The sequence below is a fragment of the Nycticebus coucang genome, chromosome 10 (genome assembly GCF_027406575.1).
Source record: "Nycticebus coucang isolate mNycCou1 chromosome 10, mNycCou1.pri, whole genome shotgun sequence".
Lineage (NCBI taxonomy): Eukaryota > Metazoa > Chordata > Mammalia > Primates > Lorisidae > Nycticebus > Nycticebus coucang.
Window position 1 is genome coordinate 10,297,344 of NC_069789.1, and position 228,934 is coordinate 10,526,277.

A 228,934-nucleotide genomic window follows, 5' to 3' on the forward strand; every position below is an offset into this window, starting at 1 on the left:
ATAAGATGTGAAACGGGGGGAGGGGCAGGTTGGAAGGAGGAGAATCTAGAGTTATGGTGGTCATGCTAAGATGGAGAAACCTTTTAGACATCCATGAAATGTCAAGTAGGAATTGGATAAACAAACTGGAATCATAGCATTATACATAGACTTTAAAGTCTTGAGACTGCTTAGATTACCTAGAAATGTGTAGCTAAAAAGAAATAAGGGGCCTTGGGAGAAGGTATTTGCAGGTTATGTCTCCAACAAAGGTTTAATAACCAGAATTCACAGAGAACTCAAACATATAAGCAAGAAAAAAACAAGTGATCCCATCTCAGGCTGGGCAAGGGACTTGAAGAGAAACTTCTCTGAAGAAGACAGGTGCATGGCCTACAGACATATGAAAAAATGTTCATCATCCTTAATCATCACAGAAATGCAAATAAAAACTACTTTGAGATATCATCTAACTCCAGTAAGATTAGCCTATATCACAAAATCCCAAGACCAGAGATCTTGGTGTGGACGTGGAGAAAAGGGAACACTTCTACACTGCTGGTGGGAATGCAAATTAATACATTCCTTTTGGAAAGAAGTTTGGAGAACACTTAGAGATCTAAAAATAGATCTGCCATTCAATCCTATAATTCCTCTACTAGGTACATATCCAGAAGACCAAAAATCACATTATAACAAAGATATTTGTACCAGAATGTTTATTGCAGCCCAGTTCATAATTGCTAAGTCATGGAAGAAGCCCAAGTGCCCACTGATCCACGAATGGATTAATGATCGCATTAATGTACACAGCTATGATTTAATAATAATAAAAAAAAACACCTGTGGTGGGCACCTATAGTCCCAGCTACTTGGGAGGTTGAGGCAGGAGGAAAAAAAAGAAAGAAAGAAAGGGGCCTACAACAATCTAGGACCCTTCACCATTTAGAGCTCAAGTAAGGGAGAAAGAGGAAGCACAGAGGGAGAAAGAAAATCAGAACATAGTAACACAGAAGTCACAAGACTATTGGTTTCTGCAATATAGAGATAACCTTGACTTGAGCAGGCTTAGGAATGTGTGGGATTAAGAACTGCTAGAAGACTGAGAAGTGGGCAGTGCCTGTGGCTCAACGGCATAGGGCGCTGGCCACATATGCCAGAGGTGGTGGGTTCAAACCCAGCCCAGGCCAAAAACTGCAAAAAAAAAAAAAAAAAGAAGAAAGAAAGAAATGACTGAGAAGCAAACATAAGGTGAGGAAATGGAAACAACCCTAAACTTGGGGCAACAGCTAGATAAGGCTGTGTCAAAGGCATTTTGAAAATGAGAGATGGGCGGCACCTGTGGCTCAAAGGCGCAGGGCGCCGGCCCCATATACCAGAGGTGGTGGGTTCAAACCCAGCCCCAGCCAAAAACTGCAAAAAAAAAAGAAAAAGAAAATGAGAGATATTGGGGCATACTTGGACATGAAGAGAAATTGTTATGATAGAGGAGAGATTTTCAAGGTCAAAGAAGGGAGAGGGATCTGGGGCTCTACGGAGGGTTATATCTTTTGTAAGAGGAATGCTTCATCCATAGTGATGGCTTAGAAGGCAGACGCAGGTGCATAGTGACAGCATTGAAGGCAAGGAAGACAGGGGTAGGTAAGTAAGTTAGAAATAGTAAAATGTGGGAAATGAAGGCGTTCTTTTCTGATTTATTTTGATTTTCTCAATGAACTATGAGGCAAGATTACATCAGAGAGTGAGAGGAGAGAAGGGTATAGGGAATTTGAAGAGATGTAAAATAATGAACATAAATATACTAGGGAAATATGGTTTGATTGCCAGGTGGTGCTGAGGGGTAGTGAATGCTGTGTTGATTGTCCTTGAGAAGGCTGTGAACAAATCTCAAAATTAATTTTGGCGTGTCAGCGGCTTTGCTGCCCCTTCCTTCTGTGGGATTCCTCCCCACCTGAACAACTACATAGCTTACTAACATCTGCTAAGTGCTTTTCCTTATGAAAGGTGGGGGAAAGGCACTATTCATTTACACATCACTTAGACCTGGCTGCAATAATTTCAGGACTCAAACTTCTGGTTCACGTCACCTCTTACTCTACTCTCTCTTTGCTCTTTGTGATCTCAACCACTCTCACAACTCTGTCACATACATGCTGAAAAGTTCCATGGCTTCATATTCCACCCTTCTCTCTCTCCTGAGTGCTGGCCATTGTAACCTGTGGCCTATTGGGATTCTCTACCAGGACTAGTTTCCTATGCCTGCTGTAACAAATTACTGCAAACTCAGTGGTTTAATATAACACAAATTTGTTATGTTATAGTTCTGGAGATCAGAAGTCCAAAATGTCCTAAGGCTAAAATCAAGACCGTGTTCCCTCCTTAGGCTCTTGGGAGGGTCTACCGCCTTGCTTTTCTTCCTGGAGGCTGCCCTCATTTTGACTCATAGCCACATTACTCTACTCCAATGTCTGTTTCTATCACATCTTTTCTCCCTCTCTTCTTTCCTTCATTTTGTTTCTTCTTCTTTTTAATATAGTTTACTTGAGCAAAGGTTGAGGATTACAGCCTGGGACATGCTTCCAAGTTGCCTTGAGGAGTGTTCCCATCGTGTCTTTTCTGACCTTTCTGCTTCTCCCTCTCACTTGTAGTGTGTCTTGTGATCAGATTGGGTCCATCTGGACAATCTGGGATCTCTCCCCATCTAAAGATCTTTTTTTTTTGAGACAGAGCCTCAAGCTGTCACCCTGGGTAGAGTGCCATGGCATCACAGCTCACGGGAGCCTCCAGTGAAAGACTTGGGACAGGACCCCCCACTCTGTCCTGAACTACGATGACCCCAATCAACCGCAAGAGACAGCACTTGATGCAATCAGCACTTGATGCAAGCCCCAGCATGCTGGAATAAAATCCAGCATGCTGGGGCTTAACTCGTAACTCTCTCAGGAGCAGAGGAGTCAAGCCCCGAACAGCAGGTTTTACAAGCTTATAAAGGCAAAAACCACAAGGTAGGGAGGGGTAGCAGACATAGCAGGGGCTTTCCAGATAAGAACAACTCTGGTTCATTACTCATCTGTCTTAAGACAAGATCAGCAGTTAAACATTTGCTTAGCTAATTTCTCAGAACCAGTTACTGGTTATCTGCTTCAGCTCGGGGCTATTTCCTGGAACAGTTATAAAGGTCACATTCTTATGGTAGGGGGCGAGAGGTGCTGCTACATGGCTGGTCCCCCCCCCTTCCTTTTTGGATTTGGTAGTACTTTCCTTCATTCCCCCATTTGTTTTTTTGGGAAGTTCTAATTATGGAACTTCTGGTTCTATGTATTCATTTTCATGGCTATCGTTCCGGCGGAGAGACTGGTAATGCTGCCTGAGCATTAATACTTGTACAGCACTCACTCTCTCCTGGACGAAGGTGACTATACGGTTGAAAATGCAGGGCCCAAGGGATGCAAGGCTGGTTTAATATACGCAAGTCCATAAATGTTATCCACCATATTAACAGAGGCAAAAATAAAGATCACATGATCCTCTCAATAGATGCAGAAAAAGCATTTGATAAAATCCAGCATCCTTTTCTTTTTTTTTTCTTTTTTTGGCCGGGGCTGGGCTTGAACCTGCCACCTCCGGCATATGGGACCGGCGCCCTACCCGTTGGGCCACAGGCGCCGCCCCCAGCATCCTTTTCTAATTAGAACACTGAAGAGTATAGGCATAGGTGGCACATTTCTTAAACTGATTGAAGCTATCTATGACAAACCCACAGCCAATTTTTTACTGAATGGAGTAAAACTGAAAGCTTTTCCCCTTAGAACTGGAACCAGACAAGGTTGTCCTCTGTCACCTTTACTATTCAACGTAGCGCTGGAAGTTCTAGCCAATACAATTAGGCAAGACAAGGAAATAAAGGGAATCCAAATGGGAGCAGAGGAGGTCAAACTCTCCCTCTTTGCTGACGACATGATCTTATACTTAGAGAACCCCAAAGACTCAACCACAAGACTCCTAGAAGTCATCAAAAAATACAGTAATGTCTCAGGATATAAAATCAATGTCCACATGTCAGTAGCCTTTGTGTACACCAATAACAGTCAAGATGAGAAGCTAATTAAGGACACAACTCCCTTCACCATAGTCTCAAAGAAAATGAAATACCTAGGAATATACCTAACGGAAGAGGTGAAGGACCTTTATAAAGAAAACTATGAAATCCTCAGAAAGGAAATAGCAGAGGATATTAACAAATGGAAGAACATACCATGCTCATGGATGGGAAGAATCAACATTGTTAAAATGTCTATACTTCCCAAAGCAATCTACCTATTCAATGCCATTCCTATCAAAATACCAACATCGTACTTTCAAGATTTGGAAAAAATGATTCTGCATTTTGTATGGAACCAGAAAAAACCCCGTATAGCTAAGGCAGTTCTCTGTAACAAAAATAAAGCTGGGGGCATCAGCATACCAGATTTTAGTCTGTACTACAAAGCCATAGTGGTCAAGACAGCATGGTACTGGCACAAAAACAGAGACATAGACACTTGGAATTGAATTGAAAACCAAGAAATGAAACTAACATTTTACAACCACCTAATCTTTGATAAACCAAACAAGAACATACCTTGGGGGAAAGACTCCCTATCCAATAAATGGTGTTGGGAGAACTGGATGTCTACATGTAAAAGACTGAAACTGGACCCACACCTTTCCCCACTCACAAAAATTGATTCAAATGGATAAAGGACTTAAATTTAATGCATGAAACAATAAAAATCCTCCAATAAAGCATAGGAAAAACACTGGAAGATATTGGCCTGGGGAAAGACTTCATGAAGAAGACTGCCATGGCAATTGCAACAACAACAAAAATAAACAAATGGGACTTCATTAAACTGAAAAGCTTCTGTACAGCTAAGGAGACAATAACCAAAGCAAAGAGACAACCTACACAATGGGAAAGGATATTTGCATATTTTCAATCAGACAAAAGCTTGATAACCAGGATCTATAGAGAACTCAAATTAATCCACTTGAAAAAAGCCAACAATCCCATATATCAATGGGCAAGAGACATGAATAGAACTTTCTCTAAAGACGACAGACAAATGGCTAAAAAACACATGAAAAAATGTTCATCATCTCTATATATTAGAGAAATGCAAATCAAAACAACCCTGAGGTATCATCTAACCCCAGTGAGAATGGCCCACATCACAAAATCTCAAAACTGCAGATGCTGGCATGGATGTGGAGAGAAGGGAACACTTTTACACTGCTGGTGGGACTGCAAACTAGTACAACCTTTCTGGAAGGAAGTATGGAGAAACCTCAACGCACTCAAGCTAGACCTCCCATTTGATCCTGCAATCCCATTACTAGGCATCTACCCAGAAGGAAAAAAATCCTTTTACCATAAGGACACTTGTACTAGACTGTTTATTGCAGCTCAATTTACAATCGCCAAAATGTGGAAACAGCCTAAATGCCCACCAACCCAGGAATGGATTAACAAGCTGTGGTATATGTATACCATGGAATACTATTCAGCCATTAAAAAAAATGGAGACTTTACATCCTTCGTATTAACCTGGATGGACGTGGAAGACATTATTCTTAGTAAAGCATCACAAGAATGGAGAAGCATGAATCCTATGTACTCAATTTTGATATGAGGACAATTAATGACAATTATGGTTATGGGGGGGAAACAGAAAGAGGGAAGGAGGGAGGGGGGTGGGGCCTTGGTGTGTGTCACACTTTATGGGGGCAAGACATGATTGCAAGAGGGACTTTACCTAACAAATGCAATCAGTGTAACCTGGCTTATTGTACCCTCCATGAATCACCAACAATAAAAAATAAAAAAAAATAAAATAAAAATAAATAAATAAAAACTCTATTTATAGGATTTCCCGTCTTTTGACCGAGAACTTTGATAGTGGGTCTTTGGCTCTCACCATAAAAAAAAAAAAAAAAAAGAAAATGCAGGGCCCAAAGGTAAGAACTAGAAGCAGTATGATAAGGGGACCTATTAAACTGGAAACGAGAGTGGTGAACCAAGGGACTGGTTGTACCAACTTTCAAACCACCCTTGATGGGCCTCCCGGTCTCATTGCCTTTTTTCCAGTTTCTCCCTGAGTTTAGACATGGAGTCTTTTACCATGCCAGAGTGATCTATATAGAAACAGCATTCTTCTCTCAGTGCAGTGCATAACCCTCCATCTTTTAGGAACAGGAGATCGAGTCCCCGTCTATTCTGCAATACTACTTCAGATAAGGAGGACAGTGACTCTTCTAGTTTTGTGATTGATTGTTCTATGGCTTTTAGGTCCTCATCTACGGCTGCTCGCAGTTCTTCAAGATACTGTGGGGTCTGGACAAGCACAGCCGTTCCTGTTCTTACTCCGGCTGCCACCCCTATACCCATCAGGACAGCTAGGGTAATAGAGACTGGTTCCCTCTTCTGTCTACGGGGTCTGAAATCAAATTCTGCCTCGAAGGAACTCGCCTCGTGATAGATAACTCTAGGTATTAACTGTACGAGGATACAGTAGTCTGCAGTGGAGTTAAACACTGATGAGGAAATGCACGGGGTTAGCCCAGTGCTGCAAGCCCACCATCCTTCTTTAGGGGGCACTAGATAATAATTGGTAATGGTTGACGGGCTTTTTATGGTCTGATTACACAGATGCTGGTTATTTTCGGGGATCGTGCCTAGGCAAGTGCCTCGTCCAGAGACTGCTGTAAGGGTAATCTTGGACCCCCAGTCACAGGAATTATGGGAGGTGGTATTTTGGAAGATACCTGAGAAGGCGATTCCTTCATAATAGGGCGGGCCTGAGGCTAGGCACAACCAGCAAGATTCAGTAAGATTAGGGTTGGAAGTATTGAGGACATTGAAAGCCCCCTGTATTAAGTTAAGGAGTCTCTGCCCGGTGCTTGGAGTCTCCGGGGATGTTACCTGGGGAGACAGTTCCGCAGGCGATGGGGCTGTGCTGGCCCCAGTTAATTGGGTGCTCTTTGGGGTCTGGGACATACGGGGGGAGATAGGTGGCCTGGCTGGCGGCTGCTGTCCTGAGAGTACAATATTGGGTCCTATCTGGACAGTGACGGGGGTCTCTATTTTTAATTTGATAAAGAAGGTAAATTCTTTATCCTACCCTGACATATAGAAACGAAATCCCCATGTTCTTCCTTTTATTCAATTTTGGGCTTGTTTCCCTCTCTCTGTGAAGGAAATATTTAGGGGTTTGACCCTGCCCCGGTACTGCTTCTCTTTACGGTTATTAAGTCCCAAGAGGAGATGGGGTGCCAGGAGGCCTGCCCAGTCATTTTACATCCCCATTGCTTACAATAGAAATTTTCTATCCCCCGACATCTGTTGGCTTGGCTTCTCGTTCTCCTGTCCCGGGGACAGATATAGAACTCCGTTTGTCGCATCCGGCGCTGGGCGGGCAAGTTGCCACAGCCAGGGGCGTCTGCAATGTACTGGCCTTGGGATGTGGAGCCTTGGGTAAGCGGGCGCTTTGCCAAATGATGATCAAGGCTCGATGGAACCTCCTCAAAGGTCTTATCGGGGATATCCCAATTATCTAGCCCTGCTATTAAGGCGCAAATATCTGGGGTGAGGGACGGCCACCAGGTCCAAGGAGGGTCCTCTTTTGTAGTACTCTATACTACATCACCAGTCTGAGAGAGAACCTGCCAGGCTAACCTCTGGGGGGCATGGGGATTGGGACCGGAGCTACTTATCACCGGGAGTTGTATCAGCAGGAGCAGGGCTACTACAGTGGATGCGGAGCTTGAGGGGGTTGTTCGTTTTTTCCACTTTCCACCCGGAGTCTGGCGGCGGTGCTGGTTTGACATGAGACGCATGGATCCAGGCTGCGATGCCATCAACTTTTACTGCGGTTGGGGTTGTGAGCAGTACTAGGTATGGTCCTTTCCACCGTGGTTCAAGGTTGGCTGTCCGGTGGCGCCGGATGTACACCAAATCTCCAACCTGGAACTGGTGAGGTATTTGCAGATCTCCGGGCTTGTAGGCTTCGATCAGCCGGCTCCACACTTCCTTTTGCACAGTTTCAAGGGCTTTTAATCTGGTGTAGAGATTGAGAGGAGTAAGATTCTGGGGAAGGGAGGTGCTGCATGGCAACAAGCGGGGGGTGAGCTCCATATAGGATTTCAAAGGGGGTCAGCTTGAGAGTACTAGGGGTGTTGCGCACACGGAACAGGGCAAAGGGAAGGAGGACTGTCCAGTCAGTAATGCCAGTCTCTAAGGATAATTTAGTCATGGCCTCTTTTAGGGTTCTATTCATCCTCTCTACCTTCCCTGAGCTCTGGGGCCGATAAGCACAATGTAATTTCCATTCAAGCCCCAGGATTTTGGCCAAACCCTGACTAACCTGGGCAACGAAAGTGGGACCGTTGTCGGATCCGATTACTTTGGGTAGCCCAAATCTTGGAAAAATCTCTTCTAATATTATTTTGGCCACAACTTGAGCAGTCTCCCTCTTTGTAGGAAAAGCTTCGACTCATCCTGAGAAAGTGTCTATGAATACTAGCAAGTACTTGTATCCGTACTTAGCCGGCTTAATCTCAGTAAAATCTGTTTCCCAGTAGCTTCCAGGGCGATCCCCTCGGAGTCATTTTCCCTGAGGTAGTGTGCTAGGCTGGGTGTTTACTAATTGGCAAGGTCTGCACTCTTTTACAGCTGCATCAACAAGCTTACTTAATTCTATAATATAGTATGGAGAGGACTGAACAATGGTTTTCAGATGCTTGGGGCCCAGATGGGTTAATTTATGAAGTTGTCTGAGAAAGGTGATTGCCTGCTCCTCAGGGAGGATGTTTTTCCCTTCCAGGGTTTCTCGGATCCCCTCTGGGGATTCTAGGTGGAGGCCTAATCTGTCCATCCTCTCGAGATCCCGTTCCGAATATTTAAAGTTTTTGATAAGGGGGGGTGCTATTTCTTTAAGGCTAGGCCTTAAAGTGTTTTCATATAGTGGTAGGATGTTGAGCCCTTGAGCCGCTCGCTTAGCTTCTCGGTCGGCTCTTTGGTTTTCCTCGGCAACTCTGGACCCCCCTTTCTGATGTCCAGGGCAGTGGATTATGGCCACTCTCTTAGGGAGGTGAATAGCCTCCAGTAGACTTAGGATTTCTTCCTTGTGTTTAATTTCTTTTCCTGCTGAAGTTAATAGTCCTCGCTGCCTGTAAATGGCCCCATGGACATGGGCTGTAGCAAAAGCATACCTGCTATCGGTGTATATGTTAACCTTTTTCCCTTCTGCCAAACGTAAGGCCTGGGTCAAGGCGACCAGCTCGGCCTTCTGGGCTGACGTCCCTTCAGGCAGACTACTTGTCCAGATGGTCTGCTTATCATCCACTACCGCCGCCCCAGCCACCCTTTTACCTTCTATTATGAAGCTGCTCCCATCAGTGAACCAGGTCAGTTGGGCATCCGGCAGGGGCTGATCACAGAGGTCCCTCCGAGTTCCAGTCTCCTCAGTCAGTATTTCTTGGCATGTGTGTAATACATCCTCCCGAACAGAGGTATCAGGTAGTAGGGTAGCTGGGTTGAGGATGACAGGTGGGCCAAACTGGACTGTGTCTCCATTTAATAGGAGACTCTGGTAATGTGTCATGCGGGCATTGGACAGCCCCTGGTCAGGGGGCTGTCTGATGATGCTTTCTAAGGCATGGGGGGCAATGACTGTCAACTTCTGCCCCATAGTTAATTTGTCTGCATCTTTTACCAGTACCGCCACTGCCATCACAGACCTCAGACAGGCTGGCCAACCACCAGCAACGGGGTCCAATTTTTTGGAGAGGTATGCTACCGGTCTTTTCCATGGCCCTAAAGGCTGCGTCAGCACCCCTCGGGCCACTCCTCTCTTCTCATCTACGTATAGGACAAAGGGCTTTGTTACATCTGGTAGAGCCAGGGCCGGGGCTGATAATAATGCCTTTTTAATGTTGTCAAAGGCTCGCTGTTGGCTGGCACCCCACTCGAAGGGAGTGCTTTCCTTGGTCAAAGGGTAGAGAGGGGCTGCCAGAGTAGCAAACCCCGGTATCCATAAGCGACAGAACCCGGCAGTCCCTAAGAATTCTCGCACCTGGCGGGGCGAGCGGGGAACTGGAATCTGAGTCACAGTATGCTTCCTGGCTTCTGTTAACCATCTCTGCCCTCCTTTTAGGGTGTAACCCAGGTACGTTACCTCTTTCTGGCAGATCTGGGCCTTCTTGGCGGAGGCTTGATATCCTAAGCAGGCTAGTTCTTCCAGCAACAGTTCTGTGCCCCCATGGCACTCTTCCTTTGTCGTTCCAGCTAGTAGTAAGTCATCTACATATTGTAGGAGCGTTACCTGAGGGTGGCTGGCGTGAAAGTGAGCTAGGTCTTGGTGGAGGGCTTCATCAAAGATGGTTGGGGAGTTCTTGAACCCCTGTGGAAGTCGGGTCCATGTCAATTGCTCTGTCGTTCCAGAGTCCGGGTCTCTCCATTCAAATGAGATGTTCTGGCTAGAGGAGTGCAGTCGGAGGCAGAAGAAGGCATCCTTCAAATTCAGGACTGTGTACCAGATATGGTCCGGAGGGAAGAGAGCTTAACAGATTATAAGGGTTAGGCACGGTGGGGTGGATGTCTTGCGCCTGCTTGTTTACTTCTCTCAAGTCCTGCACAGGGCGATAATCCCCTGTGCCGGGTTTCTTGACGGGTAATAAGGGGGTGTTCCATGGTGACTGGCACTTTACTAGTATGCCCAGCTGTAGGAGACGCTGAATGTGAGGCCTAATCCCTTCCTGAGCTTCCCTAGTCATAGGATACTGGCGCACTGCCACAGGAGTGGAAGTAGCTTTGAGTTCTATGACTATAGGCGGCCTTTCTGCGGCCAGTCCCATTCCGGCAGTTTCGGCCCAAGCCGCGGGATATTTTTCTAGCCAGTCATGTACGAGACTAGTCCCTTTCTCCCGCTGCTTTTCAAAGAGTCTATGTTCATCCTCCAAATGCATGGTCAGGGCTGTTACTCTCTTATTCTGGGTTACCTCTGGGCCATCAGGAGTGAAAGTGATTTGGGCTTCCATTTTGGTGAGTAAATCTCTCCCGAGGAGGGGCGCAGGGCACTCAGGGATAATTAAGAATGAGTGGGTTACCCGTCCCACTCCCAGATCTACTGATCTTCGGGTAGTACATGAGTACTGCTGATGCCCTGTGGCCCCTACAACCCAAGATTTTTTCTTGGAGACGGGTCCTGATGGTTCGAGTAGGACTGAGTGTTGAGCTCTGGTGTCTACTAGGAACTTAACTGGCTTCCCCTTCACCTTAAGTATTACCCTAGGCTCGGGGAGGGGTTCCGAGCCCCGTCCCCGCTAATCTTCTTCTTCTAAGGCCAGTACTTTCTTGGAGAGTTCTTTCTTCTTTTTTTTAGGACATTCCCTGGCCCAGTGCCCCTTCTCCTTACAGTAGGCACATTGATCCTTATCTAATGGGATGCGGTTGCCCAGGCTACCTGACTTCTTAGTTCTACCTTGGGTCTGTTCCTGGCTTTTCTCCCCTACTACTGCAGCCAAAATCCGTGTTAAGTTTTTCTCCTGTCTTTGGTCTCTCTTATTTTCCCTTTCCTCTCTTTCTCCTTTCTCTGCTCTTTTTCATCCTCAGTTTCTCTTTTATGGTATACTTTCTCAGCTTCCTTAACTAAATCCTGCAAGGTATAGTCCTGCAATCCTTCAATCCTCTGCAGCTTTCTTTTAATGTCTACAGCTGACTGCCCTATGAAAGTCATAGCCACGGAAGCCCTCTGTCTTTCAGAGGCAGGGTCAAATGGGGTGTAGCGCCTAAAAGCTTCCATTAGACACTCAAGAAACACTGAGGGGGGTTCTGTGGCCCCCTGTATTACTTCTCTTACCTTAGCCAAATTAGTGGGGCGTCTTGCCGCCCCACGGAGGCCAGCCACTAGAGCCTGGCGATAGACTGTCAGTCGCTTCCTACCTTCTGCCGTGTTGAAGTCCCAGTCAGGTCTGGAGAGGGGAAAGGCAGCCTCGATGATGTTGGGGAGTTGGGTAGGACGCCCGTCCGCCCCGAGCACATTCTTTCTAGCTTCTAGTAAAATCCTCTCCCTCTCTTCATAGTGAAGAGAGTTTGTATGAGCTGCTGGCAGTCATCCCATGTGGGCCGATGAGAGAACATCAGGGACTCTACCAGCCCAGTCAGGCATTGGGGGTCTTCTGAAAAAGGGGGGTGATTAGTTTTCCAGTTATACAGGTCTGCGGAAGAAAATGGCCTGTACTGGAGGGGCTGGAGAGGAGGTGGTCCCTCATCTGTTGCCACTGGTGGGGGGCCGTATGCCCTCAGGGGCAGGGCAACAGTAGTGTCGGGAGACATTCCTCCCCGGCGGTGACTCCTGGTACCTTGTGCGGGCTCCAGTGAAGGTTCCCCCGGGGGTGCAGAGGGGGCAATCGCTGGATCCGGCGATGCTGGTCCTCCCTGCCCCCCGACAGGAGCCAAGGCGGGAGGGTATGGGGGAGGACGGGGTGGAGGGTCGTGAAGAAGATGATCAGCCTGAATTTCTGGGTAGATCTTCTTAGGGGGGTCCGAGCTGTTGCCCCCTTTTCTGGAACCAGAAGATTGGACAGCAAGCACCCGAGGATTAGACGGGGGCCTGGATGTGGCAGTCCACGGCCGAACCCAGGAGGGCGGATTCTGCACCAGGTCCTGCCAGACTATGATGTAAGGTTGTTGATCCGGATGGGCTCCCGGTCCTCTCTGAAAAACAATCTCTTTGATAGCAAAAATAAGAGATAAGTCAAAGGTTCCTCCTGAGGGCCAGGCAACGTTAAAAGTGGGCCACTCTGAGGAGCAGAAAGTCTGCCATAGGCCTTTTTTAACTTCTACTGACAGGTCACGACCTCTTCTCTTCACTTCAGTCCAATGATCTAGAGTCAAACTCAGAGGGGTTGTCACAGTCTGTCCCATCGTCAGTAGATATGTCAGAAACACAAATAACAGGAATAACAGAAATATTACAAATACAAGGACCTACCTACCACACTTGGTCCCTCACAAGCCTACAACAGAATCAGACGGGCGTGTTTCCTGTAATTTTTGATCGAACAACCGGACTTGATCAGCGCCCTTACAGCAGGAGACAACCAGGCGTCCCTGGTTCTCCTCAATTCCTGGGGCATCCCCCAGGATTTCAGCCTGTGGTCCTCCGGGCACGTCTACCGACCACTGTCCGGCCACTCTCACGAGGTGCCGAATGGCTGTGAAATCGAAAGCGCGCACACAGAGTCAAACAAAGGACTGAAAACACAGACCAGAACAAAGGACTGAAAACACAGACCAGACAGTTTTCGGGGTACCCCTTTCTTACCTCCAAGGTCGACTCTGCAGGTGAGGGGTGGTCGTCAAATCCTGGATGAGCCCCCAAATGGAAGACTTGGGACAGGACCCCCAACTCTGTCCTGAACGACGACGACCCCAATCAACTGCAAGAGACGGCACTTGATGCAATCAGCAAGAGGATTTTATTCCAGCATGCTGGGGCTTAACTCGTAACTCTCTCAGGAGCAGAGGAGTCAAGCCCCGAACAGCAGGTTTTACAAGCTTATAAAGGCAAAAACCACAAGGTAGGGAGGGGTAGCAGACATAGCAGGGGCTTTCCAGATAAGAACAACTCTGGTTCATTACTCATCTGTCTTAAGACAAGATCAGCAGTTAAACATTTGCTTAGCTCTTTTCTCAGAACCGGTTACCGGTTATCTGCTTCAGCTCGGGGCTATTTCCTGGAACAGTTACAAAGGTCACATTCTTATGGTAGGGGGCGAGAGGTGCTGCTACATGGCTGGTTCCCCCCCCCCCTTCTTTTTGGATTTGGTAGTACTTTCCTTCACCAGCTCCTGGGCTCAAGCCATTCTCCTGCCTCTGCCTCCCAAGCAGCTGACTACAGGCCCAGCTATTTTTTGGTTGCAACCGTCACTGTTGTTTGGCGGCCTGGGTTGGATTTGAACGCGCCAGTTCAGGTGTATGTGGCTGGTGCCTTAGCTGCTTGAGCCACAGGCGCTGAGCCATCATCTAAAGATCTTTAACTTAATCACATCTGCTAAGTCACTTTTCCACGTGAATGATAACACTCACAGGTGTGAATATCTTTGGTGGGGCTGGTAGTCTGCCTATCACATGGGATGTCCCATTATTACTCTGAATTTAGCAGGTACAAAATGGAATTCATCATCTGATGATGAAATGAGGTAAATTCAATTCAGGTATGGATCTATCAGCAATGAACCATCCATCATTCACTCAGTGAACAAGTATTAAGTGAGTACCTTTTATGTGTCAGCCCCTGTGTATCACTAGTTCATCGTGATAGAACAGACATGATTCCAACCCTCACAAAAATCCAGTGAAAGACAAAGTATAAATGTATATTCACTCATAATTTTACACCTGAGGGAGACAAGTGGTATTAGAACATAACAGGAGGGCGGCGCCTATGGCTCAGTGAGTAGGGCGCCGGCCCCATATACCGAGGGTGACGGGTTCAAACCCGGCCCCGGCCAAACTGCAACCAAAAAATAGCAGGGCGTTGTGGCGGGTGCCTGTAGTCCCAGCTACTTGGGAGGCTGAGGCAAGAGAATCGCTTAAGCCCAGGAGTTGGAGGTTGCTGTGAGCTGTGTGAGGCCACGGCACTCTACCGAGGGCCATAAAGTGAGACTCTGTCTCTACAAAAAAAAAAAAAAAGAACATAACAGGAAGAATTATTTGAAGTGGTTGTCAGGAGACAGATTAGCAAAGAATTTAAGATAAAGAATTGCAAATTGGAGGGAGGAGGGTCCCGTGGAGCTGGAATTCAAAACTCCTAAGGGGGAACTGCTGGTGTTTCTGAAGGGCCACAGTGACAATGATGCTGGTCCTGAGAAGTTTTAAAAACTTCAAGCTAGAAACCAACCCCTGGTGCTGAGGTCAAGTGCTGCTTCTGGGGTGCAGAAACCTGGCTACATTCATGCTGATACAAGGGCAGGAACCCCAAAGTCCCCGCTCTGCCTCCTGCCTCCAGTTGCCTACCAGTACCCCTTACTATGTTTCAGAACATGGAAAGGTGGTTTGAAACTAAGAGACAGTAGCTTTGACTAAAACTCCCACAGTCACAAATTATTTCTTAGGTAACCTGGAGGGAGATGTAAGCTGCCCAAACCTATACAAAGGAAAATTAATTTTACAGCTCATGGCTACCTGTGTTATAGAGACGAACCATGACTTATTTACTGCTGTGACCAAACTACCACAAAATGTAGCAGCTTAAAACATTTCATAGCTCCTGAGGGTTGGGAACCCCAGAGCAGATCAGGTGAGTGTTTCTGCCTCAGTGTCTCCTGGTGCCCCAGTCATCTGATGGCTCCACTGGGGCTGTGGATCCGTTTCCAGGTGCACTGCTCAGGTGACTGGGGGCAGCAGGCTTTGGTTGATCAGCACCTGAAGCCTCTCTGTAGAGCTGCTCATGACATGGCAGATACTTCTCCTAAGAAAATAATCCAAAACAGGGTGGGAGAGTGACCAAGAAGAAAGCCACAGTGTCTTAGGACCTGATCTCAGAAGTGACTTTTCATCACTTCTGCTGTATTCTATTCTATGCCACTGGTGACTGTCCCAGGTTGCTCAGATGAGAGTGAAATTCAGTGGGCTAGGTCTCTGGTAACAGCAGCTGGGACAGTTGCTCAGGAGGCCGGGGCACGACCTCTGCGTGTGGAGTAGGTGGTTGCTTCAGATAAGGCAGGTAACTTTCCCAGGCTAGGAGGTAAAGGCTCAACATAATTCACTTGTCAATTCTTTTTTCCCTTGGCTTCGGGAAGATTACTCCATATTAGTGACAAGATGGAGATTATTCTTGTTGAAATTTGGGCAATTGGCTGCCCTGGTAGCTTTTTAATACTTGGTACAGCATGACCTGGGGCCCACAACAACATGGTATCCTAGATAGCTTGATCAAACCAGACATGAACTTGGTTTGCTGTTTTGGTTACCTAAATGAAGAGGTCTACTTGGAAATGACATAGGATAGGCAGATGATTAAATATTGTTATCAATGTGAATGTGAACTGTGTGTTTAATTTTACCCATTGATGACAATCACATAATACCGCAGGATAACATAGATATGAGAAATCTATTTAATGAGAACTCTATTATATGAGAAATCAGGCATTTCCATTTGCAAGTTGATTTACAGTTTGAGTCTTCTCAAACCCTTCCTACATAGCAAAGGAAAACAGTAAACCAGCCAAGAGGCAACTGAGTACCTCTCACAAGAGTACCTCTCAAAGGGCAAAACAGTAGAAGAGTTGCCACGACATCCTATGTCAAGCAACAATCTAAACCATTTGTACTGAGGATGTCATTTGGTTAGTTCAATCTAAGGATCTTGGCTGGGCATAGTGGCTCATGCTTGTAGTCCTAGCACTTTGGGAGGATGAGGCGGGAGGAGTGCTTGAGCTCAAGAGTTTGAGACCAGCCTGACCAAGAACTAAACCCTATCTCGGAAAAAAAGAAGAAGAAGGAAAAGAAGAATTATCTGGGAGTGGTGGCAAATATCTATAAGTCCCAATGACTGAGGAGGCTGAAGCAGGAGCTTGGACACAGGAGTTTGAGGGTGCAGTGGGCGATGATGCGTCACTGCGCTCTGAGGCTACTAAGACCCTGTATCAAAAACAAAAACACAAACAAAACTCTAAAGACCTCTCTCAGGGGGCGGCGCCTGTGGCTCAGTGAGTAGGGCGCCAGCCCCATATGCCGAGGGTGGCGGGTTCAAACCCAGCCCCGGCCAAACTGCAACAACAAAAAAATAGCCGGGCGTTGTGGCGCGCGCCTGTAGTCCCAGCTGCTCGGGAGGCTGAGGCAGGAGAATCACATAAGCCCAGGAGGTTGCTGTGAGCCGTGTGATGCCACGGCACTCTACCCGAGGGCGGTACAGTGAGACTCTGTCTCTACAAAAAAAAAAAGACCTCTCTCTCAGGGTAAAATTGGAAAGCCCAAGTGCTCCAGTGGCACAATTGGTTAGCGCACGTGGTACTGACAAAGGAAAGCCCACAGTGTTCCTCTAGTTCCAGTTTAGATCACAAGTGCATTTCTTCCTTTATATTGGAATTAATCACGGAGATTACTGTTTGAATGCAAAAAGACTATCCAAGTTTTACAGTTAACAAATTGAAAGATTTGAGCTATGTGAAACAGAGACTGGATTGAGAGTTGGGAGACTTGGGCACTTTACTTTGCTTGTTCATATATTTTGAGATTTGATAATATTTTTAAGGTATTCAATGTGTTTCAAGAAGTGTTTGAGGTGGTGCCTGTGGTCAAAGAAGTAGGGCGCCGGCCCCATATATCAGAGGTGGTGGGTTCAAACCCACCCTGGCCAAAAACTGCAAAAAAAAAAAAAAAAAGTGATCCTAATTTGGAATCCTGGAGCCAGAATATCTTGATTCAAATTCACTATCTACTAATTGTGTGACCTTGGGAAAGATACTTAACCTTTGTCTTTTCATGTCCTTACTTACAAAATAAGGATAATAAATAGAATCTAGCTCAGAAGAGTGCTGTGAAGATTAAATGAATTTGTCTAAAGTAATTAAGAGAGTGCTTGACCGTAGTAAACATTAAGTTATGGTTACAGCAAATACATATATTTATAAACAATATGATCCTTCCCTAATATATTTGTTCCACATATTGGTTAATGTTGTATGCATGTGCAAATAAGTAGATCAGCTCTGGTTATCTGTGAATTCTTATAATTTTCAAGAATCTTTAGGAGTTGATGTCAAATTACCAAGAGTGGTGACTCATCAAACAGGGTAGCTAACAATGGCAGACTTAGTAGACTCCACTGTAAAACTCCTAGAAGAATTATTTATATTCTTGACAAGTACAGATTGGAATAAAAGACCTCTTTAAGACAGTGGTTTTATAGGATGCCTACATATTCATGAGGGACATGAGCAGAGCTCTGAAGAACCACATTTCACTTTGGTGCTAGGATTTTATAGCTCTGCACGTCCTTAAGTCCATGGAGAAGGTAAGTATACAGAAGTGGGCCCAGGAAAACCATTAATATACACTTTACCTCTTTAGATACCAACCAGTGTCACTGATGTCTAGAAGGCTTTTAAAAAGCATTCTTGAAAAACTCATTTCAATTCAAGATGGAAGGAGGAGGAATGAGGGGGGTGGGGAAATGAGGGAAGGGGAGGGGAGAAGGGATTTGGGGTGCTCCCACTTAGTGGACACAATGTAGGGGTGTATGACACACCTTTTTTTTGTTTGAGATAGATCTCACTTTGTCCCCCTCAGTAGAGTTCCATGGCGCATAGCTCACAGCAACCTCAAACTCTCGGACTCAAGTGATCCTCTGGCCTCAGCCTCCAGAGTAGCTGGGATTACAGGCATCTGCCACAATGCCTGGCTATTTTTAGTGACAGGGTCTCATTCTAGCTCAGGCTGGTCTTTAACTCTTGAGCTAAGGCAGTCCTCCCACCTTGGTCTCCCGAAGTGCTAGGATTACAGGCGTGAGCCACTGTGCCTGGCTGGTACACCTTTTGGGTGCAAGATACAACTGTAAGAGGGACTCTACCTAAAAAATTCAAATATTGTGACCTGGTTGTTTGTACCCTCATATTAACCTGAAATTTAAAAAAAAAAAAAAAAAAAAGGTACTCTAAAGTATTAGTAAAACAAAAGAAGAGAAAAAAATTGTGGGGAAAAAAAAAATTTTTTTTGAGACACAGTCTCACTTTGTCGCCCTTGGAGGAGTGCTGTGGTGTCATAGCTCACAAAAATCTCAAACTTTTGGTCTCAAGAGATCCTCTTGCCTCAGCCTCCCAAACAGCTGGGACTATAGGTACCCTCTACAATGCCAGGCTGTTTTTTAGAGACCTGGGTCTTGCTTTTGCTCAGGCTGGTCTGGAACTCATGATACACCCACCTCGGCCTCCCAGAGTGCTAAGATTACAGGTGTGAGCCACTGCGCCTGGACATATAAAACTTTCATTAATGTTCACACTATTTAACTTCAGAGGTCTTCTTGGTAACAATGAATTGAGCCCAAGATAATCTTATGGCAAAAGATATTTATAGTAAGTCATGTTAAAGTGCCCTCTATAGGACCTTAGCAGTAGGCTAGTCATAAAGCAGAATCATTAGAAACTCACTAAATGAAAAAAAAAAACAAAAAAAACTCACTAAATGAACTGATAGACATATTCTAGTATCTTTTTTAGATGAAGTCATAAACATCCAAAAATAAAAACAACAAAAAAAAATAATATACATCTTGGGGTATATCTATTAACTTGCTTCCAGGGGTGTCCAACCTCTTTTCTTTTATGCCAAACATTGGAAGAGTAAGAGTTGTCTTGACTACACAAACGCTAATGAAAGCTGATGAGCAAAAGAAAAGGTCCACATGTACTTTTTGCCATATCTGACAACACAGATAAGCAAAACAGTCCTCATGTAATCTGCATGCGGCCCTAAGGCCACAGGTTGGACACCCCTCCAAGAAGACATCACATATAGATCTTATTTCACTGTTGTTATTTCTAAGGAAATGTCCTATCTTTTCATTACTATCGATGATTTTTTTTTTTTTTGTAGAGACAGAGTCTCACTTTATGGCCCTCAGTAGAGTGCCGTGGCCTCACACAGCTCACAGCAACCTCCAACTCCTGGGCTTAAGCGATTCTCTTGCCTCAGCCTCCCAAGTAGCTGGGACTACAGGCACCCGCCACAACGCCCGGCTATTTTTTGGTTGCAGTTTGGCCGGGGCCGAGTTTGAACCCACCACCCTCGGTATATGGGGCCGGTGCCTTACGCACTGAGCCACAGGCGCCGCCCACTATAGATGATTTAAAATAAGTGTATCACTCACTGGGTCTTAGCAAAAAAAACTATGTAACAAAAACATTTTCATTACAATGTTACTTATACATTACTGATAACTTTTGGTATTAAAAGGCCTCACTCTCTAAAAGTAATTATTCTTTATTACAAAGACATGGTAGTAGCTTTTAGTTAATAGTGTTTTTTTTTTTTTTTAATTTGGCTGGGGCTGGGTTTGAACCCGCCACCTCCGGCATATGGGACCGGCGCCCTACCCGCTGAGCCACAGGCGCCGCCTAGTTAATAGTGTTTTAAGTTTTGCAAATGTTCTGTAGTTTTGTTTTTTTTTCTCCTTTTGAGAATGTAGCTAAACAAACATATGTATCAAAGCTAGGGTTCCTAATTTGCTGTCATAGTCTTTATTTACAACTGTTATGTCATAATTATAAAGCCTTTACCCTCTTTTACTCTCAAGTCCAGTTCTGCTGACATTTGAAGGTTAGCTTAGGGCTGGACTTCTTAAGGACTGTCCTTTGAGTCTTAAAAGGACATGAATGGGAGTGCACAGGATGACATACTTACATGCCAGCTTAAAACCAAGGAAGATGTGGTGCTATGTATTATGCATAGAGCTAAAGCTTCCTCTTCTTTATCCACGAGGCAAACTAATTTTTAAAACAAATTATCATGATTGCCAAAGGGCCCGATTTTTAGGACCCACAATAAGCTAGACACAGGATCATTATGAACTGTAAAATTCTTTAAAAGTGAGTAGATTTTAAAAAGTCTAAACAGAGAAACCAAATGCTCCTTGAATGTTTTTTTTTTTGGGGGGGGGGATTTTTTTTTTTTTTTTTTATTGTTGGGGATTCATTGAGGGTACAATAAGCCAGGTTCCTTGAATGTTTTGTTTGTTTGTTTTTGGCCAGGGCTGGGTTTGAACCCACCACCTCTGGCATATGGGACCGGCGCCCTACTCCTTGAGCCACAGGCGCCGCCCCTTGAATGTTTTTAAGATTAAATCTATTACATATAACCCACAGTTTAATTGTTCAGTGATGAGAAACAAATGGGGCTGTACTGTCTTGGTCTGACCACATTTATACCAGAAATCAAAGTTCTTGGCAAATTTTCTCCTATCAGGTGTTTAGTTTTGTCTATGGCTGGTGTCAAATATTTTGTTAAAATCTTGAAACTTTCTTAAAGGCTTTTTTAGCACCCTTAGGCGTGCTAAATTTCATGAGGTCAGAGATAGCCTTATGTAATTCTGCCTCTCCCGTGTCGTTTAGTGCATTATATGACACCTAGTAGACCACTCAAATACTCACTAAGCGGAAAAGTAGCAGGGAGGACATGTTTTCTCCTTGTCTTGTTCTTAAATGTGACCCATGGGAAAAAGCATCTCCATTCCTTCACTCACTCAACAAAAATATTTATTGAACACTTACTATATGCCAAGCACTGGCAACACAGAAATGAGTATGAACTTGCATTGAGAATGTCTTTTAAACTGCAGATTGCAACCCATTAGAGAATTCTTAAGTTATTTCAGTGGGCTGCACCAGTATTATTTTAAATGAATGAAACACGATGGAATAGAACTTACCAGAAGACACACGGTATTTCCTGAACATTGGTTTTATGAAGTGTGCTTGTGGGAATACTTAAAGGGAAGAGTCATATCTTGATGTGCTTGCATTACTAGTAATAATGAGTTTATAAACTTGAAACCAATATTCAATTACTAGTGGTGTAAGTAGATTAGAAGTTATTAGGAGTAGGATTGCAGAGATTGGACAAAAGGGAAGACAGTTAATAGGGGATTGATTTGGAAGAGATTTCCAGGCTTTGAGAGCAAAGTGCGAGACTTTGTCACTTTAATATTCTGGAAGCCTGGTGTGTTGAATATCCCCCCTCGCCTCATAGCTGCCTCCCTGCCGCAGGCTGCAGGCTTTGAGGCCGTTCTTTGCCAGGATGGGGCTGTGTGCTACAGGAGAGTGCTTTTGGGGAGTTAAAAATGTGGAATCTTTAAACCTTGTTCAACACAGGAAGATTTGCTCCAGACCAGATAAGGAGATGAAATATCTCTTTTCTTCTGTCACCATGGTTTGGCCAGAGGAATCTATCTGTCTGGACACAAGGCTGTCAGAGCATAAAAACATCACATCTTTGATGTGTAACTGTGGGTCAGCTAGGATTTTTCCCTTGAGTCAGGCTCGTAAGAGTTTACCTTGTCAGACTCCGTGTTAAGATCATAAATACCTTAAGACAATAAAAAGTAGCAAGTAAATCCATACAATTAACATTGTTAGTTGAAGAATTAGTCTAGTTCATAGAAATGCAAGCGCAGCAAGAATCATGACAGGATTGTTTGCCTTGCCTTCATGAGATTTATGATTATAACACGGATGTATGAAATAAATACAGAGCTAGCCTGATACTTGAGGCAGCATGCTGGGAGCCTCACAAGGGTATGCCCCCTTGAATCCCTACTGCTCTTAAAACTATCTCTTTGTCAAGCCAGGCGTTGTGGCGGGCGCCTGTAGTCCCAGCTACTCGGGAGGCTGAGGCAAGAGAATCGCTTAAGCCCAGGCGTTGGGGGTTGGTGTGAGCTGTGTGAGGCCACGGCACTCTACCGAGGGCCATAAAGTGAGACTCTGTCTCTACAAAAAAAAAAAAAAAAAAAACTATCTCTTTGTCTATTATTTCTCTATTATTTTCATAATAATTTTCCTAATAATCTTTAATCGGTCTCGTTCACATCACCAGGCCACAAGGAAGGAGACCCATAGAATGCTGGGGCTGGTTACCCAGCAGTTTTAGTTATGTGTGTGAGTGTGACATAAAATCTATTTCTTAGGTGGTTCAAGATAAAATTGAGAAACACTTTTCTAGAAGGATCCCCCCTAAATTGCATCTCAGTTTAAAACTCTTTTTAAATGTCTACTTACCAGCAAACTATTTTTTTTTTTTTTTTTGTAGAGACAGAGTCTCACTTTTTGGCCCTCGGTAGAGTGCCGTGGCCTCACACAGCTCACAGCAACCTCCAACTCCAGGGCTTAAGCGATTCTCTTGCCTCAGCCTCCCGAGTAGCTGGGACTACAGGCGCCCGCCACAACGCCCAGCTATTTTTTGGTTGCAGTTCAGCCGGGGCCGGGTTTGAACTCGTCACCCTCGGTATATGGGGCAGATGCCTTACCGACTGAGCCACAGGCGCCGCCCAAACTATAAACAAAGCAACTTTATTCAACAAAATATATGCACACCTCCTATGTTGTGATGGGAACTCTGCTAGACAGTAGGGATACAGGATGATTAATTCAGTCCTTGTCCATAAGGAACTCATTAAGAATGTAAACAATCAGTCATGTCTAAACACAATTTGATAAGTGTTAAAACAGAAACATGTATAATACAGTAAATTAATAACTCATTGTATAAACATCACTCTAACATGTACTTTCAACTTATTCTGTCTTTCACAATAACAGTCGATGCAAAATCTGTGTATTAGGCATGTTTAAGTGATTTATCCGAGGTCACATAATGAGTGGCTGAACTGTACATAAGCCCAAGGTTCTCAGCTGTTACCTACTGCTTTTTCTATCACACACCTCTGCTTACTAAAGAGATCCTCAGTGGCCTTGATTTTCTTTACATGACCTTGAAATATCCTGAACAACTTCAGGATAAGATGGAGGTTATTACTGTAAATTGACCATTTTCCCTAAAACATATAATTATGGTGGCCCCCTCATGTATCATCACAAAAGAAATCACCATTGCTTACTATTTGCTTAAATGTCATACTAAGTGCCCACCTCATAGCTAGTTTAATAGCGTCCCCCCCTCCTATTCTGGGGACAACTTAACTCCAAAAACCCCAGAGGATATATTCCTTTTGGAAACTAGAATTTCAGCTGTCTTTCAATCAGACAACTCTCTTTACACTGTTCAGAAAGCTAATACAAACAAAAGATTATAAATATCTACTTACCAGCAAACTATAAACAAAGCAACTAAAAACTACTCAAGCCTGAAAGCCTCTTGAAACCAGTTGCAATGAAGAACCCAGTCTCTACCATAGTGGTGTCCCAGTAATAGCCTGTGGGGATGTGGGAGCCCCCAGGCTGTGCCCAACTGCAGTGGATGGGGCTTATGGGGCAGCAGGAGTGGGTTGGGGGAAGGGAAAAGAAAAACCAGAGATATGCAAGTGGCTCCCTAGCCAGCAGTTCCAGCAGCTGCTTCCTCAGGGGCAGGCCAGGTGATGCAATATTCATCCTCCCATCTTTGACACTGCTACCTGTCCCTCCAACCAATCCCAACACACACATTCCTTCCACACCTCACAAGAAGTGAATCTCCAGCTTGTATAGGGGCAGTGGGAAGGAGCTGGGGGAAGGGAAAAGCAAACAACAATAATAACAAAACTGCTGGAGACAGTAAACATGTTAAATTCTTTATCTGATGGTTCTTTTAATTTATTGTTGAACAAGGAGCTAAAATTATAATTACTTATGGTATATATAAACCAATCTCAGCCTAAGATGTTTACTATTATTTAATTGTCACAAACATTTTCGACTTATAGATTAATTTCATTAAGTTCATTTGACCCAAAGACTAAAGACCAGATACAGTTCTTAACACACTGGGGGGAAAAGGGCTATAAAACTAACCTCAATTATATATATTTGGAGCTAGTGTCAAACGCAAAATCCTGCTTAAAAATTTATTTTAAAGAAGCAGGGGTTTCACTTTGTTGTCCAGGCTGGAGTGCAGTGACCGCCTAGTCACAGGCATGAGGAACCCCTAGCCTCAAGCAATCCTCCCACCGTAGACTACAGACTCAAGCCTGCCCAACCAGTCCTGCTTTTAATGCTTCAATTTGGGAAGAACTTTGTTCTCTGTAGTGTTAACACTCCTTCAGGCAATTGAGGAAATTCCAAAGATCTGAGTTACTAAGTGTTGCAACTGCTGAAAGCACACAACTGGCAGCTCACTTTCCAGAAGCTTATATAACCCTGCCAATAACAATGGCAATCACAACACTTAAAATCTTCTAGCGCTGCATTTTACTTAACATGACTCATATGATCCTTGTAATAATCCTATTGATGCAGGGGAGAAAAGCAGAAGTGGACTTTGCCCCATTAACTCTGCACAGGCATTGTCCAGGCAGTCCATGGTAACATAAAGACAAACACAAAAGTTACTCATTACCACCCCCACTGCAGCACTGTCCCTGTTGTTTGTATACCCTTCGGGAAGATGCATGTATGTTGTAACCTATTAACTTCTTAGACCCCCTATTGTCCTGGAGGGTGGGCAGCCATGCTGTAATGACAGGTGCCAGCCTAGTCTTCCCTGATTTATGAGACTTTCATGCGCACACAAGCCCAAACCTGTATAAAAGGGGAGGCCAGAAATTGCAGAGGGGGCTTGGTTTGGGGGAAGCTAGTCTGCCAAGTCTTCCCAGCTGGAGAATAAAACTGCTTCCTCTTCCAACTGGTGCCTGAGAATCTCTGTCTGAGTGGGTTCCTGCAATACTATGAACCCCAACCCTAGGGACCATTATTGCTATTTCGATATTAGAGAGGATATTAGAGAGGATCAGGGGCAAAGAAGCTAAGCAAGTTCTCTGCCAAGGTCACACAGCTAAAAAGCAGAAGACAGGATATAAATCCATGCATCCTGACTCCAGGCTATACCCCATAGACAAAGAACTGCATTATGCGGTCTCTTATCATAACAGATTCCAGGCAGCAGGCTTGCTCCCTCCTCAGTCCTAACTCTTCGTCAGTACTCTTACTCTGTACCAGTACAGATAGCTTAGGGGCTCTCACCTGCCACTCAACAGGCTGAGGAGATCCATTAGACTAGCAGAGAGAAGTGGGCCTTTAGAGCTGAGTAGCCAGCCAGAGGGCTGAAAAACATAAGCCACTGTAGTGCCCAGCAGCATCCTTCTGTTTTATCTTTGCCCCAGCAGCAGCAATGAGAAAGAGTACACATGGGGAAAGGAATTGTTCCAGGCTGACAAGCCCAAGGGAACTTCAGGCAAGCCCAACAAACCTTTTTAAAGCAATTATTGTGTACCAGGCTCAAGAGATAAAAAGATGGGTAGATGCCACCTCTGTCTTTAAGGTCACTGCACAGTCAGAATTTTAAAAACCTATACCGCTGCATTATTGTTTGATAGCCACTGATAAAACAGCAACAGGTCAGAATGAATGGGATTGAAGTCCTTTCTTGGACTTGCTTCCTTTGTTGGACTCTTAATGTATTTCTGAAGAAGTTGATTTAAACTTGAGAGCATGATACAATCAAGTTGATGATAAAGACAGATAATATTAAATTATATCACTAATTCTCAGTTTAAATGGATGAGGACTGGAAGATATAGCATTTTCATTTACTGATTGGAATGATATAGTAGAGAAGAAAAAAGTAGGAGCAGAAGAGCGTGGTAATAATTCAGAGAGAAGTCCCTGCACAGACAGGAGTGAGGACGGGATCTAGCACACAGTGGAAGGTTTCATCTCAGACAGGAACATGGACAATCCATTCCATATACTCGGGGGGAGGCAAACTCAGGAGAGCAGTGGTGGAGGAAGGATGAGAACATTCTCTTCAATTGCCTTTCTTCTCTTTTCAGGACTTCCTTTGAGATGCTGTTTTAGTCCACTGCCTTTCTTCCCTTCAGTGAAGTAAGCTGTGTGGTCATCTCTGAGAATAAGCTGAGAGACAGGAATGGGAAGTGAGTATGACATATTGTAGTTGTTTGGCAAGTGGGAAAGTCAACTGACCAGAGAAATAAGGAAAAATTGCCAGAGAATGTTTAGGGCCTTCCTGGGGTTGTGGTCACAAATTTTAAGTAAGATCATTTGGTACGGTTGTTGTCTTTTTCTTTAGTTCTATTCAGCTGCTGGGGCAGATGGAGCGCTGATTTTAACTATGCTTGCCAAACAAGTACGACAGAGGGAGTGATTATAATGGTAGACTCTAGAACCTAACCTAGCTGAAGAGGGCAGTAAGGGTTTGAATATTTTAAAGAATTGACACAAGATGGTGGGAGCTGGTAAGTCTAAAGTCTGCAGGGCAAGCTGCAGATCCCGGGAAGAGTTGATATTGCAGCTCATCTGCAGCCCAAATTCCTTTTTCCTTTGAGACCTCCATCTTTTCTCTTAAGGTCTTCAACTGACTGAACGAAACCCATCTATATTATGGAGGGTGATTTGCTTTACTCGACATCTACATATGTAATTTTAATAACATCTTAAAAATACCTTCAAAGCAACATCTAGACTGGTGTTTGACTTAAACTGGGTATGATGGCTGAGGTAAGTTGACACACGAAACCAACCATCACAGAGATAGTCACAGAAACGGTTTAGGATGTAGGGCATTTCCTTGGTCACTGTCTCAGCATGAGTTCCAGAGAGCACAAAAGTTAGTTCAGGGAGGTGTGTGAGATTAGGACAAATACAAAGAGAATCAGTACTTTCCTTAGATGGAGCAGATGAGATGAGGACTGGTTAAGAGCACAGATTTTAGTGTCAAGAGCTCTTGGTTCAAGATTGTGCTCTACCACTTATGGCATGATTCTCAACAGATTTTTCAACTAAGCCTCAGTTTCATCATCTTAAAGAGGAACAACAGGACGGCACCTGTGGGTCAGTGGGAAGGGTGCTGGACCCATATACTGGGGGTGGTGGGTTCGAACCCAGCCCTGGTCAAACTGCAGCACAAAAATAGCTGGATATTGTGGCGGGCACCTGTAGTCCCGGCTACTCAGGAAGCTGAGGCAAGAGAATCACATAAGCCCAGGAGTTGGAGGTTGTTGTGAGCTATGACGCCACAGGACTCTACCAAGGGTGATAAAGTGAGACTCTTGTCTCTACAAAAAAAAACCACAAAAAAACGAGGAATAATAATATGAGGAAATGGCTTAGTAAAGTGGCTGGAATGCAGAAGCACTAAAAAAACATTAATCTTTATAATTATGGGGAGACTCAATATTCAAATCTATCAGTTCTCTCAAGTTGTTCATAAATGTAATGTTACACTTAAGTCTGAGAAGATGAGGTAGAAAAAAAAATTGGGGAACTTTTTGTAATAAACTGCTTGTAGGCGGTGCTGTGGCTCAAAGGAGTAGGGCACTGGCCCCATATATCGGAGGTGGAGGGTTCAAACCCGGTCCCGGCCAAAAAACCCCCCAAAAACCTAAAACACAACTTTATGGCTCGGCACTCGTGGCTCAAGTGGCTAAGGCGCCAGCCATATACACCTGAGCTGGCAAGTTTGAATCTAGCCTGCCTGCCAAGCAACAATGATGGCTGCAACCAAAAAATAGCAAGGCATTATGGCGGGCGCCTGTAGTCCCAGCTACTTGGGAGGCGGAGGCATGAGAATCGCTTGAGCCCAGGAGTTGGAAGTTGCTGTGAGCTGTGATGTCACAGCACTCTACCCAGAGTGACAGCTTGAGACTCTGTCTCAAAAAAAAAAAAAAAAAAAAAGTGCTTGTAAGTTGTTTTTTTTTTTTTTAAAGAATGTGTATGGTGCAGTGAGTGTGGCTCAAAGAAGTAGGCCCCATATGCTGGAGGTGGCGGGTTCAAACCCAGCCCTGGCCAAAAACTGCAAAAGAAAAAAAAAAAAAACCCAGACCAGAACACCGGTCTCTACTAAACAGAAAAACTTAGCCTGCCATGCTGGTGAGCACCTTTAGTCCCAGATACTTGGAAGGTTGAGGCAGGAGGGTTGCTTGAGCCCAGAAGCTTGAAGTTGCTGTTAGACATGATACCAAAGCACTCTAGACTAGGTAACAGAGTAAGACTGTCTCAAAAAAGAAAAAACAAACTAAAAACAAAATCCAACCCCGATTTCATTATGCTAAATGAAATAAGCCAACTGAAATTTCTCACAAGAAGAAAAATACTTACATAGACTTCTGGTAAAAGATGGAGGATTGGGCGGCGCCTGTGGCTCAGTCGGTAAGGCGCCGGCCCCATATGCCAAGGGTGACGGGTTCAAGCCCGGCCCCGGCCAAACTGAAACCAAAAAATAGCCGGGTGTTGTGGCGGGCACCTGTAGTCCCAGCTACTTGGGAGGCTGAGGCAAGAGAATCGCTTAAGCCCAGGAGTTGGAGGTTGCTGTGAGCTGTGTGAGGCCACGGCACTCTACCGAGGGCCATAAAGTGAGACCCTGTCTCTACAAAAAAAAAAAAAAAAAAAAAAAAGATGGAGGATTAGAGGCAGCCTCTCAGCAGCCTCTTCTAGGAAAGGAGGAGAAAAGTGGGAACAGTCACTTCCATGTGGATCACTGTCTTTGGAAACAGCTCTGTGAAGGCACTGAGGGGCAGCCAGCGCAAGTCACCAGGAGCAGGAAAGAAAGGAAGGAAGCTAATGGAGAGTATAGGCGAAGGGGAAACCAGTGGCTCAGAGACAGAGGCTGCGAGTGGGGATGGCTGTGCGACCTGGGCTGCCACGTGGCGGTGCCATTCCCCACTGCTCCCCCTGATGGGTTGACTTAGGGACTGCTCCACAGACACAGGGTGTGGGGGTGGATGGATGACAGCTGGTGCCCTCCTGAGCAGCTAGGTGCTCCACGCCCAGCCTGTTGGGGCAGTTGAGGAGGGAGCAGACTAACTGGTGGCTTCTCTGGGCCAGGGTTGGTGATTTGGAGCCAAGTGCATCCCACACTGAATGAAGGCAGATCTAGGCACAGGGGATGGGGGTGGGGCTGCATTCCACAGGAAAGCTACTACTGACTGCCCCACCTCAGCGGGGCATAGCAGAGGCCACGGGATCAATCATTGTAACCCTAGGCCCTTGGGTAGCCATATTGGCCCGATTTGGTGCAGCTTCCCATAGTCCCCAGGACCCATGATTTGGCATGCTGCAGGGCTGGCTCAGGTTCCACCCTCCCAGCTTGGGTGTCCATAAGCGAGTTGCCCGGCTAGACAGATTGGAATTCCCCCAACCACCACGTACTTCCAGGTTCTGGGTCCTATTTGGATCTTTGGATCTCAGTCCTCGCCCCAGCCCAAGTCCCGGGCCATCCTCCAGAGCTCAGTTCGCCTCCCTTGAGCATCCAGTGTTCTCCTAAGGTCTGTGGCACTGGTGCTATGCCTGGCCCATGGGCTACCCCAGGGCTTCTGCTTCCAAAAGAGAGCCGGAAGCCCCATTCAAAACCTCCAGCTGACAAGTTTGCTGAACACTGGTCAGAGCCAGCTCATGGAAGGGAATGGACCTCCACATTCAGCAGCTGCTGTTACCACTGATACTAGTGCACCACCTAAGTGACCACTCCCTGTTTTGAACCTAATGATAACTTCACCTATGGGTTTTTTGTCATCTTTTCCCCCCTTTTACTTCCTTTTCTTTCTTTTTTTCTCCTCCAACATATCAAAGAGGATTTTATTAAGTACAATTACAATTTTTGTTCTTTTTTCTTTTCCTTACAGTACCTTAGGGTCATCTTAAACCTGTAGCCTAGAGTTAAAAAAAAAAACACACATGAAGAGACTAGCCAAAGAACCGTGGCAACATGAAAAACCAGAACAGATCAACTCCCCGAAGGTATCACAATGGATCCCCAACCATAAAGAAAATCCCAACCATAAAGAAATTATTGAAATGGAATTCAGAATATGGATAGCAAGTAAGATGAACAGAATTGAAAGCGCCGAATCCTAGCCACTAGACCACCAGGGAATTAGATGAACAGAATTGAAAGGAAAGTGGAAAACCAACAAAAAGAAGCCCAAGAAATGTCTCAAGAAATAAATGAAATTAAAGGCAAAGTCACCAAGATCTGGATGAACTTAGGGAACATATAATGGAGCTTAAAGAATTGAAAGTTGCATTCAAGGAGTTCAAAACAGCAGAGTTTCAGCAGTAGATTAAACCATGGAAAAGAATCTCAAAGCTTGAGGACAAGACTCTACAGCTAACCTCATTATTTAAAGAGGCAGAAAAGAGAGCAATGTCTTACGGAGATTTGAGACTATGCAAAGCATATAAACATATGAATTATAGGTATCCATGAAGGAGAAGAGAGCCCCCAAAACATGGAAGCACTAGTTGAAGATATTACAGGTGAAAATTTCCCAAACATCATCAGAGACTCAGACATGATTACTAGACAAATATCAAATTCCAGGAAGATTCAATTCAAATAGAGTATCTCCTAGACATATTGTAATTAACCTGTCCCAAATTAAAATGAGAGAAAATTCTACAAGCAGCTAGGTGTAAGCAGCATCTGACCTACAAGGGTAAACCCATCAGGTTAACAGCTGATTTCTCAGTGGAAACCCTACAGCCAGAAGAGAGTGGGTTATTATCTTCAATCTTCTTAAACAGAACAATTGCCAGCCTCAGATTCTGTATCCAGCAAAGCTAAATTTCATAATTGATGGAGAAATCAAATCTTTTCCTGACAAGCAAGCTTTGAGGAAATTTGTTTACTATTAGACCTGCCCTACAGGAAGTAGTCAGATGTGAACTATACACGGAACTAGCATAATAGACTCCAACCAATGTAAAACTACCTAGAAACTAAAAGTCAAAGCCTAGCTAATAGAGTGGTCCAAGTGATAAAATAGAGCTATAGTGTCTCACACAACAGGACAAACAGAAATCCACCCTACTTATTAATTCTCTCAGTAAACGTCTACCCACTGAAGAGACATAGGCTGGTTCATTCAATGAAAAAGTATAGGCCAAGTATCTGCTGTCCTCAGAAAATGCATCTAACCCCTAAGGACACATCCAGACTTAGGGTGAAGGGATGGAGAACAAAATTCCACGCAAATGGAAATCAAAAGAAAGAGGAATTGCAGTTCTCATTGCCCTTACCATTGACTTCAAAGGAACAAAACTAAAGAAAAAGATGGACATTATATACTAGTCAAGGGAACAACTCAGCAAGAAGACATATGAATCCTAAATATTTCTGCATGTAACTTAGGTGCTTCCAGATTTATAAAGCAAATTCTACTTGATTAAACGAATGATAAATGACACTACTGTAATAACTAGGGACTTCAACACACCATTGACATAACTGAACAGATCCTTCAAGCAGAAATTAAAAAAACCATAGACTTACTTGTGACTCTAGAACAAATGAGCTTAACAGACATCTATAGAACATCCACCTTAATACTACCGAATATACGTTCTTCTCATCAGCTCATGGATCTTTCTTTAAGACTGATCATTTCCTAGGGCGCAAAACAAGCCTCAGCAAACTTAAAAATAGAAATTATACCACGCATCTTTATAGACCACAATGGAATAAAATTAGAAATTAATTCTAATAGAAATGCTCATCCTGGCTCAGTGCCCATAGAACAGTGGCTACTGGGCAGCCCATACACTGAGGCTGGTGGGTTTGAACCCAGCCCAGGACAGCTAAGTAACAATGACAACTGCAACAGAAAAATAGCTGGGCATTATGGTGGGTGCCGGTAGTTTTAGCTACTTGGGCAGCTGAGGCAAGAGAATTGCTTAAGCCCAAGAGTTTGAGGTTTCTGTGAGCTGTGACACCACAGCACTCTACTGAGGGCGACGTAGACTAAAAAAAACAAAAACAAAAACAAAAAGTTCATCCCCACACAAAGTTGTGGAAACTAAACTTACTGCTGATAGCTGGGTCAAGGAGGAGATAGAGAGAGCAGAATGGTTGTCACCATGGGCTGAAGGGAGAAGAGCATGCATGGGGTATTATCATTTAATGGGCAGAATCTCAGTTTTGCAAGATGAAAAAGCTCTGGAGATTGGTTGCAAATGATGTGAATACACCTAACATTATTAAACTACATAGTTAAAAATGGTTAAAATGTGCATTGTGACACATCTAAACCAAAATAAAAACTTAATAACTTTTTTCAGAGAGCTTTACAAAATACTCCTAGAAAAAGAAATGAAGGCCAAGAAAACTTTGGAATAATGAAGAAAAGCTGGCATAGCCAGATTTCTAAATATGATATGAAATTATAATTAAAATAGTGAGGTAATAAGGCTAGAATGAACAATTGTGTATAGGCAAGAGCTTAGTATTATAAGGATGACATCACAATTTAGTGAGGAAAGGCTTACTTCAAATAATGTGCAGCCAATTATTCAACTTTAAAGTTACTGTTCTGAGGATAGAGTGCACACACCATAATACAATACAGTCCAGACAAAATGAAACAGAATTATTTTTATGTACCCCATTTCCCCTTTATAATTTCTTTGCCTTTTTTTATAGTTTAAGATTTTGGCAGTCTTCCCTTTGTATTCTTTGAGCCAACTGGTTAACATTTAAACAATAAATGCTGCTATGGAATTCAAATAATCTTACAGAGAATATGACAGTCAACAAATGGAAAGTATAAATACATCCCACCTTAAGAAAAATCCATTAAACAATTCAGCTAAAAATAGTAGGCTTTCCTCAGTATTTTAAAAGTAATTTACTCATGTCAAAAGTTCTATTTTGTTAACTTTATTCTAATCAGAAACATGGCCATGGAACTGATACCCACTACAGTATACCATTGCAGTCTGAAAAGGCTTTAGTGATCAATTGCTTGGACCCTATTAACAGCTAAGTATTTGCCAATCGTAAGTTTCCATGCTTTTTTTTTTTTTAATACTTCTAATTTTCCATTTTAAGTTGCCAGGTTAATATTTAATCCATGCCAAATCAAAGGACTGCTGAAGGGGCACAGTCTCCTGCACCCTTGTAAGGTGAATCAGTCTCATTTGTGTTCCTTGGTTACGAGGCCCCGAGAAGGAACATTTCCAGTACTTGGGCTAGATGTGAGTTTTGGGGGATATTCTCCCTCAGCTCACAGAAGCGGCCCTGCCGAAAAATGCAGGCAGTTACACCTTATGAATGCACCGGAGGGCGCAGCTGGGGACAGATCATCTGCCTGGGGCAATGGGCCATTGCACTTAATTCCTACCTCTATTTACACAATAACTTTCAGTTAGTCCTATAGGGAAGTGGGCAAACCGAACAGACAACCCAGCGCCTTTGTGGTTTATCCATTGTTGTTTATCTCCAAACAGGACATTCTTAGTTTGGAAAGGTATGTATGTACTTTGCTGCATTAATGCTGATAAGGAATCTTTACCTTTGTCTTCTTTATTCTTGGATTATTTTTATCTGATGAGTTTGGATATATAAGAAAGTGAATAAAGACAAGTGATTGCTGTTATGCCTGAGCGAGCACCAGCCATCCCTTTTAAAATCATTTCGCCTGCGGTGCTGCCTCTGTGTCATCAACTAGAAGCCCTGTGGACAGCAACAACTGCTAAGAAGGAAAACACTGAACATTTCTGGGTTTATAAAATACCTTTCATAGATATTACAGACAGAATGACTCCCCGAAACATCCATACCCTAGTTCCCAGAGGTTGTGCATATATTATGTAGCCAAGAGCCTTTGCAGATACAATTAAAATTATGGACCTTAAAATGGGGAAATTATCCTGTAATATATTGGTGGGTCCTCTTTAATTATGGGAGCCCTTAAAAGATGAGAACTTTCTCTGGCTGGAGGTAGAATAGATATGGCAGAGGGCAAGTCAGAGATTTTTTTTTTTTTGGTAGAGACAGAGTCTCACTTTACCACCTTCGGTAGAGTGCCATGATGTCACAGGACTCACAGCAACTCTAGTTCTTGGGCTTTTGCGATTCTCCTGCTTCAGCCTCCCGAGCAGCTGGGACTACAGGCGCCCGCCACAATGCCCGGCTATTTTTTGGTTGCAGTTCAGCAGGGGCTGGGTTTGAACCTGCCACCCTCGGCATATGGGGCCGGTGCCCTACTCATTGAGCCACAGGCGCTACTCAAGTCAGAGATTCTTGAAGCAAGAAATGGATTCAACTCACCATTGCTGGCTTGAAGATGAAGGACTACAAGACACGTTAAGCAGCTGTGAGAGGGTCCCAGCTGGAAGCCAACAAAGAATGGGACCTCAGACCCACAACCATAAGCAACTGAAATTATGTTAACAATTTGGATGACCTTGGAAGTAGATTTTCCCCCCACGGCCCAGCTTTTTGATTTGGGTTTGTGAGAATTGGAGCAGCCCAGCTACCTGGACGTCTGACTTACTGAAGTGTGAGATAACAAATTTAAGAGGTTTTAAACCACTAAGTTGTCCCACTCCGCAGCCCCGCGGGGAGACGCATGTGCCGCCAGCTCCATGCAGGATGGAGCAGACCGAGGTGCTGAAGCCACAGACCCTGGCTGATCTGATCTGCATCCTGCACCAGCTCTTTGCAGGAGATAAAATCAATGTAGAGGAGGTGCAAGCCGTCATGGAAGCCCACAAGAGCGACCCAGCCAAGTGGGCAGTGTACGCCAAGTCTGATCAGTACAGGTATACCAGAAATCTTGTGGACCAAAGAAATGGAAAATTTAATCTGATGATTTTATGTTGGGGTGAAGAACATGCCAGCAGTATTCACGACCACACCGACTCCCACTGCTTTCTGAAGATGCTACAGGGAAATCTAAAGGAGACGCTATTTGCCTGGCCTGACAAAAAGTCCAATGAGATGATCAAGAAGTCTGAAAGAGTATTGAGGGACAACCAGTGTACCTACATCAATGATTCCACTGGCTTACATCGAGTGGAGAACATCAGCCACACAGAACCTGCTGTGAGCCTTCACCTGTACAGTCCACCTTTTGATACGTGCCATACCTTTGATCAAAGAACAGGGCACAAAAATAAAGTTCCCATGACATTCCATAGCAAATTTGGAGTCAGAACTCCATTTACCACTTCAGGTTCACTGGAGAACAACTAAGGAACACCACATCCTGAGATTCTACTTTAAGTTCCTCTGTACATTTGCCCAGGACAGAAATACATTTGCTGTGCAGTAAAACACTTAAGTAAGCCAATACTTAGATGTACTGTCAGGCAGAAGCTAATTATAAGGCATTAAGCAAGCAGATAGTGCCCCGAGCTATTGCAGAAGAAAAATCCCATTAAAGGAAAAGGTACTGTGATTTTTTTAAGGCCAAATTAAGTTCTGTCATCAAGTAGGGTTTTTATAGCTTTTGGAAACACTTTGGTCTCTAAACTGTAATTAGCAATAAGTGAAAATAAGAAACCACAAAGATCAAATGTCTGCTTTGTTACCTGAAATATTAAATGTAGTTGTCTTTAATATCCTTTGAATGTTCTTAATATATGAAGAGATTTTTTTCAAATCCTTGGATTTTATTTTTTCAATCTTATTTCACAGATTCCTTTTCTAGAATAATAGATAGAGGAACTTTAAGGCATTTTGCCATTTGGTAATGACATGAAGAGCAGAAGATCTAGAATAGTACAGTACCCAGACCTACAGCAAACCAAATTCATGTCTGTGTCCCTTAGTCATAGTCACTGATTTTGTACTGCTATCCAAACGGCCGGATTTAATAAAACTGGATTTGAACACACACACACAAACAAAATTAAAAAAAAGAAAAAAAAACCCCACTAAAGTTTTTGGCAATTTTTAATAATAACAATAGAAAACAAACATATGGAGATGAAATTCATTCATATATGCTATCCTCCCCCCCCAAAAAAGATAATGCCATGGATAATGTAGGAGGGCGGATTTATGATTGTCCTTTTTGCTTTGCTAGACGCATGGGTCACTGTCAGGTAGTGGAAGTGGTATTGGTCCAGGAAATATACGGGTACAAGAAAATGAAGATTAGTTACTATCAACTATGCCAAAATTCAAGAACTGACCAACATTTGGGTAAGATTATCTTCCGAAGAATGACTAAGAGCCAACATCAAAAAGTAAACATATTAAAAACATTTCCTATGGGGTGGTTCATCACTATAATCCCAGCTTCCAAGGCTTTGGGAGGATCCCCTGAGGACAGGAGTTCAAGACCAGCCTGGGTACCATAACATAGCAAGACCCCCATCTCTACAAAAAAGTTAAAAATTAGCCAGGCATAGTAGTGGGAGGCTGAGGCAAGGAACCACTTGCACCCAGGAGTTCAAGGCTGTAGGAAGCTATAAGAATGTCACTCTGGCATGGGTGATAAAGCGAGACCCTGTCTCTATTTAAAAAGAAAAAAAAAAAATCTCTAGAAAGAAGTATGGAAAGTCCTCAAAGAACTAAAAGTAGACTTTCCATTTGATCCTGCAATCCCATTACTAGGTATCTACCCAAAAGAAGAAAAAGTCATTTTACCTGCTTGTATGTTTATAGCAGCCCAATTTACAATTGGAAAGATTTGGAAACAACTGAAGTACCCTTTATTTTTTATTAATTTTTTTGAGACAGAGACTCACTCTGTCACCCTTGGTAGAGGGCCATGGCATCGCAGCTCACAGAAACCTCAAACTCTTGGGCTTAAGTGATTCTCTTACCTCAGCCTCCCAAGTAGCTAGGACTACAGGTGCTCGCCACAATGCCTGGCTATTTTTTTGTTGTAGTTCTCATTGTTGTTTAGCAGGCCCAGGCTGGGTTTGAACCTGCCTGCCTTGGCATATGTGGCTGGCACCCTAACTGCTGAGCTACAGGCGCTGAGCCCCAAGTACCCTTTAATACATGAATGGTTTAATAAACTGTGGTATATGTACTGTGGAAAACTATTCAGCCATAAAAAGATGGAGGTTTTGTATCCTTTGTTACAAGCTGAATGTATTTGGAAAACATTCTCCTAAGTGAAGTATCACAAGAACGGAAAAACAAGCATTGCACGTACTCAATACTAATTTGAAATGTGTAGGTTAACAACTATGTGCTCACATAAGAGGAAAAACTCAATTAAATCCAAGAAGGGGAGAGGGATTAATCAGCACATTCCTTCCCAGCAGGAACAATGTGTGGGTGTATAGCACGCATCCTGGTAGAAGGACACAACTAAATTTAGACTTTACCTTACAAATGCAAGCAGTGTAATGTAATTGTATGCACTGTTATATTAATCAGGAAAAAAAAAATTCTCAGTCTAGACCCACAGTAATAAAAAACACATCAAAAAGTTTTGCCAAAAAAAATTTGCCTTTTCCTGTACCATTCCTATGATCTTCCCCCCTATTTGGTCACCCCATTTGAAAAATCAAACTAAAACCTAGAGACATACTAGGGGAAAAAAACAAACAGGTATTTGGTACAAAGAAGAGGATCACACAATCTTTTCATGCCATTTACATACTGGCACCTGATAAAAACTGACTGACTGAAATCCCACCCAATTTAGCAACTATTTATAGAATACTTTCTAGTGACAAGACCCATTCTAGACACTGGTGACAATATGATGAATATCGTGAACTTACAGTTTAGTGGGATGTACAGGATCATAATACATGCAGCAAATGAGACATGTAGAAAGTGAACCCAGGGCACGGAAGTTCATCCAAGCCTGATGACTAAATGCTAAGCTACAGCCAGAAGCAGCAGGAGGCTGCAGCTGATTACTGTTGGACTAGAACATTCCAGGCAGAAAACCCAGCATGTATAAAGATACCAACTAGGATATGTACTAGTATAGCCTATTTGGATAACTAAAAAATTTCATAGGGAAAACTGACTGTGTGTATTCAAGAGTGGGGAATGGACCTTGAATGGTCAAGCAGGGGTCATATCATAAAGGGATTGTACCTTATCCTGAAAGTGACTCTTAAGCAGGAAAATGACATAATCATTTAGGTTTCAGAAAGGTTACTTTGGTAACAGAATGGAAGGTGGATTAAAACAAATACCAGACATTGAAACTAGTAAAGCCGGGCGGTGCCTGTGGCTCAGTCGGTAAGGCGCCGGCACCATATACTGAGGGTGGCGGGTTCAAACCCGGCCCTCGCCAAACTGCAACCAAAAAATAGCCGGGCGTTGTTGCAGGCGCCTGTAGTCGAGGCTGAGGCAAGAGAATCGCTTAAGCCCGTGAGTTGGAGGTTGCTGTGAGCTGTGTGACGCCACGGCACTCTACCGAGGGCCATAAAGTAAGACTCTGTCCCTACAAAAGAAAAAAAAAAAAGAAACTAGTAAAGCCAATAATACATTTTTAAACAGAGACGATGAAGGCTTGAACTTGAGAAGCATCAGTTAAAATGGAGATAAAGTGACCTATTTAAAGAATATTCATAAAGTACTCTCTGCATTCCTTACCTACGATTCATCATCAGGGCTAGAAACACCAGATACCCATTTACTCAGCTTTATCACAGTTATAGGAGTCAATTCTGGATAATCTTTTGGGGAAGGGGCATGGCTTTGACAAGCTCTTCTTTTCTGTTAAAAGGAGAGAGGTACATGTAGAGAAAGCCCCCATTCTCTTCTTTGTTCACATTCTGCTGTTTGGTAACAGGGCAGTCACTTTATAGCTGAGGGGACAAACCAAGGGCAAAAGCCAACATGCTGAGGATGGCAGAGTAGAAGGATGGAAAATCTTCATTCTTGATGTGACTGAACTGCTGAATTAATCCAGGACCTATTTATCCCGTAAGATGAGTATCCTTCCAGGTTAAGCTGCTGATTGTCGAGCTGTCACTTTCAGACAGAATCAACCAATCTAAAGCAAAGAGATAGGGCCTGGTGACTGTATGAAAGGCTTGGAAAAAAGAGGAATTTAAGTTTACTCCTAGGTTTCTTATGGGGAAACTAAGTAGAAAAAAGTGCTAGTAAATCAAGAAAATTACAATAAAGGTGGCAGTTTTTTAGGGGTGGCATGGGATGAGAGAGAAGAATGTGAAATGTAGAAAGAAAAGGAGGAAAAGAAGTTTGTTCCTGGACGTGTTGATTTAAAGATACTATGGAATCACTTAGGTCAGTGGTTCTCAAGCTTCCTAACGCTGCGACCCTTTAATACAGGGTCACCACAACATGGGGAACTGTACTAAAGGGTCATGGCAGTAGGAAGGTTGAGAATCACTGATTTAGGTGAAGCAACATGCGAGCCTGAACCTTGTTTAAAACATCTGAATTAGATTTACTGATGAATGAGAAACCAGCTTTATCACACGCCATAACATTTGTGGAGATAGGTGGTTCAAAAGAATGAAGTCCAGATGAAAGAGTCCTTATTTGAAGGACTAGAAGTATTTCTTTTCTAGTCTTAAACTCTGAAGATGGGCTAGGTACCATGGCTCAGGCCAGTAATCCCAGCACTTTGGGAGGCCAAGGTGGGAGGACTGCTTGAAATCAAGAGTTCAAGACCAGCCTCGGCAATACAGCGGGTCTTTCTCTCTCTACAAAAATCAAACAAAAGAAAACAAAAAGCCAAACCTCTGACAATGTATAGATAACTAAAAATAGGAAGAAATGGGTGGTGCCTGTGGCTCAGGGAGTAGGGCACTGGCCCCATGTACTGGAGGTGGTGGGTTCAAACCCGGCCCCAGCCAAAAACTGCAAAAAAAAAAAAAAAAGGAAGAAATTTGTTTATGGAATGAATTTACAAACATTAATACTTACATATTTTTATTTTATAAAAATTTATTAGTAGCCAAGATAATGAAAAGCACAAAATCTGAAATCTATGAAACATGAAGATTGCTACAGCTACTACACCAGAGATTTGTCTCACCATTAGAAACTAATCTGTTTCCTGCTTTGCTATGGGTATGCCAGTAAATTAGGAATACATGAACAGCTTCTTTTTTAAGACTCAGAAAGTAACTCTTAACATATGTTTTATTGGTGAAAGAGTACCCCAACATACAAAGAGAAACATAATCACTGAGAAGACAGCAAGCAGTAATTCAGAAGCACCATGCACAATTAAATAATCTTTTGAGGATTATACTATTCCTCCATAAGAAAGAAGTTAATATAGGTGACCCCCATACAATTACAGTAAAACCTCTATAAGTTGACCACCCAAGGGACTGTAACAAACCGGTCAACATATAGAGGTGGTCAACACAAGGAACTAGGCCTGTTATACTGATACATACAAGTACTTCACTTTCTTATACAACATTTATTAGAGAATATCATATGAAATCATATATAATCAAAACAGTAAAATCATAGACAGTATCATATAAAATCAATACAATTACTGTTTTCTCATGGTTTAATTATTCTTTCTGAAGAAAGAGTCGATCTTGACCTGTCTCTTATTACAAATGTAAGTGCAGAAAGCATTCTCAACACTGGCCACACCACTCAGCATACCTGGGCATTTTTCTGCAGCAAATGACTTCAACTGCATTATCAGATGCCTGACATCCTCTTCCTTCGGAGTCTCTTCCACAACTTCTGCTGAAACGTCATTGGATTCACCACACAAGACTTTCTGGGAGATCTTGTTTCGTAGTTTAAATTTTTCAAGCCAACCACTTGATGCTTGGAAATCTGCCACCCCGAATTCCTGTGCGAATTTCTTTGCCACTTCTCGAATCATCGGTCCAGAGATCCGGGCATTAACTGCCCTCATTTGTTTGAACCAGCTTAATGTGGCTTGATTGACTTCATCCAGGGAAGTTTTCCTCTTTTTCCGCTGTGGGTCTCCACTGTCTTTACTGTATTTCTCTAAGTACTCATGTTTACGTTTTTGGATGTTGCTAACTGTGGTCTTGCTAACACCAAAATGTTCTGCTGTCTTTCTCTGGCTGCTGCTTTCTAGAAAATGTAAAAGATCGACCTTTTCCTTTAATGTCAGCTCTTTGAGTTCTTTCCTTTGCGCCATTATGTCTCAATTAAATATAAAATTTTTCAGTCATTGCAGGATGTACCAGGCCTTCACATAGAAAAATCTTTCCCAACACATGATAAACAATAGGACATTAGGTCTGATTTAACATACAGTAATAATATGACGTGAAAAAAGAACTTATACTAAAGAAAAAATAATACAACTAATGAGCAAAGTTCACAGTTTCTACCTCTTGGTGTAGAGTGAACCGAACTGGTCAAGTTATAGAGGGTAAATTAATATTGTATGTTACATCGTCCAAGTAGTCAAGATACGACTTACAGAGGTGGTCTTCCATTGAGTTCATGTGGTACATGTCCAGTCTACGAACATTACATCAACTGAAGGAGATGGTCAATGTAGGGAGGTGGTCAACTATACTGTATTTTCATATATGCAGCAGATTTATGGAAGAAAAGGAATGAACCACAGCAGCCCAACCTAGTGAATAGGAAAAATACAGTCAGAAGTGACAATCTGACAAAGAGGCACAAGGATGCACAGCAAGAGGTCCCTATTAACAGTGATTATTACAGCAAACTGAAGGTTGACTCTCCTGTTTACAAAGTTTGAACCAGCCAGCTGATACTAAACCTGTATAGATGACAGCAATTCTCATCAAAGGCATCTAAGATGAAAAAAAAGTATTACCAAAGAAAAAAGGAATTCATTCTTGGCATCAAGCAAAAATGTTTTAGGAACCAAAACTGACTTGAGAAAAATGAGTATAACAGACAAAAAATTGTATCGCAACCCACTGGTCTTCAGTCTAAAACGTAACTCTCTGTTCCCCTCCATGAAAATGTTTCCCAAGTTCACAGTCTCCTAGGCCCTTCACTCAAGTCCATGACTAACCTGACAAAGTTCTGATCAAACTTTCCGTTTTGCCTCCTTCATGCATCTTACACTCTAGTTATACCAGGACACAACCTGTGCTTTCCTACTCTTGCCGTTTTGTTCCCTGCCCTTGTAGATACTACCAATCCTTCAAGTTTTCCACCTTTTATTTTTCAGTGTTCCCTGACCCTAGTTAACCACATATTCTTTTACATCCTTTTCTGCTCTTATCAAAACTACACTATTCTGTCTTATAAACGGAATTATACTGTTATTACATACACTCTTATACTATTATTACTGTTATTACTCTCCTAAAAAATTTTTAAATTCCTTAAAGAAGAAAGGACAGCCAACTCATTCTTAAGGCTTCTACAGGGTCAAAGTTAAATAAGTAATGGTAGATTGCTGAATTTGTGACATAATGATAGACCAAAAGCTTTCAAAAGAACACACAATCCTTAATCGAAGACCGGAAAGGGAAAAAAAAAACAATGCCACATACAAAACAAAGTTTATTGGAAGTCTAATAATTCAACTATTTACCATTCTGATAACCACTCTTATGTTTCATCGCCTGTTGACAAAAAAAAAAAAAAAAAGCAATACATAAAAACAAATGCAGCTATTATTCAGTAGAGAAGATAGCAAATCAGATTGTGGTCTAGAAATTCTAGATCCTACTTTTAGTTGTGTGGGCAAGTCACTTACCCTTTTCTCTGCTTGCTTCCTCTGTAACTTCCTACTTTACACCAGTGATATGAAGAATACGATCTTTGTTAATTTCTTAATATTTTAATAAAATGTTCAGAACATTCCTCCTTTAAAAAATACTGGTTTGAATATTATCTCTAGCCTGTACCAGTTTACCACAATTAGCGATGTATTTTCTGATTTATAAATAACAAAGAATGCATTTCCTTATATAAAACAAACTTCTCTTCCTCTAACCTCATGTATTTCTTTTAGGCTCTGACCCCGCGGCCTCCGACACTGCATACTCCTAATTTCTAAACGGAGGTTTCTAAAGGGGTTTAATAATCTGCTGCTGGAAGAAAAGGCACACTTCACAAGAGCAGTACATATCCCATGATGGCTTGTAATTGTCCATATAAATAAAAAAAAAAAAAGCAAATTCAGATGGTGGGGGCACAGACAAAGGAAAAAGGCAATAAAAAGCCTTGAAAAATAAAGGGGTCCAGTTGAACACACAAATTAAATCTGGAGAATTTTTTCTTGACATAGGACAAAGACCTTCAAAAGTTCTGTGCATTTCCAGGATTATTCTTAAGATTATTCTAACTTTTTCTATCATGCTTCGCTTTTCTCAGGATGTTAAACCATCTCCTTTTAACTCCGAGCTCACATTAAAACTCAAAGAATGAGTCACTTCAAATCTCAGGTGGACCCAATACCTTCCCGTATAGAGAAGACTCCGGCAGGAAGCGAGCTGTACGTCCGGCAGCAGAGGAGCTGGGAGCCAGGACCGTCGGGACCGGGGCGGTGGGGCAGCCCGGGTGGGAGCTGGGGCGTCGGAAACGCCACTGAAGCTTTGCGGAAAGGACACTGCCAGCCGCCGCGGGGTCGGGCCCAGAGCCGGGGTGCGGGCCCAGCCGACGGCGCGGGAGAGGAACCCCGACCAAAGCCCTGGGGCCGAGCAGGCAGCCAGAGCGAGAGAGAGCATCGACGGAGGAGAGGATTAAGGAAGAACAGTCCTCCCTCCTCCCGCCTCCCCCAAGAGAACTAAGCTGCGGGCGGAGACGCCAGGCAGGAAGCGCCGGGCCGGGGTCCGACCTCGGGCGCGAGAGGAAGCGGCCGGAGCCGCACTCACCATGTCGTACACGTTGAGCACCACTAACTGGTTAGCCCCCATCCTCCTCCCCGCGGCCGCCGCCTCGTCCTCCAGCCGCTCCGTCTCCGCGGGGCCCGAGGCCGCTGTCGCCCCCGCCGGCGCTTCGGGGGCCTGAGCCGGGCACTACGCGCACAGCCCGGCCCGCGGCGGCCGGGGCGGAAGCATCGGGCAGCCGGGCAGCTCCGAGGCGCCGCCGACCGGGGACTCTGCGCGGACGGGGCCGGACCCGCGGAGGCCCGCTCCGGCTCAGGCGCCTCCTCTCGGCGGCAGACACGTGGGGAAAGGCGGGGCCTGAGCCGGGGGCGGGCGCCGGGCGCCCCGGGGGCGGGGCCGGCCCAGCTCCGGGGCTGAGCCCGCCTGCGCGCCGCGTCTCGGCCGCCTCACCTCGGGACCTAAAATGGCGGCAGTCTCGGCGCCTCTACACCTGGAAGAGCGGGTTCCTCTTAAGACTACAATTCCCAGCATGCAGTGAGGCCAACTAGACGTGCAGAGGTGGAGTCCCCACGACGCAACCCTCCACTACAGCTCCCAGCATGCTGCGGGGGTCCGGCCCTATCGGACTAGGTCTCTCCGGGGAACTCCAGTTCCCAGCATGCACTTCTTCGCACCTGCCGGCTGACCCCGGGTTGTTCGCCTGGGCGGGTGGCCAAGTTTACCCTGAACCCCTTTCATTGCTGGTGCTGCTGCTGTTACTTTATGTCGCGTTGAGCCGACGAAGCCAACGAAATGTGACAAGAGACCAAAGTGATGATCCTAAGTCTTCCCAACTCCTTGGGTTTTTTCCTCCTCCCCAAAGGGAAAGGTGGGGAAATAGAGGAAGGCGAGTTATTGGCGTGGGATGCGTTGTAACAGGCATTGTATCATAGATCAGCACAACCCGAGGACCTAGTATGTGCTTTTTGCATTAATTCAACGCATATTTATGTTGTGCCTGTTATATGTCAGGAAATGATGTATATAGACCCTGGGCTGTTGCAACTACCACAAGCTTAATGGCTTAAAATAACACAAATTTATTATCTTGTGGTTCTGGGTATCAGAAGTCCAAAAATGTCCTGCAGCTAAAAATCAAAACGACACTGTTTCCTCTGTAGGCTCTCGGAGAGGATCTGCTTCCTTGCTTTTTCTGGCTTGGAAGCTGCCTTCATTTCTTGACTTATGGCCATATCACTGCAACCTCTGTTTCCATCACACCTGTACTTTTCTTTTCCTCATTTCCTTCCTTTTCTCCTACTTTCCTTCTCTCTTTCTCTCTCCCTTCTTTCTCAGTTCCTTCCTCTCTTTCTTTCCCTCTCTCTCTTTCTTGTTCTCTCTTCTGTTTCTTTTTTCCTGTCTTCTATTCTTTTATTTCTTTCTATATGGAGAGTTTATTTGGGCCAAGATTGAGGTTTGCAGCCTGGAACACACTTCCAAGTTGCCTTAAGGAGTGTTCCCATCATATCTTTTCTGACTCTCTGCTTTTCCTTCTCTCTTATAGAGAGCCCTGTGATTAGATTGGACCCACGTGGACAATCTAGGATACTCTCCCCACCTAAAGATCTTTAATTTAATCACATCTGCTAAGTCATTTCTTCCTGTGAAAGGCAACACTCACAGGTTCTGGGGATCATGCTGTGAACATTTATGGAAGGGCTGCTGGTATTCTGCCTATCACACAGGCTGTCCCACAGTCACTTTGAATTTAGCAGGTATAAAATGGAATTCATCATCTGATGATGAAATGAGGCAAATTTAATTCAGGCATGGATCCATCAATAATGAACCATCCATCATTCATTCACTGAAGAAGTATGAAGTATCTTTTGTCAGCCTCTGTGTATCATTAGTTTGACTGTGATAGAACAGACATGATTCCAACCCTCACAAAAAATCCAGTGAAATACAGAAAAAGTATAAATATATATTCACTCATAATTTTACAACTTGAGGGAGACAAGTGGTGGTAGAACATAACAGGAAGACTTCTTTGAAGTGGTTCTCAGGAGACAGATTAGCAAAGAATTTAAGATCAAGAATTGCAAACTGGGTTTTGGAAGCCTATAAAAAGACAAAGAGCACACGGAAGCATCAGAGACCCAGAAGTGGGGAACAAAGGAAAGAGGTTGGAACTTCAACATTTCTGAAGGTTGGAGGAGGACCCTGTTGAGCTGGAATTCAAAACTCTGAAGGGGGAACTACTGATGTTTTGAAGCGCCACGATGACAATGATGCTGGTCCTGAGAAGTTTTAAAAACTTCAAGCTAGAGGCTGCACCCATAGCTCAGTGGATAGGGTGCCAGCCACATATCCCCAGGCTGGCGTGTTACCTCAATGTAACTTCAAGCGCCATTGATTTATGCTTGAAGAAACTTTCTCAGAGTCCATATAAAGGGATGTTTCTTTGAAGACCCTCCAAAGTGATTAGAAAGCTAGGCCCTGAAAGCAGAGTCTGGCTGTCTCTGGAATTTTCTGGAAGGGACCTGGGGAGCAGAAAATCAAGATAAGTTAGTGTGCAGCTCTGTAAAAGGTCACACCTGCTCCCGGCAGCTGAATAGTTCAATAAATGTTATGGTTTCTTTGTACTTTTATCATAAAGACCCTTTATAACCAGCTGGTTTTATTATTAGAATGTGTACATGTGTGTAAGTGCAAAACTTTGCATTGTTAAAGTACATAAGCTTATAAGAAATGAACTGAGGTTGCTACATGCCTGAGCGAGCTGTAGTCCTCTGCTTCTCTGCACATTCTGACTGCTGGTTTTATCTCCACAACTCCTGCCCGAGCACTTCTAGCAACACTGGCGGGTTCGAACACGACTCAGGCCAGCTAAACAACAAAGACAACTGCAACAACAACAACAACAAAAACAATAGCCAGTGTTGTGGCAGGCACCTGTAGCCCTAGCTACTTGGGAGGCTGAGGCAAGAGAATCACTTAAGCCCAAGAGTTTGAGGTTGCTGTGAGCTATGATGCCACAGCACTATACTGAGGGTGACATAGTGAGACTCTGTCTCAAAACAAAACAAAAACAAAAACTTCAAGCTAGAAATAAACTCCTGCTGCTGAGGTCAAGTGCTGCTGCTGGGGTGCAGAAACCTGGCCACATTCATGCTGACAGAAGGGCAGGAACCCCGAAGTCCCCACTCTGCCTCCTGCCTCCAGTTGCCTACCAGTACTCCTTACTATGTTTCAGAACATGGAAAGGTGGTTTGAAACTGAGAGACAGTAGCTTTGACTAAAACTCCCACGGTCACAAATTACTTCTTAGGTAACCTGGAGGGAGATGTAAGCTGCCCAAACCAATACAAAGGAAAATTAATTTTACAGCTTATGGCTACCTGTGTTATAGAGATGAACTGTGACTTATTTATTGCTGTGACCAAACTACCACAAAATGTAGCAGCTTAAAACATTTCATAGCTCCTGAGGGTTGGGAACCCCAGAGCAGATCAAGTGAGCGTTTCTGGCTCCGTCTCTCCTGGCACCCCAGTCATCTGATGGCTCCACTGGGGCTGTGGATCCGTCCGTTTCCAGGTGCACTGCTCACATGACCGGTGGCAGCAGGCTTTGGTTGATCAGCACCTGAGGCCTCTCTGTAGAGCTGCTCATGACATGGCAGGTGCTTCTCCCAGAGAAAATGACCCCAAACAGGGTGGGAGAGTGAGCAAGAAGAAAGGCACAGTGTCTTAGGACCTGATCTCAGATGTGACCTTCCATCACTTCTGCCACATTCTGTTGGTCACACTGACAAACTCTGGTATGGTATCAGGGGACACTATGTAAGGGTGTGGATATCAGGAGTCAGGGGGCATTGGAACCCATTCTGAAAGCTGGCGAGCACAGATGGCTATGTGAAACTCTGTCACTTCCAACTGTGATGGCAGCCAGAGCAAAGAATGGTTCATGGATTCCAGAATACTGCTGGTCTCCTCTATGCCGTTATTAGAAATGTTTGGGGGTCATCCTCAGTTCCCCTCCCGCTGCCCCTGTCCTACCCTCTGTGAGATCATTGTTACTGGTTGACTACACTGACTCCTTCAGTCTGATATGTAATCCAATCCAGTGTTGGAAGGTGAGCATGCAGATGATTCAATGGATGCTGAAATGGCCCATTTTCCATTTCAAGATTGCCAGCTCCCTGAGAAGATAGCATAGTTGCATAATTCAGGGTATGATGGTGCTCTTTGTCTTAGATGTCTTTAGTTACAAAGTGACTTTTTAGGCCATTGGTGATTGTTCCAGTTTGCTCAGATGGGAGTGAAGTTTGATGGGCTAGATCTCTGGCAACAGTTGCTCAGGGAGGCGGGGCACTATTCCTGTGTGTGGAGCAGGTGACTGCTTCAGGCAAGGCATGTAACTTTCCCTTGCTAGGAGGTAAAGGCTCAACAGAGTTCACTTGTCAGTTCTGTGCTCTCTTGACTTCAGGAAGATTACTCCACATTCGTGACAAGATGGAGATCATCCTTGTTGAAATTTGGGCAATCGGCTGCCCTGGTAGCTTTTTTTTTTTTTTTTTGTAGAAACAGAGTCTCACTTTACTGCCCTTGGTAGAGTGCCGTGGCGTCACACAGCTCACAGCAACCTCTAGCTCTTGGGCTTAGGCAATTCTCTTGCCTCAGCGTCCCTAGCAGCTGGGACTACAGGCACCCGCCACAACGCCCGGCTATTTTTTTGTTGCAGTTTGGCCAGGGCTGGGTTTGAACCTGCTACCCTCGGTATATGGGGCTGGCGCCCTGCTCACTGAGCCACAGGCGCCGCCCTGCCCTGTAGCTTTTAAATTTGTACAGCATGACCTGTGGGTACAGTATGACCTGGGGCCCACAACAGCACTATATCCTAGATAGCTTGATCAGACCAGACATGAACTTAGTTTGCTGTTTTGGTTATGTAAATGAAGAGTTCTATTTGGAAATTACATAGGATAGGCAGGTGACTAAACATTGTTGTCCATTTGAATGTGAATGATTTCTGATTCTCTTTTCTCACTGGGTTGGAAAAGAATACATTTGCCAAGTCTACAGCTGTGGGCCATATACCCAAGGTCTGATTAATCTGCTCTATCAGTGATGCCACATCTGGTATCTCAGCTGCAATGGGTGCTACTACATGGTTAAATCTACGGGAGTTGGCAGTCATTCTCTGGGATCTGTTTATTTTCTGTAGGAGATTAAACAAAGATAAAGCAATGACCACCAACCTCACATCTTTCAGTCTTTAAAAGTGGCACTAACCTCTCCTACCCTCTCACCCCTTGGAATATACCAATTTTTTCACCTAGGTGGGGTTCGTGTAGGGGGTAGTTTCAGAGATTTCCATTTGGCCTTCCCTATTATGACTCTTTGACTTCGCAGACTGAGGACCCAGTGTGGGCTTTATTTCCACTGCCAAATATACCAGTCCCAATTATGTACTTGGGGACCGGGGAAAGGACGCCTAGTGGGTGGAGTCTCTGTGGCTCACTCTAAAGGGAGAGCTCAATGACACTTTGGGTCTCTGGGTATCAATGTCAACTCAGACCTGTTTGTAATGGTTTCCAAAATGTCTTTTTATTTCTTTTCTCCCAGTACTATCATCTAAGTAAATGGCCATAGATCCCTGGCTGAATTACCACAGTATATACTTGCCGCAGTATCCTTGCAGGAGCCTTCTTCCTAGAGACCTGGCCATCTTGTCAGCCAGTGGGGTCTGGATCTGAAAATTTACTTAGGTCTGTGGACTGGGAAAGGGGCTATGATCTTTATTGAAAGGATTGCCCTCAGCCTCCTCTTCCATTCTTGTTCATCACTGTTATTATTATAGATGTTAATCAACAGCTTTGTTGGCTGGCTAACAGTTTTGCTGCTATCACCATGTTCTATTAACTTTCTCCATAACTCCCAGCAGGTCAAGCCCTCTTGGCTGCTCCTTGGTAATGTGGGCTTCTGGCTTCTGGAAGCGAAGTGTCTCTTATATACAGGCCTCTCTTACTTGAGGTCTCATCCTTCCCATGGATGTTAAGGAGCCAGCTCTGTGACTGTCGTCCCTAACCTGCAGAGGAGAGTCACCACTGAATGTTTTAGTGATGTTGGGATCGCTCTCATTAGGGTTCTTGGAGAATGATGTGGCATCTTGACCTTTTCATGGGACATAATAATCCTCCAGTAGGTCTTCTGGTCTCATATAATGTGTCCTTTCCAGTCCACCCTCCTCAATGAGCTGTTACAACCTTCCCCTACCCACTTCTGGGACACTCAGGCTTTTTCTACTTGACTGAGAGTTGGTTGCTTTGTGCCGTCTTCTGAGAGCCCCTCCAGCTGTGAGTTTGCCCCATTCCCTGGGGTCTTTGCTAGGGTGTTTGTTAAATCCCAGGTCCTGAGAAATGCCCCCAAGTCAGTGAATTCTTGCTTATCCAGTTTTAAAGAACCCACAGATTTCCTACGTATTTCCCTGGCTCCTACCCTCATGTACAGACTAGTGTATGTAAATTCTTCCATCCCTTATTGGGCACCGCTGTCTTCAGCTGGTTTTTGCTGGGATTTAACCCTAGTTTTCAGCCTAGCACACCACAAGAAGTAGGAGTGGGGTGCCTGCTACCCTGTGAGGGAGAGGCTCCTGCAGCATCTTGAAGCACAGAAGAAGGGCTAAGCCTTAGTGGGGAGCAGGGGTCAATTCTGCATGCCCAGAGGGTGGGTGTGGCAGGGGTGTGGGTTGTAGAGACATCTTCATAGGCATCCATCTAGATGTTCCTGTCAGTCACAGTCTTTAGGGGAGAAGGTTTTCCCCACCAGGTCCTCCACCTTCTGACTTGCAGTGGCTGTGTTCCTGCACTTCTGGAGCCCTGTGACTCCCAGCTCTCCAGTCTACTGGTCATTTGTGCCTGCCCTTCCCTGACTGGTGATGATGATCTCTTTGTAAGCTCCCATTGAGATACTCTGCTTCTTATACTCAACGATTAGCTGCAATGACTCTCTGTCTCTCACTAACCTTCTGCAGGTCTTCTACATAACAGTGACCAGCCAACTTCACAGCGTTATCCCTATGTTTTTCAAAAGGCTGCACCCATAAATTCCCCTCCACCAGAACATTTTCCCAGGTCACTACCAACAGAAACGTTAGCAAGTGCAGTACTACCTAGAGCCAGGGACTATGGGTGCCCCACATAGCCTTCAGGTGGCTTCCTCTCTGCCTCCTGGGTTCTGGGTGAGTCAGTTCTGATTTTTCAGACCACGCACATTACCATTTGTGTTAATCCAGGTCCTCTGATAAATAGTCACTAACATGCGGTTAAATGTGCAAAGATTATATTAGGGGAAATGCTTGCGTGAAAAGAAATGGAAACTGCGGAAAATTAGGAGTCATCAGATGGAGCAGTTGGATTGAGATTGGGTAGAGGAGTCCTAAACTACTATGCAATCTACAGAAGGTTTAGTAAAGCCTTCGAGATTCCTTGAGCCAGGCTTTTAGGAGTCCTAAAAGTCCTGTCTATCAGCACGAGGTCTGCCTGAGTGTTCCCACTGCCCTGGGTCACAGGTAGGGAGCAGCCCGAGGTGGCATGGGCTTGGTGCAAATGTGGTAATGAATTTCAGAGGGCAGCTGCTGATGTCCGAAGTGCTTCCACAAACCACTGATCTTCCTACACCTGCCTATGAACTCTGACTTCCTTCCTGTAACAATGGTTGAAATGTTCAACTCTTAGTTTTAGCATGGGATCTCAGCCTCTCTTGCCTGCTCAAGGATTTTCATCCAGCACTAACACCTTTGCTGTGTCATTAATTCCTCCTAGTTACTGAATTATTTCCACTTGCACCCACTAGCATCTTCCTGACCTCACCTGTGCCTCCTTACCATGGAAAAGAGAGGGAGTGTCTTGAAACAGTTTTCTGTACTTGTTTTCACCTCTTCATTTCCCATTCTTTAGTTCACCGTGAAAAGAGTTTTTAATGAGTTATTAAACCATGTAAGCTCAATGTGATAGGAAACAATAGCAAGAAAACAGATATCATCTGGAATCATCTGGTGACTATCATCCTTTCAGTCTTCTTCATGTGCAGACACATGGTTTACATAACGAGAAAACTTTACCCGCTGCTCTTCCATGCTCTTTGTCTACATCCTCCTCTCTCTGTATCTCCTGAGACGGCCCCACTCCGCCTTCTGCTCTGTGCACACACATGCTTGCACACCTGTTGTCATGCAGAGAACATTTGTTTATATAAAAACAGGATCACACCATAGATACTTCTCTGCAGCCTGCTGTTCTCATCTAACAAAACCCTGTGGAAAATCTTCTAAATCAACTAGTACAGATTATGTGATCAATGTACAAATTTTTATTCATTTTTTATACACTGTTAATAGGCATTAACTCTATTTCTAGAGTTTCCCCACTGCAACTAACGATGACATCCTATACCTATCCATAGGCACGCACAAACACAAATATCCTGACATATTGGTCCTCCCCTTCCCACCCTATGAATAGATTCCTAACTTGGGTTTTGGGGTCCAAGAGAATGTGTATTTTATTGATTGATTGATTGTAGAGACAAGGCCTCACTATGTTGCCTGGGGTGATCTCAAATTCCTAGCTTCAGGTCAACCTCCTACCTCAACCTCCGAAAGTGCTAAAATTAGGCGTGTGAGCCGCTGCACCTGGCCAATAATATGTATTTCTAATTTTAATAGCTTTTGCCAGATTGTTTTCCAAAAATGCTGTAACATTTCACATTTCTTTCAGAAATACAAGAGAATTTCCTTCCCATCCTGACCCCCATTCTTTCTGGAGAGTATTATCCTGATAAATTTTTACCATCAGGTGAACCGTGCAAGCTGATTGTAACATTGTAACCTTGCTTTGTATCTTTCCCATTGTCCTTGAGGTTGGTATCCTTAGTAGAAAATCACCTGATTCTAAAGCCAGTCTACCTGAGTTTGAATTCCAACCTCATCACCAACTAGTTATGTGCCCTTAGAAAAATTATTTACCCTTATGTGCCAGTTTCCTCATCTCTATAATGGGATAATAATAGTTCCCATCTCAAAGGGTTGTTGAGGAGGATTAGTTATGAGAATAGTTTCTAGCATGTAGTAAACACTAAAAAACCACTCGTTTTAAATACGTTTATTGGCTGTTTGGACATGCTCTTCTGTGTAACGACTATATTCTTTGCTCATTTTCTGTTGGATGGTTTGTCTTTCTTCCCTCCACCAAGCTTCAGATCTTATTTCACCTCTTTCATTAAATATTTTAAAGTTTTATTTATGTAGGTCATGTACTTTTCATATTGAATTTATATAATGTCACTGCAATGAGTAAATTTTCATTATTTCTATTACTAATTGATCATAACTATTATAAAGATATTTTTAAATATCTGTTTGATAGTGAGCCAAACAATTTTTTTACTTGTATAATATTATTTAAAGAGAGGATCTTATTTATTTTTACCCAATGTTTATGATGGTTATTTTATTTTTCTCTTTTGAATGCTAGAACTTTCAGAATAATGGTGAACTGCAGATCCACCTGTCTTGCTCTTGATTTTAGTAAGATAAGAAATGATTTGTGGGGTGGCACCTATGGCTCAAGGAGTAGGGTGCCGGCCGCATATAGTGGGGGGTGGTGGGTTCAAGCCCGGCCCTGGCCAAAACTGCAAATAAATAAATAAATAAAATACATGCATTAAAAAAAAGAAGAAATGATTTGTGGACAATAACTTTAGTCTGTGCCCATGGGATTCCATCTTGCCTGTAATCTTCCATTTTTGATTGCCTGTGCGTGGATTTTCAGACTTATTTAGCCTGTTATATGATCACATAAGCCAATTCTTTTAAAATAGATCACTTTAGAGGTGATGGTTATGTTAACCAGTTTAATGAAAGCTTTCCATATCAAACCAGCATGTTGTACCCCATAAATGCATTAATGTACAAAGTTATGATTTAATAATAAAAAAAACTATTTGGGTGATGGTCACACTTATAACCCTGAATAAAGCATTATAAAAGTTAAAAAAAAATAAGTCACTTCAGGTGTACACATGCATGCGCGCGTGCACACACACACCTCTTCCTGTGGTTCTGCTTTTCTGGTTGAATTCTGATGCAAATACTAATTGTTTAGAAAGCTGTAATATTATTTGGACCAATTAAAGATAGTATTTTGAACATCAAAATCAAATTTTAAAACTTCAAAAATTAAAATTTGGAATATCAGCTACTCATTTTCAACGTAAGTCTTATATTTTATACATGAATCTACTACTAGAAAATCTTATGAAATCTGTTTAAAACAAATTATTTAAATCCATACTTTTATTAAGTCCTTTCTACATAAATTAACTATATCCATATAAAGTTTCATATGAAGAGTTTTGTGTAAAATAATAATATTTGACACATTTATACATTTTCAAAAATTTATTTTCATTCTTAGGAGAGATTGTAATAGCCAGATTTAGTTTTTTTTTTTTTTTAATGTTATATAAGAATATATAGTGTCTTTAAAATGAATGCAAATATATTAAGAATTAATTTACTAACACAATATATGTGAAAACATTTCTATTTTGGGATAATTTAAAAACATTTTTCAGACCTTGACTTATATTTAGTATTTCTTGGTCAAACACATGCCCTCACTGTAAGTATACATACACACTCCTTCTACATGCATGTATCCATAAAAAAAAAACAAAACAAAAAGAAAAACACTTCGGTATTCCTATTTTGTCTTTAATTTTCCTAAAGGTTTGTGAAGTGGTTCAAAAATATATCGTCTATAAATAGTCATATACCGGAAATAGCTCAAAACAAGAACAGTGAAGAACATTAGCAACAGGATAAAGAGGAAAGCAGCTACCAGGTAGGCACTGGGACTGAAATGAGATAAAAAATTAAGAAGTCATTAGACATTGTTCACACTTTGGTTGTTAATTTATTTAGTCAAATTTTAGAATAGAATATTATACCATCAATGGACATGATGATTCACAAGACGTGACATGTACTAAGTGTTTACCTTTTAGTGTTTGAGGTGTGTATCTGTGTGGGTGTGTGTGGACACCACTTAGTAGATGATACTCTCAGGTGGGTGCCAAACATCTGACTTTTCACCTGGGACCCTGCATGGGTTCCTCCCATCAGGGTGGATTGGTTTCTTAAAATGAGCTTGCCAGAATGAAAAGCTCAGAAGATGACACTGAGCCTGGAGGGAGGTCAACCTTTAATGGCTGATAAAGCAGGGTGAGGCCCTCTTTACTAGACAGAGAGAGGGAGTGGCCAGAGTTTAGGATGACCAGTAGAAGTGTACAACAGCCAAATGAAGAGTCAGTGCTATGAAAGATCCAATAAGACTGAAAAAGGTCTTGTTGGTTTAATATAGGCCAAAGCTATTCTGATGAGAAGTAATTGGTGGAGTGATAAGATAGAAACCAGACTGGGTGGGTTGTAGAACAGGGAAATGGAGAATGTGAATATAGACAAGATTTTTGGGAAGTTTTGTCTTACAGAGGAGAAATCTGAGGGTTATTAAATACCCATTGGAGGGATCTAGTTGAGAAAGATAAACATACAGAAGAAAGAAGGAATAATTGGGGAAAAAAAGGAATAATTGATTTAAAAGCTCCCTTAGAAAGTGGGAAGGAATAAGGTACAGTAGGTGGAAGAATTCTATTTAAAGAGGAGGAATAACATCTCTTTTTTTGTAACGGCGTGGAAAGAGGAAAGGATGGGTAAATTTTTGCGTTTGGAATGAGAAGTAGAGAAAGTTTCTAATTTCTCTGTAAAGGGGACAAGACACTCAGAGCAGAAAGCTAATTTGATAAAGTCTGAAATAGTTGTAAAAGTGTAAGCACTGGTTGACCAGAGTAAGATTCCCAGGCAATTTGGCGATCTACTTAAAAGTTGGTGACAAATCTTTCCTGCTGGATGACTTTCTGTACCAGCACTGGGCTGCTTGGGGATTTGCCATATGGGGGACCAGTCCCAGACTACTGGTGTTAATGTAATAATGGATTTTAAAATGCAAGGAAATGGAAAATAAAGAGAGAGATTGAAGTAGAGGTGGAGATCCCAGTGAGGATGAAGAAAGGTTGATCAGTGGAATCAACAAGCTGGAAGGACAGGAGCTCATGCTCAGAGAATGAGATGCCTGAGCTGATGCTTCTGGAAGGGGAGAAGTATTAAGTGTTAAGACCTGTTACTCTGTTCACTAATGACCAAGGTATGACTATGGGGGCGGATGGCTGAAGTGCAGTAGAGGATGAAATCTGATGTTAGATGTTGGATGAGGACCCTAATGGTAGGGCTTGTTTTGCAGAGGAAAATGGTGTAGCCAGGCCAAAGTCATTGATGAACAAAGGGGAGTTGGAGAAGACATAGCAATGACAGAACTGGGTGGGGCTGCAGCAGATGCCATGAACGTCAAAGGATCAGGATAGATTTTGGTTTTATTTATTTTTGTTTTGTTTTATAAGAATGAGAGTAAAAAATGATCTGGAAGTGGTCATGAAGCCCTGAAGTTCATGGGGAGTGTGTGTGAGGAAATAGCATTAATTGAAAGGGCTGAAGGGGAAGCAGTGTCTGAGGGGAGATCCTGGTTTTCCCTGCGGAGATGGAGGGAGGCCTGAGAGGACAGCTGAGGATTTAGGTGAGTTTGCTGGGTAAGTGGTAGCAATCCCAGTGATCAGAAAGGAAGAATTTAGAAAGTGGTAGGGGAGTTGGGCACAGGGCTAGAAGCGAAGGGAGGACCAAGCTCTCTGTCTCCTACAAGCTGAACTCTAGTCATTCATTGTTCATGAAAAGGGCCTTCTTACTAGGAAGGGTTCACCACCAGCTAGCCCCTGTCTGTCTGCCTCAGGTACCCTGCATGGGTATGAGGTGCTAAAAGAGGCTAAACTATACTCACTAACCTAATGGACCATCCTTGTGCTGTGCCCATATTCCCTGGCTGCTGGAACCCAGGTGCTGGCCGGTGAGAGGAGGTTAGGAGAGATCCTCCTTTCACTCTAACTCAACTTGACTCCCTCTTCCATTGCTGGGTACTTGGGTGGACATACCTTAATATTCACCTAAATCAAATATACCAACCTAATGAGGAAGGGAAAAGGGCTAAGAATATGTTTCCCAAAGTTACTCAGAAACAGCTAGTGGTTTATCTCACTTGCAGATTATTCACACCATTAACCTTTCATTAGCACAAAAATATCAGGAGTCAATAATATTTATAGCAGGGTCATGAGTAACCTAATTGTTTTCTCCACTTTTGTTTAGCATTTTACAAAAGGACCCACCAAAACCCAAATCCCAAACATCAGGTCCAAGACAGAGATGTAAAGTCATTTAAGGTCCTAACTTTAGTATTAAGACTTTTTTACTCTGTTCACCAAGGGAACTGGAGCTGAGTCCAGGGAAATGCCTTCACAAGCTATGTCCTGGATGCATCACACTAATAGTTGAGTACTGACTCTGGCTTAGAGCACAGGACACAGCCACTGTGGCCTCCCAATCCCTGATGGTGGACTTGAGAGACATGTTTGATAAGAAGACAGCGGCTATTGAATTGGATGGAACAAAAGGGGACTCTTGCTGCTATAACAATTCTCAGGAGTTCCTGCTGTATCTTTGTTATAATACACACATTGAATTTTTAGAATGGCTATATAGAGCAGAAGTAAAATAGCAAGTTTCTATCATTCGGGAAACAGATTCATAAATAGTGAAAAAAATCTAAACATAAATATATATAAGCTATTGACCTTGCAATAAACGGTTTGTACAAATCTTTTTTTTTGAGGATTCATTTCCATTGTATACTGTATAATAATATGTTTTTGTAATAGGATTTAGGCTGTGGACCCTGAAGAGCAATTGCATAGACTCTGTTTTTAGGAGGCATTGGGGACTGGTGCTTTGTTTTTAGCCGCCACTTGTATCTTTTAGAAATGTTCTTATTAAACCCTGGTAGGCCTTGCTCATACCTGGGAATTGTTCCAAAGGTCTCTATTGCAAATATAGCTGTTAGGTTACAGAAACTGCAAATTAGAAAAATAAATTAAATATTAAATATTAATTTAAGTTAATTAAAGTAAATATTAAATACAATTAGATTTTAAATTAAGTACAATATATTTAAACACTCCACATCTCTATGGTAATAATCAAATCATATATATATATATATATAATCTTAGTTAAGGTGTAATTTTCTTGACAGGGGACAGAAGAGATACATTTATATAGTAGCTGTGATGATTTTGCCATATGTACATTGTAGGCTTCTTCAAGGTTCCTCAGAGCTCACTGTCCTAGCAGCCTTACATTATTTTGATAGTGATTCCCAAGGAAACGGTGACAATGATATTGATAATAATTAACAATAAGGATTGACAGAAATAATAAACAGCTAACATTTACTGAGCATTAACAGTTACTGAAAGTGAATACTAAAGAGCCTTTTTATATACCAGGCAGTGTTTCTAATGCTTAGATGTATTATCTTAGTTAACCTTCATAGCAACCCTTCCTTTTAGAAGAGGAAACTGAAGCTCAGATATGTTAATCAATGTGCAAAAGTTGACACAGTCGTATACAATCAGCAGAGCTAGGATTGGAATTCAGGTTTTTATCATCTTAGAGTCCATGTTGTTCATCTAATGTCAGCTGACTCCTTCAAGAGGCTCCTAATGTTTAGGAACTTGGTATATGGAACTGTATTATCCTTTCTAAAGTTATTGAGTATCTCTCGTAATTTAGCATATTGCTTGGAATAAGGCAAGATACAGCTAAATAAACATTAATGATATGATTTACTCCATCTTTATGTGAGAGAAGGCAGAAAAAAGGAACTTCTGTGAAGTATTTGATGTATGCTCAGCAAAGTAAGAGATTTTTACTCAGGTGCTTCATTTATGCCCCAGAAGGCTATACGATACATATTTTTGACCCACTTTACTGATAGAAAAATACACTCAAAGGGATTAAGCAATTTGCATAGTAGTGGCAAAATTAGGATTCAAACCAAAATAGTCTACCATTATACCTACTTGTGGAATTGACACATAAATATGAAACAAACAAACAATACAAGATCCTGTATTGTAAACACTGATGAGCGATGTAGACACTTACCACAGAAATTTTCACAGCAAGGTAATTATTAAGGCCTGAGGCCAATCAAAAAGCCTTATGTAGTGTCTTCAAGGACGGTTGGAGGTTTAAATAAGCAGAGATAAAGGGCCAGGGCATCCCAGGTGTAAATAAAGATGAGCAAAGACTGGGAACAGGAATGAGTTTGTCAGGTCTAAGAGATAATGAGGAAGTGTGTTGGTGTAGGTAGAGGAAAGCAGTGGGAGTGCGTGTGTGTGTGTGCGTGTGCGTGTGCGTGTGTGTGTTTATGTGTATGCTCGCTCATAGGTACTTTGATGAGGGTCTTGACGAAAGGCTTAGGAACTTGGGCTTTACCCTTTTTGTATGAAGGAATCATGACTTTTGAACTTGATTGAAGAGTAAAATGAGTTAGAATATAGAGATTGAATACAAGTGGGCCGTATAGAAAAAATTATAAATAGTAGTGAACAACCCAGCTCTGCGGTAATGGGGTCTAGGCTTGAGTGGAGACAGTTGTGACTAAAAAGTGGGCAAGGTTGACTTTTGATAGCATGACATTGTGATGGACTTAGCACAGAATAAGCAATTTTAGATTTTTGTAGTTTTAAAGTTCTGAGGCCTTTTCTTTTCTTTTTTTTTTTTTTTGGTTTTTTGGCCGGGGCTGGGTTTGAACCCACCACCTCCGGCATATGGGACCAGCGCCCTACTCCTTGAGCCACAGGCGCCGCCCTCTGAGGCCTTTTCTAAGTACCTCATTCAAGAATAAAATAGAGATCGGTATTAGGGAGCACTCATTTCCATCTATGTTTAAATGAGAGACAGTCAGGAAGCAGTATTGTAAACTAATGTTAGGAAGAAAGAGAAATAGAATTTATAGGTTGTATCAGCAGGATTGTGTGAGGTTTAAAATTTAGTTTTATAAAATTAATGTTTTTAGAAAAAATATATTTTCAGAATTCCCTATGAAGTCATCTAGGCCTTGGATTTTCTTCGTTGGAATGTTTTAAACTATGAATTCAATTTATTTTTTTCTCACTCATTTAAATTTTTTTTTGAATATTCACAGGGCTATATAACCATCTTCACAAAAATCAATTTAGAACAGTTCTATCACCTTCAAAAGAAACCCTGTACCCACTAGAAGTCTTGTTCTCCCCAACTCCCCTCTAAGGCTATTTCCTATCTCTATACTTTTGCCTGATCTAAACATTTCACATAAATGGAATCATATGGCATGTGATACTTTGTGCCTGGCTTCATTCACTTAGGGTGATATTCTCAATGTTCATGCACATTGTAACATGCATCAGTGTTGCGTTCCTTTTTATGAAATCCCAAATAATATTGTATATATGGGTATAGCACATTTTATTTGTCCATTCATCCCTTGATGGATACTTGCTTGCCCTCCCCCGCAAAAATAGAGACCTTGTCTCTATTTTTTGAGACAGGGTCTCACTTTGTCACTTGGGCTAGCGTCCAGTGGTGCCATCACAGCTCATTGCAGTCCCTAACTCCTGGGCTCAAGCAACCCTCCTGCCCCAGCCTCCCAAGAAGCTGGGACTATAGGTGCCCTTGAACGAAACCCATGATGTACCTAGAGACCTATGTATGTAATTTAAAAAACTTCCTTCTAGTTTTTCCTAAGGTGAATGTGCACTGGAAAGGGGAAATGTCTGGCTTTTACAGTTTTATCTGGACATTGGCTCTGAGCTAAGACTAATCCCTGAAGATTCCAAAAGCCTCTGTGTTCCATTGGTCAGAAAGTGGGCTTAAGGAAAACAGGTGACAGATGTAGTTTAGACTAAATTCACCTAATGGTAGGGAGCAGTGGTTCTCATAATTATTTCTTTATTCCTGAATGTAGAATTCCCCACACTGAATTCCAAACTACAGAAAAGAGCTATTTTTTGACAGGAAGGGACAGATGGATGCCATTCAAGCTCTTCTTGATTGTGAGAAAAGAACATTAAATCAATACCACATTCCCGAGAGCAGTGATTTTTGAAAGATGTACTAATGCCAATTCCTAGAATTGTGGTTGCTATGAGAGTGTCACTATAATCCTTCTCTTTCAAAACCAAAGCAGTTAAGTCTAGACCAAAATCTAGCAGTTGAGTTCTTTAATCAACTTAAGGAGGACTTGGCCTCAGTCAAGGTTACATCCTCCTTGACTGGTTGTTGATTAAGAGGTGTAAAGGCCTTTCCCTTATGGCCCCCAATTCAGAAGAACTCTGTAGGGCCATTTTAGTTCCCTAAGAAATAAGCCTTATTGGGATTTTACTGGAGTTTTATTGATGTTGAAGTTCTACTACCTTTTTTTTCTCCCCAGTTCTATTTACTTCACTTTTCCCAAAGGTGTTGATCCCATAACACTTTTCTTCTTTTTTCTTTTCTTTCTTTCTTTTTTTGTTGTTGTCTTTTTCTTTCCTTGCTTTTTCTTCTTTCTTTCTTCTCCTCTTCTTTCTCCCTGCTCACTCTTTACTCTTCTCTTCCTTTTGGCCTTATCCCAAGTGGTCACTTCAATGCCTAAGCTCTTAGGTGTTACTTTTGATATACCATGATATGTTTACTTTAAGGATAAACTTTTGATAATACCATCATATGTTTCTTTAACTTATGATATATTATTGGGGTCCATTTTTCTGATGTCTCAATCTGGTACCCCTTTTTTGAGTTACTGATCCATTTAGTCAAGTAAGTACTTTTTTTCATTGTTGCCTGTTTTGAGTGATGGCCTAGACTCATTTTTAGCTAATGAGGTTTTCTCACAACATGGGCAGGCATGATTTAGAATATTTACCTCTGGACTCCAACTTTGAAGAAAAGTAGGATGGCCTGTTTCATGAAAGTACCATTTGGAATAATAAAAGAATAGCAAAGATAAGTGGCATAGTAGGCTACACAAGTTGAGGCAGGTGGCTATTTTATAGTGGAAAATAACTGGTGGAAATGATTGCTGTTATCCTTCTATGAGGATCATTTGTTGGAGGTTTGTTCTTTTGCTTTCATGACCTCAGCCTAGCTCACAGCAACCTTAAACTCCTGGGCTCATGCAATTCTCCTGCATCAGCCTCTCAAGTAGCTGGGGACCAACGGGCCTGCCATGATGCCTGGTTAATTTTTTTGTTTTTAGTAGAGAAAGGGTCTTGCTCTTGTTCAGGCTGGTCTTAAACTCCTGAGCTGAAGAGATCCTCCAGCCACATCTTCCCAGAGAGCTAGGACAGGGATGAGCCACCATATCCAGGCTGTTGGAAGTATTTTCATACTCCAGCAACCTGGTTTTGCCAGGCAAAATTAATTGGCAATACACATTTTTCTGAAGCGTTTTTCAAGATAACTCATGTAGGCAGAGGTTAAGCTTGGTCCAGGCAAGTTGAAAGAATTAGCTCAGACAATCTATTTCCTGAAGAGTGCGTGTGATGTAACCTCCCATTGTGGTCACCTTCAGACAATGTCATAGTTGCTGGTAGAAGTGGGTTTGGTGGTTAGGCTGACTGTGGCAGTAGCCTCCAGGTAAGCCAGTAGTTTTCCTACCACCACATTATTCTGGAGGATCCTTTCCCAGTGGGTGGTCCAGCAAGCTTTAATGTAGGTTTATTCAATCCCAATAGTCTTCTTGAAAGTGACAATTATGTAAATCATCTCTACGCACTTGGCAGTTTCTTTCAGATAAGATAGTGGCTGTGATGGAGATGTGAATGAATAGGTCCTGTGAGTCTCACTGGCTTAGATGAGTTCCCTTTAGCTAGGAACTTCTAAGGCTTTTCCTGGAGTAAGTGAATAGTTGAGGATCTAGAAACTGGATAAGCTAGAAAAGGAGGATTTCTTTCTTTCTAGGTGAGAGAGTAGCTTCCTGAGTAACAGCTTCTCATTGTGAATAAAGGCTATAGTGCATGGGTCAGCAAGTCTTCTGTTCACATCTGTAAAGATTTTCCAAAACAAAGCTTCAAGTCTGCATTTAGGAGCTTTGTATATTTCTCAGCTGTTCTACTATGACAAAGGTTTTTTTTTTTTCTTTTACTTTAAGTGTCTTCAGTTAGGACATTAAGAAGGGAAGGGAATAAAAAACATGAGATTATTTCACTGTCTTCCCAAAGCCCCTCTGGCTAACCACTTCTTAACTTCCTACAAACTCGCTCCTACGCCTAACATTTAACCAAAACTCTTTTCTCAGTGGTGAACCTAGATGCTATGACATTGTTGATTCTTTCTACTAGGAATTTTCTTCCCTCTTGACTTCTGGATGTTGCGTGTCTTAGTGTAACTCATTTTTGTGTTTTGTAGATTAAAAACTTCATTCTATTTCATCAGTATCATGTTGAACAAGTTGTCTGCAGATGAGTAAGTTGTCCATATAAATGACTGTTTTAAATTTTCAAGTATATAAAAAGCTTAGTCTGGTCTATTTACAAAGTGTTAGTCTCTAACCATTAAAAAACTTCTTCTTTCCCCAACCTTAGGCCTGAATCATGCTCAAGAGATTGCACTGAAAAGAGAGGCGTGATCATTCATTTTCTTTTATCACTAAATTTCCTTTCCCACTTGCTATTTGTAAACCTTCCAGAGTTGGTCACGTGTAGGAGCCACAGCATGTGGTTATATTCTTGGCTGATGGCCTTTGTGTAGAAGAGCTTCAGTAGAGACCCTAAACTCCAGGCCCAAAGTAGTATTAAGATATCTTCACTTGGAAATCTCATTGTCCCCTCAAATAAAAAGTCAGAACTCTCATCTTAATACCTTGTCTATGGTGGTCAAAGAAAATACCATTATTTTTATTATCTAGTCTAGAAAACTTGAGACCATAGCAATTACTTCTTTCCCTTTATTTGCTACATTAGCCCAATAAAATCTTTCATCTACTGACACATATGTGTTAGATTTTCTTCCTCCTGGGCGGCGCCTATGGCTCAGTTGGTAAGGCGCCGGCCCCATATGCCGAGGGTGGCGGGTTCAAACCCGGCCCCGGCCAAACTGCAACCAAAAAATAGCCAGGTGTTGTGGTGGGTGCCTGTAGTCCCAGCTACTCGGGAGGCTGAGGCAAGAGAATCGCGTAAGCCCAGGAGTTGGAGGTTGCTGTGAGCTGTGTGAGGCCACGGCACTCTACCCAGGGCCATAAAGTGAGACTCTGTCTCTACAAAAAAAAAAAAAAAAGATTTTTTTCCTCCTTTCTTTCTTACTGCCTCTAAGGCTGCCTTTGACCTTTTGTCCTGTTAACTTCACTCTTCTCATTTATCTGTGGAGTCAATTTTCCTTCTATAATCTATACCATTCTTTATGCTATGTTCTAACTGATTTTCTCAGAATTATGCTTTCATTACAAAGGGGCTCTCTGGGATGCGGTTGAACGTTATGAATTGCCCTAAAGCGTTTTCTACCTTCCTCACTCCCGGTACTTTCCATCTTCCTTCATGACGCCACACACTGCAGAGAATATGCTACCATTTCACTCCTTTCCATTATTATAGTGAGATTTCTTTCACTTGAAGTGTCTATTCTAGTCCTCTGGCAATGGAAATTCTGCTAATGCTTCATATTCCCCAGAAAGTTTCTCTCTACCTCTCAAAATAGCATTAATCTTTCCCATCTCTGAATTATTAATACTATTGTGCCTATCGGTAATACTAATGATCATTTGAAAACTATCTCATGTATTTGCTCTGATTTAACCTTTCTTGGTTTGTATGTGTACCCCTACCTTCTTCCTTTTCCAAGCAGCTTAATTCTAAGTACCCTGAAGGCTGAGATTGTGCTTATGTTATATTTGGATCTATCATGGCAATTGAATATAGAGAAGTATTCAGAAGGTAATTGCAAATTGATTAATTTAATTAACATTTAACATAAAATTTCCTGCCCTGTAAAACATTTTAATGTGATTGCTACAAAATAAAAAAGTTAATATGTAAATAACAAAAATAACAACAATTGGACATCAAGTTGGCATCAAATTGAATTAAAAAAAAACCAAAATTTGATTTCGAGGAACTAATGCTAAAATATTATAATGGAACATTTATACTCACCTATAGTTTGGATCCAGGATCTTCACACGAAACACATACATTCCGGATTGGCCCATGGGCCAAAGTATATGGTTATTATTAGAACTGTTGATAATCTCATATGGTTGTGTTAAGTCTCCTGGTTTTCCAATAGCATAAGAAAAACAATGTCTATAGTTCTGAACAAAGAATGAAGACAAAAACCTTAAGGTCGTTTTCTGACTTTAATAAACAAAATTAAATTCTCATATATTTGTCATGAAAAATTATTTAGAGGTAAGGGCTATTTCCTTCTATTCTATCATTTTAGTGCTCAATAGCATTTTGAGAGACTATTTTGGGTTAAAATTTGGTAAAAAGTGAAACTTAGTGAACACAAATGCTATATTGATAAACAAATCAGGATGTTGAGAGTATTAAGAGTATTATTTTCCTAAATTAACAAAGCGCAAAATCCTCCGAAGATGCTTAAGTGGGGAGAGAAATTATTTTGATCATAAGGTATGGATACAACAGTCAAGATGATGTATCCTTTGGTTTTTATCTTCCCCAGGACTTTTTTTTTTTTTTGTTGCCCTCAGTAGTGGTGTCATAACTCACAGCAACCTCCAGTTCTTGGACTTAGCCAATTCTCTTGCCTCCGCCTCCCGAGTACCTGGGACTACAAATACCCACCACAACGCCCAGCCATTTTTTTGTTGTTGTAGTTTGGCCAGGGCCGAGTTTGAACCCACCACCTTTGGTATATGGGGCTGGTGCCCTACTCACTGAGCCACAGGCGCCTCCTAGTCCCCTAGGACTTTTATTTACCCCCTTAACCACTACTGTGTCTCTCTGTGGATCTCAAGATACAAACCATCTCCTATTCCCCCTTTAAAATGCACAGATAAAACAAGTCTATATTCTTTTGAAGTCATTTTATCAATACTAAGAAAAAGAAATCAAAAGGTTGTTGGAACTTGCAGATATCTGATCCTACTATGACATAGCATCACTTTTGAGTTTTTTAGGCCCTGTATGCTTTCAAACCCTACTTAAAGGACTCCCACTCTACCATTCCTGCTTTCTGGAAGCTCCTTATTTGAAGGAAACAAGAAGCCTTGGGAAGCAATTACTTTGGATGTGTCTGAGCTTCCCTCTGTCAGTGTTCTTATGTTTGCTATGGTATGAATGTGTCCCCCAAAGTTCATGTGTTGGAAACTTGATCCCCAATGTGGAGGTGTTAGGAAGAGGGGCCAAATGGGTCCCATTAGCTATTTGGATCATAGGGGCATCCAAAGGGGCATAGGGGGAATGGAAATATCCATTTCCATGAAGGGATTAATGCTGTGGGTTCCTTATAAAAGGACAGGGTCGGTTTCTCTTGCTTTCCCTTGCCCTTGCCCACATCCTTTCTTGCCTTTGGCCTTCTGCCAAGAGATGATGCAGCAACAAGTCCCTCACCAGAAGCCAGCCCCTTGATCTTGGACTTCCCATCTCCAGCCCAGTCTCAAGTGTCCTATTATAGCAGCATAAAACAGACTAAGACAATGGTATTTTTCTTTTTTATAGTATTTGGTGATGATGTTTTGTATTTATGTGGTATCTGTTGTTTTAACCCATTCTTCATTTCTATTTGAGCTTATTAGCGATCTTACTTTTTTTTTCTAGTTAATATGGCCAAGGGTTTATCAATTTTATTTGTCTTTTTAAAGAACCAATTTTTGGTTTCATTAATCTTCTGAATAGTTCTTTTGTTCTTGATTTAATTTAGTTCTGATCTGATTTCAGTTATTTCTTTTCTTCTGCTGGGTTTGGAATTGGATTGCTCTTCCTTTTCCATCTAGTTCCTTGAGATGATTCATTAGATTGTTGATTTGTTGCTCTTTCAGACTTCTGGTTGTGAACATTTAATGCACTAAATTGCTCTCTATAGGACTGCTTTTGTAGTATGCCACAGGTTTTGATAGCTTGTGGGCTCACTGTCATTTTGTTCAAGGTATCTAATAATTTCCTTTTCTTTCTCCCTCATGACCAAGTTATAGTTCAGAAAAAGGTTGCTTACTTTCCATGACTTTGTGTGGGGATGAGTGTTTCTGTTGGAATTTAGTTCTACTTTTATTCCACTGTGGTCTGTAAAGATACAAAGGTATGATTTTTTGTTTTTAATTTGTTGAGGTTTGATTTGTGACCTAGGATATGTTCAGTCTTGGAGAATGATCCATGTGCTGATGAAAAGACTGTGTATTCAGTATTGTTGGGTGAAGTGCTCTGTGTATGTTTGTTCTAGAGTTATATTTAAGTCCATCAAGTCTCTGCCTACTTCCTTCCTAGAGGATCTGTCTAGATCTGTCTAGTGCTGTCAATGCAGTCCCCCACTGCTATGGTGTTGTTGTTTATCATATTGTTCAAACCAGCTTGGGTTTGATTTATAAATCTGGGAGCATTGAAGTTGGGTGCATAAATATTTAGGATTGAAATGTCTTCTTGTTGGAGTGTTCCTAGGCCAGTATATAGTGTCCACATTTGTCTTTCTTTACCTTTGTAGCTTTAAAGTCAATTGTGTCTCCAATAAAAATTGAAACTTCTGTTTTCTTTTGGTTTCCATTTGCATAAAACATTATTTTCCAACTCTTCACCTTGAGTCTTGATTTGTCCTTGGGGGTTAGATGTGTTTCCTGACAACATATACTTGGTTTGTACTTTTTCTTTATCTAGTCAACTAATTTGTGTCTTTTCAGGGGAGAATTCAATCTGTTCATGTTTATTTAGAGGATTGATAGGTAGAGTGGAGTTGTGTGGGGCTCTGTTATTTTGTTTTATCACATGGCTTATTGTGGTAGCTCGGCTTTGTCCTACAGCTTCCAGGTTTCTTTATTTTGCTGGGAGGTCCATTGTGCTGGTCTGTGAATAGGACAGGTCTGAGTACTTCTTCCAGAGCAAGTAGTGGCAAATTTCCTCAACCTTTGCTTGTCAGTAAATTTTTTCTCCATTGAATATGAAACTTAGTTTTGCAAGACACAGAATCCTAGGCTGGCAGTAGTTTTGTTTAGGAAGATTGAAGGTATATGCTCACTCTTTTCTAGTTTGTAAAGTTTTAGCTGAGAGGTCAGATGTCACCCTAATGGATTTTCCCTTGGAGGTAAGCTGCTATTCACACCTGTTTGCTTGCAGAATTTTCTCTTTTATTTTGACTTGGGCCAGGTTCAATAAAAAAAAAAAAAAAAGAAAAAAAAATTAGCAAGAACACCAGGGAGCTCTCCAGTATCAGCTATCTTGATAGCTGCTTGTGAACATGAAGATCAAAGTCTAGATTTTGGGTTGGCTGTTGTTTATCAACTGGCTGTCAAGGAGATTAGGGATGGGTTTCCTATTCATGCTCTGAAAGACCTGGTGGGTAGTGCCCCCGGTCTAGAGGGTATCCCAGACATTGAAGGATGGTGGGAGGTAGTTCTGGGACTGGCTGGGGGGTCTTTGCTTAAGTGGGGATCGTGCCTTCCCTTAAGCAGAGGACTGTGGGGGAGTCCTCTGCTTAGTGGAACCACAGGATCAGCCCAAATGTGGCTCCTGAGCTTGGAGGGTGGAGAAGAAGCTGGCAATGGCTGGACAGATTGTAAGGCCTCAGAGGTCCTGGGAAGCTGTGCAGAGCAGGGCCCATGTGGGTGTCAGCAGACTCAGTGCCTCTACCATCTCCAATCCCCATGACTCCCCTCTGTCTTCTGAATTGGGGTGGTGAGCTGTGTCTCTCCAATGCTTGTTAGGTCACTGGGTCCTTTGTTCACCAGACCCCACACCCAGAGCTGCCTATACTCTGTGAAGGAAGTGCCTAGCTAGAAGTTACTAGCTCTATTCAAAAGAAGCTGTGGGACAAACTGCTCTCTCTCCAACCCTCCCTGAAAGGGTCAGCTTTAGTCTATATGACAGCTCTGTTGGCCCACAGCGCCTGTTTGCCTCACCCTCACCCCTTCTCGGCCTGTTGGGACAAAACCCCACCAGGAATTGATTTTGTTTCTGATCCACCCCCACAGGAGATTATTGGGGGTAGCTGAGGTTGCCTGTGCTAATCACGCAATAAATCCACATGTATGCTCTGCCTGTGGGTTCCACATTCCCCTTCACCTGTTCCTTGTGTTGGCTTCCCTCCCTTCTTATCATTTCCATTCCTGGTGTCCCACACTGTCACTCTGTGCTTTACAATGCTGTTCCTGAGTGGGACTACCCAGATGTCAGCAGCTTCTCCCACATTTTCTAGGATTTCTCTGGATGTCAATCCAAGTCACTCAGTTTGAAGGGGTACACGGAGTCTTGGAGAGAAGGCAGCATTCCAAATGCTGGTGAGGTGATGCACACTGCCCAGGACTCTGGGTGCCTCTGGAACCATGTACCACATGCACAGGATGGCAAGATCTTCCCTGTGAGTCACGACCCCTGCTTGGCCACACCTGCCTTTGTGACTCCTGGGCCTCCCTCATGGGCCAGTCTGGAACTTCTACTTTCCTTCTTAGCAGGTAATTTTCTTTTATGTAGGTGAATAATTCTTTAATTATATTTTAATTGTAAGTACCATCTGCAAAACTCTTTTTTTAAATTTAATTTAATCAAGTATTACTGTATGTCTTGATAAACAGCCAAAAATAATTCTGGTTTTAAAAAAATTTTCATTTTATTTTTATTTTATTATTTTTCTCTTCACCCACCCATCATGATGATGATGGTCTTGCTGTTTTTTAAAAACCTATGTCTTCGGGTGGCGCCTGTGGCTCAAGGAGTAGGGCGCTGGTCCCATATGCCGGAGGTGGTGGGTTCAAACCCAGCCCCGGCCAAAAACCACAAAAAAAAAAAAAAGAAAAAAAAAAAGAAATAAACCTATGTCTTCAACCATTTCTTGTCTTTTTTTAAATTTTTGTCTCACTTTATTCTGTCCTATTTTGTCGCCCTCGGTAGAGTGCTGTGGTGTCACAGTTCACAGCAAACTCCAGCTCTTGGCCTTAAGCGATTCTCTTGCCTCAGCCTCCTGAGTAGCTGGGAGTACAGGCGCCCGTCATAATGCCTGGTTATATTTTGGTTGCAGTTTGGCCGAGGCGGGTTTGGCGGGTTTGAACCTGCCACCCTTGGTATATGGGGTAGGTGCCCTACTCACTGAGCTGCAGGTGCTGCCATTTCTTGCCTTTATCTACTTTTCTTTAGCACATTTTTAAAACAATATGTTAAGTATACATTAATGAATAACACATAAAAGGCTCATTATTTCTTGAAATATCCTAACTTGAAAACACAAAACATCTTATGCATCTTATTGGAGGGTTCTTATGGGTCAAGAATGACTATGAAACTTCTTGTCCTACGAAGTTAGTCCTTGGGGACCATGAACTTAGCTGAAAAAAATATGTGGCACATGCTAAGTCTGAGTAGAAACTATACATCTATCATCATAACAAAGCATTGCTACCAAAGACTTATTTGCCTTGCATCATTGTATGCTTTTTATATATAGTTATATGAAAATATTTGTATTGTTTCTAATTTCCTATTCAGTTGTTTCTTTCTCTTTTTTTGGTATATTACTCCTTTATTAGCAATTGTAAATGAGAAACTATTTCAACACCTGAGGACCACACTACAATAGAAGATTCCATAGGCTTAAGATTTTGAGACATTCTGGAAAGATTTTCTCTAAGATATATCCTTTCCATGGCATGGCAACATCATTCTTCTTTAAAAAGGTTACCAGATGGACATCATTTCCAACATCACTTGTATAACCAATTTGTGTATAATTCACTCCCTGTTGTAACTGTCTGTTTACAAATTCTACCAAAACGACATTTTCACAAAGATTCTTTGGGCACTGTTGCAAGAATGAGCATGATAATTTTCCACAGTGAGATGAACATTGCTGTCAAAAACTGCTGGGTTTGTAAACACTTTAACAAACAGATTGTGAAAATTGGAAGCTTCTAAAACCCAATCTATGAAGAATGAATTTGAATCTGAAATAATGATACAATCAAATTTGTCCTTATTCTTTATTCTAAAGTTGTAAAGTTCCACCAGGCTTGGGATGAAAGGCACGGATGTCACTGCTCCTTTCATTTCATCTTCTCTTAACACCTTTATCTCCCGAATATTAAAACTCTGCTCATAAATTCTGTCCAAAATTCTTTTGATAAGAATCTTGTAGTTCAATAGGAAGCTTTTCCTGGAGCACATTGTACAATCCAAGTGTCACTATTGTAATCTATGATTGTATTGTCAAAGTAAAAAACCAGCAAAATTTTCATGGTTCCAGAAATAGATTTGGATTATCCCACCTCAGTATTTCCAAGACAATTAATATTACTTCAGCAAAGGGCTTAGGTCATGATAATCTTCAGTTTTAAACACCAGCCAGTTGTTTTTAAGCATTATTCCCATTCTATACACAGGGAGCAAAGACTTTTGTTTGGAGCGAAAGTATGAAAACTTCTTAACTCCAGCATTAGTGGAACATCTGATAGTAAGATGAGTCCACACTGAAGGTAAGCATCTGGACCTAGCTGGGAGTTGTTCTCCATGAAGCACGCACCAGGTGGGCATGCGAGTGGCAGGCAAAGCTGCCCCTTGAGGGTTCCTCAATGACCCAGGATTGGCATTGGCAGCTGCCCTGGCATCTGTGCAGTCTCTGCCCCTTGGGCTCACATAGACGCCTGCTGGAGAGGGCCACCACACATGGCTTTCCGGTGCAGGTGCAGCCTCTGTTCTCTTGATCCCCCGCCAACTAGTATTCAGTTTTTCCTTTTTCTTTTCTTTCCTTATTGTTGGAGAATCATTGAGGGTGCAAAGAACCAGGTTACAGTGCTTGCATTTGTTATGTAAAGTCCCTCTTATAATTGTGTCCTGCCCTCAAGAGGTGTTTCTTTCTTTCTTTCTTTTTTTTTTGCAGTTTTTGGCTGGGGCTAGGTTTGAACCTGCCACCTCCAGCGTATGGGGCCAACGCCCTACTCCTTTGAGCCACAGGCGTCGCCCCAGAGGTGTTTCTAAATGTGAATGACGACACCTGCTGACTGCTGCTCTTATTTTCGTGTCATACCGATATTTCCTGTTATATTATTACAGTCCCCCAGCCAATTATTGTCTTTTCCACCTTCTTTATCATTTTTTTTTATTGTTGGGGATTCATTGAGGGTACAATAAGCCAGGTCCTTCTTTATCATTTGAAAGCCCACTTGATCAAGTCATCTAGTCTCAAACAAAACAAATCTCCTCTAGCCTCATGAATTATACTCAGTTTTTAAAAGGCAATAAGCAAAGTTTATTGAGGAAGAGAAAGATAGGTTAAAGCATAAGAAGGTTTGCAGAACAAGATACATTTGCCACCTCCATTGTCATGACAAGAAGAGGCCAAATTATACTCAATTTTTTAACCAAGAACTTTTCAGTCTCGTATTTTCAGTCATGTCCAGAAACTCAAATCCCATCCTGTCTTATATAATACAGTATATAGCTGGTCACATGGTACCCGTGTTCTCTCTTTCCTTCTTAATCTCCAACATCAACTTGGAAGTACCTGTGAAAATGCCACTTTTTCAACTTTTCACTTCAGTTTTTTCCCAGTCCCTAGAGGTACTTCCCAGATGTTTTATGCAAGTGTCATTCACCCTTGTGGGGTCAGAAGGACTGTGTAGCATTCAGTGTAGCTCCAAGAATTGGAAGGCTCTCTGTTTCATTTCAGGTGTATGTTTCAGGAAGAAAGCACCCCTCCCTGATGGCCATGTTTTATGACTATACAATGACACCTTTCAGTAAGAGTAGCCTTATTCACCAGGATATAGCTAGTCTTTGCAGGTTCCTGATTTCTACAATATTCAGACTCGAGACAAAATTTACCCTTTTGGTGGTAAGCTTTATGTTTCAAATGCAGTAGAATTGAATGTTTAGGCACTGGCATGGGCACTTGAGAATCTTTCTAGAATGTAAGCCATTATTTCAATGGTTCTTAAATATAGTTCCCAGATCAGCTGGAAATTTGATGGAAATGCAAACTCTGGGGCTCCACCCCAGTTGCTGAATCAGAAACTCTGGGAGTGAGATTTAGCAGTCTATTTTAACAAGCCCTCTTGGTGGGACTTTACCTAACAATTGCAATCAGTGTAACCTGGCTTATTGTACCCTCAATGAATCCCCAACAATAAAAAAAAAAAAAAAAAGAAAGAAAAAAAAACCCAAGCCCTCTTGGTGATGAATGTTGAAGTTTGAGAACCACTATACTCAATTGAAGCAAACTCCATGATTGCCTAGCTCATTGCTTTTTTGGAGTATGTTATTTTGGCAGACTCTTAGACATTTAGGTGACCCTTGTAAGATTTTGGGTTGTTGAACACCTTTACCCTATCCCCAACTCCAGACCCACGGATGCCTTTCCATAAAAAGTTGGGAGGGTATGGGTGGTGCCTGTGGCTCAGTGAGTAGGGTGCTGGCCCCATATACTGAGGGTGGTGAGTTCAAACCCAACCCCAGCCAAACTGCAACAATAAAAAAAAAGAAAAAACTTAATTAAAAGAAAAGTTGGGAGGGTAAGTTTTATTTTAACTGATTTCAGTAGTGATTTTTAAGTAGTGGAATGATATTGTTTATAATATGTTTATAACCCCAAATTAATTAATTAGTTCCACAAATATCAGTTGAGCATCTATAATGGATTAGATGCTGGTGATACAGCAGAAAACAAAACAAACAAAATTCCCATCCCTCATGGAGCTTACTTTCTAATTAAGGAGCCATATAATAAGATAAAAAATAGGATATATAATGTATCAGAGTTATGAATGCTAGTTATACTAAAGAAAATAGGGAAGGAAAATATGGGGTCTCATGGGAGTAATGGTTAAATTATTCAGTATGGTGGCTGGGAAGTCCTTGTTGGCACTTGATTTTTAAGTAAAGACCTAGAAAAGTGAGGGAGCTAGGTAGACTTTTTTTTTTTTTTTTTGTGGTTTTTGGCCGGGGCTGGGTTTGAACCCACCACCTCCGGCATATGGGACCGGTGCCCTACCCCTTGAGCCACAGGCGCCGCCCTAGGTAGACTTTTTTTTTTTTTTGTAGAGACAGAGTCTCACCTTATGGCCCTCGGTAGAGTGCTGTGGCCTCACACGGCTCACAGTAACCTCCAACTCCTGGGCTTAAGCGATTCTCTTGCCTCAGCCTCCCAAGTAGCTGGGACTACAGGCGCGCGCCACAACGCCCGGCTATTTTTTGGTTGCAGTTTGGCCGGGGCCGGGTTTGAACCTGCCACCCTCGGTATATGGGGCCGGCGCCTTACCGACTGAGCCACAGGCACCGCCCCTAGGTAGACTTTTAAGAGACTCATTTTCAGTGCTTTTACACGTTCCTCAGATATTTAATAATCTGCAAATACATATTTTCAGCAGTGAAAATTAAAATAGTAACACAGAATCAACAAAAGATGAAACAGAGATTAAGGCGAAGCATTTTCAAATACTGTAATATAATTCAATAGAAAAATAGGTTTTAATTTAAAAAACAAACCTAAATCTAAAGTGTTTCCATCAACTTTTTGTTCCTACCAAATGCCAAATTCATTATTAGAAATGAAAAATTTGCAAGGTAATGTTTTTCTTACCTCAGGTCCCCAGACTTCTTCTAATGGGAGGTGCTTGTTAAGATCAATCATTGACTTCCATGTCTGGGCTTCATTTAAGCAACCACTCTGTCAAAAGATTGCATAAATGTGGATATGTAGAAGTTTTCATATCAACTTATTCCTAAGTACTTAATATATTCTGATGCCTTTGAAAATTTTATATTTTTTAAAATTTTGTTATTTAAATGTTTGCTATTATACGGGGAAATAATTGACTTTTGTGTATTGACCTAGTATTGAGGAAATTTCTTAAACTCACTTATTAATTCTAATTGCTTCACATGAACAGTTGTGTCTTCTGTGGATATGAGTTTTATTTTTCTCATCTTTATACCTTTTGTTTATTTTTTGCCTTCATTACAAAGATCTTCAGAACAACATTGTATAGAAGTGGTAATAGTAGCCACCCTTGTCATGTTTCTGATTTCAGAGGCAAGGCTTTCAAATTTTCACCATTAACTATGTTTGCTATAATTCTTTTCTATATATATATTATTGGTCTAAAGAAGTTACTATTTATTTATAATTTTCTAAGATTTAATTTTTCAAACTAATATATAGGTGATAAATTTTTAGTCAAATGTGTGTAATTATGCATCAACTACTATAATAATTTTATGTTTTCTCTTTTTTATTCTGTTAACAGAGTGAATTATGTTGATTTTATTTTCTTTTTTTGTGTGTGACAGTCTCACTCTCTTGCCTCAGGCCAGAGTGCCATAATTTCAACTTAGCTCACAGCAGCCTCAAACTTCTGGGTTCAAGTGATCCTCCTGCCTCAACCTTCTGAGCAGCCACAGGCACAAGCCTCAACATCCAGCTAAGTTTTCTATTTTTAGGAGAGTTGGGATCTTGCTCTTGCTCAAGCTGGTCTTGAGCTCCTGAGCTCAAGGTCTCTTCCTGCCTTGGTCTCCCAGAGAGCTAGGATTACAGGAGTGAACCACCATATGGGCCTGGCCTTGATTTTCAAATAATATACTGACTCTACATTCATGATATAAAACTTGGTCTGCATGTATTCTTGAATATATTAGTGAGTTTGATTTGCTAATATTTTGTTTAGTATCTATGGTTATGAGTGAGATTGGCCCATAATTCTCTTCTCTTTTAAGGTCCTTATGATTCACAAAATGAGTTGCGAAGTCCTGCCTCCTGCCCACTGAATTCTTTGGAAGAATTTTTATAAAGCCAAAGGAAAGTTTTCTTTAAACATTTGGTAGACTTCAGGAAAATCACCTGGATTTTAGAGTTTTCTATTTTTCTTTTGTAATGCAAGAAGCTCTGGTAAGTTATATTAATGCTGCAGGGAGTGAGCCTGAGTCTGGTCATCCTCTGGATCCAGCTGCCCATTTGGCAGCAGGCTTCCCTTGGGCAAGGCTATTGTTGGGGGTGTGGTCTTTGATTGGGATTGGCTTTAAGGTCTGATATTTCTCTTAGTGATGTTACCAACTATTGATGCTCAATGTCTATAACCACATACTAATGTTCATTGGGGTTGTAAAATGGTGACACTCCAATTTTATCATTTCATTTTCATTTATCAACTGAAATAATTTTATAAAGAGATGTTCCCTCTCATCTATATTTGGTTACCCCATAATATAGTTCATATGGAAAAGGTAAGGTATATATTTGTTGTTTTCTCTTGATTTGCCAGTTTTCAAAATAAGACATTGCTTTCTTATCATATCCAAAGATGATCTTTTCTGAAAAATCTTCATGAGCTGATGAATTTAACATATATAATGGATTTCAGCCCACTGTAATAATTAGGTCAAATTGTCCCATCCTTGACTAGAAGGAACCTCAGATTCTCTTCTGATTCTTTTTAATACAAACAACCTTAGCATTTTTGATACCTCTTTGCTACTCCGTATGTCAAACTATTCCAGGCTCCTCTTGTATATTTCCTCCTCTAGTCTAGAATCAGTCATTTATCTAAGAATCCTTGGTTATTTTAGTGGAAATCATGTTTCAAGACAATAATCTGGATACTAAGGGTACAGATTGGTTATTGTTCCTAGGGATTTTAATGGTACTTACATACCTGTCCATATAAATAATATATCTACATCTATATGCAGACTAATATTCAATACCTCAAGTTTATATTGAGTCCAGTTCAAGTTCTAGATTTTTGTTTAACTTTTTCTATTTTACTTGTATATATCCTTGCTTTGACACCAAAATACTTGGTGAGGAACCAGAGTATTAGAATATTCCTTAACTGTACATTCACTTTACCTCATACCTCACATCTTCAGAATAATAACACAGATATTACCACTACCATCATAACTACTGAAACAGTTCATTTTTTTCCCTTGCACATACTCTTCATGTTCTCCTGCCATATTTTATAATTGTATCATGTCAACATTGTCAAAGAATACATCCATTACATAAACTCTTTCCCTTTATTTTTATTCTTTTTTCAAGTTTTCCTTTCCTCATTTTGTTTTAGTTTTATAAGTAACTCTATATTTAATGCTTCTCTTGAATTCTTATGTTGATATCATTTTAGTAATTTTTGTTGCCTAAAGATTTGTTATTTAGTAAATTCCTCAGGAAGTGCTCATAGGAATAATATTTTCTGTGTTTCTTACATCTTGGTTGCGTTTTATCTATGCCCTTTATAGTGTAAGTCAGTTTTTTTCTTTTTTTTGTAGAGACAGAGTCTCGCTGTATCGCTCTCGGGTAGAGTGCCATGGTGTCACATGGCTCACAGCAACCTCTAACTCTTGGGCTTACGCGATTCTCTTGCCTCAGCCTCCTGAGCAGCTGGGACTACAGGTGCCCACCACAACCCCCGGCTATTTTTTTGTTGCAGTTTGGCCGGGCTGGGTTTGAACCCGCCACCCTGGGCATATGGGGCCGGCGCCCTACTCACTGAGCCACAGGCGCCGCTGTATAAGTCAGTTTTGCTTGATACAAAATCCTTGGCTTTTGGCTTGGCAGCTGTAGCACTGTGGTTACGGTGTCAGCCACATACACTGGCTGGTGGGTTTGAACCCAGCCCAGGCCAGCTAAGCAACAATGACAAATGCAACAGAAAAATAGCCAGGCATTGTGGTGGGTGCCTATAGTCCCAGCTACTTGGGAGGCTAAGACAAGAGAATTGCTTAAGCCCCAGAGTTGAGGTTGCTGTGAGCTGTGACACCATGCCCTCTACCGAGGGCAACATAGTGAGACTCTGTCTCATAAAAATAAATAAATTAAATAAATAAAAATAAAAAAGCTTTTTTAAAAAAAAAGGCTTGGCTCCTGTAGTACAGTGGTTATGGCATCAGCCACATATACCCAGGCTGGTGGGTTCAAACCTGGCCTGGGCCAGCTAAAACAATAATGATAACTGCAAAAAGAAAATAGTCAGGCATTGTGGTGGTCTCCTGTAGTCCTGGCTACTTGGGAGGCTAAGGCAAGAGAATCGCTTAAGCCCAGGAGTTGGAGGTTGCTGTGAGCAGTGATGCCACAGCACTTACCCAGGGTGACAACTGAGTAAATATGTTAATTACTTTTCTCCTCACATACAGTATTTTAAAAACGTCTGATGATAACCTAATTTTTCCATTTTTTATTACAGTAAAATATGAGAACATAAAATTTACTATCTTAGCCATAAGTGTGCAGTTCAGTGTGCATTATGTGCATTGATATTTTTGTACATCTCCACCATCCATGTCTAGACTCTTTTCGTCTTTCTAGCCTGAAACTCTATATCCATTAAACATTAACTGCCCATTCCCCCTCTCCTATCCCCTGGCAACCACCATTCTACTTTCTGTCTCCATGATTTTGTCTACTATAGGTAGGTATCCAACCTATGGCCTGTGGGCCAAATGTTGGTTTTGTGAGGACTGTTCTGCTTAGCTGTTGTTGGATATTATGAAAAGTATGCATGGACCTTTTTTATTTTGCTCATCAGCTTTCATTAAGTGTTTGTATATTTAATGTATAGCTCAAGACAACTCTTCTTCCAATGTGTGGCAGAGAAAAAAAGGTTGGACACCCCTTACTAGATAGATTGGGCCACAATTTCTGGAACATGAAGGTTGGACACCTCTACTCTAGATACCTGATACAAGTGGAATCACAGAGTATTTGTCTTTCTGTGATTGGTCTGTTTCATTTACTATAATGTCTTTAAAGTTTATCTGTATTGCAGCATGTGTGGAAATTTCCTTCCTTTTTAAGTGTGAATAATATTCATTTTACGTATACACTCAATCTTGCTTATTCATTCATCTTTCATGAACATAGGTTGTTTCCACGTTTTGGCTATTGTGTATAGTGCTGCCATGAACATGGGTGTACAAATACCTCTTTGAGAACGTGCCTTCAATTTTTCTGAGTATAAATCCAGAAGTGGAATTGCTGGGTCACATGGAAATACTATTTTTAACATTTAGAGGACTGCCATACTGTTTTCCACAGCAGCTGACTATTTTACATGCCCACCAACAATGCACAAGGGTTCTAATTTCTCCACATCTTCGCTATCACTTGTTATTTTCTGTTTGTTTTTTTTTTAAATAATTGCCATACTAATGGGTATGATGTGGTATCTCATTGAGCTTTGGTTTGCACTTCAAATTCAAGACACTGATCATTTTTTTTCATGTGCTGACTGGTCATTTCTCTTTGAAGAAATATTTCTTTAAGCCCTTTGTCCATTTTTGAATTGTGTTGTTTTTGTTGTTGAGTGCTAGGAATTCTGTACACATTTTGGACATTAATCCCTTATCAAATACATAATTTCCATTTTTCCCCATTCTGTGGGTTGTCTTTTTATTTTGTTAATGGTGTTTTTAGCCTGTCTTTGGTGTCATGTCCAAGAAATTGTTGTCCAATCCAATGTTTTGCCCTGTGTTTTCTTCTAAGAGTTTTATAGTTTTAGGTCTCACATTTAGGTTATAGATCCATTTTGAGTTAATTTCTGTGGTGTTAGGTGAGAGTCCAACTTCATTCTTTTTCCCATGGACATCCAGTTTACCCAGCACTACTAGCTGAAAAGGCTAGTGAACTTGGTACCTTGTCAAAAATCTTTTGTCTCTATATGTGAGGGTTTATTTCTGGTTCTCTGTTCTATTACATTGATTTATATGTCTGTGTTTATGCTGGTATAATAACATTTTGATTACTGTATCTCTGTAGTAAGTTTAGAAATCAGGAAGTCTTTCATTTTGTTTCTTTTCAGATTGTTTTGACTATTTGGGGTCCCTTGAGATTCTGTATGAATATGGGGATGAGTTTATTTCTATTTTTGAAAAAAAAATCATTGGAATTTTTATAGGGATTGCATTAAATCTATAGATTGCTTTGGGTAGTGCTAGCATTTTAACAATTCTTCTAATCAATGAACATGGACTGACTTTCCATTTATTTAGGTCTTTAATTTCTTTTAGAAATGTTTTGTAGTTTTCATTGTATAAGCTTTCTTACCTCCTTGGTTTAGTTAATTCCCAAATATTTTATTCTTTTCACTGCTATTATAAATGGAATTGTTTTCTAAATTTCAATTTGGATTATTTATTGTTAATATATAGAAATGAAACTGATTTTTATGTTAACTTTGTACCTTGCCATTTTGCAGAATTCATTTTATTAATTCTAATTGTGGTGTGTGTGGGGGGGTGTATGTGTTATCTTATTTTTTTATTTTTATTTCTTTATTTTTTGAGACATAGTCTCAAGCTGCTGTCCTGCGTAGTGTGTCATGGCATCATAACTAATAGCAACCTCCAACTCTTAGGCTCAAACGATCTTCTTGCCTCAGTTTTTTTATTTTTAGTAGAGACAAGGTCTTGTTCTTACTCATGCTCATGAGCTCAAGAAATCCACCCACCTCGGCCTCCCAGAGTGCTAGGATTACAGGCATGAGCCACCTTGCCCAGCCTGTATGTGTCATCTTTAGGGGTTTCTACATATAAGATATTATTTGTGAACAGAGATAATTTTCCTCTTCCTTTCCAATTTGGCTGCTTTTTACTGATTTCTCTTGCCTAATAACTTTGACCAAGACTTCCAACACTATGTTGAATAGAAGTGACAAAAGTGGGCATCCTTGCCTTGCTTCTGATCTTAAATGAAAAGCTTTAAGGCTGGGTACATTTGGTTTATGCCTATAATCTAAGCACTTTGAAAGGCTGAAGTGAGAAGATTGCTTGAGGCCAGGAGTTTGAAACCAGCCTGGGCAATAGCCAAACTTTGTCTCTACCAAAAGAAAGAAAAGAAAAAAGAAAAACCTGGGTGTGGTGGCGTGTGCTTGTAGTCCTATAGTCCTAGCTACTAGGGAGGCTGAGGCAGGAGGATTGTTTTAACCTAAGAATTGGAGGTTACAGTGAGCTATGATGATCCCACTGCACTCCAGGCTGACAGAATGAACAAACTCTGTCTCAAAAAAAAAAAAAAAAAAAAGAAAGAAAGAAAACCTTTAAGACTTTCACCATTGAATATGATGTTCTCTGTGATAATGTAATTTTATTTTCCTTATACACTGCTTGCATCTTTGCCTAGATGCCCAATTAGGTTAGTTGTTCTGGTTTGCTATTCTCAAGTACTTAGTATGTGCTTTCAAAATCATAGGAGGGGTGTTTTTTCTTTTTCTTCTTCTTTTTTTGAGACAGAGTCTATGTTGCCCTTGGTAGAGTGCTATGGTGTTACAGCTCACAGCAGCCTCAAACTCTTGGGCTTAAGCAATTCTCTTGCCTCAGCCTCCCAAGTAGCTGGGACTATAGGTGCGCACCACAATGCCCAGCTATTTTTTTGTTGCAGTTGTCATTGTTGTTGAGCAGGCCTGGGCCGGGTTTGAACCCACCTGCCTCAGTGTATATGGCTGGTGCTGTAATCACTGTGCTAAGGGCGCCTAGCCAGGAGGAGTGTTTTGTTGAATTAAAGTTTTAGTATTGGTTTTATTTCTATGCACTGTTTTTCTTTATCAGGCATTCCACTCTTCTGTGAATTGGATTTTCTTTGCCTGTCTTTAATATTTGTCATTTTCTCTCAAATCCTTTTTATTCAATCAATCCTTCATTTCCTTTTACTTTATTTTATTTTTCTTCTTTTAATTTTATGTGTCTTTTAAGGTATTATCTGTTGTTTGCTTTCATTTTTTTTTTAAAGCCTCTCTTCTTCAGTAGAGAATTTGAGGTTGTAAATTATTTATTTCAAGAGTTTTAAACTGTTTAAAACTGGCTGTTTAAGATGTTTAAAGATATTTTTGCTTAGTGTTCTGGCTTTCATTATTTCTACTGGGAAATCAGCTTTAAATCTTATAGTTACTGTTTTGAAAGTAAGTTATTTTTTCTCTGGCTGCTTTTAAAAATATTTTCTTTGTCTTCTTTTTAGGTCAATAATGGATTTTTTATTAAAGATTAAAGTCTCTTGGCTGAGAGTCTATAAAAACAACAATAGAAAATAGAGATCAAAGTCATCAGTTTAGAGATTCCAGAAATCAGATAACTCACAAAGAATAAATTCCAAATATATGAACAAAGACATTTTTTCTTGACTCTGTTAGACTTGAATGTATTAGAAGCAAAAGGCTCCAAACTCCATTAGGACAAAGACCAGAAGAATGATGACATGATTTTAGAAATTTTATTATGGTGTTTGTAGAAGTAGATTACTTTTTTCTGTGGCTTGATGTTTCTCATTAGTTTTGAAAAATACTGCTTCTTCCTTCCAGTCCCTCTCCTTTCTTACTAGGGCTCCGATTCTTAGATCTTAGCACTGAACCTCATATGTCCCTTTTGCTTTTTTCTACATTTTATATCATTTTATCTCTTTATGTTAACTAATTATTAGTTAACATATTTAGTTATTTAGGATATTTTAGTGACATCTCTTTTAGTTGAAAAAGTATCTCGTTAGCCATCACACCTAATAATTGAGTTTCCAATTCCAGTGATTATAATTTTAATTCAGCAACTCATCTAGGCATGGAAAGAACTCAGATATAGGCATAGATTAGGTAGAAAGAGGAATGTTTTACGTTGCCGTAACAGTGAACAGAAACAATGATGGAGACACAGAGATAGAAACAGATAATGGCAAGAGAGCTGCAGAAGAATGGAACTCTGGACCTCCAGCTGGATAGGAAAGGAATGGGAGAAAAATGCAAGTGAGAGAGAGGGAGAGAACAGAGTGTTCAATATAGTAGATGTCTAGATTTCATGCGAAAAAGTGAAAGACTGAAGAGTAGGGGAAATAACTGAGCACTAAGGGATTGGGGTTGAGTCCAGAGGCTTACATGTTTGAATTTAAATGCAATTTTAATGGGGGAGCTACATTAGTTAAGCTACTCTCTGTGGTGCTATGTTAATAAAATAACCATAACTCTCAGGGATTTACACAATACAAATTTAATTCTTGATCCCACCCACATATTCCAATGCAGGTGTCCCTGGTGAGATGGCTCTTATGGGTGACTCTCATCAAAATAGAGAGTTAGGAACCCTCAAGTGGCTCCTTGAAGTCCTTCCACTATCGTTTCTATCCAGCTCTCATCTACTCCCTCCCTAACTGTTGCTATTATAAACTGACACGAGGAATGGGGGTTCGTGTGATTCCTCCTTCGGTACTTCACCTGGAAACGACACACTTAACTTCTGCTCATATTCTAGTCCTGAAAACCTGTCACATGGCCCCACCTAGATACAAATGGGTCTGGTAAATGTAATCCCTGTTTAGAAACCTTCCCACAAATATCCCTCCATGATGGATGGCAGAAATCAGGAGTCAACAGGAATAGTTTTCAAGGCATGAGGAAAAATGATCAATTTCTGAGTGTATGACATTAGCAAGTAGAGATGGGGTAGTTGCTGACTGAATGGCAGGTGCCTCAAATAAATGAAGTTTTACTTAGAGTGAAGAGATAATGACCTGAAAGTGATACCAGGATTAGGGAGAACATCAAACTGAAATCTCATCCTCAAGTCTATGAGATGGGAGAAAGAATACCCTTGGTTTGAGAGAACTGTATGGAAAAGGTTATCCTCTGCAGAACTTTTCTTGAAGAAACATCTAGGCGTATTTAACCTTAAGGCATAAAGGCAAAGTTTGAGAAGGAGGAGAGTAATGGGAGAAGAAAGATACAACAGTTTGGAGATGAGACTGTGGACTAGGAAGTAGACCACAAGAACTTACATATTGGATGTTGAACAAGTATAGGAGGAATATGTGGAAGGATGGATTTATTTGGTTACACAATTGAAAGACAATTCTTGCAGTACTCTGTGGGGTGGCAGGTGGAACTCATTTCTTTTGGCTGCCATCTAGGTAGATAATACTTGTCGAATAATTAAGATCTCTAGTAGAATAAGAACACTTTATTGAAAGGAAATGTGCCTGGTATTGAGAGTGAGATCACTGGCAATATTAGGAATCAAGGCTAGTAACTCTTAGAGGGCTCCATCACGATGGGAGGCCCTCGGAAAGGCTGACAAAGGCTGGTGAAGTGTGGTGACTGGGAATGGTAAGGACATTTGACTGGGTCCTATAATGTGAAAAGACAGAATAAGGGGGTTTCACTAAGGAGCTGAGAGCAGCCAGTCATGGAGGATGAAAGAAAACCAGAAGAGTGTAGGACACGGAAGCCAAAGTCAGCAGGGTTAAACAATGCCGAGAGGTCAAGTGCGATGAAGCCCAAAACATGTCCATCTGATTCAGCCCACAGGTAATGAATGTCCTAAAGCCAAAGGCAGACTCATAAATAATCAAATATTCAATATAGTTTGGAGAGAAAAGAAAATACTCGTATACAGGGTGTCTTATAAAGTTCATGTGCATTTTAAAATTGTATAACTTTATGGACACCCTGTATAATTGCATTATCCCACTATAAACATTATTTATTTTTTTCTGACTCCTTTATGTCTGTTTTATATGATAATGGCTTTTTTCATAAATGAATTTTAGTAGTCATATAATTTAATATAGAAGTAATACTTTTTTTCCTGCCCACTACTGCCTGCCTCTATTTTCTTTCTTTTTTTTTTAAATTTTATTTAATTTTTATTGTTTTTATTAAATCACAGCTGTGTACATTAATGCTATCATGGGGCACCATACACTGGTTTTATAGACCATTTGACATATTTTCCTTTTCTTTTTTTATTTTTAGATGGAAAAATAAATTTATTCATCTGACCAAGCAATATTCCAGGTATTAGAGATACAATTATAACAAACAAAAATCCTTGACTTCATAAAGCTTATGTTTTCATTTCCTTCCTCTTTTTCTTTCTCCCCTCCCTCCTTTCCTTCCTATTTTCTTTCCTATATTTCACCTTGTTTAGGTGAATATAGTCCATAGAATAAAAACTTTAAACTATAGTTAACAGTCCTCACCCCCCACCTTTTCGAGGTCATGGCTCACTGCAGAACACTAACTAGTTAATTAGGCTAAACTTTCTCATTGTCTTTACTTTATTTTTTATTTATTTATTTTTATTAAATCCTTCAGATTTTCATATTTCTGAGAATAAAGTTTCTTATAATATTCATTAAGGATGTTTTGGATTTCTGAGGAGTCTGTCTGCCTCTATTTTCTTTAGATCATTTGTATATAGTTTTAAATTTGAAAGACATGTCTAATTGTATGCTAAATTCTGTTAAATTCAAAGATGTCATACCTGCTTCATAGTATTATTAAAGCTATAGTCATCCCTGCCGTGTATTTCCCACACTATGAAATTTGCTTCAACTTCTTTTACATAGCCAGTGTCATCAAATCTGAAAGAAACAGCAAGTACAAAAATAATAGTTTAGTAGTGTAAAATAGAGGGGTTAAGAGTTCAGGTTTGGAGTTAAATGGGCTTAAATTTAATAGGATATTAAGTTATCCTGTCTATAACTCTATAGCTTTATGACCCTGGGGAAGTTATTTAAACTCTTGAAGGCTAATTTTGCTCATTTGTCAAATAATAATAAAAGTTACTACTCTATAGATTTATTTTGAAAGCTGAATGAAATAGCACTTATCCAAATAGGTGCCATAAATGCCTAATAATAACAAAGTAGAAAATTTTCAGTTTTCAAACAGTTGGAACCATATTGTTCTCTTTACTTTGATAGGAACCATATATTAATAAGGTGAGGGTAGCTTGGGTCCTGCTGTTCTGGGGGTTAGCAGGGAGAAAGATGGAAGGATGTGAGGAATGGACAAAGGTATCATTTTATCAACAAATGTTCACTGGCTGCTTATTATGTACTAGAGAATGAAACCCCAGAATCACAACAATGAGAACTGAGATGTTGCACATCCCCCAGGGGAACCAGAGGAAAGATGCAGCTGAGCCTCAAAGAATCAACAGTTTTGTAAACTGAGGTAGAGCTGAGAAGCAATAGTCTACAAGCTCACTAGAGTGACACTCATGCATAGCCCATGCTCACAGAATATATGATGACTTCTACCAATAGGAGAAAGGGTCCAGCACGGGCAGGATATGCCTCCCATGATGCTGGGTATGGACACACAAGCCCAGTTGAGCTTAGAGTGCTTACCTCAATCTCAGTGAGTTTAAAACAGATGTGATATTTTATACAAGACCTTTTCCTCCTGCTCCCACATGAAAATAGAAGCTTGCGACCAAAACTGAAGTCCAGTTATATTGTTAAAGTTACACCTTTGCATATCAGAACTTGTGACTGATAAGCAAAGAACCTTCTCCATCAGTTATTGCCTACATGTCTGAATGAAACTGTCCCTCACCCCTTGGATGGAAATTCTCAATTAGGACCTTGGTCTCAGGCACTTATTTCTAGGCTGCAGACTCTGGACTGTTATCCCACTTTCCAATATAATTTCCTATTTCACAGATCTATGTCTATTTGTGAAAAATAATAGTCCTTTACAGCGTTCCTTTATTCACCACTCAGTCTCTGCTTCCCCTTGTAGTAGTTACGTCTAGTTTTTTAAGTCTGTTACATATACAACTTGCTATCATCTATCCCTGGTTATAAAAAGCAGGTATTGTCCCAGTCTCACAAATTGGATGCAAGAATTTTAAGTGGCAATAATTGGTATCTGAGAAGTTATTTTATTTCCATTCTAATTAGTTTTGAGAAATCATGAAGAGATGAACGCAGAAGGTCGGTTCTCAGATAGGCATGACTAGGTAGGCGTTGGATCATTGGTGCCTGGCTTCTCTCTCGGTGGGGGAGGAGGGCCACAGAGAACTGTAAACCCTCAGAGAGAATTCTGCATCCTCTCTCCACTGAATAATGCACACGTATGTGGGTGGGTACACACTTTTTTTAATATATGTTTTTGGAGATTTGGGTCAAGCTTTAGCAAAGCTCTAATTCTTGCAGCTTTGGAAATAACAGTATGTCTTATTGCATCTTCCAAAAGTCATCAGATTCTTAAATTATTAAGCACTAGTTGTAAGCCATATGTTTTACGTAAATAAGAAAAAGACGCAAAACATCTTGATGGGACTGGCGTCTTCCTTGACTCTCACAAGAGCAATAAGCTACAGTGTCATCTAGTGGTAATAAGTATAAATTGCATGACTCACAATTTCTGGGTTTCTAATCATCTTTGATAAGGTTTTATTTCATTGAAAATATGTGATAAAAATACTACCTATGTAAACGTGGTTTACTTTCATTAATGTTCATTAGTGTATAATATAATACTAATTAAACCTGAGAAATTCAGAAATACCACTGGTTGGCAACTCTTCCATACAATTTTTAAGTTCTCCATTATGGCAGTTCCACTTTTGAAACTGGGAAGGAGAGAACTCTTCTGTTGATCTACAAATTCATTAGACACAATCCTTGTGGCTAGCCCATTGTATCGACCATGGCTTTTATTTTCTGCATTTTTTTTTTTTTTTTTTTTTTTGAGACAGAGTCTACTCTTGCATCAGCCTCCTAAGTAGCTGAGACTACAGCATGGTGTTAGGTTACAGGTGAAGAGATCTGGGTGGTAGTGATATACAACACATTTAATCCTGACCTTTTAAAAAATACCATGCAATCCTCCTGTTTTCTCCCAGACATGATGGTAAACTAGGAGAGGCCATGTCCAGATGATATAGCTAAGATATAAGAGTTAGACTATGATATGAAAAGAGTTAAGCATTGAGATTTTGTCGTTTGTTACTGCAGCACAGCCTAATCATACTTGACTAATACAAGTGGAGAATGTTCAGGCTGGAGATACAGTTTTGGAATTTATCAGTATATTGAGACATTCGGGTCCACAAGACTGGATGGCAACACTAAAAGAGAAAGTTGAGATGGGGAAAAGAAAAGATAGCCCCAGGCCTTGCTACATTCCAACATTAAGAGGTCAGGGAGAAAAGGAGGAACTAAGAAATTAAGGGGGAGCTACCAGTAAGGCAGCAGGAAAAGTGGGAGCTTTTGGTCCATGGGAACCAGATGAAGAATATATTTTAAGTAGAAGTGAGTGAGTAACTGTGTTAATACTTGTTAATGAGATCAAGGAAGGTGGGAGATGAGAATTTCCCATTGGTTTAGCAAAATAGACATCGTTGATCATATTGGTTAGCTAACCTGAGGGGAATTTGAAAGAGAATGGCAGAAGAGTTGTTGACAGTGAGTATAATAGCTGAGAGGACAGTGGGGTCAAAAGAAGGTTTTGTGTGTGTGTGTGTGTGTATGTGTGTGTGTGTGTGTGAGAGAGAGAGAGAGAGAGAGAAACAGAGAGACCTACATATTTGCATGACGATCCAGTAAAGAAGGAAATGATGCAAGAGAGAGGGGGAGACCTTCAGGAGCAATGTTCTTAGGAAAGGCAGTGGAAATCTGGTTCCCGAATGGAGCGATGGGCCTCAGACACACACACAGGTAATTCATCCATGGTAAGAGGAAGGCAGACAGAGCTGCTTGAAGATGGATGGATGTGGTGCTCAAAGGCTATAGAAGATCTCTTCTGATTGATGTCACTTTTGAGTCATTCATCCTCCTGATTCTCTGCCCTTACCACTCACATACGTCAGTTATCAAACCCTGCCTATTAAATGGCTAATTCTTTTCATAAATGATTCCCTTTTATGTCCTTGCCTTGTTGCTATTTTAGACATTTTTTTTTCTTCCCAGGACTACCAATACAGTTTACCGTCTGGTCTCCCTCCTTAGACTTTTTCCTGGAAATTCATCCTCCACACTTGTCCCAGAGAGAGCTAGCTAAAGCAAGTATTTGATCATGCGACATTATCATAGGAATGGATAGAAAGCCTTCCATAGTTTGCACACCTAGCTAGCTCCCCAGCCTTTCCCCCTAATACTTCATATATCATTTTATACCCTAGCAATATCATACCATTTGAAATATAAACTTCCTTCATCAGGTTGTTGCTTTGTCTTGAAAGGCTTACCCTGTTGAATTCACCATTATTTTCCCTACTTCTTCCTTTTCTGCTTCTAGCTATGAGGTAGGACAATTAAGTTCAGTAACTCATCCTAGAGAAAGTGCTACATACCTGATTGCTGAATATCACTAGGGTCAAATTTGAAGTACTCCCCTTCACCATGTGGTGACCATAGTGATATTCAACAATGAGGTATGCAATACTTTTTCTAGGATGAGTTTGTGAACTTAATTGTCTGTTCTCATATTCATCATCTTTTAAGATTCAATGATTCCACTGAGACCTAAGTTTTTGGAAACATTTTCCAGAGCTCCTCTTCCTTCATAGAGGAATTGGATTCTTTTCTTTTGAATTCCAACACCAAAACCCCACAGCATCCCCTTCTATCATTCCTTTTAGCCTATCAGCTCATATGTCTCTCTAATTCATCAAACTGTTCAACTTTTCAGGGTAGAAATATTATCATTTATTTTTTGAATCCCTAGTGCCTAGCACAGTCGTTGGTATAAAATAGATGTTTAGTAATGGTGAAGTGTACTGAAGAGAGAGGATTAAGGCTTTTTACCTTCGGGGATTAAGTATTATATAAACACACACACACACACACACACACACACACACACACACACAAAAAAAAAAAAACAAAACATGGCCTACTGGGGGAAACAGTACCTTGAGTACCCAGGAAAAGCAGTGGTATGATTAGATGGTCAGAAGATCAAAATTAAAGGCAACAGCAAATTAGACTGATAGCACAGAGAACTCTGACACAGGGATTTAATCTTTTACATGTGGTTATCTAATTCTCCCAGCACCATTTATTGAATGTGGTATATGTACACCATGGAATACTATTCAGCCATAAAAAGATGGAGACTTCACATCTTTTATATTAACCTGGATGGAGTTGAAACACATTCTTAGTAAAGTATCATAAGAATGGAAAGGCAAATATCCAATGTACTCAATACTAATATGAAGCCAGTAGATCTAATTCACGCCCACATAAGAGAAAAACTCACTTCAATTCAAGTTGTGGGGAAGGGAAATGAAGGAAGGGGGAGAGGGGAGTTTGGGGTACTCTCACTAATGGACACAGTGTAGGGGTGCATGGCACAAATTTTGGGTGCAGGACGTAACTACAAGAGGGACTGTACCTAACAAATTCAAATATTATGACTTGGTTGTTTGTATCCTCACATTAGCCTGAAAATGAAAAATAGAATGTGATTTAAGAGGGAAAGAGTACAGGGTAGAATCTGAGAAGGGCCATGGGTGAGGGGTAGGGATAGAACTGCTGGCAGAAGCCTACTGGATCTCAACACAGAAAGTTCTGATAGCACAGCTAAACCCTAACCACCTGATTCGTTACTTCTACACCTATCCACCCGGAGAGAGCTAAGAAGTTGTCTGCAGCTTAAGAAGTCCTCAGAAGCTGAAAACCTTGACTAAAATTTTGGTGCTTTAGACGTGGGAATTTTACTGATAGTAATTTATTGTAATGGCATAACCACACCAGTGTCTACATATGTACATAAACAGATATTTTATAATAGCAAAAAAATTAAGAAATATGGCTCATTTATCTCTTATGTTTTTCCATATTTACTTTTATAACCATAATCTAAAAAAATTAAGAAATATGGCTCATTTATCTCTTATGTTTTTTCCATATTTACTTTTATAACCATAATCTAAGAATTAAAAAGTCTTAGAGGAAAGCAAACGAATTACTTAGAAAAGCCTTCCTAATAGCATTTTATTCATATTATTAGGAAATATTATTTATAAGAATTAAGTCAGGGATGATATTTTTGGAATCTCCTTAATATACTTACTAGCAATCTAGGTTTTTGTTTTTCCTTACAAGTTTTCCCTTATTATTGGCACAGAGAAAGAAAAATCATGTCATTTGGGGAAGATAGCTCCTACCAAATAGGCAGGGTTCTTGGTAGGAGGTTGGGAGAGATTTAGAGAGGATGAAGGAAGGGCTCAGATGCTGCCAGTATCCCTAAGAAGGCTCTCAGCTCTCTTAGCCACTATCTCAGCAGCTAAATTGTACCCATGTGGGGACCATGGTTGTCCAACTTTGTATAACAGTACTGAAAAGCAACATATTAAGTCCTTCAAAATCTTTATTATCTTCAATAAATGAATGATTTAATACTTTTATTTTTAAACTTTTAAAATAGGTTGATTTTTTTGATGAGTATATACTTACAATTGGATCACAGGATGAAACTTTTCTGTGAAGTCAAGTCTTAATGGGCAGCCATATTCTTCCCAGTTATACTTTACTTTCTAGAAAAGGAAAAGTGTTTTTGTTATTTTATATATGTGGACCATTAAAAAGATTGTAATTTTCTTAAAATTTTTTTTTCTTTAGTGCCTAGGATCAAAAGATAAAAAATGTAACTTTCTTACCAAGTTATTAAGTGGTCGGTGCCTCAGAAATGACCTATAAAAAAGACACTCTTCATTATTTATTTATTTTTCCTCTTTTCAAACTTAAAAACTAGAACCATGACTTTGTTTAGGTAAAGAAGTATCACAAAAGTCAAATAGATAGACAGAATTATAAAATAGTAAGCACTCACTATGTTTCAGACCCTTTCTTTCTGCACATATTTCCTCACATTTTAATGCATTCTGACAACAGCCGACAGGATGTGAATTATTGTCTTCCCTTTGTAGATACAGCACCATTCTCAGAAATTGTTCAAGGCTACAAATCTTGCTTTAATATTAAGAAGGATGCGTGATTATAAAGCCCATGTTCATTGTACTATTTCAATGCCACTTTCCCCGGAATATTAATAGATAAAAAAACAAGATCCTTCAGAATCAGCAACAATAAATGTATAATTTAGATTTACATTTTTTAATTTAGATTTCTCACTACAATGGAATTATAATCTACATTAAAAATCTAATTTAATCTAATTTAAATTAAAAATTTAATTTTTAATTTCCATTTCTCACTTTGATGGAATCCTTTCTCTTCATGAACTCCAGGGTTTATTCCTGCATGTACTTCCTACATATTATTCCCTCACATATTTTCTATTTTTTATTTTTATTTATTTATTTATTTATTTATTTATTTATTTATTTATTTATTGAGACAGAGCCTCAAGCTGTCACCCTGGGTAGAGTGCTATGGCATAACAGCTCACAGCAACCTCCAACTCCTGGGCTTAAGTGATTCTCCTGCCTCTGCCTCCCAAGTAGCTGGGACTACAGGCGCCCGCCACGATGCCCAGCTATTTTTTGGTTGCAGCCATCATTGTTGCTTGGCGGGACCCGGCTGGATTCAAACCCACCAGCTCAGGTGTATGTGGCTGGTGCCTTAGCCGCTTGAGCCACAGGTACATCACATATTTTCTGTCTTGTCCATCCTCAGACTTGACTCACTGTTCCAAACCATATGTTCCATGCACAGACTCAAGAAATTCCTGCCATAGAGGATAGAGTCCATTTCATACTGAAAGGAAATACCCTCACCAACTATTAAACATTTTTTTCTCATACCTTTTATGTCGCCTACTGACTTCAGCAAGCATTGCAGTCTGCAGCACCTGGGTTCCTCTACCTCTCCACCCCGCCTTAAAGTTCAATAAAATCACTTAGGGGTTTGCCTAGTGGTTAAACATTCTTTCATTTGTTTTTTAATTAATCAGAATTCGACAATTTCACAGCGTTTCATAGGATCTTATAAGTATTTCAGAGGGTATGGACTTCTGTACTTTTGATGGCCTAATAAATATTTTTTAACTTTGTTAATAAAGTATTTTTTTTTTTTTGGACACAGAGTCTCACTCTGTCATTCTGTTGCCCTGGCTACAGTGCCATGGCATCGTAGCTCACAGCAACCACAAACTCTTGGGTAAAAGAGATTTTTTTTTTTTTTAGTGGAGACAGGTTCTCAGTCTGGCATAGGCTGGTCTTAAACTCCTGAGCTCAAGCAGTTCACCCAACTAGGCCTCCCAGAGTGCTACCATTATAGGTGCAAGCCACCACCCTTGGCCTTTAATAAAGGTTTTTATCTTACAAAAGTAAGTCACATTTTGTTTAGTTATATCTTTAATAAATCACATTATTAAAAATAAATATGCTTAAGATTAAATAAAAAACATAGAAAAAGATGACAGTAGAATATTTGATGTCAGGACTTTCCTGGCAAATTTATAACTTCTATTTAGCTTAACTATAATCATGTAGAATTCAAGAAGAATTACATAGGGAAAAAAACTTTCTTAAACTAGGGGGAATAATATAGAATTTGAAACTATACATGTATAAATGAGGCTTACTTGGTTTATCCAGTTGAACTGAACGAGAAGGCTGGAACTCTCTCTTGCATGTTTTGGAAAAGTTAATTATAGTGCCTTTATATTTTGCTTAATGCTAAAACTGACTGCACACTGTACAGCCAAACACATGGATGCTACCAGGAATTCAATGAATAAGTACTGGTTGTAAATAATTAGTACTACGTTAATAAAACACTTAGTCTTATGTTCAAAAAATTTCTTACTTTTCAATCACATAGGTAAAATCGTGGCGAAGACATTTTTCTTTGCTAAATCTACAAGAAAAATAATAAAGTTGTAATGTCATCAGTCCTTATATACTAGCGCAAACATTCAATTATTTAATGAAGTGACTCTCTACCTGGACAGCATCATGAAATCATCATTTACCGAACTAGAATCTTTAGGGTTAGCGTTTGGCCTTAGCATGTCTATTTTTAAGATAATCAGTTTCACCAATGTTTCAGAAGACACCAGAATTTGAAATCTGCTGGTCTACCTCTTATATTTGATACATGTTTATTAAAAATTCATAAGACAGTGGAGGGTGGGGGCTGGGGAGAGGCTGCTCAAAAGATACCAAATGTTAGGTGTCCTCAAACTGTGGCCCGCAGGCCACATGAGGTGGTATGATTGTTATTTGTTCCTGTTTTGTTTTTTTACTTCAAAATAAGATATGTGCAGTGTGCTTAGAAATTTGTTCATAGTTTTTTTCTTAAACTATAGTCTGGCCCTCCAACAGTCTGAGGGACAGTGAATTGGCCCCTTGTTTAAAAAGTTTGAGGACCCTTGCTTAGTTCAATAGGAGGAATAAGTTCAAGAGATCTGTGGTACAACATGATGACTATAGTTAATAATATGTTGCATTCTTGAAAAATGCTAAGAGAGGCCATAAAGTGTTCTCATCACAAAAAACAATAACTATGTGAGGTAATGTGTATGCTAATTAGCTCAAATTAGTCATTCCACAGCGTATTTTAAAGCATCATGTTGTATACTATAAATAAATACAATTTTATCTGTCACTTAAAAACAAAAACTCAAAATAGAAAGCAAAAAATGTTGACAAGGATGTGGAGAAACTGGAACCCACATACGTTACTGGTGGTAATGTAAAATGTTACAGCTACCGTGCAAAAGAGCTCCTCCACAAGTTAAACATAGGATTGCCAAACGATCCAGCAATTCCACTTCTAGACACATCCTCAAAATAATCGAAAACAGGTATTCAAACAAAAACTTGTACACAAATCTTCATTGCTGCACTAGTCAACAAAAGCCAAGAGGTAGAAATACTCAAAATATTCATGAAAGATAAATGGATAAACAAACTATGGTTTATCTGTACAAAGAAATCGTTCAGCCATGAAAGGGAATGAAATATTGATACATGGCACAAGTGAACCTCAAAATCATGCGAAGTGAAAGAGCTGGTCACAAAAGGTCATTCAGATATGGTATGGCTCCATTTCCATGAGATATGCAGGACAGGCAGATTCATAGAGACAGTACATTACTGGCACCAGGGGCCGGAGGCAAGTGAGTATGGGGAGTTACTGGTTACTGGGCAGAGTTTCCTTTTGTGGTGATGAAAATACTTTGGAACTGGATAGTGGTGTTAGATGCACAATATCATGAATGTCCTTCATGCCACTGCCTTGTATTTTTCTTTATTTTTTTTGAGACAGACATTCACTCTGTCACCCTGGTAGAGTGCTGTGGCATCATTAGAGCTCAACCTCAAATTCTTGGGCTTGAAGCAATCTTCTTGCCTCAGCCTCCCAAGTAGCTGAGACTACAGGCGTGTGCCACTATGCCTGGCTAGTTTTTCTATTTTTAGTAGAGATGAGGTCTTGCTCCTTGCTTAGGGTGATCTTAAACTCATGAGCTCAAGCAATCCAGCTGCCTCAGCCTCCCACAGTGCTGGGATTACAGGCATGAGCTTCCACAACCAACCTGCATTGTATATTTTAAAATGGTAAATTTATGTTGTATGAATTTCTTCACAATTTTAAAAACTTACCATGCCAAAACACACACACACACACAAATTCATAGGAAAACTATCAACATGGAAATAAAAAAAGGTAATATAACATAATCATGGGAGACATACACCAGGACTACAGGGACAATTCAATATTATAAAATCATTAATAAAGTTTACTATATTGATATTTAAGAAAATTCGGGAAAAAGTAAATCAATCAAAATAAAGATAAATTTCTTTCAACTGTTTTATTACACACAAATACTTTTCCCCCTCTAAACACACATTTCTAGTTGCTACTAGAAACTCAGCTGTGTAGGTAAAGAATTCATATAATTTCTAGTTAGAGTTTGTACAGACAGAGGACATAATGGTCTATGAAATCACACAGCTTTTAGATAAAATTATCCATTTTTCCACTTTATCTAGCAGCTTCCAGTGTTAATTAGGAGGAACCCTAGACATCATCATTTTTAGATCAATGTTGAAAGTCTAGACCATTCCCCCAACTCTGAACCCAAGTTGGATCCCAAGGGATGCCAACTCTCCTTCACTGACAACTCTACTAAAGTGTCTCGGACCACGTATAGGTCCAGTCTCCCTTGGTGACTATGAAAACCACAGGCCCACTGTAGCCAGAGTCCTAGGCATTAGAGCTATTTTTAGGGTCCCAGAGCAATGGGTTATTGACTAAGAAATCCAGAGTGAGGTCTTGAAATTTGTGTTTTTTTAAACATGCTTTCCAGATGGTTCTGATGAGCAATTGAACTTGACAATTACTATCTGGAGCCTCCCAGAAATAGGTTGGTTCAAGCTGCTTCTGTGTATCTGGTTTGGGAAGGAAATCAGGGGACTGAGAAAGAATTCTTTATGTGATTGTACTGGGAATTGATTCTGGTAACATGTTGCTTACAGCAGTTATCCTCAAACATCAATGTCTCTATGGATCTCCTGGAAATTCTTTTAAAATGCAGATTCTGATTCAGTGGGTGTGGGAAGAGGCCTGAGATTCTGCACTTTTTTTTTGGAGACAGAGTCTTACTCTGGTGGACTTTGTTAGAGTGCCGTGGTATCAGCCTAGCTCACAGCAACCTCAAGCTCTTGGGCTAAAGTGATCCTGTTGCCCCAGCCTCCAGAGTAGCTGGGACTACAGGAATCCACCACCATGCTGGCTAGTTTTCCGTTTTCTTTTCTTTTTCTTTCTTTCTTTTTTTTTTTTTTGAGAGAGAGTCTCACTCTGTTGCCCTGGGTAGAGCGGAATGGAATCATCATACCTCACAGCAACCTCAAACTCCTGGGCTCAAACAATCTTCTTGGCCTCAGCTTCCTGAGTAGCTGGCACTATAGGTGCCCACCATTATGCTTTGCTAATTTTTCTATTTCTAGTAGAGATGAGGATATTGCTTTTGCTTAGGCTGGTCTCAAACTCCTGAGATCAAGGGATCTGCCCACCTTAGCCTCTCAGAGTGCTAGGGTTGCAGGTATGAGCCACCACGCCCAGCTTAGTTTTCCTATTTTTGTTAGAGATGGGTCTCACTCTTGCTCAGCCTGGTCTTGAACTCCTAAGCTCAAGGGATCCTCCCACCTTGGCCTCCCAGAGTGCTAGGATTATGGGTGTGAGCCACCAAGCCTGGCCTGTGATTCTGCATTTATAACAAGTTTTCAGCTGATGCCAGTGCTCATTTATACATCAAACTCTGATGAACAAAGATGTAAATATTCCCAGAAATAGGATAATAGAATGTACAGGCTATATATGTTGTGTATCAATTAGCCTGGGTGGGAGGTATCCTCTTGCCTCAGCCTTCCTAGTAGCTGGAACCACAGGCATTCACTACCACCTCTGGCTAATATGAATATACATATTCATATTACATATAAATTCTTTTACATACACATATAAATATACAGTATACATATACATTCTTTTAGAGAGGGGGATGTCCCTTCCTAGGCTCAAACCATCCTTTCATCATGGTCTCCCAAAGTGCTGGAATTACAGTTGTGAGCCAGTGTGTCCAGCCCAGTTAGCCTTTTGGAGTTTCCTCGAAAAGGAATTATGAGTACAAAGGTGTTAGGAAATGGAAATTTAGCAAATGCTGAATGAGATGCAAATATTTATCAATCTAGCAAGTGATTATTACAATTCAGTAATAATCAAAGTATTACCAGACTGACAGAGGAATAGACCATTTGTCTTGTTTGAGAGCAAGCCATATCATAAAAACTCAGCTAAGAGTTAATGTTCTCCCACTCACACCCCCACTCCTAACCAAAGAAAAGGAATCACAACAAATTGCCATCTCCACTACACCTTTAACCGAAGCTAAACAGATTTATATGTACCGGGGGGGCCAAAAAATATTTACACATCTAAGAGATATTACCTGTGTATTATTTTTCAAAGTGGAATTGAATTACTGTAGCAATGTGTAGCAGGACATTCGCTCAAAAGGCAGTAGTCAAATGAACGCTACCGTCACCATGCAACAGACCGGACAGTCAAAGAAAGTGGCAGTGGCACGGTTGAGGGGTGCAAGGCCAATGTGAAGTGCTGTTTGGAATTTGGGAACACTGTGGAAGCATGATGACAATGGAGGCCACAGAACCCCTCACATACCTAACGGCATGATTCATGAGGAGTCTGAGATGCCTGATCCTCTGTGTGACGTGCACAGGGAGGATCCCAGGCACTTTGTTCCGTGATGCTCCAGCAGCAGTTCACCCACTATCAGAAGTGTTTGAATGCTGGGGCCTTGGTGTGTGTCACACTTTATGGGGGCAAGACATGATTGCAAGAGGGACTTTACCTAATAATTGCAATCAGTGTAACCTGGCTTATCGTACCCTCATTGAATCCCAACAATAAAAAATAAATAAAAAAACAAACAAACAACAAATAGAACATTAAAAAAAAAAAAAAGAAGTGTTTGAATGCTGATGGTAACCACTTTGAGCACTTCTTGTAATTGAAGCAATCAAATGTGACTTCTGTTCATCTTTTGGTGTCAGTATCTATGGATATCACAATTTCAGGGCAGTTTTTTCCTTTCTTAAAATGTGTATACCTTTTTTTGCCACTCTTGGTATATGTGGTCCTTGATTCTGTCCCATGTAGAGATATGGCAAATGGGAGACACAAATCTAAGTTGCTTCATTGTGAACCACGGTAGGATCAATGACATTCACACCTTGGGACACTCTGCAGGAACCACTGGTGGTTCTGTTAAAAATTTCCCATGGAAAATGGTGCAGAAAACTGAGGCTTCTCTAGTAGGAGGGTAAGCAAGTCGCTGATGGAAGTTGTGAGTAGTTTGAGTAGGATGGAAAACAGAGGTTAAGTGTTTCTCCCCTTCACTTCTCTAGGAATGATCTGTACACTGAAGAGCAGATGAAATGATGAAAAAGAGAAACTGGCTGATTAAAAGGAAATGTGGATGGGTCGGGTACGGTGGCTCACGTCTGTAATCCTAGCACTCTGGGAGACCGAGGCAGGTGGATTGTTGTAGCTCATGAGTTCCAAACCAAGCTACTTGGGAGGCTGAGGCAAGAGGATCGTTTGAACCCAAGAGTTTGAGGTTGCTGTGAGCTATGATTCCATAGCACTCTACCAAGGGCAACAAAGTGAAAAAAAAAGTGGAGAAAAATGCTGGTAATAAAGTGTTTAATTTTTTTTCTTTTAGGTCTGATTTGAATAATGTATATTTGACTTGGCAATAATTGACTGGGCATCCCATTAATTCAATTTTGGATTTCATTGTGAATGTGTCAGTCATTAGGCCAATATCATAACTAGTCATTATCATCTAGTTCATCATTTGTTTTAAAACTGAAAGAATATAAGACAGGTCAAATTGGAGTATACTTGCCCTTGAACTGCAATGTGTTTTTTAGCATCACATCCAACAGCTATTTGGAACATCTAAAATAAAGTAATTTAGGTAGTGAGTTCAGTGGTTTTGATTCACATGATCTAAAATGTTATGACGGCTAAAACTAGTTACATTTCAGATTTGAAATCACAACCTTTGAGATGCAGGGCTCTGTTATGCTATTGCTCTGTGCTGTTCTGCTCCTTTCTTGATCTTTTTTTATTTTTTTTTCTTTTTGCTTCCTTTTGTCTTTACTGCTCATGAGGCCCAAAGGTTGGCTCTCTGCTTTCTCAATGTTTCTTGGGGAATCGATCCAATCCCATCTTTTACTCACCTCTGCCACATGATTACCAACTTCACCCTTCCAGCTCACACCTCTGACTCTGCTACTAGTTTGACCCCCCCACACTTTAGTAGACCAATAATTTTTTATTGAGTCTTGAGTCTCATCTTATAAAATAGCATCTTAATCCTGGTATTCCTGCTTTAAGTAGCACTACCCGTTTTTGAAAGAGCCTGAGCATCCAGCCAGTTATTAAATCTTAACTCCCTGTCCTAGTTCTATGGATATTTTAAACATTACTCACCACTGCTTTTTTGAAGAGAAGCACATCTGTGCTTTGTTTGGAAACAAACTACCTGTGCATACTACAGCACAACATACAAGAAGTTAGAGATTAGCCTACATCTCTGCCATTGGTGAGATACCTTGTGAACACAAACAGAGCCTGTGCTTCTCTGTGAGCAGACTGGGATACAGTAGAAAAAGGCAACTGCAAAAACCCAACAATAGCATCACATAGACATGCTGTGCCATGATGCCTTGTTTCATGGGCTGAAAATTCCGAAGAAAGGCATTTGATAAGGGAAAGGTTGGCGTTAAAACCACCAAATAAAATCTGATGCAATAAGCATATTACTTTTACAGACAACTGTATCTCTACTGTTACTAGCAATATTTCCTTTCTCTTTCAACAGATTTGATAAATAGTATTGGCAGTAAGAACAGAGTAGAATTAATGTTACATATAAAAATTAAATTAAAATAGAGTTTCGTGTGGCTTTGTTAAGAAGACACGTTATATCTGGCAGTGGGAATATAGCAGGAATTTCAATCTAAAGTCAAAATACTATTAACTTCATTAAATCTCTGTGATAAAGAAAAAGAACTGTTGCAAAATGCCAAATGTCTTATCCTGCCTGCAAATGTTTAAGTATCTGTTACTTAAAATTAATATACTGGTTATATAGAACGAAAATATAACTAATTGCTACATAAACAAAAGGAAGGCTTACAAAGAAAGTTAAAAATAAAGCGGAATAATCCTTCAGATTTTTTTTTGAGAATTGCTAATATTTCAGGCAGGGGGTCATGACTTCTCTTTCACCAGTCCTGGTTCTTTCTTAAATGGATGCCTACTTCTATTTCTCCATGGCTCCAGGGCACCTATTCCTCCACCAGGCTAAGTGAGCTCTAGACACTTGCATTCTACCTTAAACATGTCCCTGTATGTTGGAGATTTCCACAAGGTGAATCTGGAAGAACCCTAATACTCCCTACCCTTTGAGAAGGACTAGGGACCTACGAACATGGGGATAGAGAAATGATGTCCAGACAAGTTTGGTGGATATAAAAGAGTTGTCCCCGCTAAACCAAGACCTCCCAGACTTCATTTCAAAGACAAATTGCACAGTGGGAGTCTATGGATTTTATTTCTGGAATCACCTGATTTTACCCACAGCATCTGATTTGTTCTTTTAACACCACCTATTATTATTAAATCTTTGCTTTCCCACCAAATATGTTCAGAAAGATGAGCCTGCCCTTATTAAGTTATCCATGTGACACACATGATTGGCTGAGGTCCTCAAATCTCTCACAGTCAGCACTCACCATCACTTAATGATCTCATTTTTAATATTTCTTCTCTTCCTAGTCTCAGCTGACAGAAATAACCCCAAACTTCAGAACCAATAACATGGCTAGGATTAAAAATGTGAGTTGACTTGCAGGTGGAAATTAAAAAGGAGTTGTAGGTACAGAGTGTAGGAAGCATGATTGATCCTGTTTTCCAGAGCACCCACTGCTGCAGGGCTAACACATGTTCCCCAGGCCTGGACACCTAATTAGAGAGATTCTGACATATAGGCTAAATGAAAATGTTTCCGCTCAGTGCAGAGACAGGGCAGGATATCTTCTGCCTTGGCTGAGAGTCAGACATAACAAATTCCCTCTAACTGGTCAGAACAACTGATCTGAGACAGGGATTCTCAAGGACCCTCAACACGAATGCTGGTAGATAATGTGTCAGACTAGAATTATAGTCCTCTCTTTCTGGGAAAATTCATCTTGGAAGGAATTAAGCCCTCTGGGGGCTGGCCTGCATTTCTGCAATTCCACTTCTTGGCACATGGTTAAAAAGTGAGATGCAGTTGTTGGAGCTGCCAGTTCTATTTGCTGCTCTGCCACAGGTTATGAAGACTAAATGACAAAGACAGCAGACTCCTGTTCAAATAGCGCAGTCTATTTCCAAATATCCAGCAGGTTAACAAGGATCTGACTTCCTCCAACTGGAGAAGTCTGTAGGCCATGGCTCTGTGTACCTACAGAGCTAGGCCTTATATCTCTATAGTGTTTATCTGGGAGGCTGATGACTACTCAGGAGTATGGGAGCACAAAGATGGGACCCTGTGGTTGAAAGCATACCTTGTGGTTATGTACACATTTTGATATCTTTGGCTATTTGGAGGACATGCCTCTACAAGGCCACAGTTTCCTATTGGCTACAAGGGCTGTGGCATATTTCTCCATTCTATTTCAGTTGGTGGGTCAATGTAAACTACCTGCAGAGAGTGGCTAGATTTGAACTGTCTTTGTCTAAAGAGCTAAAGAGGAAAAAAGAGGATGAAATCTGCGATGTTAGATAATTACTCTATGACAGGGACTTTGCATAAATAATCTCATTTAATACTCCCAACAACCCTTACTATAGGTGGTGTTACACTACACTTTTCACAAATGAGGCAACTGAGACTCAGAGTGTTTAAGTAGCTTGGATCTGAAGTCAGGTTAGATGAACGTGCCTTTATAACGCCTTGGCTGGGTAGGATACAGCAAACAGGGATCTCTAACAAATCTATAGATTAGAAAAGGATAACAAAAACCATAGTGCTTTAGGAAGTCATCCATGAAGGAATAGGATCACCAAGTTAAGGAAAGAGAACCTAGGCCTAGGTTAGGAAGGAACTCGTGAGGCTGCAGTTCCTTGCTTCCTGAGCAGTTACGGTATGTGGGTGATGTGGTAGCCAGAAGGGAGTTGTTAGGATACAACTGCAGGCAATTTCCTAGGGAAGCAGTGTTCGTCAGCAGTGCTAAAGGATGGATCACATCTACCGCGGTTCAAGGCTTCCTCTAAACTCATGGAACCTTACCCTGGAGGAACAGGTTCCTTGTGCTGGGTTCCCAGAGAAGAGGTGCCGAGTCCTATTTCACTATGTATTCCCTATGTATAACATGATGCCTGATATACAGTAGGTGCTCAGTATGTTTGCTGAAGAAATAAGAACAGGCATCCCCAGGTGTGTACCATGGGCTCAAAAGAGGGGCTTGTTAAGAATCTGGGTTTAATTTCATAATACCCACAGTTACCTGCACGTGCAGATGCTATTTCATACCTCCATGCTCTTGTCTATGCCTTTTCCTGGAATTCCCTTTGCATCTGCCCACTGAACTTCTACTTATTCTTCAATAGTCATTTCATGTATTCCTTTCTTTTCACCTTTCCTCTCCCAATCAAAATTGCTAACACTTTAGACCAGGTGCAGTGGCTCACACCTGTAATCCTCACACTCTGGGAGGCTGAGGCAGGTGAATTGCTTGAGCTCATGAGTTTGAGACCAGCCTGAGCAAGAATGAGACTAAGAATAGAAAATAGAAATTTCTCTACTAAAAATAGAAAAACTAGCTGGGCTCCTGTAATCCCAGCTACTTGGGAGGCTTAGGTAGGAGGATTGCTTGAGCCCACGAGTTTGAGGTTGCTATGAGCTATGATGCCACAGCACTCTACTGAGCATAACAAAGTCAGATGCTGTCTCAAAAAAAAAATTGTTCACACTTTTCGTGGGGCTTCTTGACAACTGTGTACAACATAGTATCTCTCTCTTTTTTTTGGAGACAGAGCCTCAAGCTGTCACCCTGGGTAGAGTGCTGTGGCATCACAGCTCACAGCAACCTCCAACTCCTGGACTCAAGCGATTCTCCTGCCTCTGCCTCCCAAGTCGCTGGGACTACAAGCACCTGTCACAGTGCCCAGCTATTTTTTGGTTGCAGCCATCATTGTTGTTTGGCGGGCCTGGCTGGACTCGAACCCACCAGCTCAGGTGCATGTGGCTGGTGCCTTAGCCACTTGAGCCACAGGTGCCAAGCCGAACAACATAGTCTCTTAAGCTAGCTTATGTTTAACTCTAGGGAAGGTAGACTCTCTTTTCATCTTTGTAACTCCCATTACCTAGTGCACAGACTGAAACACAGAAACACAGTAGGGATGAGATAAATTGTTTTTTTAATGGATGCTATTTTGATGCAGGATAAATATGGATATGACTTTCAATCTTCTTTGACAAACCACATCCGACTTAAATTTTTCCCATTAATTTCAGTTTTCCTTTAAACAGTTTCATTTATCTTCAAACACTAATAGTTTTACATTTTTGTATATGTTTATATATCCCACTTCATTTTATTTATTTATTTATTTATTTATTTATTTATTTATTTATTTAGACAGAGTCTCCCTCTTGCCCAGGGAGGGAGGACCTCCAACAACTGAGATTAGGAGATCCTCCTGTCTTGGCCTCCCAGAGTGCTAGGATTACAGGCATGAGACACCATGTCTGGCCTATATATCCCACTTTTAGATGATAAATTCTATCTTTTGTCTTCAGACTTGAGATAAAAAATCTTATCTTCTGTTTTCAAAATGAAATAATGTTCACTTCAAAGTGAAACATTACAGAATGCTGCTAAGTATTAGGGGAGTGGTATTCTATGGAGGAAATGTGAGTTATTTAGTTTACCACCTATGCATTCTTGAAGTAAATTTTTGATCTTCACCCCTGTCACTTACCTTGTGGGCTCTTGGACATGGGTATGAGTAGTTACTAGGTCGAAGCTGAATGAGCACAAGACCCATGTTCTGGTCTCTAGGAAATAAACAACCCACACAGGTTATTATGGAATCAGGGGAGAAGAAGACATGACCCTGCCTTTCTTAGAGAAAATGCAAAGTCCCAGGTACATGATGTGATTGAATTCCATGAGGAAGTCTAGAGGCCTGGTGCTGGTGGTAACTGCTCGCTGCTTCTGCTAGGGCAGCTCTGTATTGTGGTCATATGGTGAAGTGGCTCTGCCTCATGGCATCCCATATTTTGGCCACCACAGGGTTGGCACAATAAGAAAGAGAAATTAGCATCACGTCAACATTTCAACCACTGTATTTCATAAGCGCCCCCGGTCCCTGAACAATGGAGCTCTGCTGCTGACACTGTGGTTTGCTTGCTTCCTGATGGTATTTCAAAGTGGTACCCACACCACGGGTTCTTCCTCTCTCCCCAGTGTATATCCCCCTTCCACTGATAACACCTTTGCAATAGTAAAGAGTATGGTGCAAAATTAGTTTTCTGAACCATAATAAGTTGCGTAATATGACCTGACTGGAATTAAAAATTAGGTCAGATATAATGTCTTTTCTCAACTGTGAAGCATGCATGGATCATTCTGTGCTCGGGGGGGGAAGAATATGAGAGCTCAAAAAGAGCAGAAGAAGAAATTTTGAAAGCTTGCTTTATATCCCACCTCTGCTAAGGTTTTTACTTTCTGAAAAAACTGGGGAACAAACACACACACACAAAAATCCTGGGCCATTTTATGTGCATACTCTAGCAACATCCGTCTCAGTAAATATCCACAAAACCAAAACTACTCAAAGGAACCCACACCCAGTAAGAGGATAAAGCAAAAAGTCAATGGATGAAGGGGGAAGGAACAAATTGAGTCTACTCAGTTTAGATTGTGTTTAAAGCAGCATGTTCTCCCTACCCTTCCTTATCAGGCTCTATCACATCATTCTGTTTTCTTGATAGCATTTGTCAGTATTTGGAATTACCTTGTTGGTTGGATTGCTTGCTGTGTGTCTTTTCCCACTGGAGATGTGTTCTGCGACACCATTACTTTATCTTTCTTGTTCACCACGTAATTTTGAACACCGAGAAAACACTTGACATAGAGCAAGTACTCTAATTGCTTGGGGTAGCAGCAAACTAAAGAAAAGTGGACTTCTTCCTGGAGGGGAAATGCTATTTTCCTGGAAAACATTGCCAGGCTGTAATGATAGCTATCTAAATGCTTTAGCACCAAATTCCAAGTTCATCATCTTCCTTCAGAAATTAAATGCTTAAGTGCTACCTTATTCCAGGAGTCAAACATGGTGTTTTATATGACTTTCCTCACAGTTAAAGACTTTCTGTGATATTAGAGTCCTTGTTTTTGCTTAATGATAGTCTGTAGAAACTTTGAGATAAGAGTTTGTTATAGAACATGCTTGAAAATTACTGAATTAAGAAATAGCCCATTTTTCATATCTTCATTTGAATGAAAGAGATTCTTCAGAGAGGTCATGTTTCCATTAAACTACAAGGAGGACATTACATTTTAAACACTTGAATACTAATTTTACATCTATCCAGACATTTAAAGGAATTTCAAATTTGGATATTTAAACAGGCATGGGGCCATTTAAGTAAATAGCTACAAATCAACAACCCAAGTAGCATATTTAATACTGCATATGTACTATATAAGTCTTACTTACTGCAGCTTGAAGTAGTCATCTGCTCCCTCATAATTTATATTCTGAAAAAATTCTAGTGTCTGAGAGAGAAAATTAAAAAGTTTATGTAAAGAAGGAAAATTGGGGGTGAGGATCTCACTTTAATAGCATTTGGTTTTCTACATCCAGGCGCATAAAATGTCTTCATTAGGATATGAAATAATGTTCAACACTTGTAAAGCAACACTGATTGCTGGATGGAGGCTGCATAGATATGTAATAAAGCAAGTGAAGTAAAATGTTTATGTAGAATCCAGGCAGTGGGTTGAGAGGTGCTAAATGCAAAATTCTTTCAACTATCTGTATGCTTTAAGTTTTTCATAATAAAATTAAATTTATGGCCTCACCAAGAATCTCATATAAAAGTTAGTAACTCTAGCTGATAGAAAGGTTTATATGAGGCTCCATGCACTGGCTTATGCCTGCGATTCCAGCATTCTGGGAGGCCAAGGTGGGAGGATCATATGAGGCCAGGAGTTCGAGACCAGTCTGAGCAAGAGCGAGACCCTGTCTCTACTAAAAAATAGAAAAATTAGCCAGGCATGGTGGCAGATGCCCATATTCTTAGCTACTTGGGAGGCTAAGGCAGGAGGATCACTTGAGCCCAGCAGTTTGAAGCTGCAGTGAGCTGTGATGATGCCACTGTACTCCAGCCTGGTGACAAAGCAAGATTCTAAAAAAAAAAAAAGAAGAAGAAGAAGAAGAAAAGAAAGAAAACAAAGGAAATATTTATGTGTTTTTCAAGAGGTACATCCTAAAAAAATATTTATTGTAATATTGTAACATTTTTTCTTTCTTTCTTTTTTTTTTTCTTTTGGCTGGGGCTGGTTTTGAACCCGCCACCTCTGGTATATGGGGCCGGCGCCCTACTCCTTTGAGCCACAGGCGCTGCCAATATTGTAACATTTTTCAGAATAGCCCCCAAATAGAAATAATCTCCATCTAATAAGCAAGGTGCTATAAAAATAATACTATAATTCACTAAATCTAAAATGCCATAGATATAATACTCATCCTGATTTCAGAGATGTTAAATGTAAAAAAGAAAATGTGTCTTAGAATTAATGAAATATGGTGGTTGCAGTGATAGTAACAGTAATGGTAGTAGTGGTGGCAGTTGTAGTAATGCATACATGTAGTGCTGGCTGTGTGCCAGGTGTTTTCCTAAGTCCCTTATGTATATGAATTCACTTAATCCTCATAATAACCTTATGAGGTAGGTTCTGTCATTATCCCCAACTTATAGAAGAGAGAATTAAGGCACAGAGATTTAAAAATTTGCTCACTGTCATTAGGTAATAAATGATAGAGCCAGCATTTTATTAAAAACACACATTTTGATGTTTTACAGTCATTGGTCATTTATCTATTTTGATGGGTAATGAGTATTTTGAGGCGGGAAGTTGCAAATGGACAAATATACAGTTGACCCTTGAACAACCTGGGTTTGAAAGATGCAGGTTCACTGATACATGGATTTTTTTTTTCAATAAATATATTGGAAAGTTTTTGAGATTTGCAAACCACATAGACTAAAAATATGGAAAAAAATTAAGAAAAAGGTATGTCACAAATACATAAAGCGTGTGTAGATACTAGTCTATTTTACCATTTACTACCATAAAATATACACAAATCTATTATAAAAAGTTAAAATTTATCAAAACTTACACACGGAAACACAGACCATATATAGCACCATTTGCAGTTGAGAGAAATGTAAACAATAAAGATGCAGGTGTTAAATCATGACTACATAAAATTTACTAGTACAGACTGTGCTAGTGTAATAGCATTGGGAGTGCCCACTTCAAACTCCTGTGATGCTATCATGCAAGCAGTTTGCCTCACCAGCAAATGGCACATAGCAGGAAAAAGCGATCTTCTGAGCCTCTTGTGTATTTTTCATGTGATCTCTTGCACTTCTTGTGTATTTTTAATTGTGTGTAGTACAATACTGTAAATCTGGAATAACACCATGGGACCAATACAAAGTACCATTAGTGATGCTGGAAGTGTTCTCAAGAAGCAGAGAAAAGTCATGACACTATAAGAAAAAGTGAAATTGCCTGGTATGAACTATAGGTTGATGGAGGTGTGCAGCTGTGGCCGTGCACATTTCAGACAGGTGGTTCCTCTTGTAAATAGATAATGCGAACTTCTAGTATTGGTAAGTACAGTACAGCACTATAAATGTCTTTGCTCTGTTTTTATGATTTTCTTAATAACCCCCTCTTTTCTCTAGCTTACTTTATTGTGAGAATACAGTATACAAGTGTACAATACATATAACATACAAAATACACATTGACCATGGTTGACCACCTCCCTGCATTGACCACTCCTTAAGGTGACCTGATTTTCATAGACCAGATGTGTAGCACATGCATGTATCAGTGCAGTAGGCTTAGTTCCTTTTGCTGACCACTTCCATGCTGACCAGTTTGCTACAGTTCTTTGGGTGGTCAACTTACAAAGGTTGTGTGTTAATCAACTATTTTTGTTATTGGTAAGACTTCTGGTGAACAGTGGGCTATTAGTAGTTAGGTTTTTTGGGAGTCCAAAATTATATGCAAATCTTTGACTGTGTGGCATTGTGTTGTTCAAGAGTCAACTGTACATTACGCCTCCAGTCTTTGGAAAGAAAACCATGAGTTAAATACATCCCTTTTTTCTTGGCACACAATCAATCTAGTCTCATTTTATGCATCATATTTTACCTTTTCCTGGTATCTTCCCCCTCCTTTATCTCCCCATATTAGGCAGCCATATCATATATAAACATACTTGTTTACTTACACATAATTTTATGTTTGATATATGTCTTCGAATATCTTGTTATCAAAGATAAATTTATTTTCCTTTTTTTGCTTGTGGTGTGTGTCTATAATATTATTTAATATTATTATATGATAGTGCTAAGGTATGAATGTTTGTGTTCCCCCAAAATTTACATGTTGAAGTCACCAATATGATGACATTATGAGGTGGGAGGTCATGAGGGCAGAGCCTCATGAGAGGGATTGGTGCTCTTATAAAAAAGGCCTCAGAAAGTTGTCTTGCCACTTCTGCCACATGAGAACATTGTGAAAAGACATTATCTATGAGCATTTGGCCCTCCCAGACACCAAATCTCGTAGCACCCTGATCTTGGACCTCTTGGCCTCTAGATCTATGAGACATAAATTTCTATTGTTATGAGACACCGAATTTAAGCTATTTTTGCAATAGAAACCCCAAAAGACTAGGATAGATTTCAGAAAGTGTCTTATAATTTTCATTCAATGCTGTAGTTTAAGATCTATTAATGAGATCTTAATACAAACTGATAGATCTATATCAGTTTGTTTCCAAATCAGTTTCTGGAAGATTACATTATTATTATTGTAATTAAGTAATTATAATACTATATAATATTATGTACTGATGAGATGAGTGCAAAATGAAAGGAGAGTTATTGTTTTCCTGAGAAATAAGTTGATTTCTTTGGAAATTTTTGATAAAACAAGTCACTGTAGAAATTGCTGAATTAAGTATGAGCAAGATAATAGTAAAAGACAAAATAATTATAAAAATCTAGAACTTCATTTGCTTTGTCAATGTTGTTAAGTGTTTTTTTCTTTATTATAAAAAAACTGAAATAGGAACTCAGCAATGATGCCTTATAGGTAAGGTTATTCAAGAAAGGAGATGAGGAACATAATAAATGGATTTATTTTAAAGAAAAAGCTTTGGTCTTACGCTAGAAAATTGACTAATGAATGTGCATTCATTTATTTAAGCTAAAGTAAAATGTTTCACATATATCTGTTTTACTTTTTATGATTCTCTGCTTTAACTGAATTTGGAATTAACTGAAAACTTCTATTCTATTGTATCCGATAGGAGGCCCACTGTTGTATATGCTTAAGGAAGCTGAGCCTAGAAAGGGAAAATGAGGGAGAGAAACTGTCCCTTGAGTTATGCAGTGTTTGAGAAGAAATGGAAGTAACATGTAAAATGCTCATGTTATAATATTAGAAAAGTGTTCTACAAAATTATATATACACAGCATATATATACCTATTTTTATGATAGATTATTTGCAAAGATGGCTGCAATAATTTCTCCCAATTCCTTTATGCGTGTCCTGTTACAGTACTTAGGTCACAATGAAAGTTGTGAGATAGACTGTGTTATGGTCCATTATTTCACTTCCAAAAACCACAGTCAACAGCATTGAATAAACACAGTCCATAGCATCCTTTCTGATTCACTCATGCATATTTCAACCTGCTCGGCTTACTGGTGTTGCTGAGAGGGCTTCATTTATTTCCATCTGAACAGATTTTACATTTCTTGATTTTTGTGTATCTCAAAACTTTTGTAATAACCCACATATAACTTGGTTATTTCTCTGGAAGAGGTAGGGCTTATTTCCCCAACTTGTGAATTAGGACTGGCCTTACAACTTGCTTTGACCTATAGAATGTGGCCAAACCTAGGCCTCAAGAGGCTTTATCGCTTTTGCTCTTATCTTGGAACACTACCCTGAGACTGCCATGTGAAGAAGCCAGGTCCAGTCTGAAGGATAAGAGGCCAGGTGGAGCAGAGATAAGTGTTCTGGGGCCCTTCAGACTAATGAGGCTATCTTAGATCAGCCAGTTGCAGGTGAATTACCAGATCATCACAGCCACATCAATGAACCAAGATGAAACCAGCAGATCTGCCTACCTAGTCAGGGCCCAAACTGTGGACTCATAGAATTGGTTGTTGTATAAAGGAATTAGGTTTTGAAGTGGTTTATTATACTACAAGAGATAACAGAAGTCTACAGAAAAGCCATACATTAAAAAAAAGAGAAAGAAATGAATAGTGCAACTGACAATCAAGGAGTTTTGAAGGATTATGTTTTTTAGGTTGCAAAGAAGCCTTGGATATTGAGAGCAAAAATTGTGGCTTGGGAGTTAATGGCTTATTATATAATTAAACTTACATAGTCTTCAACATTTCCCCAGCTTAATCTAGAAGAGAAATTAAATCACTTTATAAAAAATGTTAATACTATGCTTTTATGTTTATTAAAATCAAATGCAGAAATTTAAAATATTAACCTACCAGAGTTTTAGTACATTGTCCAAAGGCAATTTCATAGGAAGACTGTTGCTTTGCTTTCAATATTTTTGGACCATAAGAATCCACAGCTGTAAACAGACCATAATTTTCTGGATAAACGAGTTGACTCCAAATGACTAGATTCTCTCCCTTGTCCAAAAAATAAAATATGCGATCAACATTATTTTGCCATGCAGTGTATGGGCATTTTTCTTTTGTCTTGTGGGATATACTTTTGACTTCCAGATTTAAAGGATATTCCTGTGCTTGTATTGTGCCATTGCTGAAAGCACTCAGGAGATAGGTCTCACCAGATGTATTTAAGAGAAAGACTGTTCTTACTGTACTGTTCACCCACTCATGCAGCTTCACTGACTCTCTAACATTAATCTTGGTATAAAATAGTATATTGTTTTCCATTTTCACCAAAATATTTCCATAATAATCTGGAAAAAAGAGAGAAAAGTTGTGTTATTATAACTATACATCATGCTGTTTTATTTAAGTGTACTTTGAATCAAAATAATTTATTTTATAATGAGTATTTATATAGTTTGAGAAAATTAGAGTGTGTAGGCACAAACCCGTCATTTCAGACTACACTGGAGAACTTCTCTCTCGATTCATTGTATTCAGTTTTCTTATTGTATGCATTTTATCCTTATATTTGCTGTATCACTTTTATATATTTGCATCATTTACATAGAGAAAAGAGTTAGAATAATGAGGAGAAGAAGGACAGCAATGGTATTATTAGAGAGTATGGATTGATTTGTGTCCTCTTCAAATTTTTATTTTGAAACCATAAATCCCCAATGTGACCATTTAGTGAGATAGGGCCTTTGAGGAGGCAATTAAGGTTAAGTTTAAGAAATTAAATTAAAAAGTAGATTTGAAAAATGAGATCATAAACAGAGGTGCTAATCCAGGAGCGGTGTCAGTTACAAGGAGAGGAAGAAACACCAGGAAACTCTCTGGGCACAGAGGATGCGATGAGAAGGCAGCCTTTTACAAGCCAGAATAGAGGCCTCCACAGAAATAAATCCTGACAGTACCTTTGTCCTGGACTACTAGCCCTCAGAAATGTGAGAAAGTGAATTTCTGTTGTTTTTAAGTCACCCAGTCTGGTATTTTGTTATGGGAGCTCTGGCAGACTAATACAACTGGGATGAAGAAATGGGGGATGGGGGCAGGAGTCATGTAAGGCATAGCCTACCTTACTGGGAGACTCATAGGAGATAATCCACTTTCTCCACTTAACTGAGAATTCTGCCTAAGTCACAGTGGCTCACAGAAGGCCCTCTCTTAACCTCTTTGGCTCTGTTGCCTTATCTATAAAACGAACATTTGGACTCCTAGCTGATTCCATAGCTTCCTTTCAAGATATGACATTCTCCTTGTATGGCCTAGGGGTATACCTTCTTTAATTTTCAAAAGACAACACTCAGAGGGGATTGGCTAAATGGAGGAAGGTACTGAATTCATAGACTCAAGGGAGGTTCGGTTTGTGTTGTGCTTATATCTTACATTTGGAATCTGAATAAATCAGTAACCTTTTTACAAATAACCTTAAATTTATAGTCTTCTCAAGTTTACCTAATCAGAAATGCATGCAAGTAGATGGCAAGGGGGAAGGAGAGAAACGTGGGTGGAGAATGTGATAAAATATATCTCTATATCAAAATAGAGAGTAATTGCAGGATACGTACAGTGAATGATATATAAAATGTAAAACCTCGTGAAACAAAACAATATATTACTTCTAGTTATATATAACATCCAAATTGCTTCACAGTATGAACTCTTTTTACCCAGGTTTATTTCTTACTTTTGGTCTTATTCTCTATTGTGTAGTCACACAGACGTAATTTCAGTTCCCTAAACTTTCCATGTTCTCTCCCATTTCCATATCTTTGCACACACTATATTCTCAACTTGGAATGCTACTTCAATCTCCTATCCTAACCAGTGAAATCATTTTTCCAATATGTATATACTCTACTCCTGTGTTTTCAGCTTAGGAGTCATTTCCCCCATATCTACTTTTCTGATCCCATAAATCCGGATTTGATGCTCCTTATATACACTTTTATAACATCTCCTTTTTTGCTGATCATATTGCTGGTTAAAACATTATTAAACGTTATCGAATGATCTGTGGATTAAATACAAGGCTGATGAAAATTAAGAACGATTTAGGGCTGAGTGCAGTGGCTCACTCCTGTAATACCAGCACTCTGGGAGGCCTAGATGGGCAGCTTGCTTGGGCTCAGGAGTTTGAGACCAGCCTGAGCAAGAGTGAGACCTTGTCTGTACTAAAAACAGAAAAACTAGCCTGGTGTAGTGGTGGGCGTCTGTAGTCCCAGCTTCTTGGGAGGCTAAGGCAAGAGGATTGCTTGAGCCTAAGAGTCTGAGGTTGCTATGAGCTGTGATGCCACAGAACTCTACCCAGGGTGACAGAGTGAGACTCTCTCTCAAAAAAAAAAAAAAAAAAAAATGATTTAAAACGTAACAACGATAATAACACTATATGTAAAAATCTCATGGGATGCAGCTAAAGGACATACAGAGAAAAATTCATAGCCTTACGCTTGTTTATAGTTTTAAATGCTTAGAAAACAAGAAAGACTAAAACTAAATGAAATAATCATTTAACTTAAGAAGCAGGCCATAGACCACTAAAGTTAGAAAAAGAAAGCAGAATTGAAGAATCAATAAGGACTAAAGCAGAAATTAAGAAATTAAATTGAAAAGTAGATTTGAAAAACAAAATATTTCCTTTCAAAAGGAAAAGAAAATAAAAACAAAACCTCCTAAAAATAATAAATAATTTCATGCAAGCCAAACTAACAATGGGTGGGCACAAACAATATTGTAAATGAGAAAGAGAATATAATTACAGGTACACAGGAAATCTATGAGTTAATAAGGGAAATTTTGGTCTATAAATTAGAAAACCTACATAAAATAAATGATTTCCTAGGCAAACACAAATTTCTAAAGTGGACTCAAGAGGGAATGAATCAAGAACTAGTAAATTCTGTCAATGATGACTCTCATTAAAAATTTTTTAAAAGGACTAACTACTATTAATTGAAAGTTTACATGTCAGGCATGTTTAAGCATCTTATATACAATCCTTTACCCTAATTAACATGCCAATCCCGTATTGTAGCTTAGAAAACTGAAAGCTTAAAGAAGTTAAGCAACTTGTTCATGGATTTGAGCACAAATCTATCTAAATCTATTTTACTCGTTATGGTTGAAATATGTCCCCTCCAAAAGATGTGCTGAAGTTCTGACCTCCACTACTACCTTAGAATGTGATCTTATTTAGAAATAGAATCATTACAGATGTAGTTAGGTAAGATGAAGTAATACTGGAGTAGGAAAGACCTCTATTCCGACATGGCCATTGCCCTTATACAAGATGGTTGTGTGACCACAGAAGCGCACAGGGAGAAAGCCACGTAGCGACAAGGCAGAGATTGCAATGATGCAGCAAGATACCAAAACTTGGATGAACAAAGGAAAGATTATGCTATAGGTGTCAGAGGAAATATGGCCCTATCAACATCTTGGTCTCTGTCTTTGAGCCTCTAGGACTGTGAAACAATACATTTCTGTTGTTTAAAACCACTTGGTTTGTGGTACTTTGCTTGGGGGCCCTAGGAAACCAATACAATAGCACAGCGGGTGATGCACAGATGCGTAAGAATGTAAGTTAGAATCTGCTGATTGGCCAAAATCGAACACTTCCCTCCTCCCCCAAGAAAAGAATTTTAATTTGCTCTTTTGCTACGTGAGATCATAGTTAACATTAATTGAATTAATATCTATTTATTTCTAAATGGTAAAAAGTGCACCTTCAAAAGTACCACATATTGGTGCATTAAAAGTTGTTACATCATTAAAAGGAAGATGTCTACAATAAAATCTAGAATAATTTTGGTAGAACAAGAATTATTATGAGAATGCCTTACCTATAAAAACATCATGAATAATACTGTCATTTGACAGTGCCGATAGATTTCCATTTCCTGTAGGTGTTTGTAAAACCCCAATAACACTGAAATTATGATAACAATAGTAGAGCCTATGTTTGTCCTTTAGTATCAATTCTGGTGCTGCAGAAAATAGAAAATATGGAACTAGAGAACTGTCAATGGGGACATCTAGTGTAAACTCTTGACACACCCACTGTTTTGAATCTTCATTATATATCATTATAAAAGTCTTTTTGGTGTCAGTACATGTAATGCAATAATTTAATACCACGCTAACTTCCAGAGGGTGTCCTGTATATACAACATTTTGTATAGTCAGAGTGGTAGCTGGTGATAGATTTAGAAGATTTTTCAGCTCTGCAGTAGTTACTATTCTGACAAATTTGAGATGACTATGTTGAAGATAAATTTCATTTTCTGTCCAGATTGCCATGCTGCTTCTTCTTTTTTCTGTCTGTGACAAAATTAAAAACGATTAGAAAAATCTTTGATTTTAGAGACAAGTCTAATAACTCCTGTCTTCTAGTTTGGTATATGTAAAAATAAGAGGTAGTAACCACTAAAGGTTAATTTGTTTTAGTATCTTTTTGAATGAATACTTTAGGGATAGATATACATTAATAGAAATAAATCATATGATTTATAAACATAGAAATAAATTATGCCAGAACCTTTATTTTATTGTTTGTTTCTTGAGACAGGTTCTTGCTCTGTTGCTTCACTAGAGTACAGTGGCGTCATCACAGCTCTCAGCAACCTCAAACTCCTGGACTCCAGTGATCTTCCTGCTCAGTCTCTCACGTAGCTGGGGATACAGATGCACACCAATGCGCCTGGCTAATTTTTTTATTTTTAATAAAGACAGGGTCTCTCTGTTGTTCAGGCTGGTATGAGCTGGCCTCTGGCTGGTCCTGACCTCAAGTGATCCTCCTACAGTGCTAGGACTAAAGGTGTCAGCCACGGTCATCCAGCCAGTAATTTTGGTTTTTCATATATTTTTTCTCTTAATAGGAATAACAACTTTTAATTTCCTTTTAAATCTTTAAAGCACATAATCCTTCTCTTTCCGTATGTATTTATCACTTTGGCCAGGAGTGCCCCTTTGACATTGATATTTACTAAGGTTGTGATATAAAGACACCTCAAACATTTACTTATGTTCGGAGCTCTAGATTCCCTGGATATCAAACAAAGAGAAGAGATAGTTTAAAAACTTAGACAAATCAACAACACCCATTTTATGGACAGGTTTTTAGAGGTGAAGGGCATTCAGAAACTCCTGTATCACCCTTTCTGCCCTCTCCCCACCTGTTTCTAAATCTTAGGGGATTTTTTTTTTTTAAACTTAAAATGTAACTTTATGTTCATCAATCAAAAGGAGTCTATTGAGCACAGGTTGTCTTCCTTATTTTACTTAATGTACTAATATCTAGTCTATACTCAAACAAGATGTAGGCAAATATCAAACTGGTAACTAAAGAAAAAGACAATTTGGGATAAAAAGTCATTTTACTAAACAAAGATTTCACTTTAAATTATAGAGCTCAAGGTGCTGGAAATGAACATGTGGAACAATCATTAAAGAGGAAATAGAAAAAAAAAAGATGAACCCTTTATAGAAGGAACCCATAGCCATTCTTATTCTTTTTTTGAGACAGAGTCTCACTATGTTGCCCTCAGTAGAGGGCTGTGACATCACAGCTCACAGCAACCTCAAACTCCTGGGCTTAAGCGATTTGCTTGCTTCAGCCTCCCAGGTAGCTGGGACTACAGGCGCCTGCCACAACACCTGGCTATTTTTTGTTGTAGTTGTCATTGTTGCTTGGTAGACCTGGGCTGGATTTGAACTGCCAGCTCCAGTACATGCGGCTGGTGCTCTAGCCACTGAACTACAGGTGCTGAGCCAACCATTCTCATTTTTGACAGGGACATGGAGGAGAAATATATCATAAACATGACAGATGAGAATTGAATTCCAAGGAGTCCCCACCATGGAGTGAATTTTATTTACCCACGAATGTTTCACTGTAGATCTTCACTTACTGCTGGAGCACAGTAAGCCAAAGGACTTCAGGCAAGATGGGACAGTTGAGAGGTCCTCCTGAAGATCAGGGTCTCTCTAAAGTATGAGGCAGTAACCCTCTGAAGACAGAAAGAGGGCAGGCACCAGGCAGGAAACTTGAGAGAAACCCATCTGTACTTTAGATTCTCAGCTCCATGACTGGGAATGGGATATGAGAGCTGAGAGTAACTCTCCCTCTGAGACATGAGATACGCTTGGGCTTTACTCTGGGTGTGACGCAGCCTCCCTACTAAGATCGGAGGCAGGGAAACAGGAGAGAGAGTGAGAAAGGAAGACAGAGAAAGAGAGAGAGAGATCCTTTAATGCACCCAAATCTGGAGGCAGATGAGAGAGGAAAGAGTATTACTCAGTGACCAAGAAGGTGGAAGGTTGGCTGTAAAATTCTTTCATGGTTCGAAAGTTAGTGGCTCAGCTGTAAAGTATGAAGAGGTCTCTGGAATCTTGTCAGTGCTAAGATACCTTGCATGACTAAAGAGAAAATAACTATGATAAAAATGTTGAAGGATCTACTGGACAATATGGGTAACATGTAAAGATATGGGCACTTTTAGGCATTATATGGAATGATTTTTCAAAAGAACAAAATGGACATTCCAGAAATAAAAAATATATCAGAAATAAAGAAATTATTAGACAGAAATAAGAGCAAACTTGAAACAGTGGAGGAAAAGAGAGTGAACTTGAAGACAGATTAATAACATGTACACAAACTGAAATGTAAAGGAAAAACACAGTGAAAAAATAATGAATAAGTCATCTGAGATCTATGGGACAATGTTTAAATGGTCTTATACATGTGATTTTGACATCCTAGAAGGAGAGGAAAAAGAGTGTGGAGTGGAAGACATTTTTGAAGAGATAATGGCCAAAGACATTCCAAAAGTAATGAAAAATATGAGCCTAGAAATCTGAGAACATGAAGTCAGATAAATTCAAAGGAAAACACATGTAGGTACACAATAAAACTTATGAAAACTAAAGATAAAAGCAAATCTTAAAAACACTGATAGGTAAAAAGACAAATTATATACATGAGAACAATGATACAAATAATGTCTGACTTCTTACCAATAATGATGGAATTCTTAAGATAATGAAATGAATATCATTTTTTTAAAAAACAAAAAAACAATAAAAGCCATCTATCATCCTAATTCTTTTTTTTTTTTGAGACAGAGTCTCAGTCTGGCTAGATTGCAGGGGCCTCATCATAGCTCACAACAACCTCAAACTCTTGGGTTCAAGCGATTCTCCTGCCTCAGCCTCTTGAGTGGCTGATACTACAGGAGTGAACCACATCTGGCTAATTTTTTTGATCCTATAGTTCTTTATTCAGTGAAAAATGTTCTTCAAAAATGAAGGTGAAAAACATTTTTTTCCTAGAGAAATGCTGAGAGAAATTGCAATACAAGAAATTTTAAAGATCTACAGGCTAAAAGGAAATGAAACTAAAAAGAACTTCAAATATGCACAAAGAAATAAAATATACCCAAGGGTATATATATTTTGCTATCAGTTTATATTTATATATCTTTAAGACAATTGACTGTTTAAAGCAAAATATTAACAATGTATTATGGGATAGCATATTTAGAAATAAAATATGAGACAAGTATACAAAGAATAGGGGTATAAATGGAAGAATATAATTATAAGGTATTATACTGTTGAGAAGCAATTAGACTTTGATAAATTAAAGATGATTGTCCTAAAGTCCAGTGCAACCACTAAAAAATAGTTTTGATTTGAAAAAGAATCGAAATTGATTCTTTTTGATAATTGAAGTACTAAATTTGAAGCACTAAAAAAAAAAAAAAAATGCATGATTCATCCAGAATAAGGCAAGAAAGGAAAATTAAAGGAACAAAGACCATGTAAAGTTAATAGAAAACAAATGCCAAGGGGGCAGAGACAAGATGGCTGACTGAAGCCAGCTTTCCACAGAGGTTCCCGTTCAGAAGGAGAGTTAAAGGACAGAATTTAGCAAGTAAACTAGTGGATTAGAGCTGCACCAAGAGAGAAGGTTGAAGAACACACATCAAACCTCCTGAGGCGAGCTGCGACCCCAAGGATACAAACGAAAGGTACAAAATCCATCACCAAGCTGATGGGAGTCCCCTCCCCCATGAGAACAGCTTGGAGTGCCCCACAAACAAACGAGCAGAGTTCAAAGGTCCTCCCACTCCACTCCATGGGAGAGACCCTCTAAAAACTGGACCTACTTCCCCTACTAGGGTGCCACGGCATTCTCCTGGCAGGCATAAAACTGTATATATTCTCTACCTGCAATTCTGAGCTCCAAGCACTCCCCTCCACTCTCACTCTGAGGTCTGGAGGCCTGTCCCCCAGGAGTCCAGATTCTTGGGTGATTTCTCGAGGGGTGTGGACAGGGCCTAGTCTGCAGCTGATCAGTGCTGATTCTGTGGCACAGGAGTGAGGAGAGGACGGTCAGCTGAGAGAGAACCACACTGGAGCGGCAGTACCCCAAGGCGCAGAGCAGCAGCCATTTTTGGCAACAGTAGGGCTCACTTCTGGATATTCTGAAGCCACACCCCCTGTCTTCCTGGGCAACCAGAGGCGGCGGGCATCTTCTCAGGTGGCAATTACCGTGGAACAGATCTGGGATCAAAACGCAGGCCATGTGAGTAAAGGGTTTGCCTGAGGCGGTACCGGCCTGAATGGAGAGCGGGGACTAGAAAACGCATGCGAAGAGCTGGGAAATTCCAAGGGAGGGGCTGACCCAGAGGACTGCTTTACTGAGCCTAAGACGCACCTGGCCCTCAGGGGATCATCCACCTATGGAGGCTAGAACTGATAGCTAACGGAATACAAACCTGCAGGAGCAAAGACAGGGCCTGAGGCACAGGCTCTGGGAACTCAAAACAGCTTCTCTTCTTCAGGGGAATTTAGCAGGGACAGAAACAAATTCCTGCAAAGTTGTTCTGTTCTGTCAGTAACATCAATCAGGGGTGGGGCTGGAACTGAGTGAACTCCCCCCAGCCTCCATCAAGCGCCCGAGGTTGTCAGGCCTCACCTCTCCCCAGCAGAGCGCAGCGGTCTGGCTGAGCAGATACAGATTTCCTTGTAATTCAGGCAGGTGCAAACCCCTGGAGTATCTGTTCACTAGAGGCAACTGGGTCAAAGCCCTGCGGGGCTATCAGTGACTGGGTGTGACAGAGGTGCAAGGTGGGGAATCTTCCCAGACTAATCTATTTGCTGGGTGGGTCCTACTGACTTCACGGAGCATGGGAGCAAGTCATATCTGAGTTGTCACCAGATTCCTGTGATCCAGTTGCCAGAGACCTTTTAAACTCTCCCACCTGAGACAGGTGCTGACTGAGACAATTGATTTGGACCTTTTGAACTGAGCCAATCACCCAAGGACTATTCAAGTGGTGCCCTGGGTGTGTGGTTGTAGGAAGGTTTGATTTTCCTTTTCTAATTGTTGCCTGTGGAGGGTGGGGTGACTTAATTGCTGGTATTTCTCCACAGCTGAGACTTCAACCCAGAGCAACTGTTTCACTAGGGTCGAACAGAGACCAGCTGAAAATAAGACAGAACCACTTAGCCCCACCACACCAAACAGGTTCCCAGTTTCTCAGGCCATAGCACTGTACAGGTCTTCGACAAAGCTCCTGGGGAAAAATCAAAAGGTGTAAAACAATCATGGGGTGGAATCAGTGGAAAAACTCTGATAACATGAATAACCAGAATAGATCAACCCCCCCAAGGAAAGATATGGCAGATGTAACTGAAGATCCCATTCATAAACAGCTGGCCAAGATGTCAGAAATCAAATTCAGAATTTGGATTGCAAACAAGATTAATAGAATGGAGGAAAATTTGGAATGAGAAATTCGAGGAGCATTTCAAAAGTCAGAATTACAAATTCGAGGAGAAATTCAAAAGTTGTCTCAAGAATTTAACGAATTAAAAAAAATAATGTAACGAATTTAAAGACAAAACCAACAAAGATTTTGATGCACTGAAGCAAAGAATTTGCAGCCCTCAAAGATCTGAAAAATACAGTAGAATCCCTCAGTAACAGAGTGGAGCAAGCAGAAGAAAGGATTTCTAACATTGAAGACAAAGCCTTTGAACGCTCCCAAACTCTCAAAGAGGAAGAGAAATGGAGAGCAAAAACGGATCATTCTCTCAGAGAGCTCTGGGATAATTCGAAGAAGGCTAATATCTGCCTCATTGGAATCCCTGAAAGTGATGAAGTGGCCTGGCAAGGCACAGAGGCCCTTCTCCATGAAATTATGAAAGAGAATTTTCCAGACATGCCAAGAGACTGTGAAATTCAGATAGCAGACAGTTTCAGAACCCCAGCATGACTCAATCTGAATAAGACATCCCCCAGGCATATCATAATTACCTTTCACTGAAGTTAATATGAAGGAAAAAAATTCTGAAAGCAGCCAGATATAAGAAATCCATTACCTACAAAGGGAAGAATATTAGAATGACTGCAGATATCTCTGTTGAAACTTTTCAAGCCAGAAGAGGGTGGTCATCGACTTTTAATCTCCTAAAGCACAATAACTTTCAACCCCAGATCCTGTATCCAGCTAAACTGAGTTTCATTTATGATGGAGAAATTAAATTCTTTAATGACATTCATATGTTGAAGAAATTTACCATAACGAAACCAGCTCTTCAGCATATTCTCAGACCTATCCTCCATAATGACCAGCCCAATCCTCTACCACATAAGTAAACTCACTCAGAAACTTTTGATCAAACTCCAACTTCCACAGTGGCAAAAGGATTAAAAATGTTCACTGGACTTTCAAAAAACTCAATATCCAAAATTTTACCAGACTTATCAATATTCTCTATGAATGTGAATGGCTTAAACTGTCCTCTAAAGAGGCACAGGTTAGCTAACTGGATACAAAAACTCAGGCCAGATATTTGCTGCATACAAGAATCACATCTTACCTTAAAAGATAAATATAGACTCAGGGTGAAAGGATGGTCATCCATATTACAGGCAAATGGTAATCAGTAAAAAGCAGGTGTTGCAATTCTATTTGTAGACACAATAGGGTTTAAACCAACAAAAGTAAGGAAGGATAAGAATGGCCACTTCATATTTGTTAAGGGTAATACTCAATATGATGAGATTTCAATTATTAATATTTATGCACCCAACCAGAATGCACCTCAATTTATAAGAGAAACTCTAACAGACATGAGCAACTTGATTTCCTCCAGCTCCATCATAGTCGGAGATTTCAACACTCATTGGGCAGTGTTGGATAGATCCTCCAATAAGAAGCTGAGCAAAGAAATTTTAGATTTAAACCTAACCATCCAACATTTGGATTTAGCAGACATCTACAGAACATTTCATCCCAACAAAAACTGAATTCACATACTTCTAATCAGCCCACGGAACATACTCCAAAATCATCTTGTGACATCTTAGGTCACAAGTCTAACCTCAGTAAATTTAAAGGAATAGAAATTATTTCTTGCATCTTCTTGGACCACTATGGAATAAAACTTGAGCTGAGTAACAACAGGAATCTGCATACTCATACAAAAACATGGAAGTTAAATAACCTTATGCTGCAGGATAGCTGGGTCAGAGATGAGATTAAGAAGGAAAATGCCAAATTTTTGGAACAAAATGACAATGAAGACATGAATAGTCAGAACCTTTGGAATACCACAAAGGCAGTCCTAAGAGGGAAATTTATAGCACCGCAAGCCTTCCATCAGAGAATGGAAAGAGAGGAAGTTAACAACTTAATGGGACATCTCATGCAACTGGAAAAGGAAGAACATTCCAACCCGAAACCCAGTAGAAGAAAAGAAATAACCAAAATTAGAGCAGAATTAAATGAAATTGAAAACAAAAGGATTATACAACAGATCAATAAATCAAAAAGTTGGTTTTTTGAAAAGGTCAATAAAATAGATAAACCTTTGGCTAACATAACCAGAAAAAAAGAGTAAAATCTCTAATCTCATCAATCAGAAATGATAAAGACAAAATAAAAACAGACTCCTCAGAAATATAATGAATATTACAAGAAACTTTATTCTCAGAAATATGAAAATCTGAAGGAAATAGACCGATACTTGGAAGCACGTCACCTTCCAAGACTTAGCCAGAATCAAGTGGAAATGTTGAACAGGCCAATATCAAGTTCTGAAATAGCATCAACCATAAAAAATCTCCCTAAAAGGAAAAGCCCAGGACAGATGCTTCACGTCAGAATTCTATCAAACCTTTAAAGAGGAACTAGTACCTATATTACTCAACCTGTTCCAAAATGTGGAAAAAGAAGGAAGACTACCCAACACGTTCTATGAAGCAAACATCACCTGATCCCCAAACCAGGAAAAGACCTAACAAGAAAAGAAAATTAAAGACCAATATCATTAATGAATATAGATGCAAAAATATTCAACAAGATCCTAACAAACAGAATCCAGCAACACATCAAACAAATTATACATCATGACCAAGTTGGTTTTATCCCAGGGTCTCAAGGCTGGTTCAATATATGTAAATCTATAAGGATAATTCAGCACATAAACAAATTAAAAAACAAAGACCATATGATTCTCTCAATTGATGCAGAAAAAGCTTTTGATAATATCCAGCATCCTTCATGATCAGAACACTTAAAAATATTGGTATAGAAGGGACATTTCTTAAACTGATAGAGGCCATCAACAGCAAACCCACAGCCAATATCGTATTGAATGGAGTTAAATTGAAATCATTTCCACTCAGATCAGGAACCAGACAAGGCTGCCCATTGTCTCCACTGCTCCTTAACATTGTAATGGAAGTTTTAGCCACCACAATTAGGGAAGAAAGGCGATCAAGGGTATCCATATAGGGTCAGAAGAGATCAAACTTTCACTCTTCACAGATGATATGATTGTATATCTGGAAAACACCAGGGATTCCACTATAAAACTCTTAGAAGTGATCAAGGAATATAGCAGCATCTCAGGTTACAAAATCAACATTCATAAATCGGTAGCCTTGATATATACCAACAATAGTCAAGCTGAAAAAACAGTTAAGGACTCTATTCCATTCACAGTAGTGCCAAAGAAGATGAAATATTTGGGAGTTTATCTAACAAAGGACGTGAAAGATCTCTATAAAGAGAACTATGAAACTTTAAGAATATTTTGGGGTGAAATTTCCTAAGCTTTACCTAAGACTGCCTGTTTATCCTTAATTCCTAAAAGACATTTTTTTTTCTCTGAAAATAGAATTCTGGCCCTTTTCTTTCAATATTTTAATAATATTGTTTCATTATCTTTAGCCAGCTAGGAATTCTGATGAGAAATATGCAATCATTTGAATCATTGTTCTCCTAAATGTAATGTGCTATTTCTGTTTGGCTGCCTTCAAGTATTTTGCAGATTATGAATTTCTTTGCAATTACCTTGCATGGCATTCTCTGAACTTGTTGACCCCAGTATTCTCGTATCTTTGGTCAAATATGGGAGGTTCTAGCAATTATTTATTGAAATATTTTTCTACATGATACTCTTTCTCTTTACCTTCTTAATCCAATAACATAAAATTAGAACTTTTGGTATAGTACTATAGGTCTCTGAGGTTTGATTACATTTTTATAATTTTTCTCTATATTATTTAGACTGTTTTCTGTATTTTATTTTCTATTAATATACCCTCAGTTTAAAATACTGTTTTCTGTTATATCATCTTCATTCCATTATTGGGCACATATAATTTTTATTTCAGTCATTGTATTGATATCTAAAAATCTCTGGTTTTAATTCTTAAAATGGCTTTTAAAATTCTTGTTCTTGAAAATAGTTTCATTGACTATCTCCCTCACCCACATACACATATAATTTTAGGTTGACAATAACTATTTCAGCTATTTGTAATTTTTCTTTTCTGTCTGGATGCTTTTAATATTTTTTGTTAGTCTTTGATAGTTTATTATTTTGTATCTGTGTTTAATCCCTATATTAATTGGGATTTTAATATTAGTATTTCTGAAATGAAAATTAATTCTTAGGACTTTACCATTCTGTTCTAGTCTTTCATTGTGGAATTCTGATTAGATACATGTTGGGTCTTCTCTTTTCCCTTCTTTCCTCCTTATCTCCTAATCCTTTTTCTTGTTTTCCATCAATTTTTCTCTGAGTTATTTATTCCATTTAATTGCTTCTTATCTAATTTCCAATACATTAGTTACTTTTGTTGTAACTTCTATTTAACCTGACAATTGAATTTCATGTTTCATTTATTATTAATTGTATCTAAATTAATCACATAAAATGTAATGTTTAACACTCATTTTTACATTTAAAAAAAATCTGAAATCTGATCCAGAAAAAGTTCCAAAGGAGCTCAGGAAATTTCAGCCCAGAATATGATTCCTTGGAATAAAGATAATTTGGAATTAAAGGCCATTGGAGATCAACAAGCCTTGGAAGGGGCTTTCTCTCTATTGCATAAACCAGGCAGACCCTGGTTTAAAAAGAACAATTAACTTCTCTTTCCTTCCCTGTTATCTCAGTATATTTCAGGAAAGAATATCAAGAATACAACCAGAGCTGCCCCAAATTATTTTAAATATAAAACATATCTCTCAAGTTAATTTAATTTGCCAAGAGAATCATTTACAAATTAATGTTTCCCCCCATTCATTAATTCTCCCAAGTATCTATTCATTCTCCCTAGCAGCCATTTATTGCCCCTAAACTGAATTACCTATATTCTTTACCTCCTCCTCTCTCTCTCTCTCTCTCTCTCTATATATATATATATATATATATTTATTTATTTCTGGACCCCATTGCTAAATGGGGTAATCACTCTGTGACTCTCCCTGTGTGCATAATAAACTTTCTCTTAATAATGTGCCTCAATTGTGAGTTGATCTTTTAGTGAAGTTTCAGGAGGAAATGGGAAGTTTCCCCTCACCCTTACAGTACCAAATAGAAATGCATACAGCTCAGATTTATCACAAAGCAAGACTGTATGTAAAGATTATACAGATTAAGATACAGAATATTGTCAGAACTTCCTAAGTGCTACTCATGCCTTCTCCCAGTCACTACCTTTTCCTTCTATGATAACCACTATCCTAATTTTATGGTAATAATGTTCTTGCTTTTAGTTTTACTATGTCTATCCATTTGATAGACTATTCCCTTATTTATGTTTTCCATAAACCCACTACAATGCCCAACTAGTTTTTCTATTTCTAGTAGAGATGAGGGTCTTGCTCTTTCTCAGGCTGGTCTCAAACTCCTGAGCTCTAGGGATCCACTCACCTTGGCCTCCGAGAGTGCTAGAATTACAGGTGTGAGCCATTAATTTTCTTTAGAGCTCTTAGAGTCTTCAGGGAAAATAATATTGGGGGGAATTTTGGCCATATTAAGGTAAAATCATGCTACCATAATATAACAAATACATCATAGCACATAAGATTAATTTTTTGTTGTTGTTAGAGGTGCATCTCTATTATAAAAGCTACTTAGAGAACTTGGGTCAGAAAGATAGAACTGTTTATAGTCTTAGATAAAATAACTATGCAAAGAGCTGTATAGCATTGTCTCTGACACATCCCCAAATGAATGAAATGACAAATATATCTAAACATGTATTGTGATATACATACACATAATATTTACTAACCTTAAGTAAATATTTGGTCCAACACCATTTTCTTGTTATAATGCCCATAATTCCATTATCAAGTATATTTTCATTTCTTCCCAGTCTTTTAAATCCATTAACAGTTTTTAGGTAAAGAATGCTATTTATTAGAAAAAATATTCCTTGCGGAAATATAATCACATGAGTCACACTTTGTCTTTCAGCATCACTCAGAATGTTTGGAGGCACTCTGACTGTAGTCCATGTACGGAATGAGTCATTTGTTTGATAGGTCTCCATATCAGTTACTACAATAGCAACTGAAGGAAGACAAGCAATTGCTGAAGTTATTAACTGACTACCAGCTTGTGAAGAGATTGGTAAAAAGCCAGGAGTATCAGGTAGAGTTGGAATAGGAAAAAGGAGCAGAAAAAAAAGATCTGCAATAAAGCAATCTTGAAAAGTCACTAGGTTTCCTTTAATCTCATTTAGAACATCATCTATTGTCATTGGTACTAGGATACGCCAGGTCCTAAGAGAGGAAAAAAAAAAAAAAAAAAAGAATAAAATGATCTTTCCCTTCCTGATCCATCCTGCTGCAGTATTGGCATTTATAATCTTAATTTTTTAAATTAAAATAAAACCTGGGTAAAACTAATAAAATAATACTAAAATGTTACCACTGCCAGATACCTTCTCATATTTCACTCTGGTCCCAAAGGAAAGCAATCTTCATTCTTATAGCTCTTTATTCTAAAATGTGTCTCCATATTCTCAAATGAATACTCTTATATTTAAAAAAAATTTTTTTTTTATTATTGTTTGGGATTCATTGAGGGCACAATGAATTAGGTTACCCTGATGGCATCTGTCAGATCAAGTCCCTCTTATAATTGTGTCCTGCCCCCAAGAGGTGTGCCATACACTGTGACCCCACCCCCTCTCTTCTCCCCTCTCCTTGCTCCCTCATTCCTCTACCCCCCTTGTATTATAGCTCATCTACTGCCTTCATATTAGAATTGAGTACATTGGATTCTTGCTTCTCCATTCTTACGATGCTTCACTAAGAAGAATGTGTTCCACTTCCATCCAGGTTAATACAAAAGAGTAAAGTCTTCATCTTTTTAAATAACTGAATAGTATTTTATGGTATAAATATATGACAGCTTGTTAATCCATTCCTGGGTTGGTGGGCATTTAGGCTGTTTCCACATTTTGGCGATTGTAAATTGAGCTCACATAAACAGTCTAGTGCAAGTGTCCTTATGATAAAAGGATTTTTTTCTTCTGGGTAGATGCCTAGTAATGGGATTGCAGGATCAAATTGGAGGTATAATTTGAGTTCTTTGAGGATTCTCTATACTTCCTTCCAAAAAGGTTGCATTAGTTTGCAGTTTCAGCAGCAGTGTAAAAGTGTTCTCTTCTCTCCACATCCATGCCAGCATCTGCAGCTTTGAGACTTTGTGATGTGGGGTAGTCTCACTGGGTTAGGTGATATCTCAGGGTAGTTTTGATTTGCATTTCTCTGATGATTAGGGATGGTGAGCATTTTTTCATGTTTGTTAGCCATTCGTCTGTCTTCTTTAGAAAAGGTTCTATTCATGTCTCTTTGTGTGACTTTTGGCTCTTGTCTTTCCATTTTCTCATCCATTCCTTTTATTGTCTTTATCATCCATATTTTAAATTCCATTTCTGTCAAGTCCATTAATTCTTTATATGTGGAATCTTCTGCAGTAGCTGCCTCATGGTTCCTTGGAGGAGTTCCTCTATTTTGGTTTCTCATGTTGCCTGAATTTTTCTGTTGGTTCCTTTTCATGTGTTCTTTCTTCTTGTTCACCTTCTTGTCTTCCACTTTCCTTCTTACTGCCCCCTTTACTTCAAACAGAAGTCCTTCCTGTTGATCACAGTATGTTTTAATATGTCACCAGGACACCAAGTGGTGCTGCGGTTTTTTTTTTTAGGAGACAAAGAGTACAGCCAGCAACCTCTGTGGTCCTTAATCCAAACTTAGTTGCCTTTGGTGATTGCCTGATTGTTTCCACAGCATTCAGACCATGTGGATTTGGGATCTTAAAGCTCCCAAGACTCCTTTAGGGGCAGGTCTTACAGTGCCCCCTGACACCAGTTCCTGTGGGGTGCAAGAATCCCTCAGCCTGTCCCATGAATGGACACAAGTGCTTTAAGCCCCAGCTAAGACCTTCCGATGACCTTCTCACAATGGCAGCCCCCTAGCCTCTGAGACCTTCTCAGTATGGCTGCCTTGCCAGCCACCAAGCCTATGACAAGTCCACTCCATCCAGCATTCAAATCTGGTTGCTGTTCAAGTCTGCCCACTCTTCTAAGCTTTCCACTCAACGTTCAGGTTCTCCCAACTATTGAAAACTCTGGTAAAGCTTCCTCCCATCCCAGCCCTCTGTCGGAGGGGGGCGGAGGGAGGAAGCCAATCCTAGCCAGTTGCAATCACTTGCCTAATTCATCAGATTTACACCACTCAGGATCATATGCTGTATCCAGGTCACCATCTTCTTGCTGTGTTCCCTGAGCTATGATTCTGGGCAAGGTGTCTGCTCCAGGTAATGCTGGGCTCTCTTTTTTTTCCTCAGACATTCTAGGAGAGTTCATCTGAATGATCCTTCTATTCTGCCATCTTCATCCATTCTATTGCTCTTTATTAATCTAAAATTTTTGTATAGCATCTACTGCTTTCTTACGTGGCAGATGAAGATGTATCTCTCATGTATCATGCCTACTTATACATTTTTCTCCATCTCTCAAATTAATTATATTAACTTTTTAGTTAAATAAATGGAATGTTTATATTATTACTCTTATGTTAATATTGCTTACTATTGAGCCAGTTCTACTATAATTATGTTTTCTTTTTAAAAATTTTCCTGGAGTTAATAATTATCTCATTAAAAAATTGTTTTCTAGGTCTTCTAATAAGTAGTTAAAATAGTATTTCCAATATTTTCCATGTGTTAAAGGTAGAGGTAATCTAGTATTTGTTTCCTGGGATTTCCCTTCATTACTCACTGGGTCTAAAGGACCATTTACCACATCTACTCTTTGATCTTTCTTGTTTTTCTAAAGCAGATTCTTCAGTACCTTCCCGTGAAAGGCATCTAAATATACCTTTTTTGAGAAGCTAAATATCTGAAAATATCTTTATTTTACACTCCTGAGGAATAGTGGGTTAGGGAGAAGGCATTTTTCTCCAGAATCAATAACGAGAAAGTCAAATGACATATTAATTTTTTAGATTATTAAATGGATTGTCTTTCTATAAGTTTTTAGGATCTTCCATTTTTTTCCCTTGTCAGTCTAAAATTTGACAGAACAGAGTATATCTTTTAAGGTGAAAACACAGAGTAATTTGTAAAAAACAACAACAACAACAAAAAAAATTCACTCTGATCATACATCTTAAGAGTAACAAAAATTTCTGTTGAGAGTTTCTCATCAGAGCAATCCAGGATATATCAGGCTAAAGTATGTTCAGTTTTTGAGCCTCTCATTTTCTCAAGGAATACATACTTGGATTGGTGATGATGGCATTCTGCCCGCTCAGAATCCTCACATTGGCCTAGGTCTTGCTAGGTCAAGGGGTTCTTACATTGGAGCAGTTGTGAAACTGCTATCAAATCTCTTTTGCCCTAGACTATACCATTAGTAAACTCAGTGCAATTTCTGCTTTATTTAAACCACATCACCTAGCTTGAATATTGGTTACAATTGCAATTTATTAAATCACCAGTACCATTTTGTTACTTTGTCTACTGGTTACACAATAATCTCACATATGCAGTCACATTACAACTAGGCATTTGTGATTTCGTTTGAATGGACATTTGATAGAACTCATCACCTAAGGCCTACCCAGGGAATACTGCTCTTTTTCAATTTTCTGTTATCTATAATTTTGTTTTCAAATTTTACTTTTTAAAATTTTGACCACAAGCTTTCAAATTTTTCTCTTCCTTTCCATTTTATATCATTTTAGTATATATCTTCTGTTATTTTGTGTAGATGCTATTCATATTATCTAGAGTTCTCCAGAGATACAGAATCAATAGAATAAAATAGAATACATGAATATACTATAAAGAAATAGATTATGAGAGGTTGGCTTTCACATGATTATGTTACCTCCAAAATCCAAAGAGGCTCACTAGGCATCATTATATCTCTTTCTTGGTTGTAAGATGGGCCAGATGCAACAACTTAATTTTCACCTTAGAAAGGATATCTTAGTATATCTTATACCACAGGACCACTAGAAATTTTACTTAGGTGGAAAGCCCCTAATTTTAGTTGGCTTATTTCTCAGTCTTTGGCATGCTGATGTTTTATGAGCAAGTCTAAGATCATTGTTACTTCTTGCTCACTAGATCCCATCAGCATAGTGTCATCAATGTAATGAACCAGTGTGATATCTTATGGAAGAGAAAGGTGAACAAGATCTCAGATTCCTGTGAACCAAATTAGGATATAGAGCTAGAAAGTTGAAACATCCCTGAGGTAGGACACAGGTATTGCTGGCCTTGCCTACTGAAAGAAAACTGCTTCTGAAAGTCCTCATTGACAAGGATGGAGAAAAAAATGCATTTGCCTGAAAAATAGTTGTATACACATACAATGTCATGGTGGACATGTTAATTTGCTCAAGCAATGAAACGCATCTGGTACAGCAACTGTAACTGGAGTCACAACCTGGTTAAATGAGAATCCATTGTCATTCTCCAAGATCCATCTGTCTTCTGCACAGGCCAAAGAGAAGAGTTGAATGGGATGTGACAGGAATCATTATCCCTGCATCTTCCAAGTCCTTGATGGTGGCTCTAGTCTTTGCAATCCCTTCAGTAATGCAATATTACTTTTGATTTACTATTTACTAAGTTAGAGGCAGTTCTAATGGATTTTGTGTGGATTTACAACACAAAACTTGCTCTCATTCCACAAAAAAGAATGAAATCTTGCCATTTGCAACAATATAGATAAACCTGGAGAATATTACAGTAAGTGAAATAAGCTGAGCACAGAAAGAAAAATCTTGCATGTTCTCACTCCTTAGTGGGAGCTAAATATTAAAAATAATTGACCTCTAAGGTTATGGGGGGAGGAGGAGGAAAGCAGAAAGAAGGATGGAGGGAGGGGGTGGGGCCTTGGTGTGTGTCACACTTTATGGGGGCAAGACATGATTGCAAGAGGGACTTTGCCTAACAATTGCAATCAGTGTAACCTGGCTTATTGTACCCTCAATGAATCCCCAACAATAAAATTAAAGAAAAAAAAATATAATTGACCTCAGGGAGACAGTAGAATGATGGTTACCAGCAACTGTACCTTATTCCAATTTGATTAATATACATTGTGTGCCTGCACCAAAACATCACATGTATGCTATAAATATATACAACTGTCATGTACCCATAATAATTAAAAATAATTAAAAATGTGCTATTTGGTTTATAGCATATATAGATGTAATGGTCATGAAAATTATACCAAAATAGGGGGAAAGATATAGAGCTACATAGGAGTAAGATTCCTATATCTCTCTGAAATCAAATTAGTAAAATATCCAAAGTAGTTTTTGCTGATATGTATAGGGTAAGTTCTAGAAAAACAACTAAGAAAATATCTCAAAAAACATAGTGAAAAAAATCATTAATGGAATTAAAATGTAACACTGGAAAACATTCACTTAGTGCCAAAGAAAACAGTAAAGGATGAATAGAAGAACAAAAACAGATGTAAAAAATGTAGAAAAGAAAAAGTCTAATGGCATAACTGGATCCAACTATATTAGTAATAACATTAAATGTAAGTGAACTAAACAGTTCATTCAAATGGTAGAGGTTGTTTTCATGGATTTATAACAAAAGATCATCTAACTGTGTACTGTCTATAGAAGATATATTTTATATTCATAAATAAAAATAGGCTGAAAGTAAAGAAATGAAAATGATATATCATGCAATGACATGGAATGGCTATACTAACATGAGACAAACTAAATCTTAAAATAAAAAGTTACAAAAATAAAAAGGAATCTTTTATGATAAGATGGTCTGTCTATTAGTAAAGAATAGCAATTATAAACATATATTAGTTTAACAACAGAGACTCAAAATCCATAAAGCAAAAATGATAGAATGTAGGCAGAAATACAATTCAACAGTAATAGTTTCAGATTTAATACCCCATTTTCAAAAATGGATAGAACTAACAGAAGATCTAAAAGGAAACGGAAGATTTGAACAATGGTATAAACCATCTAGAACCAAGAGACATCTAAAGAACACACCACACAACAACAGCAATACATATGTATTTATATGTTCTTCACAAGTGTATACGGAACATTCTCTAGGAAAGATGGTATGTTAGACCATAAATCTCAATAAATTTCAAAGGACTGAAAATCTACAAAGTATTTTCTCTGACCATAAAGAAATGAAATTTAAAAAATCAATAAAAAATTAGAAATTCATATTTATCTGAAAATGAATTAACACACATTCAAATAACCAATGGGCCAACGAAGAAATCACAAGAGAAAACAGAAAATACTTTGAGATGAATGAAAATGAAGACACAGCATACCAAAACTTATGAGATGAAGCAAAAGCAGTACATAAAGGGAAATTTTTAGCTGTAATGACTATATTTAGAAAAAAGAAAGATTCCAAATCAATAACCTAACCTTTCACCCTCAGGACACTAAAAAAAAAAATAAGGGCAAATTTAACTTATAGCAAACAGAAAGAAAGGAATAATAAGTATTGGAGGAGAAATTAATAAAATAGAGAATAGAAATAGTAAAAAGCAATGAAAACTAAAGTTGGTTCATATAAAAGATCAGCAAAATTGATGAATTTTTAACCTGACTGACTAAAAAGGAGAGAAGATTCAAATTACTCAAATCAGAAAGGAAAGAAGAGAAAATACTACCTATATTACAGAAATAAAAAGAATTGTATACATTGTTATATATAAGAAGGGTACACTAAGAACAATTATATAACCAAGAATTAGATAACTTAGATGAAATGAGAAAATTCCTAGCATGACACAAAATATTGAAATTGACTCATGAAGTAATAGACGATTTGAATAGACTTAAAATAAATAAATAAATTTAATCAGTAATAATTCTTTTAGAATTACTCACAAAGAAACCCCAGACCCAGATGGCTTTTGGGGAACATTTCTACTCATTCTATAAGGCCAGCATTACCCTAACACTAAAATCAGACAAAGTATCACAAGAGAAAAACTATAGAGCGATATCTTTTATGAATATAGATACAAAAATGCTCAGTAAAATACCAGCAAATGGAAAGTAGAAACATAAAAAGGACTTATAAGACCAAGAGGGATTTATGCCAGGAATGCAACATTTGTTCAACATCCCCAAATCAATAGATGTAAAGGACAAAACCCATAAGATCATTAAAACAGATTCAGAAAAATATTTGAAATACCCATATCCCTTTATGATAAAAATACTCAAAAAATTAGTATTAGGATAAAAGAGGCCCTCCTCAATCTAATAAAGAGAGCTATGAAAAGCCTACAACTAATATCATACTTAATGGTTAAAGACTGAATATTTTCCCTCTATATTAGGAACAAGACAAGAATATCTATTTAATACTTTCACAATTTCCATTCAATATTTGTACTAGAAAGGTTCTAGCCAGGGCAATTAAAGAAGAAAAAGAAATATACTTGTCTGTCAGGTGTGGTTTAATTCTGAAGTTTCTTTCTGGATTTCCTCCCTCAATGATCTGTCTAGTGCTGCTAGTGGAGTGTTGAAGTCTCTCAGAATTATTGTATTGTCCCTTTTCTTATTCTAGTAATGTTTGTTTTATAAATCTGGAAATTCCTGTGTTAGGTGCACATATATTTAGGATCACAAAATTTTTGTGTTGAATTGATCCCTTTATCATTCTACAGTGACCTTTGTCTTTTTAACATTTTTAAAAATTTTTACTGTTCTTGATTTAAAGTCTGTTTTATTGGGTATGAAAATAGCCATTCCTGGCTGGCTGTGGTGGCTCATGCCTGTAATCCTAGCACTCTGGGAGGGCAAGGTAGGAGGATTGCTTGAGGTCAGAAGTTTGAGACCAGCCTGAGCAAGAGTGAGACCTTGTCTCTACTAAAATTAGAATAATTAGCTGGGCATGATGGTGTATGTCTGTAGTCCCAAGTATTCAGGAAACTGAGGCAGGAGGATTGTGTGAACCCAGGAGTTTGAGGTTGCTGTGATCTAGGATGAAGCCATGGAACTCTACCTGGGGTAAGAGAGCAAGATTCTGTCTCGAAACAAATAAATAAACAAAAAGAATGTAAAATATTCACCTCAGGCCACATATGGATGTAGATCTAAACTTAACATACCTAATAATAGTCTATGGTAATACAAATTGCTACATGAAAAATGAAGCTTAAAAATTGTCAAGTAGCCTTGAAACCCCTAAAACCCCAAAAGAAGGAATTGGAAAAGAAAATGCAGAAACCTAAGACTCCCAGCAGAAAAACCACCACCATCAAATACTTGATAATCAAAACTTACAAACCACATAAGAAAGTAAACTGCCAAGATGGAGAGTCAGCAGACAAAATAAATTGAAATCTGGCATGGAAAATGTTAAAAAATAACAGAACAATTTGAATAGTATATAAAATATGTTTGAAATAAATAGAGGAAAATAGATTAGAAATTATAATAAAACGACTTTTCATAGTCATTTTCATATGGCTAAGAAAATAGGCATATTTTAAACTGCTCTGCAGAAAAGTAGTCACATTTTTAAAAAATAAAAATTCTAGACACAAAAATATAGTCATTATATTCAAAATTTTAGAGATGATTACAAAGTAGATTGGATACAGGTGGAGAGATACTTACTAGAAAAGGATAGATATGTGGAAATTAACCAGAATGCAGTGCAAGCAGGTAAAAAAATATAGAAATATGAAAGAGGTTAAGAAACAATTTAAGGGGTCAGGTGTGGTGGCTCATGCCGTAATCCTAGCACTCTGGGAGGTCAAGGTGGATAGATTGCCTGAGCTCACAGGTTTAAGACTAGCCTGAGCTAGAGTGACACCCCAACTCTAAAAATACCTGGGCATTGTAGTAGGCAACTATAATCCCAGCTACTCAGGAGGCTAAGGCAAAAGAATTGGTTGAGCCCAGAAGTCTGAGGCTGCTTTGAGCTATGATGCCATGGCACTCTACCATGGGTGACAAAGTGAGACTCTGTCTTTAAAAAAAAAAAAAAAAGACAGAAACAATTTAAGCATAAGGACAAATCCTAACATGTGCCTAATAATTTTTTCCAGAAGTGAAATTAAAGAAAATGACTTGGAAAAGGAGGAAATATTCATAAAAAAATTTCAAAATTTATTAAAGGTCTAAGCCAACAGAATGAAGATTGAAATGAAGTCTCAAGTACCTCACAATGATATCATCGAACATCAAAGAAAGAAAGAAAATCATATATGCTGCCATGCAAGTAAAGCAGATTACCTGCAATGGAATATCATTTAGATTGACAGATTTTTTTTTATCAGCAAAAATAGGATGAAAATAATAGAATGATATTTTCATTGAGCTGAGGGGAAAGAATGTTAATCTTAAACTGTAACCTTAAATTGTAAACTTTTATTCTAGAGTGAGGGTGAAAAAATCCTCATGCAAATAAGAGCTTACATTTCAAAAAAAAAAAGCATTAATATAAAGAACTGAAGAATTTTATTATAATAATAATGAATCTAAAATTTCTTTGCTCAGCATCTTATTGGAGGATCTAACACTGCCAAAGGAGTGTTAAAATCTCCGACTATTATGGAGCTGGAGGAAATCAAGTTGCTCATGTCTGTTAGAGTTTCTGTTATAAATTGAGGCACATTCTGGTTGGGTGCATAAATATTAATAATTGAAATCTCATCATATTGAGTATTACCCTTAACACATATGAAGTGACCATTCTTATCCTTCCTTACTTTTGTTGGTTTAAAGCCTATTGTGTCTGCAAATAGAATTGCAACACCTGCTTTTTTCTGATTCCATTTGCCTGAAATATAGATGACCATCCCTTCACCCTGAGTCTATATTTATCTTTTAAGATGAGATTCTTGTATGCAGCAGATATCTGGCCTGAGTTTTTGTATCTAGTCAGCCAACCTGCACCTCTTTAGAGGACAATTTAAGCCATTCACATTAATGGAGAATACTGATAAGCCTGGTAGAATTTTGGGTATTGAGTTTTTTTAAAGTCCAGTGGACATTTTTAATCCTTTCGCCACTGTGGAAGTTGGAGTGAGTTTACTTTTGTGGTCGAGGATTGCAATGGTCATTATGGAGGATAGGTCTGAGAATATCCTGGAGAGCTGGTTTATGGTAAATTTCTTCAACATGTGAATGTCATTAAAGAATTTAATTTCTCCATCATAAATGAAACTCAGTTTAGCTGGATACAGGATCTGGGGTTGAAAGTTATTGTGCTTTAGGAGATTAAAAGTCGATGACCACCCTCTTCTGGCTTGAAAGGTTTCAACAGAGAGATCTGCACTCATTCTAATATTCTTCCCTTTGTAGGTTATGGTTTTCTTACGTTTGGCTGCTTTCAAAATTTTTTCCTTTATATTAACTTTAGTGAAGTTAATTATGATGTGCCTGGGGGATGTCTTATTTGAGTTGAGTCGTGTTGGGTTTCTGAAACTTGTCTGCTATCTGAATTTCAGAATCTCTTGGCATGTCTGGAGAATTTTTTCATAATTTCATGAAGAAGAGCCTCTGTGCCTTGCAAAGCCACTTTGTCACTTTCAGGGATTCCTACGAGGCAAATATTAGTTTTCTTAGAATTATCCCAGAGCACTCTGAGAGAATGATTTGTTTTTGCTCTCCATTTATCTTCCTCTCTGAGAGTTTGGGAGCATTCAAAAGCTTTGTCTTCAATTCTGTTACTAAGGGATTCTACTGTATTTTTCAGATCTTTGAGGGCTGCAAATTCTTGTCTCAATGTATCAAAATCTTTGGAGATTTTGTCTTTAAATTCGTTGAATTCTTGAGAAAACTTTTGAAATGCTCCCCTGGAATTTCTAATTCCAACTTTTCCTCTATTCTATTAATCTTGTTTGCAATCCAAATTCTAAATTTGATTTCTGACATCTCAGCCATCTGTTTAACAGACATCTACAGAACATTTCATCCCAACAAAACTGAATACACATTCTTCTCATCAGCCCATGGAACATACTCCAAAATCAATCACATCTTAGGTCACAAGTCTAACCTCAGTAAATTTAAAGGAATAGAAATTATTCTTTGCATCTTCTCAGACCACCATGGAATAAAAGTTGAACTCAATAACAACAGGAATCTGTATACTCATACAAAAACATGGAAGTTAAATAACTTTATGCTGAATGATAGCTGGGTCATAGATGAGATTAAGAAGGAAATTACCAAATTTTTGGAACAAAACGACAATGAAGACACGAATTATCAGAACCTCTGGGATACTGCAAAGGCAGTCCTAAGAGGGAAATTTATAGCACTGCAAGCCTTCCTCAAGAGAACGGAAAGAGAGGAAGTTAACAACTTAATGGGACATCTCAAGCAACTGGAAAAGGAAGAACATTCCAACCCCAAACCCAGTAGAAGAAAAGAAATAACCAAAAGTAGAGCAGAATTAAATGAAATTGAAAACAAAAAGATTATACAACAGATAAATAAATTAAAAAGTTGGGTTTTTTTTGAAAAGGTCAATAAAATAGATAAACCTTTGGCTAACCTAACTCAACCTTTTCCAAAATATAGAAAAAGAAGGAATACTACCCAGCACATTCTATGAAGCAAACATCACCTTGATCCTCAAACCAGGAAAAGACCCAACAAGAAAAGAAAATTATAGACCAATATCACTAATGAATATTGATGCAAAAATATTCAACAAGATCCTAACAAACAGAATCCAGCAACATGTCAAACAAATTATACAACACGACCAAGTGGGTTTTATTACAGGGTCTCAAGGCTGGTTCAATATATGTAAATCTATAAATATAAGTTATAGATTCAATACATAAACAAATTAAAAAACAAAGACCAGATGATTCTCTCAATTGATGCAGAAAAAGCTTTTGATAATATCTAGCATCCCTTTATGATCAGAATACTTAAGAAAATTGGTATAGAAGGGACATTTCTTAAACTGATAGAGGCTATCTATGGCAAACCCACAGCCAACATTGTATGGAATGGAGTTAAATTGAAATCATTTCCACTCAGATCAGGAACCAGGCAAGGTTTCCCATTGTCTCCATTGCTCATTAACATTGTAATGGAAGTTTTAGCCATCGCTATTAGGGAAGAAAAGGCGATCGAGGGTATCCATATAGTGTCAGAAGAGATCAAACTTTCACTCTTTGCAGATGATATGATTGTATATCTAGAAAACGCCAGGGATTCTACTACAAAACTCTTAGAAGCGATAAAAGAATATAGCAGCATCTCAGGTTACAAAATCATCATTCATAAATTGGTAGCCTTTATATATACCAATAATAGTCAAGCTGAAAAAACAGTTAAGGACTCTATTCCATTCACAGTAGTGCCAGAGAAGATGAAATACTTGGGAGTTTATCTAACAAAGGATGTGAAAGTTCTCTATAAAGAGAACTATGACACTCTAAAGAAAAGAAATAGTTGAAAATGTTAACAAATGGAAAAACATACCATGCTCATGGCTGGGAAGAATCAACATTGTTGAAATGTCCATACTAACCAAAGCAATATACAATTTTAATGCAATCCCTATTAAAGCTCCACTGTCATACTTTAAAGATCTTGAAAAAATAATACTTCATTTTATATGGAATCAGAAAAAAAATCAAATAGCCAAAACATTACTCAGAAATAAAAGCAAAGCAGGAGGAATCCTGCTACCAGACCTGAGACTGTACTATAAATCAATAGTGATCAAAAACAGCATGGTACTGGCACAAAAACAGAGAGATAGATGTCTGGAACAGAATAGAGAACCAAGAGACGAACCCAGCCACTTACCATTATTTGATCTTTGACAAGCCAATTAAAAACATTCAGTGGGGAAAAGATTCCCTATTTAACAAATGGTGCTGGGTGAACTGGCTGGCGACCTATAGAAGACTGAAACTGGACCCATACCTTTCACCATTAACTAAGATAGACTCACTGGATTAAAGATTTAAACTTAAGACATGAAACTATAAAAATACTAGAAGAAAGTGCAGGGAAAACTCTTGAAGAAATCAGCCTGGGTGAATATTTTATGAGGAGGACCCCTTGGGCAATTGAAGCAGCATCAAAAATACACTGCTGGGACCTGATCAAACTAAAAAGCTTCTGCACAGCCAAGAACACAGTAAGTAAAGCAAGCAGACAGCCCTCAGAATGGGAGAGGATATTTGTAGGTTATGTCTCTGACAAAGGTTTAATAACCAGAATCCACAGAGAACTCAAATGGCTTAGCAAGAAAAGAACAAGTGATCCTATCTCAGGCTGGGCAAGAGTCTTGAAGAGAAACTTCTCTGAAGAAGACAGGCGCATGGCCTACAGATGAAAAAATGCTCATCATCCTTAATCATCAGAGAAATGCAAATAAAAACTACTTTGAGATGTCCTCTAACTCCAGTAAGATTAGCCCATGTCACAAAATCCCAAGACCAGAGATGTTGGTGTGGATGTGGAGAAAAGGGAACACTTCTACACTGCTGGTGGGAATGCAAATTAATACGTTCCTTTTGGAAAGATGTTTGTAGAACACTTAGAAATCTAAAAATAGATCTGCCATTCAATCCTATAATTCCTCTACTAGGTATATACCCAGAAGACCAAAAATCACATTATAACAAAGATATTTGTACCAGAATGTTCATTGGAGTCCAATTCATAATTGCTAAGTCATGGAAGAAGCCCAAGTGCCCATCGACCCACGAGTGGATTAATAAATTTTGGTATATGTACACTATGGAATATTATACAGCCTTAAAGAAAGATGGAGACCTTACCTCTTTCATGTTTATATGGATGGAGCTGGAACATATTCTTCCTAGCAAAGTATCTCAAGAATGGAAGAAAAAGTATCCAATGTACTCAGCCCTACTATGATACTAATTTATAGCTTTCATATGAAGGCTATAACCCAGTTATAACCTAAGAATAAGGGGAAAGGGGAAAGGGAGGGTAGAAAAGGGGGGAGGATGGGTGGAGGGAGGGTAATTCGTGGGACCACAACTATGGTGCATCTTACAAGGGTACATGTGAAACTTACTAAATGTAGAATACAAATGTCTTAACACAATAACTAAGAAAATGCCAGGAAGGCTATGTTAGCCAGTGTGATGAAAATATGTCAAATGGTATATAAAACCAGTGTATGATGCCCCATAAAAAAAAAAAAGAATGAAAATAAAACCCTAAAGGAGAGGAATAAGATACAAGAATTTATAAGGAAATAAATCATAGGTAAATGTAAATAAAGATGAACTATAGAAATAAGAATAATCAGTATCTTTGATGCATATGGAAACAGGGTAGAAATGAGGTATAGCTTAGCTTGTGAAATGGGAGCAAGATGAATAATTAAATTATTCTGAAATCCTTGTATTGTTTAGAAGTAATTTGTATACTTTTTAAAGTAATGACTAAAAGAATAATAGAAAGACCAGAGTGAATGAAGAAGAAAGCTTAATAAGGAGAAAACTTGATGGGTATACAAAACCCCATTTTCTTTTCCTCCAGGGCACATTCCTAGGCTTTGTGTCCAAGCCTCCACTACAGTTAGGTGGGACCATGTGCCTGAGTTCTGACCAGTAGAATATAGACTTTAGTGACATATGACCTGTCAGGCTTGGATCATCTCCTACAAAAATTAAGTTTTTGCATAACCCTCCAAACTTGGAAACTAAAAAACCTTATGCTAAACAACAGCTGGGTCAAGGAAGAGATAAAGAAGGAAATCAATAGATTTCTTAAAAAAACACAAACCACAAACTAACAAAACCTATGTGATACTGCAAAGGCATTCCTAAGAGGGCAATTTATTGCATTAAATGCCTACATCCAAAAACTAGAACTCAAGTCAACAACCTGATGAACCACCTCAAGGAGCTGGAAATGGAAGAGAAATCTGATCCCAAACCTAGCAGAAAAGAAGAAATAACCTAAATGAGATCAGAATTCAGTGAAATTGAGAACATAAGAACATAAAGAAGATCAGCAAAACAAATATTGGTTCTTTGAAAAGATTAATAAAATCAATAAGCCCTTACCCAGATTAACTAGAAACCTAAACATAAGATCTCTAATAACTTTAATTAGAAGCAAAAGGGGAAATAACAACAGATACCAGAGAGATGCTAAAGATCATCACTGATTACTACAAAAAACTGTATTCTAGCAGAGAATACAACTATACATTTAAAAAAGTTATGCATCATGGTCAGGTGGGCTTTATCCCAGGGATGCAAGGTTGGCTCAACATATGTATATAGATAAATGTAATTCACCACCTAAATAGAAGGGAAAACAAAGACCATATAATCCCCCCCAAAGATGCAGAAAAAGCATTCAACAAAATTCAGCATCTCTTTCTGACAAGAACACTTAAGAGAATAGACATAGAGAAGGGACATGTCTTAAATTGATAGAAGCCATATACAACAAATCCACAGCCAACATTATTCTGAATGGAATAAAACTGAAAGTATTTCCACATAGAACTGAAACCAGATAAGGATGTCCACTATCAACACTGCTATTCAACATCATGCTGGAAGTTCTAGCCAGTGCAATAAGGTAAAAGAAGGAGATCAAGGGTATTCAAATAGGGACAGAGGAGGTCAAACTCTTGCTCTTTGTTGATAATATGATCAATTGATAATATTGATAATGTTTTCTATACTTAGAAAATCCCAGGAACTCCTTGAAGTGATTAAGGAATACAGTAAAGATGTGGGATACAAAATCAGTGTGCATAAATCAGAAGTCTTTATGTACACCAAAAACAGTCAGGCTGAGAATTAAATCAAAGACACAATACCCTTAACAGTAGTTTAAAAGAAAATGAAATACCTGTGAATATACCTCTTAGAATGCATATGTTTTTTTTTTCCAGGTCTTAGTTGAAGGGCTTCTGCACATGTTAAGTACTCAATGTCAGAGATAGATTCTTGGAAACTGAGACTTTAAGTGAAATGATATATAATGAAACCAATTTTACCATAGGCTAATGAATATAAATAAGAGTTAAGGTCCTACAGCTTATTTCTGATCTTGAGAACATCACCAAATTTTGAATTAAAGACCCAAGACATGTATAATATTAAACATCGAAATGTATGTGAGCTATATGTACATTTAAGAAAGATTAATAAAAATAAGTAAGAAAATTATTTATTCCATATTTTTTAAGGCTGCATAATATTCCACGGTATACCACAATTTATTAATCCATTCATGGGTCCATGGGCATTTGGGCTTCTTCTTAGCAATTATGAATTGGGCTGCAATAAACATTCTAATGCAAATACCTTTGTTATAAAGTGATTTTTGGTCTTCTGGATATATACCTAGTAGAAGATTTGAAGGATCAAATGGCAGGTCTATTTTTAGATCCCTAAGTGATCTCCAAACATCTTTCCAAAAAGAAAGTATTAGTTTGCATTCCCACCAGAAGTTTACATGGATGGAGCTGGAACATATTCTTCTTAGCAAAGTATCTCAAGAATGGAAGAAAAAGTATCCAATGTACTCTGCCCTACTATGAAACCAATTTATAAGCACCCACAGTTCCTTATGAAAGCTATAACCCACTACAGCCCAAGATAAAGGGGAAAGGGGAGGGGAAGGGAAGGAAGGAGGATGAATGGAGGGAGGGTAATTGGTGGGACCACACCTATGGTGCATTTTACGAGGGTACATGTTAAATCTACTAAGTATAGAATATAAATGTCTTAACACAATAACTAAGAAAATGTAGTGAAGGCTATGTTTACCAGTTGCCGGGCGCGGTGGCTCATGCCTGTAATCCCAGCACTGTGGGAGGCTGAGGTGGGAGAATTGCATGAGCTCAGGAGTTCGAGACTCTCCTGAGCGACAGTGAGACCCCAACTCATGAAAAAAAAATGGAAAAACCCAGCCAGGTGTGGCGGGAGGCTGAGGCAGCGGGGTGCCCACAGCCCGAGTCTGAGGTTGCGGTGAGCTACCACACCCACTGCACTCTGCTCAGGGGCATAGGGTGGGACCCTGTCTCAACAACAACAACAAAAAAAGTATTTCAAATTTTATACAAAACCAGCATATTGTACCCTATAATTGCATTAATGTACACAGCTATCATTTAATAAAAAAAAGAAAGAAAATTATTTACTCAATTTTTGATCAATCAGCAAGAGATGGTGATCTGGTGATCTGGTGATCATAGTGATAGTGGGTTAGATCAAGAAATAAATGTTTGTAAAGCAAAAAATTTAAGGGGTATCTCCTAGCACCAGGAAGTTCTAAAATAATCACAAATATGGTGGCTCCTGAGTGCTTTCATTGTTTATTGTTGTGTATTTGTATGATTATTGCATACTTTACAAATTTTATTTTATAATAATTTGTATTCATTCATTCATTCATTTTTTTCACCCCACTTATTCAAGTTCAGTGTTGCAGGTGACTAGAACCAATTCCAGCCACTGAGAGCTCAAGATGGGAACCAACCGTGGAGAGGATATTATGCCATAGTGGTGTGCACTCACATTCTCCTATTGTTTGTTTTTTTCTCTCATTAACTGGAAGGTCCCTGAACACAAGAACTTTCTCTTTAGTTGTAAGCATCTTGCCCTGTCCCTTGCTGCTCAACAGATTAAGAAAAGTTGACCAAACCTTGTGATAACCTACCAGGTTTAATAGTAATAACTTCTCAGGTAGAATTTGTAGGGTGTGTGGTCGTGAGTGTATGTGCACTGGTGGTTAAGATATCCATCACACCATTGTGGCTCACTTTTATGGACCAGCAGGAAACATTTTGATACATTTCCAGGATTGCCACCAACCTGAATGAGGCTCTTGGACTGAGGGTCAGGTATTTAAACAAATTGTAGAAATATAATCCAACAGTCTGATTGGCATTTTCTGAGTTGGTAATAAACTCTGATTATTGCATTTTTTTGTATTTCACAAAAGAAGGCACTTAGAAATTACATATAAGATACATTCCTAAAATTACATAAAGTTTTCATTCTCTTTTAAGTTGCTGTTGTTTTGGAATTTTAAATTTGAACTTTATATTTGAAATTAAAAAATTAAATACCCCTCATGCAATCCTTTTGGAAGATAAATTTTTCTCTTCAAAATTGTAAATATTGTAGGGTGCTGTCCCAACGTATTCAACTGTGTGCTGAGTACTATGGAATTCTGTAACAAACAAAATAAAATTTTTCTTTTAATTATTTCCATAGCCAAAAATATTATGAAATGACATAATGATTTATTCAATGTTTTATTTTAGTTAAGACATTGTTCAAATTTGTAAATTTATCACATTTTCAAAATTTAGCTTTGTTTTTTCTATGATACAGCTACCTCTCCATTAGAATTTTATGAATTACAAATAAAGTATATTATAGTTTTCACATGCCCAAAATACCATGAACAATCATAATCCTGAATGATTATGAAACTATGGAACCCTTAAATAAATAACCCTAGTTTTAGTGCCAATTAAATACATAATGGTGTTCTAAAAATTAATCTGTTAGAATTCCTTCTACTTGACCTTGTCTTCAAAATGACATCCTCTTTCAAGGCAGGTTTCAAATGACACCTGGAGACTTTAAGAATAATTCTCTTAGAATTCAGAGAGATCTGAAAAGTTCCCTTTTTATTGTGACATACAGAGAGAAGTTGAAGTTAGCTGTAATTATTCTTTAATAAGATTTTTTTTTATTAATTTATTTTTGAGACAGAGTCTCACTCTGTCACCCTGGGTAGAGTGCTGAGGCATCATATCTCACAGCAACCTCAAACTCTTGGGCTTAAGTGATTCTCAGCTTCCTGAGTAGCTGGGACTATAGGCACCAGCCACAATGCCTGGCTTAATAAGTTATTTTTAGAATAGAGGCAACTGATTCATTTTGAAGAATTCCTAAAATTAAAAATTAGATAATGAAGGGCAGTCCATAATTCTATAGCTTTCTTCTTCTGTTTACTTTTCTAGAAATATGCCAACCACCCACAAAGGAGCCTTTGAGAATGCTTTGATGAGTTCAGTACGGGTGTAGTCATGGGAGTTGTGGGTATGGTGGAATAGAATCTAACTTTTTATTATTATTATTATTATTATTTTTGTTGTTAGTGGTGACAGGATAACACTTTATTCAAAGCATAACATGTTAACACATTAGAAAATCTAACTTATTTTGAAGAGTAGAAATAGTGGTCAAGGGTGACCTCCCTGAAGAATATACATTTAATAATTTTTATAAAGTGGTGGTGGGTTAAATCAAGAAATAAAATTATATATATAATTTTGTTTCTAAAAATATTATTCACTCTTCAGAATTGTACATACAACTATCTTTCATGTAACTGCAAAAAGAAAAGAGTGAAGAAAGGCTTCTTTTTTTTTTTTGAAAGCCTTCTTAATGTAGCAAAGAATAGACAGAAATAAAATATAATAACACAAACAAAAAGATTAGAAAAAAATACCAAGAAAAAGTTAAGATAATCATGTAAACAAGCTTAAAAACATATTTTTTCCAATTAAGAAAGTAATTCATGGTCATTAAAAATAATTTTATAAATATGGAAGAATTATCACATAAAAATGATCAAAAAGATAAAAGCCGCATTTCATATATTTTCTTCAGATTTATCAAGTGTAGTCTACTGTTACCCCAGGTTATTACATGTTATTACAGTCTATATTAACAACATTTTAAATAATATTGCTATTAAAAATATAGATATTGTGCTGGTTTTATTTTTTAACTATTGGTAAATATAATTCCCATGAACGTAAACTAATATACAGTCTTTTTTACAAAAGACTGATTATTTCTTTTGATAAGATTGTTGGAAGTGTGAGTATTGGGTCAAAAGTATGAACATTTTGAAAACTCTTAATATTACCAAAATTATTTTGCAAAGGATTATATCACTTTATTTTATTCCTAATGATTATGAAAGACCAAGTTTCACAACATTTTTGCCAATCTTTGTCTTATTATTTTTAATAATATTTTTTGAGACATACAGTGTCATGGCATCATAGTTCACAGAAGCCTCAAAATCTTGGGCTTGAGCAATCTTCTTGCCTCAGCCTCCGGAGTAGGTGGGACTACAGGTACCTGCCACCATGGCTGGCTAGTTTTTCTATTTCTCATTGAGACAGGGTCTCACTCTTGCTCAGGCTAGTCTTGAACTCCTGACTTCAAGCAATCCATCTGCCTTAGCCTTCCAGAGTATTCGAATTACAGGCACAAGTCACTGTGTCCAGCCTATTTTTAATAATATTTTTCTAAACATAGCATCAATATATGACAATACACATTGTTAAATTTAATAAACATAATTCTGTTTATCTACCTGATTTTTTTTTTTTTTGTAGAGACAGAATCTCACTTTACGCCTTTGGTGGAGTGTCGTGGCATCACACAGCTCACAGCAACCTCCAACTCCTGGGCTTAGGCGATTCTCTTGCCTCAGCCTCCAGAATAGCTGGGACTACAGGTGCCCACCACAACACCTGACTATTTTTTTTATTGCAGTTTAGCTGGGATGGGTTTGAACCCACCACCCTTGGTATATGGGGCTGGCGCCCTACTCACTGAGCCACAGGTGCCACCCTATCTCCCTGATTTTTTGGTAGCATCTTATACATTGGCTTCCATGTTACCTTTCCTTCCCGTTCCACTGAAGGTCACCAGGGTTTGGCTTTAGACCTTCCTCTCTTCTCATGGTATGTTCTCTTCCTAGATGATATTATGTACTCATATGGCTTCAAGTACCATTCAATTCCTATACAACTCCTCAAATTGTATAGCTCAGATCCCAAACTTTGTGTCTAGTTCTAGATCCAAGGATCTAATTCTTAATCATGATTTCTTAAAAACACTCCAAATTAGTATGTTCAAATATAGACTGATGCCTTAAAGCTTTGCTTTTCAAACCTGCATTTAAAAATATTTGTTGAATGCATATAGGAAAAAATCTTACCACTGAGTATAGCTCTCTCACAAAACATCTGTGAGAGGAACATTCTAGAGAAAATGAACCAGTTACAAACTCCCTAAGGTGGGAGAAGAATTATTATGCTTGAAGAACTGAAAGGAAGGAAATATGCTAAAGGCGGGGAGTTTGTACGTAGATAAGGTTAGAGAAAAGATAGACAGGGGCCACATCACACTAAGTATTGTACACTTTAGAAAATAGTTTGGATTTTATTTTTAGCACAATGGTCAAACATTGAAGAGACTTTAAAATAGGATTTTTGATTATTTTATTCTAAAATAGTGTGACACACAAAAAGCTTTCAGATACTCTTTCCCCAATGATAGTAGTTTACATAATCCTAGTGCATTATCAAAATAATGAAAGTCACATTGAAAAACATTAACTCAGGTATAGATTTTATTTAGATTCTACCAATTTTTACAAGCACTCTTAATTTTTAAAATAGTTATGTGAAAGTTTATCACATGTATGGATGGACGGATTCGTGTAAACACCCATCATCACAAGCAGAACCCAAAACTGAATACATGACAAAAAAGAAACTTTTACCACTTACGAGTTGTAACTGCCCACACATCCTAACCACTGGAAACCAATTAGGTGTTTTCCATTACTACAATTTGTCACATCTGAAATGTTACATAAATGGAACGATACAGTACGTAACACTTTGGAAATGGCTTTTTAATTTAGCAGCCATCCAAATTATTAGGTGTTATCAGTCACTAATTCCTTAAATATAAGAGCTAAAACTACAAAACTCTTAGAAGAAAACATAGGGGAAAATATTGATGACATTGGATTTGGCAGTGATTTCTTGGATGTGACACCAAAGGCACAGGCAACAAAAGGAAAAATTGCCTTTATCAAAATTGAAACTCTGTATATCAAAGGACACTATTGAAAGAGTAAAAAGAAAACCCACAGGATGAAAGTACGTATTTTGAAATCACATCTGATAAGAATTAATATTCAGAATATATAGAAAACTCGAAAAAGTGAACAAAACAACCCAAGTAAAAAGTAGGTATGATGGGGTTGCAGAATCAACCTGCCAAGCCCACCACTGCCAGTGCCAATGCATGCTATCCAGGGTCCTGAGAATGGGCCCAACCTGTCTACCACCACTGCCATTAGCATCTCAGTGTGATGCCCGGGGGTCCTTGGTTTTATCTGCCCTGCCTGTTGCAGCTGGCATCCACATGTGCCAACAGGTGAACTGAGGACAGGCCTGACCTGCCTGCCACCATCCTCATCAGTGCCTGCATGCATCATTTGGGGCCTGGGAGTGTTGCTGCCAAAGCATATGCATGTTGTCCAGGACCTGAGGATCTATCTACCCCAACCTGTGATTGTACTTACCTTCTGAGAGTCTGAGAATCATTCGACCTTGCCTGCTAATGCTAGCATTCATGCATGTTTTCCAGGAGCTTGAGAACAGGCTCATCCAGCATGTCACTCCCACCCCCACACATTGGGGACCTGGGGACTGGCCCAGCCTACCACTGCCACTGCTTCTGGTACCTACTCACATGTGCTATGTGAAGGCCTGAAGACTAGCCTGCTCAACCCATCACTGCCACTATTGGTGGTCACGCATGCCACCATGGGGCCCAAGGGTTGACCTGCTGCCACTACTGTCACTGTTGACTCCACTGACATTACCCATCTGCCTGAAGACTCACCTGCCTACTTGTTCCAGGGCTGGAACCCAAGAAAAAAACCTGGAGTTCCAAGGACCAGTCTGCCAAGGACCTACTATCACTGATGCCTGTGTATGCTGACTGTGAGCCCAAGGACCAATATGCCTGGCCTACTGTTGCCACCATTGGTGCCAAGGACAAACTGTCTAGCATACCTGTCCTCAGCAAATTCTAAATACAGCTTCCACTAACAACCATAGCTTAAGCCACTGAGGAACTTACAGACACCATTGGCACTAATTACAGCTGAAGAAATCGTACAAAGATTACAATACTGTGACCACTCAGAATCAAGGCAAAGTGAACTACCAAACTAATACTGCAAATACATCATCTATAGGAAAAAGTTTTCACCTGCAAATATGCCTTCCACTGGATTCTGCGGTTCCCAGAACCCCATGTGGATTTGGGGGTCCCTGTTGTATTTTCCTCTGCCACTCCCCTCTTTCTTCACCAAGAAGCACAGAATTCTGCTGGATTTTATCGAATACTTTTTCTGCATCTATTGAGAGGAACATATGGTCTTTGTTTTTCTTCTGTTGATATGGTGAATAATATTTATGGATTTGCATATGTTACACTAGCCTTGCATCCCTGGGATGAAACCTACTTGATCATGTTGTATGACTTTTTTGATAATAAGCTGTAATCTATTGGCTAGAATTTTGTTGAGAATTTTTGCATCTATATTAATTATTGAAATTGGTCTGAAGTTCTCCTTTTTAGGTGGGTCTTTTCCTGGTTTTGGCATAAAGATGATGTTTGCTTCATAGAATGTGTTGGGGAAAGTTCCTTACTCCTCAATTTTTTTGAATAATTTCTGCAGTATTAAAAGGAATAAGCTCTTCTTTAAAGGTTTGATAGAATTCAGGTGTGAAGCCATCTGGACCAGAGCATTTTTTTGTTGGGAGATTTTTTTTTTTTTGCAGTTTTTGGCCAGGGCTGGGTTTGAACCCGCCACCTCCAGCATATGGGGCCAGTGCCCTAACCCTTTGAGCCATAGGCACTGCCTGGGAGATTTTTTTTAATTGTTTCTTTGATCTCAGTGCTTGAAATTGGTCTGTTCAGGAGATCTATTCATTCCTGGCTAAGTCTAGGGAGATAGTGTGGTTCCAAATATTGATCCATTTCCCTCACATTGTCAAATTTCTGGGCATAGAGTTTCTGGTAGTATTCAGAGATGATCTCTTTGTGTCTCTGTGGCATCTGTTATTTCCCCTTTATCAGTTCTGATTGAGGTGACTAGAGATTTTACTTTTCTATTTCTAGTTAGTCTGGCCAAAGGTTTATCTATGTTATTTATTTTTTCAAAAAACCAACTCCTTGTTTCACTAATTTTCTGAATGATTCTTTTCAATTTCATTCCTCTCTGATTTAATTTTGGATATTTCTTTTCTTCTGCTGGATTTAGGCTTAGATTGTTCTTCTTTTTCCAATTCCATGAGATGGCTTGTGAGTTTGTTGATGTGCTCTCTTTCTGTTTTTTTGGATGTAGGCATCTAAAGTGATAAATTTTCCTCTCAGGACTGATTTTGCTGTATCCCGCAGATTTTGGAAGCTTGTGTCTTCATTGTTGTTATGCTCAAGGAAGTTAATGATTTCCTCTTTTATTTCTTCCTGTACCTGACTGTCATTTAGCATAAGGTTGTTTAATTTCCATGCCTTTGTTTGGGGTTGAATGTTTTTGTTGGAGTTGAGTTTCACCTTTAGTGCCTTATGCTCTAAAAGATATAAGGTAAAATTTCAATTGTTTTGATTCTGTTGGTTTGTTTTGTATCCTATGATATGATCAATTTTGGAGAATGTTCTATGGGCCGATGAGAAGAATGTATATTCTTTAGCTTTGGGACGAGGTGTTCTATATATGTCCACCAAGCACAGTTGTTCTAGGGTCTCATTTAAGTCTCTTATATCTTTGTTTAATTTCTGTTTAGAGGATCTGTCCAGCTCTGTAAGAGGATTTTTAAAGTCCCCTGTTATTATGGTGCAATAGGATATCAGATTGCTCAGACTAATTAAGGCCTGTTTCAAGAATCTGGGTGCATTTAAGTTGGGTGCATAAATATTCAGAATTGAAATGTCTTCTTGTTGTATTTTTCCCTTGAACAATATGAAGGGTCCATCTTTGTCTTTTTTGACTTTAGTTGCTTTAAATCCACTTGTATCTGAAAATAAGATTGCAACCCCTCTTTTCTTCTAAATTCTGTTTGCCTGAAAATTTGTCTTCCAACCCTTAACTCTCAGTTTTAATTTGTCCTTTGAGGCTAGGTGTGTTTCCTGCAGACAGCAGATGGTGGCTTGTGTTTTTTTTTAAAATCAATAAGCCAGTCTATGCCTCTTCAGTGGGGAATTCAAACCATTAACATTTATTGAGATAACTGATAAATGTGGTAGTGTTCTATTCATCTTATTTTGTGACAGTCCATTGCTTAGTTTTATCTTTTGCATCATTGTGGAAGCTAGGTTCTGTCCTATAATTTCTGGGTGGTCCACTTTGCTGGTGGCCCATTGTGATGGTCAGTGTGTAGAACAGGTTGAAATAGTTCCTGTAGAGCTGGTCTTGTGGCAAATTTCCTCAATGTTTGCATATCAGTAAATGATTTGATTTCTCCATCAATTTTAAAGCTTAGCTTAGCAGGATATAGAATTCTGGGCTGGAAATTGTTCTGTTTACGTAGATTAAAGGTAGATGACCATTGTCTTCTGGCTTGAAAAGTTTCATTAGAGAAGTCTTCAGTTACCCTAATGGATTTGCACCTATAGGTCAATTGGTGCTTACTCCTGTAGCCTGCAGACTCTTTTCTTTTGTCTTGACTTTGGACAGGTTCACCTCAATGTGTCTTGGAGCAGCTCTATTAGAGTTGAGGCAACCTGGGGTCTGATATCCCTCTAAAAGGCGTGTGTCAGAATCTTTGGTGCAATTTGGGAAATTTTCATTTATAATATTCTCTAGTATGGCTTCCATTCCTCTGGGGCATTCTTCTTCTCCTTTGGGATACCTGTAACTCATATGTTTGAATGCTTCATAAATTCCCATAATTCTGTCAGTGAACATTCTGCTTTCTCTTTCTTCTTTTCTGCCTCTTTAATTATCTGAGTTATCTCAAGAGCTTTGTCCTCTACTTCTGAGATTTTTTCTTCTGCATGGTCTAATCTGTTGTTGATACTTTCTATTGCATCTTTAAGTTTCCTAAGTGACTGTTTCAATTCCTTGAGCTCTGCTATATCCTTTCTATATTTTTCAAATAGTTCATCTCCTATTTGATTCTGTTTTGGACTTCACTTTGATTATTTTCCACTTTCCCAGCAATTTCCTTCATTGTTTTAATCATTTGTATTTTAAATTCCCTTTCTGTCATTTCTAACATTTCTGTATAGGTGGAATCCTCTGTAGTAGCTACCTCGTAGTCCCTTGCGGGGTTGCTCTGAACTGGTTTTTCATGTTGCCAGGACTTTTCTGCTGATTCTTCTCCAGGAGTCTATTCTTTTTTTCTGTTTCCTTGCCCTAATTTTCCTTTCACTTCTTCTTACTCTTTAAGTTACCGTGCCTCTGGCCTAAGGTTTCAATGAGTCCTTTTGGAATAGGACTAAAGGGATGAAAAGACTGAAGAGCAAGAAGGGAAAAAAGATTATAAAAAAAAAAGAGAAAGAAGAGAGGGTGAGTAAATAGGAATATTGACAAAAAGAAGAGAGGCACAGAAAGAGGGAGACAGGAGTAATAAAAGTGTACAGTAAGGTATTTTCACTCATGCCTTAAAAAAAACCCCCACCCTCTGGGGGTTCTGGTTTGGGTGGTTCCCTTGAGGTCAACAGCTCTTTGCTAGCCTGAGCAGACATGGTATCCCACCACCAAATACAGAGGAAACGCAAAAATACTATAAATCAAACCAAACCAAGCAAACAGAAAATCTTACACGATAAAATTGGGGGAAAACCCAAATAACAGGGGCAGAAAACCAGCAAAAATGAAGTTCTTATTATTAAAGAAGGCAACAATGGAAAATTATATTTACACTAGAAAAATGAAGAAAGACAATAAAAAAGAAAAATCCGGGCGGGGGGGGGATGTTGAAATAATAATAATAAAAAAAAATACAAAAATAAAGCAGTGTATATATCTTGCTGAATATTGTCTGGGCAACAGGTGATCTTCCGGGGTATGAGATGCTAATCGCAATGCTGATACAGCTGTATGAGATGGAGTTTGAGGCCTCTGATAACTACTTTGCCCTCAAACCGGGTTGAGAGCCTGAATCTCTTGTCAGCCTGCTTATAAGACTCTTTAAAACATTAATCTTGGCTAATCAGAAGCTTTCCTAGGAAAGCACTTGTTGCTGGGATCTCTCCTGAAGTGGCTGCCCCCTTATCTGATGTGCCAAAACCTGCCTGACTCTATGCCCCTGAGGGCCAAGGCTGCAAGGCAGCCCTCCCACTGCCAAACACTGAAAGTTCTGCTCTTCCTCAGTGTCTCAGTGCTGGCCTTTGGTGCTGCCCACAGTCACTAGATCACTTGCCCAAGGTCTCCCATCCTGAGCCTTACTCTGCAACCCTAAGGGCGGAGCCTGAAGGGGCAGTACTCCCACAATGGCTGCATGCAGGGCTCACAGCTGAACATTAGCTCTATTCCAGGCCAGTGGGTCAGTCGTGTGCCCTAGACAATGCTTAAAGTCACCCACATTTTCACCCAAGTTCTCCCAGGGTAATTCAATCTAGTGCCCAAGTCCAAACAAACAAAACAACCCGCAGGAAAGGCCTTCCCTGTCTGCAATTTTGCTGCTGTTGTAGTTAACAGCTGTGGCAGCCCATTCACAACCACTTGGCACTTCTCCACTGCTTTTGACCTCTTCCTGGGGTCTGGAAGTCTCTTGTTGTCTCCCTGCATCCCCGAAGGGATGTTTCTGGGCACAGTCCATAGGCCAAAGATGCCTGGAGTCTTCTCTCCCAATCTCACTGCTCCTGGTTGCAAAGAAGCTGTTACTTGGCCACCATCTTACTCCACCCTCAATTCATTGAATTTTTCAACACCTAACTCTTAGCATTGGACAGATCATCTAGACAGAAAATCAATAAAGAAACATTGGGTTTAAAATGCACTTTAGATCAAATGGACCTAACATACATTTATAAAATACTTTAGCCAACAGCTGAAGAATAGACATTCTTTTCATCAGCATATGGGACATTCTCTAGAATTAACTATGTTAGGACACAAACAAGCCTCAAAATTTTTTAAAAATAAAATTCATTTCAAGTATCTTATCTGATCACATTGGAATGAAACTTTGAAACTAACAAACAACATGCTTCTGAACAATGGGTAAAGAAACTAATTAAGAATGAAATGCAAAAATTCCTTGGAACAAATGAAAATAGAAACACATCATAATAAAACCTATGAGATAGGGCGGTGCCTGTGGCTCAGTTGGTAAGGCGCCGGCCCCATATACCGAGGGTGGTGGGTTCAAACCCAGCCCTGGCTGAACTGCAACCAAAAAAAAATAGCCGGGTGTTGTGGCAGGCGCTTGTAGTCCCAGCTACTCGGGAGGCTGAGGCAAGAGAATCGCTTCAGCCCAGGAGTTGGAGGTTGCTGTGAGCAGTGTGATGCCACAGCACTCTACCGAGGGCCATAAAGTGAGACTCTGTCTCTACAAAAAAAAAAAAAAAAAAACCTATGAGATACAACAAAAGCAAGGCTAACAGGGAAGTTTATAGCAATAAATGCCTACATCAAGAAAGTAGAAATATTTCAAATGTGCAAACTAATGGTGCACTTCAAGGTATTAGAAAAGCAAAACTAAAATAAACCCTAAATTAATAGGTTTAAGGACATAATAATGATCAGAGCAGAACTAAATGAAAGAGACTTAAAAAATTACAAATGATCAAGAAAAGAAAAGTCAGTTTTTTAAAAATATAAACAAAATTGACAAACTGCTATCTAGACTAAATAAGGAAAATAGAAAGAGAAGACCCACCCAAAAATAAAATCAGAAATAAAAAAAGGACATATTGGAATTAATACCATAAAAATACAAAGAATCATTACAGACTACTCTGAACAAGTATTTGCTAACAAACTGGAAAACAGAGAAAATGGATAAATTCCTGGAAACATACAACCTACCAAGATTAAACCAGAAAGAAATAGAAAATCTGGACAGATCATTAATGAGTAACAAAATTGAATCAGTGATTAAAATGTTCCTCAACAAATAAAAGCCCAGGATCTGAAGGGTTTTACTGGTGAATTCTACCAAACTTATAAAGGATAACTAACACCAAATCTTCTCAGATGTAATGTACCTTGACACCAAAACCAGACAAGTACAGGCCGGTATGGGCCGGTACACAACTATAGGCCGGTATCCCTGATGAACACAGATGAAGAAAGCTTCAACAAAATACTAGCAAAGTGAATGCTATAGCACATTAACAATAATTTTCCACAATTAGGTGGGATATATCCCAGAGATGCAAAATGGTTCCACAGACAGAAATGAATAAATGTGATACATCACATAAACAGAATGAAGGATAAAAACCATATGATCATCTCAATAGACAAAGAAAACGAATTTGATAAAATTCAACATCCCTTTATAATAAAAACTATCAAAAAATTAGGCATAGAAGGAAAAAAGGAACACACCTCAACATAGTAAAGGCCATATATGAAAAACCTACAGCTAGCATCATACTGAATGAAGAAAAACTGAAAGCTTTTCCTCTAAAATCTGGAACATGGCAAACATGTTCACTTTCACCACTGCTATTTAATATAACGCGAGAAGTCCTAGCCAGAGCAATTAATTATACAATAAGAAAAAACAAACAAATAAGGCAACAAAGTGGAAAAGAGGAAGTCATACTGTTCCTCTTTACAGATGACATGATCTTCTATGTGGAAAATCCTAAAGACTCTGCCAAAAAACTTTTAGAACTGATAGCAAACGTTCAGTAAAGTTGCAAGGTACAAAATTAACATAGAAAACTTAGTAATGTTTCTAAACACCATTAATGATGAATGAAATAGCTAAAAAAGAAAAGAAGAAAGCAATCCCATTTACAATAGCTATAAAAAACATAAAATAGCCAGGAATATATTAAACTAAGAAAGCAATGACCTCCATAAGGAAAATTATAAAACACTGATGTAAGAAACTGAAAAGGAAACAAATGGAAAGACATTTTATGTTCATAGATCAGAAGAGTTAATATTGTTAAAATGACCACACTACTCAAAGCAATCTACAGATTCAACACAATCCCTATCAAAATATTAATGACATTCTACAAATAGAAAAAAAAATCATAAAGTTTGTGGAATCCCAAAGATTCTGAATAGCCAAAGTAATCCTAAGTAAAAAGAACAAAGCTGAAGATACACTACCAGACTCAAACTATACTATACAAAACTACAGTAACCAAAATAGCATGGTATTGGTATAAAAACACACACACAGAACAGAGAACTCAGAAAGAAATCCACATATTTATAGCCAACTGATTTTCAACAAAGGTACTAAGTATATACATTGGGGAAATGGCACTCTCCTCAATAAATGGTGGTGAGAAAATTGGATATCCATAAGCAGAAGAATGAAACTAGACCCCTATATCCCACCATATACAAAAATCAACTCATAATGGATTAAAGACTTAAATAAGAAGACACAAAACCATAAAACTACTAGAAGAAAAATAGGGGAAATGCTTCAGCACATTATTCTTGGCAAATGTTTTATGACTAAGACTTCCAGACATAGGCAATAAAAACAAATATAGACAAATGAGATATTAAACTAAAGATATTCTGCATAGTAAAGAAAATAAAAATGTGAACAAACAGCCTACAGAAAAGGAGCAATTCCCTTTCTGGGTACATATCCAAAAATATTGAAAGCAGGGATATGAGCAGATTTTTGCACATCCATGTTCATTAGCAGTATTTCTTACAATATTCAAAAGTAGAAGCATCCAAATGTCCACTGCTGAATGAATGGATAAACAAAATGTGGCATATGCATGTGATGGAAAATTATTTAGACTTAAAAAGGAAGGGAATTCTGAACCATGTTTCAACGTGGATGAACCTTGAAGACATTATGCTAAGTGAAGTCAGTCAGTCACAGAAGGGCAAATATTGTATGATTCCATGTATTTGAACTGGTTACAAGTCAAGATGAGAGCTCTCATCAGGAACAGAACCTGTTGGAATCTAATCTTGGGCTCCTTAAGAATCGTGAGAAAATAATTGTTTTTTTTTTTGTTTGTTTGTTTTGTGGAGACAGAGTCTCACTTTATCGCCTTCAGTAGAGTGCCATGGCGTCACACAGCTCACAGCAACCTCCAACTCCTGGGCCTAAGCGATTCTCTTGCCTCAGCCTCCCAAGTAGCTGGGACTACAGGTGCCTGCCACAATGCCCAGCTATTTTTTTGTTTCAGTTTGGCCAGGGCTGGGCTTGAACCTGCCACCCTCAGTATATGGTGCCGGCGCCCTACCCACTGAACCACAGGTACCGCCCTAAATTTCTGTTTTTTAAGCTACCCAATCTATAAGCATTTTGTTATGGCAGCCCAAGCTGACTAATACCCCACATGTACACTGGAAATTAAATAGCCAAGTGTCAGTTTCACCCTGTTAGTAGGAGATGACAGATAAGCAAGTAAGGAATCTAGGGTGATTGATGTGACAATACATTACAACTGAAGCCATCTGTATAAACTCATGTTTAGTTTAATATAAATACAGAAATTTTTGTTGATATGTATGTATATATGCATGGATTATTATACACACATTTCCTTGGTCTGAGAGCTGAGAGGGGACAACAACCAAATGGCAATGAGCATACCTACTACACAGATCTTTGTTTCTAATACCATTCATTTCTAATTCCATTCTCTAATAAAAGAAATAAAAGGAACAGAACTCTTAAGGGAAAAACTTCATTCTAAGGCTGAGTCAGGAAATGCACAAGATTAATTTGGAGCACTGCGTAGTGCTGGAAAGTGAGAAAGTGTTAAAAACAAAGAAACAACAAAGAAAACCTCACTTTGAAGTATGTCATAGGGATACAAAAGCTGACTGAAAGAGTTCCTAATAAATAAGAGCATTGGATTATAACCCAAAACATAAAATCAATACCTATTAACTCACATTGATATAAATAAATGACTGAATAAATCAATCAATCAGGGATAAGACAAATCTGCCATACAAAAGACTTACGTAAATACTTCTTCCATAAAATGTTACTTATTTCCAAGGAGAACAATATGGAAAGGAGAATAAAGAGGAACTTTATAGTGGAGGATCAGTACCACAAGCCAGGTGATAAAGGGTAATATCCACAGTGTTATATATGGTATAAAATTGATAGTATGTGTTCTTGATGTGAGGTGATGAGAATGTTACTTTACTTCTGTGATCTTTCTCCCTAAAACACCTAACTCCAGTCTAATTATGAGAAAGATTGTCTCCAATCTCAGACAATTGACTGATATTCTACAAAAGACCTGACCAGCAAGCCTCAAAATTGTCAAGGCCATCAAAAATAAGCAAAGTCTAGAAATTGTCCCAGACAATAAGAGCCTAAAGAGACAACTAAATGTAATTTATTATTTTGGATGGTATTCCAGAATAGAAAATGGACATTATGGAAAAATTGAGGAAATATAAATAAAATATGAACATTTGTCAATAATAATATATCAGTATTGGTTCAGTAATTATGACAAATACACAAGTGTAAGATAGTAACAATAAAGGAAACTAGGTGTGAGGTATACAGAAATGCTCTGTACTATCTTTGCAATTATTCTGTAAATCTAAAACTAGTCTAAAATAAAAAGTTTATTTTAAAAGTGAATGAATGGAAGGTGAGGAAATGTAAAATTTATATTTAATAAACTCAAATAGCTTAAATCAAAGTGAAGTGAATAACATTGCATTGCTGTCACTACTTCAAGTATAGAAAAATAGGATATTTTTGTGCTTTTATTTATTAAATATAGTAAAACAGAGGAAATTTTAACCATCTCACAGTGGTTTTACATTTCACTATGTTTACTGTGATTAATAAAAATAACCATGAAAACATCTCGGGTAATAGAAAACTTTAAAAGTGAAATGTAAGAATTGTTAAGCAACCAAATAAAATGTCTTATGATAATTGATATGGAGAACTCAGTGAATTGGTTTAATACCAGATTTAGAAATAACCAGTGACCTAGAAGCTGATTAGAAGAAATCTCTGAGCCAAATGTTGTATAGAGAGAAAAAAAGAGAGAATATAAAGAGAGAAGGGTAAAAGACATTTCAGATGAGTCAGATGGCCTAATATCTATCAAAATGGATTCCCAGAAAGAGAATGAGAAAATCTAATATATTATTCCAGAGGGAAGGGAGAAAAATATTGAGACACAACAATATTTGAAAAGAGTATGAAATATTTTCAGAAGAGTATGAGAGACCCCAATCCACAGATTCATGAAGTCAAATAATTCTAAGTACAATAATTGTTTTTTTTTTTTTTTGTAGAGACAGAGTCTCACTGTACCACCCTCGGGTAGAGTGCCGTGGCGTCACACGGCTCACAGCAACCTCTAACTCTTGGGCTTAAGCGATTCTCTTGCCTCAGCCTCCTGAGCAGCTGGGACCACAGGCGCCCACCACAACACCCGGCTATTTTTTTGTTGCAGTTTGGCCGGGGCTGGGTTTGAACCCGCCACCCTCGGCATATGGGGCGGGCGCCCTACTCACTGAGCCACAGGCGCCACCCACAATAATTGTTTTTAAAATCACATTTAGACACATCATAATAAAACTGCAGAAAATAAAAGACAGACAAAAATCTTAAAAGTAGCATGAGGAGAAACTTAATTCAGCACCTCTTGTAACCTGCAACACATCTTCTACCCTACTTTTTAATCTAGCAACTGTTTTGACAGCAATCTTCATATATTTGTAACCTGAAAGTGTCTCACTTGATTGTAAGACCATGAGTTTCTTTCCTTCTGTAGTCAAGGCAGGTCTGTCACTGTGTCTTGGGCTACCCAGGGAAACCTGCTCTGCACGTGCACATGCAGAACCAGGGAGTGCAATGGCGTTTACAAGCCACGGGGGATAGAAACAGCTCTGTTCCTTTGTGAGGCTAACTCTGAAGCATATTCTGTTTCTCAGGTGGACAATTTCTGGACCCATTCTACATGGCTCCTTTGAGGGACTCAGTGAGAATGAGTTCCAGTGGTCTCCAGTAGGGACAGCCTAAAAATTGAATTTCCCTCTTTCTCTGTTATACTTTTCCCAGTCCTTCACTCTTATCCCTGGTAGCACTTCCAAAAGTAAACTATCATCATAAGCCCTTATCATTTAACAAAGGGCTTTGTTTTCTGGAGAACCCATGCTAAGTACAACATTTTCAAAGGACAAACAGGCTGAAAGGTAATCTCCTAATAGCAATGATAGAAGAACCCGTGAAAGAGTATCTTTAAGTGTTGAGAGACAAAAACTGCCAACAGGCAACTAAGGAGAGGAACATAAAATAGGAAGAACAAACCTAAATCAAAAAATAAGAATTATCAGTGACTACATTAAATATAAATTGACTTAGTGGTCTTTGAAGACAGGCTGCCAGTCTAAATGAAAAAGTAAAACAAAAGCAAAGATTCAATTTTATAGTGTTTATGAAACACATTAAAAGATGAAAAGAACATAAAAAAAAAAGCTTCTGCCCCAGGCTATGCTGCACCATGGCCACCTGCAGACTGCAACCCTTTATGAAAAATATAGCTCTTCTTTCCAAATTTGTGAAACCTCATGATTCTTCAGCTGACATGAGTGAATTTTCAAAAGGTGGCAAAAGGTTCAAGATGCCCTCTGACAAGGAAACAAAAACTTGAAATTGCCAGTTTTTAATGCACTGTTAGGAGAAGCACACGTGGATTATTTTTTTCCCAGTTTTATTAAGGCATACTTGGCAAATAAAGATTATATATATCGAAAAAAAAAAAAAAAAAAAAAGTGAAAACAAGAAATATTTGTACACCCAAATACTCATCCAAAAAAAAATCTGGTTTAGCTATGTCAATAACAACAACAAAAAAAATTATAAAGCAAAGCAATTCTAAAGATAAATGTGATCTTTACTTCATCACTTATAATAAAATGTTTAATAATTATAAATCTGTATGTACTTAATCACAAAATTAAGAAAATTTTAAGGAGAACTAGATAAACCCACATAATAATGAGAAAAATTTAACACATCTATTTTAGTTTGTGACTGATAGAACAAGCATACAAAAATTGAAAAGAACATAGAATATTTAAACAACATGATTAACAAATAAAATGCAGTGGACATGTATCAATTTGGAGTAAATAAATGTAGAAAATAATTTTTTTCAAATACACCTAGAGGTTATTTACAAAAAAATGGCTCTATATTGGATGATAGAACAAGTCTCAATAAATATTGAGGATATTGAAAGTATATTCTTTGACCACGATGCTATTAAGCCAGAAATCAATAAGAAAAGATAATTAGAATACTCCCACTTATTTGAAAACTAGAAGTATATGAGTTAAAGAAGAAATGATAAAGGATATTATCAATAAATAATATTTTGAATTGAATGATATTGAAAATATTACATATTAAAACTGGTGAAATGCTGCTAATGTCATGCTTACAGGGTAATTTGGAGCCCTAAGAATGTATATTAGAAAATAGTAAAAGCTGGCATTTGATGAGCTAAGCATACATATGATGAAGCTTCAGGGAGAAAAGGCAAAATAAACTCAAAGAAAATTGAAGAAGGAAGTAATAAAAATAAGAGCAGAACTTCACAAAATTTAAAAAAATATTAACTTTTTTCATTGAAAAGACTACTAAAATTGATAAACTCCTGGCAAGACTGCTCAAGACAACAAAAAAGAGAGATGGCACAATATCCAATACCAGAAAGGAAAAAAGGGACAGCATCACAGACAAGTGCTGCCACATTAAAAATAAATAAGGTGAGGCCATCAAGGTGGTTCATGCCTATAATCCCAAAACTCTGGGAGGCTGAGGCAGGAGGACTTCTTCAAGTCATAAGTTTGAGGCCAGCCTGGGCACCATAGTGAGACTCCATCTCTAAAGAAAAAGAAAATTAGCTGGTAAATAAGATTAAAAATTTTTGATTTTGAAAAACTTTATGCCAAAATTTGAAAATTTAATTAGAATGAAAAAATTTCTTTTAAAGAAAGTAATGTATCAGAGTGGCGTTATAAAACCTAAAAATCCCAGTGCTGTTAAAGTACTGGGCATGGACAAATTTCTAAAGACTTACCAAAGTAGCCTACCAAACTGATTCAAGTAGAAATAGAAAATCTTCCTAATCCTATAAACATTACAAAGTTGTAAGAGTTAAGAGTCCATCTCCTTTTTAATGTAGATCCATTGGAAGGTTTTAAGAAAATGATATGGGGTGGTGCTTGTGGCTCAGTGAGTAGGACGCCGGCCCCATATACTCGGGGCGGTGGGTTCAAACCTGGCCTTGGCCAAACTGCAACAACAAAAAAAATAGCCAGGCGTTGTGGCAGGCGCCTGTAGTGCCAGCTACTTGGGAGTCTGAGGCAAGAGAATCGCCTAAGCCCAAGAGCTGGAGGTTGCTGTGACCTGTGTGACACCACGGGACACTACTGAGGGTGACAAAGTGAGACTCCATCTCTACCAAAAAAAAAAAAAAGAAAGAAAGAAAAAGAAAATGATATGGTAATGAATAAATGTGGTGAAATGAAAATGTCAAAAACTTTAAAGTTTATAAACTTTAACAACCGAAGTATTCATTAACAGTAGAATTGATAAATAATTTGTGATATATTGAAACAATGGAATGCTATACAGCAAAGAAAATAAACAAAATACAGGTATATAAAATATGGATAAATTTTACAAACATAATGTTAACCAAAAAAAAAAAAAAAGCAAGATGCAAACTGTATATAAAACATGACTCCACTTATATAAGTAAACATGATTCCATTTATATAAAGTAAAATAAACAAAACTCAATAAGCTGCATTGCTTAGGAATGCATGTGGTAAACTAAAAAGTAGAGCAATTATTATCATAAAATTGAGAATAACATTTTTACCTCTAGAGTGAAGATAAATTATGTTCATACAAGCACATAGAGGGCCTTCTTTATTATTGTTAGTGTTTTATTTCTTGCTGGTGAAAGCTATTTACTTTATAATTATTCATTAAACTATATTTAGCTTTATTTTTTTTTGTATGATACTATGATTTACATTTAAAATGTTAATAAAAGGGAAAAACAAACAAAGCTCTGCACTTTCTAATAATTTTTAATCAAATTGCACATAAAGTTTATCCTGTACCCCATCTTCATGAGCATCATCCCACTGTGGTCCTCTTTTCCCTGGTGTGGATGTTGGAAACAGGCTGAGGCTCGGACGAGTTAATGAGATGAAAGACAGGGAAGGGTTGATGTTCAAAGATAGAATAAAATACAGGAATGAGTTAAAGACATGAGATTATTTAGAATTCAAAGTCAGGGATGGTTAAGGAAGAGAATGAAGAACAAAGAGTCAGGGATAGAATCAGGAGTTGGATGTCTGTTAAGCCCATTCCTGGACAATTCACACTTTGCCATAGCTACTTTGTTGATGTTGATCAAAGCTGTATCATCAAAATAATCCCCTCAAACTGCTCACATAAAAAAGAAAACCTGACTTGGCTTGGTACCCTGTAGCATAGTGATTACAGCACCGGCCACATACACCAGGATTGGCGGGTTCAAACCCAGCCCGAGCCAGCTAAACAACGACATCTGCAACAAAAAAATAGCTGGGTGTTGTGGTGGGTGCCTGTAGTCCCAGCTGCTTGGGAGGCTGAGGCAAGAGAATCGCTTAAGCCCAAGAGTTTGAGGTTGCCATGAGCTGTGATGCCACAGCACTGTACCAAGGGTGACACAGTGAAACTCTGTCTTAAAATAAATAAATAAATAAATAAGTAAACCTGACTTGGTCAAGGCTGGCATCTTGGAGGCAGTTGATACCTGACTGGAAACCTAAAACATGAGTAGAAGTTACCTAGATGAAGAAAAGGAATGGACAATTGGTGTAGAGGGAACAACAAAGACACAGATGCATGGAACAGCAAATGCGTGCGGACAGCAGAGTCCAGCTACTGGAGGCAAGACATGTGGAGTGCTGAGGCCAGAGAAGGATGGTAGAACAGGTATGAAGGGCTTTGTATGCCACAATAAGAGCCTAAGAGGTAAGAATCCATGCTGTTCGTAATGGAGAGCCATAGAAAAGTTTTAAGGAAATTATGATGTCATGGATAAACATGGAGATGGAAAAATGCAAAGTATAAGATATGCATGCATTGAGTGGTGCCTGTGGCTCAGTGAGTAGGGCATGGAGCCCTCTACACCGAGGGTGAAGGGTTCGATCCCGGCCCCAGTCCAACTGCAACAAAAAAATAGCTGGGCATGGTGGGAGGCGCCTGTAGTCCCGGCTACTTGGGAGGTTGAGGCAAAAGAATCGCTTAAGCCCAAGAGCTAGAGATTGCTGTGAGCTGTGACGCCATAGCACTCCACCAAGGGCGACAAAGTGAGAACCTGTCTCAAAAAAAAAAAAAAAAAAAAAGATTAGAAACTAATTTATAGTCATGCTTAAAGTGTTCATTAATGTATTTTATTCCCTCTAAAACTGATTACCATGTTAAAAAAATTAATCAATTGCTTGTCATTCTTATTTATCAGTCCATCCATTGTGAATTTGATTACCGTGAGTCATGCTATTAAGAATCAGACAGATCTTTACTTATTAAGATGTAAACAGTCCCACGAGAAACTAACAGCCAGCTAAGTCTTTCTAGATTTATCTTTAATATATTAATATTTTAATTGTAAAAGAAGACAGAAGTTAAATCTTGAAAGATGTAAATTCTAAAAAATAAAAGAAATAACTTATTTATTCACTGTGTTGCACCTTTAGAAAACGGATTTGTTTCCAAGTGATAAAGGATTCAATCAGGGATTAGACCAGTTTTTAGAGAAAGGCTTCAGTACAGATGCTCAAAGAGCATCTTTAAAGCACCTGAATGGTCAAGCCCCCTTCATATGTAATGAAGTTCATAGAAAATATGAAATGTACTCAATAGGAATTTGAAAGAAAGGTTTATAATTGTAGAGATCGAGCACAAGTTCAAAATCATTATAATGACTAAACCAAAATGGACAATGAAAATGTATTTCATTACATCTGGGCAGCTTAAAATCCTATCAACTGATTATAAATTATTCACAGTCCTTAAAAAAGAAAGGCAGCATACTATTTTATCTATGAGTAATAATGTTTCCACCTACTCGTGAAGGTTGTTCTGCTCTCCATTGCAACTCATCAGGATCTGCATTTTCTGGATCGTACACCCATACAGTGATAGCCTATAATATAAAATGTTTGCATTTATTTACATTTTATACAAATTTCAATTTTATTTGTAGCAAAACTAATAATAAAAATATTTTTATTTATTTAAAAAGTTTCAGTTATCCCATTTTTAAAAATGAAAAGCAATTTTCCATAAGTTAAATCATTCAAAGACATAGGAAAAGCTAATATCTTTCTACACGCCTTAAAAAAGTAGTGTTAAAATTTCATATGAATATTTATATATCTTTCTTTACAGCCATAAATATACACAACAACCACCCCCCAACTCACATACTTTTTACAAAAATGAAATAACCCTGCACGTGTAATTTGTAACTTAACATTGGTCACTTGATACACGGCCATTTCCATACATATAGATCTGTTTTCTTTCTTGTTCATTTGCATAGTTAAAAACAAATTATGTTAAAAAACACAGCAAATAGGGCGGCGCCTGTGGCTCAGTGAGTAGGGCGCCGGTCCCATATGCCAGAGGTGGCGGGTTCAAACCCAGCCCCAGCCAAAAACCACAAAACAAACAAACAACAAAAAAAACAACACAGCAAATAGTCCAGGAGGGTGCCGATCACAGTCCGGCGCAGCTCTTCTAGAGGTCCGGGAGGGTGCTGATCACGGTCCCGAACCGTGCGCAGCTCTTACCAGGGTCCAGAAGGGTGCCTGGTGATGTTGGCGTGGATGCGGAGAAAAGGGCACACTTCTACACTGCTGGTGGGAATGCACACTAATACGTTCCTTGTGGAAGGATGTTTGGAGCATACTAAGAGATCTAAAAATAGACCTGCCATTCATCCTATAATTCCTTTACTAGGTATATACCCAGAAAACCAAAAATCACAATATAACAAAGACATCTGTACCAGAATGTTTATTGCAGCCCAATTCATAATCGCTAAGTCATGGAAGAAGCCCAAGTGCCCAGAGACCCACGAATGGACTAGCAAATTGTGGTACATGTATACCACGGAATATTATGCAGCCTTAAAGAAAGATGGAGACTTTACCTCTTTCATGCTTACATGGATGGAGCTGGAACATATTCTTCATAGCAAAGTATCTCAAGAATGGAAGAAAAAGTATCCAATGTACTCAGCTCTACTATGAAGCTAATTTATAGCTTTCATATGAAGACTATAACCCAACTATAGCACAAGAATATGGGGAAAGGGCCAAGGGAGGCCAAGGGAGGGGGGAAGTCAGGATGGAGGGAGGGTAATTGACCACACCTAAGGTGCATCTTAGAATGGGTACAGGCGAAACCTACTAAATGCAGAATACGAATGTCTACATACAATAACTAAGAAAATGCCATGAAGGCTACGTTGAACAGTTTGATGAGAATGTTTCAGATTGTGTATGAAACCAGCACATTGTACCCCTTAATTGCACAAATCTACACAGCTATGATTTAACAATAAAATAAATTAAATAAAAAACACAGCAAAAATTGTCCCTCCTACCCTGTACTCCATCACTCAGTTCCACTTATACCCCCCCCACAACTATTATTAGTAAGTTCTTGCTTATATTTCTTTTTTTTTTAGAGACAGAGTCTCACTTTATTGCCCTTGGTAGAGTGCTGTGGTATCACAGCTCACAGCAACCTCCAACTCCTGGGCTTAGATGATTCTCTTGCCTCAGCCTCCTGAGTAGCTGGGACTACAGGCGCCCGCCACAATGCCCAGCTATTTTTGTTGCAATTCGGCCAGGGCTGGGTTTGAACCCCCGACCCTCAGTATATGGAACAGGTGCCCTACCCACTGAGCCACAGGTGCCACACCTTCCTTATGTTTCTATAAATATTTTGTGCATGACCAATAATGATGTCATTTTTTCCTCTGTTTTACACAAATTCTAGCTAGCATGCTGAATCCATTTTTTTTTTTTGTTAAATCATAGCTGTGACATGAGTATTATTATTATAGCCTTAAAAATAAGTTAATAACATCAGTGTGTTTGGAATGGAAATACACACAGCCTCATTTAACCATCTTGATCCATGATAGGCAGTTTATTAATTTTTTTTTTACTATCTCTTCTTGCCATTAAAGCATTGCTTTTAAAAACTTACAATATCTTTCTAGAGCTGTAATTTCTAAATATTATCCTCTTGCTTCTATTTTTAACATTTTGAATATAACTCTCTACCATATCCTAATGATCTTCTATTTTAATATATATTATTTTGCAGTTTGTTTTTTTTGGCTGGGGCCGGGTTTGAACCCGCCACCTCCTGTATATGGGGCTGGCGCCCTACTCCTTTGAGCCACAGGAGCCGCCTATTCTAATATTTTAAAACTTTTTAAATCTTAGACCTCTTCAATACTACTGGGAATCTGACCAGGCACAGTGACTCATGCCTGTAATCCTAGCATTTTGGGAGGCCAAGGTGACAGGATTACTTGACACCAGGAGCTCAAGACCAGCCTCAGCATAAGCAAAACCTAATCTGTACTAAAAATAGAAAATTTAGCTGTGTGTGGTAGTCCCGTCAACCTGTAGTCCCATCAACTTGGGGGTCTGAAGCAGGAAGATCATGTGAATCCAAGAGTTTGAGAGGGCAGTGGGCTATGATGATGCCACTTCACCCTACCTAGCTGATAGAGCAATACCCGACTCAAATATTAAAAACTTATTGGGAATCCTACAAAATTTTTGTTTTGTCTTGGTTAGGTCTATTGACATTTACTATATAACAAATTAAAACTGGGAACATTTAAAGATTTATTTTCAAAACTTTATAAACCTACTATACTTAACATATTTTTATAAAAAATAATTATTTTTAAAACAAAAAACTAATAAGAATGCCTGTTTACTTTAAAAAATCTTTTAATATCTGTATTAATAAAAGATGAATAATTATCTCTGCTCCTGCACTGAAGATGTTGGTGGTGTATCTATGCTGTTTGAGTGAAAGTATATGGGAAATAATATGTTTTCACACAGATACATGGTTGGAAAAGATGAATCTCCTGATGCATCTGCTAAACAGGTTTGATGGAGCCTTAGGAGTCCTCAGAATATACCTTGAGTACTGACCACTACTCTAAGCAAATTTTATTGCAAAATTAGTTTGAAAAATTCCTTATCTGGTAAATGTGAAAGATAAGGGAGGAAAAATATAATAGGAATAGATAAAGGATATAAAAAAATTTAAAAATACTTTACCTGGGTAAAATTGCCCACAAAACTGTAGGGAAAAAGGAAACATATTTCAGTAAACAGTATGTACAACATTAATTGACTATTCTACTTTCAATAAACATGTTTATAATTTTTTTAACATTCTCTTTATATTCCGTTACAGATATTTAAACAATTAAAGGTTAAATGTAAAAAAAAACACCCTAAATATGTCTATTTATTTGTCAATACATTTATTGATTCTCATTCGACATCACAGAAAGCTGAGTGGCCTGCATCTGCATGCTTCCTTAATAATACTGCAAATTCACATACTCAAAGTTAAATGATATCATTATTCCACATTCCAAAGCCTGTAGTGTTAACACGTTTTAATTTATGTCAAATACAAATTCATCTTTTAGCACTACAAATCCTTCATTCACCAGTCCTAAAACGTATTTATTTGTATGTTTAGTTACATGTTTTTAGAAAGCTATTTTTCACTTCAAAGTTACTTGTATTTTTTATCTATATAATCTTTAAAAGTCAATACTTCAGGACTATATTCTCCCATTTGCTGATCGCTGCACAGTGCCTAGGCATTATTCTGCACAATACAATATGAAAATAATTTTTGAATCAGTAAATGAGCATGCAGTGATTTTCTGAAACTGTATAAGGAACATAATAAATGTCCAGTGACATATGTTAGAAAGCTCCTAAACAATGGTATTATAAATTTTAACAGATAAACTGTGCCCAGAGTTCAATGAAGTCCAAAGCTAATCAAAAAGACCTCTGGCTCCGAGCTGATATGTTCTGCCTGGTGTTACGCTACTTCTCAGAGGCCCAGGAAGAAAAGGAGTCGCTGAGTGAGTTACCAGTGCATCTAGAAGGGAAAACTTAAAGGTAAAAGGAAAAATGTAAAGTGAGAAGAGATTTTTGGTATTAATACAGTAACCTTGCAGAGAAAAAGTCATTATTGGCTGATGGTAAAGTGACAATCTTGATTTACACGGAAAGACAACAGTAGCAGTGTTCTGCTGGATCTTAATCAATTTGCTTTGCTTTCCTGAGTTGGTGCACAAACTAAAGTGTAGAGTAAAAGGGTTAAACAGACATTTAAAGTAAGGATAGATGACAAAAAGGCAAAGAAAAAGACTGGGAGAAAATCATTATAGAAAAGCGAAATAGTGGTAGATGAGTAGTGAAGGAAGAAAAGGGTTTCAGGAAGAAATGAGTGATATTCGCCACTAAATGTAGTTCAGAAGTCAAGTAGTAATAGGACCCCCCCTCCAAAGAAAAATCCCATTAAATTTAGTAACTAACTTCAGTGACTTCAGATAGATGGCAGTGAGGGAGAATGATGAAGTAGAAAAAGGTCACATGAACTTAGGAAAGATGGCACCTAGGCATAGATAATTAATTGACTTTTGAAAAAATTCTTATTTCCAAATATGAAGGGAGTATAAATATTTTAGTTAAAAGAATACATTTTATAATGCTTAAGTCAGGGATTTTTGTGTGCCCATCACCCAAATGATGTTTATTGTACCCAATAGGGAGGATTTTACCCCTATTTTCCTCCCACTCCACTTCTTCATTTCCAGTGAACTTTATATCTCTTTGAGTCTATGCGTGCCCATCAATTAGTTCTCATTAATTGGCTTTTGACAAAGATAACAGAGCTATTTAGTAGAAAAAGATGTCTTCTCAACAAACGATGTTATAAGAAGTATTATACAAACATACAGAAAAAAATAAAACTTTTGACCCATCCTTATACAATATGCAAAAAGTATATTGAGTGTAAATGTACAATGTTTCCAGAAGGAAACATAGGAGAATATTTTTGTTATCTTTGAAGTAGGGAAAGATTTCTTAGATAAGACTCAAAAAGTACTAACCATAAACAAAACTTCTTCAAATATTAAAATCTCTATTCATCCAAAGATACCACAAGAAAATGAAAAGACAAGTCATACACTGGAAGAAAATATTCACAATACATATATCTGATGGAGGGCATGTATAAAGAAATACTATGAATCAATTTAAAAAGACAGTGTAATTAAAAACTAGGCAAAAGACTAGAACAGATACTTTACAAAAGTCCATGTAAGAATGGACAACAAGCTCATAAAAAGGCACTTAACATCATGTCATCAAGGAAATACAAATTAAAACCACAATGACAATTTAATTCTCACTATATGGACAATACTATTAAATATTGGCAAAACTACTGCTGGTGGTAAAATAAAGTAATATAATTGCTTTGGAAAATGATTTGCCTTTTTCTCATAAAGTTTAACCTTTATCCAATGATTCAGCATTCTACCCCAGATATATACCCAAAAGAAATGAAAATCCGTGTTTGCAAACAGACTTGTACAAGAATGTACATAGGTACTTCATTGATAATACCCCCAAACTGGAAAAATCCAAATGTCCTATAAAAGAATAAGAGATAAACAAATTGAAGTGTATTTATATATTGATACTACCAAAAAATAAAAAGGAACAACTACTGATAATACAACAACATGAAATCATCTCAAAAGTCTTATATTGACTATAGGAAATACAGACAAGTACATACTGTATAATTATATTTACATAAAATTCAAGAATGAGAAAACTAAGATATTGTGATGCTATTAATATATAAATTAGAAAATTGGTTGTCTCTGAAGTAAGGGATGATCTACAAAAAGATAAATAAAATTCCTGAGAAGATTGAAATATTCTATTAATATTAACTATAGGGATATATACATGGTTTTCGATCTCAAGCACAAACTATAGTGCTATAACTTACTATAGCAAGGTCAGAATAATTTAGTAAATTTTTGACAAATGTAAATTATCTAAATGATGACAAAGGAAATGTACTTATCCTGATGACAGGCTTCACATCATGAACACAGTGGAGCAATTACTTCATAATCTAAGGAAATAAAAATTTAAAATTAAAAAATAAAATAAAAATATCAGGCCAGGCATGGTGGCTCACACTGGTAATCCTAGTACTTTGGGAAGCCAAGGCAGGTGGAATGCTTGAGGTCAGGAGTTTGAGACAAGACTGTAGAAGACTAAAACCCTATCTCTACAAAAAGTAAAAAAACAAAACAAAACTAGGCACAGTGCTGCCTGTCTGTAGTGCCAGCTAACAGAGGAGTCTGAAGCAGGAGGAATGCTTGAGCTCAGGAGTTTGAGATTGCAGTGAGCTACAATGACACCACTGCACTCTAACTGTGGCAGAGCAAGGCCCTGTCTCAAAAAAAATTTTTTTTTTTTTATAAATAAAAATAAGAAACAAAACGCCTCAAAATTAAAATATACAAACAAAAAGAAAATAACCGTCTAAGTAGAAATATTTACCCAGCAAACCTTTCTGTCAAGAATAGAATTAAATAAGACAGTATAAGACAAAGAAAAAATGAGTATTTATCATTGGCAGATGACCTGCCTACCTGGGATGAAACCCACATTATCATGGTGAATTATCTTTTTGATGTGCTGTTGAATTTGGGTTGCCAGTATTTTGTTGAGGACTTTTGCATTCATATTCATAAGGGATATTGGTCTGTACTTTTCTTCTTGTGTTGTGTCCTTTCCTGGCTATAGCATCAAGTTGTTATATAGATTGATAGAGGGAGGAATCCTTCCTTCTCCCTGTTTTGGAATAATTATTGTAGGATAGGTCCAAGTTCCTCTTGGTAGGCCTTGCAGAACTGTGCAGTGAGTCTGTCTGGTCTGCACTTTTTTTGTCGTTGGGAGATTTTTTTTTTTTCTCTACTGCTTCAATCTCACTGCTCATTACTGTTCTGTTCAAGATTTCTATTTCTTCCTGTTTGAGGCTTACCAGACTGTGTGTTTCCAAGAATTTATTGATTTCCTCTATATTTACGTGTGTAGAGATATTCACAGTATTCACAGAAGATATTTTGTATTTATTTCTGTGATATCAATTGTAATGTCTCCTTTTTCATATCTAATTGGGCATATTTGGGTCCTTTCTCTTCTATTTCTGGCTAGAAGCCCATTGGTTTTGTTTATCTTTTCAAAGAATCGACTTTGTATTTTTTTTTTTTTTTTGGTTTATATTTCATTTAATTCTGCTCTGAGCTTATTTTTTTCTTCTGCTGTTTTTGGTTTTTGTTTGCTCTTCCTTTTTTACTTTCTTGAGATGTGATATTAGGTTGCTAATTTTGATCTTTCCGTCTTTTTGATGTAGACATTTAAGGATATGAACTTTCCTCTTAGGGCCAATTTTACTGTATTCCATAGATTTGAGGTGCTTACATTCCCTTTGTCATTCAGTTCAACAAATCTTTTGATTTCATCTTAATTTCATCATTAACTCAAGAATCATTCAGCAGCAGGTTTTTTAATTTTCATGACTTTATATAGATTTGAGTATTTTCCTTAGAATTATCCTTCTACTTTTGTTCACCGTGGTGAGAAAATACAAGGTATGATATTGATGTTTTTGAATTTGCTGAGATGTGTTTTGTGGCCTAAGATGTGATGGGCCTTGGAGAATGCCCTACGTGCTGATGAGAAGAATGTATATACAATAGTTCCTGATTATGATATTCTGTATTTCTGTTAGGGAAAATGGGAAATTATAGCTAAATGTACATTTCTTTCAAAAACATTCATTACAGAATTTTACAAAATATTCTTTGTACGTTGGCCACCTCTTTCTACACACACAAAGTCTTCTATCCCACTCATGGTGAACACATTGCAAGATATCTATTTCCATGTTTGGAGACTTTGGAACATCCTGTAGAGTCCTGTTTAAGCATTTGATTATTGATTTTCCGCCTCAATGATCTGTCCAGCTCTGCCAGTATTAAGTCCCAGGCAATTGCAATGCTATTATTCATGTCTTTGCTTAGATCTAGTAAAATTTGCTTTATAAATCTTGAAGGTCCTATTTTAGGTACATATATATTTAAGATTGTTGTGTCTTCCTATTAAATTGCTCCTTTTACCATTATATAATCACTATCTTTGTCTTTTTTTTAACCATTGTCGATTTTAAAGTTCATCTTATCTGATATAAGAATGGCAATACCTGTTCTTTTGGTTTCCATTTCATGGAATAATATTTTCTATATCTTCACGTAGAGTCTGTGTGAACTGTTTCCTGAAACCAGCAAATACTTAGCTTGTATTTATTCACCCACTTAGCCAGTCTGTATTTTTTAGTAAGGTACTGAAACCATTCACATTGAATGTTAGTATTGACATATGGGAAGCTGTTCTATTCATCCTATTGGGTGAAACCTTATTGTTTTATTTTCCCTCTTGTGCTACTGTTTTATAGAGTTGTGAGCTATAACTTTTAGATATTTGTACACTGTTGGTATCTATTGTGCTCTTCCATGTATAATGTACTTTGAGCATTTCCTGTAGGGTAGACCTAACGCTGACAAATTCCTTTAGTATTTGCTTGTTGGGAAAAGTCTTTATTTACGTATCATTTATGAAACTTACTTTTGTAGAATATGAAATTCTTGGCTAATCTTTTTCCCTTAAGAAAACTAAAAACAGAGGCAGAGAAGATGGCAGCCGAGTAACAGCTTCCTTGCATCTGGGAACCGTGAGTCTGGGGAGATAGGACTCCAGGCATCTCTGGCTGGTGGGATCTGCCTATCATCACCCCTGAGAGGATACAGGGAGTCAGCGAGAGACTTCTGGACCCCAAGAGGAGGACAAAACAGTGGAAAACTGGCAAGTGGCCGCGTGTGTTCAATCCGTCTAAACCCGCCCGCAACTGTAAGTTCAGTAGCAGCGAGACTGCAAACCAGAAAGGCCTTACCTGTGAACTGTTTTGGTGTCTTTGGACTTGGCACTCAGCTGAACTGCCTAGGGGAGAGCCTGAGCGGGAGTGAGGAGAACTTTGACCTTTGTCTAGGGCCCCAGTCTGAGCCGCTGAGCCAGACAGAGCTAATAGTGTTTGGCTCTGGGTCACAGGCAGCCATTGTGAGCGATCTTCCCCGGCAAGCTCCGCCCTCAGGGTCGCAGAGCTAGAATTGGGTGGGAGCTGGTAACCCAGCGACCAAGTAGCCTAAGGGTGGGGTCTGAGCTGCCTTGCAGCCCTAACCCTCGGGGGCAGAGGGAGACCAGTATTGGCACACAGGGTAAGTGGATAGCCACTTCAGCAGTGATTCCAGCGACAAGCACTTCCCTGGGAAAGCTTCTGCTCAGCAAGTGAACAAGTTCAAAGTGACTTTTAAGTGGGCTGAAGAGAGATTTAGGGTGTCTACCTGCTGGGGTTTGAGAAACTAGCAGCCTCCAGTCGTATCAGAACATCTCATACCCCAGAAGACCATGTGTTCCCAGACAATATTCAATAACATATACATACTGCTTTGTTTTTGGTTGTGTTTTTTTTGGTTTGGTTGTTTTTTTTTGTTTATTTTGATGTTGTTGATTGTTGTTTTGTTTTTTAAGTTCAACCTTTTCCATACAGATCCTTTTTCTTTCTCAATTTTTCTAGTTTAATTATAATTTCCCATTGCTGCCTATTTCAATAATTAGAACTTCATTTTTGTTAGTGTTTCTACCGCTATTATTTGGTTTTCCACCCAATTTTATCCCGTAAAGTTTTCTGTTTGCTTGTTTTGGTTTGATTTATAGCATTTTTGTCTTTCCTCTCTACTTGGTGGAGGTGGGGTACTGTGTCTGATGAGGTTAGCAAAGAGCTGCTGACCTCAAGGGAACCACCCAACTGGGCACCCCCAGAAGGTGGTTTTTTTTTAAGGTTGTATCAAAGTACCCTACTGTACACCTATATTGCTCTGTCTCCCTCTTTCTGTGCCTCTCTTCTTTTTGTCAATATTCCTTTTACCCACCCCCTCTCTTTTCTCTATTTTTCTTTTTTTTCTTAACACTCGGTCCTCCTTTCTTTCATCCCCTTTTTTGCTCTTCAACCTTCTCATCCTTCTGGTCCTGTAACCCTTAGTCCACCGGCACGAGAACTTAAAGAGCAAGAGGAAGTGAAAGGAAAATTAGGGCAAGGAAACAGATAAAAGAAATCACTCATGAGGAAGAATCAGCAGAAAACTCCAGGTAACATGAAGAACCAGTCCAGAACAACCCCGCCAAGGGACCATGAGGTAGTTACTGCAGAGGATTCCACCTATAAAGAAATATTAGGAATGACAGAAAGGGAATTTAGAATACACATGTTGAAAACAATGAAAAAAATGATGGAAACAATGAAGGAAACTGCTAATAAAGTGGAAAATAACCAAAAGGATATTCAAAAACAGAATCAAATAAGAGATGAACGATACGAAAAATATAAAAAGGACATAGCAGAGCTGAAGGAACTGAAACAGTCAATTAGGGAACTTAAAGATGCAATGGAAAGTATCAGCAACAGGTTAGACTATGCAGAAGAAAGAATTTCAGAGGTAGAAGACAAAGTTTTTGAGATAACTCAGATAGTAAAAGAGGCAGAAAAGAAGAGAGAGAAGCAGAACGTTCACTGTCAGAATTATGGGACTTTATGAAGCGTTCCAACATATGAGTTATAGGAATTCCAGAAGGGGAAGAAGAATGCCCCAGAGGAATGGAAGCCATACTAGAGAATATTATAAAAGAAAATTTCCCAAATATCACCAAAGATTCTGACACACTGCTTTCAGAGGGCTATCGGACCCCAGGTCGCCTCAACTCTAACTGAGCTTCTCCAAGACACATTGTGATGAACCTGTCCAAAGTCAAGACAAAAGAAAAGATTCTGCAAGCTGCCAGGAATAAGCGCCAGTTGACCTACAGGGGCAAATCCATCAGAGTGACCGCAGACTTCTCTAATGAAACTTTCCAAGCAAGAAGACAATGGTCATCTACCTTTAATCTACTTAAACAGAACAATTTCCAGCCCAGAATTCTGTACCCTGTTAAGCTAAGCTTAAAAATTGACGGAGAAATCAAATCATTTACGGATATACAAACATTGAAGAAATTCGCCACAACAAGACCAGCTCTACAAGAAATATTTCAAACTGTTCTGCACACTGACCACCACAATGGATCAGCAGCAAAGTAAGAACTCAGAAATTAAAGGACAGAACCTAACTTCCACACTGATGCAAAAGATTAAACTAAGCAATGGACTCTCAGCAAATAAGACGAATAGAATACTACCACACTTATCAATTATCTCAATAAATGTTAAGGCTTGAATTCCCCACTGAAGAGACATAGATTGGTTGACTGGATTAAAAAACACAAGCCATCCATTTGCTGTCTGCAAGAAACAAACTTGGCTTCAAAAGACAAATTAAAGCTCCGAGTCAAGGGTTGGAAGACAATTTGTCAGGCAAATGGAATTCAGAAGAAAAGAGGAGTTGCAATCTTATTTTCAGATACATGTGGATTTAAAGCAACTAAAGTCAAAAAAGACAAAGATGGTCACTTTATATTGGTCAAGGGAAAAATACAACAAGAAGACATTTCAATTCTAAATATCTATGCACCCAATTTAAATGCTCCCAGATTCGTGAAACAGACCTTACTTAGTCTGAGCAATATGATATCTGATAATACCATAATAACAGGGGACCTTAACAGCCTCTTACAGAGCTGGACAGATCCTATAAACAGAAATTAAACAAGGATATAAGAGATTTAAATGAGACCCTAGAACAACTGTGCTTGATTAGACGCATATAGAACACTCCATCACAAAGATAAAGAATATACATTCTTCTCATCACCCCATGGAACATTCTCCAAAATTGATCATATCCTGGGACACAAAACAAATATCAACAGAATCAAAAGAATTGAAATTTTACCTTGTATCTTCTCAGACCATAAGGCACTAAAGGTGGAACTCAACTCTAACAAAAATGCTCGACCCCACCCAAAGGCATGGAAATTAAACAATCTTCTGTTGAATAACAGATGGGTGCAGGAAGAAATGAAATAGGAAATCATTAACTTCCTTGAGCATAACAACAATGAAGACACAAGCTACCAAAACCTGTGGGATACTGCAAAAGCAGTTTTGAGAGGAAAATTCATCGCTTTAGATGCCTACATTCGAAAAACAGAAAGAGAGCACATCAACAATCTCACAAGAGATCTTATGGAATTGGAAAAAGAAGAACAATCTAAGCCTAAACTCAGTAGAAGAAAAGAAATATCCAAAATCAAATCAGAGATCAATGAAATTGAAAACAAAAGAATCATTCAGAAAATTAATGAAACAAGGAGTTGGTTTTTTGAAAAAATAAATAAAATAGATAAACCATTGGCCAGACTAACGAGGAATAGAAGAGTAAAATCTCTAGTAACCTCAATCAGAAATGATAAAGGGGAAATAACAACTGATCCCACAGAGATACAAGAGATCATCTCTGAATACTACCAGAAACTCTATGCCCAAAAGTTTGACAATGTGAAGGAAATGGATCAATATTTGGAATCACACCCTCTCCCTAGACTCAGCCAGGAAGAAATAGAGCTCCTGAACAGACCAATTTCAAGCACTGAGATCAAAGAAACAATAAAAAATCTTCCAACCAAAAAATGCCCTGGTCCAGATGGCTTCACTCCAGAATTCTATCAAACCTTCAAGGAAGAGCTTATTCCTGTACTGCAGAAATTATTCCAAAAAATTGAGGAAGAAGGAATCTTCCCCAACACATTCTATGAAGCAAACATCACCCTGATACCAAAACCAGGAAAAGACACAAACAAAAAGGAGAATTTCAGACCAATCTCACTCATGAATATAGATGGAAAAATTCTCAACAAAATCCTAGCCAATAGATTACAGCTTATCATCAAAAAAGTCATTCATCATGATCAAGTAGGCTTCACCCCAGGGATGCAAGGCTGGTTTAACATACGCAAGTCTATAAACGTTATCCACCATATTAACAGAGGCAAAAAGAAAGATCACATGATCCTCTCAATAGATGCAGAAAAAGCATTTGATAAAATCCAGCATCCTTTTCTAATTAGAACACTGAAGAGTATAGGCATAGGTGGCACATTTCTAAAACCGATTGAAGCTATCTATGACAAACCCACAGCCAATATTTTACTGAATGGAGTAAAACTGAAAGCTTTTCCTCTTAGAACTGGAACCAGACAAGGTTGTCCTCTGTCACCTTTACTATTCAACATAGTGCTGGAAGTTCTAGCCAATACAATTAGGCAAGACAAGGAAATAAAGGGAATCCAAATGGGAGCAGAGGAGGTCAAACTCTCCCTCTTTGCTGACAACATGATCTTATACTTAGAGACCCCCAAAGACTCAACCACAAGACTCCTAGAAGTCATCAAAAAATACAGTAATGTTTCAGGATATAAAATCAATGTCCACAAGTCAGTAGCCTTTGTGTACACCAATAGCAGTCAAGATGAGAAGCTAATTAAGGACACAACTCCCTTCACCATAGTTTCAAAGAAAATGAAATACCTAGGAATAAACCTAACGAAGGAGGTGAAGGACCTCTATAAAGAAAACTATGAAATCCTCAGAAAGGAAATAGCAGAGGATATGAACAAATGGAAGAACATACCATGCTCATGGATGGGAAGAATCAACATTGTTAAAATGTCTATACTTCCCAAAGCAATCTACCTATCCAATGCCATTCCTATCAAAATACCAACATCGTACTTTCAAGATTTGGAAAAAATGATTCTGCGTTTTGTATGGAACCGGAAAAAAACCCGTATAGCTAAGGCAGTTCTCTGTAACAAAAATAAAGCTGGGGGCATCAGCATACCAGATTTTAGTCTGTACTACAAAGCCATAGTGCTCAAGACAGCATGGTACTGGCACAAAAACACAGACATAGACACTTGGAATCGAATTCTAAACCAAGAAATGAAACTAACATTTTACAACCACCTAATCTTTGATAAACCAAACAAGAACATACCTTGGGGGAAAGACTCCCTATTTCAATAAATTCTGTTGGGAGAACTGGATGTCTACATGTAAAAGACTGAAACTGGACCCACACTTTTCCCCACTCACAAAAATTGATTCAAGATGGACCAATCTCATTGGTCTCATTAAATTTAAGGCATGAAACAATAAAAATCCTCCAATAAAGCATAGGAAAAACATTGGAAGATATTGGCCTGGGGAAAGACTTCATGAAGAAGACTGCCATGGCAATTGCAACAACAACAAAAATAAACAAATGGGACTTCATTAAACTGAAAAGCTTCTGTACAGCTAAGGAGACAATAACCAAAGCAAAGAGACAACCTACACAATGGGAAAGGATATTTGCATATTTTCAATCAGACAAAAGCTTGATAACTAGGATCTATAGAGAACTCAAATTAATCCACATGAAAAAAGCCAACAATCCCATAGATCAATGGGCAAGAGACATGAATAGAACTTTCTCTAAAGACGACAGACGAATGGCTAACAAACCCATGAAAAAATGTTCATCATCTCTATATATTAGAGAAATGCAAATCAAAACAACCCTGAGGTATCATCTAACCCCAGTGAGAATGACCCACATCACAAAATCTCAAAACTGCAGATGCTGGCGTGGATGTGGACAGAAGGGAACACTTTTACACTGCTGGTGGGACTGCAAACTAGTACAACCTTTCTGGAAGGAAGTATGGAGAAACCTCAAAGCACTCAAGCTAGACCTCCCATTTGATCCTGCAATCCCGTTACTGGGCATCTACCCAGAAGGAAAAAAATCCTTTTATCATAAGGACACTTGTACTAGACTGTTTATTGCAGCTCAATTTAGAATCGCCAAAATGTGGAAACAGCCTAAATGCCCACCAACCCAGGAATGGATTAACAAGCTGTGGTATATGTATACCATGGAATACTATTCAGCCATTAAAAAAAATGGAGACTTTACATCCTTCGTATTAACCTGGATGGACGTGGAAGACATTATTCTTAGTAAAGCATCACAAGAATGGAGAAGCATGAATCCTATGTACTCAATTTTGATATGAGGACAATTAAGGACAATTAAGGTTATGGGGTGGGAAAGCAGAAAGAGGGAAGGAGGGAGGTGGGTGGGGCCTTGGTGTGTGTCACACTTTATGGGGGCAAGGCATGATTGCAAGAGGGACTTTACCTAACAATTGCAATCAGTGTAACCTGGCTTATTGTACCCTCAATGAATCCCCAACAATAAAAAAAAAAAAAAATGGAGACTTTACATCCTTCATATTAACCTGGATGGACGTGGAAGACATTATTCTTAGTAAAGCATCACAAGAATGGAGAAGCATGAATCCTATGTACTCAATTTTGATATGAGGACAATTAATGACAATTATGGTTATGGGGGGGGAAACAGAAAGAGGGAAGGAGGGAGGGGGTGGGGCCTTGGTGTGTGTCACACTTTATGGGGGCAAGACATGATTGCAAGAGGGACTTTACCTAACAATTGCAATCAGTGTAACCTGGCTTATTGTACCCTCAATGAATCCCCAACAATAAAAAAAAAAAAAGAAAACTAAAAACAGGCTCAACGCCTGTACCTTAATGGTTAGGGCACTGGCCACATACACTGGGGCTGGCAAGTTCAAACTCAGCTTGGGGCTGCTAAACAATGATAACTGCAGCAAAAAAATAGCTGGGTGTTGTGGTGGGTGCCTGTAGTCCCAGCTACTTTGGAGGCTGAGGCAAGAGAATCACTTGAGCCCAAGAGTTTGAGGTTGCTATGAGCTGTGATGCCATGGCACTCTATCAAGTGTGACATAATGAGACTCTGTTTCAAAAAAAAAGAAAAGAAACTAAAAATAGGGTCTCAATCCCTTCTGGCTTATAAAGTCTCCACTGCAAAGTCTTCATTTAGCTTAAGGAGTTTTCCTTTGCAGGTTAGTTGTTGCTTTTGTCTTGCTGCTTGTCTATTTTCTCTTTTTTCCCTTTATTTCCAATAAATATGCAGGTACAAATTTTTAAGTTACATTGTTTTCAATTCTAAGGTAAAGTTCAAGATGCATTTGAGTCCTTCACCCAGGGGGAGTGCTGAACATCCTCCCATTGTGTAATTAGGTGAGATCATTGTTTTCAATTCTAAGGTAAAGTTCAAGATACAGTTGAGGCCTTCACCCAGCAGGAGTGCTGAACATCCTTACATTGTGTACCTTAGGTGGGATCTTGCCAATTGCCCTCTCTTCTCCCTCCAGTCGTCCTCCCTTTTCCCTCTCTCCTCCCTCATTTTCCATCCTCCTTGCTAGACGATATTTGTGTTGTATTATTTATGTGGGTGTGTAGTTATTTATATATTCGTTTCATATTTGTATTGAGTCATTGCATTTTTTTTACATTCTTGAGATACTTTAATAAGAATGTGATTCAACTCCATCCAGGTAAATATAAAAGATGTAAAGTCTCCATCTGTTCATATGGCTGAATAGTACTCCATGGTATACATATGTTATAGTTTGTTAATCCATTTGTGGCCTGATGGGCATTTGCGTAACTTCCAAGACTCGGCAATTGTGAATTGAGCTGTGATAAACATCTGGGGAAAATGTCTTTGTGGTAAAATGGTTTTTGTTTTTCTGGGTAGATACCTAGTAGTGGAATTGTGGGATCAAATGGTAGGTCAACTTTTAGTTCTTTAAGAATTCTCCATACTTCTTTCCATAAAGGTTGTATTAGCTTGTAGTCCCACCAGCAGTGTAGAAGTGTTCCCTTCTCTCCACATCCAGACCAGCATCTGCAGATTTGGGACTTTGTGATGTGGTCTATTCTCACTGGAGATAAGTGATATCTCGGAGTGGTTTTGTTTTTCATTTCTCTAATGATTATGGACAATGAGCAATTTTTCATGTGTTTGTTGGCTATTCATCTGCCATCTTCAAAGAAGTTTCTGTTCAAGTCTCTTGCCACTTATAAATGGGGTTGTTGCTCTTTTCTTATTGATTTGAATTCTCTGTAGATTCTAGTTATCAGCCCTTTGCCAGATTCATAACTTACAAAAATCTCCATTCTGAAGGGTGTCTGTTTGCTTTAGTTCTGGTACCCTTAGCTGTGCAGAAGCTTTTTAGCTTGGTCAAATCCTATTTATTTATTTATTTTTGGTGTTGCTGCAATTGCGAGGGGGGTCTTATTCAAAAAATCTTTTTGGAGGCCAATATTGTCAAACACTTTCCCCAAACTCTTTTCCAGAATCTTTATTGTCTTCTGCCTTTAATTTAAATCTTTTATCCAAGGTCAGGTGCAATGGCTCATGCCTGTAATCCTAGCACTTTGGGAGGTGGAGGCAGGTGTATTACCCTGAGCCTACAGGTTTGAGACCAGCCTAAGCAAGGGTGAGACCTGGTCTCTAAAATTAGCTGGATCTTGTGGTGGGCATCTGTAGTCCCAGCTACTTGGGAGGCTGAGGCAAAAGAATTGATTGGGCTTAAGAGTTGGAGGTTGCTGTGAGCTGAGACACCACAGCACCCTACTGAGGATAACAAAGTAAGACTCCATATTAAAAAAAAAAAAATCTTTTAACTAGCAAGAATCAATTTTTGTCAATGGTGAGAGGTACAGGTCCAATTTCAGTCTTCTACATGTGGTAACCACGTCTCTCAGTGCCATTTATTAAACAGGGGCTCTTTTCCCAAGTGCCCGCTTTTGTTTGGTTTATCAAGATCAATTGCCAATATGTGGCTGGGTTCATTTCTAGATTCTCTATTCTATTCCATAGATCTATATTTCTATTTTTGTGCCAGAACCATGCTGCTTTGATCACTATAGACTTGTAGAATAATTTGATACCTGGTACCATGATGCCTCCAGATTTGTTTTTATTTCTAAAAATTATGTTGACTATTCAGGGTTATTCTGGTTTCATATGAAACAAAGTGCTATTTTTTCAAGTTCATCAAAGTATGACATTGGTGCTTTGATGGAGACGGCATTAAATCTGTAGATTTCTTTGGGTAGTATGGATGTTTTAACAATGTTGATTCTGCTCAGTCATGAGCATGGTATGTTCTTCCATTTAACATCTGTTATTACTTTCCTCGGGGTTACAGACTTTTCTTTATAGAGATCTTTCATGACCTTTGTAAGATATATTCCCAGGTATTTAATCTTTTTTTGGAGCTACTGTAAAGGGTGTAGAATCTTTGATTTTATTCTCAGCCTGACTGTTGTTGGCATATATGAAGGCTACTGATTTGTAGGCATTGATTTTGTATCCCGAGACAGTACTACATTCCTTGATCATTTCTAAGAACTTTGTAGTTGAGTCTCTGGGGTTTTCTGGATATAAGATCATCTCATCCACAAAGAGCGAGACTTTCCTCCTGTGTCCCCATTTAAATACCCTTGACTTCTTTTTCTTGCCTGATTGCTATAGCTAGCATTTTCAGTATGATGTTGAATAGCAGTGGTGATAGTGGGCATGCTTGTCTAGTCCAGTTCTAAGTGGAAATGCTTCCAGTTTTATTCCATTCAATATGATACTGGCTGTGTGTTTGTTGTAGATGGCCTCTACCAGTTTAAGAAATGTTCCAACTAAGCCTATTTTCTTTTATTATTATTATTTTTATTAAATCATGAACACATAGATCATATATACATTAATGCATTTATGGGGTACAATGTGCTGATTTCATATAGTATTAGGAATGGTTTCATCACACTGATTAATATATACCTCATCTCGTTTCTAAGCCTATTTTCTTAAGTTTCTTATCAAAAAGCGATGCTGGATGTTGTTGAAAGCCTCTTCTGCATCAATTAAGAGAACCATATGGTCTTTGTTTCTGATTTTGTTTATGTGGTGAATTAATTCACAGATTTACATAAGTTGAACCATTGTTGCGTCCCTGGGATAAAGCCCACCTGATCATAATGTATAACTTTTTAAATGTGTCACTGTATTCTGTTTGCTAGGATCTTAATGAGTATTTTTGCATTGATACTCATCACTACTATTGGCCTATACTTTTCTTTTTTTGGTTGGGTCCTTTCCTGGCTTTGGAATCAGGGTAATCTTTGCTTCATGGATTGTGTTGGGAAGGATTCCTTCCTTCTCTATGTTTTGGAATAGGTTATGCAATATAGGTACTAGTTCTCCTTTGAAGGTTTGGTAGACTTTTTGTGTGAAACCATCTGGTCCAGGGCTTTCCTTTTTTGGGAGATTTTGTAAAGTTGAAGCAATTTCTATAATCTTGATATGGTTCTATTCAACATTTCTAATTTTTTCTGATTGAGTTTAGGAAGGAGGCATGATTCTAGGTATAGGTCCATTTCTTCCATATTTTCACATTTCTGGGCATAGAGTTTTTTGTAGAAATCACTGAAGATATTTTATTTTATTTTATTAATTTATTTATTTACCGAGACAGAGTCCCACTATGTTGCCCTCGGTAGAGTGCCTTGGTGTCATAGCTTACAGCAACCTCAAATTCTTGGGCTTAAGCAATTCTCTTGCCTCGGACTCCCAAGTAGCTGGAACTACAGGCACCCACAACAATGCCCCACTATTTTTTGGTTGTAGTTGTTGTTGTTTGGCAGGCCTGGGCTGGGTTCAAAATTGCCAGCTCCAGTGTATATGGCTGACACCCTAGCTGCTGAGCTACATGCGCTGAGCCAGAGGATCTTTTATTTTTATGTGATATATGTTGTTACTTCCCATTTATCATTTCTGATGGAAGCTAGTAGAGATCTTACTTTTTGTCTCACTGATCTTCCAAATGATTCTTGGGTTTTCAATTTCATTTAATTGTGGTCTAAAAAGGTTATTTCTTTTCTGCTGCTGCATTTAGGGTTGGATTATTCTTTCTTCTTTTGTTGCTTGAGATGGCCCATTAGGTTGTTGACTTGCACTCTATTTTCTTGATGAAGGCATCTAATACTATAAATTTTCCTGTTAGAACTGCCTTTCCAGTATTCCACAGGTTTTTATAGCTTGTGGCTTCATTATCATTTTATTCAAGAAATGATTTCCTTCTTAATCTCATTTTTGACCCAGTTATCTTTCAGCATAAAGTTATTCAGTTTCCATAACTTTATTTGGGTATAAAGATTTCTATTGCTTTTGAGTTCAACTTTTATGCTGTGATGGTCCAAGGAGATACAAGGAATAATTTCAATGCCTATGAATTTGTTGAGGTTATACTTGTGTCCTAAGATATGAGCAATTTTTGAAGATGATATATGGGCTGATGAGAAGAATGTCAGGAATAAATCTTCTGTATATATGTTAAGTCTATTTGTTCTAGAGGCATGTTTAAATCCATTATTTCTTTGTTTAGTTTTTGCTTGGAGGATCTGTTAAAGGGGTGCTAAAATCTAACTATTACGGTGTGGGAATATACCATATTGTTCAGATAATTTAGAGTTTGTTTTATGTATTAAGGAATGTTTAGGTTGGGTGAATAAATGATAATTATTGAAATTTTTTCATATTGTATGCTTCCTTTCACCATCCTTGTCTGTCTTTGTCTTCCCTTATTTTTGTTGGTTTAAATACAATAACATGCTGTATGCTTCCTTTGACCATCCTTGTCTATCCTTGTCTTTCCTTATTTTTGTTGGTTTAAATCCAATTTTATCTGCAAATAAGATCGCAATCCCTGCTTTTCAGTTTATGACTTTTTAGTTTCTGTCTTGGAGATGTCCCATTTGCTGTGAATCTTTGCAGTGTTTGATGATCATCTTATATCTGGATATCTGAATGATATCAGGGAATTTTTCCTTAATAATTCTCTTAAATTGATTTTCTATATTTTTGGCTTTTGCATCTTCTCCCTCAGGGATACCTATGATTTGTATATTAGTTCACTTCACATAGCCCCATATTTCTCAGAATGATTATTCCTTCTTCTTTTATGTATTTTTGACTGGCTGGGTTGGTTCAAGGGCCTTATTTTCAAGATCTGAGATTTTCTTTTGCTCAGTTTAGCCTATTATTTAAGCTCCCTGCTGTATTTTGAAATTCCCTAAATGACTGTTTGAGTCCCAATCAAAACCCCAGCAAGTTATCTTGTAGATATCAATAACCTGATTCTAGAGTTTGTGCATATAAGGAGAAGCAAAAGACCCAGAATTATGAACACAATATTGAAGTAGAAGAACAGTGATAACACCCCAAAATGCTGGCAAAAATGTGAAGCAACAGTAATTTCATTCATTGCTGGTTGGAATATAAAATAGTATAGCCATTTTGGACGACAATGTGGTGATTTCTTATTAAAACCAGACAACCACTTATCATAAAACTATTCAGCAATAGCACCCCTTGTTATTTACATGAAGGAGTTAAAAATGTATGTACACTCAAAAGCCTACACATGGATGTTGGATGTTGGTTCATTCATAATTATCAAAACTTGAAAGCAACCAAGACATCCTTTGATAGTTGGATGGACAAATAAACTGAATTAGCACTAAAATAGAATGAGCTATAAAGGCATGAAAAAGCATGGAGAAAACTTAAAAGCACATTACTAAGTAAAATAATCCATTCTAAAAAGGCTATCTATTGTATGATGCCATCTATATAACACTCTGGAAAAGGCAAAACTAGGGAGACAATAAAAAGATCAGTGATTGCCAGGAATTAGGTGAGAGAGAGATGAATAGATGGAACATGCAGGATATTTAGGGGAGTGAAAATAATTAGTGTGTATCTAATGGTAGATACATGGCATTATACATTTGTCCAAATGTACAGAAAGTAAGACACAAAGAATGAACCTTCACATAAACTATAAACTTTGAATGTTGATGTGTCCATGTAAGAAATGGACCACTCTGGTGAGGGATATGACTGTGGAGGAGCCTATGCATATGTGGGGGCAGGGAGTATATGAAATATCTTTCTACCTACCTCTAAATTTTCCTGTGAGCCTCAAATGGCTTTAAAAAAAAAAAAAGATCTTAAAAATACATGTAAATTGTATTCTATACAACAGCAAGAACTAGTTAGAAAATATAATTCTAAAAATTTAACTATAGTAGTCCTCCTATATCTGTAGGCGATACTCTCCATAAATCCAGTAGATGCTTGAAGCCGTGGATAGTACCAAATTCTATATATTCCATGTTTTGTCCTACACAAACATACTTATAATAAAGTTTAATTAGGCACATAAAGAGGTCAACAATAATAACTAATAATAAAATAGAACCATAATCATAATGTACTGCAATGAAAGTTACATGAATATGGTCTGCCTCTCTCCCTAAAAATATCTTGTATTGTATTCATCACCTATTTTTACACTGCAGTTGATCACCGTAATGAAAACCATGGAAAGTAAAACAATGGATAAAAGAGAACTACTATATTTATAATAACAACAAAAATACAAAGTACCTAGGAATAAATCTAATAAAAAATTTCTAGGTACTTTTATGAAAATTACAAATGTCATTGACACATACATAAAAAGACCTAGATAGATGTGTGGTTACATATTACTCTTGGGATTTCTGCAAAAATCCCAAATAGGGCTTTTTGCAGAATTTGATAAATCAATTCCAAAAATTTATGAGAGGAAAAACAGGTTTAAGACATAGCTATGAAGCTCCTGAAGAAAGACAAGGGTTAGGGTTGGAGTCAGGTGAGTACTTCCACTATCACTTCTCAAGATTTTTAAAATAAAGTTATCCTGATAAAGATAATGAAGTATTTGTTTAACTATAGCCAAACAGCTCAGCTGAACTAAATAGCCAGACCACAAAGCCCATACATATACAGAAAATTGATCTCTGAGAGAGCAGACATTGTATATGAGAAAATTAATTATTCAGATAGAAAAAATAAAATTGAATCCCTTTTGGAAGCTTATTAAAAAACTAATTCCAGGCTTGGCACCTGTGGCTCAAGCGGCTGGGGTGCCAGCCACATACACCTGAGCTGGTAGGTTCGAATCCAGTCTGGGCCCACCAAACAACAATGATGGCTGCAACCAAAAAATAGCTGGGTGCTGTGGCGGACACCTGCAGTCCCAGCTACTTGGGAGGCAGAGGCAGGAGAGTCGCTTGAGCGCAGGGGTTGGAGGTTGCTATGAGCTGTGATGCCACAGCACTCTACCCAGGGCGACAGCTTGAGGCTCTGTCTCAAAAAAAAAAAAAATTAATTCCAGGTAGTCTGAAGACTTAATTGTAGAAGGAAAAGCTATTGAAAAACTTTAGAAAACAATATAGGAGATAGCTTTGCGACCTTATAGGTAGTGAAAGATTTCTCAGATAGATTTAAAAAGTCATAAATTCATAAAAGAAAGAATTAATAAATTTATCCACAAGAGTAAGACCTTTATTATCAATAGGGAGTATAGAAAATAAAAACCTGGGTGGCGCCTGTGGCTCAGTCGGTAAGGCGCCGGCCCCATATACTGAGGGTGGTGGGTTCAAACCCAGCCCCGGCCAAACTGCAACCAAAAAATAGCCGGGCGTTGTGGCGGGAGCCTGTAGTACCAGCTACTCGGGAGGCTGAGGCAAGAGAATCACTTAAGCCCAGGAGTTGGAGGTTGCTGTGAGCTGTGTGAGGCCACGGCACTCTACCAAGGGCCATAAAGTGAGACTCTGTCTCTACAAAAAAAAAAAAAAAAGAAAAAGAAAATAAAAACCTGCATAAACTCAGATAAAATAATTTTAATTCATGTGATAATGTAATAATTAAAATATATAAAATTCTAAAATTATTATAAAAATAAAAACAACTCAAAATGGATAAAAGAGAAGAATAATTCCTTATGAACAAATAAAATATGCTCAATGTCATTAGTAATCAGTGGCAAGAAAATAAAAAACATAATGACACAATTTCACACTAGATAGCAAAAATTAAAAAGGCAAACAATTCTCACTGTTAGTTTAGCAAAATCCGAACTTTCATGCACTGCAAGTATGGGTACAAATTTGAACAACCTTTTCAAAAATTATTTAGACATTACTTAGTAAAGCTGAACACATGCATACCCTATTTTTAGACAATTGTACTTTTAGGTCTATACCCTACAGAAACTTCCATTTATATGCATTTGATTAGTACTATCCCAACTACAATGTTCATACAAATTACTACAGTATCTTTTTAAAATGCAGATTGTGATCCAGTAGGTCTGGAATGATGTCTGAAATTCTTCATTTCTAACAGATTTCTAGGTGATGCCAGTGCCTCTGATCCTCATACCACCATGTAAATAGCAGGGCACTGTGAGATACATTCAAGATTGTTCATAGCATCATTTGTAGTTATGAATACATGCACTGTGAAGTGTAGATTTGTGAGGTGGCAAGACCCCCACAGCCCGGGGGGTGTGTTCAAGGAATGGCCCCTAAACTGCTTCTCTCCATTCCTTAAACAATATTATTTTCTCCTTGATCCCTCTGCCTGAAGTCATGTAGCTTCTGTATATCTTTTGCCTAAAAGCACATAAGTCTTCTCTCCCCAAAGTTAATCTTTACCTCATGTACTATTACTTCTCCTAAACCTTGTAAGATGAAAATATTCCTACTTGCTTTCGCTGCTGATTTGCAACATTATTAGTAGAGCAACCTAGTTTGGGTACTATATAAATAAAGCTGTTCACATGGTTTGGTGCTGACTGCAGCCATCAGCTGTGCCAGACCTCCCAGTCCCATCACTTTTATCTCTTGTGTGACCTTTGTCTCTTGTGTGTCTTATTTCCTCATTCCCCACCATTCCCACTCTGGTTTGTTTACTCTGTGCACTGGCTCACAAAAATGCACCAGCTGCAGAATGAATAAAAATAGTCAGACAATGGAATACTATAGAGCAGTCACAATGAAACAACTACAGACTGGTGTTTAGATATGAATGGGTCTCAAAATATAATCTTTTGAGAAGGAATCAAGCCAGAAGAATACATATGATTCAATTTAAATAATGTTCAAGAACTGACAAAACTAAACAATTATAATCAGATACAGCTGATTATATACAGATTATAATCAGAACAATTATAATCAGATGCTTATACAACTATTTTTAAAAAGCAATTTTATTATACAATATTTAGTACAGTGATTAATTCTAGAAGGATGACTAGGATGTGACCAACAGGGGCATAAAGATTCCAAGGTACTTTAATGTTCTATTTCTTGGTTTGGGTGATGGATACATGGGTACCGATTTCATTATTATCCTTTTTTCTTTATGACATCTTTTTTTTTTTTTTTTTGTAGAGACAGAGTCTCACTTTACTGCCCTCAGGTAGAGTGCCGTGGCATCACACGGCTCACAGCAACCTCTAACTCTTGGGCTTACGCGATTCTCTTGCCTCAGCCTCCCAAGCAGCTGGGACTACAGGCGCTCGCCACAACGCCCAGCTATTTTTTTGTTGCAGTTTGGCCTGGGCTGGGTTTGAACCTGCCACCCTCGGCATATGGGGCCAGTGCCCTACTCACTGAGCCACAGGCGCCGCCCTTTATGACATCTTTTAATCCATTTATTATTCATTAAGTAGTAATTATATACATGGTGTCCATAAAGTCTGTGTGCAATTTAAAATAGTTGTAGCTTTGGAAAGTATACGTGATGGAAAGAATTTGTAAAAAAGGATTAGAGAGCTTGATGTATCTAGTTGTTCTCTGTTTGTTTGTTTTTGGTCTTTAGAAATTTTATTTTTAGAAATTTGACTTCTTACTTTTCGGATTCACTGTTGACCCATGGACGCACTAGAAGAGAAAGTAAATTGTGTTCTTTGGTTGGTTGAACAAAAATCTACTGCTGTTGTTCGAAGGTTTATAACCTATTATAAGAAAGAAGCACCACATAGGAATTCCATATCCAAGTGGATGAAAAAACTTAAAGAAACAAGTTCTGTCAATGATAATCTAGGGTCTCACAGGCCACATGTTCATGAAGAACTAGTATCCATAGAAGGAGCCTTTGAGGCAAGTCCAAGAAAGTAATTAAGACAGGCATCACTAGAGCTGAGGCTTTCAAAGTCTATTGTGCATAAGATTCTGTGGACAAGACTTCACATGAAAGCTTACAAAATTCAAGGGCATCAAATATTGTTAGAAGAGGATTATCATACATGACTCACTTTCTGTCACCAGTTCAATGAAAAACTTAGCAACGATGATGCATTTTGGAGTAACTTAATGTTCTCTGATGAAGCAGCATTCCACATTGGTGGCAAGATCAAGAGGCATAATTGCTGTATTTGGGGAACTGAAAATCCATGAGTCTATTGAACATGAAAGAGATTTCCCCAACACTAATGTATAGTATGCCTTGGGAAAACATCGAATCAGAGGGCGTGTTGTTAATGGTAATAGTTATTTAAAAATGCTACAAATTACTTTATTCCTTGGCTTGAACAATTAGGACTGAGAGAGAATACAGTGTTTCAACAAGATGGTGCTCCTTGTCACTTTTCTTTGCATGTTAGACAGTTTTTACATGAGAAATTCCCTAATAGAAGAATTGGAAGAGGTGGACCATTTGGCCAGATTTGACTCCATTGGATTTCTTTTTATGGGGACAAGTGAAAACTAATGTTTATTTAACCAAACCTTGATCTTTAGAAGTCTTGCAAGCTAGGATAACTGACGTGATTGCTGGTATTACTGAAAATCATCTTAAAAATGTTTTCCAACAACTACAAATCATATTACTCTTTGTATTAGTGATGATCGTGGACAGTTAAAAATGTGTTTCTTCTTTCTAATTCTTTTTACAGATTCTTCCCATCACATATACTTGAAAAGTTACAACTATTTTAAATTGCACAGGAACCTTATGAACACCCTGCACAACAGAAAATTACTTAATCCATATAGAGTTTTCTCTTTGGGGTCCCCTGGTCAGATGCTTCTCCTTCTGTTCTTATTTTTCTGTAGGAAAATATCTGGCTCAGGGCAGGGTGGAGACACATCTCTTTTAACCCTAACTCCTGGGGCTCAATATGTGTGTGTCTGGCAACCCACTAAATGTTTCTTGGTAGATGTCTTAGTCATTTGGGGATGCTATAACAAAAATACCATTGACTGGGTGGCGTTAACAACAAACATTTATCTCTCATATTTATAGAGGTTACAAAGTCCAGAGATTAGATGCTGATAGATTTGGTGTCTGGTGAGGGCCCACTTCCTGGTTCATAGATGGCTGTCTTATCACTGGGTCCTCACATGGTAGAAGGGATGAGAAAGCTGTTTTTTGCAAGAGGACTTACCCCATTCATGATGGCTCCACCCTCATGACCTAATCACCTCCCTAAAGCCCCACCTCCAAATACCATCACTCTGGATATTATCTTTCAACATATGAATCTGGGAGCAGGGGACATAAGCATTCAGTCTACTGCTACAGATTCTCCTCTCTGATTGTTCCCAAGATTTCTACTTGGAGAAAGTAGAAAGTAGCCCATTTGGCCACAGAGGCAGGTTCTATTTTCCAATTCAGATCTACCAGGAATTTTTATCCCCAAATTTTTATTTGCCTATTTCTCAACTGGTTTTGAACCTAGAGAGAGAAAGTTAGTAACTGACATTTCTGAAACTGCCAGAAACCTGCCAGGTTTGTGAGTAGCAGAGACTCAATCCTAGCTTCTCAGTGAGACTCTCGGAAGGCAGTAGTAAATCACAGAGGAATAATTAAAGGTTTCAGCCAGGCTTGCTGAAACCTGGTTATCAGGACTTACAGTCTGGTTCGGGATTACCAATTCAAAAATTGAACATAAACTGCAGAAGCATCTGACTTTAAGGACCAGCACAATGAACCTATCAGCACCAACTATGCATTAAAGAAAGATATGAGTATTCTGACTGGTTCTGAGTGAGTCATGTGCCAATCCTCAACTAGTAACTATAGCCAATGAAGTGTGGGCTTGGACTATAAAAAAAAAACTATAAAAAAAAAAAACACATGAAATTAACAATATTATCATAGAGTAGGGAGGAATGATGTCCTCATAAGAAATGAATGGTAGGGCGGCGCCTGTGGCTCAGTCCGTAGGGCGCCAGTCCCATATACTGAGGGTGGCAGGTTCAAACCCGGCCCCGGCCAAACTGCAACCAAAAACAAAAAAACAGCCAGGCGTTGTGGCGGGTCCCTGTAGTCCCAGCTACTTAGGAGGCTGAGGCAGGAGAATCGCTTAAGCCCAGGAGTTGGAGGTTGCTGTGAGCTGTGTGAGGCCACGGCACTCTACCCAGGGCCATAAAGTGAGACTTTGTCTCTAAAAAAAAAAAAGAAATGAATGGTAAGTGGATAAAAAGAAATAGGTACATTGTGGTCATTTGGAGAGCAGGAAACCTATAATATAGTTCTTCATATCCTCAGTGCTTGGAAATTGACTTTGACTATGATACTAGAGCCATATTCTGAATTATTGACACTTTTTAAACTTACTGAATGATTTAATAATGCAGTTAACTATGTATTCTCGTGCCAGTTTTCCCTTCTTAGTTATATTCATTCACTCTCATGTTAAAATGGATTTGCAGATTTATGCAATCTAAAAAGAGTATTTTGGAATGTTTAGAATAGAAATAGAAAAGTCCTATATTGTGAAAAACAAGAGTCAAATCTCAAGACTATCTTTTAGTAGCTTTTTGTTTTTCTCCAAATTATTTAACATCTAAGCTTATGTTTTCTCATCTATAAATAATTACACTTATGTAATTATTATAAAAATTAAGAAAGACAATGTTTATAAAAATATAAGCATGTAGACAAAACATTTGTTCAAATAGTGATTGCCATTGTTATTTTCACTATCTGTTCTTTAATAATTTCTTCGGCAATATATTTGAGAATTTCTTGGTTGGTTTGCATGGAGGACAAGTACAGTTGCTCACATCTGTAATCCTAGATTACTATGGGAGGCCAAGGCTGGTGGATTGCTTGGAGATCAGGAGTTTGAGACCAGCCTGAGCAAGAATGAGACCCCTTCTCTACTAAAAATAGAAAACTCTAGCCAGGCATGGGCATTATGGCAGGCATCTGTAGTCAGCTACTCAAGAGGCTGAGGCAAAAGGATCGCTTGAGCCCCAGAGTTTAGGGTTGCTGTGAGATATGATGTCACAGTACTCTACCAAGGGCACAGAGGAAAACTCTCTCTGAAAATAAAAAAAAAGAATGTATGGAAATCATAATGTAGATAATCCATTTGTGGTTAATTAGGAGATGAAGCTAAATATTCTTTAAAAGCATGAATTACTGTTATATTCAATACCCTATTACTTACGCAACTCTATAATACCACAGAAAGCAAATATAAGAACTGTCCACAAATAAATAGCGTTCTTCTTCATCCTAAAAGAAAATGCAAACAAAATTATGACATATTAACCTTAAAATAAATACAAATTTTCTTATATGCATAAAAGTCACAGAAGAACTAAGTTATTTACCTAATATTAGAGGAAGAAGAATAAATAAATTTCAGAATAGAATTAAAAAAATACACATAATACTAGTTCAATTTTTTAACTATTCTCCGTAATTAAGAATTTACTATCATGAGTGACAAATTTAAAAACATTTTGATGGCTTGCTATCCTTGTTTCTATTATATTTGTCTTAATCACTGAAATACAATTAATTTTCTTATCACTGGCTTTCAACTTGAGTAATTTTGGCTCAGGACTTGTGACAGTGCTTAGAGATGCTTTTGGTTGTTATAACTGAGTGCTTTTAAGTATATTAAAAATCAGACGTACCTCCTGTACGTACCTGCTGTATCAGACGTATACACATTTATATGGGCTTCTAACAAATAAAAGGAGTCCTTTACTTCCTCATGAATTGTGTTCTTGAAACTGTAAATACTCATAGACTCAAAAAAGAAATTCAAAAATTTGCACTTCATATGGATTAAAAAATGAATTAATATTCATCTGGCCTCTGCCACATTACTCTATTTGTGCCTTGAAAATAAAGTTTTATAATTAAAAAGAAGCTACATGTAAAAAAGCTACATATAAGTACATGTAAAAAAGGAAAAAGAAGGCATAAGCCCCAGAGTAATGGAAGGATTTCTTGCATGGAATCTATTTAGCAGTAGCTTCAGACATACTTGTGTGGGAGCGTCAGATGTGAGGTATGTGCCCAGTACTTTGTGCCAGTGTTTTAAAGTGATTTACTTTGGTTTGGAGTTGTTTCATTTTGTTTTGTTTTTGCAAACTATAAAGAATTGTTTTGTTTTGTAAACTAGAAAGGATTCAACATCACTCTAGTTCATTTGCATTCATGTTTTCTAGAATCAAAGAAAATGGAATGATACAAAAACAACTTGCTAGAAATTGCTCTTAATTCTGGGTATTAGCATAGAATGTATAATGTAAGACCCATTCATCTGAGAGTACTATTATCAATAAGGTGGTGGCTATGGACTTTACCATATTTATTAATAAAAAAGCTAAGGTAAAATTTATATATCATTTCACAATTTATAAGTTGATATGGAATATATCTAAAATTGACATGCTGACAATAAGTCAAAAAATATCTTTTATTTATAGTTACATTTAACTATTTAACACAGGTTAATACTATTTTTAAAAGCTCAAAAGAAAGGCAAAATAAAATGTAGCAGAGATGAGTATTCAAGATTTAATAACTTATCATTAAAATCAACTTACTGGGCCCGCAACAATTGGTTTTATAGTGTGATAACCAGAAGAAGAACAACGCAATTCTGTTCTGGGTGATCTAGTGTTTTAAAAAATGGGGAAGAAGAAATAACTACAGATGCATATGAGATTAATGAAAATCCCCCTGCCTAAAAACCTCAATTGTATTCTGATAAAAGAAATTTTAAAATATAACAGTACTTTACTTCTATTTCCAAGTGGTTTGTCTTTCTTTTCATATTTATTTAATGGAAGGAAATTTGCATTAGATCTCAGCCTTGAATCTGAATGTCCACATTATACGAATGCTTTTTTTACATATAAACATACAGATACATTGATATTCACAGCAAAAATCTTACCTTTTATCTTGTATAGAACAAGCTTCTGGCACATTCCACTCAGAAAATGATGTTCCTTCATACTCTAGCTTAATCTAAAAAGGAAAGTAAGAGTTCAGACAAAAAATATGCTTCAAAAATTTCCCATTAGTGTTCAGTCGTAGGGTTCAATTTTCTGGGGCTTTATTGTTCAAAAAAAGAATAACTAAAATTCAAATCTTTTGAAATTGTACGAAGTAATATGACAAACAAAAGTAAATCAACCCCCCCAGGGCACTTCAGGAGTCTCTCAAAAAAACTATAAGTCTTTAATTTTATTTTACTTCAAAAATTATCTATTAGATTTCTAGGAGGTGACTGGCACTGTGGTAATGCTGGGGATAAAAAAGATGAATGAGACATGATCTTTCCCTTAAAAACAAGTCACTTTTAATTCTGAGATCCTATCATTTACACATCACTGATTATCATCATAACTTTCATCGGTCACCTTTTTTTATTTCTTTCTTTCTCATAGAGTCTCACTATGTCACCATCTGTAGAGTACAGTGGAATCACAGCTCACAGCAACCTCAAAATTTTGGGCTTAAGTGATTCTCTTCCCAAGTAGCTGGGACTATAGGCGCCTGCCACAATGGAGGCTATTTTTTGGCTGTAGTTGTCATTGCTGTTTGGCAGGCCCAGGTTGGGCTTGAACCCGCTACCTCTGGTGTATGTGGCTGGCACCCTTGCTGCTTAAGCTACAGCTGCCAAGTCCTTTTTTTATTTCTAAAGTTACTTTTTTCCTGCCTCCCCATTCTTTCATTTAGAAATTCTTTACCCTCCTGAAATATATTCCTCCCTTTTCTACCTCCTTCCCTTCCTATTTCTTTCAACAGGGTCTTGTTGTGTCACCCAGCGCAGAGTGCAGTGGTATTTATAGCTCACTATGACCTCAAATTCCTGGGCCCAAGCAATGGTCCTGCCTTTGCCTCCTGAGTAGCTGGAACTATAGGTACCTGCCACCACACCCAGCTAATTTTTCTGTTTTTTGTAGAGAGAGCATCTTGCTTTTGCTCAAGCTGGTCTCAAACTCCTGGCCTCAAGCAATCCTCCCACCTGTGCCTTCCAAAGTGCTAGGATTACGGGCAGGAGGCACCACACTCAGCCTGATCCACTCTCTACCACTGTCAGTCTTAGTCTCAGTACTGGTCCTCTTTTTCAGCTAGGGTTGGAAACCAATTTCACCATCTAATATTTGTTACATAAAAATTGTAAATGGGAATTATAAAACCACCTTTTTCATAGATTTGATATTACAGGATTAATGAGTGTATAAGAAATAAGAGAAAAATTCATCAGAAGACATAACTTTGAAATATATAAAGCAAAATTCAATAGAATTACTAGAAGAAATTTTCAAAGCCATAAATAAAGTGGTAAATGCTTACTTATTTTACTTTACTCAAAATTTTAAAATATGATTAAGTTTTATGATACATATATTAAAACCATATACATTCCTAAAATTAAGCAATATAAAATATATACTAATTATATTATTTTTAAACTTATACAGAACATTTACCAAAATTGACCATATTTATCAAGAAAATCTTAGCTAATCTCAAAGAATTATTATCAAATGTGCCAAGACCTTTGAAATTAATAAAGTAACATTAGAATGTCCCATAGAATTAGCATGAAAAAAAAATCCTAAAATAGTTATCATCTTACAAAATAAAAAAGAACAAACTGTATTTCTGAACAATTCATGAAAGCAGAAATCAGAATACAAATTGATAAATAAATAATAAAGCATCTGATATTATCAAAACCTCTGCTATGTAGTATAAGAAATCTCTAGAAGGAAACTTAAAGCCTTAAATGTATAAAGAATAAATCAGGTAGTTTGAAAGTGAGTAAACTCAGTTTTCAGTGTAAAATGATAATAAAAAAGAGAAAATCTTTAAAAATATATTAGGGAGAATATAAAAAAGAGCAAAAATGAGAATTTATAATAGAAAAAAAGGAGAGAGCACTGGAAAGTGGCAGTGTGATGTTTTAAAAATGTATTCAAATTAAATACATTAAATACAAAAAGAACAATTAGAATTGTACAAAAAAATACTGAACAACATCAGTAATAAAATTCAGTGACATAATATTCTTCAAAATCCCAAAATAAAAGTATGGCTGGAATAAACCACCAACACTAGCAGACTTGTGTCAGATCAGCATAAAGAAGCAAAAGATAAGGGCGGCACCTGTGGCTCAGTGGGTGGGGTGCCGGCCCTATATACTGAGGGTGGCAGGTTCAAACCCAGCCCTGGCCAAACTGCAACAACTACAACAAATTAAAAATAAATAAATAGGGCAGCGCCTGTGGCTCAGTGAGTAGGGCGCCGGCCCCATATGCCCAGGGTGGTGGGTTCAAACCCAGTCCCGGCCAAATTGCAACAACAAAAAAATAGCCGGGTGCCGTGGCGGGCGCCTGTAGTCCCAGCTGCTCGGGAGGCTGAGGCAAGAGAATCGCTTAAGCCCAAGAGCTGGAGGTTGCTGTGAGCCGTGTGACGCCACGGCACTCTACGGAGGGCAGTAAAGTGAGACTCTGTCTCTACAAAAAAAAAAAAAAAATAATAATAATAAAATAAATAAATATTTAAAAAAAGAAAAAGCAAAAGATAATATCAAAATAAGCTAACACTGAGAAGAGAACACCTAAATCAGTGATAAGTATTCAATGGAAACTACAGCAGACCAATGTGAGAATGGCAACTCTCAATTGAAAGGGATTTTGCCCTTTTCAACTCTCAGTAAAGTGCAAAAAGTCTTCAACAATGTCTGAAAAGACAGGAAAAGTGGGGACTTAGGAATGCTAAAACAAATCAGCAAAAGATGCCTTCTTAGGACAATGATCCATGTGAAGAAAAATGGAGGGAAAAGAAACCCAATTGAACAGAAAAGAGAAAATGAAGGCAAAGGTAAGAGAAACTACAGATGAATGAGGAAAGGAAACAGAAACTGAAAAAGCGTTAGCCTTATTTTTGTACACTTTATTAAACAACGAAAGAGAGAACTAAAGCCATGAAAATAGGAAAGTTGTTTTGACCCACCCCTCCATAGTTAAAAGAACAGGAAGAAATGAATTTCATGTAGAAGAATGAGCAGCAGATAACAACCAAGCCCCATATGGTTATCTAAAAAAAGAAAAAGAATAAGAGGTAGAATAACATCTCTGTAAGGACACTCTTCAGATTTGTCCAATGAACACATAAAACTATAACCTGATGTGAAAGTTAGTTTTATGTGTCAACTTGGCTAGACAATACAGAGTACCCATTTATTTAATCAAACACGAATCTATGTATCACGGTGAAGATATTTTCTAGATGTGGCTTATATACCTAATCAGTTGATTTTAAGTAAAGGGTAATATCCTTGATAATGTGGGAGGGGTGTTTCACCCAATAAGTTGAAGACTTTAAGAGCAAAAATTGACGTTTCCTGGAGAAAAAGAAATTCTGCCTCAAGACCCAAATATTAAATCTTTCCTGAGTTTCTAGCCGCTAGCCAGACCTAAAAATTTCAGACTTGCCAGACTCTACAATCACATGATCCAATTTCTTTAAATTAATCTCTTACTATACATCTGTATAAATTCTATTGGTTCTATTTCTCTGGAGAACTCTAATAGACCTACTATATCAAAATGAGGTAAATAAATAAAAATAAGATTGAATTTATAAAAGAACAATATAAATAAAAACTTGAAACTCCAAAAAAGAGCTAGAAATCAGGGGGAAAAGTTAGAATCAAAAATAAAAGTTATTTCAATAGTAAAGTAAATCAGAAGAAGCATCAACTGTAAATAAGGCCTGGAGAGAAATAGAATGTTAAAAAGAGGAAAACATTTTAAAATAAGAAAAGAAGATAAAAAGTGATTCAAGAATAAGAGCACATATAAAACACAGGCAAAGAAAACTCAACCTATGTATGTCTAGAGACCCTAAAGAAGTAAATAAAAGTGTTTGGAACAGAACAACAAAACTAACTAGAATTAACTAATAATATGTAAAATTTAAAAAACTTGTCTGGACATATTAAAAGGGCACTTCTCATACCGAGGAAAAACATGAATTATTTAAAAAGACACATGTGAAGATGAAGGCAGAGATTAGAGTGATGTAGTTGCAAGCTAAAAAATGGCAAAAATGGCCAGGAGCCACCAGAAGCTGAAAGAGTCAGGGAAGGATCCTTCCCCAGAGCCTTCCCTAGAGTCAAGGAAGGATCCTTCCCCAGAGTGTGGCCCTGCTGACACGTTGGCTTCAGACTTAATAGCCTCCAGAGCTGTGAGAGAAGGAATCCTGGCAAAAGGAATAAGTCATTTATAAGGGAAAGAAAATAAAATTTGCACCAGACTTTTCTGAAGCAACACTTCATGCCAGAGACAACACAGTAACACATATAAAAGGGAACAGAACATTAACCAATAATTTTTATATATAGAAACACCAATTATTCTCCCTTTTCACTTTCTTGTTTTTTGAGACAGTCTCACTTTTTCTCCTCAGTAGAGTGTCATGGTCTCTCAGCTCACAGCAACCTCAAACTCTTAGGCTCAAGTGATTTTCTTGCCTTAGCCTCCTGAGAAGTCTGGGACAACAGGTGCCTGTGACAATGCCCAGCTATTTTTTTAGAGGCAATGTCTCACTCTTTGCTCAGGCTGGTCTCAAATTCCTGAGCTCAGGCAATCAACCAGCCTCAGTCTCCCACAGTGCTAGAATTACAGATGTGAGCCACCACATTCCGCCTCCTTTTCACTTTCTTGATGATGTCCTTAGAACACAAAAAAATTTAAATTTAATAATTTCCAATTTGTCTAACTTTTCTTTTGTTGTGTTTTCTTATTATTCCTGAGAAGCCACTGCTTCCAGGCATGTCTAAGGCATTTTCAATTTTCATCCCACTGATCTATAATCCTACCCTTATGCTAGTACCACACTATCTCAATTACCACAGCTTTGTAGTAAGTTTTGAAATCAGGATTTGTGAGTGTAGGACAACTTTTTCTGTTTCAAGTATATTCCAGGTGCTCTTGAACTATCTTGTGAAATTCTCTAGGAACTTACACATGAAATCGCTGAACTCACTTGTTAGTTCTAATAGTTCTGTAATAGGCTTGGACTGTCTCTATAAAAGATTATGTCAATTGCAAATAGAGATAGTTTATCTTTTCCTTTCCAAAGTAGATTTTTTTTTTTCATTTTCTTGTCTAATTGCTATAGCTATGTCATTTTTTTCCACAAAAAAAGGTCTTATCATTTAAAGATACACATTGAAATACTTATAGATGAAAGGATATTTCTGGGAGAGTTTCAAAATAATACAAAATGGTAGAAAGTGGGTGGTAGGCCATGTGTTGGTAATGCTGAAACTGGGTGATGGGTATAATAGGGACATATTACAGTAATCTCTACACTTTTGTGTATGTCTAAATTATACTAATTTCTATATCTTTAAGTATATTCAAATGTTTCTGTAATAAAATGTTTTAAAAATATAGGTTAAAAACAGAAAGTAAATTCTATGGAAATTACCAAGCTTATATATAAACCTCTATAATGATGAGCTTAAACGTGGTCAAAGTATCTACTGAAATTTTCCCCTGTGCTTACCAATTTCCCTCATTTTAAGCGATTTGGGGATATTTAAAAAGAAAACTGATGTTATTGTTTCAATTCATGTACAGTGAGAAGAAATTTATTTTAAATGTTTTCTGTAAAGAAGAGTCATGGAAAATTTAATCCCTAACGTGTCTTTAGTAAATTCAATATTTCCTTTCTTTCTCTTAATCTCGTTTTCAAGCAAAGTGCAATACCACTCACTGGTTCTTGGTTCTATCATTTATGGCTTTGGTCTACATTCTTTGCTTATAATCAAACTCTGGCTCCCAGTTTGCCTTTATGCAATGACATAATTTCACTGTATTGGTGACCAGTTGTGAATTAAATATGAACAATTTCTGTTACCTACATAAATATAATAAAATAAAAATAGAGATAAAAAGGTGATTCTTTAAAAGATTAAAATAAGGTCAATTATATACCAAAGCTGTCCAAGAAAAGAAGATAAAGTGCATAATGAATTATATTAGAGAAATAAAATAGCTATACGTAGAGGTTGTCAAGTGATAAGCAAAAATTATCAAAAAATGGATAACAACACATCTGAAAACAAATGAAATGCACATCCTAAAAGAACATACAGATTATGCAGATTCATTACGCCTAGTTTTGAACAATATAAAGTTTGTACAGAACATGTTCTTTTATGTATGGCTCTTTTCATATAGCATTATATTTGTGAGATTCATCCATATTGTTGTATGCAGACATAATGTATGCATTTTTTTTTTTTTGGTAGAGACAGAGTCTCACTTTATGGCCCTTGGTAGAGTGCCATGGCATCACACAGCTCAGAGCAACCTCCAACTCCTGGGCTTCAGCGATTCTCTTGCCTCAGCCTCCCGAGTAGCTGGGACTACAGGCGCCCGCCACAACGCCCGGCTATTTTTTGGTTGCAGTTCAGCCGGGGCCGGGTTTGAACCCGCCACCCTTGGTATATGGGGCCGGCGCCTTACCAACTGAGCCACAGGTGCCGCCCAATGTATGCATTTTTATTTGCTGTATAGAATCCCATTATGTGAGTACAGTTGAAGGGATAAATAAGCCCTTTGACTATTGATGGACATGCCATTGAGTTGCTTCTATTTTGGAATTATTAGGAATAATGCTGTTGTAAACATTCCCACATAGGAATGTAAACATTCCCTGCTTGTGTACCTAGGAGTGAAACTACCATATCATAGGATATGTGTATATTCAACATACGAGATAATGTCAAACAGATTTTCAAAGTTATGCAAATTATCTTTCCTCCCAGCAGTGTATTTTATTGCTTTATATCCTCACCAACATTTGTTAATTTACTCTTTAATTGCAGACATTCTCATTCTTTTTTAATTACATCTTCCTCTAATTTTAACTCACACTCCACTGATTTTTCATATATTTTATTCATCATTTATAACTACTTTTTTGTGAAATGCCCCCTAAGTGTTTTCCTTTTTTTAATACTTTAGAAAAATTTACAAAAAAATTAAAATTGTGCTTTTTAAAGATCTGGTAGAATTCCCATATGAAACTATCTGAGCATAGTTTAAATTGTCTGTATTTATTTTTTATAAAGGAAGCAAAACACTGATAGTAATAAAATGTATGCATAAAATTCACTAAAGACCCCTGATTCTAATTTATGGGTGATACCAATAAATAAATAAATAAATAAAGCAGTGCTGGGAACTGGTTTCTGAAAATCAGATGTAAACTGGAAATGGAGACACAAATCTTCTTCTTCCTCAAGCAGTGGTGGTAAAAGTGCAGGCTTCAAATACATGTGGTCTTTGTGAGGGCCTTCATCATCTCTTTCCATTGAGCAGCATTCCCCACCAGGTACCGAGAATAGACTTTTGACATGGCAGCATTATCTTCAAGTTCCTGATCTCTGGTGGCAATAACAGCTTTCTGACTCACAAGAGATGAACTAAAAGTAAGTGGGAGTTTCTAAGACCTTTACTTTCCTAGTCTATCCAATAGTTTTGTGAGCACCTAATTCCCTGTAATAAATACCTTTCTGCTTAAAATACAGAGTGGTTACTGACTGCTTCATAATCTCTTAAAGGCAAGTATAATATTACAAGTATTTAACAAGTTATATAGTACAGGCACTGACAATTCCAAGTGAACATCAGGCAGTATGCTATACAAGTGCATACTGGCTGAATTCTGCCTTGCTTAGAGGGCGTTTGAAAATATGGAGTAGTGCTTTAGATTGCATAATGTCTGAGGATTGCCCCTGCCACTTATTGTTTGGGAGCCAAGAAAGTAAGATATTCTACAAAGCAGAAAATAGTCCCACACAACAAATAATTTCCCTGCCACAAATCTGAGTAGCATTCTCTTGAGGAACACTATTATGGACCAATCTTACGTATGAATATTGATAAAAGAATCTTATATAAAATATTAACACTGGGCTCGCACCCATAGTTCAGTGGGGTTGAATGGTTCAAACCTGGCTAAGCCTGCTAAACAACAATGACAACAATAACAAAAAAATAGCCAGGTGTTGTGGCAGGTGCCTGGAGTCCCAGATACTGGGAGGCTGAGGCAAGAAAATCTCTTAAGTCCAAGAGTTTGAGGTTGCTGTGAGTTGTGACGCCATGGCAGTCAACCGAGGGTGACATAGTGAAACTCTGTCTCAAAATAAATAAAGAAATAAATACAAATATTAACACTAGAATCTGGAAACATATTAAAATAATAATACATTAGTACCAAGTATGGTTTTCCTGAAATTCAAGGATGATACAAAATAAATTAATATTTTAATATGATTCACGAATAAGTCTAAGGAGAAAAAAATTTAAGATAATTATTTCTCTAGATTATGAAAAGACTATATATAGTGACTATTTTTTACTAGAAATCAGTGGACATTTTGTTAATTTAAAAATGTATATTTTGAAGTGCTCGTTTTTGTTGTCCCCCATGCATATGGTATTTGGAAATAAACCTTTCTCTTTCTAAAAATAAAAAATAAAAAAAGTATATTTCTCTCAGCCCAAAAGTGAACGTTGTGTTTAACTGAGGCATATTACAAAAAAATCCAGTAAAGTTAGGAATAAAATAAGGAGGTTGGATCTGGAAGGCTACATCATTATTCAGAGACTGGAAGATTCAATATTATAATGATGACAATTGCTATTGTAACAGTGTCAGTTCTTAAATTCTCCCAAAGTTACAACCCCAATCAACATCTAAGCAGATTTTTTAAATGAAAACAAAGGCAAAAAGCCAGGAATACCCAAATCAGTCTTACAGAAGAACAAACTGGATGATTGACATTACCAGAAATGAAGACTCATTAGAAAGCTACTGTAGTTAGATGGTAGAATTAGCACCAAGATAGATAGGAGAGTTTGGAAATCAGCCCATCTATATATGGAACAAAGATGATACCATAAAAATAATACGGGAAAAGTAAGTTATTTAATAGGTTCTGGTTTGCTACATGGAAGTCTATTATACAATACCTGGAGTAGACCAGGTGTACTCCAGGTGGATTTATGATCCATATCTTAATAGCAAAAATATAAGGCACATAAACAATTACAAGAAAAGTGTTTGCAACTCAAGGTAAGCAAAGATTTTCCTTACATAAGACTCTCCAAAAGTTTAAATCATAAGGCAAAAAGAGAGAGGATCTGGCTAATCAAAATTCAGCTTTTTTTTTCAGTAAAGTATCCATAAACAAAATTAATAGATGAGAGACTAGGAAGAGATAATTGAAACCAAGATTTGATTAATATTTAAAATGGAATGTAGATAACACTCTGTAATTCAATTATAAATAGGCATAAAATTAAATAGAAACCGAGCAAAGGCAATTCATAGAAGCAGCATAAATGTATGAAGAGGTGCTCAAAATCACTACTCATCAGAGAACTGAAAACTACAATGGTAATAACTATTACTGTATAGTAATCATATTTGTAAAAAATAGAAAATTTAATAATACCAAATTTTGGTGAAGATGTACATTGAATGAGAGCATAAGCTGTAATGGCCATTCTGCAAACAAGCTTGTAGAACTTAGTTAAATTAGTTGTATTTCCTATGTATGGCCAAGAAAACTCCACTTTTGGCTACACATAGCAGAAAAATTATGGCACAGATACACGAAAAGACATATAGAGGACATTCATCACAGTGTTGTTTGTGATAGTAGGAAGCATCCATCATTAGAATATATAAATAAAATATAAGTGCTATACACTAGTAATTAGGCATCATTAAGAAGAAATGTTCTCAGTGTGAAATGTAAATGTGGCAAAAAAAGAAATAAGAAATAACCTATACATAGTATTGAATAAGAAAATATAGAAAATGAGGTCTATAGCTTTTGACAATGTGTACATCCTGAATTTGCTAGATAGTACCAATTTATACCTCTTGTGTAATTATTATTTGCACCCACATTCTCAGTAGTTTAAATAATATATATTATAATTATGTCTATAACACTATTTTGTGAATATTAACTCACAAAAAATACTCAAAACACTACTTTTGTTACACAAAAATATGGTGTGTGGAAGGATATGTGTTGAAGAGGCAAACTATATTAGGATAATGAATGAGATGAAGGAAAGGAAATAGAAATAAAAGAGTAATGCTGTGTATGATGAATCCTACTCTCAGGTTCAAAAAATTTAATATTTCTGCTCGGGAGGCTGAGGCAGGAGAATCGCGTAAGCCCAAGAGTTAGAGGTTGCTGTGAGCCGTGTGACGCTACGGCACTCTACCCGAGGGCGATACAGTGAGACTCTGTCTCTACACACACACACACACACACAAAATTTAATATTTAACTACAGTTTTTAAAACAAATTCAACACTCACTGCACTTCTGGTACTAAAAATCTGGTAGTTTGGGCTGTTACTGTAATACCTGTGGAAGAAAAAGTCAAAAATTAATATTAAAAACTAATTTCTTCTCTAAATATAAAAGAGTCTATGCATGACCGAGGCATACCTCGGCTACCAAGAGCTTCACCTTTCTGCCTGAAGTCCCTTCCTGGAAAGCAAACTCAAAGCTAAAACAGGGGCTCTCAGTGATCTCTACCTACCACTGTAGGTGTGTTAGGATTTGCTCAATATCTGAACATAACAAAATCAGATGAGAAGTAAATACTCTTTACTCTTCTTTTAGTATGTTGAAAACTATTAAAGACACTGGCTCTAACTCCTTTATTTATAAAGTTAAAATAAGAATAATAAAGATTGAAACTTCAAAAACCAGTATTTCTTATTTTAAGCACTGAAGTAAAGAAAAAATTTCTGTCAGTCCTTATTCATTATCACTTTTGTACAATTATCCAATACACTTTAATTTCTATCTATATGATCCATCCCAAGTGGCACTGTCTAGCGGAAATACAATATAAGCCATCTATGTAATTACAAATTTTCTAGTAGTCACCAAAAACTGAGAATAAACAGGTGAAATTAACTTTAATATTATATTTTATTCAACATGTAATCAGTATAAAATAATTTTTTTGTACTTTTTTTGTACTAAGTCTTTGAAAAGGTGGTGTGTATATGACACAACATATCTCAACTTGGACCTTTCAAGTACTCAAAAGCCACAGATAGCTGGTTACTACTGTAAAGCATCACCTTAAAATTCCTTCACCTACCCTTTGCTTCAATAATCTATTCCATGTCTACACTGCATACCTAATTGCCATTGTAGGTGCTAGATCCTTAAAATTTAAAATGAGGGGCATTTTTACTGGATGTAGAGGGAGATATTATTATATGATTCCACTACCAAAATTACACATGTATAAGCCTTAACAGGACTTTGAATTCGTATCTTTAACAGATGTCAATTACTAGTATGAAACACATTTTTTATAGAGATCTAATAAGAAACATATTAGTGTATTTTATATACACCTATGAATGAAAATGAAATACACTTTCATCAAAATACATCATGAAGTACTACTTAAATTATCAAGACACCACATTTTCTTTATCCACTCATCAGTCTATGGTCACTTAGGTTGATTCCATATGTCTGCAATTGGACCACAAGAATATATCTTGCCTATTCTCTATCATATATTCCAAGTCTATCAGTTCTTCAATATCTAAGAGTAATCTTGACCTTTACCCATTCTTTCATTTCCCAAAAGATACATCCCTGTTTGACTTCACTTTTTCTCTCTCTACCCAACCCATAGCATATGTTCTTTGTATAAATATTATACATGTATGAGCCTTAACAGCACTTTGAATTCTTATTTTTAACAGTTGTCAGTTACCAGTGTGAAACATATTTTTAACATATACAGATTAAATAAGAAAACATGCTAACCAGGGCTCAGCCCCCAAAGCACAGTGGTTACTGTGCCAGCCACATGTACCATGGCTGGCAGGTTTGAGCCTGGCCCAGGCAAGCTAAATAACAACAACTGCAACAAAATAATAGCCCGGCATTGTGGTGGGCACCTGTAGTACCAGCTACTTGGGAGGCTGAGGCAAGAGAATCGTTTACCCAAGAGTTAGAGGTTGCTGTGAGCTGTGATGCCACAGCACTCTACGGAGGGTGACAAAGAGAGACTGTCTCCAAAAAAAAAAAAAAGAAAGAAAGAAAGAAAGAAAACACGTTAATTTGCATTTCTCTGATGATTAAAGATGATGAGCATTTTTTCATATGTCTGAAGGCCGTGCGCCTGTCTTCTTCAGAGAAGTTTCTCTTCAAATCCCTTGCCCAGCCTGCGATGGGATCCCTTGTTTTTTTCTTGCTGATGCGTTTGAGTTCTCTGTGGATTCTGGTTATTAAACCTTTGTCAGAGTTATACCCTGCAAATATCTTCTCCCATTCTGAGGGCTGTCTGCTTGCTCTGCTTACTGTGTTCTTAGCTGTGCAGAAGCTTTTTAGTTTGATCAAGTCCCAGTAGTGTGTTTTTGAAGCTGCTTCAATTGCCCGGGGGGTTCTCCTCATGAAATACTCACCCAGACCAATTTCTTCAAGGGTTTTCCCTGCATTCTCCTCTAGTATTTTTATAGTTTCATGTCTTAAGTTTAAATCTTTAATCCAATGAGAGTCTATCTTAGTTAATGGTGAAAGGTGTGGGTCCAATTTCAGTCTTCTGCAGGTTGCCAGCCAGTTCACCCAGCACCATTTGTTAAATAGGGAATCTTTTCCCCACTGAATGTTTTTAATTGGCTTGTCAAAAATCAAATAGCGGTAAGTAGCTGGATTCATCTCTTGGTTCTCTATTCTATTCCAGATATCTCATCATCTTTAATCATCAGAGAAATGCAAATCAAAACTACTTTGAGATATCATCTAACTCCAATGAGACTAGCCTATATCACAAAATCTCAAGACCAGAGATGTTGGCGTGGATGCGGAGAAAAGGGAACACTTCTGCACTGCTGGTGGGAATGCAAATTAATACATTCCTTTTGGAGGGATATATGGAGAACACTCAGAGATCTAAAAATAGATCTGCCATTCAATCCTGTAATTCCTCTGCTGGGCATATACCCAGAAGACCAAAAATCACAACATAACAAAGATATTTGTACCAGAATGTTTATTGCAGCCCAATTCATAATTGCTAAGTCATGGAAAAAGCCGAAGTGCCCATCGATCCACGAATGGATTAATAAATTGTGGTATATGTATACCATGGAATACTATGCAGCCTTAAAGAAAGATGGAGACTTTACCTCTTTCATGTTTACATGGATGGAGCTGGAACATATTCTTCTTAGTAAAGTATCCCAAGAATGGAAGAAAAAATACCCAATGTACACAGCCCTACTATGAAACTAATTTGGGACTCTCACATGAAAGCTATAACCCAGCTACAACTTAACAATAGGGGGAAGTGGGAAAGGGGGGGTGGGTAGAGGGAGGGGAATCGGTGGGATCACACCTGTGGTGCATATTACAGGGGTATTTGCGAAACTTGGTAAATGTAGAATATAAATGTTTTGGCACAGTAACTGAGATAACGCCGGAAAGGCTATGTTAACCACTGGGATAAAAATGTGTCAAATGGTTTATGAAGTGAGTGTATGATGCCCCATAATCATATCATTGTATACACTTATGATTTAATAAAAAAAAAAAAAAAAAAAACACGTTAACCTGGTTCTTTATACCCTCAATGAATCCCAAACAATAAAAAAAAAAAAATCCAACACTAATACAACCTTGTTGTATGTTAAAAAAAAAAAAGAAAAAGAAAAAACGTGTTAGTGTATTTTACCTATAAATAAAATGAAATACATTTTCATCAAAGGCTTTTTGTCAGAACCCTTACCTACTCATCCTAATATATCGCTCTAGGAATTGGTCTTTGGTCTTGGATGGGGCATACTCTTAGGCATCTGACATAATCATGTGTTAAACCATTTATATGGGACAATCATATATTACAAGAGGCACTGGACTCTCACAGAAATTCCAAGCCCCACTAAACATAAATTGAATTATATTAATGTAAGACAAAAGACTTTGAAACAGAAGGCATTTTTAGGGACTAAGAAAATCAATCCATTCATTACAAGTTTGACCCAATAGACCTAGTGGATCTCTAGACAAAATAGATTATTTTCAATCACACATGGAATATTTATAAAAATTGATCATGTATTAGTCCCTAAAGAAGTCTCAAAAGTTTTTAAAGAACTGGTATCATGCAGACCATTCTCTCTGATTAAAGTATAATTAATGGAGAGATTAAAAAAAGATAAATAAAACTACTAAATAATTTGAGAGTTACAGAAGAAATAACAATGAAAGTTAAAACTAACTAGAAGTGAATGATATTGAAAGGATTACATGCCAGTTCCTATGGAAAGCTGCAAAGTGATACTGTAAGAGATTACTAAAATCTTTATTATTGATAAAGCTATATTTTTGTAGAAAACTATAGGCCAATAGTGTTAATGAGTGTTGATGCAAAAATATGCAATAAGATCCTAGCAAACAGACTACAGTGACACATTTTTTTTTTTTTTTTTGTAGAGACAGAGTCTCACCTTATCGCCCTCGGTAGAGTGCCGTGGCATCACACAGCTCACAGCAACCTCCAAATCCTTGGGCTTAGGCAATTCTCTTGCCTCAGCCTCCCGAGTAGCTGGGACTACAGGCACCCGCCACAAGGCCCGGCTATTTTTTTTTTTTGTTGCAGTTTGGCCGGGGCTGGGTTTGAACCCGCCACCCTCGGCATATGGGGCCAGCGCCCTACCCGCTGAGCCACAGGCGCCGCCCTACAGTGACACATTTAAAAAGTTATTACATCATGATCAAGTAGTTTTACCCCAGAAATGCAACTTTGGTTCAACTTACATACAACCATAAATGTAATTCACCACATAAATAAAATCAGTAACAAAGACCGTATGGTTCTTTTAATTGATGCAGAAAAGGTTTCTGTCAATATCCAGCGTCCTTTTCTGACTAGAACATTTAGGAAAACAGACATACATGGGACAATTCTTAAACTGATAGAGGCCATCTACAGCAAACCCATAGCTAGTATCATACTGAATAGAGTAAAACCGAAAGCATTTCCATTCAGAACTGTAACTAGACAAGGATGCCCACTATCACCACTGCTATTCAACATTGTGCTGGAAATGCTAGCCATTGCAATCAGGCAAGAGAAAGAAATCAAGGGTATTCAAATGGGGACAGAGGAGGTCAAAGTCTCACTCTTCACGGGGACTCAAGTATAAAGCTGTTATAAGTGATTAAGGAATATAGTTAGCATCTTGGGATACAAAATCAATACCCACAAATCAGTAGCCTTTATATATATCAATAACAGTCAAGCTGAGAATCAAATCAAAGACTCTATACCTTTTATAGTAGCACCAAAGAAGATGAAATACCTGGGAATATATCTAACAAAGAGCATGAAAGACCTCCATAAAGAGAACTATGAAACCCTGAGAAAAGCAGTAGCAGAAGACGTTAACAAATGGAACAAGATACCATGCTTATGGCTGGGAAGAATCAGCATTGTTAAAACGTCTATACTACCCGAAGTGATCTATAGATTTAAAGTAATGACATCAAAGCACCAATGTCATACTTCAAAGAATTTGAAAAACAAGTATTTTGTTTCATATGTAACCAGGAAAATTTCCAAATAGCTAAAACAATTTTTGGAAATAAAAACAAATATGGAGGCATTACATTACCAGACTTCAGGTTATACTACAAGTCTATAGTGATCAAAACAGCATGGTATTGACACAAAAACAGAGATACAGATCTGTGGACTTGAATAAAGTATCTAGAGATTAACCAAGTCACATACTGCCAATCGATCTTTGATAAACCAAACAAAAGCATATACTGGGGAAAAGAATCCCTGTTTAATAAATGGTCCTGGGAGAACTTGGTAGTCACATGTAGAAAACTGAAATTGGACCTGCACCTCTCACCACTGGCAAAAATTGACTCTTGCTGGATAAAAGATTTAAGAGAAAAAACAATAAAAATTGTGGAAGAGAATATGAGGAAAAATGCTTGCCAATATTGGCCTCCAAAAAGATTTTTTGGATAAGATTCCCCCTGGTAATTACAGCAACACCAAAGATAAATAAATGAGATTTAAGCAAGCTAAAAAGCTCCTGTACAGCTGAGGGTACCACAACTAAAGCACATAGACAACCTTCAGAATGGGAGAAGACTTTTTGCAAGTTACGAATCTGACAAAGGGCTGATAACTAGAATCTACAGAGAACTCAAATTAATCAACAAGAAAAGAGCAAACAACCCCATTTATAAGCGGGCAGGAGACTTAAGATGACAGATGAATGGCCAACAAACACATAAAAGAATGCTCATCATCTGGAATCATCAGAGAAATGCAAATCAAAACCACTCTGGAAAAAAAAAAAAAACAAACACTCTGAGGTATCACCAAACCTCAGACAGATTAGCCCACATCAAGAAGTCCCAAATCTGTAGATGGTGTGGTGAGAAGGAAACATTCGTATATTATTGGTGGGATTGCAAACTAGTACAACCTTTTGGAAAGAAGTATGGAAAATTCTTAAAAAACTAAAAGTTGACCTTCCATTTGATCCCACAATTCCATTACTATCTACCCAGAAAAACAAAAATAATTTTACCATAAAGACATTTACACCAGATGTTTATCACAGCTCAATTCACAATTGTCAAATGTTCAGAGGAACCTGAATGCCCATCAGGCCATGAATGGATGAACAAAGTGTGGCATATATATACCATGGAATATTATTAAGCCATAAGAAAAAAATGGAGACTTTACCTGGAAGTCTCCATCATACCTTTTTATGTTTACCTGGATGGAGTTGAAACACATTCTTCTTAGTAAAGAATCTCAAGAATGTAAAAAAAAAAAAAAAAAAAATCCAATGTACTCAATACTAATATGAAACCAATATATAAACAACTACACATTCATACTGATGATGAAACACAAATATAGTCTATCAAAGGGTAGGGGAGAGGAAAAGAGGGGAGGGAGGACAGGGAGGGCAGTTGATGAGATCTCATTTAATGTGCATAATGTGAGGGTATTCAGCATACCCCCTGGATGAAAGGCTCAACTACAACTTTAAACTTACCTTAGAAGTGAAAACAATATAACCTAAAAATTTTTATCCTCATATTAATTTGAAATTAAAAAAAAAAAACACTCATCAAATTTACATAGACATAGTTAGGTATATCTTGACAAAACTGTAAAAATAATTCCTAATTACTGCTATTTGGTTAGTCTGATAATAGTGTCCAGGATAAATTCCAAGCTCTTTGTCATCAACCCTAAGACTTTCAAGCAGCTCCTTTAAAAAAAAAAAAAAATTCAATACATTTAGAGGATACAAGTGTTTTTGTTACAAGTGTTTAAAGGATACAAGTGTTTTCAATTGCATTATGCTGAATTCAGAGCTTTTAGTATATTCATCACCAGAATCAACCTTCCTAATGCCTCCGCAACACTTCCTCATGTTGTGGTGACCCCCAACCATAAAATTATTTTCATTGCTACTGTTACATCATAATGTAAACATCTGACATGTAGTATGTATTTTCATTATTACAAAGAGGTCACGACCCACAGGTTGAGAACCGCTGGTGTAACAGTTATTCCTAAGCCCCTCCCTACTTCTTAGTTTTCAATGTCCATTACACCACTTTATGACCATAGATACATCTCATCTAGCTCTCACTTGTGAGAACATGTGGTATTTGTTTTTCCACTCCTGAGATACTTTTGGGATAATGGTTTCCAGTTCCATCTAAATTGCCACAAAAGACATTATTTCACTCCTTTTTATGATTTAGTATTCCTCCTTCATGGTATATATATGAGGTCAACATGGAAATCATCCAGCCATCATTAACACCATTTTTCATATTACATGGCTGGATACTTTCTGGACAGTCCTTTTATAGACATGTATATATATGATGAGCACTTAGGCTGGTTTCATATCTTTGTGATTGTGAATTATGCTGTGATAAAAAATCGAGTGCACATGTCTTTTTGATAAAATGACTTCTTTTCCTTTGGGTAGATACTCAGTAGTGGGATTGCTGGGTTTAATGGTAGGTCTACTTATAGGTCTTTGAGGAATCTCCATCTGTTTTCCACAGAGGTTGTGCCTAGTTTATATTCCTACCCACAGTGTATAGGCATTCCCTTTGACCACATCTGTACGAACATCTGTTTTGTGACTTTCTAATGACCATTCTGACACAGTAAGGTGGTATAATAGTGACATTGAGCATATTTTCATATTCTTTTTGTCTATTTGTCTATCTTCTTTTGAAAAAAAAATCTGTTCATGTCCTTTCTCCACTTTTTGGTGGGGTCATTTGTTTTGTTCTTGCTGATCTGAGTTCTTTATAAACTCTGAACATTAGTCCTTTGTTGGATACATAATTTGCAAATATTTTCTCCAATTCCATAAGTTGTCTCTTTATTTCCTTTGCTGTGCAGAAACTTTTTAGTTTAAGTCCCATTTATTTTTGTTGTTGTAATATTTGCTCTAGGGTCTTAGTCATAAATTCTTTGCATAGGCCAATATCCAGAAGTTTTTCCTATATTTTTTTCTAGAATTGTTATGGTATCAGGTCTTACAGTTAAGACTTTAATGCATCTAGAGTTAATTTTTGTATATGGTAAGAGAGATTCAGCTTCATTCTTCTGTATGAGGCTGTCCTGTTTACTCAGCACCATTTATTGACTAGGGCATCTTTTCTCTAGTGTATGTTTTTGTCTGCTTCATTGACATTTACTTGGTTGTAGCTTTACGGCTTTATTTCTGAGTTCTCTATTCTGGTCCATTGGTCTATATAGCTACATTTAAACCAGTACCATACTGTTTTGGTTACTAATGCCTTGCAGTATAATTTGAAGTCAGGTAATGTAATGCCTTCAGGGTTTTTTTGTTTTGTTTTTTGGTTAGGATTGTTTTAGCTATTTGGGCTCTTTTTTTATTCCATATGAAATGTAAGATGTTTCTTCTAGATCTGTAAAAAATGACATTGGTATTTGGATGGGAAGTGAGCTGAATCTGTAAATCATTTTGGGCAGTATGGACATTTTAGCAATGTTGATTCTTCCATTTGGGGGGTGTCATCTATGATTTCTTTCATCAGTGTATATAGCTGTCCTTGTAGAGATCTTTCACCTTGTTGATTAAGTATATTCCTAGGTAATTTTATTTTCTTTGCAGCTATTATAAATGGCATTGAATTCTTGGTTTGACTCTTTGACTGTTACTACCATATAGAAATGCTACTGATTTGTATACATTAATATTGTAACCTCAGACTTTACTGAATTATTGTATCAATTCTAGAAATCTTTTGGAGACATCATTAAGGTTCTCTAGAAATAAGATTGTATCTTTGGCAAACAGTATATTAGAAAAGAATAAAGCCCAAAACTTCAGCTAAATGTCTGACTTAACATCTTAAAGAGAGAGAGTATCAAAATAAGCCTAAGGAAAATAGAAGAGATAAAACATGTGAACAGAAACCAATAAAATACAGGCATAATGTAAGGGAATATGGCACACCTCCTGGATGAGGGACACAACTACATCTTGGATTCTACCCAAATGCAAACAATGTAATCTAATTGTCTGTACTCTCATATTAATCTGAAATAAAAAAATAAAATTTATGTGAAATTATAAAAGTCCAAGAATGACCAGGATACTTCTGGAAAAGAATAGGGATAAGATTTGCCTTATGAAATATAATGACCTATTTATTATTATACAGCTACAATAATTAACACATGGTACTGGTGCAGCAATAGACAAACTGACCAGTGGAATATCCACAAGTAGGTATATGTCCATATGGAAGTTTTTTATAAGACAGAGGTGCTATGTCATATCAATTGAGGAAAAGAGAGACTACTTAATAAATGGAGCAGAAAACACAGATCTGGATTCATATGATAAAAGAAGAAGCTTTCATTTCTACCTTACATCATCAATGGAAAAACCATTTCCATTGGGATTAAGAACTTAAACGTCAGGTCAGGAATGGTGGCTCTCACCTGAGCTCCTAGCACTCTGCAAGGCAGGAGGGAGGAGTGCTTGAGCTCAACAGTTTGAGACCAGCCAGAGCAACAGCCAGACCCCATCTCTACTAAAAACAGAAAAACAAGCTGAGCATGTGGCAGGTACTTGTAGTCCCAGCTACTTAGGAGGCTGAGGCAAAAGGATCACTTGAGCCCAAGAGTTTGAGGTTGCTGTGAGCTATGACACCATGGCACTGTACCCAGGGTGAAAGAGTGAGACTCTGCCAAAAAAAAAGAAAGAAAGAAGGAAGGAAAGAAAGAAAATTCAGAGAGTCTGTGACTATCATGGCGGAAAAATGACATTTTTGTTTTCACTAACCTTTAACTGAAATTTAGCATTTCCTGAAAGTTAAAACACAATGAGATACCACTCTACACCTATGGCTTTCAAAAGTCAAAAAAGTGTAATAGATGCTGGCATGGATGCAAAAAGAAACACTTAATATATCATTGATTGGACTGACAATTATTACTTCCTCTATGGAAAACAATATGGAGATTTCTCAAAAAACTAAAAGTAGACTTACCACTTTATCATTAATCCTATTACTGGGTACCTACCCAAAGGAAAAGAAGTCATTTTCTCAAAAAGACACCTGCAATCAAATGTTTTTTGCAGCACAATGGCAAAGATGTGGAATCAATACAGGTGCCTATCAATTAATGAATGTATTAACAAAATGGGGAATATAGATCTGAGCAAGATGGCAACCAAGTAACAGCTTCCTTGCAATTGGGCATGGTGAGTCTGGGACGACAAGACTCCAGGCATCTCTGCTGGTGGGATCTGCCTATAATCATCCCTTTGAGGACACAGGGAGTCAGTGAGAGACTTCTGGACCCCAAGAAGAGGACAAAAGCAGTGGAACACTGGCAAGTGGTTGTGTGTGTTCATTCAGTCTAATCCCGCCAGCAGCTGTAAGTACAGCAGCAGTGAGACTGCAAACTGGAAAGGCATTACCTGTGAGCTGTTTTGGTGTTTTTGGACATGGCACTCAGTTGAACTTCCTTGGGAGAGCTTGGGAAGGAGTGTGGAGAACTTTGGGCATTGTCTAAGGCCCCAGACTGAGCCACTGAGCCAGATAGAGCTAATAGTGTTTGGCTGTGGGCCATGTGGAGCCATTGTGAGAGAAGTGCCCCAGCAAGCTCCGCCTCAGGGTTGCAGAGTAAGGATGGGGAGCTAGTAATCTAGTGACTGAGCAGCCTAAAGGCAGGGACTGAGCTGCCTTACAGCTTTAACCCTGAGGGGCAGAGTGAGACCGGTTTTGGCACACTGGGTAAGTGGATAGCCACTTCAGCAGTGATCCCAGCAACAAGTGCTTTCCTGGGAAAGTTTCTGCTTAGCAAAGTTTAGAAGTTTAAAGTGCCTTTTAAGAGGGCTGAAGAGAGATTTAGGGTCTCCACCCTGTGGGGTTTGAGAAATCAGCAGAGGCCTCCAGTCGTATCAGCATTGTGATTAACATCTCATACCCCAGAAGATCACCTGTTGCCCAGACAATATTCAACAAGACATATATACTTTGTTTTTGGTTTTTGTTGTTGTTATTAATTTCAACCCTTTACGTATAGATTTTTTTCTTTCTCCATTTTTCTAGTTTACATACAATTTCCCATTGTTGCCATTTTCAATAATTAGAACTTCATTTTTGCTAGTGTTTCTACCCCTATTATTTGGTTTTTCTCCCAATTTTATCCCATAAAGTATTCTGTTTGCTTGCTTTGGTTTGATTTATAGCGTTTTTGTCTTTCCTCTCTACTTGGTGGAGGTTCTGTGTCTGATCAGGCTAGCAAAGAGCTGCTGACCTCAAGGGAACCACCCAACCCGGCACCCCCCAGAGATTGGGGTTTTTTAAAGGTTGTGTTAAAGTACCCTATTGTACTATATTGCTGTCTCACTCTTTCTGTGCCTCTCTTCTTTTTGTCAATTTTCCCTTTTACCCACCCCCTCTCTCTTTTCTCTTTTTCTTTACTTTCTTTTTTCTTTTTCTTTTCTTTCTTTCTTTATTTTATCCCTTCTTGCTCTTCAACCTTCTCATCCTTCTGGTCCTATACCACAAGGACTCATCGAATCCTAGTCCACGGGCACGGCAGCTTAAAGAGCAAGAGGAAGTAAAAAGAAAATTAGGGCAAGGAAACAGATAAATCACTCATGAGGAAGAATCAGCAGAAAACTCCTGGCAACATGAAGAACTAGTCCAGAGCAACCCCTCCAAGGGACCATGAGATAGTTACTGCAGAGGAGTCTACCTATAAAGAAATGTTAGGTCACCATCTGTGTTTTGTTAATGTGAAATTTAATTGTAGTTATAAGCAAAAGTTGGTTGCCTAGGGAACAATTGTATATTCAGTTTAACAGAAATAAAAGAATATTTGTCTTAAAAAAAAAAAAAAAAGAAATGTTAGGAATGACAGAAAGGGAATTTAGAATACACATGTTGAAAACAATGAAGGAAATGATGGAAACAATGAAGGAAACTGCTGATAAAGTGGAAAATAATCCAAAGGAAATCCAAAAACATACTCAAATAAGAGATGAACAATATGAAGAATATAGAAAGGGTATAGCAGAGCTGAAGGAACTGAAGCAGTCAATAAGGGAACTTAAAGATGCAATAGAAAGTATCAGCAACAGGTTAGACCATGCAGAAGAAAGAATTTCGGAGGTAGAGGACAAAGTTCTTGAGATAACTCAGATAGTTAAAGAGGCAGAAAAGAAGAGAGAGAAAGCAGAACATTCAATGACAGAATTATGGGACTTTATGAAGCGTTCCAACGTATGAGTTATAGGAATCCCAGAAAGGGAAGAAGAATGCCCCAAGGAAATGGAAGCTATACTAGAGAATATTATAAATGAAAATTTTCCATATATCACCAGATTCTGACACACTACTTTCAGAGGGATATCGGACCCCAGGTCGCCTAAACTCTAACCGACCTTCTCCAACACACATTGTGATGAACCTGTCTAAAGTCAAGACTAAAGAAAAGATTCTGCAAGCTGCCAGGAGAAAGCACCAGTTGACCTACAGGAGCACATCCATCAGAGTGACTGCAGACTTCTCTAACGAAACTTTCCAAGCAAGAAGACAATGGTCATCTACCTTTAATCTACTTAACCAGAACAATTTCCAGCCCAGAATTCTGTACCCTGCTAAGCTAAGCTTTAAAATTATTTACAGATATACAAACATTGAGGAAATTCGACACAACAAGACCAGCTCTACAGGACATACTTCAACCTGTTCTACATACTGACCATCACAATGGATCAGCAGCAAAGTAAGAACTCAGAAATTAAAGGACAGAACCTAACTTCCACACTGATGCAAAAGATAAAAAAAGCAATGGACTCTCACAAAATAAGATGAATAGAATACTACCACACTTATCAATTATCTCAATAAATGTTAATGGCTTGAATTCCCCACTGAAGAGACATAGATTGGCTGACTGGATTAAAAAACACAAGCCATTCATTTGCTATCTGCAGGAAACACACCTGGCTTCAAAAGACAAATTAAAACTCCAAGTCAAGGGTTGGAAGACAATTTTTCAGGCAAAGGGAATTTAGAAGAAAAGAGGAGTTGCAATCTTATTTTCAGGTACATGTGGATTTAAAGCAACTAAAGTCAAAAAAGACAAAGATGGTCTCTTTATATTGGTCAAGGGAAAAATACAACAAGAAGATGTTTGAATTCTAAATATTTATGCACCGAATTTAAATGCTCCCAGATTCTTGAAACAGACCTTACTCAGTCTGAGCAATATGATATCCAATAATACCATAATAACAGGGGACTTTAACACTCCTCTTACAGAGTTGGACAGATCCTCTAAACAGATATTAAACAAAGATATAAGAGATTTAAATGAGACCATAGAACATCTGTGCTTGATAGACGCATATAGAACACTCCATCCCAAAGATAAAGAATATACATTCAAAAAAAAAAAGAATATACATTCTTCTCATCACCCCATGGAACATTCTCCAAAATTAATCATATCCTGGGACACAAAACAAACCTCAACAGAATCAAAAGAATTGAAATTTTACCCTACATCTTCTCAGACCATAAGGCACTGAAGGTGGAACTCAACTCTAACAAAAATGTTCAACCCCACACAAAGGCATGGAAATTAAACAACCTTCTGTTGAATGACAGATGGGTACAGGAAGAAATAAAAGAGGAAATCATTGGTGGCGCCTGTGGCTCAAGGAGTAGGGCGCCGGTCCCATATGCTGGAGGTGGTGGGTTCAAACCCAGCCCCAGCCAAAAACCACAAAAAAAAAAAAAAAAAAAAAAGAAGAGGAAATCATTAACTTCCTTGAGCATAACAACAATGAAGACACAAGCTACCAAAACCTGTGGGATACTGCAAAAGCACTTTTGAGAGGAAAATTTATAGCTTTAGATGCCTACATTCGAAAAACCAAAAGATAGCGCATCAACAAACTCACAAGCCATCTTATGAAACTGGAAAAAGAAGAACAATCTAAGCCTAAACCCAGTAGAAGAAAAGAAATATCCAAAATCAAATCAGAGATCAATGAAATTGAAAACAAAAGAATCATTCAGAAAATTAATGAAACAAGGAGTTAGTCTTTTCCTCAAAAAGAAATAAAATAGATAAACCTTTGGCCAGACTAACTAGAAATAGAAAAGTAATATCTCTAGTAACCTCAATCAGAAATGATAAAGGGGAAATAACAACTGATCCCACAGAGATACAAGAGATCATCTCTGAATACTACCAGAAACTCAACTTTCTGTGCCCAGAAAGTTGACAATGTGAAGGAACTGGATCAATATTTAGAATCACACCCTCTCCCTAGACTTAGCCTGGAAGAAATAGAGCTCCTGAACAGACCAATTTCAAGCACTGAGATTAAAGAAACAATTAAAAAAGTTCCAACAAAAAAATGCCCTGGTCCAGATGCTTCACACCAGAATTCTATCAAACCTTCAAGGAAGAGCTTATTCCTGTACTGCGGAAGTTATTCCAAAAATTGAGGAGGAAGAAATCTTCCCCAACACGTCTACGAAGCAAACATCACCCTGATACCAAAACCAGGAAAAGACCCAACTAAAAAGGAGAACTTCAGACCAATTTCAATAATGAATATAGATGCAAAAATTCTCAAGAAAATCCTAGCCAATAGATTACAGCTTATCATCAAAAAAGTCATACATCATGATCAAGCAGGTTTCATCCCAGGGATGCAAGGCTGGTTTAACATATGCAAGTCCATAAACGTTATCCACTGTATTAACAGATGCAAAAATAAAGACCACATGATCCTCTCAAAAGATGCAGAAAAAGCATTCGATAAAATCCAGCATCCTTTTCTAACTAGAACACTGAAGAGTGTAGGTATAGGTGGCACATTTCTGAAACTGATTGAAGCTATCTATGACAAACCCACAGCTAATATTTTACTGAATGGAGTAAAACTGAAAGCTTTTCCTCTTAGAACTGGAACCAGACAAGGTTGTCCTCTGTTACCTTTACTATTCAACATAGTGCTGGAAGTTCCAGCCAATACAATTAGGCAAGACAAGGAAATAAAGGGCATCCAAATGGGAGCAGAGGAGGTCAAACTCTCCCTCTTTGCTGATGACATGATCTTATACTTGGAGAATCCCAAAGACTCAACCACAAGACTCCTGGAAGTGTTCAAAAAATACAGTAATATCTCAGGATATAAAATCAATGTCCACAAGTCAGTAGCCTTTGTATATGCCAATAACAGTCGAGAAGCTAATTAAGGACACAACTCCCTTCACCATAGTTTCAAAGAAAATGAAATACCTAGGAATATACCTAACGAAGGAGGTGAAGGACCTCTATAAAGAAAATTATGAAATCCTTAGAAAGGAAATAGCAGAGGATATTAACAAATGGAAGAACATACCATGCTCATGGATGGGAAGAATCAACATTGTTAAAATGTCTATACTTCCCAAAGCAATCTACCTATTCAATGCCATTCCTATTAAAATACCAACATCATACTTTCAAGATTTGGAAAAAAATGATTCGGCATTTTGTATGGAACCAGAAAAAAAATCGTATTGTATGGAACCAGAAAAAAAATCGTATAGTATGGAACCAGAAAAAAAATCGTATAGCTAAGGCAGTTCTTAGTAATAAAAATAAAGCTGGGGGCATCAGCATACCAGATTTTAGGCTATACTACCAAGCCACAGTGGTCAAGACAGCATGGTACTAGCACAAAAACAGAGACATAGACACTTGGAATTGAATAGAAAACCAGGAAATGAAACTAACATCTTACAATCACATAATCTTTGATAAACCAAACAAGAACATACCTTGAAGGAAAGACTCCTTATTCAATAAATGGTGTTGGGAGAACTGGATATCCACATGTAAAAGACTGAAATTGGACCCACACCTTTCTCCACTCACAAAAGTTGATTCAAGATGGATAAAGGACTTAAATTTAAGGCACAAAACAATAAAAATCCTCAAAGAAAGCATAGAAAAAACACTGGAAGATATTGGCCTGGGGAAAGACTTCATGAAGAAGACTGCCATGGCAACTGCAACAACAACAAAAATAAACAAATGGGACTTAACTAAACCAAAAAGATTCTGTATAGCTAATAAGACAACAACCAAAGCAAATAGACAACCTACACAATGGGAAAGGATATTTGCATATTTTGAATCAAACAAAAGCTTGATAACTAGGATCTATAGAGAACTCAAATTAATCCACATGAAAAAAGCCAACAATCCTATATACAAATGGGCAAGAGACATGAATAGAACCTTCTCTAAAGAAGACAGACGAATGGCTAACATATGAAAAAATGTTCATCATCTCTATATATTAGAGAAATGCAAATCAAAACAACCCTGAGATACCATCTAACCCCAGTGAGAATGGCCCACATCACAAAATCTCAAAACTGCAGATGCTGGCATGGATGTGGAGAGAAGGGAACACTTTTACACTGCTCCGGGAACTGCAAACTAGTACAATCTTTCTGGAAGGAAGTATGGAGAAATCTCAAAGCACTCAAGCTAGACCTCCCATTTGATCCTGCAATCCCATTACTGGGCATCTACCCAGAAGGAAAAAAATCCTTTTATCGTAAGGACACTTGCACTAGACTGTTTATTGCAGCTCAATTTACAATTGCCAAAATGTGGAAACAGCCTAAATGCTCACCAACCCAGGAATGGATTAACAAGCTGTGGTATATGCACACCATGGAATACTATTCAGCCATTTAAAAAAATGAAGACTTTACATCCTTTGCATTAACCTGGATGGACGTGGAAGACATTATTCTTAGTAAAACATCACAAGAATGGAGAAGCATGAATCCTATGTACTCAATTTTGTTATGAGGACAATTAATGACAATTAAGGCCACGGTGGGGCTGGGGGAAGGGGAGAGCAGAGAGAGAAAGGAGGGAGGGGTGGTGAAAGGAAGAGTAGAGAGAGGGAAGGAGGGAGGGGGGTGAGGCTTTGGTGTGTCATACACCTTTTGGGGGCAAGACACGATTGCAAGAGTGACTTTGCCTAACAAATGCAATCAGTGTAATCTGGTTTATTGTACCCTCAACGAATCCACAACAATTAAAAAAAAATGTGGTATACATATACCACGCAGTACTACTCAGTCATTAGAAGAAATGATGTCTTTTGCAGCAATTTCAATGGAAGTGGAGACCATTACCTTAAGTGCAGTATCTCAAGAATAGAAAACCACTACCACATGTGTTCATAATTTGTAAGTAATTGATGTACATGAACACAGAAAGAAGTAAAAATCGCTGGAAATCAAGAAGAAGGGAGGATGGAGGAGGGGAGGGATAAAAACCTACCTTACAGGCACAATAAACATTATTCAGGTGATGGGCACATTTATAGCCCTGACCAAAGCATTATAAAAGCTATATGTTACAAAAACATTTATACCCCCCCCTTGATATTCTGAAATTAAGAAAAAAGAAAGAAATCTAGCATTTCCTTCAATCATGAATGTAGACCAGGGGTTAGCAAACTAAGCTTTACAGGCCCCCACCTTTTTGTCATCGATTTTTATTGGCATACAGCTACACCTGTTTGTTTACTATTGTTGGTATTTGCTGTTCCCTACCAGAGCAGAGAGTTGTGTAGTCACAGTATAAATTGTTTTGTCTGAAAAGCCAGGTGGCGCCTGTAGCTCAGTGGGTAGGGCGCTGGCCACAGACACCGAAGCTGGCAGGTTCGAACCCGGACCCATGCAACAAGGACAACATGCAACAACAAAAAATACCTGGGCTTTGCGGCGGGCGCCTGTAGTCCCAGCTACTTGGGAGGCTGAGGCAAGAGAATCGCTTAAGCCCAAGAGTTGAAGGTTGCTGTGACCTGTGACACCAAAGGCGACAGTGTGCCTCTGTCTCTAAATAAATAATTAGAAAAGCCTGAAACGTTTACTGTCTGGTGCTTTACAGAAAAGTTTTGTGACCTGTGGCGTACAGCATAAAGCTTATAAACCCCCTGAGTTCACAGACCACCTTTAATAATATCAACTATCAGTATTTCTTGGTCCACTGTGTGCTCAACTATCACTATTTATTGATCCATTGTTTTCATGAACTGACCGTTCTAAATACATCCTAGCATTTAACCCTCACGATAACCCCAGCAGACAGATTTTATTCTTTTCATTTCACAAAGAAATGAAGCACAAAGTTCTGTCAGAACAAGAAATTTTTGCCCTTCTCACGACTTCACTGACCCACTCAAATGGTTCCTTTTACTCTTTATTTGGCCTCTTCATCTGTCCCATGAGATGTCCCTTCCCTCTGAAACTTCTACTATTTAATTTATTGTTGGCATTCTTAAATTTTAACGTTAGAGGGTAATAATTATTTCTCACAGCAGAAAGCGTTCGTTGAATGTGATTTTCTGATTAACCCACAGTGTTTTAACCTACGTGGAAAATTCAAAGTATTTTGATATACTTTCCAATGCAGCAGTTACCAAATACGGAACAAAAGTCAAACTTGCTTTAATGATGTCTCAGAACTTTAAATGTTTTCTTTTTTCTTTTAGAGACAGAGTCTCACTCTGTCGCCCTCGGTAGAGTGCTGTGGCGTCACAGCTCACAGCAACCTCCAACTCTTGGGCTTAGGCGATTCTCTTGCCTCAGCCTCCTGAGTAGCTGGCTACAGGCGCCCACCACAAAGCCGGCTATTTTTTGTTGCAGTTCGGCCGGGTCCGGGTTCGAACCCGCCACCCTCGGTATATGTGGCCGGCGCCCTACCCACTGAGCCACAGGCGCCGCCCAGGACTTTAAATGTTAATTGCCTAAATCAACTCACTTTATACAAATTTCATATTTCTTTACAGCGTTTACACTTCCTGTGCGCTGTTTCACAAATTACTTAGCTTCAACCAGTTACCTCGTTACCCTAGTAAAGGGTTTCCTCCCTGCCCATCTCCCGTGATGACCTTAGGAGTTTTTCACTAGCTCCTCTCCTCTCCGGCAAAAAGAAGGGTGCAGTAAGGTGAATGAGTTTAAAAGAATTCAGAGGGGCTCAGTTGTTCAGAGGACAGCGGTGTGACGGGACCACGACCCTGAACAGAATAGCAAGGGTAAAAACAACATCCCTCATTTTCCTCTCTCAGTTTTCACTTCCACTGGAAACTCGGGTGGGAGAAGCGGGACGTTGGTGCTGTTGTTCTGGGAGCCGAAGGGACAAGGCGGGAACAGGGTTCTGCCTGCCTGGCTCCCGAGGCGATCCCTGCCCAGGGTGCCCGCCCGCGACTGGAGTCTCTCTACCTCCACAGGGCCGAGCAGCAGCAGCTCAGCCACGACAGAAGCACCGCCACTTCCCGGGCTGACATGGCGCTGGCTCCGCCTGCGAGTCCGCCTCAGTCCAACCGCCTCCGCCAGGCCCCGCCCCTCCCTGTCCCGCCCCGCCCTCCCCGCTCGCCGGGGACTCGCGCCCCACCCCGGGAGCGCGCGGCTGCAGGCGCGCGCGTGCGCACACGCGGAGGGAACGTCGGGAGGAGGGAGCCGCTACCTGGGCTCCCCAGTGGCCTGAAAGTTAGAAGCTAGACAACGAAAATGTAAATCACATTTTAGGAATCACATTTCACATCCGTTCCTGGAGTGAGATAGCAAAAACGCTTCAAAAAATCCGAATTGCCTTAATGAAGGTGAAACTTTTATCTTTTAGCGCCGATCTTCGCCTGTCTGAAGACGCTGCGATAGCAAATACATTGTCTGGCAGTAGGCACGCTATAAGTGATTTTTAAAAAATTGAACAGAAATGAAGCCGGGCTTGGTGGCTCACTCCTATAACCCTAACACTCTTAAGAGGCCAATGTGGGAGCATTGTTTGAGATCAGGAGTTCAAGACCAGCCTGAGCAAAAACCCAAAGCCCCTCTCCACTAAAACCAAACTAGATTAGCCAGGTGCCCTAGGGCAACAGAGTGAGAAGCTCTCAATATATAAATAATTGAACAAAAATGGATAGGAACATGTGCTTATTGAGTACTATATGCCCAAAACTACATCAGGCACTTGTGTACATAGAAATATGACAGCATCCTTCTTTACAAGTGGTTTGTAATCTTCTGATAAAGCCATGACAAACACCAGTTAACATGTAGTATTACAATTTACTTATTTATAGATAGACCAAATAACAGGAATCCTTGTAAGCTGCAATTGTATCTTTATTCCTCCTATACTATAAGTGCCCAATACATTTGTAGTAAATTCTCAAAGTTTACTTATTTAACACATTGACTAGAAATAATAAAATACCAAAATGTGCTCTAGGGACCATTAGGGAACATGAGGGTATATAGGATTTCGGAAACACGTATGTGATTCTTTTAAAATTTTCATTGTTGACAAGAGTTGTTGCCCCAAGCTACAGTAATAGCTCAAACGTTTGAGCTCAAGCAATTCACCAGCCTCAGCCTCCCAGAACGCTAGGTTTACAGGCATGAACCATGGCAAGGCGCCCACATGTGATTCTTTCCCCACTTTTTCCTGAAGCAGCTTTTATCAGAATTAGATGTCACAGTCAATTTGTCTTGTGGTCCAAAGAGCATTAATTAGGTCAACCATAGGT

The 228,934-nt window shown here is 38.6% G+C and overlaps 3 protein-coding genes and 1 pseudogene across 3 annotated transcripts; 1 reads left to right on the plus strand and 3 right to left on the minus strand.

Moving 5' to 3' along the window:
* The first annotated feature begins 35,053 nt into the window (after positions 1-35,053).
* LOC128595850 (cysteine dioxygenase type 1-like) lies at positions 35,054-36,071 on the plus strand. Its single transcript, XM_053604904.1, has one exon. The coding sequence runs from the start codon at positions 35,054-35,056 to the stop codon at positions 35,654-35,656; it is 603 nt and encodes a 200-aa protein (XP_053460879.1). The 3' UTR covers positions 35,657-36,071.
* A 4,228-nt stretch (positions 36,072-40,299) lies between these two features.
* LOC128595849 (tigger transposable element-derived protein 4-like) lies at positions 40,300-44,418 on the minus strand. The gene is made up of 2 exons (XM_053604903.1): positions 44,176-44,418; positions 40,300-41,948 (listed from the first exon to the last, which is right to left on the minus strand). Exon 2 carries the CDS (start codon positions 41,499-41,501, stop codon positions 40,887-40,889), a length of 615 nt encoding a protein of 204 aa, XP_053460878.1. The 5' UTR covers positions 41,502-41,948; positions 44,176-44,418; the 3' UTR covers positions 40,300-40,886.
* A 10,459-nt stretch (positions 44,419-54,877) lies between these two features.
* CATSPERE (catsper channel auxiliary subunit epsilon) lies at positions 54,878-227,739 on the minus strand. The gene is made up of 23 exons (XM_053604723.1): positions 227,628-227,739; positions 208,082-208,130; positions 197,598-197,671; positions 197,245-197,314; positions 195,849-195,916; positions 191,365-191,367; positions 169,728-169,749; positions 166,472-166,549; positions 145,456-145,559; positions 127,132-127,628; positions 115,371-115,844; positions 111,391-111,833; positions 106,276-106,334; positions 104,533-104,608; positions 99,404-99,456; positions 93,769-93,819; positions 91,656-91,689; positions 91,453-91,532; positions 85,521-85,620; positions 74,866-74,952; positions 65,289-65,446; positions 58,134-58,187; positions 54,878-55,031 (listed from the first exon to the last, which is right to left on the minus strand). The coding sequence occupies exons 1-23, from the start codon at positions 227,690-227,692 to the stop codon at positions 54,878-54,880; spliced, it is 2,853 nt and encodes a 950-aa protein (XP_053460698.1). The 5' UTR covers positions 227,693-227,739.
* On the minus strand, positions 70,808-71,527 carry LOC128595848 (pyridoxal phosphate phosphatase PHOSPHO2-like; annotated as a pseudogene).
* Positions 227,740-228,934: the final 1,195 nt, after the last annotated feature.

Bases quoted from the DNA above. Each gene is read 5' to 3' on its own strand.
- LOC128595850 (XM_053604904.1), top strand. From the start codon at position 35,054: ATGGAGCAGACCGAGGTGCTGAAGCCACAGACCCTGGCTGATCTGATC.
- LOC128595849 (XM_053604903.1), bottom strand. From the start codon at position 41,501: ATGGCGCAAAGGAAAGAACTCAAAGAGCTGACATTAAAGGAAAAGGTC.
- CATSPERE (XM_053604723.1), bottom strand. From the start codon at position 227,692: ATGTCAGCCCGGGAAGTGGCGGTGCTTCTGTCGTGGCTGAGCTGCTGC. The intron at 106,335-111,390 runs GTAGGTTAATAT...TTTCTCTCTCAG, and splicing joins GACAATGTACTAAAACTCTG to ACACTAGAATTTTTTCAGAA. The intron at 85,621-91,452 runs GTAAGTATATAC...TGTTTCTTTCAG, and splicing joins TTTCATCCTGTGATCCAATT to ATTTGATGACACTGGCTATG.